We start from the raw sequence: 288358 nt of genomic DNA, 5'->3' as shown, positions 1-288358 counted from the left end.
AGTAAATGAGTTAATGTCAAGTACCTCAAAGTGTTGAAGACCTTCAGCGTTTTTACACACAGTGGCCAGTCTGTACACACAGTTGCCTTGGAAGTCAAACTTGAACCCATCAAAGGTGTAAAAGTGAGGGTCTCCACGTGCAGAGCAAGTCTCGAAGCTGATTGGATAACAGTCCTGGACCCCATCCACAACTTGGCACTTTTCTCCAGTTCGACACCCCTTTGGCTTACATTGTACCATTTGTGTCGCCGCATCACACACACATTGTTCTTGACACTGCGAGTCCGCCCAGAACACCTCACCCGGCAGGTAATAGTGGCCGTTATGGTTACAACCACAGCCCTTCTCCTTTTCAACACACCTGACAAACATCAAAAGGGAAATTATGGCTTTACAACTGTGTTAGCATGTTCCAATTGAAGTAGGAATTCTGTCTCTTAGCTACATAGCTAGAATTGCGACCACACTTAACGCCATTTTGCCTTTTTTGCCACTTGCTGTCGGCTGAAAATGGCATCACAGTGCCAGAGGTCTCACTGTCTCAGCTTGCGAATGTCACATGACCAAGACCAGAAAACAAGTGAGCGCTTAGGCACTGTGAAGTCATTTTCAGTCAACAGCGGGCAGCTACATAAAATGGCCGCCACCCTGAGATGGATAAAAACGGGTGGATTTTTCTGCTTACCGGTAATTCCTGTGGTACAAACACAATATTAATCAGAATACTGTGTTTAGACTCATGCATAGAACATATTAATGTAAAGAACATTCTTGACTTGACCTACCCCCTAAATGTATGGAGGACCAAAACTGCCAAAATTCGAAATAAATAAATGACTTAATAAATAAATGACTAAAAGTGGAGGGAAAAAAAACGGATATAAAAAATACATAATATATATATATACATAAATAAATACATTTGTATTTAATTTTTGAATTATATTTGTTTATATCCGTTTTTATTTTCACTTTTAGTCATCTATTTATTTATTTATTTAGTCATTTATTTATTTAGAATTTTGGCAGTTTTGGTCCATACTGTGCAAGACGAAATGTTATTACTGCCTTTCATTTTTCATGTAAGTAAATTACTAAATAAATAAATAAATAACTAAAAGTGAAAATTAAAACAGATATAAAAAACAACAACATAATTCATAAATTAAATCCCAAAAATAAATAGAAATGGAAATAAAAGAAAAAAATATATACATAAATAAATACATTTGTATTTAATTTTTGAATTATATTTGTTTATATCCGTTTTTATTTTTAGTCATTTTTTAAAATGTATTTAGTCATTTATTTATTTCGAATTTTGGCAGTTTTGGTCCATACTGTGCAAAACAAAATGTTATTCAAATGAGGGGGCGGTCCTAAGCATGTCTTGGGTTGGACTCCATCTTTGCAAACTGCCTTTCATTTTGTGAGCGGGTCGCCGACTAGAATGAAGACTAGCTCCAGCAATGATCCACTGTCACCTCAACTTGTTGTCGAGCAGCTCAAGTCGCAATATATATAGTGTTGTTTTTATTTCCATTTTTATATTTATTTTTTGGGGATAAAATTTTCAAATTATATTTTTTATATATCCGTTTTTATTTTCACTTTTAGTCATTTATTTATTTATTTAGTCATTGATTTATTTTAAAATTTTGGCAGTTTTGGTCCTTCATATAAATGAACCTGTTTACCATAGAGAGCCTGTAAAAACTGGATGCAGGATAATCGACTTCGGAAAGGGAAGCATGTTATTAATGACGACAGCCAATGATTTGGAACCCTACTTGAGTCCTCTGATCAAGCAACTGAACCTTAATTTAGATAGAGGTTCTGCTATAAAGTACAACTAATAAAATGAAAGCAGACATTTGAAATTAGGTCATAGTTATCACATAGCGATGGGAAAAAAAGGACAATATTTGCATTTACCCATTTCGGCTGAGAACATATCCCTGGTCACAGAAACAGCCCTCAACGCAGGCCCTGTGGCACACTTCCGGCTGAGCGCCACAGCTGGCTGGACAGGCTGGGCCACACACCTCATAATGACTGTTGTCTGGACATTCCATTGCTGTGGGCAGAGAGAGAAAGAAAAAGAAGCAAAATACTTTAGTTTGGTTGACTGTAATTATCAGTAATTTCTGTGATTCTGCTATGAGGACCTCGCACACCCACAGTTTGGAACTCGCGGTTACACATATTCACGGATTTAAAAAAATATATTTAAAAAAATATCTTGTAATTTTTTGAGGGGGCAACCCCCAGTTTTTGTGATAAATGCATATTGGTGCTCTATATCCCTGCTTATTCAAGAATTTTGGGGGTTTAAACAAACAAAGAAAATTATCAATGCAATCAAAAAATGGGCGGCATTTTATTTTTGCGGATTTTCGCTATTCACAGGCTAGCCAGACCCCGATACCCCACGATTAGCGGCGGTCAACTGTGCATGTTGAAAACTTACTGCAGTTGGCTTGTTGTCTCCATGGCAACACAGTAGCTTCAGCTTCCTGGCACTCAGCAAGGTAATTGCCCAAGGACTCACACAGTACTTCATGTCGCCCTGCATTGACACAGACATCGTACAAGCAGTCTGATGCTGCCTCCCCGACTGGCACGCTACCATGGCAACCAGAAAAAGGTCCCTTTTTATTGGCAAGGATCCCACAGAATTCAGGACCAGTGTATCTGAAGCAGGAATAAAGGGACATGAAATGCATATGTTTTAAAAAAAAAAGTCAACGTAGTACAGTTAAAACCAAAAACTAAACATTGATTGTGGATTTTATAAAAATTTAGAAATTAATACATCTACAAATATACAGCATTTATTTACTCTGAGGAAAAATACATTTTACAAACATAGTAATAGCAACTATTATACCATTAATTACATTTACAGGCATACATATTTCATTTTGTCAAATAAATAACTAAATATTAGGGGTGTGCCCAAAAAATCGATTCCCATAAAAACCGCGATTCTCATTTAGTATGATTTAGAATCGATTTTAAATGTCCCAAAATTTATTTCATTCTTATTATTTTATACTGTCTTCCCTTTGTTTGTGTGTGCCTTTATTGGGAGCGCTGTTCATGTTGTACCCGATTTGGCCACTTAAGGGCTGTGTGGTTCCACGCGTTCTGATACACTTAAGTTGTAGCCACATTAGAGAGTAGAAGGAAAAAGTCACGATCAAGTTATTCCAATAAAAGGGCGTCTCAACTTTCTAAAATGCTTCGGACAACTGAGACAGACACTGACTAGACACTCTAGACACTCTAGACACTCGCACCCGTCGACGGGAACGCGCAACCAAGGGGCGCAAAGGCAGAAGCGCAAGAACTGAGACGCGGCCCACACGTCGCAAACAGGAAGCAGAAACAAAGCTGATGTGTGAAAACCAGGAAGTCAGAAGTCCCGCCTATTCCGTGTCATATACCCCATTTGTTTCCAAGTGAAGCTAGAGTAAAGAAAGAAATTACAACTCGTGACTTCTGTCCATTTTGACATAAACTTACAACTAGTCCACACATTTTGTAGCTTTTTTTTTTTTTTTTTTTTAAATCAGCTATTTCAATGGGACAACACTGAAGAAATGACACTTTGCTGCAATTGAAAGTTGTCATTCTACACCTTGTTTAACAGTAGTAAATTTGTGGTCCCATCAAAATAACTCACAGCCATTCATGTCTAAACCACTGACAAGAGTACAATCATACGTGCAACTGTCAAAATTACGCCCGATTATATAGTTTTTATTTTTCCCTCCCCGCAGTCATTTGTTTTGTTTTTCACTTCTCAAGTGTGTTGAATTTGGTGTTGTGCGCTCATGCACTAATACTGACCACTAGGGCGATATTTACATGGAGAGTTTTATGACACACTGAGATCGAAGAATACTTTTATTTTGATACTGTTTCCGGTAATTTGGTTACCTCTCCCTGTCTAACAACCATTTTGATTGTTTCCTGGTTTGCAAACTAAATGATGATCTTGAAGACGCTAGAAGCAAAGTCGTGGGTAAAATTCATTGTTAAGTTCAATTACTGATATATTAAGTTATTTTTTGAGTTGAAAGGGACGATAATTGATAGGTTAAAAAGATCGTTTTATTTACATATATGTGCAAGGATATTTCATCAGACTTCCACAAGGAATCAGACATGCTACAAAACGGTCCTCATATCACTACTCTGACGTGATTTGCTGTACATTACCGTATGCGGTCCTCTTCAGAGCATTGAGGACACAGGCCATCGCAGTAATGGTAACAGAATGGGTCGCCGTCAGGGATGCTCCACGTTCCCGCCCAGTTTGTCACATTGACTGCGGTGCCGCCTCCAGGACTCGTCATCTCATCGTCCGCGTTGCCGTTGTAGTTGCCACAGAGGCCAACCACATTACCATAATAACTGCTGCTGAGGGAAACCATGACCAATGTAGCCCAGTCGAATGTGACAGTGACTCCAATATCACTCATGAGGATGCCTCTTACTCCTGACTCTGTTATAGAAATGCTGCCTCCGTCTAAGAAGACTGGGAGACCAGTCTTAATGCCATCCACCTAAAGAGAGAACATTGAGTAAGCTGAGAGGTATAAACTGTAGTGACTACTTAACATGATTTCCTGCAATGATTGATGACGATTGGTCCAAAAGAAGACCCTGACGAGGGATCCTGGAGGTTAAAGTAAGGAAGGCAACCCTTTACGTAGCTTAGCACGTTGGTGTACAAAACTGAAAATGAGGCTGGGTAAAGCACTTTGGTCACAACATAAGGTGTTTTTTTTTCAACAGGTCATTAAATCTGGGATAATTTTATAATTATCCAGCCACGCCTGCTCACCAACAGGCTTCACTTTTGCAAAACTGAGAACCCTGTGGAGCTGAAAAGAAACAATATACTTGACAGTGATTTTCTCTACGTTTGATCTCCAGGATATAAAGACCTACCAACACAAAGCCTCTTTCATCTCTTGGAATGAAGATAGTGTAGCCCAACAACTCCACGGTGGCCGAACGCACAAAGGAGCCTTCTGAGTTCCCACGGAGCTCATTTTTGGTTGTCACTGTTACCTCTGGCAGGGAGGGATCAACACCTGGTGGCGGTGGAAATAAGATCAATATTAACAATGTGAGCTCATTGAAGTTCATTGATATCTCCTTCCCAAATATGTTTGATGTTCAATTAGGGCTGTGGGTGGGCTATTAGTACCCCCCCCCCCCCCACACACACACACACAAACACACACACACCAAACTCATGTGCCCATGCCTTTACTAACATTTGCTTTGAAGGTCTGAATGTTGAGTGTAGAAATGTTGTCAACATACAGAAAATGAAACTTATTTTCGTGAAATGAAATTACAAACCTGTGGTATTGACAAGAACATATGTACAGGTTCCTTGGAAAGAGTAACTCCAGCCATCAAACGTTGTGTAGTGCGGGTCGCCAAAAGCCCAGCAGAGAACATTGCTGTCAGGCACACACTCTCCTTGACCTTCTGATACTTCACAGTGTTCTTTTGCCCTGCATGCAACTTCAGCGCACGGGTCTGGGAAGAAGCAAAAAACGGTGAAGGCCTACATAATTTGGACGAGTAATTATTCAATGATGCCATAGATGGAATATTTAAATTTCCGAGACAAGAAAACGTATATGGAGCTCTGATGTGTCTTGTCACTGTTCAGTCTGTAGCAGAGGCACTAGCAGACATTATATTTGTTTCAAGTAAATCAATCTGAGAACATTTTGAGGTCTAAATGAGCCAATATTTTGATAATGATTTTCCTTTTGCCATTGTGTACCTCGTTACCATGGACTGACAACGAACCACTAACCTGTGGAGAAGCATCCCATAATTCCATCCTTCGTGGCGCACTCCTCCCCCTCGTGGCAATTTGTGGGTTTACAGGTGAACTGTCCAGACTGGCAGACACAGTGCTCAGAACAGTCCTCCTTTAATACTGGGGTATCTGACTGTGAAGATTTTAAAAATAAATACATTAATTAATTAATAAACAAAACAACCTCTGGTCAATGGCCAGTGCTAAAAATAAACTTTAAACACAATAAGAATTCCATTCATTCATGAATAGGATGTTTTTAAATTAGCATGTTTTCACATTAGCATTAGCATTTTCACATTAGCATGCACGAGCATTTAATCATTTGCGGGTGTGTGGTCATAATATGAAAGAGCTTTTGATCTTTAATTGGAATGATTAACCAAAGTTAAATGTCACATATTTCTTTAAAACAATTTAAATCACTTAAAATGAATAAATAAAACTACTTTCCAGTAATCGAATTGAATCGAGAAAACTGAACTCATACTGGTTTGTAAAAGTCAAAGCCAAAGCTTTCTTCAGAGTAATATGTTCTATGCCCCACTTGTCTAAACTCAATATTCTGATTAATATTGTGGGTGTGGAATTTGAATTAAGCAGCAAAATCCATTTCAGCGGGCAGCCATTTTGTCATGAAAATGACATCACAGTTGCTTATGAACTGCAATGTCATTTTCAGTTGATAGCAAGTTACAAAATGGCCCCCTGAGATGGAAATAAGCAGGTTGAATTTTCTCTTTAATTCAAATTCCACATACTCAATATTAATCAGAAAGCTCCGTTTCGACTAGTGGGGCTGCATCCCTGGCGGATTTGACAAAGGCCCATTTAGTTCACGTAAAACTGTTTTTGAAGGTTCTGCCAACCTCCCTTTTATCCAGTAGTTAATTTGAATAAGTAAAAACGATAAGGTCAGATTCATTGCTGAAAATGACCTTATAATATTGCCCATCCACTACGCAGCCACATTTCTCCACGGGCACACAACGATCCCCATCTGACATGAGTCCATCGTCACACTGGCATCCCTCTTGGCACACCGGGCAGGGGTCCGACCTCTCCAGAGAGGAACAGGTGGACGAGCAGGAGGAGGAACACAACTCGTAGTGACTCCCTGCTTGACACTTCAGAGCTGCAAATATTGTGAAGAAATAGACTCAGACAAGCTAAAAGGGTAGTAAAAAAATAAATAAAAATCGAACAAAGCTTGAGGATGAACAGACATTGAATTAATACATAATACCATCACGCTTCTACAGTTTGCATCAGAACTCACGACAAAAGTTGTCTCTCCTCCATCTGCTAATCTTGGCGCCGGCTAGTTGGCAGGCGCGGACATAATTCTGAATATGACGGCACAGAACCTCCTGGTCTTTTTCTCCTGAGGACATCTCCCTTGAAATAAAACGTTGATTTTTGATATGGAAATATGGATATGGTAAAGGTAATGAATGATGTTTCATTTTTGACACCATTAGTAGTTAGCAAATTTCCAAACCTGACACAAGCGTCAAAGCTGGGCAATGGTGACACTGTAGCGTGGCATCCGGAAAACGGCCCTTTCTGATCTCTGATGATGTCACAAGCCTTTTCAGCTTCTGGGAGTTTTTGTTCATTTGGGTCAGGACAGGAAGAACCTCTACAACCTGTCTCACAGGTGACATCATCCTCTGCTACAACAAAAGCGGAGATGTTTGCTGGCTTTCCTCCATTCGTTGCCAGGTCATCTGATGACTCGTCATTGTAGTTGCCGCAGAGACCAGACGGTAAGCCTTGATAGGTGGACGGGATTTGTAACATGATGCCTGCTACGGTGTCATAGGTCAGCTTTAGTTTAAAGTCGGTTTCGATGATGATGTTGATGCCGTTCTGATACGCTTGCACGTTTCCATCTGCCAGTGACGCAGGTAGGGCGACTCTGATGCCATCAACCTGATTTACACAAACACAAAGTCAAATGTGTTAGGTAGCATCTTAGCAGCCACTTAACTCGTGTGCTCCCAAAAACGTATTTATATGTTTTTTTATGCTAGAGTATACAGACGGATGATGCAGCCTCTGAACTGAAGAGGTCACTTAAAGCAAGGGCAGTTTTTACAAAAAACGGTCAGCAGGTGGCGGCAGAGTATAAAAGATCAACCAGGGCCATTTTGCAATAAAACTCATTTACCCACAATTTTAAACAGATTTGTGAATAATGATGAAACTTTCATTGCTGCAAAACAGAAACAGATAAAAATATATTTTTTTCCTGATGAAAGAAGAAACTCTAATCTTTCTTTTGGTAGGTTCCATGTTTTTATAACAAAAGAACACAATCATTTGTGGGTCTTGCAAAATCTGTCAAAATCCAGTAAACCAGCTGGGAGCGAAGGAGGTTGCTTCAGTGAACATGGCTATGAGTGAGTGAGTTAAAGCGAAAGTCAACACCCCAATTTATTGACAATAATATCTTCTATGCAGCCCCACTAGCCTAAATGTGGTATTCTGGTTTATATTGGGTTAGTGGAATATGAGTTAAGAAGTTTTAATCAATATCAGAAGGCGGCCATTTTGCCACTTGCTGCTGACATCAGAGTTGCTCAGATCTCAAGTAACAACCAATCACAGCTCAGCTTCAAAGAACAGGTGAGTTGTGATTGGTCGTTACCTGAGCAACTTTGATGTCATCTTCAGCTGACAAAATGGCCGCCAGCTAAGATGTATCAAAACAGCTGGATTTTGCTTCATAACTCATATTCCAAAAATGTAATATTAATCAGAATGTCAGGTTTAGACTAGTGAGGTAACATATAACATATTGTCAAGAAATGTTTGAGGTTGACTTCCCCTTTAACTCATTCACTGCCATTGACGGCTATAGACGTAAAAAAATTTAACTATTTCTATTAGTTTAACATTTTTTCCACTTGCTAACACCTAGATTTTTTTATTGTACATTCAGAACATATATAAAATTTGTGATTAATCGTTAGTTAACTAGTGAAGTCATGTGATTAATTACAATTAAAAAACATGTATCACCTGACGCGATTAAAAGAAAAGAAAAGATCATTAAAAATTAGGGGCGTCAGGCGATTCAAATTTTTATTCGTAATTAATCGCATGACTTCAATAGTTGACTCACGATTAATCACAAATTTTATATCTGTTATAAATGTACAATAATTATTTTCTGTAATAAATAAAATAAAATGGGAAAAAAAGTTAAACTAATAGAAAAAGTTTACATACATTTTTGACGTCTATAGTCGTCAATGGCAGTGAAGGAGTTAATATGATAAAACTAGTTCAAATCAGACCTTAATCTCCCAAACAATCCCAGTCTCCATGGCGATCTCCATGTCGTACGCTTGGAGCTCCACGTTGCGGGAGACATAACCATCTTTGCCGGTTACTTGCTGAACCAACACTGAATAAGATGCCACGTGTTCTCCTTCCTCCACCTCTGACAACTTGAACACACAATTTCCCAACAGAGGATATGCCTAGAAAACAAAGATTAGACCATCATTTGAAGAAAAATGTGTCACTCCCGTTTCTGATTAAAAAACACTTTGTTACCTTCCCATCAAACGAGAGAACTGATCTAACTCCAAAAACAGAACAGGAAGCAAGACTTTTGGGAGAACAAGAGGCCACGCCATCTGTCACAACACACTTTTCGTTATGCGAGCAGTGGAATTCTCCATTACACTGCACTTGTCCATTGTCTCCACAGACACACTGAGTGTTACATGATTCTCCGAGATAGAACACCTAAGAGAGGAAGACAGTTGGCCAAACATCAGCAACAATATACTGATGCGGTTTCAAACTCAAAGTGCATTACCTGCCCATGTTGATAATACTGTCTTTCATACTGACAGCCACACTCTGTTAGAGGAACACACTTGTCATGGCTCAGCATGAATCCGTCGTCACACACACAACCTTCGGTGCAGGGGGCGCTCTCATCGCAGCCTTCAGGGGTTGTAAGACCGCTGCAAGTAAGCTGGCAAGTCGGGGCACACACTTCGTAGTGACTGTTGGTACCGCATAATGGAGCTGGCAGAAAGACATAACGACATTGATATGACTTAATAATTCTGACCAGCAGCGTTTTTCTATGAAGAATAAAGGTGTTGACTCAATCATTAAATCTCAGCCAATTAAATACTATATTTAAAAAAAAAAATATATTTTTTTTTTAACTCATTCACTGCCATTGACGGCTATAGACGTCAAAAATTAATTTGAACTATTTAGTTTAAAAAAAATCCACTTTTGCTAACAACAGTATGAAAACCTAGGAAAAAAATGTATTGTAAATTTAGAACAGATATAAAATGTGTGATTAATCGTTAGTTAACTAGGGAAGCCATGTGATTAATTACAATTTTTAAAAAAATAATCGCCTGACGGGCCTAATTTAGGAAAATAAAAATAAGGGGCGTTTAATCATAATTAATCGCATGATAATTTTATATTTGTTATTAATGTACAATAAAAAATATAGGTTTTCATAAAAAATGAAATGAAAAATTTAAAAAATAGAAATAGTTCACATGAATTTTTGATGTCTATAGTCGTCAATGGCAGTGAATGAGTTAAAAACTTCCTTTGTGGTCCCTTAAATGGATACTTGACTCATTTTGCCATTTTCAGCAGTAAGAAGATATTTGATCTATAATTCATTTGATAACTTCATTGTTTTTCATGTACAATCAATACCTTCAAATTTTGCCAAATGCCGTCAACTGAAAATGACATCATCAATGTGATCAGGGCTCAGGTCATGACCAATCATAGCTCAGGTTGTTAACGTCACATGACCAAATCTCGAAAACAGGTGAGCCATGATTGGTCGTTACCTGAGCTCTGAGCACCTGTGATGTCATTTAGAGTCGACAGCAAGTGGCAAAATGCGTTTGGGTATGGGTAACGGGTATATTAGAACATCATTGTCTTTGTCTTAGGGTGTAATTTCATAAATAAATAAATCAGCAAAGTTCAGCAAAAATGTTGTTAGTGATTTTAAGAGAGCTAGTATTGGCCAATTAATCGCCCTAGTTATGGTTAATGAGACAGGACTTAATCTTTGCATTCTGTTCAAGTCCATTTTTTTCTCATTTTGATCTTGGTGGGGGGGGAAAAAAACAACTAAAAATAGAGATGAAGTAAAAAAAAAAAAATCGACAACGCTATCTACTGGATGTGGTGGGTGACTGCCTGACCTGCCCCAGATGAAAATTGTCAATTGAATCTGACAGCATTATGAAACAAACCCGCTTGGGTTTTATTCCCTCAACCACAAATGACATGAGTGTTTGTTTTGCGTGAGTGCAGGTCTTACGACACAACTCCTCAGTTCTCCACGTCTCCAGTGGAGCTCCGGCCTCTTGGCAAGAGGTGCTGAAAGCTGACAGGCTGTTGCATAGGGCGGAGGCATGGCCTTGGTACATGCACAAATCAAACACGCAGTCTTTGAGGAAGCCAGAGTGGTCAAGTTTGTGGTGACACTCGCTGTATGCACAGAGACAGAAACAGGATGCGGATACAAAATTCATTAAGTAAAGTATGCTGCACTCACTTGGACATGGATTTTGTCTTTGCTTTCACAAATAAGATGCAGATGCAATGTTGTTAACACTGAAGGTGAATTATAATATAGATAGAAAAGGCAAGTGGAGCTAGTAACATTTTTGATGTTTGAAGAATTAGGCGGTTACCTGAAAGGCCCAGATTTGTCAGCAATTATGCCACAGTAGCGCCCCTGCTGGTAACGCAGTAGTAGTGCAGGCTCACACTCGGGACATTTATTACCAGGGCAGTCACTAGTGCAGCCGGGGTCTCCTCCTGCCTGAACACGAGTATAATAAAGTCACCGTAAGACAATTTTTTTTTTGTGTAAAATATACCATCACCTATTATGTTATTTATTTCTATCTTGTATTTGTCATCCATTTCCATGCATCATTTGCAGTATTGTACATTACTCAGCATAAATGAGAAGTCTCCTTTTGAAAATAATGATGACAGATTTCTACTGGCATTTTTTGAAAAATAATCTAGTTTATATGAAGTACTGTACTGGTTGCTTTGTCTTTTTAAATTATGATATATGGGTGAAAGAAAAAAAACTAATTTATTGTATGTGTTTTTCTTTTAATAATGACCATAAATCATTTGCACTTAAGTCTTTTTTTTTTTAAATAAAAATGTAAATTTATTGAAAAGTCAAGACAACAAATTAGGCTCTTAAACCCTACTCATACACACCTTCCAGCTGTGGCCAAATGCATGAACATGTTTAGCCTGCGTGCCATCAGGCTGCAGCAAGTCATCACTAGATTTCCCATTGTAATTTCCACATAATCCTGACAGAGAACAGACATTTAAATCACAAATCGGCAAGGTCATGAATGTTATTATGTGATTCTGAATAGTGTTAATTAAACCTTAACAGGTAGTTAACAGACATGTAATGCATTCAGTTGCCCGTGAATACTATGTCATGCAAACAAAATTGGTACATTAACAAAATAACACTTCATCTATCTTGATTAAGAATAAAAACAGACAACACAAAGCAAATCACATAAATTCAGATTAGATTCCAAGTGAGGCCTATTTCCACTTCTTACCAGTTGTAGTAGAAGAATATGAACTGGGAAGGGTCAAGGTCACATGGCTGTTCCAGTTGAACTTGAGAGTCAAACCAAAGTTTGTCTTCACAATGCCAAAGTAACCTTTACGGAAGATGGAAAGCTTGCCGTCTTCGGTGATGTAAGGCAAATTGATGGCGCGGCTGTTAACCTGCAGGAGGAAGACATCAAATGTCATTAAATGTCTACAATGTCCTTTAATCTACAATGCACTATAATCCATGCACTGTGTTCATAGATGATGAAAGATTTTTGCATAATGAAGATTTGCATTTTTTTCCCAAGCTAGTAGGCGTTAATGATTGCTATTTTTTGTGGTGTTGAGGTTGATGAAGTGTAAAAATATGAATGTGATAAATATTGACACACACATACATTACAAATACTGTTAACTCATTCACTGTCATTGACATCAAAAATTAATTTGAACTATTTCTATTAGTTGAACATTTTTTCCACTTTTGTTAACAAGAGTATGAAAACCTAGATTTTTTTTATTGCACATTTAGAACAGATACAAAATTTATGATTGATCGTGAGTTAACTACTGAAGTCATGCGATTAATTACAATTAAGAATTTTAATCGCCTGACGCAATTTAAAAAAAGAAAGAAAAGATTATTAAAAATAAGGAGCGTCAGGCGATTAAGATTTTTCATCGTAATTAATTGCATGACTTCACGAGTTAGATCACAATGAATCAGAAATTTTATATCTGTTCTAAATGTACAATAAAAAAAATTCTAGGTTTTTTATACTCTTGTTAACAAAAGTGGAAAAAAATGTTAAACTAATAGAAATAGTTATTAAAGATTAGGAGCGTCAGGCGATTAAGATTTTTCCTCGTAATTAATTGCATGACTTCACGAGTTAAATCACAATTAATCAGAAATTTTATATCTGTTCTAAATATAAAAATTTAAAAATAAATAAATACAAATAAATAAATAAAAATCTAGGTTGTTTATACTCTTGTTAACAAAAGTGGGAAAACAATTTAAACTAATAGAAATAGCTCAAATGAATATTTGACGTCTATATCAGTCAATGGCAGTGAATGAGTTAAAAGCTCAACCTATCCAATGAGCTTTCATTACAAACTCAACTGAAGTAAATACATTACATGAAAGAAGTTTCCATTTTTGGTACCACTTTATAATGAGGGTGCTCTTATTCAGGGTTCATACTTTTTTTTAAACATACAATTAATTACATAATTATTTAAGGCTTAATAAACAGCAAAAAATTATTAGAGAAGATCAGCAAGAGTCACCGCCTGCTTGCCAAATAGTGAGTCAATTTCTTTGCCTATTTGTTAGTCATAAATAATAACACAAGACTCACTATAATGACGGCAGAATTAGAGACAATGGGCTCTATTTTTGTAGACAGTGCACGTGCGCTTGGATGTAGAAACTGCCACATCTTGATTTGTGTGCTGGTGCAGGCCTACTCATTTCTTTTTTAAATGTACTTCCAGCGATTAAGTTGATGTTTTCGCGATTGGCCGGGAAGAAGCAAGTCCACGCCCACAACGGCGCAAACGCTACTTAGAAATGAGCGCATCTACGAAATGATCAAAAAAAAGAAAACTCCACCCATGTGTAAAGTTAGGCCACACTTTACACACACACACACACACACATATATATATATATATATATATATATATATATATATATATATATATATAAATGTCATTAATAACTTGTTTATAACAGTGATTTAACATTTTTGCACACCTGTTGGAATTATTTTACAGCTTATTAATGACTTACTAATAGCTCAGCTTCATAATGTCGATTTGTAGCATATGTATGTCAAATTGGTTAGGAAACATTTATAACCAATTTATAAATCAAGTGTTGTAAAATGGTGTCACATTTTTAGCCCACAGCCCATTTTAAGCATGCATGACTACATTTCACTGTCTGGATAAATGACAAATAGTAAAAAAAATAAAACTGCAAATGCTTACCAGTATTTTGCCTGGGTCGGCGCGACTCATGCCAACCGTGTAGCCAAGCACAGTAAGAGAGACGGACTTGGTGTACGACACTCGCTTATTGCGTCCTCTGTTCTCATTTTGGACAAGCACCTGGAATGGGAGCAGGCCCTGCTTTGAATCCTCAGTGTGTTGCGATAAAACATACGTGCAAGTGCCCTGGAAATCAAATCGCCGATTGTCAAAGCTTCTGTAGTGGGGGTCTCCAGCAGCCTGGCATGTGGCATAGGAGACTGGGTAGCAGTCTCTTACGCCCCCTTCCAAGGCACAGTGCTCGTTCTTCTTGCAGGTAACTGATGAGCACTTCAGAAGAGAAAATAAACAAAGGAAACATAAATGAACAAGATGAACAAGTCATGCAAATGGCATGTATGTCAGCACGTAATAATACCTCGACTTTGCCGCTGTGGCACTGGCACTTGGTCGTGCAAGTGCTGTCTGCCCAGAAAGTGGTGTCTGATGGGTAATATTTGCCCTGATGCTGGCAGCCACAGCTAGACTGAGGATCACATCTGACAGAAAAACAAAGAAGCGTTTGATCATTCCTGGACTTACGAGTTGAATTTGTTCAATCACCAAGCCATAATTGAATTTATATACACTTAACTCATTCACTGCCATTGACGGCTATAGACGTCAAAAATTATATTAGTTTAACTTCTTTTTTTTCACTTTTATTAACAAGAGTATGAAAACCTAGGGGGAAAAATATTGTACATTTAGAACAGATACACAACTTGTGATTATTCGTGAGTTAACTAGTGAAGTCATGCAATTAATTACAATAAAAAAATGTAATCGCCTGACGCCCCTAATTTTTTTATAATCTTTTATTTTATTTTTTTTTAATCGCGTCAGGTGATTACATTTTTTAATTGTAATTAATCGCATGACTTTGCATGATTAATTACAAATGTTATATTTGTTCAAAATGTACAATAATTTTGTTTCTAGGTTTTTATATTATTGTTAAGAAAAGTGGGAACATTTGTAAACTAATAGAAATAGTTCAAATGAATTTTTGACGTCTATAGCCGTCAATGGCAGTGAATGAGTTAATATTACCGCTTGATATGAATTGAAATTAATCTGTTACAGCATTACCCCATAAAAAAAAATCTAAATTTGGCGATTGTGAGCTGTTTGTCCTGTTCAACAGACAGCTGAAATAGCTTGAAAACTAAAAAGTAAAAAAAAAAGCACTCAAAGTCAAGACACCGCTGTTTTAATACAGTGAATGTGGCTGTGTGTGTCAAAGCTCCTGATGCCTGTGGAACCTGCACGGCATTCTCATGTTACCTGTCTCCATTAAGCACGAGTCCTGCATCGCACTGGCATCCTTCCTCACAGGGCGCAGAACACTGCTTTTCATTGTCTGAGGAGCCACAGGAAGCAGGGCACGCTGAGCCACATGCCTCGTAATGGCTGCCCGCTGGACAGGAAAGAGCTGGCAAGAGAAGAATGCAGGTCAACATTTTAGTCTAGTTTGAGTCAGGATGATGATTTTACCCCTGAATATTTTTTTTGTCAGCAGATAATGTTGAACATTTCAGATTGAAAACTATTTTACATAAAATCTTCTCTCATCATTTGGATGAAAAACAACTTGACACACACAATTACAGTATGTCAACAAGTGACTATTATGGCTCCATGCTACAAGCTAGTAAGTTAGCCAGCATTAGATAGTCGTCGGATTGACATTATTGTTGAAACGTTATAGCCGTTTAATGTTACGTTGCAACTATAATATATATTTTATAACCTTTCACTGTGAATCCATCTCCTGCCTGTCCCATTTGTTTGTGCATGTTGCACTCACTAGCTGCAGATTTGTGTGTCACATGAGTGTCACAGTGACAGATTAGCAAAAACAAGATTTTACAAAATCATAATTTTCATCTCGTTTTTGTTCATGAACTAAAATGTCCATAGATTTTAGTCCAGTTATTATTAAGCGAAATACATTTTCGTCTCGTCGTCATTAGTCAATGAAAATGCATACTGATTTAGTCCCAGTTATTGTTTATTAATGAGGGATTTAGTCCAGTCTAGTCTAGTTTTAGTGCGGTGAAAAATGTGTGTTTAGTTTTCGTTAACGAAATTAACACTAGATCATTTCTAAGGCTCAGCCTTTAATGTTGTTGTATCTTGAGTTAATGATACACTTAATCTATAGTAATTTCATAGTGATTATTAGCAGCTTTTTGAAGTTAAGAATATATTTTAAGATTTAGTTAAAAAGATTGTAAAAGCATTGATTTGTTTCTTGTGTTAAAATGGATGTGTATTAAATTATTTCTACCACTAGGTGGTGGTAGCGTTTGCTATTGGACATTCCTGTGCGTCTGACAGACAAGGAGAAAAAGATTCACTTGTTGCGCATATTTAGAACAGCAAAGGCTTTGAAATTTACTTGATGGGTTGTAGTAGTAGAAGTAAAAAATATATTTTTTACCGGATGTTTCCTCCTACGTCAATTTGAAAGATATTAGCAAATGGAGCAAAAATGACCCTCATATTTACGGGTTGTTCTAATCCAGCCAATTGCATGTCACGTGATCGCGTGTCGTAGATCCAATCACAGGCTGGGATGTACGGGACCGTTTGAAGTGCTTCATATGATTGGCGGAGCCAGGATACATTGACGCCTGAATTTTCTTCCAAGTCAAGTATTTTAATCGTTTACATGCATTTAAAAACAAAAGTAACGACCTTGTTTTGAAAACGTATCTAGTAAAAAGTACAGATATTCATGTTAAAATGTAACTGATAAAGGTAAAAAGTAGGCTAACAAATAAATACTCAGAAAAGTACTGATATAAACTACTCAAGTAAAGTATTTGTACTATGTTACTTCCCATCTCTGCAATTAGCCCCCACATTTGTTTAATAATTACACTGTGACTTACGGCAATTAGTGACCATTCTCCACTCAGGATTGACCTTCACTCCCTCTGACAGGCAGGCATCATTATAACTCTTCAGGTTATCACAGAGAAGCTGCCTCGCACCTGCAAGGCCACACAATCAAATCAAACATATTTTTGTGGAAAAGAGCACATAGTGATTCGACTACGCTTACCCTTATTGATGCAGACATCGTAGACACAGTTGTCTTGGTATAACGACGGGTTGACCACTTTGTGGCAGGATGCAAACGGTCCATCTGCCTGTGTTAGTATCCCACATCGTTTAGGGTGGCGGTAGTATTCCTGTTTGTCAGGTGAACATGTGGGGCAGCGGCCACCGCAATTGTCATGACAGAACATGTCAGGATCTTTTATTTTCCACTGCTGGATCATCTTCAGCACAGCCGAGAGATGAGACCCTGCAAAATTGTAAGGAGATTGATCATTTTTCAATTGTTTATTTATTTATTTTGACTTTCAAAGAGTTCTTAATTTTCTGTTGCAGTAGTATGAAAATGCGTTTCATTTTTGTTGTCTATATCCACAATAAAATAAGACACTAACCAGGCTAAAATGGATGGAATGGAAGATATTTTTAGGGATCATGGAAAAACAAATATTGCATGTTTAATTATGGTATGTGTAATTAATAGTGTGTTTGATCCTGAAATTGCTTTGTTGCCATTCTTGGTCAAGTCTCTCTTGGAAAAGAGATCTAAATAAAGGTTAAAGGATAAGTCAAAAAATGTTCTTTACAATATTATGCTCTATGAGCCCCCCCCCCCCCTTAGTCTAAACACGATATTCTAATTAATATTGCATTAATATAAGTTAAGCAGCAAAATCCACCCATTTTTATCCATCTCTGTCCAGCAAAAATGACATCACAGTTGTTCAGGGCTCGGATAAATGACCAATCACAACTCACCTGTTTTCTGAGTTTGGTCATGTGACGTTCATAAGAACTTGCAATTGGTCGTTAACTGAGCCCTGATGAGCAACTGTGATGTCATTGAAATGTAATTTCAGTCACAAGTGCAAAAATGGTGCAATATTACTTAATCAGAATGCTGTGTTTAGACTAGTGGCTCCGCAAACAACATATTATTGTAAAGAAAAAATTGGACTTGACTTCCACTTTATGTGATATAAAATCAATATTTGGCTTTAATGAAGCTCAATAATTGTTTGATTGTAATAACTTGCACAGGTCATGAATCCAATGAGGTGATCATGGAACTAAAATAATAACTAGTGCAACTATCCAACATGCCAGTTAAAAAATAAACCAATTGAATAATTTCATATTTATACCACTTAAACAATTTCACCAATTGTATTTGGACATTCCAACATGAATTAACTCATTCACTGCCATTGATGGCTATAGACGTCAAAAATTAAACTTTTTTTTAAATGAAAACCTAGAAAAAAATCGTTTGTACATTTAGAACAGATATCAAATTCGTGATTAAGTTAACTAGTGAAGTCATGTGATCAATTACAATTTTTAAAAAAAATCATTGCCTGAAAGAAAAGGAAAGATTATTAAAAATGATGGGCTTCAGACAATTAAATTTTTTAATTGTAATTAATCGTATGACTTCAATAGTTAACTCACTATTAATCACACATTTTATATCCGTTCTAAATGTACAATAAAAAAATGCTAGGTTGTCACACTCAAAAAAATGTGAAACTAATAGAAATAGTTCAAATGAATTTTTGACGTCTATTGCCGTCAACGGCAGTGAATGAGTTAATTCCACGACATTATCATAAGTCGTTTTCAAATGATGACAACAAATTTGAGGACTATATACTTCAATGAACACATCTTGACCTAAAGACTGTTGAAAGTTACGAGAATATTGCTCTTGTGTAAAGGAATTTTTATATGGGGGGAAAAACACAGCACACAGGCTACATATTAAGAAAAGTTAAAAATAATAATAATAATTTAAAAAATTGTCTTTTACTGTTAGGTGCACATTTGAATTCCTTTTTCATGGCACACGTTACCTCTGAACACCTATTTGAACCCCCCAGCACAAACGGGTGGGGCAGCGAGCCCCATCCTTAATGCAGAGTTGCCCCAGGTTACCTTTTGGCTCAGGCAGGTCATCTGTTTTATCTCCATTGTAATTTCCACAGAGGCCTCCCAGGTGTTTATAGTATGACGATGGAACGGTGATGTAAAGCCTCATGTTCCAATCGTATTTCACAGTCAGACCAAAGTCAGTTCTGAGGACAGCGTAGATCCCACTACGCTTCACAGAAATCCGCCCATCTAATAAGACGACCGGCAAGTACTGCAGTTCACCATTGACCTGAAAAGAATCATGAAAACACCCACACTCACTTGGCCAGTACCGACATTAGAAGCCATGACTAGTGACAATTTTACATTAGAAATTGTTTACATTTGGATTCACGTGTTACCTGGACGTGTTTTTTGTGCCTGCCAATGATAATTGTTTGCTCGTGAACAGTGACGGTGACAGTCCTCACGAAGGAAACCCGCCGGTTACCTCGGTGGTCATTCTTGGTGGTCACAGTGAAAGGCGGAAGGCGCGGCGCCTTCTCTACAACTGTTGCCATAATGTAAGTGCAGGAACCCTGCAGGAAAGATCCGCCACACTCAAATTAGACTGTAACGATTGCAAAATTACCACCACCAAGACGACATTGGGATTTCAAAAAGAGATGTTAAGAACTGAACAATGAAATATAAAGTGGAAGAGAAAGATGCATACAATATCATATGTAATCTACAGTCAATGGCTGGTAGCGTCCTAACTTTACCTGGAAGTCATAACGTCTGCCATCAAATGTCAAGTAGTGGGGGTCACCAAGGGCATGACAGGTTGCTGTGGACGAGTGCACACATCTTCCATTCACACAGTGTTCCTTTTCTCGGCATTTGATATCTTCGCAAGGATCCTTAGGTGGCGGAGGAAGAGGGGTTCCTACGACACACAAAGCCACAAGTACAGCACTCCATATCGAAATGTCTGAATTTTCTGTTAGATTTGGCCCGTATCTGTTTTTATGCACCTGCAGAGCAAACTCCAGCAGTTCCGTACGCATGCCGACTTTTGCCACCATAGACGTAGACAGCCATACGCGCGTCGCCTTCTACTGTCACATGACTCTTCTGCGTCCCCACAGCTACATTAGACCACACCCACTTTTGATCCGAAATTAAGTTATTCCACCGAGGCGACTGGCACCGTCCTTTCACACACACTTTCACACTTGACGAGCCCTCCCTCTCGGACAAAATGGCCACCGTGTTGGAGAGTCCATCCACTGTCTCCACGGCCCAGTCAGTGGACAGCTTGCAGGTGGGGGTCACTGATATCAGAAACGGGTCATGTGGTTTGTTGTTGCTAAGCAGGAGCACCATGACTTTCTTGTTGCTTTTGACAACTAGTGGATGGCTGTTGCTGAATTTCTGGAAGGTGACGAGTCCAGCTGTGTTCAGTGTCCTGTTGGTATAGAAGCCAGATACGATTTGAATAGAGCTGAAGAAGAAAACAACTGCAGATAAAGAAATGATGTTAAGAACAACTTCATCCGGTTAAATCGTGATCACTGGCTTCGTCCTAAAACGTTCAAGAAAAGTTTTTTTTTTTGTGTGGGGGAGGGGGGCGTTTTGAAAAGAATGAGCATTGTCAATGAAACAATGGCATTGACTTTTGTTTTTGAGTGAGGCGTAATTAAACAACCTGCAGATTATCATTATAACTAACATGTATTCAGATCAAATGATCACAAGACAGTCCAACATTTAGTGAACAAACTCCAACTTAAAATGCTCAATATTTAGCTAACTTGGACTTATTCGGGAATAAAAACTACATTTAAGACACATGCAAATGAAGAAAAGAAGATGGGCATTACAGAAGTATTTAGATGTACTGTACAATGTATGACCATATTCGCAAAGGTGGCAAATCCAGGTCCAGAGAGTATAAACCCTGCCACAGTTTGGTTTTAGCTTCAGGCGCTAGCTAGCGAGCTCCCAAGCTAGCTACCCGGGTGCTTGGATACCTGCTAGGAAGCTAGCTAGCTAGAACAAGGGGCTAAAGACAAACTGTGGCAGGGGTTTTACTTTCTGGACCTGGATTTGCCACTTCTTTTTTTTTTCTTTTTTTTTACCTTTCTCTCCATTTGTCACTGAAAATTATGATTTTGTGCCAACTTATAACCGTATTGCACCTGGGGGTTTCACTTTTATCCAATTTTGATCTTACTCTTACTCTCTTTGATCTTTGACCAGTATGTCCGTGGCCTAATACGCTAAGCTATATATAACAGGTCAAAATATTGCCTGTTTTAATTTTTTATTTGGGGGGGGGGGGTACATTATAAAAATGTAAGTACATTATGATCATCTTATTGCAGAGTAGTGTTAAATTTCTTAACAAAAACATTAAATCCTGACTAGCTGACAAATTTCTGAATGTCATTGTACAAAATTAGCATGAACAGTTCATTTTAGTGGAAAAACTGCAGTTTACATTCGATCCACATGGGCCGTTTGTTTGACACCCCTGGAGTAGAAGGTCTTCTTCATTTAGACAAAAGTAGTCAATTACCGACATCTTGTGGCCTCTATAGACAAATGTTGTGCAATAATTTACTGTAGTATATATACCACAGTTAGAAGTATGTAAAGAATTGTGCAATATTTAACTCAACTGTTTGTGCACTGAATGATGACCCCTGTGCAGTGTCAGCTCCGTATTGTCTTCAGCCGCGACGATCACCGCCCAGTTTGTGGCCTTACAACTTCCTGTCCTGGGCACCATGTAGTGTTTACCCAGACTGGCCACAGGGGGGAGCTGTTCATACACGTGCTCGCATCCCGAACCCATTGACAGACACTGGTGACCCGCTAGGACCGCCACTGGCAATTTAGATCGAACGAGGCCCATCCAAGTGTTGTGACTCCGCACGAGGTAGGACGCAAAAGGTGCAAGGGTAAAGGTCACCAGCTTCCCACTTTTCCAACGGACCCCACCTCGTAGCTGCACATCGGCACGAGGTGAGATGGTGATGGTATTCGGGCTGTCGCCGTTAACAATAGCCAGGAGCTTGTCCATGCATTTTGTGCCTCCCTGCGGTGTGGCCACGATGTACTCAGTACCGAGCGCTGCTGTTGGAGAAACTACCGTTCCGTCTCCTGTTTTGTCTCGCCGGTTGAAAGAAACCACTGAGATTTCAGCAGTGGATGAAATTCGAACCGCTGACTTGAGATTGATCAGTTGCTGCTGCAGTTCGGCTCCGAGTGGAAGACAAACCCAACGGCTTTCACCCGCGGACAGGGTCAGCTTCTTGAAGTAGTTCACAGAAGCCACCTGCAGGTTGACATATGTTCATTTGTGAAAGAAGGCTCAACACTACTTGAGTGTCAAATTACACCCACACATCCGGACGAAAGACAACATATTATAGTTGATGAAAAAACCTTTGTTTAGCACCACCTACAGAAATATACTTCACAGTATTTCTGACCTGAATGTGGACATCAGCGGCAGAGCCCATAGCTGTCAGAACCATTTGGAGTTTATGGTCATTTCCTGCAAAGATTCTCTGCCAGAAAGAATTCTGGAAGTTGGGAATAAATGTTGTGATGAACTCCTTTCCTGTCGAACACCCATGACAAACTGGAGAGGCACATGAGCGTTATTATGCAATTGCGACACATGTCGATGTTACTTGCTGCTTATATTAAAGCCCCAGTGTGTAGTCCTTAGTGCCATCTAGTGGTCAAACAATAGCATTTAAAAGCACGCACACTACGGTGGCTCAGAGCGACCAGATTTCGCAAAACTCCCACCAATTCTTATTTTGCGTCAGCAAGCGAGCATCCCGAGCAGACGGAATTAGCTGGAGCAGCTAACAAGAACGGCTAGCGGGAGTTAGTCCGAGCGATAGGCTGGAGTGGCTAACAAGAGCAGCTAGCAGGGGTGTGAATTGCCTAGCACATGGCGATTTGATTCGTATCACGATTCATAGGTCACGATTCGATTCAATACCGATTAATCCTGATACTAATCTATAAATTGATTATTGCGATTAAAAAAAAATCTAATTTGGAAAATACTAATCAGTAAACTTGTACATGTACACTGTATGAAAATTAATTTATTTATCTGAAAATTCAGGCTTATAACTGAGACACTGCATTTAGCAAACAGGTTGCAGTCTGTTTCATGTCTGAACAGCACTGAAATAAAATATTAAGGCTTAATGTTCTATTAATAGAACATTCTTCCATGCTTAATGTGTGAATCCTAACCCTAAGTAAGACGTTTTGTTGAATATTTTCATTAAAAAATGAATGTTTAAAAATCGATATTGAATCGATTCTAGAATTGCGCGCTGTAATATCGCGTTATATTGCCAAATCGATTTTTTTCTAACACCCCTAGCGGTTAGCATGAGTTAGCCGGAGCAATAGGCTGGGGCGGCTAACAAGAGCGGCTAGCGGGAGGAGCTAGTAAAAGCTTGTGAGAGCAAAGCAGGAGGTGACAAGCAACGGGAGCTTGAATCACGGGAGTCAGTGACGATCACCTGCAGGCCCCAGCTGTGGTAGGTAAGCGGCGGTCCACCCATTGGGTCCAACACTCAATGCAAGCACCACCAGGGCTAACTACATTTGTGAAGTTTCCTTTGGGCATTCGTAGCAAGAAGATGGCAGCAAAATATGGCAGCTCTTGTAAGGTGAGATTACAGCCATGTAATATAATTAGTGATTACTAGACCCACGATTATATATATATATATATATATTTTTTTATACATATATATATATATATATATATATATATATATATATATATATATATATATATATATATATATATATATATATGTATAAAAAAAAATGTTTATGCGACCCCCCCCACCCCCGTTTTAAAATGAATGCATTTTTTGTTCACCACTAGATGGCGCTAGGGATCACTGACTGTCCCTTTAATACCTGGAAATAGTGTCGCCGCAGCCAAACACATGAAAAGATTTATTTCCATGGCTGAGAAGTGAAAACATGGAAATGGTCAGACATGCAAACATCAAGTACGGTATAACAACTTTTAAAACAGGGCAAAAAAGTTAAGAGTGTTGGTTTACTAACGTTAACCAATGTTAACATTGTTATTCTTCCACTAGCTATCGATTGGCAGCAACGACAGCTGCTTGTCATGTGTTACTTCTTTCATACACTTGTTGTACTATCTATTACAATATCAAATGCTAACTAGCTAAAGTTCTAAATGATCACAAGTATAACTTGTATACCTGGCAAATAACCTTTCCCGTGTATAAAGAGATTTGCGTCAAATATGAAAAAATCTGCAATTTTTTTGTAACTGATCTGTCTGCTTTTGGAAAATTTTCCCATTTTCCAACAGCACTTACAATTAACGCAACATAAGACATTTGTGGACGTTTTTTGAGAGAGTAATGATTTAGCACACAGTTATGCTCTATTTGGAGACTATCAAAAATATTATAATTGAATGAACTCAGGAAATAAGCAATTATAAAAATGGCTCAATTTTGTGCAAGCATTTAGTATTGCAAGAAGTATTTGTAAATTTTAAATTTGGCACAATCATGTAATACACAATACATACACATTATTGATAATTTTATTACGGTTCATCATCACCACATATAGGAAAAGATGCATCATTACTATACCTGTAGCTGGCCATGTGCTGGGTATCAGGAGAAGTGGAGGAGGGACACTTATATCAGGGACATCGCGAGGGAAAGACAGAGATGTGTACAGAAAAAAATCAACATGCCATTCAGGCTGAGTGAAAAGTATATTGAATAATGGTGTGTTATTGCTGCGCTATGGTTAGGAATAAAAGCAAAGGTGGCAAAACAGCAACACGCTTGGTTGACAGAGACATACAACTGCATGGTAATAATAACGTTTATTTAAGCATTATTTAACCAGTCAAGGTTGGCTGAGGTTGTATGCTGGCAGTAATACCTCTCCTTGTAATTGGGAGGTAGCGTTGACTAACCCTTGACTGATCGCCAGTCAATCATAGAGATAATCATTACTGCATATGAGCAATTTATATTCAGTTTATATTCATGGATGTTTTTGGAGTCAGGGGGAAGCTGGAGTACCAGGATATTACATAACACACAATATGTTGGCTCCAGTTTTTAAGGACTGTATTCTGTATAAAGTATAAAGTCAGTTTAGTATGTATGTGTGAAAGAGCACAAGGTGTTTCAAAATTTCACCTGTGGACAAGTTTAAAGTTCCTACAGTCATTTTGTCCATAGAGTAACCTTGATGGAGTCCAACCCCCACATGAAAATAATTTGACTTACTACCGGCAATGTAGATCGGTCGTATAGGGACTGGATGACCCGATCAGGTCTGGTACCTCATACTCCCAAAGAACTCTCCAAAGGACCTGGTCGAATGTCTTCTCCGAGCCCACAAAGCAAATTTAGACCTTTTGGATGAACTCTCATGCATCCAATCAGGACCCTGCTGACGGTGTAGAACTTATCAACAAAACATCTTACTTGAGGTTAGCTTTTAAACCAAGATTGCCATCTAGAGGAGTCCAAAAATATCACAGGTGCTTCATGAAGCTTCATTTGTCCATCTGTCCGTTTATCTGTCTGGTTAGCTGTTTAGCTAGCTAGCTAGCTAACACCTTTAAACCAAGAGTGCCATCTAGAGAAGTCCAAAAATATCACAGGTGCTTCATAAAGCTTCATTTGTCTGTCTGTCTGGTTAGCTGTTTAGCTAGCTAGCTAGCTGGCCCATTTAAACCAAGAGAGCCATCTAGAGGAGTCAAACAGTATCACAAGTGTATCATTTCACTACTCATTAGTATTTTCAAAATTTTGAAAAAAACCCATTTCCGCAATAATCGACTTATAGATTCATATCATGATTAATCGGTATCTAATCGAATCGTGATACGGATTGAATCGCCATGTACGAGGCAATTCCCCCCCTAGTTTCCACACTAACATCTATGGGGTTGATGCCACAGACTTCCGACTTCCGGGTTCCACACGTTAGCGTCGTTTCCGGCCACTGATGGCCGCGTTCCAACACTCGCACCCTCACCCCTGCGCTCCCTCTCTGAAATGCTTCGGACAACTGAGACAGACACGCTACACACTCGCACCCGTCGACAGGAACGCGCAAACGAGGGGCACAAAGGCGGAAGCGCAAGAACTGGGACGCGGCCCAAACGTCGCAAACAGGAAACGTAAACAAAGCTGATGTGTGAAAACCAGGAAGTCGGAAGTCCCGCCTCCTCCGTGGCATATATCCCATAGAGTGTCCTAACTAGTCTTGTGCGTTAACTGATTAAGCCTGTTGAGATGAGAGGTGAAACGTTTTCTAAGAGAGCCAAAGCAGTTTAGTTGCAATCAATGCCCTGAGAGTGAAATGACTTGGATGAATGAGAATATTCACATGCTTTCACACAGATCACGATACACCAAGACAATAGAAAAACACATCATGCACACATGACAACAAGGTACAACCTTGCTAGCGATTCAGAATCTTGCCAGTTTGACCTGATGTTGTCATGCCAGTTAGCTCAGCTTCTAATTACTTCATAATAATCATTTATTTCTAACTATATATAATAGCACCATCTAAAATGAATGGGAACGGTGTTTTGCAATAAACAGCGCTGACTGCACTCTGAAAACGGCAGCAGCAATGTAGGTTCTTAAAACAATATGTACTAAAGGTGGAGATGTGTGTACACAAGGATATCCATTCCACTTAATAGGCACTTTAGTGTCACATATAATTTCATATGGTCACAGCATGTCATCTCAATGATCTATTTGCTTTATTGCTAAGCACACAGAAGTTTTCACAGAAGGCGGACTGCATGAAACTGGCAACCAAGTAAGACGATGAAAATCAAACCCCCTTTGTCATATCGATTTAAACAAGACATACAGTACGGATGGAGATGAGAACGTGCAAACTCCGCACAGGAAGGCCGGAACCGAACTTCTTACACGATATTAGAAGAGAGCCGCAAAACAAAATGGACTCACTTGCACTTGTTGCACAGTAAAAGAGCTCAGGGAAAATAAAGCATACACATCACGTGTGTTGCATGACTAAGCTGTTGAAGAGAACAGAGACAAAAAACAACAACAACACAACCACCACAGACTACGTTGAAATATTTAATGTTCAGATGATACATAAAAATCAAATGATACATAACAATATACAACTGCATTAAAACTAATGCACTGATACATGTACAGCTTCCCTTTGAAGCTAGAAAATATTTATACAGCCAATGCTTAATTGAATGCATTAAAATTCTACCATGCGGACTATACACTATTAAGATCATCGTATAGAAAACAAATACAGACAGACATACTATATACATGCAGAAGCCGAGTAACCTAATAGGCTTATTTATTGATACCTAAATGTGTTGAACAGTGGAGAGAGCGCTACATTGCTACATCCCATTTGGGACTATGGAGCAAGGAGTATGATGAGAATGGATTTTTTTTTTCATAACTGGAACTGACATCAAGAACATAATATAACGCGTTACATCAGGTGATGGATTTCTTTCCATTTAGATATCAAAAGGAGTCGAGCTCAACACTGAATTCAAACGTGACAATTCAATACAGATATTGCTGGTATTTCTGCCATGTCTTATTCAGGTGCGATTTGAAGCCATAGCTGCGTTTGGCCAAAGGTGTTCCATTCATCTTCCCAATAACACTTTATGCAAATCAGTAGGAGACCTAATTTAATAACCGTGTTAGAATATTTGTTTGAAAATCAAAAGTGAAGACACAATAATTAAAATATTCCTGCCATTTGTAGTATACATACAGTATAAATTATGCCATGGTAATTTACCTTGGCCTTAACAGTTGAACTAAAAAGTCACTTACCAGTATTGTCTTAGAATTTAGAATGAGTCTTGAGCAAGCAACAAAACAAGTACTGCACTACTGTCACACCATGACATACAAAAAGAAAAAGAAAAAAAGTCCCTCATGCTCTTCCGCTCTCATTTTTTATTCGTAACGTGATTCAACAAACATCAAAACAGAGTCCAGTGCTAGTCTTCGTCTTCCTCCTCCTCACCGCCAAATGACAAAAGGCTGTTGTTTTTCACTTTTTTCCCAGAATTCACATCTTTCTTCTCTTCTTTCTTCTCTTCTTTCTTCTCTTCTTTCTCCACTGCATCCCGCTTCTTTTTGCTGGAGCTGGCAGTTATTCCTTGAAATTTCTCAGAGGAGGAGCGCTTAGCAGGTTTCTTGAAGAGGATTTTACCATCCGCGGGGGGCTCGTCACCTGTGAGCCATAATGGGAGTGTGGGTTCATAAGAACGAAGCTTTCAAAATCAACCAATTGTGAAATTTACAGTGGAACCTCAAAAGTCGAATGCTTCATAATCACAAAACTTTTCTCGAATTAAAAATCCCATTGCATTGAACATCCACTTTTTACTTCTTTAAAAAAAAAAAAATCAAGCCCAAACTTTGGGCATATTTTTTTTCCTTTCTCTGTATTCTTCACCGGCAGCCACGTCGCTGACAGTGCATTCGTCCGCAACAAATGTCCGTGCGTTATGTTGACCGATTTCTGTGACCAATTTTTCCCCCTAGCCTTCAGAAGCTAGCCTTCTATTTTTGCGCCAGCAAAGGGCAAGTAATTTCACTTTATTCTACAATTTATTTGTTTTCATTCATGTAAAATTTATGAATGTCAAAATTGTCAAAAGACAATTTTAACCCTGGATTAGTTGATTTCACTTAGCATTATAATTAATAATGTGGGGCTTTTTTTTATTATTAAAAAATAATTAAAAAACAGATTTGAATTATAGATTGCACTTGATTAGAATCCCCACTATCAAGAAATACAAGTTCAAATCTAAAACGTAGAGCAGCTGTATTTTTAAAAAATATCTTACTTTTCTCTGACTCCCCATTAGGTTGTATTTCTTCCTTGAGCTGTTTAGCTTCCTCTGGGGTCAGGTCTCCATCCTTAAGGACAACAACTTGAGGTAATTCATCCTCTCGATCACTCCCACTGTCATCATCCAGCTTTGGCATCTCCTGACGCTGCAGGGTGACATCAAGTGTAAGGCACAGTAGTGTAGTGTATTTAATTAAATATAGGTTAGACATGATTTGCAAATCATTGTACAGTATTCTGTTTTTAAATAACACAACGTCCTAACTTCATTGGAATTGGGGTTGTAAATGTGTTCATTGGCCGCCTCCTCGTGGTGGTCAAAAGTGAAGCAAGGGACTTCATTTATGTGTAATTATTTAATAAGCTGGTGATTACAAATACATAGTCCATGTGATGTTCAAAACGTTTTAATTGATATTGACGAACCGTATCCTGACTGTTGCTACCTTACCTTGCATGATTCCCGCATTAGCCAAACCACATACAATACATACCTTAGTGTCAACAGTCGGGCCTTCTTTGTATCCAACATCATTTTTGAACTTCTTCAAAAAGGAGGGCTCCGCTGGTTTCACCCAGGACACACCACTACCTTTGCTCTTATTCATCACGGTGTAATAAGACACAAATGATCCAAGAAAAACAGATAAATTGTTGCAACGTCGGGTTTCCTTTAGGAGCAAAATACAACGTCATCAAAACGCGCCGGCCATGTCACATGACCCTGGGGAGCTACTGCGATTGGTAGAAGTGAGTGTTAAGCATTTACCAGGACTCAACCCGGATGTCAAAATTTCCTTCAAAATTATTTTTCTGTCATGTCAATATTTGGTGTAATTTGCAAATAATTTGAACTCATTATCAAAAATATAAATAAACTTCATCATAAATTATTGAACTGTATTCATTTGAACTCCAAACAAAACATTTGACTGTCTATTCTAATGAATGTACATAAAATGATCTTTTGCTCTGCAAAGAAGCAACTACCGGTTAATACTAACTTGATTTAACTTTACATCTTCCCCATCGCTGTAAAAGAAGTAAAGTAACTTTGAAGCACTCCACCTGCTCCAGGCATGATTTCGGGTTCAATTTACGCGTTGTTGGCGGGTTGTTTGGGTGCTGCCGCCTCCTTATCGGCTAAGCTAACTCTAGGTGCTGACTACCTGGAGAAAATATGTGAAGCTGGACTGAGTGGCACGTCAAGAGAGCAACACGATGAAACTACTGTCTGTCTTTGGGTAAGAGATCACTTCCTTGAACATGTGTTGTGCATTGTGCAGTCATTTATTTGGTAAAACTGCACGCGTCAGAGTGATGAGACAACAATAGGAGCAAAACTGTCTTGATTACCACATTTTTGCAAATGCTTCAATTTCCTGTTCATATATAGTGGTTTCCCTTTCGTTGTCGCCATGGCAACGGCCTACATGTCAAATGTCATGTTTGCAGCTGCACATGCCACTGCGGGCTCTGTGCGTCGGCCTGATGTTCCTCTGCAATGCTGTCATGTGGACCTTCTTCTCCAAAGCTCTTCGCTACAGCTCGTCTTCAGCCAGGGCTACTGCCACCACTACTGCAGGCAACTTCATCTCGTCGGTAAGAAGACGTCTCGAACTTTATGGGTGCAAAAAAAAAAGGTGCATGGATGACAGTAAATTCTCATTTCACTCTTATTTGTGTGTGCATTTAGGCCATCATGGGGAAGATTATTTTTGGTGAGAGTCAAGCAGTTCTGTACTGGGTAGGCATCTCTCTGACGCTGTGTGGGCTGCTGTTGCTTCATGGGTCCACGCCTGAATCTCTACCACAGGAGGAAGCCAAAAGGGAATAGATTTTTTTTTTTTTTATTACTATACATTATATTTACATTTGTCACTCGTCATGAGTGGGTAAATAGGAGCTAGCTACCAAAGATTACGTGTGTATATGCGGCGGCTCTGTCATGTTTGAGAAAACAATTTTGACGTTCAAATGTTTACATTTATATTGACGTCATATTTAATTTTAGGTGATGGTTATCGAAAATCAAAAATGGCATCACATCAGTGACATCACACTTGGGGACCAGAAAAGAAAGCTATCGAATTATTTACTGCTAATTATATGAGACAACATGAAGGTGGGAGGCGTGTTGAGGGCCCCACTGGAAAGAAAACAAGCATTTGAGAAAATGAAATAATCTAGCTAGTATGTTATAAATTTACCAATTGCCATTTATGAGAATTATTACACTCTGCCTTATACAAATATACATTTAGCAAAATTTAGGGTTTATTCCACTGTAATTAGATATATTTTTTAAATGATTCCTATTTTTGTAAAAATAAATAAAAAAAGTTTAGTAATTTTATTTTGTGTTGCTTCATTTTAGAAAACCATGTAAAATGAATGACTTGGTGACTTGTAGCTGGGTGTAAACCCCCCCCCCCCCCCACCAATAGAAAACTTGTGAAACTTTGACATGTATGACAATGCACACTTAAAAAAATAACGGTTTCAAATGATCTCAAGACAAAATTAAGGTGTATTTAATAAACATTTTCAACAATCCAATAATTTTTAACAGAAAAATGAAATTCAACACAGTAATCACATCAACCTGATTTCCAGCACCCGTTTGAGTTAAAAGCCCTCATATTGACACACAACATACTTAAGGTTAAACATAAAACAAAACGTTTCACACACGGCAGGAAAGATAAGGCACAGTGGTAACGACAGAAGTGGATACAATGTGCTCAGACTAGTAGTGCTACTGTTGGCCATTTTTTAAAGCAAACTGGTAGTAGTGGACAGAAACCACAGTAACTCCCTTCACTTCTATTCACAAATTCTTGAAAATATCATTTACTTTGGAATAGGCAGTATAGTAGTCTCGTTTGCAAAGATAGTAGTTTAGAAATATCCACAATGGCAGACAAACTGTTGCGTGTTGGCAGTGACTTTTAACTTTTAAAGAACATTTTATTTATATTATATATATTGGAAAACCGCTGTTTATATCAAACTGTTTTCACTTTTACATGACAATCTTTTAGTAAAAAAGAAAGAAAAAAAAGGCAAACAAATTGAAAAACTGGTGATGGCATTATCTTCCCGTATAAACACTGAAAAATGTGTATTTTCTAAAAAAACCAAAAAAAACCCGTTAGGTCCCATTCAATCATAAATTTCAGAAACACAAGGCTGCAACTCAAGAAAACAAGCTTGACATGACTTCTCCAGTGACGGCGGAATCTTTGGTGTTTTAGCAGCCTCCATGTGAAGGAGAATCATTTTGATGGTATTTTTTGTCTGCGGAAAACATGTAAAGAAACAAAAACTGTAGTTTGTATGTGACAGTAGGCTAGAGGTTCCATTTAACTCATTCACTGCCATTGACGGTTATAGACGTCAAAAATTCTTTTGAACTATTTCTATTAGTTTAACATTTCCCCCCCACTTTTGTTAAGAGTATGAAAACCTATATTTTTTTATTGTACATTTAGAACAGATATAAAATTTGTGATTAATTGCGAGTTAACTCGTAAAGTCATGCAATTAATTATGATTTTAATCGCCCGATGCTCCTAATTTTTTATTGTAATTAATCACGACTTCAATAGTTAACTCATGATTAATCATAAATGTGATATCTGTTTTAAATGTAAAAAAAATCTCTCTCTAGGTTTTCATACTCTTAACAAAAGTGGATTTTTTTTTAAACTAATAGAAATAGTTCAAATGGATTTTTGACGTCAATAGCCGTCAATGGCAGTGAATGAGTTAAATGGAACCTCTAGCCTATTAAAAATTAAATTAACATGGAGACTGAAGCTGCAATAGAACATCTGAGTTGAAAGTTAATCCCCACATTTTCAGGCAAATTATCCGCCGTTAATTGCAACAAAGTATTGCTGTGCCAAGGAACCATTGTTGAAGTGGTTTGAGATTAATTCAAAGTATTGTGCTTTGTGGCTTCTAGTGGCAGCATTCAACTTTTTAGTGGGTATCAATTACACACAAGATTTTCGCTTTCCGCAGCAGGGGTTTGAGAACTCTGCACTTGATCCAAGGCAGCTTTGCCAATGACTGCATTCTCACGATTTCATGCCCGTGTACGTTTGGGATGATTTTAAATATGTCATTTTGGAATGTTAATTAAAGTGGTCCGTATTTTTGCTTTAAATTTGGAAATATCTGACATCGAGACATACAGGGGAGCCATGTTCGATATGAGCTAAAACACAAGCATATCATCGAATAGGATTTTCAGTATTGTACGAAATGAAATGCAGCCCAAGGCATACGGCTGTTCGCAGACGGTCCTAGTTGAGCGGGATCTCGATGACGTCCTCCTCGATGATGTCCCCCTGCGGGAGTCTGTTGAGCTCTGCGGGTCTCTTCTTGCAGCTCATCCCAGAGAAGGGACTGCACCAGGTGAGGGAGAAGGGCCCACCGAACGCCGCCTTCATGGCCTCCCAGCACGGCGCCTTCTCCCACTTGCCCATCTCCCCCTTCAAGCGTTCGATGCCCTGCAGAGGACAGAGGTAAGGGCCGAGGTGAAGTTTGGAGGGTTGCCATTCATTCTAGCAATGGGACTCGATTGTGATCGTGGTTTGCTCTTTTTGGGTTATGGAGACACAAAAAGCAGATTAGTTCTTAATACAATACTCATTTAAGTTTTGTGTTCATTCGATGGATCAATCGAACACATTTTACAACAGTGGTGAGTGTTGTATTAAGAATTTTGATGCCTTTCCTTTCATGGAAACATGCCCAAGATGACTGAAATGATCATGCACCCAGTCGAAGAAATACAAATAAGAAACAATAATGCCAGAAGCAAATTCATCTGTGACAAGCGTATTAAAACTGTACATTCCAATTGCACAATGTCTGTCTTTCAATGTTTAAGTGTGACGTGCATGCTAAGGATGTACCGCACGCACGGTGAGAGAGCGACAGTGAACTTTGTCGCAGCCTTACCTCCGTCACCATAAAGTGATGTCTGCTTCAGAGAGCTTCGGTTATCAAAGTAAATGCATGAGCGTGGAGAGAACATTGGAGGGAGGGAAGGCGGTGCATATTAACACACAATCATGGGAACAGAATGAAAGACAGGGACACAGAAAAAAAAAAACTGGAACTGGAACGTTAAAGCGGAGCAAAAATAATAACCAGGGGCACGATTGATTAGAAACAATTATTGAATGTTAAAAAGAAGAAGAAAAAAAAAAAGAGTCTGGAAATAACTTTTGCGTTGCAACTGAGAAGAGTTTATTCCCTGCACGTGCTGAAATTACTTGAGGATGTTTAACAATGAAATGTCCCCAAAACAAAATTGAGACTCAACGTTTTCAGCAATAATTCAACATCACATCAGCTGTGCTGGACAATCTATACTAACGTAGCCGTCGTCGATATCATGCCTTCACTCACTATCACATACACATGATTGAGGGTAAACAGAACAAAGGAAGAAAGCACTCTTCTGAAAAGATAATTACAGTCTTCAGTAAATTGAAATGTTTTCATGTGTTACTACCCAAGTCATGCATTAAGTGTGCAAAGGAGGTTCCGCCTTTGCCCGCTTGTTACACTCAACAACAAAAACACTTGTTTTTGCTCTCGTTTTTTTTTTTTTACGAGATGAACTCAAAGATCTGAAACTTTTCTCTCAAATATTGTTTACAAACCAGTCTAAATCTCATAGTGAGCACTTCTCCTTTGCCGAAATAATCCATCCCACATCGCAGGTGTGCCATATGAAGATGATGATTAGTGCACAGGTGTGCCTCAGGCCCCGTCCACACGAAAGTTTCAATGTATCCTCACAAGTTTCTTACCGTTTGTCCACACGACGGCGCGGTTTCGGAGTTTGAAACGGATCACTTTTGAAACCGGGCTCCAAAGTGGAAAGATTTAAAAATGCGCCCCGTACGCGTCCGTCTGGACACCTTATGCAGGATACTCCTCCAGTGATGACGTAATGGTCGCAGCTCGATGACGACGCGTTGTCGTAGTTTGATGACGTATGCGGAAATTCTGTCAACAACTATGGCGGAGAGCCGTGTCATAGTCGTTTTGCAGCAAAATATTTCGCTTCTTTATTCCCACGTTCAACAAGCGGCGGTGTACTTGAATCACCCGCCATTGTCACTTCCGTGTTCGTCTTTTTCATGTTGTTTCGATACATGCAAAGCCATGTTTGTTCTGTAGATTGCAATAAAGTAAGAGGGAAAAAAAAAAGTTTGACTTCTTCGCAGATTTTTCTACCTCTTCCGTTAACTCCCTGTGGCTGCGCTACAGCGCCACTCCAGACTTGGCATATACATTACAGACGTTCTTTTGGACACACGCAAGTCTTGAAATGTTTCTGTGTGTACGAGATTTGTTTGAGGAACGAAGCCGGCTTTGCTTCCGTGTGGACGGGGCCTTAGACTGCCCACAATAAAAAGCCACACTGAAAGGTGCAGTTTTGTTTTTGACAAAGGAGAAGTGCTCACTAACACAGCTTTCGACTGATTTGTGAACATTTGAGAGAAACTGTGTATGTGGAAGAAGTTTAAGATTTTTGAGTTCATCTCATAACAAAATGGGAGTAAAAACAAAATAATTGCATTTATATTTTTGTTGAGTAACAAAACTGCTCAACTGATTTCCAGGAAACCTTTGTTGAGGGTTGGGGCACGGGACAAGGGGCAAACCGTAACCTAATCCTAAACCTAATCCTAATTTAGATGATCTGGTGAAATTTGAATTGACAGATAAGATCACAAATATATTCAATTCATACTGTGATCAAATATTGTTATCTGCATTACAAAATTTCATGGAAAACCACCCGTCAGTTTGTTCCTATGTTCAAATGAATGAATGATTTGGATCAACAATTATCGGTATCCATTTTTAATAACGTCATCCTATGGTCATTCTGAAGCTCAAATATAACTTGACTGCCACATGACCAAGTTTAACTGGGCACAGGCAAACGCAGGCAAAACCGTAACCTCCTCTGCTTGTGGTGGTAAGAATCGTAATAAACATTTTCGAGCCCTTCCTGACATGTCAGCTGTATTTATACAATAGGGTGGATCCATGTCAAATCACCCAGTGTGTTTAACTAAGCAGATTTAGATTTTAATCAAACTTGGTGTAATTGTTGATAGTGATGGCAAAACAATAAATCTGAAATTTTAGGTCAATCGGATTAGCAGTTTGAGAGCTATAATCTGCCAAATTTGGACTTTTTTGGCAAAGGGTTAATTGTTTGAACTTTTGTTTTATGTTTGGTAAAACAAAAAATTCAGAGACTTTCAATGCAGATTTGGAATCTTTGACTCGACAGTTCCTGAGATATAAGGGTTCAAAGGAAGGCAGCCACGGCATTTTTTGCCAAATGCGTCCAAATTTGGCGAGCTGTATCGCCCAAACCGCGGCTCTGATTGACCTAAATTTAGAGATTTTGTGTTGTGCCATGACTACCAACAAGTACATTCAGTTTCATTAAAATCTAAATATGCTTGGTTAAAACGACCCAATAGGGGATGTTTGACTTGTGTAACAAAAAGCTGTCCAATCAGGTTGTACCTTTTACTGGGCAGCCTTCGGTCTGATGATCAAAACATAGAACGGATTAATAGGAATGATAAAAATGAACCAATTCAAGAACCATAAGTGCTTTGATCAAGGCCAGAGTACCCAATTACAAGCGTGAAACCAGTCAAAGTGTGTACAATTGAGGTGTTGAAAGCATTGGAATAGAAGAAAAGCACAACAAATAAGTCCACTTAACATCCTTCCACTGCACAATAAGCAGAGAAAAGTCACACGCAATTCAAAATGACAAGTCCTCTCACAATAGTGAAAACTTCTATAAGTAGCATGCACATACAGTACACGAGTGTGGTGGGGAACTTGAGCCTGACATAAGTGCATGTATTCGTTTAGAGATACGCTTTAATCTTCAAATTTCGACTAGCGGAAGCGAGCTCACTTCGCTTCTGAACATAGCAGAGCAATTTGGAATGGTCACAGTTAAACACGCTAGCAAATTTGGTTCCAGTCTACAGTTAATAAATAGAATCCCTTGTGTAACCGGCCAATGGCAGCTTTGTTGTGCAAATGTCACACAAAAATTGGAATGTTTCACGCTTATGCAACTGCACACGTTACAAAAATGCCACTTTTTTAGTATTCATTCCAGATTTTTATTTTTATTTTTATAAACAGCTACTTAGGGTGCAATACACCATTTGAAATATTTGTTCGGAATCAAATCTGTGAATTTACTTAGATCAAGCTGCGTGTTCAGAAATAAAATACAAATTAAATCTCCGACTCATCACAGTGTTAAATAAGGTTCACAAATGAACAGTGTTTGCAGGTAAAACGTAAACAAGTATTAAGGATGAAGTAAGCACATTAAGCAGATGTGAAGCTGTCCGCAGTCACTAACGACTGTCACAGCCGCTTGAAGACGCATTCTTCCCTTTCACACCACATATTGGTATGTCTCAGCCTTCCCATGGTCAGGGGTGGAGAACGGGCTAAACCAGAGTAAGGAGAAAGGGTGTCCAAACACCGCCCTCAAGTTCATCCACTTAGTTTTTTTAGCCCATCTTCTCTCTTCCTTTTTCAACTGCTCTATGCCCTAAAAACAAAAGATAACCAAACTTCAGTTGGTGTGTTCTCCCGTCAGCAATCACAAAGTGTTCATTTGAAATTGTGATAGCTTTCTTCACAATTGCAGCCAATGATCAAGTGATTGGTTTCAGTAAAACCTAAAAAAAAAACCACACACTCACAGACCAATGACTGATTGGTCAAAAATCACAATTAAAGAGTGTGTGGATGGAAAACATTACATCAGTATGGTGAGATTATCATTATTAGGAAGGCTCTTGCTATAAACAGAAATGATACCTGAGAGATTCGATGATGATGCTTGGGAAAATGCTGACACGATGCCGGGGAAAAATGTTGACAACTCTAATGAGATGACCTTTGCAAGGTATGAAAGAACTTTTTTTTTCTTTGAGGAGCAGTTTTGATACTCAAAGGCTAACATCACTGACACTTCAAACAAAACACCACTTAACTCATTCACTCCCAGCCATTTTCACCGAAGCAATCCCCTTCACTCCCGGCTGTTTTACTGGATTTTGACTGATTTTGCAAGGCCCACAGAATGTTGTGATCTATTTCCATAAAACATGGAACCTACCAAAAGAAAGATTAGAATCTCTTCTTTCATCAGGAAAGTATATTTCTATATATTTCCGTTTTGCAGCAATTAGCATTAGAATATATAAACTAAGTTTCATCATTATTCACAAACCTATTTAGAAATGTGAGTATTTTTTCCCAACATGACCCCTGGTTGATCTCTTTTGCTCTGCTGCCACCTATTGGCCGTTTGTGTAATAACTACAATTTCTTCAACCGTTCTTTGCAGTTGAGAGGCTGCATCAAGGCTTTCTATGTGCTCTAGCACAAAAAAACCCAACATAAAAACGTAAAAATAGGTCTTTGGGACACCTAAAACATTTGAAATGGTAACAAATCAACACAAAAACTGTATTTACAAAATATATATTGTATTTGTCCACGCTACTTTATGGTATTCAGAATAATACTGCATGTATGAAATTAGAATAAAGCAGATTAATCCATCAACTGCAGGGAGCTACCATTTTGGACAATATTGTCTGCTGCCAACTGAAATTTTTGTCAAAACAAAAATTTGACTACGAATGTTGCAACTTTGTGATATATTTAGGCCGACTTCATTTTGTCAGACATGTCCTATTTTGGTGATTTCTTGATTTAACATGTCTGGAGGTAATCAGGCTCTGGCTGTGGTCAGTGAAAATGAAATGAAAAATGTGATTAGCCACTGATTTAACAAGACGGGCAAGTACTTTTCCACACAGGGTAAGATAGCTTTGAATAGAGATCCGCACGTTGACGTCGTGCATCCCAAAATGGGCGTCAGCGCAGCCATTTTGGCAGTATAGAAAACACGTCAACGCCACACTTTAACAATGATTGACAGCTGTTTGCTGCCACAACGCGAAAAGGCAGAAGAAAAAGGATCGAACATTCTCCAGGCTACCAAAAGAGGAACCAATGCATAGCCAATGGATCACAGCAGCCATAAAAAGGGTCAACAACAAAAGGGAGGATTTGTTGTGTAGATGTAGCTCGATTGTAATAGTTATCAAATGAAGGCGAAAGACGTGATCGGGCACTTTGTACAAGGTGGCGGAATAAGCAGATGCTAAATTGTCTGAGGGTAGCCTCCTATTACACGCAAAATGTGGGGGAAATAATCTGTTTAGGGAATAGTTACGTGACATGCAGATCTCTATGTTTTTCTGATTGAAATATGAAAATTCACCAAAATGTAACTTCATGAGGTTTTCGCCTGACACCAATATGATATTTGAATAAAATATAACACGTAATCATGTATATTGTATGCCATTTTTTATAAGCATGGTTCCTCCCAGTTGTAACTTTGAGTCTTCCACCATTAAATACAGCTGTTGAAAATCACAAGTCACAACAGCCAGAAGGCACTTCTGTTTCTCGTGTCTTCAGTTGGTCCTCAGTCCGTGTATTTTTTCGAGGCTTCGTGTTTTTAAAGCGAGACGAGAGACGGTAGTGCGCACCTCCAGTTATTTTCATTGTTTAGCTGCAGGTTTTTTGCTCACTTAAGGTTAGGGATGGGAATCGAAAACCGGTTCTTGTTGAGAAGCGGCTCCCAGTGTTTCAATTCCTTGGCATCGTTTGCCGTTTTTTGCTAACGATTGCCTTTTGGTTCCGTGTGGGACGATGACGTCACCACGTGCGCGCCGAGCCACAAACATGGCGCCGCGCTCGAAAGTTTGTTGACATCTTCCAAGAAAAGCTAACAACTGGCCAACTTGGAATGTTTGCAAATTGGATATTTCGTGTAAGGGAGGAAACACTACCACTATGCAAGAGCATTTGAACACACAGCATGCGATGACTGTCTGTCGTGTTTGTGAGCCCTCCGGAGTCCCGGTGGGATCAACAAAGCAGCAACGCCGACTAGCAATGCAAGCGTTCTCTCCTATCAACGCTCCAGGTACGGGTAGTAATATATGAGCGCCAGTTTGCCTTTATGTGAAATGTGCCGTAATGTTAAAGCCCGTATCTCTCTAAATGGCGCCGGCTTGCGAGTGTTGTGTTTTTTTCCATCAGGGTTCATTCAAGGTTGCAAAACGTGCAAAGATGTACAGAACGAACCAAGACTTATAAGCAACACTCGCTACTTCCACACGACCACACTGACTCCGCTCACGGGAGTCACACACGCGTCTATTTTCACTGAGATGGGGAGGAGGAGTTTTTGAGTGCTCAGAGTTCATCTTAAGTGTTGAAATGTTAATGGAGTTGGACATTTTTGTCACAAAATAATCTAGGTTGTATTTTGTACATTTCTACAGAAGATTATTTAAAAAAATGTAGTTGTGTTTATTGTCAAATCTCTTTTCTTTTTCTTTTTTTGGGGACCCCATGGCACCCCATTGAGTCCTAGAATGTGGACCTTAAAACTTCACTGTTGGGCTTGTAAGGTCATCTTACTTTTAAACATGTCTCTTGTTTACAGATACAACTAAGAATCCCTACTTAAGGTACTATCTATCATGTTTATTTAAAATGTATTTTGACTTGTCACTTTTTTACATGTGATTGCCACCTCTGGCCTAAAGCATAACTGCAGCCTGTGTCAAAATCGTGCAATGTGTGCGTGCGAGTACGTACGCTCGAATAAATTGTTCATTTTTTCAGTTTTCTTAGTTTAGGCTGTGCTCTTGTTTTTTTTTGTTTACATCCCAATTGTCTCATCCACTAGCTAAAAAATTGCATGCCCGCGAGGATGAGCCCAACGTCACCCTACACCCCTCCTCAATCCCAAGAAACTGTCCACACTGAAGGGAAGATACAAGCTGATAGATGCAGTCACAGTTAAAAAGTCAGGGCTCTTTGTACTCATCTGGGCTTTGGTGGAGTATACATGATACATAAAACCCTTTAACAATATCATTTTAAACTCCACAATGCACATGGTACACTTTTACTAATGTAACACATATTCTATATGTTGTTTAAAAGTCAAATAAATTGTGCCCAATGGAGAAAAAAAGTTAATTACCGAAGGATGTGAAAATAACATATTTTTGAGCCGTGATATTTTTGCTGAAGGTTATCATACAGCCATGCCTACAAAACACATCTCAATTGGGAGGTAGAACGATGTGTCCAAAGAAGAAGAGCGCGAGATTCACAATTAACCAGTTTGTCATCATGTAAAAAGAAGAGACTGGATGATTGTTGTGAAGGGCATCACAAGGCACCATCCTATTATATAAAGATTACTATCAACTCCTTAGTTGCTATGGGTATAAATATGAAAGAAAATCTATATATAAGTGCACAAAAAATTGGGCTACTGACATTTTTCGGCCGCTCCACTTTTTTTTTTACACTTATTTGTGAAAAAGGGCAACCGTGATCTTTCATGCTCATTTGCTACTGAATTTGGTTGGATTTTGTTGCTATTAGCTAACCGGTGGCACAGGTCATTTTGTTTTTTGTACAAAGGAGATTTGCATTGAACTCTTGAGGTTAAGGTGGAGCTCAAAGGCATAAACAATTCCTTTATAGGCTTTTTATTTATACTTTTAGAGCAAATGAAATGATTGCCATTATATTAATAAATGATCAAATAAAAGGTAAATAAATGATTTAACAGTCTACTGTCCTGAACTTCTTGTAGTTGGTTCATATTTACTATGTTCTTTACAATAATGAGAGTCACAGTTGACGACTATTACCGGCGTTTTTTCCTCCTCGTGGAATAAAGTACAGACATACATCAACAAAATTGTTGATACTCCTCTGTTAATAAAATAAAACACCACAACGGTCACTGAAATCACTTGAAACTAACAAAAGTAACAATAAATAAAAATGAAAGAAAATTATTCAAAATCAGACATTACTTTTAAATTAATCAACAGAATTAATAAAACAACAACCAAAAACAAAACAAACAGGCTTGGACAAAAATGATGGTACCCATAACTTACCTTGTCCAGTCTCACTTTTTTTTTAATGATTTAATATCAGCAGTGGTGTCCTCTTTGGCCATCTCAAATGAAGTCCACTTGGGTTCAACCACTGGTGCGATCTGACACTGATGTACCTTGGCCTTGGAGCTCACCTTTCATTTCTTTGGAGGTTGTTCTGGGCCCTTTGGATCGCATCTGTACTATTGGTCTCTTCCATTTCTCATCAATATCCCTCTTGCGGCCACATCCAGGGAGGTTGGCTATAGTCCCGTGTATTTTCAACTTCTGAAACTTCTCAATATGTGCCACTAGTGTCACAGGAACATCGGGGCTGCTTGGAAATGGTCTTACAGCCTTCACCTTTAATATGCTTGTCTATAATGCTCTTCTGAGACAACTCTCTCATTCGCTTTCTGTCATCCATGTTCAGTGTGGTACACATCATACCAGCAAAAAAGCAAAGAGACTATATGTCACCCTTTAAATAGGCAGACTGACTGAGTATGAGTTTGAAGACACCTGTGATGCAAATTAAAGGACACAGCTGAGGTAGACATGTCCCTCTGGTCAAATTTATTTTATAGGAGGTACCATCAATTTTGTCCAAGCCTCGCTTTCTTTCTTTAACAATTATGTTGGTGTTAAACGACAATTCAGAAAGTAAATAATGATTTGGTTGAGACGTGCGGTTTGGTTGCGTGTGTTATAGGGGGGTTTTCTCGTGAGTTGTTGTTGAGGGTGACATCCCAACCAACATTTGCTGGCGGCGTTCTTGCAAGACGTTACAATACATTTTGCTTGCTTGCTCTTCAAATGCACCCTTTTGTTTGTTCTGAAGTTGGCTTGTTTCATGCACATATATACAGTATTTTTGTTCTTCCAAAAGAAAAACAACATTAGGTTAGCCCATCAATTTTGTGTTGAATAGCATGCTTTAAAACGGCTACAGTAGATTCTCAAAAATAAAGGTCTTGTAAAAAATGAATATACTGATTATTAATAGCCCTTTGAGTAACTCATAGATGCGGCAATTAAAGGGGGTTTCAATGTTTTATTTAGTTTAACCACTGTCCACTCACCATATAAAGATGTTGGGGTAGTTTTGTTTAAAATAAATAAATACATTTTATATATATATATATATATATATTTTTTTTTCCTTCTTAATAAAATGCCGAGCTATCGGATCGGGACTCGGAATCCGCCCATCTCAAAATGAGATGACTCTGACTCGGTCCAAAAACGCGTGATCAGGACATCCCTACTTCAGTTTAAAATGGAAAATTGTATATACCCATTCCTCTCCTGAAAAATGGAGCCATCGACTTGAGATGTGCTCAGTGTTTGTTCAAGTAGATGTGAATTATCATTGCTAAACGGGCAACTTTTGTCATACACAAAGTACAAAAAACAAGCGAGTGCTTTCATTACAGAACAGCCATTCTTGAATGTAGAATAGAAGTTCTCTTTCAGAAAATATATTCACATCAATGACAGTGTGATATGGGGTTTTAAAAAGAAAGGACTTCAGAAACCACCAAAAGAAAAAAGATTCTTACAATCAACTACTACAGATAAATAGTTGTTCTCTGTAACAATTTGGCTAAAAATATCTTTACAATAACCATTTTATTTGACCATTTATGACTGAAACTTCCAATTAGTAAATGAACACCTTAGCTGTCCACGATTGGTAGCCTCTGGCCAATAGTTTTCCGACTGGATTCGGGTTTGAATTTCCTGCCTTCTGTCTACGGATCTGACGTCATGTGCGCATTGTGTACGTGGAGAAGGGTGTGTGCAGTTTCAATTTTCGTCAACAGGTAGCAGTAGCGATTCCAAATTCAATTTTTTACATATTAAGGCTCTCGGTATGGGGTTGGGGATTGCCTTGGTGGTGAATTGGTCAACAGGTCAAGCAGCAGAGAGAAATGACAATCAGCTAGCAATTAGGGAGAGAGATGTAGCAAAGGGAGGGAGGAAGGGTAAAGGACTACTTGTAACTAAATGGGTTACTTACAGTCTCATCAGTACAGATGGAGTGGACTTGGGTACCGAACATCACAGAGGTGAAGATGAGGAAGAGGAGGCCCTCAAAGCACAGGAGTATGAGGAGGATGACTGTTGCTGGTGGAGAGAAGGAACTGCACTCTGGGAAATGACGATATGAAGGAAGAAAAGCACGAGGGACAAGAAGAGGCTCATATGAGGTTCTACTACACTCTACGATGATCTCTCAGTTAGGGGATCTTCGACAGACGTTTTAGTTTCACAACCAGCTATATTTGCTTCAGGATGACCAATTCAAACCAACAACAACAACAAAAGCAGGTTCATACCACACATGGTAATTTGGTTAAAAAGTACATACAAAAGGGGAAAAACAATTACAGATGATTAAAAAATGCTATTTGTCCATGCTGTGAAATGTACTTTCAGATGCAGTACAAACAGCACATTGGTGTTATCTACCATCAAGATGGGCTAATTCTACGGGCAATGGACTTGGAAATGTGAAATCTTTCTGTTCCATTTTAAATATATGGATAAAAATAAAGAAAACTGGTAATTGAGAAGATGATGAAATTTAATCTTTGGGGATGAAGTAGGTTTTTGTGACAAATTTGACTTCCTTCACAAACAATATTATGATTTCCTGAATTCTTTATCAAATGTATTTTGGTTATGACTCAGGTGGTACATTTAAATCTCTCATAGGTCAGTGACTCTGACCAAAGAATATCTGTACAATGTGTCAAAAAACTAACAAACCTTGAAACAAGGCGTTAAAATTCGGGTGATGTTCTGTACCATGTCACGTTTGTTATGTGCTATAGTGGACATTAAAAGTCTACACACCCCTGTTTAAATGCCAGGTTTATGTGATGGGAAAAATGAGAGCAAGACAAATTAAAAATTCCACTTTTAATGTGAATTATAATCTATAGAATTTCATTGGAAAACAAACTCATTCATTGCAGGAAAAATAAAAACGCAAAAATATGCACAACCTAACACTAAAACTTTGCTGTATATTACGTTAAATTAATGGCAGATTTTTTGGGGAAATCATTTATTAATCTTTTCTCTTTAAATCACAAAAACCTGCCATTTGAACATGAGTGTGTAAACTTTTTATATATCCATTATAGATGGCAAGATGCAAGGGTTCTCTTAACATATCGAAAAACATCGAAGGTAAGCGAAATAATTTTATATATATATATATATATATTTTTTTTTTTGTTGTTGTTGAAAAAGCAATACTGTGCCTCAACCAAACAATTAACCCTTGTTAGAGCATGATGGGGGCAGCACATGATGGGGGCAGCACAATGCATGTTTTGGGCATTTTATCTTGATCTGGAACATCACCATTAGTCAAAGAAGAGCAAATTATGGATATAGAGCATTCCAAATCATTTTTCACACAAAACCTTGCGCTACTTGTTAAAAACCTGAGGAAGTTTCTTGTACAGCACAGCTGAGAAGAGTATACATTCAAATATAGAAATGACTATCAGTATAAAATTACGCCTAGAATGTCCCAGCCAAAACCAAGGCATGCATCCAATTGTTAATTTATAGAATGTCCAAATGGATCCAGATCAGTGGGCCACCCGATACTCAGAGTAAAATGCCAGTGTTTCCCAGATTTGAAATCTACTTGGGTGGGTGGACTCCGGTGGGGGGATGGGAGGGGGGTTGGACAGGACGTGGGTCTCAGTCTAGTTACTACGTCTCCTCTAGCCTCACGATCCACAAGTGAGTGACGGCGAAGTAACGTTACATCACGGTATATCCTGTCGCAACACGTTTTTTTTCTCTTTTTAAATATATTTTTAATAGATTTTCTGGAAAACTTCTTGGGTGATGGCCAATTTATTTGTGGGAAACACTGAATGCTTAAAGTTATTTTATTGAGGCACCATCATTGATTTTGTTTAGGTCAATTTTATGGCAAATACATTTCAAAAACACTATCCATGGAGGATAGGGAATGCGCCAGGCCGCTAATTTGGAAGATCCAGAAATAACTGATGCCCATTCAATTCAAAAGCCTTTTTTCTTTTCTTTTTTTTTTTAAACCTAAATATTCTTGGAGAAGCAGGGATAGATATCCTGCCAATCAACCAATGTTTTCCACCAAAAAACGGGGGTTGGCTCATTTTATATATCCAGTATACAGTGTTAGGTTGTAATGCAAAAACCAAAACACCTTCCTGTGAATATACACTAGACACAAAATATACTTACTTGTCCAATCATCTTCAAAGCAGTAGAGAAAATGGAAAACCACCATGAATAGAGCGTGGAGAGACACAAGAGCAATGTACATCTGAATAAAAAGAAAATGAGATTTAAGGAGTTAAATTGAATCTAAAACAACAAAATGTGCCATATATACTATAAAATATCACATAATTGCAGAGGGAAAGGATCGGGAATGTCAAATTAGAAAACACCACAAAAGTGACACATCATCAGAGTCAACTTACAGTGAACAGCACAAAGTACTTTTGATTGTTCTCCCCAACACAATTATTGACCCAGGGGCAGTGGTGGTCCATCTTCCGTATGCAGCGTTTGCAAACACTAGGAGAGTCCGTCAGAGATGTCCGTGAGAAAGGACCTCAATAAACACTTGCAATTATGTTTTTCCACAAAACGTTAACTTTGATACTGGTTTTGACTTCACAGTTAAGTGCTTAAACTTGATCTGCAATGTACTATATATAGCATCTTGATGTTGGTGTGCGTTGTCCTAAAACATCTACGATGAATATAGTAATCTTATAGGAAACACTGACTTGAAAATTATGCTGATTGCCATTTGCATAGAATATTTATAAAAATCAGAGAAAAACATAATTTGCATAATCATTTGGAATGTGGCATCGACTTGAGCTTGTAAATGTATTGCCCTTTACCTGCAGTGGTGTGCCCGGTCAGGCTTGATGCTACAGCACTTGGGACATTTGTAGACCACCTGTCCTGGTTTCAGCTGAAGGCTTTCGATGTATTCCTTTGTTGCATTTCCTTTGGGCACTGCCCCCTGTAAGAAACATGATACATTTTAGATTAGTCTAGATTTCAATGTGTGGGTCGTGCAGCAAAGTGTTACTACAAGTTGGGCTGTGCGATTAATCAAATGTATCTATTCATTTGAATCCATGTCAAGACTTTATTTATTTTTTAATAGCTTACCTAGTTCAAAACATGCTCCCACCTATGAGTACCACTTACACTAACAAAATGGCTCCAAACAATGTAGCTAGTTTACGTAAGTACAGCCTGTATTGCCAAATAAACATTTTGCAACTTTTTTCAACTGTTTTTTTTTAAAAAAGAGACTAGACTTTATTTCCTGTCTTTCTACATATCCATGTCTGTGACGTTCTTTTGTCCAAACACCCCAATTACCAAGAGAAACATTTTTACACTGTTTATTACCATGTTAAAGTCAGAATGTTTTAAAGGGGCGGTCTGACTCATGCAAATGAGCTACTGCTCATCCTGGAGTAAAGCATTTGTTACTCTGATGACACAGGTCGGCGCTATAATAGTGCTCATTATGTTACCAACTTATTGACAACAAGTCAGTATAGAAACCATTTTTCTGGTGCAACTTGACTCTGCCGTATACCATGATATATAGTGGAATCAATCATTGTAAAGGTACTTAGAGCCACCTGCAGTAGTAACACCTGGTGATTAACTAAGGCATGACATCTACAACTACCTATAACTTGGTCCATTATTCAAGAAAATAACAATTTTGACATAATACAATTCAAGCAGCCGAGTAAGTCACTTACAGGATCAGTGCACATGGCCCTGAGGTGCGAGGCGAGGGCAAGAAAGGCCAGAGCATTGAACAGAGACCCGTTGATAATGCTGTATGTCAGATTCTTTGAGGGTAGAAGCATAACAAACAGCACCACAAAGTCCGCATACAAAACCAGCAGCCACGTGATGAGAGCGCAAATGATGCCACAGGCGTCCTTAATGAACCACATGGCAGAAGCAGATGAGGAAGTGATGACGTCCTTGGAGATGGGGATGCGTTGCTCCATCTGTAAGAAAGTGGTTCCTGCCCAAGCTTGTCCACGACTGTGCTCCACGTCCCTGCATCTGTGCACTGGGCTCTTCATGCTTCATCTATGCCAGAAACCTGCCGCTGCTGGTCCCTCTGCACCTTTTGGCTCCAGTAATGGTCAACACATGCTGGGTAGGAGCAAGAGGGTCACAACGAAACTCATGTGTTAGAGTTTTTTTCTGGATGAATACAGGATAACATTTTTACAGTGTGTGACACCATCTTCACATTTTAACAGGTCTCAACCATTGCAGTGTGTGATCTCAGCAAATTGTGCATGATCCTCAGTGTGCTTTACGTAAACTGTTTTTTTGTTATGTTTTTTGCCTTTTGTGGCTTGTTCAAAACAAAGTAACAGCTTCAACTGATGTTAAGGGAACGTGTGAACTGAAAAAGAAAAAGGTGTCCCAATATAATGTACAGATAGCATACTAGTTTACAAAAGTAAACACACGCATCTCTGGGCCTCCCGACACTTGCAGTTCAAATGTATGAGGTCATGATAAGGCGAAACCCCAATTGCAGTTGACGTCACGTCAAGTACACTAAACATCTCATAAGGTTAGGGTTAACGTTTAAAAAAAAAAAATCTTAGAATTGATTGATTTATAGCTGTGTGATTTCCAGTCGCATTCAAAGAGTCAAGTTACACATGCCAACAACTGGATTCTCAGGGATGATAGTGGCAGAAGGACACCTTATACCAGAACATCAAAATAACGGAATTCGAATAATCACCTACGGGTTGACGTTTTTAACTTAGCTGCTAACGCTAACGATCGAGAGTACTTACATTTTAAGTTCTCAATTTTATGGCAGTTGTGTTCGAATAACAAGTGAAGGAGGACCGGGAACATCTGCCTGCTCTCATATTACGTTGACTGATATTGTTTTACATTTTTCCATCCAAAGAGTGAATATCATTTGCGCCATTCCTCGCTTACTGCTAACACCGGAAAACTGGCAATTTTCGATATCTTCTTCTTTGGCGTTAAATGCTTCTTCTTCGTTAACATTTTCTGCACCGTAGACGATACTTTACGTATTACTGCCCCCCTCAGATATTACGCGTCAATTACAATACAGCTCTGAATCTATTTAACTGGTGATTCTCATTATTCGGTCCTAAAAACAGATTTTAGGGAAAATAATTAATTACAGACAGCTTTTATATAAAATAAGATATTCCCTTTCTTATACACACTTGCATTTATTTTGTGTGGCACATTCTAGGAAAACATGCTTTAAAGTTACACTCACAGCCCATTAGAATGTTTTCGCACAAAAAGGAGTAAGTTACTGTTGCTACATAGTACATGCTACATAGTCAAGAGGTTCTGGGTTAATATTTCGGCTTTGACCTTCCTGTGTGAGTACTCTGGTTTATTAGATGAGATTAGATTAGATTAGATTAGATTAGATGCAATTTTATGATGGGGGGGACGTACGTGCGTGGGTTTTCTCCGTACTCCGGTTTCCTCCCACATTCCAAAGGCATGCATGGCTGGTTAATTGAACACTCCAAATTGTCCATAGGTGTGATTGTGAGTGCGGATGGTTGTCTTGTCTCTGTGTATTTATGTATTCATTCATTTTATTAGGGATAATGTACTGAGGGGCACACTTACACAATATAATGTTCTATCAGGACTGCTTGTTCTTCCAGTCACATGCAAAAGTGTATTTTTTAATGAGTTTTACGGGGTGACTTTTAGATAAACACGTAGAAAAGGAATAAAGATAAAAACAACAAAAAAACTACTGATCTTGTGTTGCAACCTTGGTGAGGCAAGGTTGCATACATCCATCACATAAAAGAACGCCCCCGCTCAAAACACTGGTGAAATTCGGCTCGGATATGTGACAAGTCATTTCCGAAAAGGTCTTCACAGAAGACTGTTGTGAATCAAGGTAGGTTTTTACAACACTAATCTGGATGGTAATGTTACAAATATATATGATGATTTAGGATAATGCAATTTAACAAAAATTGTAATCAAGTCTAATGGACTATAACTTGTGAATGTAATAAAAAAATATACATTGGAATTCAGAAATTACAATTATAGTGGATAATTAAGATTTTGATCATGTTTTGGTTACCTGAGTTATTAGTTGGCACGACAAACCATAAACAGAGATGTCCAACTTTGAGATGTTGTGTGAGTCAATGAATACATTTCGCAGAAGGTCTTCATCCTCTCAGTGGCTCTCAGGGTGTGTTTTAATTCTGTATTGTTATTAATAGGAAACTTACAGAAAACTGATCTTTCCAAATTACTCTGAGAAAAACTAAGGCACAACTTTTGGTATCTATAGGCTATAAGCAAAGCATTATCACCACCCATTGATTGGTCTGAATGATTGAGGGAATCCTGATACCAAATCTGTCTGTATTTCTATTTCAAAGAATAATCCATCATTAAGTATTTAAACTGCAGTAGTATACGGTACATATAAAGGAGAAAAAATACAGATATGTCAGAAATCTGGTTAAAACATCTCGGTGACTGGATGCATAAATATTAACACACCTTGGTGAAAACAGAGTTACAGGATGCTCTGTGTCAATGTTGCTGCAGTGAAGTGGGACACAAGGTTATTACGATGAAATAATGATTAGAGTACCTCACTTTTTAAAAGCACCTCGTAAATGAATGAAATGAAAGGCGTGTATTCCTTTGTGCATGCACGCTTCCTGTGGATTAGATGAAGTTTCACGAGAATATTGTGGAAGCACACTCTCATCATGCTCTCTCACTCAGTGTTATTATAATAGAGCTCAGCTAAATAGGAACGAAATAGAAATCCGTTCAAAGTCCTTTTATACGCTGCCATTGCGGGTCTCATTTTTAAGTTGGAAAAAAACAATACAAAAAAACATCAGCTATACTTATGCAGCTTATTTTTCAACATGTTACGTGGCACACATTTTCACACTTTATCTTTTACACTAAATGACATCTATCAGTTTGAGTGAGTCAGAAGTAGGCTTATAATAATTTAGGGGTTTTCATTAGATTGTAGTCAATTTTTATTTTATTTGAACTTTTCTTTAAAAAAAAATCAGTGGATTTTATTTTATTTTCAGAGCAGATTTGTTTTGATTTTTTTCTTCCAAATATGTATCTTTTTTTAGTTAGTTTTACGATTGCAAGATTAAAAAAAAAGTCACAATAAGTGTTATGTAATAAAATAAACCACAAATTTGAAATGACTGTTATTTGACTGTTATGACATTTTTAGTTATTTTGTTCATTTTTGTTAACTAAAATAACCTTGGTCAGATGTATTTTAGGCTCTGAAGTGGATTTGATCCGCCATAAATCGAATAGCTACATACGGAAAACAAGGAAGCCAGTTCACCTCTAGCAACAACAAGCTGTATAAAAAAATGGATGGATGGATGGATGGATGCATAGAGGGATGGATGGACACACAGATGGATAGACGGACAGACAGATGGATGGATGGTTGGATATATAGATGGATGGATGGACGGACGGACAGACAGAAGGATGATGGATGGATGGATGGATGGATGGACAGACAGACAGACAGACGGATAAATGGATGGATGGACGGATGGACAGACAGACAAATGGATGGATGGATGGTTGGATATATAGACGGACGGATGGATGGACAGACAGACAGGCGGATGTATTTATGGATGGACACACGCACGGATGGATAGATGGACAGACGGTTGGATGGATGGACAGACAGACGGATGGATGGATGGATGGATGGACGGACGAACGGACAGACAGACAGACAAACGGACGGATGGATGGATGGTTGGATATATAGACGGACGGATGGCTGGATGGATGGATGGACACACACACAGATGGATAGACGGACAGGCGGTTGGATGGATGGATAGACAGACAGATGGATGGATGGATGGATGGACACACACGGATGGAGAGATGGACAGGCGGTTGGATGGATGGACAGACAGACAGATGGACGGATGGTTGGATATATAGACGGATGGATGGATGGATATATAGACGGACGGATGAACGGATGGACGGGCAGACGGACAGACAGACAGACAGATGGATGGATGGTTGGCTGGATAATCATCAGAAGGAAAAGCATAGTTTGTTTTAACTTGCTTGTCTTGTCTACGCTTGCTTGTCTTTCTACATGTGACAGGAGAGGACACATTCCAAAACATCCAACGTGACATCGAAACATTCACAGGGTGGAAACCATCTGGCCAAACAACAGAATTCCCATCAAAATTGCAGGACTGCAGGAAGAAGATGAGGGGGAAAGACGATATGTGACAGGAACCAAATGGGCAGAGAAGAAGATCCTGACAGTATCCGTTAGGGTTCTCTGATGTTTCACACCGCTCTTATTCTACTGCCATTCCCCGAGGAGGGTATCGATCAACTATCCTGAACTGTTACATGAGATAATATAGAGCAAATGACAAAGCATAACAACAGAAGACGAGAGTAAAGAGCGCCTGTCTTGTCTGATGATGAACACCTCAATGAACAAGTCAGACTGCCCCGAGTTGAGTGTTCCTGTCGCTGTCTTCTTCACCATCGGCGTGTTCAGTCTGATGGAGAATCTCTTGGTCGTGGTGGCCGTCATATACAACCGAAACCTCCACTCGCCAATGTACTGCTTCATGTGCAGCCTAGCGGGCTTCAACACCGTCGCCAGCCTCACTAAAACCTGTGAGAACGTCCTGCTTGTGTTTGCAGATGTGGGGCAACTGGAGAAGGAAGGGTCTTCTGAAACCAAGCTTGACGATGTGATTGACTCACTGCTCGTTATGTCCTTTGTGGGTTCCATTTTCAGCTTCCTGGCCATTGCCGTGGACCGGTATGTATGTCGATCTCGGGGTAGGCACACAGCCACAATGCTTGAAAATGTATTTTGTATTTCAACTTGGCAGCATGGGCCAATCACAGGCTAATGTTGGCAAAGCTGTTGCTTCTTTGGAAGTCGGAAGTTGCAATTATCCCGGTTGGCTTTTCCCAGTTCCGACATTGAAAGCGTTCGTCGTGAAAGCAAACAACCAAAATGTATTAGCTGGTGGATCTTAAATTTTATGAGTAGTGTACATTTTTGGCCATAACGTTGATTGAATTCCACATTGTGTTACCTTTAGGGCTTGTGACTTTGGATAGTCTTACAGTCTAATAATCTAGCTAATTAATGGCAGTAATAATTTCTATATTTGCTCATTCTGAATATTATTTTTGAATTGGTCACAATTTCTTGCAAATCAATGCATTAATTCAGTAACCTAATCATTAATGCTTGTTATTGCAGATACGTCTCTATATTCCACGCACTCAGATACCACAACATCATGACGATGCGGCGCACAGGGACCATCTTAGGTATCATCTGGACAACATGTGGCGTGTCGGCCATGTTCATGGTGACGTTCTTCGACTTCAAGTTCATCATGATCTGCTTTGTTTGCCTATTTTTGATTTCCTTCGCCGTCATCTGCTTCCTCTACGTTTATATGTTCATGCTGGCGCGTATCCATGCCAGAAAGATTGCCGCTGTCAACTCAGGTGGAGGGGAAAAATGTCGTTTGAGGTGGTGGGGTAGCAGTATGAGAGGAGCTCTAACACTTACTATCCTGTTTGGGGCATTTGTTGTGTGTTGGGCACCTTTTTTCCTCCACCTCATTATTTTGACAGTGTGCCCGAAAGACCCATATTGCGAGTGTTTCAGATCACTCTTCCAGCTTCACGTATTGTTGCTTATGAGCCACGCACTTATTGATCCTGCTATCTACGCATTCCGCAGCGCAGAGCTTAGGCTTACCTTCAGGAAGATGCTATTTTGTTCATAAGAGATCTTCATGTCTGTTTATTTTCTTTACCTGGACAAAATGAACGTATGCTCAGTGCTAAATCAAAGCCAATCCGCTTCAGGACAGGACGACAAAAAAGTCCATTTGTTAAAGAGATTTGTCAAAAAGGTCTGATTTATCAGCTAAAGTCACAAATAAGATATTTGCTGATCTACAGTTTGATTCCATCCATTTTCTACAACCAAAAACTATGAAATTTGAATATTAAATCTGCACGGAGGCATGTTAGACTGGGTGTTGGTATTATTATTATTTTTATTCATCGCTAATCAAAGCAGCTATCAGCAGCAGATATGTCAGCGTGGAAAAGGACGCAGTGGTCCATGCAACAGACAGTGTAAGCGGGTACCATCATTAAAAACAAAATGAGCTGGTGATAACCGCCGGAAACTTAATCCACATCACATATCTAACCCTAAATTGATTCGAAAAATTCTCTCATGGGGGCCCGGCCCTTTGATAGAAGGCATTTTGCAAATACTGTACACCGACAGTGCAACAAAATGAGGTGAGCTTATGATTCAGGGCACATAAAAGAAAAGAAAAAGAGGATGAGGAAAATTAATTATGAGTGGTAATTGTGAATGTGCATCTGTCATTTGAGAAAATGAGTGATGCCAATTTTGCCAAACACCATCAAGCATCAGTTTACTGCACATTATAAGTTCAGAGAAAACAATATATAGTACTGTACATCTGTTTAAATTTGTTTACAGGTCATAAGACATGTTGTTGTTGGCTTGTGCTCCCATTGACAATTTCTCCAAATGAGCACAATAAGTTAGTTGATGCTAAAATTGATACTCACCTCAATTCTGCTGTTAGTTTGGTCTGTTGTTAATTTGTGTTTGGAACAGAAAGATATTCTGTGGTTCCATACATTTTCTGGTAAAGGCTAAAAGTTGTTACTGCAAATAGCTTATAGATTTTAGATTGCAAATGTTGAGTGTTTGTGGTACACGATTCTACTTCACTTTTGTTATTTTGTTTGCTTTCAGAGTTTGTTAAGGTATTTATTAGGTCTAGAAACTCCCCTGCGTCCTGAAAACAAACTAAATTGTGGAAACTTAATTTAACGAGAAGACACTGTGTTCTATTACAGGTCGGGATTATATGTCTCCAACCATTAAAAACCTTTTATTTCAACCTATTGTATTATCGGCCAGGGAATTGCTCTGCACCTTGTTGCTCTGCAATTTTCTTTCTCAAATGAAACTTTATTATGTTGTAATAGAATCAAATTACATCAAGGTAATTGCTATCAGCCAACCACTGTTCTTGTGATTAAAGTGTGCATAATCACCACTTCTTCCTTAGCTCGACTGATCGATGTCGCAATGTTAGGAAGAGTTGCGTAACCTTTGCCCGCTCTCTCCAGTGTAAGTACACTGCATATAAAAATGTACTCTGGTAAGATTTTCTGTTAATTAATTATGATTGGATCCACGGGTATATACTTGGAAAGAAAAGACAAAATGTTGATCTCTTGTTTCATTCATTTTGCCAAACAAAAATGTCCGTGAGCAAAAGAGAGTGGCTTCACTGTTCAAATGCTTTTGGAGGCGTCTCTGCTGTGTAGTAGAGCACTCGCGTTGTGTTCACTTGTCACGCTGTGATCATGTGAATGTGCACGTGAATGGTTAGCTATGTCTCTATGTGCCTTGAGGTTGACTGGCGACCAGTCCAAGATGTAGTCTACCTTTCACCCAGCTGAAAGGAATAGGATCGAAATCCACCCTGACCGTGAACAGGATTAAAAAAATGGAAAAACGGGTATTAGATTCATGGAAGCATCTAAATAGGAGTTGTCTACTTACATTTGATGTCTTACTGATAGCTTTGAATTGTTACATACATACATTATAATGTGTAGTTTTAGCAGCAGATAACACAGAAAAAAATCAACCTTCAAAAATTGATGTCATTTGTCAATACGAACAGATATTTATTTAATGTTTTTTTTAAATTATTATTTAAACTGAAAGACCACCCCCCAAATGCTCTCAACATAGCATTCTGATTAATATTGCATTTGTTGAATATGAGTAAAGCAGAAAAATCCACCCCATTTTGCCAATTGCCGTTGACCGAAAATGACATCACAGTTGCTCAGGGCTTAACGGCCAATCTTGGCTCATTTTACGACAGTCACATGACCAAACTCAGAAAACAGGTGAGCTATGATTTTACTTGAGCCCCGAGCAACTGCGATGTCATTTTCCCTCAAGAGAAATCATCTCCACATGAATCTATGTATAAATCTGCATATTTTAGAGTGGCCTCATATTGTGGACAACTAATTGTGACAAATAGGCTTTTTTTTTTTTTTTTTACATAGCAAAAGACGTATACCTTTGAGCTCAAATCATGTTTATATTTTTTTGTTCAGTATATACTGTCAATAATCCTCCCAATAATTGTACAAATATTACTGTAACATATATTACTGCTGTAATAATTCAATTTATCTCATGAGATAAATGAAATTACCTATGCATCTATCAATCTATCTAAAGTGAATATAAAAAAGCTTTTGTGACATAAAATATAAAACCACGAATACTCATTTCAAAAAGGTGCCTTCTCAAAATGGTGCATGGCAACATCGGAATCTGAATGTCAAGTGAAAATGCAGTGGAGGTGAACGTGCTCAATCTTGAACCACGAAGGAAGAGCTTCATTAAAAACTAGGAAGTGACAAACAGACACAAATGACCAAAAAAAGTGAGAAATGATTGAACATAAAGAGATGGACTGAGCCACAGCAGAGGAAAGATGCCACTAAAATAAACAAATAACATACAACACAAACGACGATCAAACCACTGGAACAGGCAGATGTTGCCAAGTAGGCAAGAAGTCCGGCATCTTTCCTATCTGCGCTTTAGGTGCGAGTGGGATCGAGACTCTGCTCATCCGCAGTAACCCAAGCGGATGACAAAACAAAAACACACCGTAGACCTTGCAGGAAATGTAGCCAAGGCAGTCTGTCCCACAATCATTCATTCATTCCACATTTGGCCACACTACATGCCAGTAATAATAGTCATACAGGAAGAGCTCACCATTTGGACATTTCAATTTCATGTAGTCAAATAAAAATGCAATCATTCATTTAGCATGATAAAGTTCATTTAATTATTTCTTGCATACAATTCCATATAGAGTGCATGAACAAGCCATAACAAATGTGTATTTTTTAGCAACATATTTGCTCAGGGAGGATGCCTGTTTATTTGAATATTGAACTGAAAAAATGACTTTTTGGGGTTCGATATAGCCAAAACATATTGTGTTTTGTTTTTTTTAGTTCAATTTTTGTTTTCATTGTTATGCAGAAAAAACACAGGCTCATAACAGATAAAATAAAGTTGTAAAAATTCAGCTTAGTATTTACAGTTTTTATATACAAACGTGGTATCAGCAGTATGAGATGATTACCGGTGTGAGAATAAAAATGAAGATTATTCGGCTGCAGTGAACAGAAAACACAATAACAAAAGTGGTTTCTTGTAAGTGTGCAATGCTAATGTTGGTGTGAAGATGTGGATGAAGTCCCAACTGAAGGCCCAGGTACCAAATATACAACCATTCCTATAATATCGTTCATTTCCACATTCTATTTCAAAATAAAATATGAAGTCGAATTGTTATTTATTCACAGAAAGAAAGTCACGACGAATCGGTTTTGCAAATGAAAAAGGGGTGTTCCAAAAGTGATTGATGGTTTTGAAAACGATTTAAATGCCTGAGCAAAAAACAAACAGAAGGCCCTATTTTCATGCCCAACAAAAGATGAGCAGAAATTGCGGTCAAACTGTGCGCATAGTTTGTTTTCTTTCTTTTGGTATTTTCGCAAAGGCTCAGTTAGAAATGTGCGTTTGCACCGTTGTGGGCGTGAACACAGCCCAATTTTTTTCCTGGCCAATGGGAGCGACTCAAGGCAGGGGAGGCGCGCAGTCTACATGCCGGAACGCTAACAGCATGTGGCGCGGTCTGCCGAATTCCCAAATACGCTAAAGAAGGCTAGCACCTGTTTTTCCACATGATTGTCTGTCTACAAAAACAGAGCCCAAAAACAGAGTTTTGGACCACCTTCATAACAGAGAGCCTCTAATCAGTAGGCTAGTCAAAAAGTATCTCTCAGTTCAAGAAAGGTTGGTGACCCCTGGCTTACAGTATACTCATCTCTTTAAAAAATAAATGTGAGCTTCAAATATAATTAGTGTGCTTTTACAACAACGTGTCCTGTGGTTCTTCTTGTGACAATGAAATGTATTGTTCATATGAATATTTTTCTAACCACTGTGAACATTGAGAAGTAATGCAGTTAACATTCCTGTATTTCTCTGGAAATTACACCAGCATCTGGACTTGGTGAATCTTGGTGGTTTCTACCATATAACCAACAATTAATCCATATTATGTAAAATGTAAATACTGTACATACATTTGGATTTATATGCTATTTTTAATAGTTTATACAGGCATTTATTTTTTTCCACCTAAAACACTGTTCTTACGTATACTGTTTTAGTTTGTCTATGATTTTCTATGATATATGTATGTAACGTTTGTCACGAATCAACTTCCAAAATGTGCTATTATGTCGGCTTTTTATAAAGTTCCGGTGTTGAATTCCATTTCATTGCTCACGTTCTGCTGTTCAGCACTTATCAGTCATAGCACAGATGCTGGTGTAGCAATTTCTTAGGTTAAAACAGCAGAATATCTCCTTAAAGGTTTTCCTCATTTCCTGACTCCTGAAGGCGTAGATCAACGGGTCAATGACAGAATTGCACATGATAAGAATTAGGTACATGTTAAAATGGGACATGAAGCACACGCAGTAGGTGTTCCGCGGGCAAGAAATCGTAAGGATGAGATGGAGGAAGAAGGGAGCCCAGCAGACGATGAAGATCCCCAGGAGAATGGTCAGCGTGATGGCGCCCTTCATGCTGGTGCGCTGATGGATGGGGTTGCAACCGGACAGAGCGGCGATGCGCTTGACGTGCGAACGCGCCAGCATGAACATGTGGCTGTAAAGGGATGCCATGATGAGCAGCATGCTGAAGAACATGGCCACAAGGCAGATGATGACAGAGGTGGTATCGGAGTAGATGATAAAGATAATCCCGCAGCCTGTGCAGAAGGTCCAGATTCCCCCAATGATGCAGCCAGCTCGCCTCACGGTCATAATGTTGTGGTATCTCAGTGCATAGAAGATAGTTATATACCTGCAGATAAAAACAAAACACAAATAAAACATGTCCATGTGATACGGAAACATATTGCATTCACTTGAAAAAACAAACAAACAACTCTTGTTTTTCTGACTAATTTTTGGGGGGAGCTTTGTTTTTTTGAGTATTTTTTTAATTGTCTGTTTTCTGAATATTTTCTTCTGTTTTACTGAATTTTTTTCCCAAATCCCAAAACAGGCAGATAAAAAAAATTTTTAAACAGAAGGAATAATTACTCTAAAAAAAATTAAAAAAAAATATTCCCAAAAAATAAAAATTACAATTATTCAGAAAAACAGAATTGGGTTTCTGTTTTTCGGAGTTATTATTTTTTTAAACTCCAAGTGACTTGCAGACTCGCTAATAGCGGAAGCGGACACTTTCCCGCATGGTCATGTTTACTTACTGGCTTTCAATAAAGGAATTCATTTGTATACTGTATTGTGGTTTGCTCTCTAATCTCTGAGGGAAACCCCTTTTAAAAAAACAGGGGAAATTTACTCAGAAAAACAGAAAAAAAATAAAAAATAAAAATATATAAAAATATATTTTTTTTAAACAATCAAACACAAAAAATCAAATAAACATAAAAAAATACTCAAAAAACAAAGCTCCCCCCAAAAATTTGTCAGAAAAACAGGACTTTTTTTCCCCAGGTGAATGCAATACGCTTCCGTAATGTGACCACTGATTTGGGAAGTAAAACTTTTTTGCATGAGAACTGTGGACCTCCTTCACCTATAATGAGACCAGGGCTTGATGTCACACTTTTTACACTTTTATATATATTTCTTGGCTTCAATAAACAAAAAGTGTATCAGATGAAAGCATAGATTCTTAGTTATATATTTTGTTTTCATATCATTTTTATATTTTGTGTCAGTGCAGCGTTATAAGCACACAGTTCATTTTGTAGAGTGCATTTTACTCTAAACAGAGTCTATTTGGTCTCACTCTAAACAAAGTAAAATTTACACTTGGAGGAGAGTAAAATATTCAGAGTAAAATAGTACATTTTACTCAAAGTATTTTTTGTGTTTATGATGCCTATCACATGAAAAACCTATTAAAGAGTTTTTCACTCTGAAATTCTAAGTACATGTTGCAAGGAGAGATTTTAAATTGGACTATTTTATTTTATTTATTTATTTTTAAAGTAAAGTTACTCAAGGTTTGAGTAACAAACCCCACAACTTCAGGGTGGGAGACAGCCAATCTACTCCCTGAGGCATGCCGCTCCTACTGTGTGCTAGTATAGCTCGTCAGCTGGAATCTTCGTACCCCCAAGAGTTTTGGTCTCCTTTTGCACATTAGCAAACATGTAGGAGTGGCATCGCTCAGGTGATAGAGTGGCTGTCTCCCAAGCTGAAGGTCGGGAGTTTGTTCCTCAACCCTTGTGTAAGTTAAAAAAAACAAAAAAAAAAACATAAATTAGTTAAATTTACTCAAAAACAATTCCTTCTTCATTTTGAAAAAACTTTACTAGATTTTGTCATAGGCCAATTATCTCATACACAGTAAAAATAGTTTGAGTAAAATTGATTCTCATTATTTTACTCTCTTCCAAGTGTGGAATTTGTAAAAAATGTAAAAAATTTAAAAATATTAAAATTGTAAAAATTTAAAACAGTAAAACTGTAACATTTTAAAATTTTAAAATAGTAAAATAGTAAAATTGTAAAATTGTAAAATTGTAAAATTGTAAAATTTAAAACAAAATTTACTGTGCAAGAGTGTGAACATTTGACATGTTGCTGCACCTTCGGTTAAGTTGTCTCACTATATGGGGTAAGATGTCACAGGATTTTGCAACTAAAATGTTGTCACACGGACGCACTATTGGGGGTGCGAGGCTGACTACATCTTCAATTCAATTCAATTCAATTCTCGTTGTTCCTCTAACAGTAAATGCACTTTGTTGCCATGGTTTTAGCTCTTGATGGCTGTATTTTTGAGCTATTGTGAGGGAACAATACATTTACACTCTTATATAAGCTGTAAGTCTCATTTCTTCATGGTTGTCTCGTGAAAATATATAATTAAATATCTGCAGAAAGGTGAGGGGTGTACTCACTTTTGTGAAATACTGTCTCCACTGTTTTTCTGAAGTTGAAGTTTCACAAGGTGACTGATTACCTGTCCACAGCGATGGCCACGAGGCTGCACATTGACGCCACCACGGAGATACAGATCATGGAATCAAAAACGTTGTCCATATGCCGGAGGAAGTGCTCCTCCACCACCAGCTGTCTGTTGTTGAGCATGTAAATGACGACAGTTTCCCAGGCGTTGGACACGCTTACTAACATGTCAGCTACAGCCAAACTGCAAAACCAAGAGAGTTTGTTATGTTTCATGACAAAAGGTATATTGTTTTCACACTTTTTTGTTTTTAATGGAAGTGGTCAGTTTGTCAATCACTAAGTAGACATTTAGGGAACAAATAACATTATTAGGAATTTACCATTGCAAGTTTAAAAAAATATGCAGTTTAGCATATGGATATTTGACATTATTTCTCTACCCAAAGACATATTACGGTCATGCTAGAAAATCCAAAACTACATTTTAACTTCTACATCACACGGCTTTCAAGTTGCCATTACAAGGGAGAGCATTATTTGTTCATCTTTCTGGGAATACAAACTTCCAAGATGTAACCAATTTTCTGTCAGAACACAAATTACATGCTTATTTTTGTACATTACAAGGGTTTCTTTTATGCCAAATTAGGTCCGTAGCTTCAAGGCACTTTCAAAATTTCCTTTGACTGACCATTTCAAATGACAGTGGAGATCAGGAGTCACCAACCTTTTCAAAGTGAGAGTTACTTCCTGTGGACGATGGGAATGACAACCAGTTCGATACACACTTCACTTCAGTTTTCTATTAAATGTTCATTATGATATTTTCAGTTTTCTCTGAAAATACTGATCATGTGAATGATTTCTGATGACTTAACATGGCAGAAAAAAATGTAAATATCAATAGACATTATTTTTTTCTGTATGTCTCTCGCTTGTAGAGTAAGTGAGGCTTAAATAACAATTTAAAAAAATAACACGATGTACAACACAATTTAGAATACAATGTATGCTAAGCATTAGTCAAACTAAACCCAACTTGTGGGAGACAAACTAAAAACTATTCTTCCTTTAAAATGATAATAATGAGCAAAATTTCATAAATAATCATGTCTCATGCCACACCTATTTTTTTTTTATCCATTATCCCCCCCTAAACTCATTCACTGCCATTGACGGCTATAAACATCAAAAATGTATTCGAACTTATTCTATTAGTGTAACATTTTCTTCCACTTTTATTAACAAGAGTATGAAAACCTAGAATTTTTTTATTGCACTTTTAGAACAGATATAAAATTTGTGATTAATCGTGAGTTAACTAGTGAAGTCATGCGATTAATTACAATTAAAAATTTTAATCATCACCTGACGAGATGATTATTAAACAATAGGGGCGCCAGGCGATTACAATTTTTAATCGTAATTAATCGCTTGACTTCACTAGTTAACTCACGAATAATCACAAATTTTATATCTGTTCTAAATGTACAATTAAAAAAAATCTAGGTTTTCATACTCTTGTTAACAAAAGTAGAAAAAAAATGTTAAACTAATAGAAATGGTTAAAATGATTTTTTGACGTTTATAATCGTCAATGGCAGTGAATGAGTTAATAACACTTGCGGTCCTTTTCCTGGGGTTCCAGGAAAATTTGGTTTAGAAATGCCTAGGGTGCACTTTTTCATATATTTTAGTTAGTCAAAATTGCCGGGCGTCTTGAAGAGCAGTTGTATTAATATTAACCTAAAGAAAATTTACCAAAATAAAATTAATAGCAGTAATGGTAGCAGAAGTTATCAAAAAGTTTTAAGTAAACAGAGCATTATTTGCATTGTTAGCAAATGATATGGCTGGTCTGTGTAAGTTTTGGTTTTGTGCTCAAGTTGAGTCCTTACCTGCAGACGAAGAAGTACATGGGGGAATGAAGGTTCTTGTTCTTCACTATGGCCGTAATAACCAGGATGTTCTCTAATAAGGAGATGATCCCCAGGGTCAGAAAGACCTAAGAGAAGAAATTGGAGCATGTCAGTTTAAAAAAAAAATATCACAAAGTGGATTTACGATTTATGACTAAAGACAAGTTATTGCCTCCTGCTATGTGACATCGATATATCTTTCTTTTTTTAATGGCCTTGTAAACATGTTATATGACTTGGAAAATTGATGTGCGCAATTCTGTTTCTGTGCCTACTAGCTAGCTGTAAATGAATATTGCATACATTGTCAGATGCTGCTGAAAGAGAGAGAGAGAGAGAGAGAGAGAAAAGAGAATTATATTTGTATTGCTAAGAATATCAATTATAGTAAGCGGTACCTAATAACTGGTTTTCTACCCAAATTTTCCTGCAAATGTGTCAAAATTAACTTGAACTGTAACGTTCCAACACATGGACTTACCTCCACTGCAATGTGGAGTTGCTCACATGCTGCGGGTTTGCTTGTCCCGCCCTTGTCTGGCAGGCTGACGTTGGAGAGGTACGGCAAAGTGGAGTTGCCCATGAACATCTCCTCTTTGTAGGAGGACCCGAGAGACACGTTCATCCCTGTAGGAGCTCTGGTCCAAATCACTGTCGTTCAAGTCAGGATGGCATTTTATTGCAGGCTGCAGGTCAAAATGTTATTTCAGGTACGATTTGAATTTGTGCATTTTCTCTGCTACAGACTAAATTGAAAGCTGACATATTTTAGCTATGTATGGTATATGCACAGAATTCATGTTGCTTTGCATTCTATCCACACTTAAGAATATTAGTGACTTGTGTGAGTTCCCCCCTTTTTAAAACAAATGATTTACTGCAAGCAAATTAGGACATTTTGAAGGTGAAATGGTCAATTCTTCATTTTTATCAGTGCTCAGATCTCAACCCAACAGATTACAAACTCCTGCAGGCGGGCAGGATCTATCTCTCCATATTTTATGCAGTACATCATTTTTCCTTGAATTCCACTCAAAGTTAGTTACCCATCATTAAAATCATAACAATCAAAAACTCAAAAGGCTATCTTACAACATTTTGACGTGCTTAACTAATTTGAAACATTTCAATAAGTGTGACGCAAAAAAAAAGAAAAAGAAAAACATAACAGCGGCGCGATATGAATGCAACTTCCAGCTGCATTTAAAGAGCCTTCCTCGAGCTCCCCCGATGCAGCCAAGGCAATAACAACAGCCATTACAATAACAATGTTTTATAGCATAATAATTCACACTGTTCAAACTGTTACTGTTGCCCTTGTCTGTATCCTTCATTTCAAAAAAGGAAAACAAAAAAATCAATGTTGCAATTTTGGTATAAGAAAATATTGAAGCAGTTGATTATTCATTTTAACGTCATTCATTTTGTTCCTGTTCACATAAAACATTAGCAGTTTGTTTGTTACCTTCCTGGACCAAATGACCATGAAACCATGTTACGTGCGCAACTGTGACTTTTAGTTATACCCCTTTAATATCTTTACTGAATTGGTAAAAATAGTTGTTCCCAAATGTTAAATGTCATGTTTTGGTGAAAGAAGTTCACTTGGTTGTTTTATGCGAGTTGAAGCTTACTGAGATGCTATATTAAGACAATATCATAAAAATAAAAAATAAAACTGTCATTGTTCAAATTTTTTTCTCTGGATGGTAGGAAAGATGAAAAAGCTTAAGATGGCCATGGGATACAGTGGCTGGTAAAACAAAGCTTCTGTGTTCGCATCTTGTTTCTCAGTAATGAGACACTTGGATCTTCCCTGTAGGCAAATTAACACCCTTCCTAGACTCATGACTGGTCAAGCAGATCCTGCAGCAAATTGTTTTGGTCTGTAATACTTTCCAAATAAGATAATCTTCAAATGATGCTTTCTTTTTATACAAAGAAAAAAAAAAAAGAACCTGGCATACTGCCATCATACTGTAAATAATGAAGGTGCTCATAACTTGCTGTTATTGACAGTTTATTCGTAGTGATCCAAAATTACATTCAAAAGGAAACATGTATCCTAAATATCCTTCAAAAGCACACACACACACACACACACACACATATATATATATTTACAGTAAATATAGTAAATTCTCCGTTCTGAGCTTGTACATTCAAATCACTGCTCAGCCCATCCAATTTGGAGTTTGCTCTGTCAGTGCTTGTGTAGGTTTGCATACAAAATCATCCATCTTAAATATGTGATTTTAAGACTGTGGGCCCTATTTTCATTCCAGTGCAAGTCTAGCACAAAGCGCAGCCTAACAGTGCACTTGGGTGGAGTTTTCTTGCCTTGAATCTGTCTGCTGTGCACCTTGATCAGATGCACCAAATTTGTGTTACACCACCTGTGCTACTAGTTAGGCCTGGTTTTACCGAGTCTAAAATATCCTCTACTTTTTGCCCTTTTATTTGACCTTGAATTAACAGTCAACCAGTCTGTGTGTGTAACAGCAATGCCAACGTCAAGCAAGAAATCACGAGGATGTCGATTTTCTTGTCTTTTAGCACATCATTAAAAGTATGTTAACAACCATCGGCGTATAACGAATTTGTTCCTTTTCCATTGTAATACAGCATACACAATCTTTGTTGGGAATCACACTGTGTGATGCATATGATTAGTTACAGTTAAAGCACATTGGCTGATTTCTTTATTGCAGATCCGTTTTCAGGGAACATTTATTGCCTATACACAATTGACATCATATATTCGCAGACTGGGATGAAAAGGCGCAATACGGGTTATTTGTTTTTCTGCAACAACAGCTAATCAGGCACATTTCATTCCCTTACTATTAGTTCATTAGTAAAAGAATAATCTTTGATAATGAAATACTCTTGCAAATAAGCATTCTAAATGAAATAACATTGCTAAACAATTACAGTAATATGCTGTTTGAAAACCTCAAGGTGTGCAACAATGTGACTTTTTCCAAAATCAATCTAATTAAGTCAGACGGTACATTGAGTTGTTAAATACAAAATTGTGTTGTTGGCTGGACTCTTTAGTTTGTAAAGCCAGACAAGGTATTTAACATTATTCTTGCGGCTCTTATTACTGACACCTCACATAAAGAAGTACAACTTTTATAATGGAATACTTTGCCAAAACACTTTCTCGACCCTGAAAGGCCATAATACTGTCACATAAGGAGGGGATGAAATTACTTGGGGAGTTGAGGACACGCAACCAGGTCAGGTATAACAAACTAACCTGCATTTTTGACATACACAATTTAGAGAGCATATATATATAAAATCATTTGTGATGCTGAGTTAATTAATTTCACTACTAACTTCCTAATCTACATTGTAAAATAAAACAACACTATACATTTGAAGTTTACTCTTGGTTCAGATACTCATGCAAAATCTAATACGACACGATTCAGGTCAGTTTTGACAAACGCTAGCTGTTTTGTTGAGTACGTATGTAGATGAGCAATGATGAAGGACTCACCTCTTGCTGCAGCAGTGACTCGAATCCCCTCTTTAGGTTGAATGGACTGATTGGATTGTTCCTGTGTGGAACATCAGGCTAAAGGATTCATGGACCAAGAGAGTGAGGATGCTAAGCAGTGATGGTTTCAGAGAGAAAGTGAGATAGCGAGTGTTGGCTTATTACGTGGGAAAAAGCTTGCGTGTTTAGTGCGTGTGGTGTCAGGAAGCTCATGACATCGTTTTTTTTTTATCAGCCATCTTCACAGTGATTTGTAACAGCCGGCGCTAGACAACTTATTTATTGTTTATTATGTAGTGTAGTCTGTAGTGTATGAGGAGCTCTTTAAAAAAAAAAAAGAGGCAGACTGATCTCATGTGAGATTAATCTTTGTTTACACTATTGTCACATTTCAGGTCACCGTGGACAAAATGGGATAGTCGTGAGAGGGACAGAAAAAAAACCCACTCAAAAAACAACAACTGTTTGTATTAATAAAAACACTAGACATGGTGCTCTAAGTTTAAAAAAAACACACACACAAGAAAGTTCGAAAAAGATCAAAAGTAACAACAAAACAAAAGGAAATAAAACTAACACTACTACATGAAAGGTGGCAGCAACAACGATGCGACAAAGACTGAAACAAATCAGGAAACTAATGCTGCATTCGAGGAAGGTGGGAAGTCAGACACATGCTTCTTGGGTTCTCCCAGTTCCGACCTCAAGCCGTTGAGAAAAAAAAAAGTAAACAACAAAGATGGCTTATGCAGATAAATTGTTTGTTGTTCTGGTTAACACAGTCAGTCGAAATAATGTTGAGTTGCGTAAAATTACTTTTTGGAATAAATTAATGTTATAATATATAAATATGTTTAGAATTGTGTAAATTATGTTTTGCCATTCACAGTCTTTGTCTTTCCGGGCTTCGCCATTGTCAAGTGATGACCTCAGATTTAAACCGGTCAGTGAATTGGGGCTCCTTCTTTTTTCCGACCTTGCAACTCAGGTAAGTTCAAAGGGGCGTTCCAGTTCATACTTCCAGGTATGAAGTCAGAAAAGTCCAACTTCCCACCTTTCCCGAATGCAGCATTCATACAAGCCAGCTGACGAGACAATGAGGAACACCTGGACAAGAGATGAGAAGCTGAGGGTGCTAATTGTTAGCATCGAGGCTGCCTGGCACTTGCATGGCGTTAACATCGTTACCGAGATGCGCTAAATCTATTATAGCTGTTTTATTGCTCAGATTATACTGAGCAATCAGATTATCTCCAATATTGTATGTAAATTTAATTTATGGTTCCCTGGAACCAATAAACACAGGGGTGTCCAAACTTTTTCTTCCGAAGGCCACATACAGAAAAATAGAAAGAGCCGTTTTTAATTACAAAAATGTTTTAACTTATTAATCAAACACAATAAAAACAATGAGGCAATTATACATTGTTGATATAATGGAACGGTCATAAGGCAAACAGGTCAGGAGGGTTTTTTTTTGTGCCACTATAGGTCCGCCTCTCCACTGAGCAACAGGTGAATTCCAACTCAACATTCTAAACAACAATCTGTAGTAAACTGACCACACTTAAGAACCATTAATGTGATGTTTTCACAAATCGGACCTTAACACTGAACAAAACAGCAAGTGGATGAAACCATTTTTGTTTCTGAAACGGAATTATCTTGATCTCCACCATGTTACAAACACAAATTCAGTTACTATTTTTGCTGTAAATTGATGTCCGTTTTTGCATAGCTAAAAACGTTTAATCCGCTTTCTTAAAATATATATATATATATATATATATATAAAATAAAGAAATAAAAGCATTGATTTTAAGTATATGACGCAGGCCGCCAAAAAATGTATGGTGGGCTATAGTTTGGGCACCACTGACTAAACGCAAAAAAAGCCAGAGAAAAAGAAAACTTGTTAATCTTCACTATAGCTGCCAATGTCAAGGTTTTGATTGCTTTTTGCTATTTAATTATTTGAGAAGAAATGCAGTGCTGAAATGAGTTTTGTCCGAGGTGATGCGACTCCTTTTCGTAACTTGCTCCAAGTCAGCCCTTAGACCTTCTGTTTGCATCCGTTTCAGTCATTGAAAGTGTGGATTGTTTGTTCCAGCTACATACAGTATTTACAGTAGGTTTGTGAGAACATTTTAGTCACCATTAAATGTTCGAGTTGCCCTGCAGAAATACATGAAAATGAGCTCTGTACTCTTCATGTATGCAGCTCTTGTCATCTATTTCCCCTAAAGCAAATGTCTGGAAAGCCAGCAAACGCAGCCATCGAGAGCAATTATCCACAGCATTTTCTACATCGCCCATTTTGCCCTCATGCCGCACTCATCTCAATATTATTTAGTGTATCTGTTGTGCTTGTGTGTGACTTCCCATACTGCATCATCTGGTGGGACTGCTTGACCATCTCTTGTTTGTCAGTTGCGGTTTGCAACATTTATGTCCAGTATTCCCATCATGATCCCGTTGCTGACATTCTCACCTCTAGTGGGGCCAAAGTCGCAATGTTGGATCGCTTGTGCGAAGTTCAGATTAAAGTCTCTGCTTTCTCTCCTTGTCGCTGTAAACGGTGGAGCAAAAGACAAAGAAAGTAATTTCTGTGTATATTGTTGGTAAAAGCAAATAATGTATATGTGACCGGTACTTCCTATACCTGATTTGAAGAAAAGACGTTACACATGTCTGGCTGCAAGCTTAACATTGACAAATTCGTTTTCATGACTTGTATGGTGATGAAAATATGCGAAACTGTGCATAGGAATGTTTGCATTACTGTGCTTCTATTATGCTTCTTGTATGCATGATTAGTTACAAAGCATTCAAGATTCTAAATGTTTTATTGTCATAATGGTGGATATCAACTTTTTCTTCTTTTTTTTTTTGTATTGTTGACCTGGCTTTCAAACTGTAGATTCTGCTAGTGTTGTGCGGGCCTTAATCACTGAATGGTTTTGGTCCTGGATATATTCAAGAAATGCTGATTGAATACAAACGCAGCAAGGCTCTGAGATCCACAGACTTGGGCCAACAAGTGAAACCCAAAGTTTGAATTAAATGTGGCACTATGGTAAAAGTGAATGCATATAAATAGTTGCCCCCCATAATTTTATTTTCATTTATGTTTAAAAGTCATTTTCTACTGAGAGAACTACTTTTTAGTGTCTATTTGATATCAAAGTGCAATATAAATTTTCACCAGCAGATGGTGCTTAACATATACCAGAGAGCAGTGTATGACTGACGGCGGTCGAGGAAGACGAATCAGTAGATGATGACGCAAGACATGGTCGCACACCGCAAACGCTGTTTAATTTGTTTGATATTGTGCCTTGACAGGCTACAGTGGACGAAATGAAGATTATGGTTTTTTCCCTTTTAATTATTATTATTTTTTTAACTTCCTTACGCTAAATGTTTTGATAGTTTGCTGTCTAATGTTTCAACATTGTCAATGTATGTCATTTTATAAATTTCGTAAGATGCGTTTGTTTTCTCTTCTTTGCTTCTGAATGTTGTCGACTGCTGTTTTTGTTGATGCTTATAGGTGTTGTCTTTCCTTGTCTAAAGCACATTGAGTTGCCTTGTATATGAAATGTGCTGTACAAATAAACTTGCCTTAATGATCTTATGTCATCACATCATTCGTTTTTCCATACATCCAGTTTATATACACATGTGCTCATTGGGAGCTCTACTATCTGACAAGTGACTATAAGCAGGAAGTCAATATTACTAGTACAGCGTGCCCCCAAAATCACATTTTGTTTAATTTGACGTCAATTCATGAATTGCTCAGTTGAGGCTTGATTGTAATATTCCCTAACCAAACTGAAAACCTAACCTTGCATGACAAAATCAAATGAATAGACATTTTCAGATTTGGATGTTGTACATGCTAAATGCTGTACCTGTAGTGGTGAGTGTTAGAGTAGACAATATTTATATTCTACTCTTTGCGTTTTCAATTAACTGAATGGTTAGATTCTGGTGAAGAAGTCCCTTTGCAAAGGTAATTAGTCAGAAGCTTCTGATCACACAATTGAAGTCACCCAAGTAGTGGTCTGTTCAAAAGTGTGCTCCTCCTTCAGCCCACAGTACATTTATTTGCAACTCAGTGAATACAAGAAAATCCCCCTCTCCTTAGTCTGCAAGTTCCCATAGGTATAAATCAGATTAGAGAAAAACAATAATAAATCAGCCTGTCTCTTCCGACCGACTGAGACCGGTACTAGACTACACTCCCTTCTAGATAACAGTAAAAATAACTTGTTGCCCTTTTCTTCTCAGGCGAAAGAGACAGATAAGAATACAATAGACAATTCTATTCATTGAGCTACACAGCTATAACTAAATCCAAAACGGCTAAAATATAAATTGAAACTGAAAAACAATGTTAATAATTCAACATGAGACATACTGTGTACGAATTGTGACGTTTTAAAAAATAGAAATGGATGAAGTGGACAGAGCTGAAGTCTGTTTCAAAGTAGAGGCATGGAAATTAATGAATACATAATACTTGGGTTGTGCCTGTGACACGTCACCTTCACATCTTGCCTTTTTCATTTGAATTTGTCATCGTTATTTTTTATATGTATGGCCAACTCATTTTGACACTTGCATGAGAGTTAAAATTCTATCTAAAACACTGTTTCTTGATCCAACTGCTCACTATGTGTCTTTTGAGTACTTGGAATTAAATAGAATAATTGTACTCAAAGAATATTGTATCACAGTGGAAAATTATTTGTTTACAACTGAGTTGCGAGATAAAATAATCCCATGATGTGTTAGTCATTTGCATGCACATGATTGGAATCATCATAAACGCGAGGTTTTTCATTTCATGTTTTGATTTCTTAAGGCATGCTTTCAATTATACATAAGTGTATACACTGTAAAACAACCTGTAATATAATATATTTTTTATTTTACAGTTGTTTAATGTATGTTAAAAATATCATTTAATTTACAAAAATAAACTCTGGTTTTACATGTCAAATGTAAAATAACATGAAATGACTGTAACTGTAAAACACAGAATATTTCTGTTCTTGTACCAAAAAAAAAACTCCATTAGAAATACATATATTCATTGTTAAAATATGTTCACAAATGTATCGTAATTTCACAAATATTTGTCTGTTATTTAATTAGACAACATTTTAAATTTAACTTTAAAACCCTAAAAAAAAACAATGAATTTTTTTTATATTTACTGAGAAATTAACAGTAAACATTTGTAATTTTACCATAATTCTTTTGAGAATAGACAATTTTTTAAAAGTGAAAATAACTGTAATTTCCGTAATGTCCTATAGATGGTAGCATTCATTGTAATAACATTTATTTTGAATAGATATCTAATTACATATACACTGTTAAAAAAAATAATAGCAGCAGGGGTGCCAGAAAAATACTGTGAAATAACAGAAAATGACTTTCTCGTAAAACAAAACAAAACAGATGAACGCCTTATTTGACAACCCGCCGCATAATTGAAACAAATAATTAAAAAAATTAAATACAAAAATAAAACCTCAATTGTGAATTCTATATTGGTTGGTGAGGTAATTTCCTGTTAACTAGCCCCTGGCAGGAATAAGAACGTTTTCCCTTTGGATTTTGCTTGGGGGAGATCAATTGATCCTGAACTACACAAGGAGCCAATTCTTTCATTCGTTTCAGTGGTGAAAGATGATTTCAGGTATGAGTGTTTTTTGTTACAAGCGTTGTCCCAGAATGAATTACATCCCTTTTAAGACAAGGACTGTGGCGGAGATTATAATAAACTCCAGAGCACAGTAGTAGTTTTTGTCAAAGTTATTTAAAAAAATAAATAAAAAAAAATAGTCACAAGGGGCTTTCTATGTGTTTGGTCTAGTTCTGTTTGTTTCACTGCTTGCAATATGACTAAGGGTAATACCTCAGGCTCAGACACCAATTTAATTGTCAAAAAGAGGAGTAATTTATTCATTCATTCATAAATGTGTGAACAGTGCACCAACGTAAATATATATATATATATATATATATATATATATATATATATATATATATATATATATATATATATATATATATATACTTAACGTGTTGTAGTGCATAAGGTCCATTAGCTCGATGGTTATTTCTGCTGAGTCATGTAGCTAACTTATTTCAGCTTCTAATAAAATACACAAAGACACTTTTGTTGCCACCCAACCTAGCCAGACACACTAAGATACAATAACTACTTTATTCCAGCACCACAACTAGACACTTTTGTTCTTAAATGATCTAGACAGGACTGACATAAATTCTACTTGTTTTTTTTCTGAATAGATGAAGTGTTTCTTTTTTAATTCAGGCATTGGGTGGGGGGGGGGGGAGGGGGGGCTCTTTTTTCGAGTACAGTATTTACCAGGGGCATACATGTTTTATGGATGTGAGCGAACAGCGTGCGAGCGCAACATTTCACAAACAGCAAACAAAGTCTCAGCAGTTGTTTTTCAACATTTGTGGACAGATTTGACAAAAATATGTACATGGAACTGATGCCAGCCAACCAGTATAAACTGCACTCCCTTATGTCTAATGGGGGTTAGACATGTTTTGCTTCTCTGCCTCTTTCTTCTTCATCCCCTCCAACTAACCCTCAGGCTTTCAAAAGTAAGATTTAAGTGGTTTTTTTTTGTTTGTTTTTTAACAGGTGTTGGCCTATGCTCCACAAGTCCTTCTAAGACCACTTTGATGTGTGGTGGAGCAGTTGTTTGGGTGCTGACACCCATACTGTATATACAAATTTGTTAGTATTTTGACTTGAAATATTGCATTACATTAATTCTACTACAGGAAAAAGTCTGCCTAAACCCAGAGTGGGCAGTCAAAATGCAATCGGCATTGTCTTAAATTGCATTCAGTGTTAGATTGTTTTGAGCTAATTCAAAACTGTTTCTGATGGAAAGTATGCCTGTACACCGGCGCTTTAACATTACCTCGTTGTGGGAGAGCAGAGAGGGGTGGAGGGAAATAATACAGACAATCAGCAGCAGGCTACAAGCCCAACTGCTTATTTAATTGGTTCGCTCCAAATTGCTCATGTTGGCCCCCTGCTCAGCAGCTCACTCCCTCCTCTCTGGTAGCAGCCCCTCTCCATACATCACCTCCTCCTTCTCACTACGGCAGCTTTAAAACTAGGGGCAACCAAAAAACAAAAACAAAAAAAACTAGAGCCTGTAACACCAGCCGGCCTAAATTAATTGGAGAGAAGTCAGGAAGATGGGTGTGGATGACTCCTTCACATGCTGGATCTTTGACTATCCGACAGGACAACCTTAGTGTGGCTTCAAACAAATGCAATTCTGAAATTTTGTCTCATACTGATATTTTTTTTTATGAAACCCAAATGTCTTAACAATCCAACAAAAACAAAGGAATTGACCTGGCCGTTCCAATACTTTTGGAGGGCACACTTTAGGTTATACTGCCACCTAAAGGTCGCATTTAACAGGACGTTAGGACAAGACAAGTAAATACAACACAATAGAGTATGTCGATGAAGAGTAATATAATTAATTGGATAAATATGTAGTTTAGCGTGATTTTGATTCTGTTTATTGGCATGAATTTGAAACGATAACGATAGCCGTCAGAGAGAACTACGTTACCCATGTTGCACAGCGGGTTGTGCTTACGTACTCGTGCGCCGTGCACTCTCTTCGGCTACAGAAATGTGGTCCTTGACCGCCACAGTGCCTGGGCACGTTGGCATGGCTTTCAGGCTCGGAGATTAGCGCTATCCGCACCCTTCAACGCGTATCTTAAATCGTAAGTGAGCTCTACTCTTTATAAAATTGCACTTTGGACAGGAACATACATATAGGTGGTGACAGCACCTCCGTTCCATCGCCAATTAGCGGCTAGCTAAGTGCTAACCAAGAGCCAAAACACAAAGTTGGCAGCACTTCCGAGATTTGGCCTTGAGAATAACTCCTTGCGAGAGTGTTTGTGCAATGAACAAACGACGCCTTCAGTTTTGTGCCGCGTCGTATTCACTTGAGAAGTTAAAGGAATCTCTCTAACTTGCCCTCCAAACACGAGCTGAGCAATGTCAACTCGTCGTGATATGTCAAGTTAGCAGACAGTAATGTGATTTCGGCTTGGAAGCTGCGCCTTAAAATGCTACGACCAATAACAACTGCTTATTTAAATGGTTGACCTCAAATAGGCTGCATGAATTTGGTTAGCTGAATGATAACTGAATGTAACGGATGCATGTTGCTTCATAAAGCTGAATAGAGCAGTTCTTATCAACATTTCTGAAGTTCACCTAATGACTTGTTCTGTTTCTGCTTGTGCGTGCATGATGATATCGTGCCTTCATAAATAGTCTTAGTTGTAAAACTAGTGGCACAACAAGTGAACTTTTGGCGTAGTTTATAAACTTGAGACTGATTTGTTTTGACAATTGTCAATCTTAAAATGTCTCGCAGAAAATATTACTATCCAGTATAAGACGTATCATTTTTAAAAATCCATTATCTTTTTATTTTTTACTTTAGATTGAGTGACATTGATAATGCAAACTATTAAAACTTCCTCAAATCATAATGGCACATTGTGAAGCTACATGAAACAGAAGAACACAAATATAAGCTATCAGCATCATGCTAATCAGTTCTACACCATCACAAACATCAATGAGTAATACACATAATGTAATTAAAATGATGCCACCTCAAACTTGATGACTTCCTTTCTGTACCTGCATAAAGCACTGTACCTCATTACTGGCTTACTGAAATTTAGATATTTAAGTTATGCTTGACCTTGACCTGTCTATAATAAATTGAGGTTCATTCCCTTTACTTCAATCGTCTTCCTTTACCTAATTTTCTCTCTTCATTTAAGCGATAAAGTAGAACAAGTTGAAACTGACCAAACTGATGTGGTTTGATTAAATATGGTCGGTGCTTGTCAGCTTTAGTTATTTGTCAAATCTCAAGTAACTATAATGTGGAAAATTCTTCATTTCCCCTCCCTTTGTCTTGATGGGATTCAGTAGAAGAACCGGAATGTTAACACTGTGCTCCCTCCGCCCAATTTCCCTGAAGGTGGCAACCATCGAAAAGTCAAAAGATGATGTTCATGCAGCATATCGTCACTCGAGGCACACTGCAAAGGGCGTCATCGGTGCGTCGCTTACTGCCAGTCGTCGCTGTCCACGACCTACCACAGCCATCATGCAGGTGCGCGCACCGCCCGCCCCCTCCCCGCCCCGCAGGCTGGCACTGGTTCTCCACATCATCATCCAGAATGGCGGCCCATCAGCCCAAACATCAGCCGCCAGGGGGAGGAACGCCCACGTCTTCGCCAGAGACAGATCAGCAAGACTGTGTTGAGGAGGTGGACCCTTTGCAGGACAAGTCCATTGGGCTTGCTCAGAGATTTAAGAAGACCTTCAAACAGTACGGGAAGGTGATGATCCCTGTGCATCTCGTCACATCCTCATTTTGGTTTGGAACCTTCTACTACGCTGCTATGAAGTAAGTACAAAGTGTACTTCTAGCTTTGTTTTGTTTTATATAAAACCCCATATAACAATAGTAGCATACATAATGATGATTTTCGGTGCTTGAATCTGTGATTTTGTCTCTTTGTTTTTGTTTTCACCAATATGATATGTGACAGTTTTGGTCACTGTCATTGCAATTCAACATTTTCATATTGTTTTGTCTCTACTTTTTCTGTGATAGTTCCGTATTTTCCATGTTCTACTAAGTAAGCTAAACAACCAACCAATGGAAACACATTTTATTAAGTTCTATTTGTATGAACCTCCATTGTCCACCAGAAATGCCTATTAAACAAACTTCCACTTGGGAAGACGGCATCACTCTTATTCACATTTTGCAATAAAGAGAGAAGCAACTCACTCTTCAATGTGAGACACTGAATGGATGAGCCAGGGAGACTTAAATAGCCATGTGCCAAAAGCCTTGGATGCTTAAAGTGGATATAAAAGGTCTACACACCCCTATTCAAAAGTCAGGGTTTTGTAGATAAAGAAAAAAAAATGAGACCAAGCTAGAACATTTCAAAACGTGTTCCAACCTTAATTTGATTTGTAACCTGTGCAAGTCAGTTGAAAATAATATATACAATTTTGAGGGTGGAAGTAAAAAAACAAAACAAACAAACAAACAGATAATGTGGTTGCACAAAGTGGGGTTGGGGTTGTGTTCAGATTCCACATCCAAACTCATGTTCAATAGAAGTCGACACCATTGAAAAGAAGCTTTGATTAACCCCAAACAACTCTACTCAACTGTATTTATAAAAGCCACGGTCCACAGAAAGCTTTCACAGAATCAGAGGGATCTCATTGTTGGAAAGCATCAGTCAGGAGATGGATACAAAAGAATTTCCGAGGCATTGACCGTTGAACAGAGTCAAGACAGACCTTTAGGCTTCTGCGCAAAAGCTGAAGATGTAAAGGAATTTGAAGGCACATGACTTTGGCCCAAAGTACACGTCCAAATCAGAAAAAGAGGGAAGAAAAAGCTTCATCAGAAGAAAATTCGGGTTTCTGGAAAGGCACAGCTGGAATCCAGTCTTGAATCGGATTGAACATCGGTCGGGTGATCTGATCGGGGCTGTGCACAGGTGATGCACTTGCAATCTGACAGATTTGGAACATTTTCACAAAGAAAAGCGGCTGCAGCATCCAGGTTACTCTATTCTATGCAGTATTTGTCCAATTCTTGGCTTTAAAAAATTATAATAATAATATGATCATAAACAACGCATATTACAAAATCACTTGGGGAGCTGAAATTTCACAGATTGTTCAAACATGTTACGTTGACACCACCAAAATGGCACCAACCGTCATTTCTAAATTATTATTGTCATTATTATATGTAGGAGGTTTTTTTTTTGTAGACGCTGGTAGTATTTGTCCAATGTGTGGCTCCATTGACTCCCATTATAAATCTTTTTTTTTTCTTCATATTTTTGATGCACTGTGGGGCCTCAACTAAACGTGAAAAAAAAAGAAAAAGTGAGTTGAGTCTCAAAAGCCATAATCTATCAGGTGGCACCAGAGAGCAACTTTTTAGTTTTGCTTGAGCTGACGTGCGTCTTTACCAAGTGACCATACTAGCACCACAACAAGCCAGCATGGTTGTGATTGAGAGAACAGGCCTGTGTGTGTGTGGACGCATTAATACTCACGTATGTGTGTGTGACAGGCGTGTGTGCGCGTGCGTGGTCAAAGGGACAATAATGACAAAAATGTTTTTATGTTCATCATAGTTAGTTTTGCTCATAATATTTATAAATGACTTAGTTATCACATTTCAAAGAGAGGAGCCAACTCTTGGCTAAAATACCGCGAGGGCGGTATCCCCCCCCCCCCCACACACACACAAGAGAGGTTGCATTAAAGGTGGAGAAAGTTTAGAAAAAAATTAAATATGACATAATAAACAGGGCTGCTGATTTACAAAGGAACGATTTTGTAAATTGATGCATATGTATATAATAACTGAAAACCACAGTGTCGAAACTTTTGAATTTGCGCCCAAAATTTTAAATAATTAATTTTAAATTTTTCTTTGCATTCCCCCCAGAGGTGTAAATGTAGTCCAATTCCTGGAGATAATCAACGTGCCAGAATCACTTGTTGGACTATTGCGAGACTCATCCAGTGGCTACGCTCTGACTGCTTATGCCTTGTACAAGGTAATTAATTCAGTTCATTCATTCATTTGCTGATCATATTGGACGTTTTGTCATTACAGAATGTACGGTGAGTTTTGAACACACAATTGCCAAGTCCTCGAGACATTTCACTCTGAAAGTGTGACGACAGTTGCTGCCAACACAAATGGGCGTGGCATTACATGCAGTTCGCTAACTAGCTATGCCATCAGATACAAAATAGTTACTTGGGCGACTAATTTATGACTTCCGGCATTGTTTCTCCATGAGAGCCGCCAGGAATAAGGCCGGATAGAAGCATTAGAAAGTGAACTTGCCCTAATTTGTCCAGCAGTTTTCCAACCTATTGGGATGCTGCACAAGTGGGCAGTGTTGTGGTTCTCTGCTGAGCAGTCCGTCTGTCCTCTTCCAGATCGCCACTCCTGCCAGATACGCGGTGACTCTGGGCGGCACTTCTCTGTCTGTTCAATACTTCCGGAAGCACGGCTACTTATCCACACCGCCGCCGGTCAAGGAGTACTTCCAGGACAAGATGGAGGAGACCAAGGAGAGGTTTTCTGAGAAAATGGAAGAAACAAAAGAACGCTTCTCAGAGAAAATGGAAGAGACTAAGGACAAGCTGTCTGAGAAGCTACAGGAAACCAAAGACCGAGTATCTGAGAGGAAAGCGTTTTTTAGGAAGAAAAATGAATAGAAATCAAATGAAGGTCTGAAGTGATCAAGGATTTGTGGCCACCTCTGAGATGTATTCGTCCTGTAAATGTCACCTCTCACAGCCTGCCCTTCCCGTGTTGTCTACATATTGGGAAAATTCACGTGCTAGCAGCTTGGCAAACTCCTGGCATGGCTTCCTTCTGGCTCCGCTTCCTTCTGGCTCCGCTTTAACTTTTTTGTAATGTATAGGAAGTTAATAAAGATATGGCAGCCTAGGAATGACACTTGAAAATCCTTCTGGTTGTTGTCAAGCTCACGCTTGAAGCTAACGGTTATTAGCAGCATGTACGAGACCCTCGGAGCCTTTCAAAAGGCAGTGAGCTATTTTTCTCCCCTAATCCTGGTATGTAATAGTGGTTTGGCCAAAACTTATTTATGACAATGACCACCTATTAAATACTGACCAACGAGTGAGACTAGTAATGAATAAAAAACAGGTGATTCAAATCATACACAATCACAAACATACATTGACTCAGTTGCAATGGGTGAAAACAATTATTTGAGCTACAATTAAAGTTGTGTGATCCACCAAAAAGTGTGTAAGGGGTATCTTTTGTGTTTAGTCATCACTACTGCAAATTGATGATTTATTTTATACAAGAGATTAAAAAGCCACACTATGTCCCGTTTCGTCCCTAAGTGTGTGTGTGTGTGTGCAAGAGGAAGAGTTACAATGACCTCTGCTGTCCAAACTCATGTTAATCTGTTTATACAGTCCAGTGCCCCCTCCCCCACAAGCACCTGTCGGCCCCCCACACTGGGGGAATGACAAAAAGGACAGAGCGGTGCTGCAATGCCACGAGGGAGCGCAGAGTAAAGACAATCTGCGTCCCTCGGGTGCGAGTCAGTGTCCGAAAATGACTCAAGTGTCAGGATGCCTCTCTGGTGGCTGGGGTGAAACGCAGGCCAGGAGGCGGTCAGACTAGAATGATTTCATTTATTTATTGTTTTGCATACATGAATCTATAAAAGTTTTGCTGAACATATGTTAAATCAAAACTGATATTATGAGCTTGTTCATCCATCCAGTAAAAAATGTCATTTTACATTCAATCGCCACTAGGGTGCAGTGTTTTTGCAGCTATTCCTTGTCAATGTGAAGTAGCACCGAGGGCTGTGCTGAGGGCACAAGAGCTAATTCGAGCTGCACCACAACAATAATATGACAGCAGCATCCAATACGTACACATTCATTTTCTTCTATCTTTCCTCTTCCCTTTTTGGATTTGTTTTTGTCATTTTTCATACTTTGTTTTTGGTACATTTTTGGCAATTGCAAAAAAAATTTCACCGTGTCTACAAATCGATATCGTCCTGTGTTTTTTCTTTTGAAGACAAAAAAAAGGTTGTGCTGTGTCGCCGAAACTAGACAACCTTTTTTTGTCTTTAAAAAAAGAGACGATTTTTGGCAATGTTTTGGACATCATATAGTAATTTCTCTGCCTCTCTTCTTTCCTTTTTGGACATTTTTCTACCTTTTTCAATATCAATTTTCTGACATTTTTGACAATTTATATGGATATTTTATTTATTTAATTATTTTTAACATTTTCTTTCCAGCCTTTTCTTGAATACATTTTCTGTCTTTTTAGTTAATTTTGTCATCATGTTATTGTAATTTTGTGAATTTCTTATTATATAGTTCTTAGACATGTTCTTTTCTGCCTTTTTTTTCTTCAATAATTAATTATTAATATAATTATTTTAATTATTTTTGGGGCAATTCCAAAGATATTTAATGGGAATTTGGGGGGTTTCTTTTTTTGTTTCTGGACATTTTGTGGTTACTTTTTGAACATGTTATTTTCTTTGTGTGTTTAAAAAATATTTTTAGGTAATTTTTAAAAACGTTTTCATCTACCTTTCATCCCTCTTTATCTGTAAATGTAAAAATGTAAACTCTGACATTTTTGAATATTAAATTATTATTATTATTTTAATCTAAGTCGTTAATTCATTTAAAGAATATTGCGAGCCAATGAGTGGGACTAAAGAGTCATATGTGGCTCTAGGAGGACAAGTAAACACAATTCAGTCTTGGCCTCAAGCCTGGATGGATAAATGTTGACGGTTGGAGACTGGAAGCGCATCACTTCATGAAAAATGGTCAAAATTTCATTCCCCCCACAAAACAGTATTTTCTGGAATTAGCTGTGAAGAATACTAAATCTTTGTCAGTTGGGGTACTCATCATTTATTTGTATAAGGGTAAAGAATGTTGAAATGTTACTAAAAGTGTCAATTAATGTTTATTTTTGATTATAAAAGTAATTATTTACATTTCCTTGGGAAATGATTGAAGTAAGAGTTTTTTTCTTTGATCTTGACCGGCAAAGGAGGAACTTCCCTGAAGCTCAGGTACGAGCCAGGATGCATCTCAACGGGTTTGTTTGTGTGTCCTAGTACGGCAAACTAAGGAGGAATGTGAACAGCATCAAAGTTGTTGTACTCCTCTCAGCAATTTTTTCCCCTTTCTTTTGCCGCAGAAGGTTACAGAGCGGACAGGAGGCGGGGCCCTGCCCACCTTCTCTGCAGACAAGTGAGTGGAAGTACTTTGAACATCAACTTTGTTTCACTCCTCTGAATGTTATGACAAGTTGCCAGATGGGCTCTGTCTATAAATAAGTCTGTGTTGCTCTTGAATAATACACCAAGACGTATGCTTTATGCATATCATTACTTTACAGGACAGAGGGAGTCATTTGCTTCTGGCTCAAGAGCATCTATGCTCCAGACTGTTTTAACTAAAACACGCATTGAGAAAGAGTTTGATTCTTAATGTAGCCTGGATGTGACCTTCACAGCACAAGGCTGTGTATCACACGGAACAAATCAGCATATTTGCTGTGTTTTGGGAAAAAGAAAAAAAAAGTTATTTAACTCAGCACATTGACCGATAATAGCATTATTAGAAACTTTGGATAGAGAGTTGAGGCGGAATTTTCTAATTAAACTTGGACATTAACTCATTCACTGCCTTTGATGGCTATAGACGTCAAAAATTCATTTGAACTATTTATTTGTTTCACTTTTTTTTTTTCAAATTTTGTTAACAAGAGTATGAAAACCTAGAATTTTTTTTACTGTAGATTTAGAACAGATATAAAATGTGTGATTAATTGTGAGTTAACTAGTGAAGTCATGTGATTAATTACAATAAACTAAATAAATCGCCTGATGCCCCTAATAAAAGAAAAGATTATTAAAAATTAGGGGTGTCAGACTTTTTTTATTTTTATTGTAATTAATCGCATGACTTCAAGAGTTAACTCACAATTAATCAATTTTTATACCTGTTCTAAATGTACAGTAACACAATTATAGGTTATCATACTCGTTAACAAAAGTGGGAAAAAAAGTGAAACTAATAGAAATAGTTCAAATGAATTCCTTCACAATAACTCCTACTCCATTTCTCTTTCTATCTACACCATGGTAGAATAACTTGAACCCTGCTCCTAAACTCCTAGCCTTGCTCACAGTTTGTCCACCTTCCTCCTCTGCATCATGTCAACCAGCTCTCTACCTTTTCCAGTCATAGTTCCAACATTCAAAGTCCCTACTCTCAGTCCTAGACTCTTGGTGTTCCTCTTTCTTCCTACGAACACACCTTCCTCTTCTCCTTTCACCAACAGTAGTCCAGTTTCCACCGGCACCCTGTAGGACAACAGCACCGATGGCGGCCGTTGTTAACCCGGGCCTCGACCGATCCGGTGTGGAAGTCATATATTTGGTTGGCATGTTTGATTTGGGCAAAGTTTTTACCTGACACAACCCTCTGTATTTATCCGGGCTTGGAGACACACAAGAAGACACTGGCTTATGCCCCCTTGCAACAACATTCACAACACTAACCCCTAAAGAAAAATACACGCACAAAATGAGCCACTTTAAAAGTTTTATTCATTTGACACTGTAGTTTGACTACAGCATGATTACAAACATAAAATTTTTGACTACAACAGCACTTGGAGCAACGTTTTTTTTTTCCAATTATTTTTTGTCTTTTTTTGTAAAAAAGTATTGCAATAACAGACCTTAGGCCTAAAACCTAGTACATCACAATTGCTTAAATAAAAAAACAAAACAATAAAACAATTTCACCCCTCTGTGTGTGTGTGTCTGTGTGTGCGTACTTTCACACACGCAGGGGGCAAAGTGTGGAAACAAGAAGGTATAGTTGTAAATAAAGCAAACCGATGACGCTAAACCCATGATGGAAGGCGTCCTATAGTCACCGTCATGGCTGACAATGACCAAAATGAGACGATTTTGATGTTATTCTCTATGAAACATCTTGAGACCAAACTTGTAATGAAAAAGGAAATAAGGAGCAGAGAATTCCAAAAGAAAAATCAGTCAAAATTGAAGTTAGTTCTTCAAGCTAGTGCAGGAAAAAAAACAAAAAACAAAGTGGAGCGCTAACAGCACTTTTCATTCAGAGTTGAACAAGCGAGACAACTGCCACTTATTTGGTGCTTTGAAGAGAAAACGGCGCATTGCTATGTACATTGTCTAGAAAGTAGAATGAACATGCTCTGCTGCTATTGTACAGTGGAGTATTTTTCAGTACGTCTGTAAAGAAAGGACTGCAGATTAGACAACACAAGATTTTGCTCAAATGTGCCATTTTCAACATCATGTATAAAAAGAAAGAACACAAAAGTACAATTCCGTGATTTATCTGCAAATTTCCTGTTACACACTGCTTCCGAGTACGCACACACAAGAGAATGAGCCTTTTCCTTACAGGATGTTCTTGTTATAGACAATCTAGTGTCGTATTGTTATGGACAGAAAATGCTAATCAGAGTTTGTATCTCGTCAGTTTCGACTTTGGCAGATAGACAAACCTTCAAGTAAAACTAAGGATGGGCATTTGACTACATTTCCTTGATCAATTGCGGGGAAGTTTTTTCTCTGAATGTTCTGAACTCCTGTTCCAATGCCAGTGTTGCATTGACCACAACGCTGCGCATGTCATTGCTGATTATGCCCATCGCTAACATATGAAAAGATCGGGTGGGTGCAAACATCTACTTTATTTCTTGGTCAGACTTGTAGACGTGTCCCATACAGATGGACGATGCAAGTTGACCTTAACGTGGCCTGGCTGAGGTCGCAGCGTGTCATAAATGCTTTTTTGGAAAGATGCGCCCGACTACACATTTGCTAGTCAAACTGCCAGCCAGTAACCAAAGAATGGCGACTAAAGTTTCAAATTCTTCATCCATCGCATTCTCACTCTTCTGTTCCAATTTATATTAAAGTTACCGTAGGTGAGCCATTTTTACGCTCTAATGGTATTCTAAGCATACTTTCATGTTTCAAAAAAGACAAAGCACATTTTTAACTTGTAGGCCTTTACAAATTTGATGCTGCCTTCTTAAGTTTTATACTTTCTATACACTATGTTACATTATTCACAACATTTTTGTGGTGTCTACCCATTGGGTAGGATATGTGCATAATATATCTTCAAGTTATATACAGCACCTTACAAACAAAAGACAGACTACTGAAAAAGCACCGTTGGAAGTGAGGCACAACGAAGGTGGGAGCTTTTTGAGTGCAAGTGGGTTCCTATGTCTGCTCCGCACACGCACGCACGCACGCACGCACGCACGCACGCACGCACGCACGCACGCACGCTCTTCAACTTACTGGTTGGGCAATGGTTCCAGTTGCTTTACTGAGGAGGGGCTCAATCTGCCATTTACATGCTCCGCTACGTTCATCACATCAGCCGCGTTACAGCTGTGGGACACGCGGGCATGTCAATATCTTGATCAAAACAAGTTACAAGTAAGTTCTTGGCACTGACTTATATATGACTGGACTGTCAATGACGCTGGGAGTGAAGTGAAGCCACCGGCGGCCATCTTACGTTGCCACTCACCAACTTGAATACATTGATTTCTCTGCGGTGTTTTCACGTTATTTTCTGCATGTACAGTTCATTGGGGGGAAAAAAAAAATACTTTCGGTTTTCTCTTATAAAGGTACATCTCCGAGTACGAGTCAAAGATTCGTCTGCATCATCTTGTCATAGCCATCAACAATCAAGTGAAGTAAAGCAAATCAGGGGGGAAAAAATGCTGTAAAAGGTAAACCTAACCTCTGTGAGTCAGAATTCACCATATTGATTTAATAAACTCTGGATGGTTAATGCAAACAGTGAAGTTTGCTCTTTGCGAGGCTCGTATTACTCCATACATGGATCCTAACATAAAACCTCCACTAAGTGTTTCTAGTAGGGGTGTCAGGAGATTAAATGTTTTAATCATAATTAATCGCATGACTTCAATAGAACTCAAAATTAAACACAAATTTTTAGATTTGTTCTAAAAGTTTTCATACTCCTAACATAAAAGTAGAAAAAATGTTAAACTAATAGAAATATGGCTGCATCTTTCAGTCATTGATACAGTAATTTCATAATAATTCATAAAATGTAGTTAAAATTAAAAAGATGTACTGTAAAAAAACGAGTGTGATTATTGATTTGTGTTAGTCATTTTTCTGCCACTAGATGGCATAATTGCATTTGTAAGACATTGGTGACAGCCCAGTGCATTTTTCTTATCTTTAACATGAATTAACTTGTGAAATTCTGCACATTTTTAAAATTGTAAAATACAACTTGACTGCAGTCTCCACAAATGTATGCATTATTATTAAATTTATTACTGCTAAATATTGACATGGACGTGTCTGCTGCGTTGCGGCTTGAATTCCCCTAGTACAGGCTTTCCAGGTAAGGAGCGGTCATTAAAGGCATTTCAAATTAACTCAAAATGAATGCATTAATTTTGACACTCCGAGTTTAGTTTAGTGAAAAAAATAATAGTTGTCAGTAAAATTGGCAACGTAAGATGGCTGCCCTCTGGCTTCAGCTACGAGGGTCCGATTGACAGTCCAGTCATATATAAGCCCGTAGCTCTTAGTAAGACGCCGCCATTTCAAAGTGCATAAACGATGACAACACAATTACGTCAAGACAGAGCATGCGCAGACTAAAGGATTCAGATTCCGTTTTTTCATTCCGGTTGATCATTGGGGTTCATTATAATGCAAAGCCTGCACATTAGGTTTGGGTGCAAATCAGCACGTGTCAATTGGCTCACATACACTCATAAAAGCAGCTGGAACGACTCCAAAGCAGTAATTGGACTGATGTGGTCTGCTCAACAATGAACATTAGGCACCTTTTTTTTTTTCCAACTCACATAATTGTAACATGCAAACCTCCTTGTAGAAAACATAAAGTTCATTTTTGTCTCCCCCATTTACAAGCTATGACGAGTAAGACAGAAGAAAGAAGGAAGGAAGGAAACGAGCAAAACAAATGGACTTTGAAGCAGTCACCCCCAGTCAAAGGCCCGCAAACATTTTGGGACAATCAAGAAAATGCTAATTGCTAATGATGCTAATTCCTTCCTCACACCAGAGTCCAATTTTGGTCCCAATACGGAGGTTCAGACCTTGTTATGTTTTGATGGATTGAGGGAGTAGATGGGCAGATGGGGGGGGGGGGGGGGGGGGGTAAGGGATGGGCGGCTCCACAAGCAGCAGTAGCAAAAAAATAAAAATGAGCAGTAAGTAGCAGCAATAGCAGCAGCAATGTAGCACATACACACGACACAAGGCCTTCATTCAAACGGATGACATTTAGCACTTAAGCATGACTTGAACTGGCATCTCAGTCCATTAAGGCCGCCATGCTGATACTTTGGAATATGTGTTTTATGAGGTGATATGAAAGGGAGAAAGAATCTTCTCCTCAATTTAGGATGGTCCGAAGCATCGCGTGGACGAATGGTGCATCATAAGATTACATGCTACAAAATGGAGGACCCCGGTGTAGTTTGACGTGATCGGCCGTTTGATCTGGATGTTGTAGTTGCATTCTTTGGACAGATGACGACTTGCCGCTTAGGGCAAAGGACGTATCGAGGACAGTGTTGATGTTCTCAAACGAGATTAGTAGGACTATGTTAAAGAAAAAGAAATCTTGACAATAATATGTTGTGTGTGACCTCACTGGTCTAAACATGGACATTCTGATTAATATTACATTTGTGGGACATGAGTTATGAAGTAAAATCCAGCCGTTTTTATCCATCTTAGGGGCGGCCATTTTGCCACTTGATGTCGAGTGAAAATGACATCATAGTTGCTCAGGTCTCAGGTAACAACCAATCACAGCTCAGCTTCAGAAAACAGCTGAGCTGTGATTGGTTGTTGCCAATGTGATGTCATCTTCAGTCGGCAGCAAGTGGCAAAATGGCCGCCCCCTAAAAAGGATAAAAAACGGCTGGATTTGACTTCATAACTCATATTCCACAAATGTAATAACAATCAGAATGTCATGTTTAGACTAGTGAAGTCATGTATAACATATTATTGTCAAGAAATGTTTAAAGTTGACTTCCCCTTTAAAAAAATAAAAATACAAGTGGGTCAATTGTTTTATGTTTTCTGAGGGGAGGCTCCATGTGGAAAAATCCTGCTTGACCACATTTCATGTGTCATGTGGACACTAAAAACAGAGAAATGTAAGAAATTATAGCTGCTTATACCTTTAAGCTGGATTGGACTGCGGCTTGCAGTTATTTATTTAGTGTGTGTGTGTGTGTGTGTGAGAGTGTGTGTGTTTTAATTGAACTATAATCGCTCCCATCATGCACCTCTGGCTTTGTAAAGTGACACTGAATTCTAATGAAGGCTTCATTAATTCTGCGCTAATGTGGACAAGTGCCAAATGTCCTTGAATGTCGAAAGTTAGACAAAGCAGCCAAAAGCACACAAGCATGTACACGCATACACACACTTTGCTTCAGCAGACACATTAAGTGCTTTTCTGTGTTGTTAAAAGGTCTCACTGATATAAACGCACACATACACAACACAGCCAGAAGGAAACGGACGACTGGACGAGCCCGGTGCTCAAGCAGATCCAGTCGCCACTTTAAAGGGGCTTGGCGGACTCAGCATTATTTTCTCACATGGATCGAAGGAGGTTAAAGATGAGTGTTTGCCAAAGGACACTGTAAAAAAAATAAAAATAATAATATATATATATATATATATATATATATATATATATATATATATATATATATATATATAGTGGAGGAGTGGGGGGCGGACACTGAATGCTTCCAATGAAAAGAAGCTCAAGAAAAGAGAAAGCACAAGAGTAGAGGAGAAGGCAACAATGAGCAGAGAAAAAGGCGACATTTTCAAAAAGTTTGTTCGCCCTTGGTGAAAAGGAGCCTACCCGTAGCCCTTGGACTTCCACCACAGGCTCTTTCGACGTCCACAAGAATCTTCGCTATGCCGTCTTGCTTTGATTGGCGATTGCAGATATGATGGCGAGTGGAGCTTTTCTTTTATCACCAATTACATTCAGACAGGAAACAGGAGGCGGGGCTCTTGCTATGAGACTGGCAGGCAGCTGGGTGGACATTTATTTAAACGAGGCCTCTCATGGTCACAAATGTGTTGAATAGTGAGCATGATGCAAAAGAAGTACGACTGTCATTTTGAGCCACATAAAGGTTTAAACGTTAATATAGATCCTTTTTCAGTGATTGATGTACTGTACTTGTCATGGTAATAAGATTTAAGCTTTTAAAGGGGAAGTCAACCCCCAAATTTTTGGGGACAATAGTATGTTCTATGCAGCTCCACTTGACTAAATATGGTACTCTGGTTGATATTGTGTTAGTGGAATATGAGTTGAGCAGCAAAATCCAGCAGTTTTTATCAATATCAGGAGGCGGCCATTTTGCCGCTTGCTGTCGAGTGAAAATGACAGTTGCTCGGGTAACAACCAATCACAACACAGCTTCAGAAAACCGGTGAGCTCTGATTGGTCGTTGCCTGAGCCCTGAGCAACTGTGATGTCTTCTTCAGTTGACAGCAAGTGTCAAAATGCCCCCCCCCCCCCTGAGATGGATAAAAATGGCGGGATTTTGCTGCATAACTCATATTCCAAAAATGGAATATTTATCAGAATGTCATTTTTAGACTAGTGAGGTCACTTGTAACATATTTTTGTCAAGAATTGTTTAAGGTTGACTTCCACTTTAAGGAATTGGGTATACGATTTGGATGACTCTTAATTCGAAATTAGCGATGGCCGAGTACCGATATCCTGCCTTATTTCAAAGTATTGGTATTCGCAATGGCGGCCGATCTCTTGTGGCTGTTTTACAATCAGGAACTAAAAATTAGAATAGAAAATTAATTTCATGCAAAATGTTAATTTCATGCAATTATAAGGAAAAAAATGGGATATTTCTTAAAAAAATTCTGTCATTGTTTTTGGGGGGGGAAATTTTATAGATCAAAAGTAGTAGTGGTATCGGTACTCTGTATCGGTATCAGCGACAACTCGAGTTCAGTACTCTTATTGGTACCGGTATGAAACAAAGTTGTATGGATCATCCCTACTTGAAAACCAAGAAGTGATGGTGTTGCTAGGCAGATGTTAATCTTGGCAGCGTTTGTCCACCCAGCCGCCGATCAACAAATGAAGCATGGCGGACTTGTTGGAATCCCATCTCATTGTGCCTGTGGTGAAAGCAGACCGAGATGTGGTAGGCCGGGTGCAAGTATTTCTTGACCCTTCAAAAAAGGAAGGACATAAGCTTATAATACTTGGTTTTTGCTCCCAAACACTTTTGGAGCTCAACTTCAGTCACTCGGTCCATTTGTGAGACACAAATCGAAATTCAACATAATTTCCCTCTTTAGCAACAAAAAGATAGTGCAACTTTTAGATAACTTCTGTTTTTCAAAGCCGGTCTTTTTTCCTCTCCCCGTGTTTTGTTTCCTCGTGAACCTTGGCACTAAGATTTGTGTGTGTGTGTGTGTGTGTCACTTGTTTTGTTTAGGTCCTTTGATTCTCAGTCCTGGCTTTGTGCACAGATCCCGGTCCAAAAAAGTGGAACAAAAAAAACAACATCCTCCTCCATCCCTGGAGATAAGGTTGCTACCAGCGGGGATGAGCAAGGATAAAAAATAAAAATAAAAAATTAATCTGTGTCCTATAACTTTTTCTGTAAAAAAAAAAAAAAAAAGACTCCATGCACAGCAAAATCCTGCCCCAGTTAGCAACATCCCAAAGAGGCCGGGAAAAAATAAAAACTTACTTCCTCTTTGCTTGATTTGTAGAAGCTGAAGTTGTTGTTTGTTGTGCACGGGAGTGAGGACGGAGGACCGAGACCGAGAGTGCGGGACCGAAGTCTTTGGGTGGTCCCGCCCACTCTTTACCTCACACCAGGTCCTCCGGTTGGCCGTCCTTCGTCTTGGAAGGTACGATTGTGCTTTCTGATTGGCTCTGCTGCTGGATCATCCTGCTTCCAGGCCCCCCGCACTCCCCCACCCTCAGGTTATTGCTTAGCTGGTGAAGAAAGAACGTGGAGCCCATCACTTCGCTGTACGCGGGCGGGGGGGCTTCCATGCGTCCGTGGATACTCGAGTTGGCCACGCTGATGCCCGAGTTACTGCTCGGGGGCCTCGGACCGTTGGGACCCCCGCCCGCCCCCCCGCCGCCGCCACCCATGTCGATCAAGTCACTGTCGTAGATGGTCCGGTTGGGCGGCGCCCTCACCGATTCCCGGTTGAGCTCCATCTGCTGTTCGGGGTCGCGAAGCTGCAGGGTGCAGGGTCCCTGGTAGGGCGGGGGCTCCTCGCCGTCTGACAGCGAGATGGTGGGCGGCAGGTCGATCTGGTGCTGCAGGTACGGATAGGTTGGCTGGAAGCGGCTGAAGCGGTCTCTGTGCATGAAGGCGGGAGCGGTGAAGCGATCCCTGGCCTGGGGGGCGTATAACACCTGAGACACACAAAATGGCTGCCTTAGTAAGTCAAAGAGAAAGTATGCAACATTTGGAGTAAATGATTGGCATTATGACATCCATTTGCACATGCAACCGTCATGTGCCAAAGTTTCATGAAACTCGGTTGAGTGGTTTACTCTCTTCTTTCATCAATAAAAATAAATAAATATTTGTATCTGTTTCCGTTTTATAGCAATTAGCATTATAGCTAAGTTTCATCATTATTCACATTCCTGAAGAAAACACTGACAAAAAGAGCTTTTTGCAACACGGCCCTGGCTGGTCTCTTATACTCTGCTGCCACCTATTGGCCGTTTTATGTAATAACTACCATTTCTTTAAGCCACCTCTTAATGTCAGAAGTTGCATCAAAGCCTTCTGTATGCTCTTGCATTAAAAAAACCCACATAAAATACATTTTTGAGAGTGAAGGAAAAAGTGTTAAAAAACGTCTTTACATGTTTTTGGGGTTTGAATGAGTTAATAATTATTAGGGGTGCACCGATTGATTAGCCGGGATCGGTATCAGTGCCTATTTCATTCATTTTGGAGGGGATCGTTGATTGACCAATACCTTAAATAAAACCAATCTCATCTCCCTTCGCAAAGATCTGAAAAAGTCAGCCACTGTCCTCTTCTGCTGTCAGATGATTAATAGGCTTCCCATTTTAATTTGAGACAACTGCTTCATGTGCAGTTAAAACAACCCGTCTGTATTGTTTCACAGGTATTATTCTATGTTTTCCAATAAAACAAGACTGAAATATTGAAGGTTTATGCTGTTGGTTATGAATAAAATCGGGATCAGACGGGGTCAGGTCGGGTATCAGTCAAAAAATTAATAATAATTATTTTAAAAAATATATATATTTTACATATAAACTTTACCTTGTAAATATGTATTTAACATAATTTTAATAATAATTCATTAATAATAATAATACATGAAAATTAAAAATTTTGTACAATGTCCTCCGCTTTCCTCGTGATCTTTTGTCATGAGTTGTACAAGTGAGGGAGGCAACCTCGACAAAGTCGATACCATGTTTGAAATAAAGTCTGTAGTTGGTGGCAATGGTGGCAGAGAGAAAAAAATAATCACTAATTTGGCAACACTGATTTTGCTTTTGTAACATAGCTCCACTCAGCAGCCATGTTGTTAAGGCAAGGAATGCGCTTTGAACTATGAAAGCACCTAAAAAAAATTTTTATGGGCCCGACAAACTCAAATGAATCAGTATAATAGGTTAATTGCACCACCCTTGGTGATATTTATGCCTCTTTCACCAAAAATGCACATCTAAGTAACATTTCATCCAGCTGATCATCATTTTACAAGTACGTTGTAGTACCAATTGCAACAGGCAAAATTACACTGCTGGGGAGATGTGAACAAATACAAAAGCAATAGTTTCACATCATTTGGGCTCCCTTTGTCATTTCTCACCAATTTATTTGGCGAGCTGTTTTCAGAGGGAACCCATTTCAATTAAGCATTTTGTCTCATACACACACACGCACACGCAGACAGGTCAGGTCGTCTGGATAGAGAGGACGGATGACTGGAAAATTATAAGGGAGGAGCAAAGTAAAGGATGGGACTATTTGAAATATGAGGAAGACAGTACAATGGAAGTCAAATAATAGAAAAACAAAGCCGTGAAAGCTAATGAGACACGCAGGCCGCAAAAGGAGAGCAAGCAGAAACAAAGGTGAGGGACAAAGGAGGAAATAAGAGATGGAATAGAGAAAAGTAGCAAGCAGAATAGAAGCAGACTAGACAGATTGATAGACGGGGGTGGTGGTGGGGTGGGGAATGGGGGGGGGGTGTAGAGCTGATGGAGGGAGCAGAGCGCAGCAGAGCAGGGCAGCTCTCAGACGGCTGTCTAGACAGTGTCAGGGGAGGTGCTGCTGATTAATGACGCACCAAACACACGCACACACGCACGCTCCATGGCCTTTAGCGCTTAACACCAACACTATTAAGATCCTCCCATTGTTTAATATTTGTTGACACGGAAGGCTTTTGGGTGCCAGTAATGCGTTGGAGACAAAAGCGAGCCAAAAATCCGCCGGTGGAACTTCCCTACAGCTTTACTTCTCTTTGCAACAAGTCAATAATCATTGTCGTGATCACGCGTTTGAATCCCTCCGCGGCTGCTTGTGATATTCCCAGTATGTCTCCTCCCGTTGCCGTTTGGAAGTGGCTCCATCTGGCATGGGCACCATCAAGCAAACAGATCAAAGGTCACAGTGACTAGATTGGCGTTTGTCTGCCTTTGAGAAACATGCCAGACTTGATGTGATTTGGAAAGCAGTGGCATGGTTGTATCTGGCGCTGCTTACAAAGCATTCCTTGTTGATTAAACATTGACAAGCAACCACATTGGGGATGCCAATACATTTGTGTCCTGACTAAAGTGAACAATTCTGCCATGGTAACCAATTTTCATGGTTATTCATTCAGACATATATTAAAAGAGTTGCTCGGTAATCTCACGTCTAGGGTATAAATACATTCTATTACAACTATTTTCATAACAATTTAACAAGAAACCTACTTAAAGAGGAAGTCAACCCAAAAGCAGCAAAATCCACTAATTTTTAGGGTGGGACGATATGAGCAAAAAATTCAATCTCACATTTTCCCCCCCAGTCATTCCGGATGATTGTGATTTTTAAATAAAATATTTGTATACTTTAAATATATTTTAAACAAGTTTTAACATACACTTAACATTCATAGCTTGTGCAAAAAAAGAAAAAAGCTAATCATATCTTATGCACAATTGACTCATTAACTCCCAGCCATTTTCACTGAAGCAATCCCCTTCGCTCCCAGCTATTTTACTGGATTTTGACTGATTTTGCAAGGCCCACAGAATATTGTGTTCTATTGCTATAAAAACATGGAACCTACCAAAAAGAAATAGTAGAGTCTCTTCTTTCATCAGGAAAAAAAAAAGTATATTTCTATCGGTTTCCATTTTGCAGAATTTAGCATTAGAATATAGCTAGGTTTCATCATTATTCACAAATCTGTTTAGAACTGTAGGTAAATGAGCTTTTTTCAACATGGCCCTGGTTGCTCTCTTATACTCTGCTGCCACCTGCTGGCCGTTTTTGTAATAACTACCATTTCTTCAACCATTCTCTGCTTTTCAGAAGCTGCATCAAAGCCTTCTCTAATGCTCTAGCATTAAAAATAACTTCTTTTTTTTAAGCGTATAAATACGTCTTTGGGACACTTAAAACATTTAAAATTTAACATATTTATACATTTTTGGGAGCATATGAGTGAAGCAGTTAGTAACTGCTCACAGTTCATGTCTTGTAAACCACCCATCCAGCAAAATTACAACTTACAATAACAATAGTTTGGGATACAACCGAGTTTAAGAACAACAGCTTTTAATAATCCATAAGAAGAAAAGAGTATTTACTTATATGCACCTCGAGTTCACATTTTAGCTCATTTTCAACTCTTCTATTTTTAAAAAGGCGATGAATCGAATTAATTAAATTAATTGCGCAGACCTATTAGGGGGTGCCCATTTTGTCGCTTGCTGTTACTGAAAATGACATTGCAGTTGCTCAGGGCTCAGGTAACGACCAATCACTGCTCAGCTTGCAAACGTCATATGACCAAACTCTAAAAAAAAAACAGGTCAGCCATTATTGGTTGTTACTTGAGCCCTAAAGCAACTGTGATGTCATTTTCAGTTGACAGCAAGTGTCAAAATGGCCGTCCCCGGGGATGGACAAAAACGGGTGGATTTTGCTACCTAATTCATATTCCACAAACACAATATTAATCAGAATGTTGTGTTTAGGCTAGTGGGCCACATAGAACATATTGTTGAAAAGAAAATTTGGGGGGTTAATTTCCGCTTTAAAACCACAAAAACAGAAATCCACGTTTTTATGTTTATTTTTCAGTGACACATATCTGATATTGTGTTTACATTTATTGAACCTCCACATGTACCATGTCACGTCTGGGTCAAAACTTTGGACACACCTTACTATGCCATTCATGAGAAAGTATTTCCAAACTTTCGATCGATATTATTGCTTGACAACAAGACTCGGGTTGTTGGGTGACATAAGCGACAAACAGCACAAAACAATGAACAGCCAAACTCTCTAGTCTGGCCTGAGATGACTTCTTTCTCCATAGATTCAAAATGCAGGTCACTTATACATTCGTTTAATGGAGAAAACTATTTGAATTGTACTTATTCTACCTATCCATAGTGTTGAGTCAGGCAGTCAGTAAACGTTACATCACAAGAATATGCTTTTGTGGGAAAATGCCAACTCGGTCAATTTGTTTTCTATTGAGGAAGTTGTTTGAGTCTTCATTCAAGGCTCTGTCTGCCTCCACACGCAGTGCGCATGGGAGTCTCGGTGCAGGAGAGTTCAATGTGTTACCTCTGAGGCTCCTTGTCGCGAGTTGCTGTCTGAAGGCCACAGGCACCCATCCTACGCAAACACAACCAAAGAAAGACAATGACAATGCATCTTTTGCCATGAAATCACACAACTGAACCTACACTTTTCTGTTCCTAATGTTGACAAGGTGTTTAAATAGTACATGTCACACACATTCAAAAACACAACATAAAACCTGAAATGTTTAACTTGTGAAATCATGAGATATTATGTTTTTGAAAAAAAAAGAAAAGAAAAGGGCAATGAAAGAAATGCTAACTAGAACAAACTGCAGTGCATGCAAAAGCCGAAAGACGAAAATGAATATTTGCCCGCAAGGAACATGCATTTTGAAAGGACTGAACAAAAGCAAAAACTTAAATCTGCTGGCTGAATATAAATAATTTAGTTTAGGAGTCTTTCAAATGAATTTTTTCTCTCAGTTTTCTTTTAATTGTCCAATAAACTCAGTGAAACAATTAGTTTAATTACCTTTGAAGTAGAGATATCAATAAAATTCAGCGTCATGGTGTGTTACACAATGTTTCAATGTATTTGTACTTATAGTAGTACTCGAAAGTATATTTGTATTCAAGTTAATTTTGCAAACAATTATCGGCACGTTCTAAATGATTGGTTTATCGGTTGAAAATAGCATTATCAAGCAGTCAAGTTTTCCGTATGCATCAAAAGTACAAGTGGTACTGATACTTGGTATCGGTCACACCTCAGGAGTTGAGTACTCTTACTGGTATCGGTTTAATAAAAAGTGAACCCATATGAAAACATACAACATTTCAAATATTCGAGATTGATGGGCCTAACAGAACTTTTTTTATATTCTGTTTGTCACTTTTGAATGTCATTTGTGTGTGCGCCTCTGTCCCACTGTGGTGACATTTCAGAACAGGGGGGTGGAGGCGCCGCAGTCTAGACGGCGCGATGGTGAATTAAACATCAAGGCTCTGAAGAAACCAATTCAGCAGTTTCACCTCACAGTTAGGAGCAAAGCAGTGCAAGATTTGTTTAGCTGGAGACCGCATTACACACAACAAACTTGCTTCGGAGAGGAACGCATTCGAACAGTTTGTCACAGTAACGGTGAACGAGCAGAAGGAAATGCTCAAGCATGACGAGCAGGACGAAACATTTGAGAGTGAGAGCAACTCGGTACGGTGATACTAACCTGCTGCAGGGAATGCTCATGCCTACGGGCCTGGCTCTGCCTGGTTATGAAGGTGGAGAGCTTGTAATGGTTGAGCAGGCAGATGATCACCACCACCATGACTGTCATCACCACGATGATGATGATGATCTGAACAAACTCCAGTTCAGCTGCACACACACAAGGAGAAAACAGATAACAGCATTACAAATGGTGTCTTGTGGATCCCAAAATTAGTCATCAACATATTTAGGTATCATTTGCACGATACTTTACAGTCCAACCAACAACAAATGGACAAAACAATACTCCTGTCTCCATGGACTCTCTCTATTTTAGACCGTATTGTTATTTTGCAAAAACACTGACTCAAGTTTGGTGGTAATTTATGTACCATCTAATTGATATGTTGATATAGTTTGTAATCAGCAGGCTAAGGGAAATGAGAAATGTTAAACATTTTGTGAAATTGTGGTTCAATACAATTCAGCCAGCCTGTTTTAACGCTTCCACGCCAGCAGGGGGAAGCACAAGTCCACCTCTACATTCTTGAGTTACAGCAGGGCTTGGCAACTTGTATACATACTGCATGTATTGGACCAGTAAGCATTCATACACCATTTGAATTGGATTCACAAATGCATAACGCTTCTACTTATGAATTAACTTGAGTGAACAGACTGAAAACACTTCCAAACTGTGCAATTGGCTGGTAACCAGCCCAGGGTGTATAAACCCCGCCCCTTGCCCGAAGGCAGCTGGGAAAGGAAACAGAATTATGTGTTTGTACTGCCTTGAAATCAAATCATGTCTGAACAGTCAAATTGACCAAACAAGCCATGAGGGACAAGACTGATCTACAGTCACTCCCATGTCTGTATTCCGCCAATCGCATTTGCCCCCCCCCCCCCCCCCCCCAGTCCTGTGAGCTTGCTCTTAAAAGAACTGTTTCAAATGCTTGATTTTACACAATTTTCTGAAGAATGTAACTTTGCCAACAAAGCTTTATCATCATGGAAAAATCTCTATTATGATGTAATTGTGTAAGTACAGGAAGTAACTAAGTAATTAGTGAAGTAATTGTGTATTCAAACACACATCAATAGCTCAGTTTCGTGTGTATGTGCTCCTATGACAAAAAACCGAGGCACTTGGCCCGTGACGTGACATCATCGACTTATGAAGTGCTACCAGCATGAGGGTGCGTCTTGCACAGAAAGTTCTTTCTGTAAGCCTGGTATAAATATAATTTCCTCTGTTCATCTGACGTGTCAAAACTAGAAGACTCAATTGGAAGAAAACAAGAAACAACTCGTGCAAATAAATAAATAAATACATTTAAAAAAAATACTGTAACACTAGTTGAAAGCCACATCCGAAAACATTTAGGGGGAAGCAAGCTAGAGGAGGAGTTAAGAAGAGAGGAAGGAAGGTTGAGAGCAAAACAAAGAGGGGAACACGCCTAAAACCCAGAACACAGTGTACAGCACTTCTTCTGACAGTGACCAAGAGAACGCCGTGTGCTGGCCGTCTGCATTACCAGCGCCAGTCAGATGTTATTACAACAGTAATCCACTTGTCAAAACAATATCAGTCTGGCGTCTGGAGTACCCTTATTCCTTCGGCAGTCTGAACATTTTTGCATTGCAAGGCAGCCTTCTTGATTTTTTCTTCTCTGATGTGACAAGAGCGGCTACCGAGTTGATTTCTGACATGTGAAGAAAGTAACCTTTAGCTGTTAACTCGGATTAAAAACAATACATCAATGCAAGAAGATCAATTGGTTGAAATGCAACAACAATACAGAAAGCAGATCCAGAGGCTAGAGATAGACCGTTATGCTTTTTTTCAGGGGCGATACCGATAACTGTTAGTCAAGGAGGCCGATAACCGATATCTGAAGCCGATATTCATTTGTAGAAAAAACAAGTTAGCCACTAATTAGCAAAATAATGGTTAGCTTGCGGACTAACAGTTAGCCGGCACATTACTCCCAAATAGCCGCCAATTAATGAGCTAGCGGTTAGCTCGCGGGCTAATCATTAGCCCACAAGCTAACTCCCAAATAGCCGCTAAATCGCATTGTCAACTAGCAGGGGCAGCTTTATTTCTATAGCTTATTTAAGCATGCGAGCGTCTAGAGTAGAGCCGAGCTTTTGCTGCTTATTAGCTGTTAGCACTGCACGAGAAACCAATCAGATGGTGCTGTGGGCGGGCCAATGCTGCAGGGAGTCAACAGTCACAGAATAGACGAAGGAGAAAAGCACCCGTCGGAGCTAAAACAACAGTTTTTAATTCATAGGCCATCCCCCCAAAAAAAGGGCAGATATTCATAAAATGCTGAATATCGGCGCCGATTATCGGCCGGGCCGATTATCGATCTATCACTACCAGAGACCTATGAAAACATTGCTGCAATTAACAATCCAGTACAGGCCACAATAAACTAAAGCCGTTACAACTTAATGTTGAGAAAAAGACAGATCAGCAAATGTAAACACACAAGTAATGGAGAGACAATGATGGCCTCACTCTACAAGCCAGCATGCTAACTTGGCTAGTGAGGGCCAACTCTGTTAACTTTCATCAGTTGTGATCAAGGGATGGAAGAATTTCTATGCCAACGTTCTGAAGAGAGATACAATCAATAACAGAATAATCAACCGCTTATCGATTACCAAATTAATCAATTATTATTTTGATTATCGATTAATTGTTTAGGGACCTTGTTTAATTTAAAATGACCCAAATCTTTTGACTTTCAGCAATAAATACATTCCGATTTCTGTTGTCCTCCATAAAAACAGACTTTGTGTTGAATCAAAATAAAACTCAACAACCAATAAATCCATTAATTGGTTATTACGCTCACTCTTAGTCAAAAACTTAGCCAATGCAACAACACTCCAAAGTTGGAGTTTAATCACATAATCCCAGACACAGAAGAAACCATCATCCATGAAAAAAATATATGCAGTAATTAAAAAGAGTAAGTGGCCTGCCTGGTGGCAACATTTGAGGGAGAGCGCAAGCGCGAGCGAGACAGAGAGTGTATTGAGGGCCAACGAAAGGTCACACAGGTTTAACAGCCCAGTCAGTGCAAAGAGGTGGTCAATAAAGAACAGCCACAGGTTGTAGACAGAACTGTGTGTTACCTCATTGTAGGAATGAGACAAAACAAAATTTGAGTGTCAAATAAAACGCATTTCTTTATTTCATTTTTCCTGTATACTAATATTTTGTGTTCCATATAAGTTTAGTAAAAGTGGTTCACTTGCATTACCGAACCTTTTTTTTTTTTTAAGTCACGTACTCAGTTTTAGTACTCGTAGGTGTTCTAATACATCAACTACTACACATCACTGAAATGAGACACAATTGTTATTGTTGGCAAAATATTGTGATATCATCTCGTAAGTTATGAATAATTTACAACCCTACCCCACGGGGAAGAAATATGGATTGTATATTTTCTACTTCAGAGATTGTTGTGTACACTAACAACGTAACTGCAAATGAATTCCTAATGAAATGTATGACAATGAAATATTTTGTGCTCACTCATTTTTTGTTACTAATAAAAAGCAAACTCACCCTGTTTGGGCCTGAATAGAAAATTAGGAGTACAGCTATCTAGAGAGCTATTCACAAAAAGCACATTCATTTGGGACCTCTTAACAGCAATTTAACAGCTGAGCTTGTACCTCGCGTCTGACCTTAGCAAAAGTTACTGTCAAAACCAGCCCGGCTGGTTTGGTTTTACGTCTTTTCCCAGAATCATAACACTGTTTTGTCTATGATTCAGTGGATGTATGCTGACAGTAGAGCTTGAGCGTTCAAAGAATGGACCATTAACCACCTGCTAATTTCAGATAATCAGACAGACTGAATCCCACCATTAGAGCCAAACAGAGCACAGGCCCACATAAGCCAATACAGCAGTTTAAGGAATCACTGTAACAGATGGCAAATCGGGAAAATGCAGCCCGTCGGTAAATCACAAAGCTTGACCATTTTGGAATAGAAAACAGGAAACTTTGTTGCGCTGACTGGTGATTGTCTCTCATTAACATGGCACATTAGAAGTCAATAAGTGTGTTTGTTCAATGTTGATCATCCATTTTGGAACCCTTTTTGTGGTGTATCTCAGCGTAAAAAAGAAAAGAAAAAAAGGATTTAGAACAAGCAACCAAAATGACACAATACTTTTTTTTTTTTTCTTTCTTTTCTAAGACACAAACAAAATGACACAATACTAATGCGGAGAAACGTGCTGCCCGTGCGGTTTTCCTACACTGGTCCGCAACTTTCAGGAGCGTGACCCAAATTCCCTCCTTCTCAACCAACCTGCTCTATAAAACATGCAGAAAGTTAACTGAGGCAGAGACAAAAAATAAAGGACGCTTTCTTTGCTTAAACTTGGTTCTCCGGAGAGATCCAGCTAAGCTAGAGGGCCTGCTGAGTTCACAGCCTGCTGCCCAACACACACACACACACACACACACGCACACGCACAGCCATGTCTGCTGCCACTGCCGTTACCATGGTAACACTCCAGCATGGTGCTGTGATCAACAAGGCCCGGAGCTGCTGGGGCACCATGGCAGCGACCTAGCAGGCATGCACGCTCACGCGGTGCCACTGACAGATAGAAGATGGGAAGACAGCGGACACCAAGAGCACCCACACTTCAAAAGACGGGGACAAGTTCAAGGAAAAAGGGAATGGTGGGAAAGTGATGAAAGGCAAGAGAGCCCAGGTACAATTGGGTGCGCACGCATTATACGCACACGCCTCTTCCTCCCTAGGGGGAAGTTCTCTGCACGGTCTAGACGTCTGGCATCAGTCTGGAAGAAACGGTTTCTCGGAGCCAGTGTGAGGATGAGTGTGACACAGCACACAGGGGAAATCTTTCAGCCCAGTCGGATCGCCTCCCATACTACAGTGAAGTCACTTCAACCTCTCAACCTAGTTAAGTGCAGTTCAACCGGAGTAGAAAGGGCTTGATTATGTGCTGTGCGCACAGTGTGTATAAACTGGGGAAGAAGAAGAAAGAAAAAAAAATCCCTCCACAATTATCAGTGGGACAGGGAAAATATAGACAGTGAGACAAGGAGACAAAAACACAAAGACTGTTAAAAGAGGAGGAAGAAACGCGAAAGCAGAAAGCGACAGTGTGAGACAGAAGGTGCTAGACATGAAAAAGCGACTCAGGGCACCAGAAAAAATAATTACAGTTCTTCCTCTCTCCGGTCTGCCTTCTTTTTTTCCTTCTTCCTGACTCAGCTCGACTCAATCAGACGCACTTTTAATGCTACACTGCATTCATTGGCATACAGTTGGCCCCTGAAAGGAATCAAATGTCAGTCACCAATGGACTAGCCTAGTTTAGGGCTGGTTATACTTTATTTGGCTGTTTTCATGGTCTGCTGCCTTCAGGTTACCAAAACTCCGCACAAGAGTCAAAGTATCTGATTCTGTACACAAAAATGTTAAGGACTGTATACTATACAAAATGTATATAAACTGTAGTAACCGGTGGCACAATAACCTCTTACTCCAAAGCCATTTAATGTGCCAATTGTAAACAAAGGATGTTTTGTAAGAGCCTTTAAGTGATTTCAGTGTTTTAAAATACATTAAAGGGGAAGTCAACACAAAGTTTTCTTTACAATAATATGTTGTACGGGCCTCCACTGGTCTAAACATGACATTCTGATTACTGTTGGCGGAATATGAGTTAAGCAGCCAAATCCACCCATTTTTATCTATCTCAGGGAGCGGCCATTTTGCCTTAGCCCTCAGCGACTGTGATGTAATTTTCAGTTGACAACAAGTGGCAAAATGGACGCCTCATGAGATGGATAAAAACGAGTGGATTTTGCTGCTTAACTCATATTTTCCAAACGCACTATGAATCAGAATACTGTGCCGTGCTAAGTTTTTAGACTTGTAGGGCTGCATAGAACATATTATTATAAAGTACATTTTTGGCTTGACTTCCCCTTGAAATAGGCTTGAAGACACACTAAGTGCTAAAAACATATGCAAACACTGACAATAATTTAGCATGGAATTGTTACGATATGACGTTAATCTTTTCTTCAAGATTTTCTTCATCAGGCACAAACAAGCACGAACGTCGGCTTTCTGGCATGAGTCAGCCCCCCCCTCCCCCCCCATTGCATACATGCTAAACCCCGGCACGAAAATAAAGATGTGCCCGTTTTTACGATAAACACACGAGTGCCTGTTTACGAAAAAGGGCCTTAATTTTTTATTTTATTGTGTTCTATTGTAACTAAGGTGGTAAAAAAAAAAAAACATTCTTCTGTTTGTAGAGCTAGTTAAGTTGTGTGAAGTACACTGCATTTAACTTTTTTTTGTCATAGTTTATCAGCATCACCACTAAATAAATGTTCCATATCGCTGACGTTTGGCGTACCTCCAATCAAAATCATCACTTTTCAGGAGACCTTAAAAACGGTGTGTTTGTTCAACCATTAACATTGCATCATCAAAGAGAGAAAGCCATTCTCATCACTTAAGATTGGTTAATAATTCGTAAAAATAACACCCAAATGTGTGGACTTATCAACAGTATAGATTTGGAGGGGAGAAGAAGACATTTACCAAATTGTGTTTCGGCCCGACGCCAGTGATATTTCGTCTGAGTACTCAGTAAGTTCACTTTTTGCTGAAGTAGGCAGATATGAAGAGGCCCAATGCTGAGCTGGCAATATACTTTTCCTTGGCGAATGACTTACAGATCTGCACCATATCTCCACTTGCATGAATACAACATGAGCAAATATTTAAATAAAAATATGCAGGGCTTAACATATCAGGAGTATTACAATATTATCTAATATGATCAATATTCAATGTTGAAATATTCATGAACTGCAGTAAAATAGAGGGGCACAAAATGTATTCATTTTGTCAATGACGTGACCGGCGCTTGGCTGGCTCAACATGCGCCTGCAGAGTCGCAGACAAGACCGTCTCCCAGGTGTGTGTGCCCGCGCGCGCGCGTGTGTGTGTGTGTTTGCCTGTGCGCATGCATGTGTACATTTATCGGAACGAGACAGACAGGATAGTGTCTAGACACCCCCCCCCCCCCACCTCCCACCTCCCACCTTCACTGAGTGACTGAACCAGACGAGAAGGGTCAAACTAATGTCAGGGTTAGAAAGCGTGTGTGTATACATGCTGACCAGGGTCAGCCTGGGTCAGCGTGTGAGTGGGTTTAGTAGAGTAGAGGTAAGCGCCAACTTGCTGTAGCATGTTGCTTGCAACTTATTTCAAAAAAGGCTCAAGCAGAAATGTCTGTTTGATTTGATTGCAGGGGGCAAATTAGGCTAACTGCATATTGACTGCACACGGATCATTTAAAAAGCACAATGTATATCTTTTGACGTGGGGGTCAAAAGGATGCATGTCCGCACACAGGATTAAAAAAAAGAAAAGAAAAGATTAGCGCTGAATAGAATAGAACACCTTGTGTAACAAGAAGCTAACTGAAAGAGAGAGTTATATATTTGCAGAGACTGGTTGTAAAGGCGGACAGATGTTGAAGGCAGACAAGCAACAAAGTGGGGCATCTTGTGTCTCATCTATGAACAACAAAACAGCGGAACACTGAGGAAAAAAAGAAGCAAAAAAGAAAAAGAGGAAGCAGAAACAAGTGGGCTTTTGTTTGTCTGTGAGCGTCGGTACAGCACCCTAGCACCCATCCTTATAGGGGAGGCATGAAAGTCTGGGGGTCTGCGCTTTCTACATCAATCGGGAGTGCAGACACCTCCCAGATGTTGGGTGTTTTGTTCAGCAAAAGAAAAAGAAGAAAAAAACAGCAGGGTGAGGTCTGGGATGCGAGTCATCCAATTTGAAATGATTTATTCTCTTGGCATTGCGCAGCCATATTGGGTAGGATGAGTTTTCTTCATGTTTTGGTTCTGATGGAAATTTGACAAACACTAACATCTGGAAAGTAACAATAAGTTTGAGAGTACAATTTTCAATTTGTACAGGATTCAAGGCAGATGCAGCACGACAGCAGACGAACTTGCCAACATACAATTGAGGGTAATGTTTAAAATGCATATAGTGTGTCAGCATGTCTTTATCCTACCATAGTATGCCTAAAGTTGGCCAAACCGCACGGTAATCGCTCAAGGCCGACTACGGCTACTGACTAGGCTTGATTACACTTAATGAAACCAGTTTTGTCTTTCCTTTACGTTCTTCCGGTATTTTGTTTGTTTTGTTTTATTATTTAGATGTTACAATACAGTGCTATTTCTTTTTATGAAAAACATAGCAACAAAATTGTGGCAGTTTACAATAATTAACTTCAATGGGCATATTTGATTTGATATGTGAGTAAAACAAGAACAAAACAAATTACACTCATAAGTCAAGGAAGCCAAGGTGTCTTGAAATACAAAAGACCTGACATGGGATCTTTTTGAGATACAAGCTAATTGTTTGGCTGATTTATGAGATATTAGAGCTTTATGGTTTCAGTGAAACGTAGAGCTGCAGCTGCTTCGTTAAAGATTTATAGTAGTGGTTACGACGGAACTATTTTTTCATCTTAATTGCTATAACCCTCTAGAATTTAGAATTTTCGTCACACCTGGTATGTGTGCAAAGTTTATGAATTTCCCCCTTTTTTTTACCCTTTAAAAACAGCTTGGCGAACAGCACATTGTCACTGCAACATCATGAACATCATGAAGACCTTAACACTCTTCCCAGCAAAAATGAGCTAGAACTTACTCAACTAGCAGAAGAACATCAAAGTATAATACATGACATTTCCTGGTGTTAGTAGGTGGCGCTATGACTACGGCAAAACTTATTCTCCATAAATACCTTTAGGTCTGGCTCTTATATCAAGTTGAATCGTCTGAATTTGTGGCACTGCCGTGGCCACGCCCTCTGTCAAAAAGTCGAGCAGTAATGTCTCCCCAGCGCTAGCCGCTAGTGGGAGCTGTCAGATTACTTTTCATAGGCAGTTTAATAGACTTAAAGAGTAACTTAACATTAATCAACTCTTTTTTTGCTTTTCTTTTTTTTTGCTGATAAACTATATAAACTAGTGTCTACAAATGCTATCTACAAATCCTGGTCATTATTTTGTGCATGTTTGTTGAAAGCTTGAATTTGGGTCAAAGACCGTGAGCTTGGCGCCATCTTAAGGTTGCACACTAGGATAAACACAATTTGGCTGTTTGTTCTCTCGTTACACGAGAAGCTACATACTATGTCACTTGTGGCGCATGACGTAGTCGCCCCCGCCACCCACCGGCTCATTCTCGTACACGTCTCAAAGTAGCACTAAGGAACTTTTTAACCTTGATAAAATATTTTCATAACTCTTCTGATGAAACATCGACTTAAAACTAGTTGAATGGTACCTTTGCCATGGCCTGAGGAGGTCTGTTTCATTTTTACTGGCACTAAGCAACTTTGAGGAGGATGGTAGGAACACTGCCACACACAAAAATACAAATGTACTGACTGCTTTATGGCATACGCAAAAAGCTACCCCAGATGAAAGGACAGTCAAGAATCAAAATTGGTCCGGATTTCACTTTCTGGAGTGAGCTAAAAAAACTACGCAATGTGCTTGTCCTCATAGGAAATGTGGTCTTCCTTCAGACATAACAATACCGTTTTTGTCCATATGGCGTCGTCATAATCAACGTAAACTGAAAGTTCTTTAGTGTTGCTTTAAACGGCTTCTTAGTGAGTTGTTTTGGTCAATCACAGCCAGACCACGCCCAACCCTCTCCCCATTCGCAACCCAACGGTCCTCCAGGCAACACCCCCTTTGAGCGACAAATTCAAATCTTAGTGAGGGGTGGAGCAAGAGTCTGACTTCCTGTTGAGTTCTCCTTTAAATGACTGTGCACATTTTGATGCTGACAGCTTGACACAGTTGCCATTTCTACTGATCACTTATTAACAAACCAGGCTTAATCAGATGTGCTGTTTTAGCCGGCAAAATCACTTCTGTGGTTCTGACGTCACTTTGTGTCATAGACCAAAATCTACGGGGAGAGATTTGTCTAAAATCTCACTGATGCTTCTTGAGATGAAAATTAAAAAAAAGTATTATCTAAAAATTAAAACTAGTTGGTTGTTCATTAATAAGTGGAAATGTTTTTTATTGTTTTTCCGATAACGTTTTTTGGCTCCCGATACCCAATTTTGCAGTATCGGCCGATGCCGATACTCAAGTTTTTTTTTCTCAACATGAAAAAGCTGTCCTGCTATTGGTTCAGAGCATTCAAAGGCCAATAGGATATCTTTGCTCGGCATGCAGTGAACATGTCACACATCAGTGAAAATTGTGCACGAGCAAGACACAAGAGGCTGCATCCAAAGTCCTATATTAGCGTCGGAATGAATGGTATCGGCATGTTACTTGTTAGTACTCACCGATACCACAGTTTTAATGCAGTATTGGGGTCTCTGCCGATACCAGTATCGGTATCGGAACAACACTAATGTTTCTCCCCCCTGTCTTCAGTATTCATAATTGCTCTTTAACCTAGACTTGTTTCCCATTTTTATCCATATACCCTATTATTTGATTTCAATGTTCAGTAGGATATCAGAATAACAAAATATTCAATAACTGCAGCCCAAAGCATACTATGTAACGAAAGGCTGCAAACGAATCTTTGACATGCAGTCTAATTGTGCTGAGCCAACAGAGCAAAAGTCAACATGCTTAAGTTGCCCAATAGACCTCACCAGACGACTAGCCCCTCTTCCGCTCTGTATTCCACCCATCGAGTGGAGATGCTTAAAAACCATGAAGCAATGCCTCACAGGCAGGATTAAGCAGAAGCAAGAGACCCAGTCGGAAAATAGAGGAAGAGAGCAAAAACAAAGATAAAGAGAAGGAAAAAGAAACACGGTTAAAACAGTGTGACTGCAAAACAGCGAGGCAACATCAACAACATCAATATGGCAAAACAAGAAAGTAAATACAGGGAAGACACGCTTGAGATAAACAAATGTATACGCCCCCTCCCAAAACACTAGGTCGTGACCGCAGGCTGAACTTGGTGTGGTGCTGAGCAATGGCTGCTGGCAAAGAAAATTATATTTAAAAAAATAAATCTGCGGTCAAATAAGAAGTAACACACAGGTGTATACCAAAAGACTAAACTATCAAATGTATTGATCTTATTAAAAATTATCTTTTGATCTAAATAATTGACATTTCCTTTCTTTAAAAGTCGTGTAATTTATCCACAAACCAAATTAACAACAAAAAAGGCCCAAGTACAAGACACGCTTGTCGAAAATAGTTTGCTTCACCCTAATCGGTGACATCTGTCAACTTGAGGAAACCGAGACTGCATGATGCCGTCATCAAAATCTTCAAGAGAGTTTACACTACTTTGCTGAAATGCTATGACGAATGGCTGCTAGCCCAGGCGTAAGGTCTATACATCGTCCGCTTTAGCCCATTTGAGTGTCCAGTGAGTAAACAGTATGTCCTCCTCAAGTGGGTCCTCTGGTAAATGCCCACATGGTTAAAAGCTCCGTAAAATATCCTAGCTGTTTCCGGATAATGTATTTTCTGGACAGACACATTTGGAATTTAGGTGAGACGGTAATAATTGAAATCACCACAACACTGACTTCCTTCTCTTCCCCTTTTTTTCCTCCTGTCAATTTCCTATTGTTATATTGTTTGTGCTTTCTCACTAGTCTCCACACACCTCCTTTCCACCTACAACACCATCTTTCTTCATTTTCTACTCTGTCTGCCTATGTGGAAGCATCACTGAGGGAGTTCAACTGAAGGTGAAGATTGTAGCATAGAAAAAAAGCTAGTAGCTACTGACTTTAATGTGGTTGTGCAGTGGCGAACTCTTGGCCGATACAGGCTCAAACCAGTGAAGTACTGTATAGGATCGAAGCAAAAGCATTAACACAGACACAGATTGGGCGTTATGGCCTTAAAATAAAATCGGCGACTTCATTCTTTCTTTTTAAAAATCAAATTCATCTATTAATCGACAAAATTCGACAGATGATTTGATTACTAAAATAATCAATATTTGCAAATAGCTAAACAATTACACCTGAATGCAATTTTGCAGGGGAGGGGGCAAATGAAAATGATAATATAAATTTAATGAGCGAATTAGCAGTGCTGTCAGGTCCTCTATGCATCATAACCGGACATGGATGGCATTAACAGTTCCATAACTGGGGTAATGTTTTGAGATTTAGGATTTTAAAAGGAAAACAAGAACATTTACAGACTACAGAAAACTTCAACGGTTTGCAACAGAACATGTCTTCGCGAAGCCTTGCTTTAGGTGATCTGCTGGGTTAATCTGTTTGGCAGATGGGGCGGGTTGCGGGTTAGCAGGGGCTGTGTACTCTGATGGTAATGGGACAGCACAGGGTTGGGCCAGGCCGGATGCTGTGACCATGACCTATATTAATAATTCACACAGGATCATCATGCTGCTCAGAGCAGGAGCCCTAATCATAATTAGTAACACTAGCAAGCAGCCACATCAGCGTCTAGGGGAATTCCAAGTGGGAAATGGCCGCTATGGGATGACAGAATCGAAGTGTTTAGACAATGTGTTGAATTGTTGTGTGTGTGTTTTTCTTGAACAAAATAATTTTTCTCTAGAGCAAATAGGGATGTTTGATACCACTTTTTTCCCCCAGACCAATACCACTCAACTCTTCAGTTTAAACTGATACCGATTCCAAATGCCCATAATACTAGTACTTTTAGCGCCATTGTTGGAGTCCGTGCAGGAGATCAACGCACGCAATGTACATTTATAAGGAACAGCAAGAGGATGTCCACTGTGGAGGATGTCAAGTTGGTCGCTGTGAAGTGGGAACTTGGAGACCGCCTTGGTCTCTTGGAGACAACTCCTCCCAATAGCGGGGCCGCGGCCAAGGAGTGCTTTTAAGAATATTTTAAAGATGATGACGATAAGAAGAAGAAACATTGAATGCTTTCAATGAACTGATTTCTTCAATGTCTCAAAGAATTCAATTAACGCCGTTGTGACATTTTTGAATGAAATACGATGACACCGTCCGACATCGTCCGTGAAGCTCAAATCCATCTCGCAACTCAATCAAATCCACCAAAGTCGCATTGCTCTGCTTGCGCCACAACTGAGACCTGCTCTTAGCTGGCCTAAAGGTAAGTACACTTTCAGTCACCAAATTATCAGGTGTGCCATGGACAGCGCAGTTTGCCAAACTTCCTAAAAACACGCCAAAGGAGTCAAGATGAGCGCACGTCAGCTCTCTGCGAAAACAGAGCCCAGCAGAATGTTTGTCTGCACCCTACATGTAGGTACGGCAGGAGACGAACAGTGTTGGGGGTTGAGAGTCAAGAGGCAGGGCCAGACCAGACAACCTCTATCCCCAACCCCCCCTTGCCGTCTGCTTGTGTGTGAGTGTCTGTCTGCGTTTTTGTCGGTGTGTGAGTGAGTGCTCCCCTCTCCCGAGCCAGACAATAGAGCAGTTCTGTGCCTGATTAGGGTCAGCTGGTGACTGCCAACAGCAGGAGGAAGAGCAGAAGGGGTGCTGATAAAGTATTGGGATTGCAGACTTGATGATTATGGAATAAAATAATAATCACGATTATTGTTAATTGATATTGAAATCACACTTAATGAACATGATTATTCAGTACTTTCATCGTATTTATTCAACTTTGAATATAAAGTAACTTAAAAGGACAACCAAAATTTTAATTAAGTAACAAATCAAATAATTATGTGATAAAAACTCCCCCCTTGTCCTGCTTTTGTGACGACGACACTTACAGAAGTGTAGTTTATTCGCTGCCATGCAGGCCGTGATTAGTGACTTATCTTGTACCGACACCAAAAAGGAAGCAAACTTTCATCTCCGTGGGTCCAAGTCATATTTAGACATGTTAGCAAGACAGCCAACTTGGGCTGGGCAATAAATTGAATTAATTCGATACATTGTCATTTTAAAAATCGAATCGTTGAAAATTTGCTAAATCGTGAAATTGAATTTTGTCTTCTGGATTATTAAAAACTGTTGTTCTTATGTTCTGTTACATTCAAATGTTTTTGTGAGTTGTCATTTTGCACATGTGGCAGAATGCTGGATGGGTGGTTTACAAAACAATTACAATAGCTACCAACTACTTAATTGTGACATTTAAGAACAAACAATGAATGTTAAATTTATGTTAAAACTAATTCAGAATTAGTATACATTATTGTTGTCTGAATTTTTTTCCACAGGAATTATTTTTTAATGAATGAAACCTTTTAAATAAATGTTTGTTGGGTTTATTAGATTAAAATCGATTAGAATTGTAATCGTCCTGAATGACTGCAAAATCGAGATATCACCCAGCCCTACAGCCAACAATGAATTTTACTTTCGACACATTGATGTTTTTTCTTTTATCACGTTTTTATGATTGTGAGAAGCCAAAATCGAAAACACGATGAAATTTAGATGAAGTTCACACAACTAACAACTCAATGCATCTTAACCAATCAGGGAAGAGCATGATGCTTCAGGTTAATGCATTTTAATATTTTGGGGAACGATGCAAATTCAGGCATCTGACAGCACATCTGACAGCACAACGGATTACAAAACTGTGACATGATGTGATACGTAAAGTGCTTCGGTTTCCCCTGCCAAAATAACTCCACATGCCGGTCATTCATTCCAAAATGGGCATACTAGATAGTCAGCAGCAAGGACTGCTTTCCGAACCTATTAGAAGTTCAAATATGAAATAAAATCACAATGGTTTATCCGTAAAACAATCCATGTTGCCTTCTGTCTTCCATCATGAATTGCAGTCAAAGTAATGTGTTCCTCCAGAGGGAGACATCTCCGTGATGCGAAGCAGCATGCAATCTTTAGTCAATCACTGCACATACAGCATTTATATTCAGGCAATTACAAAACGGCAACAATGGGCCATTTATTGTCACAGGGGGAGCTTGTTGACTCATTCAAACATGATCGGTGTCTTCTTGCAGGAGTAAACAGCAACCTTTGGGAGAACATAAATTTGGACTGTTAAGTGGCTCCAGCTATGCTGCTTCTCAACTGCAGTGAACAATATTATTTGTCAATATCAATTAAACATTTATTCTGTTATATGTTTATTTAGCACAAGCCATAAAAAGCTATATAACCCTGAAATGATCATTTGGAGGCAATTTGAGGGTCAAGTTTAGCTATAGAAATATTAGGATATCTTTTGCTTTTATTGTCATTCAAAAACAAGCCACATTGCGGACTACTGTAGCCATAACATGACAAAATAAAATATTGTCAGCAAGTGTGCAATGGCCAATAGTTGGAGTACCAATATTTGATGGTGACAAATCGATAACTATATTCTAGTGGTGCAACGGATAATTATTGGGATGGGGGGGACAACAACAAAAAAAGTGCACATTTACCTTCTGACATGTCAAGGGAGCTAAAACATACTCAACGTAACACGCTAACCCTAACTTCAAAATAAAGTTAACAAAATACAATAATACATTAACGGCAATGCAAATAGCAGGAGCACACTTTTACTTTGAAGTTCGCCTTGGTCGTGGCGTGATGGCTAGCTTGACATCCCTTTTAGACGCTACTTTATCGTAATTGATTGACATTGTAGTTGCGACATCAACACAATGCTATCCCGAAATCATGTTCAATCGCTAATTTAGGACGCTAAGAAACCGCTAATTAATTACATTGTATGATACGGCAGAAGTCTCCGACGTAAGTAGCTAGCGGCTACCTGGCCGACTGGTAAGTAAGTTTGACTTAGGCTTACTTTAATTCTTTTTCAATATTCTGGACCAAGGCTACTTTGTAATTCACTCTCCATGTTTAAAGGAAGGGAATGTGCCTTAAATTGCACGTCAGGGCTTTTCATTATTACAAAAGAAAAAGACATCGAACTTTGCCTTCATTTATTTTATAAAACACTTTTGCCCATTAAAAAAGAAAAAAACATTCAACTCAAAATGTCAAACTTAGCTGTTTAGATGATAGAAACACAACTTTAAGCCATTAATACCTTATTTTACACTAGGGGTGTGAATTACGTAGTACCTGGCGATTCGTACCACAATTCATAGGTCACGATTCGATACCGATTAATCCCGATACGAATCTATAAATTGATTGTTGCGATTTTTTGTTTTGTTTTTTACTCAAATTTAGAAAATATTAATCAGTAAACGTGTACATGTACACTGTAAGCTTTGTATGAAAATGTATTTATTGATCTGAAACTTCAGGCTTATAACTGAGCCACTGCATTTAACAAACAGGTTGCAGTCTGTTTCATGTTTAAACAGCACTGAAATAGAATATTAAGGCCATTAATTAAATTAATATAACATTCTTCCGTGCTTAACGTGTGTCAACCCTAACCCTAAGTAAGACGCTTTGTTGAATATTTCCATCAAAAATTTATGTTTAAACATCAATTCAGCCGCATATTGAATCGATTCGAATAAACACCCTTATGTTACACCCATGTACAAATAAGTAAAAAATAAGAATGTTTCTGCCTCATATTGCACTTAAAAGTTGTGTTCCTAAATCCTAAACGGCTATATTTGACATTTTGAATGGATTTTTTTTATTTATTTAATGGGAAAAGCGTTTTACAAAATAAATGAAGACAAAGTACTAGTTATCTTCTTCATTTTTTTTTTTTGCTGATCAGAAAAACAATCTGATCCGAGACTCAAATCCGTGATTTTATCTGAACTGTGACTTTTGTGATCCGTTGCACCACTACTATCTTCAGTGTTAGCGCATCCCAAAGCAGGCACGTCAGCGCCTTTAAGAGCAGTGGGGTTAATGTAATGTTGGAAAGTGATCCAACAGATTTAATTGATATGCTGCTTGAACTGACTTATTAAATTGCTGCAGTGATCCTTATCAACAGTCTCTCCCCTTGACAAATTAGGCTTCTTCAAAATCCACAGTAAATCCTACAAACAAAAATACTGTTAACACTTGTCTCTGAACATGTAAGAAAATATATTACCTCATGTAAAAGACAAAACCAGTGGGCAGGTAGGTTAGTGTATCTACTTAAAAAAAAAATCTTGCAGATTTTTTGTCTGTTTCACTGTGAGCACATAGCGTAATACGTATGCTTGCTATTAACTTTAGCTGAATCCTGGGGTGTTTACCGTCTGCCAATGTGTCTGGAGTGCAGCACTTTGACGTTATGTCCACAGACATCTAGTCATGAGACACACAGCAGACTGATTCATTCGCCTGAATTCTTTCGCATCCCAGATAGTCCAACTTTGTGTAAATAGATGTGAGGAAACTTCCCCGCTCACATCCCACTGGCAGCCCACCATGACACACACTTGACGGATGGCCTGTCTCAAAAACACTACCACTACAAAATCTGTCCTGCTCCAGTCCCAAGAGCATTTTGTCAACCAAGGGAGGAGATTTGGTGTGTGTGTGTGTGTGCGTGCGTGTGTTTGGATGGGGGTGCAGAATCGAGACACAAAGGGAATCCCAGCAGCCACAGTGGCTGGGTGCTATTGATGCTGTAAAGTGTTACGCAGTGTCGGTGAACCCAGGACAGGAAGGACACAAAAATTTCACATTTTATTACTTTGGACTGACTGTCACAGCCAAACTGACCTACTCTGCTAGACTTAACAACTGCACAGAGACAATCGGCACAGTTTCTCTGACAATAATAGACAACTTTGATTCAAAAGCCAACAAACATTCCTTTTAATACAGTCACAGAAAAAAAAATTATGTTTGTGTGCGCACACACACTACTGTATTAGCTTTCCCAATTTCATGTATCAAAAACTTCATGGGCACTGCGGAGAGGCTAGCCACCATAAATAGATCCTAAACAGTAACACAGCTTGTTAAAGATATCATATATTAAGCCACGGAAATGAGCAGTACGTCAACTCGTCATTCTGAATAAAATGTACAGCAAGCCGTTTGGAACTGTTGTGTAAAATGATAGCAGTATTGGAAGGACAGTCTTGCACTTCACAGTAGGCTATGTCAAAGTTATTGTGCCATGAAAAAGTTACTACACATCACAAGCAACACCGTTTTCCGGTTTGGTTTTGTTTAAATCACACAAATGTAACACACATAGTGTTGTTGTATTCTTTCAGTCAGGCTATAAAATGTACATTCCGTTTGAGGAAGTAGTTCATTTGCATGAAATAGTTTTCCTTATGCCCTTTAAATGGTTGGCAACGAGTCCTGGATGTAAGAAAAGCTAAATAGAAAATTAATGTATTTTTTTCCCATTAACTTATTTTCATTGTTTACTGGCTATGAAATAAAGTTTTATACTAAGTACTACAAACCAATTGCATCTTAGATGGTTATGCGTCAATCCAGTTGTTTCATAGAACTTTCAGTACAGTAATTAAAAGATCCGAGTGATTAGTTTTGCCTTTGTGATGACTTGGGAGAACTTGAAAGACAACTGGAAATTTGGCCATGTATGAATGAAATCCAATTGAAAACCCCAACAAGTTTTTTTAATTTATTTATATATATTTAGGTCAAGAAACTAACACTTCGACCATCAACTACCCATACCTTGCTAAAGCACTGCCCCCGTTCCCAAATACTCCATCTTACAAAAAATTAAGGTAATAAACCCGGCACCCGTGGATTCAACTTTTCGCTGATATTTCTTCAAGATTTTTTGGGTTGGTTAGAAAAAATATATTCGATGCAGTCTATAATGGGCATCAACAAAACAGATTTTCACTATTTGGGCCAGCCCGTTCCCTATCCTCCACGAATAGCGAGCATACATGAAATGTAGGTAGTAAGAACAGATCCTTTTGTACGAAGTCCAGGTCAAGTGAGAACTTGCTTCACAACTTAAGCGCGATAACGTGAGCATGACTTCACTCAATCTATTTAATGTAACATGAAAACAATGATGTATGATTATTCTAAAAACAAGTCCTGAATAACCCACCAAAAAAAAAATCAAGCCCGACTTGGCTTTAAGCAGCATTGGTCTGCGCGTATATTTTTTCTCCTAACAGTGTTTTACTGTACATTCTAGTAATCAGGGTTGTTCTGCGAGCAATGTTGCTGTGTGAGCGCGACTAGATGTGTCTTTGTTCATTATCTTGCGCTCAGTCACCATTGATCAGTTTGTGTTAGTTGGCAGCACATCTATGATCTGAATGTCTGTACAGGGCCAATGTAAACAGCACCTTCCACTGACAAGAAAATCCATCATCGTGCAGACTGGCAACCCCTTGATAATTCTTGCACACAGAGAAACTTGCGTTTCCTCAGCCAGCATGGTAATACTGCAGGTCAACTTCCCAGTGTAAAACGGGGTCTTTGAAGACCCCCTGCTCCTAAGTTCCAACAAGGAGGTCTTTCTCAGCACTTTGCAAGTTGAGCACTGCTATTCACCGTTATAAACCTTCCGCTCAGCATACTGTAGCTGTCAGACTAAATGAGGTTCCATTCTGAAATTGTCTGTGAAATGAATTATGAATGTGATTTATATTGTATTAATTCTTGAAATGTTGTTGTAGCAGTTAGTTTACATCCCACCCATTAGCCAATGTTGGACTTTCCTCAAACTTAAAAGTTATGATGTAAGGAACATGACATCTAAAAACAATAGCCCAGTCAAAATCAACAGCAGATCAACAATGAATGAATGAGAAAACCCCCCCAAAGAGATTATTGTGAACTTGGATTGGCTGTCTGGCTGTAGACGGAAGGGTAAATATTGACTCTCACTACAGTCCCTGTTTCTATGTGCAAGTGTGTAAAAGTGAACATCTGTCCAAGTGTAAATGTGAGCGCATTTGACTTTGTGTGTTTCTTTGTACCTGTTGGAGTAAGCGTCAACAAGTCGCTGTGTGCGTGTGGCGGCTTGAGGCACTTGAACGATGACCCTGCAGCCACCTACACACTAACGCAACTCATGCACAGGATTACCCATCAGACCATTTACACATCCACCTGGCTGGCCCCGACTGCAGGCTGTTACATACACAGAGACACATTCAGCCACTCCACACACTGACCCCTTCCTTACCCAAGAGAGCGTGTATATAGCGTTGTCTATAAAGATGTTAACTCAAACAGCGCATAATATATATATTATACCTTGTAAATACATTCCAAAGGTTTCTTCTTTTTTTCCCCAACACGTCAACACAACCGCAAATAAATTATATTAGTGGTTATATTTTGTGTTATATTGTTTGTTGTTGTATTTTTTATGGACAAAAGTGTTTTATAAACTATATATATAAATAAATAAATAAATAAATAAATAGACAAAGTTCTATTTATCTTTTTTTCCGCTGATCCGAAAAATGATCTGATCCGTGATCCGATCCGAACCGTGAGACACACACACACACACACACACACACACACACACACGCTTAAGTTGAACATCATCATTTACAAAGGAAATGGGTAAATCGCTGCCAGTTATAGTGCACTTTGTCAATTATTTCCGTCACAAAAGCTCATACAAGATTAGCCCATAGTGTCATGTTGTAGCAACTAATGCAGCAGACTAAATCCTGAATTGAACTAAAATGTAACTTGCTATAATAACAAGGATGCATTTGACTTGCAATTTAATGGGGTCTTGGCACAGGCCATGACATCATGTCCTCTGGGGCTTTTGAGGCTTACCCTTTTCCGGTTTAGGGACCGCCCACAGCTGTCTTTGCAAAGTCTCGAGTAAAATATGGGCCTTTGAAACTTTGATACTTTTTTTTTCATTCCAAAAACAATACCATGAACATTGTTGATTACATGTATAGTTCTATAAGAGAACTTGCTCTCCTGGACACCACAGTGCATTACAACTAGAGCTGTCAAACGATTACATTTTTTAAATCAGATTAATCACATCTTAGAATTTTGATTAATCATGATTAATCACTTAATTAAAAAGGCTTTTTAGTCAACATTTTTGCCCGCCAAATTTAAAGAGCACTTGTTATGTTAATTATTTTGACATTTAATGTTATGAGGACGTCTTCAACATTTTTTGATCCACTGCACACGCTCATAATAAATTTTACATATTTTCTGCTTAATTGGAAATATTCATAGTAGCATTACTATAATAGCACATGCATATTCTATCCCTTACCCCAGTAATTGCAAGCAATCTTTGCGGCTAACCAATGTTGTTTTAATCTAAAAATCTTGTCGTTGCTGAGTCAACATGCCAGTGTAGTCTCGCAGTCAACAGATACGATTTCAAGTAAATGAATCCAAGGCTTTGTAAAGCTCTTTGGACAACGTATGGTGTAGATAACGCGTTATATAAGTACACTGCATTTACCATTTTGATCAAATTGGATTTTTCATTTGTTGGACTATAATTATATTTTTATTTTTGGGGGAAAGCGCAAAGATGTGAATCGTTTTCGAACATCATTCGCTGATGTCAAAATAAATAGCGCATGAAGATTTTGGGTGCAAGTCCAAGATCCAGTGAGCACCAACATTAGAAAGAATATTGACTTTATGCTTCCATATCCGTGGATGTTCCTACAGCCCTTCTCGAAATTGTTGCCGATGCTATGGAAGAGGTGTTACGAAGATGACTGTCTGTGAAAGGTAGTTTAAGCAAGCAATTTATATTCTGTGATGTGGTATGCGCACAGTAGCCCAATATATCTGGCTGGTAAAAATAAAAAAAACAAAAAAAACTTTTGCAACCACGTCGAACAGTCATCCATCCTCCATGCTTCCTCGGCCGCTCAGGAACTAACAGGGGAATGCTAGGGAGTAAATATACTAGGGCTGGATGTCGATTCCAATTTCCTGAATCAATTAGATTCCAATTCACAAGAGTTCAGTTCGATTTTGATTTTTTTTGTTCACAATTCGATTTGATTCACTTCATTTCAATCCGATATTAAAGAAGGATGAGATGAAAATATTTTCATAATTCTAATTCAAATAGGTTATGAATTGTCTGTGCAATAATTCAGGTCTTTCATAAATGTAAGAAAATACTTTTAAGTTGTATTGTCTGAGAGTAGTACGTTTCAAGAAAACAGTAAGATAAAAAAGATGGGCCTTTAAAATTCTATTTTCTTAAAAATGTATGGGAAAAAGAGATATTAAAAGGAAAATTGATTCAATATCAATTACGGTATTCTGTAGTTTTTTTTTTAACCCAGCCCTAATATATACGGTTACCAAGAAAGCGATTCAGTTTATTCTGTGATATGAATTTTAGGCCATATGGCCCTGCCCTACATGGAATCTTTACTGTACCAACACAAATCAAACCAAGCTGAGACAGATACAGCGTTTACAAAACATCAACTGATTCAGACCAGAGAAAGCAATTTAAGTGTGAAAGCGCCTACATTTCATGCATTCAAAATTATTTTTGGTGGTTGTTTACAATTTCTAATGTGCAAAAAGTGAATGCGTCTACAATAGAACAAATTTAGCATTTCTTTTAGCAGTACTGTCATATACATTACTAACAACCAGTCATTTTGGTAACTAGTAGCGATATGGAACTTTCATATTGTGATCTCTCCAGACCGCTCTGCTTAGAAAGAAAGGGAAAAAAGGACTGCAGCTTCTCTCAGCCAAAGAATTCATGAGAGTATGAGCTATATTATTCAGCCTCGCACACTCTGTTAGACAAGACAGCAGACGAACAGAAGCTCTTTTCAACACTAATAAATGCTTGGATGTCCCTCTAAATAGTGACATGTAAATATGATGAGAAAATGTCATGAAAAGTTCTAGGAAGCATTTCTCAAATACACAGACAGATTTATAGGGGGTAAAAAAGACCCCCCCCCCCAAAAAAAAACATGTGCCACACTGTTGTCATAAATCAACACATTTCAGTTAATCAAGACACAGTCAAAAGTTTGAGGAAGTTAAATTAACTGATCTAATTGGACTCCTTACCTGCATCCATCCCTGCCTTTTTTTCCCCAGGGCTAGCAATAAACTAGATGACGCCACACGACCAGTGCAAGGTGAGCCATGAGTCAGTGTGCCAGACAAACATACACTTCTTGGTTACAGTGTGGCGTCACTGCAGCTACACTCTGCTGCCAAATCTAAATCTAATATCCTACATTCACCACACGTTGGCCGAGCCTGGCCTCTCTCCCGATGGAAATTACACATAACTGGAACGCTGCCCTTCTGTCTGGAGCTTTTCTGTACATCCGCATGTCTTTGGGGAGTGCATTCACACATATATATATTTTTTAATGGTTCTCGTCTAGCTGCCTGGTTGGGAATTTACCTCTGTCTATGTGTGTTATTTGTCGTTGACTCCATTTATATTTGTCCTTTCCTATATATCTGTCTGCTCTGTCTCAGTCGTAAAGAGGAGCATCTGCAGTGGATCCAACAGGCAGCATTAAAGCAGAGCTGATAATGACAGTTTCTCTGTGGGCTACTCAGACAGCAGACAGACATATCATACCATTCCAGCGTTTCCTGTTAGTGCTGACTGCCAACTATTTAACCCTCTGTAGGGATCCCTTATACTATGTGCACAGATGTCAATGGTCAACTAAAAAGGCTGTAATTCACAGAAACAACCCGCCATAAGACCAAACAGCTGTCAAGTTTCTTGCCTTAAAACAAACCTAATAAGCAACGTGTGCAAAACGTCATGCAAGTCATTTTAATAGGCTATTGTGACTGGAGATTGCGCTGCTCCTTGTCGATGTAATTTAAGTGGCTGCTATACTGTATGAGCTAAAAATACCGTCACACTTTTACTGACTTCACACTTGAAACTTGAAAGTCATATAGCCACATCAAATGACATTATAAATACCACTAGTCACAATGGAGCCTCTGTAAAGTTTCTACTGTACTGCGCAGTCGCACGAACACTAGAAAGGCCAAATACATATTAATGAGAAGATTATATGTTTGCCGGTGTTAACAAACCAACCGGTTTCTCGGAGGAACACGCGTTGACGATCTAAAGTACACTACACTGAAACGGATTAGACACTCCATTCGTTTCTGGGTCGGATTTAAGATCACGGAAAACACAATTAGTATTTTACTCACATATCTCCATTCCCTGTGGCTGGGAAGCGGTACAGTTGCAGGAGCAGGTGACATTGGAGTTGCCGGAGGCGCCAGAGGCCGTTAGGTTTTGCATGGGGCTCGTTAGGCTCGGTGGACCGGGACACCGCTCCGGGGAGAGAGTCACCACCGCCGCCACCGTCGGGGATCCCCGACGGGAAAACAACGAAAAACTTCCAGGCAGCGACAGCAGAGTCCGCCGCTACGGCTGACTGCCGTCAGTTTCGCACGTATTTTCCACGGTGTTTCTCACGCCATATTTCACTTGGAGTGGACTCGGAAAGTGAATTAGTTGCCGGTTCGAGGTGAAGCCATTTCTGGCGGCTCTCGCATTGTGCAGTTCTTGCTTTTCCTCCGCCGCCGCGAGCAGCTGTCTTCGAACTGGACCAGGGCAGACAGGGTGGGCTCAACCCCGCCCACGCTCTAACTGACAGCTGTGCTTAACCAATCAGACTCAAGAGGAGGAGCGGCACTGTTGCCTCCCTCCACATATTTCAAGTACACTAAAGTAAAGTACACAACTACACGCACACACAAATCACAACGCTTGCGCAGTTTTTCAGTGATTAATTTACAAAATTCTGTAAAAATATTCAGAGTATTTTAATCATCTATTGTCTGTACCATATACTGTATTCTCAAATTCATATGTAAATATGAACACATAAAAAAATCCATACAATAATGCTTACAATAAACTATAAGCTACATAAACTGCATGTAGCTTGTGTGCGAGTCTACAATCTGATGTTTTAAAGTCCTTGTATCTCCGTTAACATGTAGTGCATGCACTACAAGAAATAAAGTTGGAAGGAGGAACATGTAAATGATGATCAAGAAGGGCCAGGACAGTGAGTAATATACATGTGCATGCATGTGTGTGTGTCTGACTAGCGGGAGAAAGGTTTAGGGTGGTGGCTGAAAGCGTTGACTTGAGTCAGAAGAGTAGCAGACGTCCGGGTTGCGGTTGACAATGGCTCTGGGTGAGCAGACCAGAGGGGAGGAGGAAGAAGAGGGCTGGCCTGGTGTGTTTTTTGGGGGGAGGGAAGAGTGCTTCAAGTTTCACTCCCTTGTTATGGCTGGCCTCAACCAATGAAAAAGGCCTTTGAAGAAGCTAACCTTGAGTTGACCCCCGCACCAGTCTTGTGGTTCAGGGCAACATGTGCTGCAGAGAGGCGTGACCCCCCCGAAATACCCTTTTACCCCACCATATCCCCTCTGAATCAGGCAAACTGCAAAAGGCTGCATACTGTACAAATACTGATCACTCTAGTACAGTACCATCTGCAATCTAAAAATAAACTGGGTTATTCAAATCTTAGAGACTCTGAATAGTACTTTCGACCAGTAGGTTATCAAAACAATAAATAGTCCTTCCAAGTGGTACTTAAAGAAATCATTGGCACAGAAGCGGGTAAAAAAACTAAAAAAAACTAACTAGACGGACAGAGATATTTTATTCATCTTGTGAGGGTAAATAAATGATCAGTATCATTATCGCAGTAGTATACAAATGCTAAACATTTTAGAAAAATGTATTCACGCTGTTGGTTTGCCATTTTTACACAGCAATTAAATGAAATTGACCACCAGCAAGCAAAATAAATAAACTTTAAATAAGTGTTGCAACATTACCCATGCTCATTAAATATGTATTAACACAATGTGCATACACACACACAAACACACGCACACAAATTGACACTGATTAATAAAGTTACAATTGGTGCGAGGCTGGTAACATTTTAAAATGCCTACGTGTCATCGTTATCACAAAAGCATACTTCACCTTATCAAGGTATATGTATATATTATAGATCAGATCCACAACTAAAGTCTCTAATCTTTCACCATTTAGGCAATAAATCCCAAATCAGCTCAAATGTGTTGCTAATTGTACCGAAAAACATGTCAGTCCAAATTTTTTTTACTTATTGCGCTTTATCAACGCCGTATGTTGTTCAAAATGCTTTACCAAGCCTCATGTCCACTTTTTTTAAATAAACATATCAGAGTGTAACTGCTGACAACTCAAAAGCAGCCACGTCAACCTACAGAAAAGTTTTTAGTTAAAAATAACTTACTTACCTCCAGGATCCCTCGTCTTACACTGACCACTGGCATAACCCAGGGTGATTTATCCACTTTTGGTAATGTTTTCAATCAATGTTCCGTGTTCTGTAGTATCTGCTAGCACAACGGTAACTCTTGGAAGGTTAATGTCTTAGGTCCAATTCCCAAGATTGCAAACTCTCTTCATGCTAGGACGGCGTCAGAGGCCAACAGCGAAGTAATGACAAAGGCATTGATACACTGCCTAGATGTGCTTGCCTTTATTGACGGATTGATTAGCAGTTTAATAAGACGCTCACTAGCCGGCTAAACATTCCCATACACACAGGTATCACTCTCTAAAAGCGCACTGTGCACTGTGACAATAGTACAGAAAATTGTGATATATATATATGCAGTATATATATATATATATATATATATATATTGATATATATATATATATATATATATATATCAATATATATATATATATATATATATATATACATATATATATATTGATATATAATATATATATATATGGTGCCGTTTGCTGCTCACCTCTACCCACAAACACCACAACACCACCAAACAATATACGCACACTCAGACACGCAGTCTGTCTGGAGCGTCAATTTAGTCCCCCAGGGAGCAGGCAGTGTGACACCACTAACAGGCCAGAACCAGACTAGACAGCCAGCAGACAGATAAATACCAGGCCCTCCTGAATACCAAATGCATCCTCGTCTACTGGTTCCCCTACCCTCTGCAGTCTTCGGACACACACACACGCGCGCGCGCACGCACGAACGCACGCACACACACGTGGAGGCCATAAAATAAACAGTGGCGTGAAAACACTGCATAAAGGTCTCATTGAACAATAAGAGAATTGGGGGTCCCCATTTGAGCCTCTGTGATGCGGTGGGTGACGCCAATTTACAGCGCCATCTTGTGTTTCAGATGGGAAAGGTGAATTGGTTCTCCCAGAATTGTCAACATAAAAAGTTTCTATGTTCTGTTTATATTCTCGCTTATATGGCTTTCCATTAGCTAAATCTGTCATAATACACAAGTTAACAGAAAAATGTACAGTAGAAAATTACAAACCTTTGCCGATATTTTTATTGTACTTTACATTGAATGGATGTTTAAACATGCTGACTTTTAATGTCAGCATGACTATGCTTTAATACAAAAAAATAAAATAAGATAATATAAATACTTCCATCAAGGGATTTTTTGGGGGGTGAAATTACAAATACAGTAATGGAAGTGTGCAAAGATGATAAGATGTGAGTGCTTGAAGTACTACAAGGCAATAATGCAAAGGCAATAACTGTACAGGAGGAAAATTTGCATCAGTCAAACAATGCTGTGGGTGAGGTTTCTACCATGGCATTTGACAGACAGTGCGTTCAACACAGGCAAACAAATAAATGAGTAGTTGAAAATTGCCTTTCGATCCCTTTCCAGAACTGTATTTGGCCATTATGCAGTGTTTGAGGGAGTCTGTATTTCTCTTCCAACGAAATCATAAAAAGTAGACAGAATAAATATAATTTATGATTTAATACCAGGCGGAAATAGTTTTAAGCTATCAGTAAAACCAGCATCATGTAAATGTATTCATTATATCATATAGTTGTTTCATTCATTTGCATACCTTGTCACAAAGTAGCGTTCATAGCGTTCAATCATAACTGCCCAGCATAGGCCAACAAAAAAATGGCATATTGTATAACCAGTGCGCTCATTAAGCTGTTTGAATGGCAAACAGGCAGAAACTGGAAGTCAAACAACCGCTAAAGGAAATTAGTAAAAAAACTAACAAACTAGAGAATCAAAATTATGACAAATCATTACAATACTGTATATATTTGAAGATGACATTCATTTTGATGGGATGGTCAAAAGATTAAGATAGTCAAATCAGTCATTGATCAATGTCAGAAGTATGTACAGTTGAACTGGACAAGTTTGATTATTATAATTATTATTATTGTTAGTTTTTTAAAAGTGAAGTAAAAGTTTACCTCAATGTGCTGCCAACACAGCATTGAACACACAATTAAAAAACAAACGTGTTTGTTATGTTGTTTTTGTAGCATTTGGCTACTCTTTTAATACACAAGCAAGGACAATTACCATAACGTTAATTATGATTCATCTTCAAAGCTAACAATAGAAAACAATGAAGTGCGATGAAGTCTGCTTAAATATTAAAACACTGATTGCAAAGCAGGTTTATGAGTGCCTACACCAACAACAAAAATTTATATAATTTTTAAATATTATAAACACAGAGAAATGAGTGAAATTATCATCGAAATTCAGAAAAATATTTTGTTCACTGTGAAATGGATATAATAAAAGCAGGTTTTGAGTACCGTACGTCTACATATTTTGATGCATTGTAGATCTACATACCCATCAGTCATTGCATAATCACTTTATCACGATGCTAATGTTGGCTATATATCACAATCATATCATATGGCAAGTTCATTTGCAATCCCCAGGCTTAATCACTGCTTTGCATTCAATCTAAAAGAGGAGAAACAAAACACACCGCCGTGTGATGGGGCCATTCCCCATTCCCCTAAATGCACAATCAGCTCTCCTTACGATATTCATGAATTAACCTCCGTCCATCTCATTGCTGACAAAGCTGAACAGCTCGAGACCAGAATGAGCTCAGTGTTTCAAGTGTTTAAGCTCAGACGGTTAGCTCCATGTCTTCAGCAGAGGACTGAGGAAAATACACACCTCTCCAGACAGTGAGGTTGCACACCAGAGAGTCACGTTCAATAAAAACATCTGGCATGCCACATCATATTTGCGGTGTCCTGCCCTTGTCTGGCTACAGTGCTGTCATATCCTGTCTCTACAGGTGTGTGTTTGAAACACGCGCACTAGCCTAGCCCAGACTAATGACTTTGTATTTTATTCCCAAATGGGATGTACATTCCCACAATTTGCATTACACAGATTTAGGTCTCAAAAATAAATGCTTTTTATTTGAAAAAAAAAGGAAAACCCTCATTCACTTATTGCCGCAGGCAACACTGCAATGACACCTCAGCACCTACTGAAGTCAAACAATGTGGGAGAATGAAAGGAGAAAAACAAGAAAAAGGGGATTGGCAGGCACGGCCGCATGGATCTGTTTGAGTTGAAAGGACGTGGAAAACCGATCAAGAACGAGACAAAGTGTCAGAGGTAGAGAAATAGGAAGAGAAGACGAGACGACAAATGGGAAGGAAGGAAGAGAGGAAGAGAGGATCATCAGCATGTATGGAGCTCTTTCCACCCCTGTGGTAGGGCCCTGCTGAGCATTGTAATGGGCTGTCTGCCCAGCTGGGCCGATGAGCTCATGTCTGGCTTCAATGCCAATCTCCTGAATTGGCACATGGCTTGGCAGGGCGAGCTCTGACGCACCACCTTACCCTAACCGCCTCAGACGAAGCTCACAACATGGCCAAGCCTGGAAAAGTCAACAAATAATGAGGAAAAGAGAAAAAAAAAATAGACAACGGGTGCCAGAGACCGCAAACGTGTATATCATGAAGTGTCAGTGTGTGTATCTGTCAGCCATTTCTGTCACAATACTGATAAGAGCCCCAGACCAGACGGCAATAATTACACAGCTTCTGAGACAGACAGCAGCTATAAATGTGTGAGCGTATTTGAAAGTGAGGGTAAAAGAGATAGAAAGAGAGGGAACAAGGATGTGTGCCGTGTGTGTATGTGCGTGTGAGCGCGCCAGAGAGTTTTATGCAGCCATAAACAGTGGTGATCACAGAGTGTGGACAGCGCAGGTTATAGCCTCCTGCTGTTAAGACTCCGTCCCAAGAGTTACAAGTGCACATGCACACATGATTTTTTTATTTTTTTTAAGAACTAAACCACATACTGTATGTGAAAAATAATGCGATAGTGTTGTACGGAACCTATCCGTTTGGGCTTCATAGCTTGTTCCTTTTGTTTCAGAAGACACACACGTAATATTTAAAAACTGAAAAACAACACCAGTACCGTTAACCTTTATATTGTATTTGGGCATTTTCCTAGTAAACAAATCACATTAAATGATTGGTTGAGCAAGGTCGAATTTGGTCAATGAACAATTAATAATGACCCTGCTATACACTTCAAATAAAGTACTACGGTGCCTCAGAAAGACCACACTTCGCAAGTCTACACCAATTACTACAAATTATTATTTGGAGTGAGCGAGCGAGCGAGCGAGCGAGCAAGCGAACAAGCTACCCAGCGAGCGGGAGCTACCATGAGCGGCGAGCACTGATCTGAATATATGACTGGATAGCCGATAGTGCAAGACGTTGAAGCGACAGGGCGGCCATCTTGCTCCTCCTATCTCGCGAGCAGACTACTGTATAAACTTAATGTTAGAAATATATAGCTCATAGGCAGTTAGTATAGGGCCGGGGGTGGGGGGTTGTGGCGGGGTAGTCACTAGTTTTTAACAAGTAAAAAAAATAAATAACAAGTGGACGTTATGTGCTGCTTTGAAGACCCCTCTTTTTCATTAATCACTCAGTTCCTTAGACCCCAATATTAGATTTGGCGGAGGCATCTTTTGTTGAATTACAGTTATAATTCTTTAATACAAAATATACAAGTTTCCTCCTGTAAACATCATTAAGCATATCATTTATGTGTGAAGTCCTCTTGTTTATGTTTAACAAATTAAAACGTCATAAATCATGCTGTTTCTACTAAGTAAGCCTACTGTCTCAAATGTTCTCCAATTTCGATACTGTAAATCTATAGTATCGTATGCTGAGAAACATTTCTCCGGAGGAGCAATATGGCGGCTATTCAGTCATATATTCAGATCAGTGGCGGCGAGCAAGAGTGGCTAGCAAGAACTTACTGGGCGGCCAACAGGAGTGGCTAGCAAGAACTAGCTAGAGCGGCTCATGAGCGACTAGCGGGAGAAGTTAGCAAACGCTAGCAAGAGCAAAGCTGCGGGAGCCCGAATTACGGGACTCAGTGATGACCACCTGCAGGCCTCAGCTGTGAAAGGTAAGCAGTGGTCAACCAATTGGGTCCAACACAAGCTGTAACTACCACCAGAGACTAACTACGTTTGCAAAGTTCTTCTCCTATGGGTATCTGTAGCAGAAAGATGGCTGCGAAACATGTCAGCCTCATGTAAGGTGTGGTGCTACTTACGTATTTTTAGCAACCTATGATTATATGAAAAAAAAGTACGTTGATGTGATAGAACTCTTTTTTTGAATGATTAAATCACCACTAGATGGCGCTAAATAATACACACTGTTACTTTTAGATAACTCAAATGCATGTTTTTACATTGCAGTGCAAGCGATTCACTTATCACTAATAGTACATGAGCTCCAAATAAGGAAAAGCAGCTACTTGGTAAAGCAACAATGTCAAAGCAACAAGTCATTGTCAGCTAGCAGATAACAGAGACACAATGTACAAAACACCAACTCTTCACACCCCGAATCGCAGTAAAAGACAACATAGCAGCATGGTGACACATTGTTACTGTGTTGGATAGCAACTTTAAAAAGAACCATGTGCATTATGGTTAAGCTATGTAACATCACAACGTTAATGTCAAGTACAATTTCAAGTAAAACAAAATAAAATGTCTTCTTACATATTGATGATGTTCTTTCAAATATAAAAAATAAACAACCTAAAATCTATAAAGTGATTTTAATATCACATTCATAATGTTGAGCATAGGGCTGTGCAATTAATCTAAATTCAATTACTATTTCGATTATTACCCTCCACGATTACAAAATAGGCATAATCGTACAAAAACGATTATTAATACAAGGACTGCAACGAGTCCTGATCATTTCTGCCTCGGATACCCGCTAAGATAGTCGTAGTCAAGCTAACGGCAGTATGCATGACAGTACACGGGGCTAAAGATGTGAGAAACCCAATTTCAAAATAAATGCATTGTATTGCTTCTATTTTAAAGTTGTGTCTGGAAGCGTGTCGTCGCGGTATAAGGGTTAACGACGTGCTCGTCTATTCAGAGTTTGTGAACAACGGCTATATAAGTGCCCCAAACTGTTGCGACAGACGTCAGTAAGACAAAGTCCTAAAGTCACGTTCAAGTTCCAGTTAAGAGCGCTAAGACATAATTATGCTGACATTGTATTGTACTGCGCCTGTTGCCAGCGTTTAGCGGCGAGCTACCAGCAGCAAGCTAGCCGCGCTAGCTAGCAGCGGTAAATTGCTCCAGCCGTCTGATTACTTTTCAAAGGCGTAAATACTAAAGCCCGTAGACAGCTGCGCCCGCGACCCTCGTGAGGATTAGCGGTTCAGAAAATGGATTCATGGGCTGTGCACACTTTGATGCTGACAGCCGAACTAATTTGCCGTTCCTACTGATCACTTATTAACAAACCAGGCTTACTCAAATGTGCTATTTATTTAGCCGACAAAATCGCTATTGTGGGTCTGACGTTACTAGTTCCATTAACCAAAATCTATGGGGAGAGATTTGTCTAAATAGTTTGCTGACAAGCCCAGTTTAAGTAAAAAAGAAAAGAAAAAAAGTTGATTATCTAAAAATGAAAACCAGTTGGTTGTTAATTATTTCATGCAAATGTGTTTTTTTGTCTTCTTTATTTATAATTCTTCTTTAACCATGAAAGTATAAAAGCCTATAGGTATATTTTTATCTCTATTCAAATCCCGATTATTCGCTAGAATTTCCAGTAGGATATCCGAATACCAAAATATTCGATAGCTGCAGCCCTAATGATGTTATTTTTTGAGTTGTTTTGAGGCCCGCCCACACGAGTTCTTTGACCACAGTCCCCTGTCAAAACTAGCTTGCACCCCACAAGCCATACTGCACACGTTGCACCCCAACTTCAAATTTTTGTTAACATAAATAATATATATTATTATAAATTCTGTTTGGTCCAAAAGGAACTTACATAATTTAAGTGTTTCAAATAATTTTAATTGTCTTAATATTTTCAAATGTTTAAAACAAATCTTGTTTTAAACAAAATGAATAAATAATTATTTTGAATAATCGTGATTTCAATTATTACCAAAATAATCGTGATTATTATTTTTTCCATAATCGAGCAAGCCCTAGTTGAGAACTTGTTCTATTAAGCATATGAAGCCAAGTTATCTAAACATTTTGTTGGTTCCGAACACTGTTGACTTAAAGGCTGTACAGCAGAATAACAGAAATTACATAAAACACCAACAAATAAGCCCTTACAAAAATAAAGCAAAACAATGAAAATACAGGACAAATAATCAACATGCCACGTAAGGTTGAATTTCAGAGAGTAAAGGTGTGTTTTAAAACAAAATTGCTGTAAACATTGTAAGATGTTTTCTTGAAAGGAGAAGGGTTGGGAAACGATTTACCATATAACACAGTTTATTGTGAACATTGTCAGCAACAAATGGAGGGTGCAATTACCACAAACCAAGTTCCAATCAAAACTGCCACGAGACCAACAACAATAAAAGAACAAAAGGGATTCAACAAGGACTATTTTTCTACTTTATGTGAAAATGCCTTTCACTTCCAAAATATTTGAAAATGACAAAGGAAAATATGCAAAGTCTCAAAGAAGCATGAGGGGAAATGTGAGTTGATGACGCGAATGTTTGTTTTTAATCCTAAAAAATGCGTAGGGCGTTTGGAGCATGTTGCTGCGTAGTGAGCACAGCCACCAGAAGAAACTTTAGTCTTAACTGCTCCAGTATTTGCAAGGCCAGTTTGCATTGGTAGCTGCCTGAATAAGCAGAAGAAACATTAAAAAAAAGACCATCAAATTGTTAAGCCTATAATTGACCTGTATTTAACAATTTTACATACTACAAAAGGCACTTTACAAACCCCAATTTCAATGAAGCTGGGAATGGATGCTATGTAAAACATAAAAACAGAATACAATGATTTGCAAATCTTTTTTCAACCTATATTCACTTAAATACACGACAAAGACAAGATATTTAACATGTTCTTTCCGAGTCCCAGATTTTTCGAAATGTGTTGCATTTGGCGAAAACCAAAAGGAATGATAATCATTAAATAAATCATGAAAAAATGTACTGGCTGAACAACCTGCCCTCCTCACTTGCTGAAATTATACGACACCCATACATGTGAGCGAGCAAAATACAATTTACCTATCATTAATTTAATTACACTTGTATTTTTCCATGCTGAGACCAGTCAAAACATTCACCGTGGAAAATGTCTGTGGAAGTGCAACCCTCCCACAATCTCTTTTGTTCATAACTAACACTACATTCATATGTTAAGAGTTGTTTTGTGGAGGTCATTTACTGAGCACCATGGGAAGGAATACTAAAGACAGAGTAAAAATAATAATAATAAAATAAAATTAAAATAATAATAACAATAATAATAATAATAATAATAATAATAACTCATTCAATCCCAGCCATTTTCACAGAAGCAATCCCCTTCACTCCCGGCTGTTTTACTGGATTTTGACTGAGTTTGCAAGGCCCACAGAATATTGTGTTCTATTGCTATAAAAACATGGAACCTACCAAAAGAAAGATTAGTCTCTTCTTTCATCAGCATTGCAGCAATTAGCATTAGAATATAGCTACCATTTCAGCACTATTCACAAATCTATTTAGAATTGTGTGCTTTTTTTTCCAACAGGGCCCTGGTTTATCTCCTTTGCTCTGCTGCCACCTGCTGGCCGTTTGTGTAATAACTACCATTTCTTCAACCGTTCTTTGCAGTTGACAGGCTGCGTCAAAGCCTTCTGTATGCGCTAGCATAACACACCTATAAATACGTCTCTGGGACTTTTAAAACATTTAAAATATTACGTATTTATACGTTTTTGGGAGCAAATGAGTTAATATAATAATAATAATAATAATGATAATAATAATAAACTTACAAAAAGACAAGAAAATATGTGACATTACGAGAAAAAACATCAGATTCAAAATAATTTAAATCACTATATCTAACCAGTGAACACACAAAAGTCTGAAATGATCAGCTGTTGCTTCCCTCCTGACACCTGCTCCAATATGTATCAATCAGGTAGGCAGTGGCGTTTAATGAAAGGGCAAATAAAAATTTAAAAATCATGTAGTTTGAGCTATGCATAAGATGGGGCAAGATGCACAGTGCACGCAGTGGAAATGGGGATGGGTTTCACACAGGTTGGTTGTCACACTCATTATATCTTGCCACCAGCGGGTCTTTCAAATTGTGCTACAGACATTTACGGAGACATGGTCAAAGATCATCTAAACAGTATTCAATAAAGAAAGACAGGTGAAGTTGAGTTGAGGGGATTTTCTTGTTTTTCAAGTAAAAACATTTTTTTCTTCTAGGCTTTTACAGAATGGATTCATAACAAAACAAATTTTTAGATTTTGACAGTTTAAAAATCTCGATGGCAATCACATAAGCCCATCCCACCGTGGCCGCTGGGAACGTACTGTAAATGTATCCTGAAGCACAATTTGCATCTGTTTACAATCACCAATCAATGGATTTGTATCCCAATAAAGATGTATCTGTAGTTCTGTGTGTATATGTTAACATGATCTCCCTTAAATCCATCTACAAATGTCATAACATAAGCTCCAGCCAGTGAGGGCAGCAGGTTCGGAACAGATGGATGCTCATTATAAACAAGTTGTACAGATCCAAACACTCCAAGCGCTCCTCCTCTCTGCCGGTCTGGCCATGCCACAAAAAAATGCTATAGCTCCCATATTGAGGCATAAAATAAAAACATTACATTATGTGAGAGATGCTGGGCTGCGCGCTCGGAATGACAGATGGATGTTAGCGGGAACATGTTGCAGCACAACAGACCTGCTAGCACCCTGGCACAACTTTGAAAAATTCAGGTTAGCACGGATGAGCAAGCTACACTAACACAGCCGCTTCCTATGGACCCGTCAGAGAAATGCGTGGATCTCAAACACATGCTATACCACATAGATTTGTTAGCCTCCAGGGTGGCTCGCTCAGCATACAGTTTATAAACAGCATTGCCCCTGACAGCTAGCACTGAGCTCAGCCTTTTTTGCATCCTACGGCTCTGCAGCACAAACGGCGAGCTGACAGCTTGTACCAGGCCAGCGAGGGTTCCTGCTGCATGTGGAGCCTCCCTCCAGCTTCTCTTTACAGTAGCACAAAGAACAATACTGCAGTGGAGTCGTCGAATCACTCCATAATGGCATGGAACTTCATTGCTCACGGCAGGCAGAGGTGCTAAAACCGTGGCTGCTGCTTCCATTTGGCTGCTAGATTTCCCTTTCAGGGAATAAAATGTCTGAAGGAGCAAGGAGAGTACAAATGTTAAGAATGATCTCACTAGCTGAGAAAAATGTTGACATTTTAGGCCATAATCTTGAGCTACTGTAACATCCAAAACAATGCAGAAATATGTTCAGCCACAAATGTTCTTCAAAACTTGATTGAAGGGGAAGTCAACCTAAAATAAATTCTCCACAATAATATGCTCTATGCAGTTTCACGAGTTAGTGGGGATGCTGAAAGCACTTATGTTGTTTCTATCCTTTATTACTTTTATTATTATTATTATTATAGCATTTTATTCTCCTCACTTTTTCACAGAGAAACAACTCCCACATAATACACCGTTCAAATTTCAACTTGCGTCAAAAATTCACGCCTCCCTGGGTATATATCTTCTGATTCCACATTACTTACAGTACTCGCATAATTTAACTGACATGAAACTTTTTCAAAGTCCCACTTTCCACGCCCAATACTGCTCAGTGGCGCACATGGTTAAGTCCTTTGACTAGTAACCAAGAGTTCACGGGTTCGAATCCCACCTGTGACTGTACATAGCAAATGTATCCATGGCTATTATGCTAAGTGATTACATGCTAATCAACTGACTATCATATCAATAAATAAATTATAATTTCACTGAACTGATTAAAATGCAGTGTTGCTTTCAACAAGTTAGGCTAGTGGTTTGAGTCTTTGTCTGCCACACTGGAGCATGTGGGTTCGATCCCTGCTAGAAACAACTCTTTTGTAGAAATGCAATATTGAATACTAATCATTGTCAAATGACTTCACATCCATTACTTTTGATGTCATTATGAAGTTTTGTTTCTATATCATCTGTTCTATATTCAAAATTCAAATTCAATGCAAGCTTTCAGTATATACATATTCACTGCAAAACATACAATGTCACAGATTATTTTATGGCTAAGGTGGCTGATTAATTAAGAGAAAGGGCTGATGGTCAGTGTTCCCGCGTTCGAATCCAGCTTCAACCAATCTTTAACACATATGCAATATTGAATACAAACGATTTCACTATTAATACTTTGTAATTTTCACTTAATTTATCTTCCAATTTCTTTTATAAGAATTAGGCTTAGCATTCAGCTTTCAGCATTCCTACGCAATTTTTGCAGAAATTGCACTTAGTCTAGTCTAAATATGGCATTCTGGTTAATATTGTGTTAGTGGAATATGAGTTAAGCCGCAAAATCAAGCAGTTTTTATCTAGATCAAAAGGCGGCCATTTTGCCACTTGCTCTCGAGTGAAAATGACATCACAGCTTCAGAAAACAGGTGAGCTGTGATTGGTCATTGCTTGATCACTGAGCAACTGTGATGTCATCTTCAGTCGAAAACAAGTGGCAAAATGGCCGCCAACCGAGATGGATAAAAACGGCTGGATTTTGCTGCATAACTTATATCTCACAAATGTAATATTAATCAGAATGTCATGTTTAGACTAGTGAGGTCACATATAACATATTATTGTCAAGAAATGTTTAAGGTTGACTTCCCCTTTTAAGTTTGCCCGTGGCCTTGGCGTTAGCCACATTTATCAGGGTTGTAATGGTCAATAACAAATATTGCTAAGCTTTTACTAAAAAGAAGTGCAAAACAATTTGGGCAGTTGAAGCAGGGAGGTTGTTTCTTCCAGCCACATATATCCATAGTCAAAATTATATGCAGACAAAATGCATGCAGACAGAATACATTTTTAAATTAGTTTTTACAATCTTTCTCAGGAAATGGTCCAAAATGTATCAATATATATAAAGTATATATATATATGTGTGTGTGTGTGTGTGTGTTAAACTAATATCACACAAACAATATGTTTCCACATTTTTACCTGCAAACAGAACAGTGCCGAGTGTAAAAAGTACGTGAACCTTTGACTTTACCAACTGTTTGAGCTTTCTTTGGCAGCAATTACCTCAACTTAAACCACTTAAGAAAACTGTTCAGTTCATCAATATTCTTTGGATTTGAATGATGCGCATCATGTCTCAATTGGGTTGAGGTCAGGACTCTAACTGGCCCACTCCAAAAGTCCTCCCCCCGCCCGCAAGATATTCTGTTACATCATCAAGCTTCAATTGACAGACAGATGGTCCGTAAGTTCTCCTTCAAAACTTGGGAATCCATTTCCCCATAGATGATAGCAATGAATGCAGGCCCTTTGGCAGAAAAGACGTCATAAGCTTGATGCCCCCGTCCACCATACTTCACAGTTGGGATGAGATTTTGATGGTGGTTTGCTAGGTCCCAAGATTTCATTGTGTTCCTTCCTAACAACTCAACTTCAGCTAAGGCCGACTAAATTGAATACATTGATTTCTCCGCTGCGTTTTTCATATTATTTTCTGCCTCAATGGCGAAAATACCACCGTGTATGGCATATACGGTTGTACTAATAAGACCGGGAGAAGCGCTACATGCACATTTAATTTCAATGCGATTACACGATCCGAGGCACAGAGCGCAGATGCACAGAAGGTCGGTCATATTTGTTTGTCATCTACAACACTATGATTAAAATATGCCAACAAGTTGCTTTTATGATGTCATGCCCGCTATTCGCTGATTGGTTCTTTCCACTGTCTGTTTGGTCAGGAAATGTGGCCCTGATTGAGGACTGGCAGGCATGATGAGAACCCGAAAGAGTCAATTGAAAGATGACGTCTTGGTGCTCTAAGAATCTGCCACCTATGGTGATTAGACCGAGCGATGCCACAATTCGTAAATGGATTGTGCATGCTAGGGCTAACGTGTGCTTGCACTGCTTGTTCGAGGTCAAAAATGTATTTATTTATTTTATGATATGAAAATGCCCGAATTTGCACATTATCTTATGGTTTTGTCTGTCTGATGACATTATTAAAAAAAAAAAATCTGATAAATCCTCTACTTTTTACTTTTACTTGAGTAATATTATTGTAATATTGGTGCATTGACCTTCGGAGGGCCAGGTGCTCAAAGTAATAAAAAAAAAAAGGGGCACATGATAATGTGCCTGTACTGTCCACTCACTGTGTGTTTGTATGTGTGTAGGCTATATATGTGTGTGCGTGCATGTGGGGAAAAAATCCATTGTAAAATTCTTAATTGACATAATTGCTTAACAGTAAATCATACATGATAAAACTGTTATTTTTCTGCAATGCCAATGCAAATCACCCACAAAAAAAATATTGTTTTAAGATTTGTGTATGAAGAATCAATTAAGTACAACAAATTTACATAAATAAAAAAGATTCTGTAAAATGTACATTCAATTTGTATTTTAAATAACACAAGCAGTGCTATTATGATTTTCCTAGCATAAAAAATGTCTTACTTTACATTTAGCTTGAATCAGGTAAGAGCAAATTATTATTTGTCTGTACGTGTAGATTGTCAATATTTAGTTATTACAACTGTACTCAACGAATAACTGCCACATCTCAGCAAGCTAGATTGTATGTTTTTGAGAAAACGCTGTGATCATTGAATAAAATGATGTTTTCTTGGACTAAAATAAAGACTAAAATGCTAGATTTAAAGTTGACTAAAAATGGACTCAATAAAAACGGGAAGAGGTTGACTATGATAAAAACTAACAAGAGTGATTGAAACTGGACTAAAACTGAAACTAAATTTAAAAATGGCTGATAAAATGAACACTATTCTAGACTGAACTGTGATGTGATATTGAATTTATTGCCTGTAATTAATCCACCTGTAATTACACCTGTAGCAACACACCTTTTACTTCCTTGCAAACAGGAACTTAAATGCTCCTCAAAAATCTCTCACCATTTCATCAAACAACAAAAAACAACTTGTTTTTGATGGTCATATCTGGCGGAAAGAGAAAAACATGTTTATTAACACTCATGAAAGGACTCCTTTGGAAGCATCTCAGCACCCCTTTAGTCATCATCATCTTGATCGCTCATTAATCTCTCCCCCCATTTTCTCACCCAGTAGGGGGGCTCACCCCAGTCACAGCTCCTTGTCCCCTAACAGTGTAGAAAAATCTACCACCCAGGATTGAGCGCATGCACGCACGTACCACGTACACACACACACACACCACTCATTAAGCAACACATTCATGCTGGTATTGTGAAGCGCGCACAGCTTACACACACACTCTCTCGTCCACAGAGGCTCCTAACATGGGCACGAAGTAGGCACATTAATTACATGAACAGTCGGGGTTTCCAACCCTGCCATGTCCACGGTGGGCTTTGAGATATTTAATGAACCTGCCATTGCGATGACTGGCCCCCCTTAACCTAGTGCTAATGAGACTCACAGAAACACACGCAAATGTACTGTAGTAGAAGTCAAGTCGCAGGGATTTGCCACAAGCAGGAAAAAAAGAAGCTGTTTTGATATTCACCATTCTCATTTTATCCATACGATGGTAATGTATCCAGAGTCTGGCGAAATCATTACGGCTCTGCAATGACTAATGGGAGCATTTTTGAAAACACGATTATACACACAAGGAAGGCAAAATGTGTTTGAGTGTCATTCTCGTTTAAACTGGTGCGAATGATATTTTGCCCATTAGTGTCTGTAAAAGGTTACATTATACTACTAAGTTAATAGAGTTTGTTTAATATGTTGACCAACAAGCTTAAATCTAATATTCAGTGCAGCATCCTAAATGAATTCATGTTAAGTAACAATACACCGTTGCAAAATTGTGTTACGGTGGGATGGTTTAGAATGATCTAGCGTTAATTAACAAGCTACTGCAGCCACAAAGTCCTGAAATGTAATTGCTCTCAAGGCAAAAAAATAAATACAAATATTATTGCTAAATCTGAGAGGCCATAGGCAAGTGCGCACATAAGTAATATTTGGCATACGTGTACCTGATTACTTTAATCTGATTAAGTGGTCAATACATTTTTGTCTCACATATATTATGGTGCAAATTGTTAAGTTCCTATGACTATGACTGCGACGCAAACGAAATATGTGTACGGTAAATCAGACAAGTCAAAATATGGTGGAGCCTATACTGATGCTAATACTACAAATACACACACTTCAAACACGAGACAGCTCACAAGGACTGGGTTAGATTTGTATGAAGTTAGTTAATAATAAAATGACCGGTATATATCACAATTTCAATTATCATTATCAAAATTATATATATATAAAAAAAAAATACTTTTGACTGAGTGGAAGAGTTTCACAAAAAACAACATTTGACTGATTTCACTTTTTAATGATGATAATGAAACTGCAATTACTGTCAATGACATCTGGGCCTTTAAAACGTAATTAATTTAATCAACTGCGTCTGTCTTCAGCATTTGTAATTTACAGTAGACCCTCTGAAATGGAACACAGTTCAGTACACTGTAAAAAAATATGGAGTAATATATACTTGAAAAAAACTAGTAATGTTTTCAAAGTAAATTTTACAAGGAGAGTTTTGAGTACATTTGACTAGTTTATATAAGAAATATAAAAAAATAAGCTATGTAAGCGTTGAGGAACAAACTCAGGACCTACAGCTTGGGAGACAGACATGCTACCACCTGAGCCATGCCACTCTTCCTTTTTGCCACTACACTGCATTGCTGGTGTGTCCAAAATGAGACCAAAACTGGTCTCTTGGAGGTACGAGGATTCCACCTGACTGCAGCAAATATACTGATATACAAACTAGTGGCATGGCTCAGGTGGTAGAGTGGCTGTCACCCAAGCTGAAGGTCATGGGCTTGTTCCTCAACGCTTGCACAGCTTTTAAAAGTTACTTAGAATTTCTGAGTGAAAATAACTTTACTAGGTTTTTTTCAAGTAAATATTACTCTTTTATTTTAATTTTTTATATATTTTTTACAGTGCAGTCAGCTAGATTTTTCATATCAGAATTTCCCTGTACTCCTTTCCAGTGGTTGAATGTTCACCATCAGAAAACTTAAAATAGTGAAACCTCAATTTAACGGATAGAAAATGGTGTGCAGTCCACTTAAAAGGCCACTTTTGTATAGTAGTCTGTTAGTTCCAGAAATGTCCGCTATTGTTTACTAGCGCTGTAGCGCAATCAAGACAGAAAACCGTTAGCATACTTCTTGGTTGTGTGGCTGACGTCTCACATATACAATTAGACTAGAGCAAGCTAGCTGGCGGGCCTACGTGACGGCCATGTTGGCAGGGGCGACAGTCCCAGGAAAGCATGGGCATTAGCTTAGCACCGCCGTAGGCACGCCTACAATTTTTGGTACAATATACATTTGTTCCCCCCCAAGGCCTATATGGCACCCAATCGTAACAGAGCTGAAAGGAAGTGTACTAACATCGTGTTTCATAAATAAACCTTTGAGATTAGAGGCTAAGAGTAATTATTTCTGTAATGGGTTTGTCTTTAAGTTCCATCACGATCATCTTCATCATCATTTTCCTCTTTGCCTTCACCGATACCATCTAAAAACGTAGATAATAGTATTTTTAATACAAAGTAAATCAGCCTGCTGGTAATGTACCTTCATATCCCTTTAAAGCTCTTCAAGGTATTTGAGTATCCGTCCATTTCTCACTCCTGTGTCATACATGCTCCAACAAACCCAGACAGTGCTCTTCACGTACAAGCTTTGACATGCACACACGGGCTCTCCATTTTCTGAAGGAGCGCCCGCATCTTTAGACTTCATACACTTGCACAAACGCAGCTGCAGCATGACACATTTTAATCCCATGAATTCTGTTTCGCTGCAATCAAACTAAATCCCGTATCCCCCTACCACCTCATGTTTCAGAATGCTACGCGCATTTACACTCGCAAGCAGATCAATGAGACACACACACACGCACGCACGCACATATACACACACAAAAAACACTCCAATTGCTGGTCATGAGGCCCACCCAGAGGTGGTAGGCACCATACCACACAGTCAGCCTGTCTTCTAAAATTGTTTTGTCTTCAATCAACCTAGCGGGGCCAGTTTGTCATGCAAATGCAGCTCCAAGCTTGCCTTCTTTTGTTGGCTTGACAGATTAGCGAGTGTTAGTGTGCATGTGTATGGCATCTGTGGTGCACAGGTTTTTTTTTTTCTCTCTGTTTTCCATTTTCCCGCCTCTCCAGGACATTAAGGTGTGTGTGGTGATGTATCTTTCCACTCGTACCTTTCGTATCTGCTTCACTGTTGTCAAGATGTCACACATACCGTATTTCCGAACTATTGTCATGCATGTACATACTAGTTCACTCACGATGCACTCCTTATGTGTACGCCCACACACTAACGCTCGTTACAGACTACCGTGTGATATAAAATTAAATCCTACCAAGTATATCATTTGTGTCTCCATGTCTTGCCATAGTTTGGCTTTTACTGCTCGATCGACACACCTTTTAACGGTAATGTCATACTCTCTTGCACCATAGTGATAAATTCATTTTCTCGATTGTCTGTCCAAACAGACATTATAATTATATCCAAATGTGAAGGGTGATGAAGTGCAAAATGAGTGAAAATGTAAGGGCTTTGCGTAGCTTTTTCGCCGAACGTCACTTCCTGTTCTTGCTCCGTGCACTGATGCACTAGCTAACAGCCAAGCGGAGTGATCAAATGTCACGACCAACGTAGATGTTGAATCCGCTGAAAATGCTCCCCAACGACTACGCCGTTACAACGGTGATTTTGACATTATTCAGATGGCGCATACCGAAAACCTTTATACATCACTAAATCCAGGATCAATAATGGCATATACTAACTACACCGTTTACAAATCTGAATAGATTTAGTTAGAATAGATAGTTAAAGTTGTAACATTGAAACATCATTTCTCTGTCATTTCTCACTTTTAATCTGTTTATATTATTTACCGTCTTCCTTTTGACATATTTTTCACCGTCTTCCTTTTGACATATTTTTCACCCTCCTTTAATCGTTGGTATCTGGCCAATGGCCCCTCAGCCATCCATCTGCTTATGTGTGTCGGAGCATCACAGGGCCGTCAGAGTCAATAGTGTCCCAGTAGGCAGCACGGGTCAGGTAATAAATCTCTCTCCCCTCTGCAGCGCCGTGCCATGGAGTTTTTTTCTTCTTCTTTTTTTCTCCCAGCTCAGCGGGACAGGGCAGAATGGACTAGTGCAGGTCCGGGTTAGTGGGGAGAGACCACCATAAAGACACTTAAGCAGCAGGCATGCAGTAGACTTGCAGCATAAAGGTAACCATTACCATAGGGGAGATAAGCAAATTTCCATTTACTGTACTATGTTTGTCAGTCTGTGATTCGCTGGTGACCAGTCCATCAAAAGTTTTTGATCAGGGTCAGATTTTTTGTATAAAATGTTAAAATAACCTTATTAAATATTTAGTCATACCCCAATCTACAATGCTGACATTGAAAATAATGGACTTGAACAAAAATAATGATAATATTGTCATTCATTATTGAGCAAAAGTTGTTGATTTAAGAAAAACTCATGGATGCAAAAGTATGTGAAGCACCTCTTTTTGCAATGAGAACTTCATCCAAACACTTTCTTTAGTGACTTATCAGTCTTTCACATCTACTTTGACGAATTTTTGCCACTCTTAATTGAAAAATGGGCGTCGAGCATAAACTGCCCGCTTCAGGTCCCGCCACAGTATTTTGAAAGAATTTAATTTTGACTGGGCACATCCAGAACATGAATCTTGTTGTTCTTCAGCCATTCCTTAGTTGTATTGCTGGAATGCTTTGGATTATTGTCATGTTGCATGATCCATCTTCTACCAGGCTGTAACTTCACAAAGAACGGCTTCTGGTCCTGAAGATGAAAAGCCAGCCTAGAACTTTAACATTCTCAGCACCCTGCTTCACTGTAGGGAGAAGGTTCTTTTGCTGGTATGCAGTGTTGACTTTTCACCAAAGATGACTGTTTTAGTTGTGACCAAACATTTCAATTTTGGACTCATCTGTCCACAGAAGGCACTTCCAAAAAGCTTCAGGTTTGTCCAGGTAAAGTTGAGATGGGCAGCTTCGATCTTTTTTGTGAGCAGAGGCTTCTACATGGCAAGCCTTCCATGAAAGCCTTGAAGATTGACTTTTCTTCAGATTGTTGACGCATTCACATGTGTCCCAGATGCAGCAAAAGAGGTCTGCAAATCCCTTGATGTGATGTTCCAGTTGGCTTTTTACCTGAATTATAATTTTTCTTGTGGTTCTTGCTGATATTTCAGAAGGTCGTCCAGGATTGTAATCATTTTCAGTGTTCTCTAGTTGCAGATGATCGGCTTCACAGTGGAATGATGAAGCTCAATTTCTTTAGATGACTTTATAGCTTTCCCCAGACAGCTGTGCTGTCACTACCCACCTCCTGATGTCCCCTGAGATTTCTCTTCCTCTCAGCATGACCTGTATGGGTTCACCTTGGTAAGACTAAAGTGATGTTTTTTTGTCTCTATTGCAGTCAGTGATGCACAATTTCTTTGCTAAACCTCTCTCATTTCATTGGTCCGTTTCAGTGGTTAGTTTAGCTACCAATTTGTACTACCTGATCCTACTTGACTGCTTGTTTTAAGCAATGCAGCTCAGGGTTCACTTACTTTTGCACCTACATGAATTAACCCAAAACGCTTTTTAATTTAGTCTTGACTACACAATAGATTTTTTTAAAAGAACAATGCATTGAAATGCTAAACCTACACCTGTTATTTCATACACAATGTAATGGTTCAGATTGAACAACAAAATCAGGTTGAAACAATTGGAAAATCCCAATTGCTCAAGAGGTTCACAAACTTTTGAGCAGCTCTGTGTGTATATATATATTACTTTAAATAAATATAAAAATAACCGTCAAAGTAATTACAAAATAAATAAAAATAAATAAATAAACAAATAAATAAAAGCGTTCTGCTGTTTATTTCATGCAGGCAGCATGAAATGCATAATAAATGTTATTCAAATGAGGGGGCGGTCCTAGTGTGTCTTGGGTCGGACTATTTGCCGTTGCAAACTGCCTTTCAAGGGTGGAGTGTTCTTTCACTCACACCATGCGGGTCGTAAACAAGGAAAAAACTTGAGACTTGAATGTCTAATGTCTCAACAACATCACACAAGTTCATGTAAACAACAAGGTCCTTTTGTTTCGGGCGCATGCATTCTCAGCCGTTACTGTGGCACGGGCATGAGTCTGACAGATTGACATGTCGATCAACCAACAGGCGAATAGTTCTTCCCAAGACACATTTAGGACCACCCCCTCATTTGAATAACATTTCACGACACATGCAGCATGAAATAAATAAATATGAGAGCAGAACGTTTTTATTTATTGATATTTAATTCTATTTATATATATATTTTGGTATTTATTTTTGTTTAATCTCATTTTTGTTTTGTAATCATTTTTAATTATATATATATATATATATATATATTTGTTGTTTTTATTTCCATTTATATTATTGTTTTGTATTTAATTTTTAAATTAAATTGTTAACATCTGTTAGGCTCTCCAAGCACTTGATCAATGTGTGCAAAGGTTAATAGGACTGCCCCAATGTAAATGAAATAATTAGAAGTGGAACTGACTACGTGACTAAGTCGGAATCAAGTGAGTCCATCAAATCATGTGCTAAGGCTGCTGAGTTGAATGCTGCAGCTTTCGGTGCCCAAATAACATTTCTTTGGCACTATTGCCTTCTATCAGAAGGTTAACCTCAATAAACAGGCATCTTTAGATTTGCTTCAGTGCAAGTGCAAGCTAGGAACAGCATGACATAACCTCGCTACTCTGATGTAGAAATACTTTATAAGAGACGTACTTTATAAGAGTGCAAAGTGGAGTTTTCTGGGAACTCAACAGACTGCACCCTCATGGCCCTGAGATCGCTGATTCACACCATCTTTTCTTCCAGTTTTACATTCTTGATTGCTCCTCATTGGCCCAACTCCCCGATTTCCTCAGTTCTTTTGTTTGCCTCTTTTCCTGCCATCAACTCTGACGTTTCTCACATCCTCTCTTCCTCTTGCTGCCTTCCGCTCTCGACTCTGGCCATTCACTCACTGCACAGCTCTCTTCTTGCACTGCTCCTCTTCTGGCACTGTTAGTGATGATTCATTAAAAGCTGATTTGTCCTTGTGTGGCTATTAGCAGACAAGAACCCTAATCTTGCCCCAATATGTGAGTGTGTTGTGCAAGAATGGACATTTGTCTGTGTTTGAATGTACGGTGTTAACAGTGCTTTATTTTCACTACTCACCTTTTAGTTTTTCATTTGCCCCAACAGACGGGACGAGAGACCTTGAAAAAAAAAAATCCATGTGCTGGATCAGACAGAATGAGTGGGAGGAACAATGACCTAGTTTCCAAAAACACTCAGCTACTCCACTAGCACCACGAGCACTCTGGAGAACAAATCACGCAATGCTCTTCCACTATCAAATTTGAGTGCGCGTCTGTTTATCAGCACTACTTTGTTTTACTCCCTCTTTTATCCTAACGTTGTTCGTCCTGTTTTGCCTCTCCCTACTTTTTGCATCTTTTGCACGCATTCTCATTTGTCCTACTTCTAGCTGGAAAGGCAATATAGGGATGCGTGTGTGTTTGTTAGCTGGGTTAGTTGCTGTGTCATGCTGCACTGCTGCGAGGACACAGAGTCCCTGACTGCTGTCTGGATTTGGGCAGGACAAGTCACAGCATGCAAGCGTCACTCCTTTTCGCTCTCTCACACATATGTATGAGCAACACATTTTATTGTAACATATATGTTGTACAAATGACTGCAAATCCACCTTCTGCACAGTCGTTGTCTGACTTTTTACACTTGGCAATTAACACAGTAGACTAGTAATGTTTTTTTTTTTTTGCTTGTATTTATTCATTGATAATAACTATACAGTCTGAACTGCCAATATGTAAAAAAAATATATATATATATATATTATATAATCTTTCTGCAGCCCCCATTCTCCTCTTTCCCATGTCCTTGCAGACCTCAATTCTCACTCCGGATACTTTGAAAATAAAATAGGGTTAGGGTTGCGCTACCACACAAAACAAAGCCAACAAATTCTGTACACTTACAAAAACAACACTTGTCCGTGGTCAAACGGTTATGTGGTGTTGAGACAACCCCTATAGTCAACAAAACGGAGCTGTGAAAAATAGCTTCAGCTGCTTTTGCTTTTGATGCTCAAGTTATATTCTGCTCTTATGGACTTATAGAAAACTGTAAATAAGTTAAGCAAAAGGTGTTTTGATAAAGGTTTACATAAATAAGTATAAGATTAACAATGTTACATTACTATAGTTTTTAAAACTTGTTTAAACTCAGGAGCCTATTGTGAGAACAGGAAAATAATATTACTAATATTGTCCCCAAAAAATGTATATTAATATATTTTTCACCTAATAGGCCACTCCTCCTGGCTGACATACATTTGTGTACTGTAATTCATCTCCAGTTCTGGTTCTGTTTAGCAAGTAGATTTTCTCTAGAGTCCAAACACATATTAATTTGCCTGCTAAGTTGGTTGTTGTCGACTTTAAATCTTTGAGAAGTGGACTCGACCACCCTAAGCACTTAATTCCAGTGTTAAATGTGCTAGCTGTGTCAAACTTGGGTTAGCTTAGCAATTAGCATGGCTTCTCAGTCTTTTCTCATCAACTCTTGTGCGAACGATACTTGTCAGAATAGAAGTGTATCTTATTCACCGCCACGCGGTAATGATGACTGATTTAGGAATGACTCTGCAACACGTTTAGTCACAGCAGTAGCCAGCCGACGTTTGTTGCTACTTGTTGCTAGCTGGTGGGCTAGTAATACCGAGCTACTCGAGCTTTGACTTCCGACTGGTGCTAGCAAAGTTTTTGGGACCTTCTAGGTGGTTGATTTTCTTCAACATATCTCATGAGACTTCAGCTGATGGACTATCAAAAATTGAAGTAAGTGGTATTTTAATTTTAATTTTTTTATTCTGTTTTTGTCTTGTGCAATATAGTGGCCTTTCTTGCCTCTGTACTGGCTGTTTAGCTAACAATGTAATGAACCGTTCATGGAAAGTGACTTGCGTGAATGTCAACATTGCTAATAATTGATTGGATCGCAATGAATGAAATGTTATTTACGCTGAAAAAATGCATAAAAACAATGTGACTTGTGTCCTCCCTGTGTCTTGACGCTCATTAGAGTGTTGGTTACACGTCATCAAACAGTGGAGAACAGAACATATTTCATTTGTAACAGCGGGTAACTCATATTTGTGCAGTTAAGATGTAATTAAAACACTTCCTGTACATTGATGGCAATGGTTTGTCTCAGGAATGAAGTGAAATCCATGAAAGATAAAAGGATCCCTGTGGGAATTTCTTTTTCTTTTTTTTAAAGAAACCGTAAGTCATCATGACATCACATTTGTTGTTTTTGACTGCAAACACGTCCAATGACCTTTACTCACCTTTTTGTTATTGGGTAGTCAAACAAATCTCTATCAGCGATGTGGAGCCATACTGTCTGAAGACAATATAATACATATAATAGCCATGACAATTTGTCAAAATCTAGTGACACTTCATCAAAAAGCAAGGGCCTCAGAGCATCATTCAACACACAATGAAATGGGACTTTGAGCTGGGTTGTCATGGAAAATAACAAGAATGTGTTGTTGAACAACACAAGATGGAAAAACTGTTGTTTGAACTACGACCCCCTTGTGTCAACAAGGAAGAGAGGAAAAATAGATCATCTTTTGAATCAGAAACAGTTGATGGGGTTTCAAGTTATGTGGCATGCCTCCCTTCAAGAACACCACAACACATCGGAGGTGGTGAAGCAATTTAGATTGAGAACAATAATGAAGAAAAAATGATCCAGGAAAACTTATGGTAAAGGCAAAATGGATGGAGTTGTGTTCCCACACTGAGCGTTAATTCCAAATAACAAGCTCCAGAATATATAATGAGTGGGTGTGGTGTGTAGGGGTGTGCCAAAAAAATCAATTCTCATAAGAATCAGGATTCTCATTTAGTACGATTCAGAATCGATTTTAAATTTCCCAAAATCAATTTTATTTAAATTATTTTATACTGTCTTCCCTTTGTTTGTGTGTGCATTCATTGGGAGCGCTGTTCATGTTGTACCCGATTTGGCCACTTAGGTGCAGTGTGGTTCCACGTGGTCTGATACACTGTTAAGTTGTAGCCACATTAGAGAGTAGAAGGAAAAAGTCACGATCAAGTTATTCCAATAAAAGTAGTTTTTTTGCCGCGTGGAGCTGTTCTTTTGAGTGATAAAAGTGCCGCAAGTAGAGCACTAATAAGCATTAGCGACTCAGACTGGAGTAGATCATTACGATTCCTTGAACATCTATAAATTGAAGCAAAAATCATTGTCAATCAAATCATTTTGAATCAAAAATCTTTCCTGATCGAAAATCGATTCCGAATCGAATCGCACACCCAAAAATCTGAATTAAATCGAATCGTGAGACATTCAAAATTCCCATCCCTAGTGGTGTGTATTCAATACAATATTACTTGCATTAGCTTATTGCATGTGTGATAAAAGCACTATCACATCCATAGTGTGCAGCTCTTGAAAAACAGAATATAACCAGGGACAAACGATCCTGATTGGTCTGCAGCCAGACTCGCAAGGACAACGGTACAGTTGTTTGAAGAAAAAAAAGAACCCACAACTTGAGGTTGGGAGATAGCCAATCTACTCCTTGAGTCATGCAGCTCCTACTGTGTGCTAGTATATCGCTCGTCACTTGAAATCGTAACTCCAATCTCCTGTTGTATATAAACAAACAATATGAATGGCATAGCTCAAGTGGTAGAGTGGCCGTCTCCCAAGCTAAAGGTCGTGAGTTGGTTCCTCAACCCTTGTGTAACTTTTTTGCTTGTTTGTTTTAAAATAAACTAGTAAAATATAGTCAAAATCTCTCCTTGCAAAGTTTACTTTCTAATTAATTTCTGAGTGAAAAATCTTTAAAAGTTTTTTTCATGCATGGAATAGGCAAATTATGTCATACACACTAAAAATACTTTGAGTCAAATTTACCAAATAGACTCTGTTTCGAGTAAAATTTACTTTAAGTTGACCCCAATGCAGCTTAACTCATTCACTGCCATTGACGGCTATTGACGTTAAAAATTCATTTGAACTATTTCTATTAGTTTAAATTTTTTTCCACTTTTGTTAACAAGAGTATGAAAACCTAGAACTTTTTTTATTGTACATTTAGAACAAATATAAAATTTATGAATAATCTTGAGTTAACTATTGAAGTCAATAATTAATTACATTAAAAAATTGTAATCACCTGAAGCAATTTAAAAAAAGAAAAGAAAAGATGATTAAAAATTAGGAGCGTCAGGCGATTACATTTTTTAATAGTAATTAATTGCATGACTTCACGAGTTAACTCACGATTAATCACAAATTTTATGTGTTCTAAATGTACAATAAAAAAAATCTAGGTTTTCATACTCTTGTTAACGAAAGTGGAAAAAATGTTACAATGAACATTTGACGTCTATAACCGTCAATGGCAGTGAATGAGTCAAGTGCTGCAGTTTTACAAATTAGTCCGAGTCGAATGACCCTTTAAGTGTCGCGTGGTTGATGTTGCACTAAAAGTGGAAGCATCTGCTATCTGTCCTTAAAAGGTCACAGCAATCATCCCCTATTTCTGGAATGCCAGTTTTATTTTCTTCTCGCTAATTTTCTCTTCTACTGTCAATGCCTTTCTAGCTTGAATGGCATTAAAAGAAGAAAAACTGCTGACTGCTGAGGAAAATGTCAAAATGTTATTAGTATGTTTTCAGATGATTTCTCTACGTGCTTTCTCTTGCGAGAAAAGGAAAGTCAGAGTGACCTGGCCCCCCATAGCGACCAGTGCTAGTGCTGTAGTTAAGCCCATTGGCACTTCCTCCAGGTCTGCACGCTGAAAAAAAAACTTATTTTGCCCCTCTGTCTTCCCTCTTCCCATTGCTCAGTCTATTTGCTCTCCTTCCCACCTTCATCGTTCTTGGAAATGTCAAAACTTGCCTCTAATCTCCTTCTCCCGCTGTCTGAGTTTGTCTTTATCTCGACAGCCCCACTTCCTCCCCGTAATACTTATCAGAGCATCTCTCTCTCTGTTCTGATTCCGCATCCCTCCTGACTACTTTCTCTGCCTCCGTGCTTCCTCCTCATTCTGCTCTCTTCCTCTCTAAGCCTCTCAAAGCTTTATCTGTCGCTTCTGCCTTGCCCTCCTTTGCTTCCCTGCTTTTCAAACGCAGCCTCTTCCTGTGTTTTTGTGTTCCACTTCAATTTAATTCACAATAAATAAGGCCTGCATTCAGAGAACGAGGAGCGCAATAGCTTTTACCCTCTTTTTGAATTATTTCTAACAATGAGTAAAGTCCATTTTCTTTCATTTTTCTCTCAGCACCAGCACCTGAAAGGAGAAAGAAAAAAAAACCTTTCTGCACGGCAATCTGTTTCATGTGCATTCGGAAGATGATAGGGCATTTTAATAGAAGATAAGTAATCAGCTGGTCAAAGCCCTTTCAAAGCAGCAAAAATAGCTTGCATGCTGTTTACCATACATTAGATAGGATTGTTATTCACCGCTGCCCAGCGTGAGGGAAGACATGAATGATGTGATGTCATCAGTTAGTCTCCAGTTTCAACTTTAAAAAGTCTTGGTCTTGTAACATTCAACACAGGTCTGAGTCTCGAGACAACATTTTGATGGTCTCAATCAGGTAGTCCCCATCCAGGTGTGATGTGACTTTTGAAAGGCAATGCTATACAATCATGAAGCTATTGAGCTGTAATAACAACAAACAAATTCTGAAAAATACTGAAAGTGTTATTTTCATGAAATAAGAGTTGCGGTCACCGTTCCATGTCTGATGTGATGATGGAGAAGTTATTGAACAATAATATCCATCCATTATCTGAACCGCTTATCCTAACTAGACTGAGTGCAATTTCTGGAGAAATTGCGTGGGAATGCTGAAAGCTAAATGCTAATAGCTGAATGCTAAGCCTAATTCTTATGAAGGAAATTGGAAGATAAATGAAGTAAACATGTATTAATAGTGAAATCATTTGTATTCAATATTGCAAATGTGATAAAGATTGGTCAAATCTGGATTTGAACGCAGGTACACTTTCTCTTAACCACTCATCCACTTTAGTCATTAAAGAATCAGTGACATTGTAAGTAATTGGAGTGAATATGTCCGTATATACAGTGCTTGCATTGAATTTGAATTTTGAATATAGAACAGATGATATAGAAACAAAACTTCATAATGACGAATGACATCAGAAGTAATGGATGTGAAGTCATGATTAGTATTCAATAATGCATTTGCAACTTGTCTTGTTCAAAAATCATGGTTTATGGTGTATTTATACTGAAATGTGACATCTGATGCTGAAAGCAACACCGAATGGGGACACTTGCTTTTAATCATTTCAGTGAAATTATAATGCATTTCCTGATATGATAGTCAGTTGGTCAGCATGTTCACTTAGCATAATTGCCATTAATGCATTTGCTATGTACAGACGGACGTGGGATTTGAACCTGCAACCTCTTGGTTATTGGACAAAGGACTTAAGCAAGCGTGCCACTGAGCAGGGTCAGAGAGCTGGTGATGATGGGCAGTTAGTTGTATGTATGGAAGTGGGCGTGGCAAGTGAGACTTTGAAAAAGTTCCATGTCAGTCCCATTGAAAATGAACGGGGAAAAGTTGAGATTTAACGTTAAATTATGCGAGTACTGTAAGTAATGTGGAATCAGATGATACATACCCAGGAAGGCGTATTTTTTAAGCAGGTTGAAATTCGAACGATGTAAATCGGATGTATTATGTGGGAGATGTTTCTCTGTGAAAAAGTGAGGAGAATAAAATGCTATAATAATAATAAAAGTAATAAAGGAAAGAAACAACATAAGTGGGAATGCTTCAGCATTCCCACAACAACAATTTTTTTTTGAAAAATACAGAAAATTGTATTTTCATAAAATAAGATTTGTAGTTTAATTTGGTAGTCCCCATCTATGTGTGATGTGACTTTTGAGACCTAAAGATTTACAATCACAAAGTTATTGAGTATTGAAACAAACGCTCCTCTAAAATCCAAGAGGTTTTTTTTTCTTCCAAAATGAGGGTTGCACTGTAATCAACTGGAGATCCTCTATGTGTGTAATTATTGAGGCAACACGACAGTGAATAATGAAGTTATTGATTATCAATAGTTGTTTTTTTTCTTGTCAGTGTTGCTATTTGTTGACGGTCCCTGGGCACTGCCCAGACAGGGTTATTATAGTTTTGCAATTTTCATTTTAGTTAGTTTTTATTTTGTTTTGAGTTTTTTTTTTTTTTTTTTGTTAGTTTTAATTAGTTTTCAAGGTGGTTCTGTTAGTTTTTATTACCGGTAGTTTTAGTTATTTAAAAAAAAAATGCTTAATTTTGAGACCTAATGATGTACAATAATGAAGCTATTGAGTATTGAAACAAAACACTCCCATGAGTTAGTTTCAGTATTAGTTTTTGTTTAGTTTTGCTTATTTGTTTCTTTTTTAAATGTGTATTACTTGTGCGCAATATTTAATAAACACCATGGTAAAATGAAAAAAGTCATGCGTTTCTTACCTAGCGTTGCATTTCGGCTGAGTTAAATGAAAAAGCAGGCGAGCCGAGACATTGGAGGCAAAAGTCAAGCACAAATTGTCGCCAAGTAGCGACGTCTTCTGAAGGAGCTTTTCTATTGGCTACTGCTAGATGACGTCACTTCTGTATGACACACTTTCGAATGTCCTTATTCCGGTTAATATCGAAAAAATATATTTAAAAGCACATTTAAAATCATCCTCAAAGGTTAGTGTATTTACCAAAGACTAAAACGAAGGACATTTTTGCTATAATAATAGTTAGTTTTAGTTAGTTTTGTAAACATAAAATGTAGTTTCAGTTAGTTTTAATTTTTTCAAAAGCATTTTCGTATTTATTTTATTTCATTAAGGAAATAGTTTTTTAAATGTGAGTTTTTTCGTTAGTTTTCATGAATTAAAATAAGCTTGTGCCCAGACCACAAATTGTGTTGCTGAAATTTGTAATTCTTTAGAGTTTGGAAAAAAACCATCATTTGAGTTGCAATGACGCTTCATTTAGGATTTATTGGACCGACAACTCCAAACGCGCCAATCTCTTGCTAACTTTACTAGACTGGTTTGTAGCTATACATAAAATGTGTCGAACGCTCCGTGGTGGAAAAAAGGTTGGGGACCACTGGTCTACGGAATCTATATTCATGCTGGGAAAATTGCATGCCATTTTAATAATAGACGAGATGTAAAAGTACCTTTTTACCTTACTTACCCTACCATGTACTGACAGTTCCATTACTATGTTGTCTCATTTGGTTATTCACACATTGATGATAGCTTTTAAAGCAATGGATGGGAAGTTACATTTGCCACTGATGACTTGCTAAAACGGCAAATAATTTTCATAGTATCTTCATCTAGAGCACCAAGAACTGCAAAATTGCCTGCCTGAAATGTCTTGGTGTAAGGGGCAGACATATTGTTCTCATTTAAGTCAGCCTCACAAACATCTGGACCATAAAGAGAGGTTGCTGTCCCACAGCCTATAATCAGTCTATCGCCATAGAAACGGCGGTGTCTCTGCCCACGCCACTGTGACCAAGATGGGAGATAAAATTTAGATAATGTAGTGAGGTTGAGGTTACTTCGTAATGGTGTATGATTGTTTTGGTAACTGTGGTATTTATTTAGCTTTTCCTTCAACTGAAAAGCAAAGACAGGAACAGAACATGGAATATCCAACATCCATTTTTGACCGATTATCCTATTCAAGGTCACAGATGTGTCGTGATAATGGTATTCCATCCCACTACATAAATCAACTACATATATTCTATATTAATCGGCTTTTATTGAACATGATAAAACATATTGTGTTTCTTTTTTGTATTCTTTCTTTTTTTTCTCAAAAATGACTGAAAATCCTGTGTTCTTAAGCACACCTGATGTAACTTTGCCAGTCAGGTCACTGAGCCCCTCTTTGACATCCCACCCCACAGCTTCAATGGTACTTTTTTGGCAGCATGTGACGGTGCGTTGTCTTGCATAAGAATTATTTGACTGCAGAGGGCATGGTCCTTCTTTTTATACCATGGAAGGAAATGGTCATTTAGAAAACCACATATTTTGCAGAGGTCATTTTGATACCCTCAAGCACCCTATAATGGCCTTGATAATGTTAAAGTCTTGCTGGGACATCCAGAATTCCATCCTTTGGGACCATCACAAGTAGTTAGGTATCCTTTCAGTGAAAAACAAAACAAAACATTTACCCCCCAATTATTTATAATTTTCAAGTTTTCCATCAAAAAAACACATACAAAAAAACGGAATAAAAAGTATTTAAAAAAGTAAAATTTCAAAAAAAATTAAAATGAATAAATCCCTCTCTCCACAAAGGAATTTAACAATTAAAATAATACATAATAACAAAACCCAGAAAATAACAATCTGAAATCATATCAAGCTGGGTCACCATAATCAAGGAGTCCACGTCGATTCAAAGTCTACTAGTTTTCCTTGAGTTGAACATCATTTTTTTCTGGTGTACAGTATAACAGAAATAAAAAACAAGACAAAAAACAGTTGAATGCATTTCTGTGCCCATTGCAAATTTTTCTCTTTGTGAGCATTGGTTAGAGGGACCTGAAAGTAGAGCTTTATTCACACCTGCAGGGCTTTAGAGCAGTGATTTTGAACTGCTTCGTCGGGACCGAAAAGCAGGTCAGTACAGAGCCGTTTTGGCTGGGTCGCAGACAAGTACAGTAGTAAAAAATTACAAGGGGTTCTCAGTTTACGAAGGCTGTTTCATACCTATAGCATGCATCTTGGTCCTGTCTAATTGTTTGCGCTTGTCACTCGTTGGGAGATAATACTGCATAAATATCTACAGTATTCCCACAGTAATAATCATTCATTTTCTAAATGGGTTTAGTTCTGATTTGTTATTGGAGATGAAATCTATCCCAGCTAACATCGAATGAAAGGCTGAGTACACCCTTGGCCGGTTGACAGTCAATCCCACGGCAAATGTGAATGAGGAACTGATTGGGGTTTGATTTGTTCTAATCTTCGCTGATGATGTAACACACGATGGCAGCAGCAAAATTATCACTAGGAAGCGGAGCTACTAGATGATGAATAAAAACTAAAAACTGCCGAAATAATAAAGGTCCCTGCAGGTTTTGGATGTTTCCGTTCTCCAACACAGCTGATATATGATCAGCTCATTAGCGAGCTCTTCATAAGCCTGATAACGACCCTGCTGATTGGAATCAGCTTGTGTTGGAAGAGGGAAACCTCCAAAACCTGCAGGACTGCAATGACATAGAGGACGGCGGCGTGGGAGAACGTTGCTGCTCGGGTGTCGGGTCCTTTGCAATCACAATAATATTACAGGTGTAACCTGTTGAATGGTAACTCATTAGTTCATTTTTATTTAGGTGCAATCCTGCGGGGGAGAAGCGCACTTGACTTAAGATGAAATATCAAAACATTATTAAAATGGTTGTAAGAAAAAAACACACAATATATGCTGAGATGTGAGCGCATGAATACGGCGCCGGTAATGTTGCAAATGTAAGGACGGATTAGCCGCGTTTCCACCGCAGGACGTTCGGGTATGGGGAGGGGGGTAGGGACTTTCAGAGAAACCGTCCTCTTAGCCGGCCCGCTTGTGGCTGTGTCTCCACTGCGGAGTACGACCCATTTCGCGACGTCACGAGTTTCGATCGACATGTAAACGCCGTGCGACGGTTTCTCCCGTGACGTCACCCAAGCACCGCGCGACGAAAATCACGAGGAAAGATTAAAACTTTAGGTTGGTTGCTGTTTTTCTCTGCTTTTTATTTTATGTGCTTGGCGTGGATGCATGGTTTGAGTGAGAGGAGACGTCGTTTAGATGAAAAATTAAAAAAGACTGATTCGCAAGTCACAAGTTTCCTTGCGACGGTTTTTGTGACGTCACCCAAGCACAGCGCCACAAAAATCAGAACGAGGAAAGAGAAAAACTTGTGGTGGTTGCTGTTTTTTTCCTGCTTTTTTTTTTTTATGTACTTGCCGTGGATGGATGGTTTGAGTGAGAGGCGACGGTGTCTAGATGAAGAATTTGAAAAGGCTAACAGTAGAGTGGAACGAAAATAGGCATTAACTCAAGGATTATTAAGAGAATTGTTTTGGTGGAAGAGACTTAAGCCAAGAATGCATCATCGTCACGCATGAAGGCAAGATAAGTTTTTATACTAAATAATTTTTAGTCCAGCATGAAAGCCTGATCGGGAGTTTTTCGGGCCGGCGGAGTACCTACCCTCGAGTAGGACCTCCGCTCGTCCCTGTAAGTTCCTGTAAATGTGGCCCGGTTGGGAAGGCTCCTGCAGTGGAGACGCGCACATACGGGGCTGGCCCCGTAAATTTACCCCGAAGTTCCTGCGATGAAACATGGCTATTAACTCTTTGACTGCCAGACGTTTTCAGAAAAGGGATGCCGTCAGTGCCAGCCGATTTAAGCATTTTGACTGATCTTTCAAGGTCCACAGAAAATGTTCTGTTTGGACTATGGAAACACACATACTACCAAATGAAATATTGGACTTTCATCTTTCAGAAAAAAAAAGTTTGTTTCTACCTTATTCCGTTCTTTAGTAATCAACAATAGAAAATGGTTAGTTTCACCCGATTTCGCTTGTTTTGGACTCAAATACGGAGAAATCAAGCTTTTAGTGAAACAATATTATTTCATGCATTCTAGCGAATTTTACACTTCTTTTTGTCCATGAATGATGCCACAAACACCTAAATAGTGCTTTACTTCTATAAAACACTACCACCAAGAATGAAAAAGTGTTTTTTGATAGCAAAATACGTTTATTTACATTCAACAGTGTAACAATTTGACAACAATTTGGCAAACTATTTACAAATGTGTGCAACTGTGGTGCTATTTACAAATATGTGGATGTTTCAACGACAGTTTTTCTTTTTGTTTTTTCTTCCCTGCGTGCAAGGAGACGCAACAGCATTTGCACAACAGATTGCTTCTTCGCGTGCAAAAGCTCCACTTTCTTGCAGGCCGTTTTTTTCCGGGGAATAGCAAGTATATACTGCAGTGTGTGTTGCCATCAAGCCTAATATCAGGATCATGCTACGGTTACGTTACGGTGGTGTTACGTCTGGCTTCCTCATGTCCTTCAGTTGCTACACCGGGTTGTAAGAGATGTTCTGATCCATTTTATCCACTCCATTCATGGTGGCATCGTAGTCCAGAAACAGTGTCTTCTCCGTGATCAGACTGTACCTGCTCCTCCGATGAATATGCATTGGACTCGGGGTACTCTTCATTGTCCGACAAAATGTCCGCATGTGGAGCTCCGGCGTTAGCAGAGCTAGCCGGTGATGCTTTATGACGTGAGAATAAAGGCCGCGTCCAACTGTGGCATCAACCTCGGGATTCACCATCATCATCATCGTCATCATCATCAATGCATTGGTCGATGCTTTTCGACAACTCTCGAATGTCCGATTGTGTAGAAGTACCCGGTCGGTTATTGTGCGCGTTTTCCGGCGTTAGCAGCGCTAGCCGCGCTTAGCCGGTGAGGCTTACTACGTGATCATAACGGTCGCGTCAGGGCTTCCAACTTTGGCGTCAAGCTCGGAGTCATCATCATCGTCGACATCAATGCGCTTTTTAGTATTGATCGATGCTTTCCGTCTTTGAAAAAAATGCTCAAGCGTGAGCTGCTTGCAACCGTTTGCTTCATCAGCCATTGTGGCTTCATCAGCCATTGTCTCCTCAACACTCTAGCTCCGCCTCACGTCTTCTACTGACGCCCACGGTGGGCGGCCCATCCAACCTTGTGCAAAGAGAGTCATCGCTGCCATCTAGGGGCCAAAACGAGTCCTTATACTAACCAGATCTGCCTGATACTTTCAGCACAGCTGCCCAAGGCTTTCCTCCACCCGTTTCCCAAAAAAAACCCAAAAAACATAGTGAACGTCTTTTAACGTCCTCGGCGCCCTTCCGTAGGTTTATGCTAAACGTTTTATAACGTTTATGGCGGTCAAAGAGTTAAATTATGTAGGTGCTCAAAAACATAACTGTCTGGAAATGCCAGCATATCTATGCGCGGTCTGATAGGAATCTCACGACAAATATTTAATTCCCTGCGCAATAATGCGGCACCTTCATCAATAGGGTCATTGTCAAAAGGACATGCCATGTTTGTGACAAAAGTGCGGGGACAGAGAAAATCTCAAGATTCATTGTGAAAAACCTGCAGCCGACCAGATTTGGTTCATGGAACATGTTACTACGGTAACTGACAGAGAGCTTAAATTACCTCTTTTTATGAAACAGGCTAGAGTTACCGCTTTTTCTCTGGTTTCAGTTACTTCCCTTTCTGAAACGGAAAACGCAGAGTTTCCCACAATTCAGGGTTTCTTGACCCAGAGTTCTCACTAAACCTGCTTTGTGAAATAGACCCCTGGTGTGAGGGATGTATATGTATGCATCAAAAATGAGTCAATTAAGTAAGTTATGTAATACATACAGCCAGCAAACTGAACTGACAAATGAATGCAGACTGTGTAGACCGAGTGCTGTACACATCCCAAGTCCTGTCTACATTAAGCATGGACCAATTCAATTTCAAAAGAAAACAAATTTCAAAATCAACTTGGTAATAACCTCCACCAAATCACTCCATAATCAACTGCAAATAAGAAAGTGGTGGTGGCAAAATACAGAGACAGAGAGAAGGACCTGCAGGCAGGTAAATCATAGTATTTTGTCTGGGGTGTAAAGCATTGTCTTATTGCAAGATCTACGCTTGAGAGTTGGCAATTTCTCCTTGAAACAAGAGCCAGTGTTAAGCGGAATACTAATGGGGGCCAAGGCTTTCAGAATAACTTTGAAAGGGCAGTAAAACTAGGAAAGAGAAGGAGAGAACCAAACACTATGTTTCGCATGCAGAATTAAGGGCATCTTCTACAATAATAAACTTTAATCAGGACACAATGGGTCCATAGAAGGCATATATATATAAAATACCAGTACATGAAATACATATGGTGAAAGGTTAGTTTTTTTTACAAAAAACAGAGGCTTCTGTGCCAATGTCTCCAAAAATACTGGTAAGATATTGCAAATGTGCTTTTTGTTTACAATTGTCTTAAGACCGTTTGAAAGCATGGGAGCAGCCATCTTGCTGGCATGCAATGCATTGTGAAATGATAACATCAGAGGCAACGCTGTGCTATTTCAGTGAAAACTGGAAACATTGCCAACTCATCACAAATGCTCCCACCTCAAATGAAACTGGAGATTTAACTAAAACAAGGAAAAGGCAGAGATGTAGCAGACGAGGGTAAATAATTGTTTTCTTTTAAAAGCCGACAAACATATGCCTTTAGAGTCGTATCATCTTGGACACGCTTGACAACCTAAACCCTGGTTCGTTAATCTAAAGAATATAGTCTATATGCTGAAATGCCGTCCACTATACTAGCTCCTGCACGTTTTGAAGAAGTATCTCCCTTTGTTGCTACCAGATGTTATTAAAGTCTCTGTAAAGTGAAAATAAATATGTCTAGTAAGTTTGATACCAGAGAGAAGAGTATTGTTAATAACCCTGCCAAATTTGAACGACTGCAAAAAATGGCCACGTTTTAAATGAAGGCTTTAGAATGTCATTTGGAATAGATTTTGGCGAATGACATCTCTGTGATAGAGGATGATCACAACTGAAGGGATTGAACTACCTGAAGGCAGCATAAGAGATGTGCAGGACAGTTACAAATACCTTGGAATTTTGCAGGTAAATTGCAACCATGAGGAGGCAGCCTGAAGGGTGGCCACGGCCAATACCTTGGTGAGGTAGATCCAAAGTGGTCAGCTGAACAGCAAAAATAAGATCCAGACCATTTTGACCTATGCGCTGCCAGTAATCAGATACCCTGCTGGCATAATACCTTGGCCATTGGAAGAGATGCAAGCCATTAATATTAAGACAAAAGTACAATGCATGGTGGGTTCCACCCCAAGTCAAGCATCCTTAGGCAGTACACAAAGCGGAAAGAGGGGGATGACGGACTAGTGAGCGTCATGGGCACTATCCAGGAGGAAACAACAGGCCTCCAACAATACATGAATGGCCCACAGGGATGACCTACTTAGTGAATGCCACAGGCAACAGAAGCCCGATCGGGAGAAGGAGCCAGATGGACTGTCATGGAAAGACAAGCCACTGCATGGTATGTACCACCGAAAAATCGAAGAAGTTGCTGACGACAAAACATACCAGTGGCTGGAAAATGTGAGGCAGTAATCACGGCAACACAAGAGTAGGCCCTAAACACAATATCAAAAGAGGATAGGGTCTACCACATTCGACAGGACCTGAGGTGCAGGCTATGTAAAGAAGCCACAGAGACAGTGTAGTGTATAAGATGCTGGCAGGCCTAAAGGATAGATTTTTGCATAATTAGAAAAACAATCATTAGTACTCAAAATGATATAGAGTCAGGAATGTTGTTGTAAGGCAGTGTTGTATTACGACAACGGGGGTCATACTCATGCGCTGCTCTTATCACCCCCCCCCCCCCCAAAACAAACTTTGTCTGACTTTGTATTTTATTAGACAGCCACAGTTTGTACGAAATTTTGTCAGTATTTTTAGTATTACGAAACCTAGAACAGTTGATGATGATCGAGATAATAGAAACTGTTTCCGGCCTAAGCTTTCTTTTCCCCCCAAGGTTATGATCTCAGCAGCTCTGTCAAGTCTCTGAATGAGAACGCTTTATTGATCCTTTGGGGGAATTTGCTTTTGAAGCAATCAGGGTCAACCAGGGATTTATTGGTGCAAGTAGCTTTGTGGGGAACAGTGACCGTAACTGCGCATGACTCAACGAAGGCACTGAAATATATTTATTTTAAAAGCACATCATTCGTTTTTCCCCTCTTCTTTTTCAATTGTGCTGCTTTTATTATTGGAGGCGTACTCCTGTTCCAGATCATATAGAAGGATTTGCAATGTTTGATTGTTTGTAGCCCCTTTCACACTGCACTCTTGAAATAGTGGAAGATTTGGCACATCCGAAGTTTCGGGGTAGAGCCGTCAAGTTACTTGCGTGTCCAAAAGAGCATTTTGACAAAACTGTTGAGGCTTCATCCGTCCAGATTTGTAGATGTGTGGCAACATTAGTGCCAATTGCGTTCAATACAATGGTGGGTGAGCTGTTAAACTGCCCACGCTGTAACTCTGGTTACGACTCTGATACAAGGTCAGAAACTGGTGCAAAAAAATACTTTGTCATGCGTTTGTGTGTGGAGCAGAACATTTCTAACTCCGTTTATGAGTTTTTCCCCTTTCCTGACAAGTTTACATCGACAGTTACTGTTGTTGTTGGTGTTGCTCTACTGCTAAACGGATATTGACGATATTGACCACAGCAACACACATTAAAGGAAACAACATAACGGTAATTTATTAGGCGGACAGTAGATTTTCTCCAAGCTGTTTACCTGTATGTGCCATTTGATACTATGACTGGAAATGGATACTGTCAGCGAGGTCATTCTGCTGTGCCTAACAGAGTCTCTTTTGAGTTATATTCTAGTCAGTGGAGAGATTTGTTGCTGCTGGTATTCAATAAATATGCGGTGGTTGTGTGTTTCTCTTGTTATCAAACCAAAGGACCAGTTGAAAGCAGGAATCCACCTCAGCTTGGGAAAATGATCCCTTTTGTACTTGTTGTGTTTTAGTAGTGATAGCTTGTATTTCTCTGTTTGGATGAAAATGCAAAGAGTTTGCCAACACAGCTGTTAAAATTGTTCTTGTTATCTAAAAAATAATAATGTTTTTTTAAGGAATGAAATCCTTCTTTAGTTTCCAAGTGCCAAATATGCTTTCATCCGAAGTGTCATGATCTACTTGGAGATTTGTTTTGTTTCCTGTCACATGGCGCTTTCCTGTGTTTTTCTTTGTTCCCTCTAGGCGGCGCAAGTAGCGGTGGGGAGTGGAGCTACCAGGTGCACCTGAGAGTTCTTGGCAATCAGCCCTGTCTGTCTTAAGCGCCGTGCCCACTCCAGAAAGGCGCCAGATGGGTCCTTCGTCATTGTCGTTTGCTCTGCAACAATACTGTCTCACACCTGCTTTTGATCGGCTCTGTTTGAAACCTTTTGTTGTATTTTTATTCTGCTAAATCCATTTACTTTTTTTGGGGCATCTTCTTGGCAGTACTCCTTGCTCCACTTCCCAATTGCCATGAGCCACATTTTTCCTTTGTTGTTTTTTCCCCTTTTTTGTCACAGTGCTTTCTTGTTGTGAACACCATAGTTTTCTGTTTTTCCCTTTCTGTTAGCTTGTCAGTATTTTAGCCTTTTTTTCCCCCTAGTCGCCAGCAGCGCTTTTTGTTCGGATTATATTTTGCTTTGTTTGTTCTGCCTACAAGTTTTTTAATTTGTAAATGCAATTTGTAAATGGACTGTTGTTGCAATCCACAATAGTCTGTGCTTGCGTTGTAGTCTGACAAGTTCACAAACACTGGTTTGTTTGTTTCCAAGGTTGCTGTCATTCTTGCTAACTTTTATTGAAAATGCACACATTTACAACAATGCAAACAATATATGTCCTAATAAATTCTATCTTTTATATTTGACCAAAAATTTTTAACTCCAATGTTAATCTGCGGTGGTACTGCATTCGGGGAAAAGCTCGGGAAAACAGCAGGTAGAATTATATTCTTTATTTTATACTTAATGCCGATAAAAGATTTCATGCATTCCAGTGCATGATGAAAATTGTCTTACAATCTTTACAGGTTATCTCCTTATTTGATCATTTCCATAGACTGATTTTGGAATTCACATACATCATAGTCATAGTCAGCCCCACCATGTTTTTTTTTTCGCGTTTTTCCCCCAGGAATGCAGGGTCAGCAGATACAATCGAGACAGTAGTTCAAGAGAAATACCGTAAGCTAACATGCGGGAAGTCCAAATAAGTCAAATTTTGGCAGATAAGTTTACTTTTAGTTTATGAAGGTGCTTGTAACATTTTGTTCCCTTGCTTTCTTCCGGAAGAAAATCTTAATCTGGATAAAACGTTGCCTCTACAGCAGGGGTGTCAAACTCATATTAGCTCAGGGGCCACATAGAGAAAAATATATTACCAAGTGGGCCGGATCTGTAAAATCATGTACAAGTTGCGTTGTTCATCTGAGGATTGCTTGTGAAATTACGAATTGATATGCTTTGATTGTGGCTGGCTGATTAATTGGACATGACTCTTTTTTTTTTTTTTTACAAAATCATGTCGCGGGCCGGATTAAACCCCTTTGCGGGCCTGATCCGGCCCACGGGCTGTATGTTTGACACCCCTGCTCTACAGCTACACTTGTGGCCATTCACTCATTGATTTCACAAGATAAATGCAAAAACTTTGTGATTTACTTTTTCTCAGTATTTTACTGCATATGAAATCAAATATTTTCAAAGTTGCCTTGAAAGAAGCTCTTTGAGATGTGGAGATTAACCAGAAGTACCAAGTTCAGGTCAGCATCGTACATTGTCATCATTTAAATGGTATCATAATCATTGAATATAACTTTAAAACCACATGATTGTGTGGGTTTAGTCTGGCTACTCCGGCATTCGTGTAAACGAATCGAGCACTACAAATAGCCCGTAGGTATGAATGGCTGCTTGTGTGATATGTACCGTGTGTGTGCGTGTGTTGCCAATCATCAACTGGGATGGGCTCCAACTCATCTGTGACAAATATGAGGACAAACCGTAACGAAAAATGGATGGATGGATAATAATTTTGCCTCTGTTCCGTATTGCGTCTATACGTGTGTTTGTGTATGGACATGCTTAATCCTGTGGTGCTGATCTGCCATTTGCATGCAGATAGCGAGTCTCCCATTGATAATTACAGCACAGTCTTGAGCTGTATACCAAACACTGTAAATAGAAGTACTCAGGAGGCTAATTTAGACTTTACACAAACCATCATGTACAAATGAAGAGTGACTCCTGACTGTGAATTACTCCAGCGCATTTAAACACTTAAGCAATAGTGTTTATAATCTATTGTCTGGGTTTTCAAGTTGTTAATCTGATATATCTGTAAATATCTATGTATTAAACTAAAAGGGTAATGCTGTTTTATTATAGTTACATATTAAATGTCCTTCTTGTTTTGCTAACTTTAGCAGTGCGAGTAATACTAATTAAAGGGATACTTGACTCATTGAGCCATTTGTAACAGTAAAAAGTTAGTATATTGTCCAGAACTACATTATTTTTTTGTATACAATTAATACCTTTAAAAACTAATTTTTCCACTTGCTGTCGACTGAAGATGACATCACCTGTGCCGAGGAAGTAAGTAACGACTAATCATGGCTCTCGGCTCACCTGTTTTCTGGGTTTGGTCAGCAAACTGAGCCATGATTGGTCGTTACCTACTTCCTCAGCACAGGTGATGCCATCTTCAGTCGACAACAAGTGGAAAAATGTAATTTTAAAGGTATTAATTTTACAAGAAAAATAATGAAGTTATCAAATTGATTCTGGACGAAATATTAACTTTTTACTGCTGAAAATGGCTCAATGACTCAAGTATCCCTTTAAAAAGTGTTATTTTGGAAAAGTATAAAAAATAAATGATCATAATACATAGATAACATACATTAGTTGAAAATTGTTATCACCATTCTTGCAACGAATCACAACTCAGCTTTAGAAAACAAGTGAGCTGTGATTGGTCGTTACTTGAGCCCTGAGCAACTGTGATGTCATTTCCAGTGGATAGAAATGGGTGTATTTTGCAGCTTAACTCATATTCCACAAACACAATATTGATCAGAATACCATATTTCGATTAGTGGGGCTGCGTAGAACATATTGTAAATATTTTTTTTGTGTTGATGTGCCCTTTAAAGCTTTCATTGGCCGACAGTTGGTGTTTCAAAACATCTTGATAAACTTACTTCTCCATCGTTTAATGCGGGCTTCCCAAATCCTGGTCCGCGAGGGCCGGAGTCCTGCAGGTGTTAGATGTTTCCTTCCTCCAACACACCTGATTTAAAAAATCAGGGTCGTTAACAGGCTTCTGCAGAGCTTGCTGATTATATAAATCAGGTGTGTTGGAGGACGGGGACATCTAAAACTTTCAGGACTGCGGCCATCGAAGACCAGGATTGGGGAAGCCTAGTTTAGAGAAATGCATCCAGATCCTGAGGCACACAAAGAGTTGTCAGATTTTCGTTTTTTCATTCATCGGTCCACACAAGTTGGTGCTGTGGATCAGCAATTGCTTCGTTTGCGTCGCCCCCAAAGACATCCGCACTTGTTTAATACAGTACTTTATGTAATGTCAATATTCGTCAACAGAGATGTTAGCATGTCCCAGAGACTTCCGTAAGACTTCAACTGACCCGCTAGGATTTTTTCTTCACCTCATTCTGCAATCTGTGCTGGGCTCCAATATTCATCTTTACAGGGCAGACATTCCAAGCTTTATAGACAATCTGTTTTATCGTGGACTGATGAACATCGTGACACTTCTCAGTTTCATGCAAGTTAATTCCGAATTCTATTGAGAGAGCTCTTTTATCATGCAATACTTCTTGATATTACACAAATCAAAACTGTCGTGTCTTTTATAGGGCCGGGCAGCTTTAACCAACACCTCCAATCATGTCACATTGATTGGACTCTTGGTTGGATGAGCCCTGATTCTGATTTGCTTTTGGAGTAGCCAATATTAAGCCCCCCCCCCCCACACCCCAACCTGTGGTGTTAGTTAAGGCAGACTGTGCTTATTTATTGTTGTAGCTTGGATGAAGATAGATCCCATTTGATGACCAATTCATGCAGAAATCCAAAACATCCAACTACAGATGTGCTTGTTTACATCTCCTAGGATATGTAAACTTATGAGTGCACTGTATGGTTAAAAAAAGGCTTAATGTCCATAAAATCCAAAATACTGTGGCAATTGTTTTGATATTTTCAGAGGTTGAAGTTGACATGAGTAGAAATGTGCATGTGAATTTTGGTGACGATTTAGATTTTGTACATTTACATTTGTGCTCATATATGCAGAATTTTGATTATATTTCGATTTTAGTTTTAATGAATTTTCAGGGCGGCTTTTTAGTTTCTATGAGGGATGGGTGAGTTCCTATACCAGGTTTGCATATCGGGCCAATACCAGGGCTTATTTCAAGGTATCAGTACCCGCAACAATGTCCGTTATATGATCAGGAACTAGAAACTTGAAATTAACAGATGAGAAAATTGCCGTTAATTCCATGCAATTTTATGGAAAGATCATATATTGCAACACAGTGCTCCCTCGCTATAACACGGGTCACCTTTTGCGATTTCACCTCAGCGCATAATGCCGCTTATCACGCTAGGATGCCTTGTTTGCCAAGTTGACAACTTCTAAAGTGGACAGGTTTGAAACTTTTCATACCCAGGAATATATAATATACATTCGCTGGCAACTTTAGCAGGTACACCTGTACATAATAATTTATCCGAGTCCTATCATTTATACTCATATAAATAACTGCAGAATTTATCCTACTGGGTTGAGTGCAGGTGTACTTAAGTGGCCAGTGAGTTTAAATCTGAAGTAGTATATACATATTTATACGAGCATTTTAAGCCTTTTAAGAATACATGTGGTGCACTCGCTCTCCTGACAGGAGTTACAGGTAACTGCCGCATGTTATCCACCCCCCCCCCCCCCACGAATGAGATACAGGTGTACATTCCTAAGTGGCCAGTGTGTATATGCATATTTACTCATATACCAAAATAATCATTTCAGTGAGAGTGTTTCAGTAATGCATAAGAGCAAACATTTTAGTATTGAGTGTGAGCATTTAAGTGGGGTGTGTGAGAGGTCACGCTATCTGAATTATGTCCCTGACTTCCCCTCGTAAACTGGGATGCCCATGCAGACACACGCACACATTCACACCCATAGCCGCCCAGCAATCCCTTACAGTAGATACACGTGTGCATGAATGGTAGGTGTTCCAAATGAAAACGGAGGACCACCCAGGACTAGTGCTATCACCCTGCTGACCTCCATGGCTGATGGATGAAGGCTATTCACATCAAGCCTTTAACACCTTCAGTTCCCTTCTCTCCGCCCCCATACACAGGCACGCACGCACACACACTCAATAGTCAATACAAGCACTGCACAATCCCTTAAGACAAATGGACAGACTTCAAACATGCACATACACAACCTCCCAAAAAACAGAGTGGGAGGCCGGCGAAGAGAGAAGAAAAAGACAGGCGGTGGTTTACTCGAAAGACAGACCTAACTTCATCTCAAGCCTTTTCTCCCCTTTCTTCCACGCTTCTTTCTAAACAAATGCACAATCCTCATCAGGAAAGAAATACTCCGTATTATGGCGAGGACTTCATTTACCCCCGAGGGGATCATTCAGGCCCTCTGTGTGTCTGTGAGTGCATGTGCATCAGAATTTGTGTGTGAGTTGGGATGGGGGGGGGGGGGGGAGCAGCGGGTTGCAAAGCTGTCAAATAGCCCCCCGCTTTTAATGGCCCAGCTGCATCATTACCTAGCGCGCACACACACTGGGACCAAATAGACTGAGGGGAGAGGAGGAGCATATAGACAAGTCTATCAAACTAAGTATGAAGAGAGGAAGGGGGCACTTGTCATTAACCAGCATGCACTCTGGAGTCGGAAGACAAAAGTAGCAGGGAAGGGAGAGGGCCGCCGCACACAAGCGTGGAATCTACATTGCGAGGCAGGTTAGAGATCGGCGTGACACAAAAACACAGGAGGAAGAATTGCAACAGCCCCCTTGTCATTAACATTGCGCTCTAACAAAGCCAGGTGTCTGAGTGTATGTTACATCATTCTAATAGTAGCTAGGTGTCAAGATGACATGCTGGGGTGCGCTTCAGTAGTGTGTATATATATATATATATATATATATATATGTGGGCCCACACAAGCACAGACGCACATAATCCAGACCCAAGACAGTCTTAATTTGTCTGGCATTGAATACAGTTTTAGGGAACTCTAACTCCAAAATGGAAGTCCTAATCATAATAATACATTTGATTAAATTAGCCCTTTAAAAAGTTTTTTTTCTCTCGACGTTAAGCGCCGCTCCTCCGCTTTCAGAATACGTTGCGAGCGCAAATGATTCCGGAGTTACGGTGATTTAAAAAACATGCGTCACTCTCCTCTATGACACACCGCTTCCCCCTCCTCCACACATGACAATCTGCTACCTATGTGGTATCGATGCTAAGCTCCGCTTCTCCGCTCCCAGAAGCCGTTGGAATTACGTTGCTAGCAGAAACGATTTCAAAGTTACGGTGATTTGAAAAACATGCGTATGCATCGGGGACAACAGTTTGTTTGTTGTTTTTTAAAGGCTCTTTTCTTGGCATTCAAGGACATCGGACAATATACATTTAATAAAACAACAATAAAAAAGTACAAAGAAAGAAATGAATTTGTAAAAACATGAGCAGGCAGAGCGCAGATCTAGTCTCCTGCATATGGGGGCCAACGCACCTGTTATTAGAAATGTAACGATAATGCCAATCTCGCGATATTAAAATTGCCACAATATCGTTGTCGTCATGTTACGATATTAAAAGCAGCACATCTGTTAAGAAGGACTCGTTGATTTCCATTTGTGCAGTTGCAGCACCCTCTGGTGGTTAGCTTATTAGTGCAGTTAAATTTTGATCAGGCATGTTTTGGCAACCTACGTTTAAGACCCATGCTAATTGCCAGATGAAGAGGAACGTAACACGTTTGAGTTCCTCCACAAATCGACTCTATTCTATGCATTACTTTTCAACCACATGACAGCAAAACGACTGGCCACGCAAGCCTATTTCTTAATCACTGTTTTTATGTACAAAAACACAATAGTGTCCTTTTTATTTATTTTTTTACAATATTGGTTGAAATTGGTTAATACCTGCTCAGTGGACTAGTGGTAGAGTCTCCGCCCTAAGACTGGGAGGTTGTTGGTTCGCTCGGGTTTCATACCAAAGATTATAAAAATGGGACCCATTTGCCTCACTTTTTGACACTCAGCATTAAGGGTTGGAATCGGGGGGTTAGATCACCAAATGCTGCGATTGGCTGGCAACCAGTTCAGGGTGTACCCCGCCTACTGCACGAAGCCAGCTGGGATAGGCTCCAGCGCCCCCTGCGACCCTTGTGAGGACAAGCGGTTAAGAAAATGGATGGATGGATCACCAAATGACTCCCGAGCGCGGCCCCTGCTGCTGCTCACCGCTCCCTCAGGAAATGGGTCAAATGCGGAGAACGAAATTTCCCAACACTTAGGTGGGTGTGACAAATATAAGTGCTTCAACTTATATTGTGAGTTTTTATACAGTCTTGTGCACTTTTTTTTTTTTATAATGCCAACCTCTCCGCAATATTGTAATAATTATGGTATTGTAAGGTTCATAATATTATAAAAGATAATATTGTATCATGACGTTTGGATATTGTTACATTCCTACCTGATATTTTGCTAACAGAAAGTACCGTTGGTGTAAAAACGGGCGCATCATAATTTTCGTGCCGGGCAAGTTTTGTTTAGCGTCTTTGTGAATTTGGTAGACCTTGCTGCACATCGCTAGGCCGAGGGCATTTTCTATTACACACATACCTCCGGCGCATCTGTAAATTTAGTTACAAAAAGTAGAGTGAATTTTAGACTCAGTAAAGCCATGTCTAACTCATGGCGCAGGTGGTTTCTGAACTGTGGTATTTCAATCATAAATATGACAACCGTGTGGGACAAACTCTCTGAGTCATTGTAGAAATCAATTCATTGAATGAATTATAATCATTAACATCTTAAAAACATTTTAATAGCACCCCTCTGACCGTGCGCCACAACTGTGGGGAGCGGGGCGGAGGCAAATCACACGTAGATACACGATCGGTGGTGTACCGCAATCTGGATGTGGAACTGAACCAGGAGCCAGTAGAGCTGTTGGATGGAGGGAGTTCTGGTTATAATGCGGGTGGATTAATTCTAGACCAGTTGAAGTTTATGGAGGGATTTGTGACGGTGGCCAGAAAGGATACAGTTGCAATAATCCAGATTGGATGTGACGAGACTTTGGACAAGGACGGCAGCAGAGTGGCGGGTCAGGGAGTGGGTTAATGGTACGGAGAAGAAAGTAGGCGAGCCGGGTACTGTTATTGATGTGTGATTGGAAGGAGAGTGTGCTGTTAAAGATGACGCTCAGACTCTTAACCTGGGGAGCAGGTGAAAGTTTTGTTACTGTTTACTTGCAGGAAGTTTTGGGTGAACCAGGTTTTTATTACGATGATACAAATCAGTAAATTAGGTGGATAAGGGTTTCGTGGTAGATGTAAAGCTGGGTGAGCAGTGGACGTGAAAGTTGCAGAGGCGGAGGAGGTAGATGATCAAAAGGAGGGAACCCAGGACCGATCCCTGGGGCACACCTTAAGTGGCAGAGGAGGGAATGGATTTGAAGGACTTGAGAGGCATGAAGTGAAGGCTGCACTTAGAGGATGAGGATGGTGAGGAGTTCAGAAACAGCTACTTTTTCAGTGCTATGGCGTGGGCGGAACTTTCATGAGACAGAGGTCGGAGGTGAACCAAGGGATGGGGAGTGGAAGAAGGGAGTTCAAAAAGCTAGGAAGTCCAGTTTTCGTATGACAGACCAGCTCATCAGGTTGGAAAAACTGTCTCCTTGATGTGAGATTGGCAGGGTTAATACTCTTTATATTCCCAAATGAAATGATTCTTGTTTTGGTGATGGCGAGAGTGAGTTTCGCTGTGAGAGTAGAATGTGGTCGGTTATAGTGAGTTCATCAGTTGTAAGGTCAGAGGGATGATACCAGAGCAGCAGATTGTGTTTTGACTAGGATACCACAATTTCAATAAAGTTTAGGTTGTTGTTGTTTTCCTACCTATGCCTCGACATTAATTTTGATACCAATGAGATGAGTACAGTAGTTCCTAAAATAAAGGCCTAGACGTTGTTTCCACAATCAGAGAGACTACCCATTTCCTTCTCGCTCTCTCACATTGCTCTCTCCATCCCTCACTCACTCTGTTTTTCTTCTCACCATCTCCAGCCGTCTCTTGACAGAGCCTCTTAGTCGAGCTCAGACTGCAGCATACGAGGCTCATACTTGGGTAGTGGGAGTTTGGAAATGAGGCTTGTTTGCATTTAGGCACTGCTCTCTGGGCACTTGGTAAACTTGATGAGAGGAGGGAGATGGTGGTGGAGAAGGGGTGTGGGCAGAGAGAGAGAGAGAGAGAGAGTGTAGTGCAGGACTCCAAGAGAAAGATGAGATACAGCGAGAGCAAGACTGCCGAGAACACTGGATAATATAAATTCATTATGTAAATCCACAGCTCAAACAAATTGACAGGCGGGTATTACACCCGAGAGGAGCCGAATCAAGAGCATGAAAGCATTAGTTCCACTCACCCTTGACCTCCACCCTGGACCTGCTCACCGAAGTGTGCCTGTTATGCATACTAAGGACTCAGGAGGGGCCGTCCTAACAGCAACATTGCAACAGATGTTGTTTTCCTACACTGGTAGCTGGAGACTCTTTCATCCTTGATCTAACCAGAACGTAAACTATGTTGAAAGGAAAACACTTGAGGTATTCCTTGGTGGTGGTACCAAGTTCAGCTGGAGCCACCGGAGGTGAGTCTTTCTTCCAAAATATGATCATTATTATTTACTTGGAGGCAGAAACTAATATTACATTAGAGCACATTATCTACACGAGATTGTGAGCGAAGGTCACTGCGATTATGAGAATCATATTTGGTTGCGCTGTTCACCCATTTCAACAAACACTGAAGAAAATCAAGGAGAGTAGATAACATGATAAAAATTCAAATTATATCAGATATGAAATCTCCCACGAACTGGAACTAACCGGAATCAATGTACTGTGTTTCTACAGGGACAGGATAGTTAGAAGAACACAGTATATTGTGTTTTGCAAATGACGTAAGATAGTATAGCATAGTATAGCTTGCTGCAAAGCACATTTAAATTGCAGTGATAGCGTTTGAGCGTAACGTGATGTGTTTATTGTGGAAAATGTGTAAGAAAAATAAGTAAGCAACAGGCGAGCGTGGCAATCACTCCTGGATCATTTTTTCAAACAAGTCCTCACGTTCAATGTCAGCGGACAGCCATTAACTCATTTGCTCCCAAAACGTTTTATTTTAAATGTTTTAAGTGTCCCAAAGACATATTTATACGTTTAAAAATATTAAAAAATTAAAATATATATTTTTAATGCTAGCGCGCACAGAAGACTTTGATGCACCCTCTAAACTGCAAAAAACGGTTGAAGAAACGGTAGTTATTACACAAACGGCCAGCAGGTGGCAGCAGAGCAAACTAGATCAAGCAGGGGCCATGTTAAAAAAAAAAGCTCATTACTCACATTTCTAAATAGATTTGTGAATAATGATGAAACTTAGCTGTATTCTAATGTTAACTGTTGTAAAACGCAAACAAATATAAATATACTTCTTTTCCTGATGAAAAAAAGAGACTCTAATCTCTTTTATAGCAATAGAACACAATATTCTGTGGGCCTTACAATATCAGTCAAAATCCAGTAAAACAGCCGGGAGTGAAGGGGATTGCTTCGGTAAAAATGGCTGGGAGTGAATGAGTTAATGGCCACAAGAGGCACTTGTGTTTGTGAACGACACATGGCCTTGGCTTATATGAAAAGCAATATTACCTCCTGTTGTGTTAGTTATTTAACAATGTTCATGGGTCAATGTGACCCGCTCTAATCACATGACACAATGCAATGCATTTAAAAAACAAAAATGAATTTTCCAAATGGGTCAAAGTGACTTGAAACATAACAGGAGAATTTGAATGTTCTTAAGTTTGACGTTAGTCTAGTGCTCAAACATTAAGTTTGCCTAATGTAAAAAAAAAAAAAAGAGGCCCATAGTAATCGAGGATAATCGAGAGGATAATTGAGTCCAAAAAGGTTTGTTTACTTTGTGGTATAGTAAATGAATGGATGGAGGGTTCGACTTTATCAAATCTTTCTTTCTGAGTCAACAGAAGACACAGTTGTCTTAATTGAGCAATCACGAGATAAGTGTGATAGTAGTTGTGACCGTAAGCATCTGCAGCTTTAATTGGATCGGCAGAATTACAGCCAGGCGCCACTTATTACTGACCTAAACACTTCAAAACCAGCCGCTGGTTTGAGCAAAATGGAAACACAAGCGCAAGAGACAAACAAAAACACGCAGGGGGAGATGATAGCAAGCACAGGCAGTAATAATGAGAAAGAGGACTTGAACAGATGAGTGTTTATCCGCAGCTTTAGCCCAATATTTCCTTGTTGTGTCTGCTCAGAGTAAATCCTTTAACCACATGGGCAACAGGCTGCTCCAACGAGATCCCGAGGACAACAACTTGACAACGACATTAATCGGAGTCTTGCTGAGCTTTAAATCACTCTCATTCACAGACAACTGTTTTGTGTTAGGTTGTATATGTGGCACCCTGTGACAGCCAGACCTTAGTCATCGTCTATATATGTTCATATAATCACAGTCTTCACTGCAGCCTCTACACTATGTCTGTTATATTATTGAGAAACCTATCAATCCACCATACCGCTTTTTTACGATTTTACTTTTTAAGTGACTTGACTGAGTATGAAAAAACGATAGACCAGTTACACTAGGTCACTGTAGAAGACTGGCCAAGCAATGTGCCAGTGTGGCAGCCATATTGGATGTGGCAAGTTCCCATCCAAGGCAGGGGCCACAAGGTTTGGCCGAAAACGACGTCATTTGGACGTGGATCCATGTTTGGCGGATGCGACTGTTTAACGGTAGCTTTGATGGACGTTATTTTCTAACGGTTGGTAAAATTGAACACCCTACCATGCTTAATACATTTGTATTGCATAAGGACCAACTTGGCATGTTAAGCTTTTGACAAGAGTATGCAGCCGTTGTCTGGTGCACCGTAAATCACAAGTTACGCCATGATATGAGATGCTAGAGATTAGGAATGCCGATGCCAGGTATTGTTATTATTTCAAGGTTGGTACACACGATAGCAACCAATACCAGTATCGATCAGGAGCTAAATATTACAAGAATAGAACATTTAAGGAAAAATGCTATATTAGGATATACTGGTCTTTCTTTAACAGTATCTGTCATTTTTTTGGGTGAGGAAATTTTATGTATCAAAAGTACTAGTGGTATTCGGTACTTGATTTCAATTCTATAAACCAGTATTATACAGCAGCTGTAAATGCATAACTTGTGATATTGCCCGAGGAAGAGAAGTTACTGGGGAGTGTAATGCTGCAAGTTGTGAGATGTCATTTTACACCACTTAATAAAACATTTTAATGCAGCCTCCTTTATCTCCATTATGTTAAATCACTTTTCCACTTCAACATTAAAGTGCCACACTATCTGCACTTCTTTCCCAATTATGTTAGAATGAAATTATTCAGAATGCAGTTCAGTGTCTAACACTAAATACATCCATCCCATTATTTAACTTTGCACTACAAAAGTGGCAAAGGTCAGAAGGCTATGATGGCATATTCTTTTTTCCCTACGTAACCTCTACATTGAGTAAAACATGAGCATTGCGTAAAACAAGGTAAAGATGGGCCTATCATCCATCCAAGCTTAGGAATTGAGTGGACTGGTTTGGATTTCCTTGCTTCTTGTTCTATGGCAAGGGAAGAAAAAACATTCTTCTTTCTGTTTTAATTTAAGAGTTTTGGAAGTTCATTATAAGTTGAATAACTTGAATAGTCATTACTCTGCTATAATAAGTTCATTATTATGCATGTATGTTCATTGTACTTCATTATATACTAAATTAGTATCACATTATGAACATTTACATCTCAGTAATATCAGCTAAATGGCTCTGTTAAAGCTCGATAAAGTCGTTTGCTAAAATTGGCTTCACAGAGTAATGATCATACCAAACAAATGGATTTGATTTGATTTGATTTTGAAAAATGACATTTATTTGCCGCACTTATTTACATTCTTTTCATAACACACAGCTTGGCAAGCGTAATTAAATAAATAGATAAAAAAATAAAAATAAAATGCTTTTACATCAGAACATCACTAAAACATAGCGCCTCCTCATTCACGTCGCACAGTGCCCCGTTAGACGTACAACTAATATGATATTTGAATTTGGCTTTGGAAAGTGTGCAAATAACTTCAGATTTTTTTATCTGTAGTCCATTGTACCAGTGATTCTCCTCTAAGAAAGAAAGAAAGAAAGAAAGAAAAAAGGAAGGAAGGAAAGAAGGAAAGAAAGAAAGAAAGAAAGAAAGAAAGAAAGAAAGAAGGAAAAGAAAGAAAAAAGAAAGAAAGGAAGGAAGGAAGAAAGAAAGAGAGAATGAAAGCGAGAAGGAAGGAAGGAAGGAAGGAGGGAAGAGGGAAGGAAGGAAGAAAGAAAGAAAGAAAGAAAGAAAGAAGGAAAGAAGAAAGAAAGAAAGGGAGGAAGTAAGGAAGGAAGAAAGAAAGAGAGAATGAAAGAGAGAAGGAAGGAAGGAAGGAAGGAAGAAAGAAAGACAGAAAGGAAGGAAGGACGGAAAGAAATAAAGGAATAAAGAATGAACGAAAAAAGAAAGAAGGAAGGACAGAAGGAAGAAAAGAAAGAAAGAAAAAAGAAAGAAAGAAAGGAAGAAAGGAAGAATGAAAGAGAGAAGGAAGGAAGAAAGAAAGAAAGAAAGAAAGAAAGGAAGGAAAAAAGGAAGAATTAAAGAGAGAAGGAAGGAAGAAAGAAAGAAAGAAGGAGGGAAGAAAGAAAGGAAGAAAGGAAGAATGAAAGAGAGAAGGAAGGAAGAAAGGAAGGAAGGAAGGAAGGAAGAAAGATAGAGAAAGTAATATATGCTATAGTTCAACAAGATGGCTGACCGAAGTGAAAGAGCAACATGTAGAATTCGCTCCTTGGTCTCCAATTGAACTTCCCTGCTCGGTGAGAAACAGACATTATGGTAGTGAACAGGTTGCAGCAGTAAAGCAACAACAATATTTTCCCTGATGAGTCATCTTGGCAAGTGAAAGAAGAAGAAATAACTGTGTTAAGTTCCTGAAAGGAAAAATTAAACTGCACTTGCAGTCCTTGTGCTTGCTACACACACAAAGGTCAGAATTATACCCGTATAAAAATGTGTTTTTAAGGACTATTTAGAAAAGTCATAATAGTGAAAGGGCTGCACACAAATTGTTACAAGGAGCAGTTGACGAGCTTGGTGCTAAGTGCTCTCAAATTCTGTCTTATACTATACTTTTATCTGCAGACAACTTGTACCAGCCCAGACTACGTTCACACTGCAGGCAAATGCGACCCAGATCATATTTTTTTTGCCCAAATGCGACCTGTATCTAACTTTTTTAGGTCAGTCTGAACAGCTCAATTCCGAAAGACAGGGAAGCAGGTACGCAAAAAAGGCAGCAACATTGAATCCACATTGGCCACGCTCATTCAAATTGGACTTTAAGTGGGACTTTATTTAACCCCTATCCTCCAGTTCAGATGTCTCAGATAGCAACGTTCATTTTTTGGATTCACCGCTGCTGACAACAATGTGAACGAGCGTGAAACCAGCCCACCAATCAGGAGTGCACGTTCACACAGCGAAAATTGCATATACCACTTAGCTTGTCTTCCGGTGTTACGGCCCACGACGTTTCGCGGCCGTTTTTTTTTTTTTGGGGTGTGTCCTGGGTGTCAGGCTGTGGGAGCTCACCTCCGTGATTGGTGGCCTACGTCGCCGGTTTGACGGACCAATCGGCGCGCAGGAGAGCCCATGATTGCCACATTGGTTTCAGATGTGCCATTGCCACGACAGTTAAAACAACCCAGTGGCTTTCATTCGGGGTCTGGCGGTTTGTGTTTGCATTCTGTTTGTTTGTTTGTTTGTTTGTTTGTTTGTTTGTTTGTTTGTTTGTTTGTTTGTTTGTCTGTTTGTTTGTTTAGTTAGCCAGCCCCAGTACCTCTTGTGTGTGTTTGTTTGTTCTGCTGTCTTTCCGTTATGTGCCTCGTACCTTCGCCATACATTCGACTGGCCATTTCCAGCTCACGACTCATTCGACGAGAGTGGCTCCCGTGTGATTCCTGAAGTCGAGCCCTGCCCCGTCTCATGTCCAAGTTATATTTTTATTTAAAATAAAATTGTCCGAAAAGATTATTCTGCTTATTTTAAGATACTTATGACTTAATTATCTTATTTGATCAAGCAGTCTTGGCATTGAGTGTTAACAGAAAGTACTGTGAGGCTTAGAACAAACATTTTCCACATTTTAAGATGACTAACCAACATCAAAGGGGTTTCATAAATTGAATTTTCTCATTTTAAGATTTTGCATAATCTAGTAATAAGATCAATGGAAAAAATACAAGTCTGAAAACAATCAGACAAAAGTGCAATTTTTTTCCCCCTTGTAAAAATTAGTTTGCGGTTTCGCTTACTAAGCTCATTTTTCCTCTTTCCAGTAATCACACGACCAGCTCAGTGGTCTAGTGGTAGAGTGTTTATCCCTCAGACTGGGAGGTTGTGGGTTCAATCCCTGGCTGGGTCATACCGAAGACAATTAAGATCTTCCTGGCTATTTCTGCGGCAGGCAGTGGCAGACAGATTATGCTTGATACTCAGGTGGCCAAATGTAAATGAATATATATGTACTTTAAGAAAATTGTTTTTTTGGGTGGTCATTTTACAGCTTGATAAAAGTCAATATTACTTGATTTCAGTCTATGTTCAAGACCACTGTGGTTGATATGGGCCTCGTACTATTTTCTTATTTTTCAAAATCTTACAGGTAAATTTAAGTAACATTTTCTTGTTCTGTTGGCAGATAGTTTTGCTTATTTGAAGTAATAATTTTCTACTGTCCTTTTTGCAGTATGCCGCAGTGCATTGTGGGATGCATTTGTTGAGTAACAGTATTAAAGTTAAAAAAAAAAATTTGACAGACACATACACTCACGACTAATCAAGTAAATGGGATAAAAAAAATTGAACATACATATTAGGTATTGGAATAATCCAAAAGCAATTACAAGTTACTGGTCTAGTACTTGTATTACATGATTAGCTACATTTACCACAGGTAACTGTATCAGAATATATTATAAAAGTCCAACCCTGGACCTTAGTGTATATCTTAAGGGGGAGAGGATGTGAAAAGAGGATTCGTGGAGACATGCAGATTGAAGAAAATAAAGGACAAGTGGTTCGACGAGTTGTCTGAAGATGAGAAAAGGGAGGAAAGGGGGGCAAGGGGTGGAAAAAGAGAGCGTCTAGACGGCATTCATGATCCATCTGTCTGCCACTGCCACAGAAACAGCCAAGGGCTACAACAAGATGGCTAACTCCTCCATCATGACAGAAGCATTTTGCTACCTCTCTCATCCTTTTCCTTTCTTTTACATCCTCACATTCTTTTCTTTTCCTCTTTCTCAGTCTACTGATTTCTCACTTTTCTAATCCCTTGCCACTCTTTACAGCGCTCCCATCTTTTTTTCTTTTAATCTCTCCTTCTCTCCCTCCAGCACAATCTCTCTCTCTCTCTCTCACCCGCCCCCACCCCCACCCCCACCCCCTGGCAACACCAGAAAATTACAATGATTGTACAGCTTTCCCATAATGTTTGCTGCAGGCACATTTACATTCACTCTAGACAGCTAAATATTTTAAGTACCCAGCTCAGGGTTTTATTTAGCTGAAATGGAATGGACATTCAACCTGCAATGGACAGAAAAGTAAAAGGATATATAAGTAGCTTGCGGAGAGACAAACGTTGGCGAGAAAGACCCCAAAAAATAAACGTAGAAATAAGAAGGTTGAAGGGTTTTAGGGGAAACTCAAACGTGGCAGCCGATGGGCAAGGAAGCAACGGGGGCAAGGTGAAGGACTTGCCGGACATTCACACACAGATCCAGTGCCAAGGATGAAAGTGCTGCTGTTAAAAGTTTTCCCACTCCTCCTAAAAGTTGTTGAAAGAGAACGGTGCGGCACATCAAAGTAAGCTGGCAGACAGCCATTGCGCTCCAATGGCGTCCTTCACCCTCTCTCCCTCCAATCTCACTCTCCGCGGCTCCTTCTCTCTGTTTCCATTGATTGTGGCGAGTCGAGGGACCACTCTCATCTCCCTCCCCTCGGTAAGAAGCAGAAAAGAGGTGGAAGCCGGGGGGGCTCATGAAAGCGGCAAAGAGGTTCAAACAAAGACAGGACAGAAATTGAAAGGTAGGAAATCTTTGATGGAACATGTGTCAGACTAATATCAAAGAGACTTTAATTCAAAGTGCAGTTATTTTTGCCCTCCGGCACCCGGCGCTGAGTTTACCTGCTGCTGTTGTGGGAGTGCCCGTTGTTAGTGCCTTACAAATCAATCCATGAAATGCCATTGAATGCTTGTTTTCATGGGAATGTTGAATGCAAAGTTATGCACTGTGCTTAAAGCTAGTTTAGGGTCACGGGAACATTAGCTTTTGAGCAAATTAAACATTGTAATTAAATAGTCGATATCACTTTTTCAAATCAAGGACTTGAATAGTCACTAATACCGATACCAAGTACCGATAACGCTAGTACTTTTGATCCATACAATCCCCCCCCCTCCCAAAAAAAAAAAAAAATCCTCAAAATTGCATGAAACTAATGGCAAGTTTGCATTCTTTTAATTATATTTCCTAATCGTAAAACGGCCAGAAGAGGGCGGCCAATTGAGGTGTCCCGAACTGAAATTGATATCTGATATTGCTCCGATATCAGCCAAAATAACAATATGGGATTATATCGGCCAACATCCAAAATCTCTGACATTAGAGTACAGGGAGTCCTCAAATTACGTCATAAGCGTTTCGACTTTAAGGCGCCCATGCCTCGTCCGTAGCACTTTCTTTTTCGTTAATTTCCCACAGTAATCACGCCATTTTAAAGTTATTTTAAGTTGTGTTTTTTTTTTATCTCCAGCAACGGATGTCCATCGAGCAGGTCGGCTCGCCATCATGGGCGGCACATTTCCGTGTTTAAGTTTCCATTAGCTCCGGCGTCCTTCAGCAATGAATGTCCGTGCGGAAATACGAAATATTGGTTTAAATATGTTTTTTAAAATTACTGTTTTTGAAAATTACTGTACCGAGTATTTTGATGTAAATATCGACTTTGACATTACATCGCCAGCGTAGGAACGGAACTCCACTGTAACTCGAGGACTTCCTGTATAATTTGCTTTTATTTACTTTATAAGAGATATTTCTCAGTATCCTTCCATTTATTTTGTATTTATTTTATTCAACTGCAGTACAGTAGCTGCACGTTGAATGTATGTAACCTAAATGTTTGGAATAAATGGGTCATATTTTCTTATACCTACTGTTGCTGACTAAACTAATTGGGAGCACAATGGAGAAGAGCAGAGACATGCACGCACACTCAAGCAACGTTACATTGAGTCATGGGAGTGCCACTATATATACATATATATATATATATACAGTGCATACATAAATTAACATGTATACATCCTAATATTTTGAATTACCGTATTTTCCGCACAATAAGGCGCACCTAAAATCCATAAATTTTCTCAAAAACCGACAGTGCCCCTTATAATCCGATGCGCTTTATATGTGGATCAATATTGGTTAAGTAAGCTCCATCTGGTGGCTGCTTAACGCAACCCCAGCCACTACAGTAGCTTCTATTCTATGCGCCTTATAATGTGGTGCGCCTTATAGATGGAAAATGTTTTTAAACATGCCATTCATTGAAGGTGCGCCTTATAATCCGATGCACTTTATAGTGTGAAAAATACGGTAATAAAAAATTTAAATAATTTGAAGTTCTTTTGTCAGTTTAAATTTTGCTGCTTTTGCTGATGTTTCAGTACCGGTATTGAGGTATTTTATGCAGGTATAGCATCGAAGTCAAAATGTTGGTATCGTGACAACATAATATCCTCATAACATCACATGCCTTCCTCACTATTAACTCCTAAAAAACACACCAATTCAAACCTATATGCCTTATTTTTCTTTATGTAACAAAAAGCCACACCTTTTCATAAGAATGCACAATGATCCACATTATAAACCTCATTAAACATCCACCAGAGAGTTGTAGATGTGCGAGGTGTTGATGTGAAGGAGCAGAAAAGAAGTGAAGGCAGCACTCACAGTTGAAGATGCCCGGCGGAGGGTGCTGGGTGACCATGGGGCAGTTCTCCTCATCGCTGTTGTCGCCGCAATTATTGAGCTGGTTGCAGATCAGTGAGCCCAGACGCAAACAATTCCCATTGGTGCAGTGGAACTTGCACTCTGTTCAGCAAGAGGGAAGTGACATGAAAAAAAAGAGTGAGCGTTACTTATAATCACTTCAAATTGTGCTTCAAGTGGAACGGCAACGAGTCCGAAAATTGAGACAGAAAATAAAGTGTACTGTCTTTGCATTCCAGTTCAAATTTGATGGAAAACAAATGAATCACTGTCAGTGGCCACAGAACCAACTTTTAATAGGCATCATTTCATGAATATGTGCACTATACACACTTCTGAATGTTCAAGGTCAGAACATTTAATTTTAGCAGTAAGCTCCAAAAAGACCTCAATTATGGTGCTGAGTTCATAGACACACTTCGAATGGAAGAAATGAAAGAAAATGAACCAGACTGTCGTTTCATGAAACATTTTTCTCACTAAATATTCAAATTTAAAAGAATATTTAATGAACTTTGTTATCCACATTTATAAAGCATAATTTGAGAGTGTGCAGTGAACTTGGCCTTTGACCTAAGTGACTTCATTTGTACACATGATGAATTGTTTCGTCAAATTCCCTCCAGCCACTGTAATCATTTTCATCAGAGCGCGGCGAGTGGACAGATAGACATCCCATAATGCCATGGTCGTATCTGTCACTAGCATACATAAAGTGTTTAAATCATTGCCCAGGAAGGACTGAAAAATACGTACAAACACACTAAACCCTTTAATAGCATTATGTATCATCACCATAAAAACAAGTATATGCATTCTAAGTGGATACAAAATAATTATATTACAATGAGTGTGTGTTTATGTTCTATATTGTGGGACGCGAGACACATACAAACTAAATGAAGTCAGAAACTTCTTTTACAAATCGTTGTTGAGCATGTTTGATGACACGAAAAGTGTGTAAGGTGACGACAACACTAGAAATTGTCGAACAAACGTAATGTGTGTTACACAAAGAGGCCAAAAGAGTAGTAGAAGAAGAAATAGAAGAAACTATCCAAATGCGTAGTTTATCTGGTAAATACATTGCGGCTGCAAACGCTTTGTCATTTTTTGTTTGGTGAATGAACAAAAAGTTAGCACAAATAGTTGACGCTCCACTTGTGTCCGTCAACAGCGCGCGTGTCACGTCGCTTCCTGATTGGCTACTTCCGATTCCCGTCAGAAACTCGGTGTTGTTCACACCAGGGTTATGCTAGTTTGGGATTTTTTTATTCCTGTCAATTGTAGTGTTGGGCAAGCTACTTTGAAACTGTCATTTATTTTAGATGACATGTATTTGAAAGTAATACATTTCTTTCAGGCTTGGGGAGTAACGGAATATATGTACCGCCGTTACGTAATCAGATTGCACCTTTTGTTCCACGGTTTTGTTAGTATAGTATAACAACTTTGGTCCAGCGCTAAATCAAGCTAGCCTGACAATTAATAAGATAGCTACCATTTTACACACATACAGAAAACGCAATAACAACTGACCCGGGACCAAATTTGGTTTCACTCATTAAGGTTATATCAAACAATCAGCTTTAATTTGTGCTGTTGAGCTCTTAGTTGTTGTTTTTTTCTTTTAAGTTAAAAGTTAAAGTACCACTGATTGATGTTTTTAATTTGCCTTCGCACTGGATGTGAGGTTAACCAGAAAAAACAACAACAACATTCTTTTGAAATTCAGTTCCCTCTTGGGGTGGTGTCCAACGTTGTATTTTATTGCAGGTAATCAACACTTAAGAGACAAGCAGCTCAGACTAGTTGCAACTTGCAAGTACAAGATGGCCTCTAACAAGCATTTTGACGGCAGGCCACCTCCTCGAGGCAGTCGCTGTGATTTGCGCAACTTAATGACACTGCATTTTCTCCTCTTCCTCTCCCAACAAGAACAGCTTGTTCTGGTCCAGTCTAGACGGTGGCAGGAAATGGTCGGTGGGTGGGTGGTTGGGGGGCAATTGAAGGAGCAGAGATCTGATTGAAAACGCAAACCAGCGTGAGCATTCTTTGGAAAGAGACTTTTCCCCGTCTTTCTAAGTGGCAATTAGCAAAGCCTCAGTGATTTTCCCTGTCTTGCTTTTCCTCACGCTGTCTTATCTATTAGTCGATTGTCTACCTTGCCATCTCTCCGCCTCCTCTTTCATTCCCATCTGTTCTGCCTGTCCTCTTCTCTTCCACTCCATCATGCTATATAACTCTCCAGTTTTGTCCGAGCCACTTGTCTCCTCCCTCTTCATCCTCCCCGCCATCTCTCCCCTCACTTCATGTCGATACTTTTAGTCAAGGCCACGAAAAAGAAGCAACACTTTAAAATGCCAGACAACATAAAACCCCTGCACTCCAAATTATGCAGACCCCTCTTCTTTGCAAACATACAAGATACATACAGGTTAATTACAGGGATATGAAAATCCCAAAAGGACAAATGAGTGGCTGGCAAGATGTCATCAACAGCTTCCGAGACACTCAAAATCTATTCTATGAGATACGAACACCCCAAGGCCGTAAGATGCAGAGAATGTTAATGTACAATATAAAACACGTTAAAGGTCATTGTGGCAACTTATTCAGCATTGGGAAGACACATTTCAAAAGTACCTACAGAATTATTGTGACAAGAAGATTATTTTATTTTTTTGCCTATACAATTAATTAAAAAAAAAAATCATTTTGGTGGGGGGCGAAGAAATTGAAGTGCAGTAAAAGACTTTCTTATAACGGGAGTGTTCATAAATGAATTAGACTAATTCAAACAAAGCATACAGCTGAAGACACAGAAGTAGAGATACATTGATATGTTTTTTGAGGGCCCATACTGATACCGAATATTAGTATTCAAGGAGGCCGATCATTTGGAGCCGAAATTCCCTTTCACTAAAAGGGAAAATATCAGCGTAACAAAAAAAATACAAACTGCACCTCTTAACTGTGTTGATTTTATTTTTACATATTATTATTAAACAATTTTAAGATTTGCAAAATTTGAGATTTTATTTTTATTTTTTAATCTTAGTCAATAGTCATAACTGTTTTAATTAACCCCTTTGGACCTGAGTGTGTCTAAACCAATAAAAACGCATAATTTGGATGATGTCAACACTTCTGGTTCATGATTGGATCCTAGCTAACCAATCACAATCGCAAGTTGATTTGCATGATGTTCGTGTTAAAAATGTTACATATAACTTTGCTAAGTTTACAACACGTCCACTATAACAAATAAAAACATGAGATACCCCCCCCCCCAAAAAAAAATCCATGTTGTTCTTATGTGCAAAAAGAGTGAAAATCTGTAAAAAAAAAGAAAAAAATTGGCCAGCATAAAAATAAAAATACAAATGGAGGGGTTAAAATTCTAAGAAAAATTTCAGGGTCATTAGCCTGTTTGAAAAAGTTCAATAAAAGCTCCTATTGTTTTCTACAGTAACTAATGTTTTCCAAAATGTGAAAATATCTCAATTGTTACATTTGTACTTATCTTAGCTTTAATTTCAAACAAAAGCAGAAGGTGCAGAGGCTCAGCAGCAGCATCTCAAAAATTAAAATTTAAATCAATAATTCCCTGAAGATAACACAATTTTAAATTGATCTGTATGATTCTTCAAAATGGCCGATATTCATCAAAATGCTAAATATCATCGCCGATAATCGATCTATCCCGACACTGAAGTGACTTCAATTCTTACAAGTTAAAGAGAATTATGAACAGTTCCAAATGTCAGTCAGTTTTGATGTAAACCTTCAGATGTCTGCTCTGAAGACATTTATAACCAACTGCACATGCTGATGATATTCTGCCACTATATTACCTACTCTTTATGCTCACCATATAATAGTCATTATGAACATAACTTAGTTGCATTTTGCTGTAAATATTACTATATGTCCATTCTATTGGCTGTATACCAGTACCAAGCTGCAGTGTAATGGCATTAAAGCGGACTCTTTAATCTGTATGAAAGAAAATGATGTGAGTGCTGAGCAGAAGAAAAACGTGACGATATGAAAGATGGCAGGATGAAGACTATTAAAGCGTGGGACATGAGAGGAAGACACACGAAAGAATTACTGTCACATTCAAGTCAAACTTCTCTGACCTCTCTATTAAAACATCACTCGAAGATTACAGGACCACTCATTCGCCGTTGAAATAACACTTCCCATTAAAGGTCACATAAATTATGCTGAGAGATAACGACTCTTTTTTTTTTTGTAGCCATTTCCGTTTTCCTCTGAATTCCTGCAGTGTTCTGGAACGAGAAGAGACGAGATCCCACAGAGGATAAAGACTTGCAGACTCAGACAAAAAAAATAAGTGTGACATGAATGGCACATTGACAAGTTTGTGCGTGGCTGCAGAGTGTTGCCTGCGCAACTTGACAGACTGGAGGCGGATGCTCATTTTAGCAACGTGCGTGTATGTGGCCATTATGGTGTCCTTGGGCATTTGTTTGGAACGCATCTGTTTTCATGTCTGAGGATGGTGAGTAAATGAGGACCACAGGGCCGCTGCAGAACTCACTCGCACTCATTTACTGTGGATCATTTTACAGCATTGAAAATGAGATGCTTATGACAGTAACATACATTTCCATGTCCAAGTTGATCCTGGTTGGAAAAAGACAATGATGATATACAGTTACATCGAGGAACACTCTCACCAGTTAAGTCAGTGGGGGAAAAAACTAAAATCTAACCATAATGTCTTAAATAATGAGTTCTCACACTAGACAAATCAACTGGAATGAATTGCAGTGACAAGATAAGATTGAATATGTGGTTAGGATGTCTGCCTCGATATGTGATATGTGACCCGCGAAACAACCTGTTGCTCAAAGTCAGCTGGGATGAGCTCCAGCATCTCTGTGGCCCTGAACAGGATAAGTGGTAAAAAATAAAAAATAAAAGGAATGAAGGTTCCATTGAAGACCGAAATGTGACAGGAGAACAACAGCCAACCTTCTATTTCCAACAACCAATCTGTTAGCACTTACAAGAAGTGACCATTTGTTTTGATCATCAACTGTAGAGAGGAAATTTATTGGAACATGGCTGACTTCCATTTATTATTCAAACAAGCAATGAATGTCTACTCACAGTTTCAGCTTTGGGCTTGAATGAGCAGACTTAAGGCCGTATCCCCGTCAGGGTTCGTTCACGGTCACAGCGTTTACGAAACGTTCTCTAAAGAATCTTAATTTTTTTCTAAAGATTCTTAATGGTCTTTCTTGTTGCAAGGACATTTCTAACATTTTCAAAATTTCCTTGCGACAAGAAAGATTAAAACTGTTTAGAGAACCTTAGAGAATTATCAAGACTGTTTGGAGAACATTTAGGAAACACGGCAACCTTGAACGAACCCTGATGTGAAATCAACATTTGTTTTCGCAAACTTAGTGGGATACGGGCTTAATGTCGCCTGCTACTCCAGGAGTTGACAAACGGTCTCAAATGTTCCTAAACAGTGGCAAATAGTTGCTAATCTTCACAATATCGTCCCAAATAGTTGCTAATTGTCGCCATCTGTCTTTCACAAACACTTTCCTAAATATTCGCACCTTGTCTTTAAGCATAGCTAAAAGTCACTAAATGTTGCTAATGACAGAGCGACCCCCGGATTTGTCACCTTTAAAATCTGTTAAGTAACGTGTGAACTAGCAGTAGTCCTCCCACGACTGCAGGGTTATGCTCGTTAAGGGCCCTAAAACTTTTTGAAGATTATACAATTATCTTATAGTGACCTCAATATCGTTTAAAATGATCAAAACAAAGGTGTCAAAAAAAAATGATACTGTATTTCTGATTATTTTTTATACAGCTAAAACAAATCAAAGTAGAATTGGCCGTACGGAACAAGTGTGCAACATGTACAGGATAGGCTAAATTAGGAAAAGTCATGAAAGGGATACTTGACTCATTGAGCTATTTTCAGCAGTAAAAAAATTATATTTTGTCTATAATTAATGTGATAACTTCATTATTTTTCATTTACAATTAATACATTTAAAAACTATTTTTTTCCACTTGCTGTCGACTGAAGATGACATCATCCGTGCTGAGGAAGTAGGTATCGACCAATCATGGCTCAGTTTATTGACCAAACCCAGAAAACAGGTGAGCCATGATTGGTCACAGTAAAAGAAAAGCCAGCACTAATCATTTTAATTGTTGCTATGCTAGCTTTCTGTTCGCAGATATTGATAGATAGAATCACCCACCATTGTCACTTCTCCTGTGTTCGTCTTTTTCACGTTGTTTCGATACATGCAAAGCCATGTTTGTTCTGTAGATTGCAATAAGTTAGGAAAAAAAAGTGTCCGTCTTCTTCGCTGATTCTTCTTCTACGCCTTCCGTTAACTCCCTGTGTCTGCGCTACAGCGCCACTCCAGACTTGGCATATACATTACAGCCGTTAAACGTCCTCAGCGTCTTCTTCTGGACACGCGCAAGTCTTGAAATGCTTCTGTGTGTAAGAGATTTGTTTGAGGAACGAAGATGGCTTTGCTTCCGTCAGGACGGGGCCTTGATAGGCTAGGAAAAAAAGACGACTGCAATTTTGGAATCAGCATAGCAATTTGTGTTGTTTTGCAACATTTGTAACCATGGCAGATTCCTTGAAGATGTCTGCATGGGATGTTTTACCGAACTTTCTATTTCTTCATTTCAGGACCTGTGAATTAAAGAGCCTTCTAGTCTCTTATTAATACGGAATGTATGTATTTATAGATTTCTCCTAGCGGCATGGAAATCGAGTGGTTAGCACATTCCCAAAACTTGCATTCATTGAAGACAATAACTTGTCCTTAGTGTGTGAATGGTTGTTTGTTTCTATTGTACGTGTGGCCTAGGCTGTGACCCAAATAAGAAAGCGGCATAGAAAATGGATGGATAGATGATTTTGCCTGCTCTGCTCTCTTTCCATCCACCAACCAGAGTATTTGATATAAGACAAGCATCAACCTTTGCAGGCCACTAAGGTATTAACTCTTTGACTGCCAAGCATTTTCAGAAAAGAGGATATGTGGGTGCCAGCTGATTGAAGCATTTTGACTGATCTTTCAAGGTCCACAGAAAATTGCAAAAAATGGAAACACAAATACTACCAAATGAAAGATTGAACTCTCATCTTTCATCAGAAAAAAAAAGTTTGTTTCTACCTTATTCCGTTCTTCAGTAATCAACAATAGAATATAGGTTAGTTTCACCCAAATGCTCTGTTTCAGACCAAAATACGGAGAAATCAAGCTTTTTGTGAAACGATATTATTTCATGCACTCTAGTGAATTTGACACCTTTTTTTTCCATGAATGATGCCACAAACATCTAAACAGTGCTTTACTTCTGTAAAACACTACCACCAACAATGAAAAAGTGTTTTTTGATAGCAAAATACATTTATTTACATTCAACAGTGTAACAATTTGACAAAACAATTTGACAAAACAATTTGACAAAACAATTTGACAAAACAATTTGACAAAACAATTTGACAAAACAATTTGACAAAACAATTTGACAAAACAATTTGACAAAACAATTTGACAAAACAATTTGACAAAACAATTTGACAAAACAATTTGACAAAACAATTTGACAAAACAATTTGGCAAACTATTTACAAATGTGTGCAACTGTGGTACTATTTACAATTGTGTGGATGTTTCAACTACACAGTTTTTCTTTTTGTAAGGTATATTGTGTAAAACTCCCCTGCGTGCAAGGGGACGCAGCAGGATTTGCACCACAGATTAGTTTCACTGCGATTGCCCCTTCGCGTGCACTTTCTTGCCGGCCTTTTTTTCCGGGGAATAGCAGGTATATACTGCAGTGTGTGTTTGGCCATGTTGTCATCAAGTCTACTCTCAGGATCATGATACGGTGACCTGGTGTTACGTCTGGCTTCCTCATGTCCTTCGGTTCCTATACCGGGTGGTAAGAGATGTTCTGATCCATCTTATCCACTCCATTCATGGTGGCATCGTAGTCCAGAACCAGTGTCTTCTCCGTGATCAGACTGTACCCACTCCTCCGATGAATATGCATTGGACTCGGGGTACTGTTCATCGTCCGATTGAACGTCCGCCTGTGCAGAAGTGCTCATTTTCCGCCGTTAGCATCGCTAGCCGGTGAGGCTTTACGACGCGATCGAAGCCGCCGCGTCAACGCTTCCAACTTCGGCGTCAACCTCGGAGTCACCATCATCATCATCATCATCATCAATATGCTCTTTAGCATTGGTCGATGCTTTTCGTCTTTGAAAAAAATGCGCAAGCGTGAGTTGCTTGCAACCGGTCGCCATTTTCGCTTCCTCAGCCATTCTCCCCTCAACACTCTAGCTCCGCCTCACGTCTTCTACTGACTCCTACCCGATCTTGTCCAAAGAGAGTCATCGCTGCCATCTAGTGCCCAAAAATAGTCATTATACTAACTCGATCTGCTTGATACTTTCAGCACATCTTGCCAAGGCTTTCCTCCACCCGTTTCCAAAAAACAAACAAAAAAACATAGTGAACGTCTTTGGCGGCACTCATTTGGATTTTACTAAACGTTATTAAACGTTTTTGGCGGTCAAAGAGTGTGTTGCAGTTGCATCAATGAGTCATAGGGCATCCCTCCAACCGACTGCTCTCCAGATTCACCCCTTTGCTTTTTAGCCTGTTTCTCCTCAGTCTCACACCTTCCCTGCTTCACATCCTCCATTTCATACGATTTTGGCCTCTGTTGCCATCTTTTTCTCTATTACCCACCTACTGCTTTCCCCTTGTATTGCTTGTGCTACCAAGATAATTAAACATGACAGCGTTGTGCTGACTCAGGACAAATGACACCTATAGTAGAGGAGTGCAAGCTTGTGTCTCCTCCCTGCAATCCAGACAGCGTGTTGTAAAAAAAAAAAAAAAAAAAGTCTTCACAAAGACAATAATGTACATTAATTTAACATGTTAATGATTGTGGTTGTATCATATTGTTTTGGCAAACTTTCTTTTGGCCCCAGTGGCCTGTATGTCACTAAGTATGATATAAGCGTAAACATTCCTGGAAGATGGGTGACCTTAAGTGGCTTTTTATTAACGCAAATGTTCTGTTAACGTTGAGGTGGGAGGCAGTGGTGGTTATGGACCCAAGCGCAGGGAGGCAGGGTGAGGAGGCAGAGGCGATGTCCAAACACATTTTTAATGATACCAAAATAAGGACGCAATCAAAGTACTGGACGGGAAACAAAACAAATTCGCAAAAAAGGCAATATTCGGGTTTTTGAAAGGCCATGTAAACAGGCGCAATAACGCAAATATGCTCTTATTTAGATTTCTAAAAACCCGAATAAGCGCCTTGGGTTACCCCTTTCATAACCGGAATACTGGTTCACATAAACGCAATCGGAATACCTCAAATCAACGGGGCATTGCTTTTCGTTGTGCGCATGCTCACAACCTCTTCTTCTTCTTCGCTTATTTGCACTCGCAAGGAATCTTGGTCTTTGTAGTAACGACTTGTAAGCGCAGCGCCGTCCTACACGGGCCTCGCTTAAATACATTGATTTCTCCGCGGCGTTTTCACGTTATATTGTGCCTCTATGGCGGAAATGCCACAGTTTGTGACACGTTCACTATTCATGTGAGACAGACGCGACATCACTCGTATTGCTTAAATTAATGTTTATCTCCAGCTTTCAGTGTTCAACAATACACGTCCGTGTAGGAACATTAGATGACACACACATAGTTCTGCTTTATCCAAACAAAGTAAGTACGTGCTTCTGGCGTGTACCGACAAGAACCGCACTTCGGGAGCGAGTTGGAATCCGACGACTTTATTTAGCGTGGTGAGTGACATGAATATAATGTATTTTATTGACCGTTTAAAGTTAGAAGCGGAAATGACGTCTATTTCTGCCATGATGGTGTTCGTCCTTCACCCCCTTACATCGGGTTATTCCAAACGCCATGTATACGGGGGTTACTCTGACAACTTGCGCATGTAAACGTGTTATTCCGATTCTTCCAGAAATCCGAATTCTGACCATAACCCGAATATTGCCTGCATGTAAACGTAGTCAGTAATGATTGACATGGCATGTATTAGTAGAGCTGCAACTAACGATTATTTCAGTAATCGAATAATCTCTTGATTCTTTTGTTTTTATTAATTGATTAATCAGATAAAAAAAAAAAACTTTCAAATCAACAGTGCACAAACAAATGTATTATGATGCACTTACTGGTTTGATCTAAAACGTGAGATAAATGGACAAAAATGTTGAGCTTTGCTTTCAAAGTAAACACAATTGTTTTATTTTGGATCAAAACAAAGATAATCAGTCCGGTTACATGGAGGACTACAAAAATCGAAGAATATTTACTGTCAAGCAGCTAAAAGACAAAACAATTAACATATCAAAACAATTAATTGATTATTACAAATAATTATCAATGAATTTCATCAATTAATTGTGGCATCTAGTATATTACACAATAGAAAATCACATTAGTGGGGGCTACATTGCCACCCCGCAAGCCACAATGCTTTGTGTGGTTGCTTGGCCCTCTCATGAAGCTACATATGCTAATCACACAAAAAGCACCTAAATCAGAAGGGAACTTGACTGGTCCTAAATCTATATGTGGAACTACGATAAAATACCTGATATTTATTTGAAATATTATGTTTTGCAGTTCTCGCAATCCAGGTTGTACACAGGATTTATTCTTTAATCTGCACTTCTTCTTTTTTTTTTGTGCATGTTATACAAAGATTAAACCAAACTTTTGAATGTATGCTCCTATTTGTATGATGCAAGTACATTTGGGCAATCGGTCAGAGCCTGGATAAGGTATGTTAAACCCCACAGTGGTGTTGCCTTAATGAAGACCTTCCACACTTTATAAGTCCTTGGGCTAATACATAAAATTCCCGACTGTACATAAATCCACAGCCATTTACATGCAGGAAGAATGACCTTTATCTTGATGAAATCATAAAATATCATCAAACCAAACTCTCTTCCATGCACTTTCCTCCATAACATTAGAACCTATTGACTCTTATGCTTATGGTGTTTAAAAATCAAGAGGTTAATTTTCACCAGTGAGTGCCAACCTCATAAATATGTCTTTGGCTTGCCCGTTGTCTGCTTCAAAGCCGCAGTCGTGTATACGCCCACACAGGCATGAATATTATTACATTACACACATGAAACATGTACCAAAACAACACATATTCGCACACCCACACACTACTGGGCCAGCACTAGCGGTGCATCTCAGCACGAAGGCAACGCCGACAGGCAGATCCAAAATAACATCTTAAACTCAGTAACCTCTATCAGCAACTGAATCAGTGCAGATAGGCAGTCTGGCTGCCTGTTCAGCTAAACAAATCCACACTGGTTATGCAAGCTCGTGGAGAAAATCTGTGCCTTTACCACGGAGAAAGGAATAAGCAGCAGCAGAAAACACTTTGAAATGGTTGCCATTTGCAGAAGCCGTTTTTTTGTTCATCACCAAATACTTTGCTGATGTCATGCCGCCTCATATATGCTAATTTATTATAAACGTGCATGATGCAGGGCAAGAGTTTGTGTGTAAACGTGTTATTCTTACAAGCGAGACAATAGCAGAGGGTCAAAGACAAATCAAATATGGCGTCATGGATGTCATGGTGTAAGGAACTTGTCATGCTTTGGTTCCGTGGGGGTTGAGTTTTTGTTTACGTTTTGGATGTTCTTGTTGTTTTTGTCTGTGGTTAGTGTCTTTTGTCTTGTGTTTCTGGTTTCTTCCCTTGTCTCGTTATGTCCATAACCACGTCCACCTGTGTGTGTCTTCCTTTGCCAGTGTGTGTGTGTGTAGTAACCAATCAGCGCCCTCAGCCGCTTGTGTTTCCCCAGGTGTCTCATTAGGTCATTAGTGTTGGTGTATTTAGGGCCCATCCAGACGGAGGCGAAGCCGGCTTCGTTCCTCAAACAAATCTTGTACACACAGAAGCTTGCGTGTGTCCAAAAGAAGACGCTTGAGGACGTTCAACGGCTGTAATGTATATGCCAAGTCTGAAGTGGCGCTGTAGCGCAGCCACAGGGAGTTAACGGAAAGCGTAGAAGAATAATCAGCGAAGAAGACGGACGCTTTTTTTTTTTCTAACTGCAATCTACAGATCAAACATGATCTCCTGGTGGGGGGGAAGCAAACCCACGCCTGCTGTACGAAAGGGAAGTGACGATACCACTTCACCACCCAGAGGAGGCCAACCAACATTGAACTTAAAGGGACCTGTCAAAGGATCGCATAAATTCCAGCTCGTGATTTCACAGGCTACCAGCCACCAAAGCGTTTCGGGCCGTCAATACGGGCTGTGACGTATAAAGCTTCGAACGTCATCGGTCACGTGATACTTGCAGAATGATACAAACTCGAGGTACCGGTTTCATTTGAACATCACGAGTGTTTCGTCTAGTAAGTTTTGCCATGCCTAGTTTGCCACGTCTTGTTAGCTTAGCCACGTCTTCAAGCCACATCCACAGCTCGTCAAGTCAAGTCAAGCCAAGTCACTCCCCTTTAAGGCAAGTCCGGTCCAGTTACGTCCAGTCCTGTCATGTCACACTCTGTTTAATCCAGTCCAGTCTAGTCAAAATCTTGGGGGTTTTGCCCACTTATAATAATAATAATAATAATAAATCACCCTACGTTTACTCATTACTTCTGTCTGATAACTGAGTCTCCTCGCAGTTGTGTCCACATCGCTCACTCCACCTCAAAACCGTTACAGAACTGTTCTTAATCATTCGTCTCCATGTGCTCTGTGTCTCCCTTACTCGTCGTCATCATGTTGCCAAATTCAATAAACCGTGGCAATAAAATACAAAATGCAATCTCCTTGTTGTTTTAACGCTCGTCTACACACATTGGCATACATCCCCGTAATGTAATTTTGGTTGAATACTCACAACTCCGTCAAATTTACAGTAGCTTTTAAAAATCAATCTTCAGAATCAATACTACATGCCAAGCTTGTTAGAGATGAAAAATGGAGAAGTACACCAATGTGTTGACAGGAAGAGCGCTACAGCACTTATGTGTTTGAAGCCTCGGGCCCAAGAGCAGGCAGGCAGAGGCAGCTCCTCCTCTAATAACCCTGACCTGTCAGTCACTTAATGGATGGGCAAGGACTCCACATGGAGACCGCTCAATATGGATTGACTTTGGTGGAAGACCACACCACAAGAGGCGGGCTACAAGAGGGAGGGAGGAGATGATAGACAGTTTAAGATAAATTGAGATGGGCAGAGAAAGGTGACCAGTGATGGAGAGGAAGATTGTATCCAAGCGAGAAAACTGCGACTCGAATTGAGGATGACTCTGCAGGAAAAGCTCTGTGATTGACTATCCCTTGGTAGGATATTTGAAAATATGAGAGCAAAAATGATGAAGTGGGGGAGAGCCTTACTCGAAAATGGACTTCCAGTCAGAGCCCCAACAGAGCTGCAGCTTGACATGAGTGTCATTTTTCTTCTTTTCTACAAGCAGATGGATAGTTGAATAAGTGACTTCTCACTAGACTTTCAGTCACTGAATATTGAGGTTTGACAGAAAACAGCCACCTCTTAATTATTTATTTATTCATTATTGACACTTATCTCATTGTTTTGAAAGCAATGGTAGCTAGCTGAAGTTCAAATGTGCATTTGAGTGTTTACTCTTCTTCACAACTGCCATAAAAAATTAAGTGATGTAATTTGTTATCACTTATGAGAAAAACAGTGATTGAAGAAAACGCATTGTATTACAATAGAGATCCTGACATTGACGTCACACGTCACAAAATGGCCGTTAGCGCAACCATTTTGGCAGCATAGAAAACGCGTCTTTAACAATGATTGACAGCTGTTGTGGACCAGCTGCCACAACGAAAAGAGGCACACAAAAAAAAAGGATCGAGCATGCTCCAGGCTACCAAAAGAGGAACTTATGCGTAGCCAATGTTGCACTTTGTACATGGCGGCTAAATCAGCAGATGCTAACTGTTACTACACGCAAAATGTGGGGGAAATAATCTGTTTCGTTCATTTGTGCTGCTACGGTTCAATAGATATCACACAGTTGAATTTAATAACTGACCAACACCATAAAGAAGACTTTTTACAGAATAAATGACGGCGGCCTAAGCAGCTGCTAAATTACTATCAAACCTAAATAACACTGCCAAGACTTGCGTGAAACTGCTAACTTTGATGGCATTTTGATCAAACACGAAGGGGAAATAAATCCGGATTATACAAACTTGTAAAGCCTTCGTATGATCAGATTTGAAAGCACTCACCGGCAAAAGATGATGTAATTCCACATAGCAGCGTCGCCAAGTTGAGAAAAAAAAAGCACTCCTGACACTTCGGCAATCCAACATGGCCACCTCGCGCATGTGTATCGTCCTTTTCATCAACGTGACTAGTGTCAATGCTCTTTCTGAATTCTAGTAGCCCATTAACACTGCGCCTATACTTGCTAATACCTGCCGCAGGGGTGTGTGTTCAGAGAAATAGTCACGTGACGTCAGGATCGCTATGGGAAGTATCAGCTATAGCTTCTTTCTGCTTTCAATCTTGCTCCGATTACAAATTCTGGCACAGTTACCGTAGCTAGCTTAAGTAATTGTTACCATTAATACCATTCAAGTAATGTGTCATTTTAATTCATTTGAATGTATTTTTATCCGCTACTAGTACTACTAGCTTAAGTGACACTTGGGTGTCTGCCGCATATACCGAGGCAGATGAGCACAGGCAAGCCAGTCGAGATCACCCGTGTGCCGCTCTTTTTCCAGCAAGCGGCAGAAAGATTAAGATGTGGAGTTATACCGTAAACAAATGCCTTGTAATGGTCAGATTGACTGATTTAATCCCGCTTTGCCACATAATCAATGATAAACGCTAATTTTATCACTGCTTTCCATTTTTAAATCATTGGCTACTATCCTGCCAGAATGGCGGCCTAAACAAATAACCCTGGCCCAACAATTTGAAACAAGCCTTATCTGACAGATAATTTTATGAAGAAACTCTGGTTGTTCATGAAACATGTGTTCCTGCATCTTCTAACAGAATTGCAATCAAGGGTCAATTCATGTAAAAGAGGGTCTCATCTCATTTTCTTCACCCAGTAATGTCCTTGCTAGGACGTCTAGATTGCAGTGCATTAATAACTGAACCCGTTGATCCTTTGTATGATAAATTGCCAGTAGTGTTGGTTAATTTAACAAGTGTATACCTACTTTTGGCCCAGCCCGTAAATAATTGAATCATAAATAAGATAACAGGCATGCATTTACAAGGAACATGAATCCAAATGCCCTTTGTGAGGAATTGGGTGCCTGCTGGAAGATCAATAAAATAGCTCACAGTCTTTCATTCTGAGTCGATGATCAAATAAAAGCTGATTCAGGATCCATTTATGGGACTGAGCCCAAGTTTGAGAAAAAGACCGAAACATTGAAGGCCATATGATATTTTGTGTTGTAAATATACTGTATCTTAAATTATTATATGGTTTAATTTTGTCTGGAAATTCTGTCTTCTCTCACACACTAGTGTGTATAATAACTGCTACTCACAAAAAGTTCGGGATATTTGGCTTTTGGGTGAAATTTCAGGACGAGCCTAAAATGCATTCAAACCTTTACAGGTGAACTTAATGTGACCATCTCTAAGCTTTAAAATGCACATGTCCAATTTTTAAATGTTTCAGTACTTTTTGCACAAGTTGCTGTTCTCTAACGAGGAGCTTAACGGCAAAATTCACAACAGGTGTTAGATCCTTGAATCGACCAATACATTTCCTGGTTCAATTAGGCAGTCGCCCTCATCATGCCGTTCACATTTTGACATCATGCGACCAAGACGACACCTAACAATGATTTATTTCAACTCATGAAGCATCCATTTATTTAGACTATGTAGTGAGTTTAATATTAGATTTATAACTAAGACGGAGTCTTCTATCCACATAGGTAAACGGCACATATGGAAAATGGTACATTAAAAAGGGTTCCAGTTGATAAATATGTTTTTATTCTACAATTTTAGTAATTCAGTCTTTCTCTATTTCTATCTGAGTAAATAATTAAAAATCTTTTTTTCTTTACTACCAAGCAAACTTGTCCCACAATGGGAATCCGTGTGCAACAAATATTTTGAAGCAGACATAGACAGAGACGTAGATGGACTGATTAATAGTCTAGACATAGTGTGTCAATTTATTTTCCCTGACATGAACTAAGAACAGTAAACAAATCGCAGTTTTAACCTTGTTGCTATTGACCACTGCTGTCTGCTTACACCTGAATGTCAGTGCTTGTGTTTACTGGCGATGACGACTTCTCCCCGACCCCTCAGGACCTCTGTGGAAACTGACCACAACACACCAACACACACACAGGCACAGGCAAGTGTGCAAGGCGAATGCATTATGCAACAAATGTCCTGAAAAACTAAAGAGAAGACTCTGGCGATACTTCTCTGTATTCATAGTAGTTGACTACACTTATAGTAACAGCAAGGTAACATTTACAGGTAAATTAGTGGGCTGTAACTCTACCTTGCCGCCAATGTGTCAAGACTTCAGATTATCACATACATGTTGACAAGTCATCTGGGAACTGTTTAAAATTGTGAAAAAAAATCATGATTCCTTTAAGGTTGCACTGGAGTCGTCACACAGCAAGATGCTCAATTTGTCATAGTGTCCAATTTATTGCGAACTGCAAAGTAAATTGGGGTAGGTCATAGCAACCTTAACTCATTGACTCCCAGCCATTTTCACAGAAGCAATTCCCTTCACTCCCAGCTGTTTTACTGGATTTTGACTGATTTTGCAAGGCCCACAGAATATTGTGTTCGATTGCTAAAAAAACATGGAACCTACCAAAAGAAAGATTAAAGTATCTTCTTTCATCAGAAAAAAAAGAAGTATATTTCTATCTGTTTCCGTTTTGCAGCAATTAGCATTAGAATAGAACTATGTTTCATTATTATTCACTATCTATTTAGAATTGTGAGTAATTTCGTTATTTTCAACATGGCCCTGGTTTATCTCCTTTGCTCTGCTGCCACCTGCTGGCCATTTGTGTAATAACTACAATTTCTTTAATCATTCTTTGCAGTTGAGGGGCTGCATCAAAGCCTTTTGTATGCTCTAGCATTTTAAAAAAACTTATAAGTAAGTATTTGGGACGCTTAAAACATTTAATATAGAACGTATTTATACATTTTTGGGAGCAAATGAGTAAATGGAAACTGATATAATCACAGCAGACTGAATGAGGTTGAGGATGCTCATCGCACACATCTCCAAATCTCTCTTGACATCTTATAACCTTCCCAACATAAAATGCGACTCAACATCTGCTTGTTTTGTGTACTTTTTTAAGAGTTGGATTTAATAATCCTGCAAGAAGCAAAACTATATCAGGTGCATTTCAGCTTTATGATAACAATCCCCTAATTACTTATGTAGCATATGGAATAGTAAATAATTGCATGTAATGTACTGTTTGGGAGTCATTTGAATTGGTGCATTAATAAGGCACATGGTATTCCAATCACAAACATGATTGTAGATGATCATTACATAAGAATGGGGAGAAAATTCCCTATTAAATGTTTACCAGATGATTATTTTTATCATCATGAGGGATGCCTATTGCTCACTCTTATATAGACGAGGTGTTAGTATTGTACGTAACAATGAAAATGTCAATTTAGTGTGTTTGTTTCCCCCAAGTGCTGTGTAAACATTTTATCATACCAATGACAATATGAGATTCTAACTGCAGTTCACCGAGCCAACATCCAACATGTCTCAAAAATGAATGAATACATCATTTACACAGTTTCCTGCTGTGGATAAAGAGTCAGGACAAGATTTATATGAAGCTCATTAAGACAAAGTCTTACAGCATTGCTTCCAGAAAGTAATATGTTTTTTTGCCAGTATTTCTGTCCGTCGTTAGTACATCACCACTAATTAACAATAGAACAGAAATGTAGAATCTTGTTAAAGAATCACAGCAACAGTCATTTCTCTGTGTGTGTGTGTGACATGGTGTGCGCGTAAATATTCCCCACGCTCGCCACATTGGCGCGTCCAATTTGTCCGTCAAAATTGCACTGGGGGGGGGGGGGGGATATTGCTATACAAGGTGTGTCTATACAAAAAAAAAAGCAAAAAAAAAACATGGCTGTATGCAAATTGCATACAGTAATCTCACGATCGTCGATGCGGCCAATGACGCACATGATTGGTTACATTATAATCAACAACATCGCTCCTAGGCCAATGACATCATTGTTTACATCTGCCGGAAGCAGCTAGCTGATGCTAGCGAGCATTAGCAATATTGGCAAGCAAGCAGTTCTGTCGCGACCCGAAGAAGGATGAAAACGAAGGATGACACGGCAGACGAACTATTTAACCAGTCCGTCCGAACTATTTAACCAGTCCAGGACGCAAACCCTTGTCAAAACTTCGTTGTTTAGCAACGTAGCCCGGCTTTGGCAGGAGAAATATGCAAACTTTTTTGGTAAAGTGTGTAAAAAGAAGGATAATTGGACGCTTTCACGAGCAGGGAAGTCGCCCGGTGGGCTGGCCTCTTTTGGGGGCGATGCAGTGCTTTTTCATGATTATTTTCTTACATTTTACCACAAGAGACTGGCCCACAATTTAGAAGGGCCAGTCCATTTATCCATTTAGAATATAGATAAGCTAGGAGTGTATTTCTGAACGCACACAAGATGCGGGGATCTGGATTTTTGGGACGGCGAGCTCTAATGTTCATGGTCTCGGTTTTTATAAACCAAATAAATTCCCCCCCCCAAAAAAAAATACTGGTGCGACTGAAGAAAAACAACAAGTAAACACGTAAAAATAGTGAGGTAAAGCTGCAATAGACCACGATATGGTCACAAATAAAATAACCGAATAGCGAAGTAGCGAGGGAAATTGTACAGTACTTCATTGTAGAACACAATAGTTTGTATTTAACCATTGCAGAAATGCCAGACTTTATAAACAACTTTGAGTCTAATACACACAAAAACACACACATACACAGACGCACCCAATATGGATAGAATCAGTTTACCTTTGAATGCATTTGTGTCTGCTGAGTCAGTTTCCTGCATAGTGCTCCCTCCAGCACTCTTGACAGCTGCCGCCAATGCTGCGATGGCCACCAGGCCAACCTTAGCCAGTCAGACCCAATGCCACTGGGGCAAGGGAGGGCGGACGAGAGGAAGGTGCCTCTCCAACAGACTCGCTGCCATCTTTCGTCATCGGCTGCCCACAAATCGCGCTGGCAATCTGTCGAGAAGTTACAACGTAACCGTTAAAGAGGGTGGCGTGCGGATGAGTGCGAAGAAGTCTTTTCTTGGGTTTGAGCCAATGATCTTGAGTTTGGAGTCTGAGCCAAGAGGGTGGATGAAGGTTAAGGATGTTTAAGAGTATGACGTGGCTGAACCGCAGTCCATCCTCCTAGCGGCAGGCTGGCAGTCATGGCCAGTGGCGTGAATTTTTGGCACACCTCTTAATCGGTCTGTCTGCAGACGAGCATCTCATCCATTTCCAGCAGATTCTTGTCCTGTGTGTCTGCCTCCGTCTTCTTAGCCTTAGTCACAGTCTAATCAACGTGTGGCCTTGTCCTTGTCCAATTTGTGCAATTTGGCGCCCTCGCTCAGACTGGTTCCACTACAGCTGGAGGGAGCAATAAGAGAACAGAGGGAAAATCTCAGTGAAACAACAGGTGAAATGAAAACATCCCCAAGACCAGCCGCCGCCACCAAAATAAGCATCATCCGTAACCACCCACTCGCACCCCATTGACATACAGCGCAGACGACGAGCCATAGTGTGTGTGTGTCTCCAATTGTATGGGAGGTGGGTGGCTGCCTGGCATGGCCCCCTTTAGTTCCCCTCACCCACAAGGTTCTTACATGAAAGGAAAAAGTTTCTCTGAAAGCCAAGCGCCGCCTGTGACCCGATTTCACAGAACAGGGGAGAGATAGAGCACCATGTGGCACTTTGAAGTCGGCCTGATAAACAGGGCTAGTGGAGGAGGTCGACGGCTGAGGAAAAAAAACAAAACTTTATTTACATTTCAAAAGTGCTAAGTACTGCTCTTTTGGAACCTGGAAAGACGTGAAATACCACAAAAGAGAATGAGTTTTTGGCGGGGGATCGGTGAATGACTGATTTCGACAGCATTTCGTTTGGTATTGCTGCTGAGAGCGAACAAGTGAAAAGAAATGGGAATAAAAAGAAAGTATGAAGGTGGTAAGGGTTGAGCGAGCAAAAACATTTACAAACAACAGCAAAAAGAAGAAACTTGACAAAGCAACCACATAATAAACAAAACCCACATTGATTGTGAAGGGGATAGATGTGATGTGGGTGGAAATCAGACACAGAATAAGCAGTGTGCGTTTGAAATTGAAAAGAAGAAGCAACAAGATGGCAGAATGCGGGCAGGAGAGACGATGCCGGTGCAAAAAGCAGACAGATGATAAACAAACACACGCCCTGTCTGTGGTTTACAAAAGCTCTACACATCTCTGCTTTTGCTTATATCAGGCCTTATCACAACACAGACAGCCTGCGCTCAGACAAATGGAACAGCAAAAGGAACACGCCGAACTCCAAGTCAAGCAGAGTCACAGTCATTTGGAAAGTTAGCTTATTAGAAAGAAAGAAGAGGGAAGATATCAGTTGTGTGTAATCGGGGCCTTCAAGGCTTGTTCTACTGGCCCAAACATTATCAGAAGCAGTGACCTACATTTACAGCTTAGACAAATTGGATTCATTTATTTTCAACAGTCTGTTATCTTCATTTCCTCGTGCATGTCTGGGCTTTGCAGCTTGCAGTTGTTTGCGGGTTATTTTTTTTGTCCAATCAGATTTCAGTTTCTGTGTGTTACCATGCAAATGTAAATTGCCCAAGCCCTTCCAAATGCATCTCAGCTAGCTGATAGCTGGCTTTCTTATTTATAAAAATAATTTATACGCCCCTCCCAGAGCAACAGCAACTAGCTAGCTCTGCCTAGCCAACACAGCTAGCAAAATATTTTGCTTGGAAAATAATAAGCATCTCTGAGTCATTTTGATATTTTCTATCTAACATATGTTGTTGTTCTACATTTTGATTGATATCGTAACAATATCAGACCCAGACAGACAAGTTCACCTCCTGTAGTCAGTTCATTTTGACGTGATTTCCTGTATGTCGCAGGGCATCCGAGGACAAAATACTACAGCTACAAGTCCAATTTACATAGCCGCTCTGTGTGTGCGTGTGTGTGTGCATACAGCTTTGCAGCGGGGGTTGTTGAGGGCAGCCAGCTGACATGACAAGCAATCCAAATCCAGCTTGTGATGACGGAATTTGACCTGAGGCTAGATGTTTTTGAGTGTGTGCCCTGGTCATCTGAGGACATTGAGGTCTCTTCGCAAAGTCTGGATGGATCATTTGAGTTTTAAGACTTTCCATACATCGTGCATACGAACGAGATTCAGGCAGAACTCAAACTCCTACAGCAAACAAGAAATGTAACTGTGGTATATTTAGCAGGAACAGGTACACTATTGTACCTTAACACTGGGTGGTTAACTCAAAAGTTCTATTATTGTTCTTCATTTATTTTGTAAAACCGTCTTAAAACAGGTAAGCCCCACATCATCCAGAACATTAAGGAACTCAAGAAATCTCATTCCACTCTTTGAGCTTTTTAACCTCAAGCCCAGAGATAGGATGCCGTAATGGCAAGTACTTGTTCCTGTGAGAGCAGGAGAGAGAAACGCATACTGGCATGGGGCTTATACAGCAGAAAAGGCAAATAATACTCTCAATGTGATTGTGCAACAAGGAAACAAGTGAGATGCTCCATAGGTGTCAGAGATCTGCTAGTAAACATCACTTTAATATGCAACTCCCATTTGTTTGTTGTTAGTCTGACTCATAGCGAACAGCAGTGGGTTGAGGAATATCAAATGTTTTTTCTGTCGAAAAGGTCAAAGAGGCTGGGTGAGTTTCCATTTCGGTGCTGATATAAACACTCAGGGTTCAATGCGCAAGACATTTATCAAATCGGGCTTTCAACATTTAAAACTGGAGAAATTCGCAATACTTTTTTCAATATCACTGTGGGAAAGTAAATGGATACAACAAATAATACTGCAGCTTAGAATTCCCTTTATGTCCATCATGAGCACAAAATATAATGTGTGAGAATGAATTCCCCACTTATATTCTTGTAATACTGCCATGGGAAACAAAGCAATACGGTTTTATAATCTGAATAGTTTCTACATTGATAAATACACCCTCATAAAGCAGCTTTTTGTTCTGTTTGTACAAGGTTGTTTTTAGAATTTTTTTTAGAATCAATTATTTTAGCGATAAATTGAATAACCGGATACAATTTTATTTTGTATGACATTGTATTGCAAAACCACTTATATTACTGTTGCTGCAATATGGAACACCCCCCCCCCCCAAATATCTTTACAGTCGTCTTTTTTATTTGACCATTTATGACTGAAATGTCTTCTAATTAATAGATTATCATCTTACCTGTTCACAATAGGTACTCCTGCAATCCTCTGGCCTATAGATTTTAGACTGGATTCGAGTTTGAATTTCCCGTGCTTTTTGCGGAAGTGACGTGTGCAGTTTAATTTTTCCTCAGCAGGTGGCAGTAGCAATTAGAAATTGAATATTCTACGTTCAGTAGTTTTAAGCAATTGTTGTTTATTTGGTACTTAACAATTTTTTTTTACAGTATTTGGGTTTCCATCCACCCATATTTATTAAAATTTTCAAGAAATGCGAAAATAAAACTGAATGGAAACACAAAAAATTCGAAAAAGGGCCCAAAATTCACAAAAACGTTTCTACGCTTAGAGGGGGTTGGATTTTGAAGCGTATCGGGAAAAAAAAAGGAAAATGCGAATTTTGGCTATGGAAACCGGTTTTGCAAATAACCGCTGGCAAGACCGGATGCACGTCGCACGTTTTGACCAGATATTACGTCACACGTACGTTTGTAGTCCCAACGCAATGCCGGACGATAAAGTAAGGTATGTTTGGGGGGACGACGAAACAGAAATCTTTTTGGAATTAATTAAAGAACCGAATATTAATGCTATTTTAAATGGAAAACAGCAAAAAAAATGCTACGGTTTATCAAGAATGACAAAAGCAAACACATACGACTTCCTGGTCTTCTTCTTCTTCTTTTAAATTACTGGTGGATCCCATCTCCATGGTGTATGCTGCCACCTACAGCGGCGGAGTCCCCCTCTCAATATTCGCAAAAGAAGAAACGATGACTGACTACTGATTCCGTTTCTGTTTCGGTCATTGTTTTCCAAAAGTAAAAGCAGATGTTTGCAAATGTCTTCTTTTTTTTTTTTTTTAACACAAAAGATGAGACTGCTTTATGAAGAACGTCAGAAATCAGAGAATAATTACTGTTGAGACGCTGAAATCAGAGGAGTTGGACCATTTTAAGTTACACAATGGCTCTAAACGATTACTCGATTATTAAAATAGTTGATTAATTTGATAATCGATTACTTGTTGATTAATTACACCACTTTTAGTCTATGGGACATAGTTGTCCACATTCACTCATTTCTAGTTCAGTTACTGATTTTACTTAGGTGAGGAGTTACCTGTAGATGTGTTACTTGAATAATAGTTTTCACAAAATAGCTCCAATTAATGAGTTCAAGTGCGCCACTAAGTCCTCAGAAGCTTTTGAAAATGTGCTCGTCGATCACTTAAGGACAGTCACTTTTCCACACACAGATGGACGAAGATAACACCACTGATGATTAATGAGAGATCCACTTTAGTCTGCTTCATTAGTCCCGTCTGTACTGTACTCCAGGTTGACGAGCTTGGCCGGGGGCCAGGATGCAGTTCACAGAGGATTTTTAAGGTTGGGCCCAGCAGCTACCGTCTCACACCTTAGTAAAGATTCAGCTGCTTTGTTTGACAGGAACACAAAGAAAGCAAGGACTTTATAAAGTTACTCTAGGCAGAAGCGCACAATGTCAAGGCTAAGATGAATACGCCGCTCAGCATCGCTAAAAGGCACCTCGACAATAGTCAGGAAACAGATTAGCATCTTTCCAACAACTAATTGAAATGCATTTTCTTGCTCCTTTGTATAAACTGTATTTATTTGTGATGCAGGAGGAGTGATTAGCAAGCCTGCCTCACGGGTTGCGTCTGAATCTTGTCTAAGGACTTGACTTTGGACTGGCGGACAGATGCTAGCTTGCTTTACTGTTTTTGGGTGGCACAAAAAGTCGGAACTATTTACTAGTACGATTATTCACGAAAAGATCCGTATGCCGTTAGATGAACCTCGTCACCGGAACAAGTTCTGTCGAGACGACACCCTCGACTCAAGTCATCGGATTGATTATATTGTAGCTGTTTCTCTGCGGTAAACAATCAACTGAACTGACTCGTGATGTAATTTATGCACATCATCATTTGCCTTTGGAAGAATTATCGAATGCATCAATCACCAGAGGAAGTGAAGATGGTTTGAAAATGTGAAATGAAGCAGAAAATCACACAGTCAAATCAAACAAAGATGGGCTGCAGGCGTCATTTATCGCCACCCTGTCTGTCTCACGCTGTCTGCCAGCTGACTTGACATATTTGAAGGAGATTCATCTGGCTATGCATCATTGCTATAGAGAGGCGCACAGTTTGAAGGTTTCAACAGCTGCGGCGACATTGACACATCACGTCGGACAAAGGAGGAATGTTAAGAGAGGAAAGTTAGAAAATTAGCCCACAGCTCTATGAAAAATAGCTGATCAAAGGCCTCTGTCTTGGAATTTTCTAAAGCGACCCTTAAAGGCATGCTGAAGATTTACATTTGTGCTACGAACTGGTTTCATATACAGCTATATTGCAATGGGCTGGCATAGAAACAATTACAAATAAATTATTCAAGCTGCAAAGTCACCACTATGTTGAATGCAGCTCTGTGTTTGATTCTCTTTAACAAGCAAGTCCAATCTTGAGCAATGGGAGAGAAATTGACGACCCAAAGTGTTCTACTGTAATTTTGTTTTAGTCGCCTTCATTGTAGAAAATCTTGCCTGACAAAAATAGGATGTTGGAAATGCCACATATTAAACAGAGCAAACTTAATTGTAACTTACAAATGTTCAGTAAGTTCTTTGGATATTATACTGCGTAGGGGTGTGAATTGCCTAGTACCTGGCGATTCGATTCGTATCCCGATTCATATGTCACGATTCGATTCGATTAATCCCGATACGAATCTATACATTTATTATTGCGATTATTTATTTATTTTTACTCAAATTTGGAAAATACTAATCAGTAAACTTGTACATGTACACTGTAAGATTTGTTTGAAAATGTATTTATCTGAAAAGTCAGGCTTATAACTGAGCCACTGCATTTAACAAACAGGTTGCAGTCTGTTTCATTTTTGAACAGCACTAAAATAAAATATTAAGGCTTAATGTTCCATTAATATAAGTAAGACGTTTTTTTTTTAAAATATTCCCCTAAAAAATTGATGTTTAAAAATCGATTCGGCCGCATATCGAATGGATTCGAGAATTGCGCGCTGTAATATCGCGATATATTGCCGAATCGAACACCCCTAATACTGTGACAATTTTTTTTATATACAGGCCTGCTTCTCTTGGCACACAACAAGAAGAATCCCTCTGAGAAGGGTAAAGGGAAAGAAAGTGGGTGATAAAATATTGCCTTAAAATTCAAAAGAAAATCAGACAAGCAACAGAGTCAAACGGAATGACCGACTCCCCCGAGAATAGTCTAACTGTCTGGAAGGAAATGAATTCCTCAGACTAAACACACAAAGAATGATGAAAGTGATGCACGCTCGTACACACATACATATGCGCACACAAATGCGCACACACGCACACTGAAATGATGGGCAATTTGTTGCAAATAGATGAAAAGAAGACAGAATGTTCCTGGTCGTAATATTATTAAACTTAGCTTTGTGATAGCAAAATGATCCCAAAAACGGCCTCTACCATTGAGCAGGCTCGAAGCGCTCATTTATATGTACAGTATTTGCTGAACTCTTTGGTGTATTAACTCGTTTAAATTATACTTAGATCTTTAAATAACTTGTGCTTATTATTATCCATACCCTCATCCATCCATTTTCATTAGCACTTATTGCCATTAGAGTCTCGGGTGAGAAATATATGTGCCATTGACGGTTATAGAATTCATTTGAGCTATTTCTATTAGTTAAATTTTTTTTCCCACTTTTGTTAACAAGAGTATGAAAACGTAGATTTTTTTTTTTATTGTACATTTAGAACAGATTTAAAAAATTGTGATTTATCGTGAGTTAACTAGTGAAGTAATGTGATTAATTACGATTGAAAATGTTTATTGCCTGACGGCCCTAATTTTGAAAATCTTTTTTTTTTATTGTGTCAGGCGATTATTATTATTTTTTAATTGTAATCAATTGCATGACTTCAATAGTTAACTCACGATTAATCCCAAATTTTATATCTGTTCTAAACGTACAATATATATTTTCTACTCTGTTAACCAAAGTAGAAAAAATGTTAAACTAACAGAAATTGTTAACATGAATTTTCGATGTCTATAGTCGTCAATGGCAGTGAATGAGTTAAATGTGTATAACATACATGTACTTTACTGCCCCCTGGTGGCAAAGGTGCACACACCAGAAGGAGCAACACATTGTCTATTGAATTAAAGCATAAAAACACCAACTGAAACAGTTAATTCTTTACATTCTATTTAATGTAGCTACTATGGTATGTTTTTATACAGTACTGTAGAGTGCTATTATTCTTGTGAAAAAAAACACATTATAAATATTTTTGGGGTATTTTTTTAGGGTTCTGATTTGAGTCAGAAGTGCGGTACACTACACAATCAATCAGAAAAAAAAGAAGAAGCACATTTGCATTTCACTTCCCTACAGTTTGTACCTTTCATTTTGACAATGACAACACCAGCAATACAATAACGGATCAACGCAACTTGTCGTATGTGAAATGTGCCGTGGGGATTTGCAACAGAGGACAAAACAAAGACGTCTCAGTGATGGAACACAGTTGGTCTTTTGGGATACCGTGCTCCAAAAATGAAATTGCCTATTGCAAATTATTTCGAAAAGCTGCTAGATGAAGGGGGGAAAGCGACTATTTCTTCATATTAGTGTACTTTGTCCTTCTTTCATCACTTCTCTCTGCAGGTGCAGGCTTTTGCTTGCTGAAGAGAAGAATATGGATCAGTGTTTCCTAATCTTTATCGAACCTCATCAGCAAACTATTCACCCACACGATGCCCTGCATTGCTGTCTGCCATCTGTCTTGTACAGTGAAAACCGGGATTTATCCACAAACAGAACACATGAGCCCATTAAAGCAAGTTACAACGGCAAACTGCAGTTAGGTCTAGATCCTGATGAGGGCGATGATGAGCACACAGATTAGCTTCACTGACAAAGTGTTTGACCGTTTGTGCAGAAATGATTTGCTTCGGTAAACCGTCTCAGGGATTAGTAGGTCATGAGCTGGTGTGGTTTCATGTGGTCTGTGTTTATAAGACCTGTTGGATGTAATGCCAAAAAACACACAAACACATTATGATGGAAAAGTGAAGATTTTTAGCAGCCTATAAACACGCGCTGAGCCACACCTGTGATTTGGATGGATGATGTCTCATAAAAGAAGCGCCCGCTAACAGATTTTGAGAGAACAATCATTTAAAGAAATAGAAAACTAATTTAGGGAAATAGGACTTTTGTGTACATAAAATTAGAAATAGTAATTTAGTCTTTTAATAAACTTTGAGCTCATTAAAAGTGGGAGCAAAAACAAGTCTTGTGTCTGTATGTCTAGCTAATTAGCTAGCTAGCTAGCCCTTTAAGCCCAAAACTATTTTTCAGGCTTTTGCTCGAAAATTACATACCCAAAATAAAAAGAGGATATCTCTGTAACCACAAGGTCTATTTGAATAATTCTTGTGTCATAATAAAGGGAGCACTTGTGAGATTTATTCAGATGGGTCGCTTGTGTCTTTTGCAGGAAGTAGCATAGCGGGAGTGCCGAGTTATTTCACTGTGGCGCAATACCGATTTCTATATTTGATTATTGAATTAGTTGGCATTCGAGCTGTGTTAAGCATGCAAAAATGACTTATATATTCTTGTAGACCCGGTTCTGCAGTTGAATTTGATGCGTGACATTATTATATTCTTTCATGATTAGTGCATTGTTTCACACAGTTTCTTTTTCACAGTCCAAGAGGCCCCCAACTGGGGGGGGGGGGGGGTGCTCGGGCTTAAAGGGCTAGATACTTGTCTGTTTATCTAAACTACTGACTGTAGGGTGACAAAAACCGGACCATTTTCTTACGTCCTGTTCGAACGTCCGGGGGTTTTATAAATTCATGAAAATGTCCGGTTGGCATTGCGTGACTAATGGGGTAGATGCCATGGACTTCCGACTTCCGGGTTTCACACATCAGCAACCAACACTCGCACCCCCACCCCTGAGCCCCCCAATTAGGACGTCTCAAATCTCTGAAATGCTTGGGACAACTGAGACAGACACACTCGCACCCGTCGACGGGAACGCGCAACCGAGGGGCACAAGGGCGGAAGCGCAAGTAACGGGGCGCGGCCCACACGTTGCAAACCGGAACCAGAAACAAAACTGATGTGTGAAACCCCAAAGTTGGAAGTCCCGCCTCCTCCATGGCATATACCACATTGGAGGTGAAGTACACCGTGTAACTGCGACTGGTACCACAATTTCAAGGCAATGGTTTCCCCTTTTTGGGGGGGAAATGGGAATATGGTCACCCTAGCATAGGGCATCAACTGCCTGGGGAGGGGCACAAAAAAATCAAGCTCGAAAAAAATCACCCATCCATCCATTTTTTTAACCGCTTGTCCTCACAAGGGTCGCGGGGGTCGCCGTAGCCTATCCCAGCTGGCTTCAGGCAGTAGGCGGGGTAAACCCTGAACTGGTTGCCAATCGCAGGTAAAAAAAATAATCATAATAATAGTAATTATAATAATATCAGTATGCAATATTTAAAATGGACAAGTTATTTTGTAAAAACTGACAAATACTCAGATATTGTTCTTTTCTGTCAGGGGTGGGGCACCACAAAGCCTTCATGCTGAAGGGAACCAAAATGGCTCGTGCTGGCCCTGCTACTATAATAAGCATCTACAGTGGTACCTCGGAGTTTGAACATAATTCGTTTCTGCAAAGTGTTCAAAGTCCGAATTGTTCAATCTCCGAAACATTTTTTCCCATAGGAAATGATGTAAATACAATTAATACAATCCCAAGCTCCAAAAACAGAACATTCCTTTTTTACTTTCTATTTATGTTTTTTACATTTACACCCTGTACAGCATTTAAACAATAAAAAATACCTTACCTTTTTTGTTGTGGTGTGATGGCATCAGTGGATGATAAATGCTATGTTAATGCTCGCTTTTAGTTCAGTGCTGAGTTTGTGTGTTTTAATAACAAAGAACAGGTCAAATGTTTTTATTTTTCCCCCCTGAGAAAAAAAGTATTTGATCTAGATGTCACAATGTATTTGCTGACAGTGCACACACAAACACACAAGAAACATAGGTTATTCTCAATAGTATGAACTTTACGACTCCTCTTACAAACATTAATAGGGCTTCTTTATCTCAAGCAAACATACTTTTATAACACCCACATGCACACAGCGCATATACAATAAAGCTGTAGAGTGCCATAAAACCCTAACCAACCACGGCCAGTATAGAGCCATAAAAAAGGTTCCGACATATGTTACACATGGTTATGTGTATTTGCGCGACAAATTCACATTATTCAAGGCAATACGATCACTATGAGGAGTTGTAATGTTTTCCCTGGCCGTTGATACAAATCAGAGCGCTGACCAAACCGGAACAAAGAAAAGTCTTGAGGATGTTATGATTTAGAGCAGATTACAGTTAGGGTGCAAATTACATCATATTTTAAAGAGACACGGATAAGCCTAAATATGATTTAATATTCTGTCAGGATAGAACAACAACCATACCTTTGTAAGTCACGCCCCATTAACTTCATGAGTATATTTTTTTACGAAAATAAAAAGACCTTTGAAAAACAAACAACGTACAAACAAATGAACAATTACTCCATATCTAGTGTACATATCAACATGCAGTAGCTATTAAGTCTATATCTACATTGAACACAAATCTTACTTATTTAACATTCATTATGGATTTGAATGCTGCAACTCTAAAATTGTTCATAGTTTCGATGGACTTGTGAAGGCAAATTCACTTCACTTGTAAATAGCAATGACGTAGCAACAACATTGAAAAAAGAAAAAAAAAACGGATTTGTCCATCTATCCCAGAATTATCCAATCACTTAATTGGTAGGAAAATGATTATTGATTAATCAAAAATACTGCATATCTTTGCTCATATACCTATTCTAGTGACATATAGTAACGGGCAGAGTATTAAATGTTCTTTTATTAAAGCTTTTTTTTTTTTTTACTTTACTTTTCTATGCCACCTTACCCTCCCGCCTTAAAAGTACAGCAGCAGCGTAAATGCTCATCAAAAAAAAAGAAAAGTTTTATTTCCTAACAGTGTATTCAGTATTATAATAAGCCATTGCAACATCATGCACAGTTGGATTCTTGGCTCAATAGATGGTTGGAAAACACTGCAGTAGACAATGCGACACACACACACACGCTATATTTATACAAATGAGCCACTGTTGTTTAGAAAGGCTGAACAGCAAAGGTATTAAAGATGCTGTGAAATTGAAAGAGAGAAAGACTAACAACAGAACAGAGAGCGGTAGCTGAATTTCTCATTAACTGTAAATTGAAAAACAGACCAAAAATGTCTGTTACCGGAATAGCTGCAACGATTTCGTCATTTTTATTTTTTTTACCTTTACAAGTTTCATGAGATTCATTGACTTCTTGTGTCGTTTTGTGAACGGATAATCAACATGGTCTCAAGTTATTGACGTAAAAAATATAAAGGGAGTTATTAATATCATTGCACACATTGTTTATGCTGCCTTGTTAACCACAAATCTTTTTGTCCTGTTGCCTTTGGATATAGTCAAAGTGAAAGAGTGAATGTTACTTTTTTACTCAAAAATAATGGTAAATGACATCAAATCAGTTGAGACAAAGGCAGCTGATGCCACACAACTGCACTGAATATTACCATCTGTGGGGTTAATTCAGACACATGCAGTATGCATATGGCAGATTGAGCTGCTTAATTACCACAATGTCATTTGTAAAAGCAACTATAAATACACCTAAAAGATGCAGTTGTGTCAAACATGCATGGGGCTTGAGGAGTACTATATTTTGCGAACTATTAGACGTTTTAGACACGTTTTTTTCATAGATTCGGTGGAAAAGATCGGTTTAATTCTTAAGGACTTAGACAATCACCGATTACCCAAAATGGAGAAAATCGGGGCCGATTAATCGGCCGACCTATAGATTGGTAAACCCCTAATACATCCATCCTCAGAAATTTTTTCGCTGTTTTCCATCCCGCATCAAAGTTAATCGTATGTTTTATTGTTTTGAAGTTTTAATATTCACGCTGATTAAACTGTAACAGAATGTTAAAGATCGTGACGCATAGAGGTGTGAATTGCCTCGTACCTGGCGATTCAATAGGTCACGATTCGATTCGATTAATCCCGATACAAATCTATAAATTCATTATTGCGATTTATTTTTATTTTTTGCTAAAATTTTGAAAATACTTATCAGTAAACTTGTACATGTAGACTGTAAGATTTGTATGAAAATGTATTTATTTATCTGAAAATTCAGCCTTATAACTGAGCCACTGCATTTAACAAACAGGTTGCAGTCTGTTTCATGTTTGAACAGCACTGAAATAAAATATTAAGGCTTAATGTTCCATTAATATAACATTCTTCCTTAATGTGTGAATCCTAACCCTAAGTAAAACGTTTTGTTGAATATTTAAAAATCGATTCGGCCGCATATCGAATCGATTCGAGAATTGCGCGCTGTAATATCGGCATATATTGCCGAATCGATTTTTTCTAACACCCCTAGTGACCCATGATGTAGCTATGTACGAATTCCCCCAACTTGCATGACAATGTAGGAAAGATTCATTCAATTTCAATGATTTATTTATTTTATAGATCTAAACCATTTGGAGGCCGACCAGTGTCCTGGAACAGATCGTGTTCAATTTCCAATTTCTTCTGTACTTCTTTTTTCTCGACTGACTTTTGCCTGTTGAGTCCTGGTGTAACTCCTTCACGCATGCATGCTCCCACACTTTGCTCACTACAACCATTTGCCACAGTAGGCTCTCGCTCTCATTTTTGTTCTTCCAGGCTTTGAACCTAAGATATGTTGTTGTTTTTTCTTCTTTCATCCACCGTGTGTTTGTGGCTCTGCTCTTTCTGTCCCTTCCTCTAGCATACTAACTGTGCTAAATGTATCTGGTCTAAAAGCTATATGATGCTAAGCAACTTTTGCTCCGCAGATGATTTCTGCCCACAAAGAGACAATTTAGGGAAGCAAGGATTTCGATTCCAATCTGAGGCTAATCACATCAAGTCTTACGAGTCAACACATTTCCACAAATAATGTGCAACCTCGTAACTTTTCCAGAACCAATCCAATTCAAAACAGTATGGTGACCTCACTTAAATTGTCTTCAAATGAATTTGTTCAGTATATTCCTTCCTTTTGCAAAACATTGCTCTATTCCATATTTGTCATCACGGAGCGATTATTCCCCCCCCCCCTTTCACTGCCCCCCCCCTTCCCCGTTACACTCTGCATAAAAACTGTGACTTGCTTGATAATGTGGAATAAACCAATCATGGGGTTGTTTGCTTTACAAAGTATGCATGCAATGAGGTGAATTTGTCACATTTAAAAAAGGTTGAATAATAAATAAATAAACAGAACTGCATTGGCTATGTTTCAGACCAAGTAAACGAAAACTAATGAAATAACTCAAACTAAAATTTAAATAAAAAACATTTTCATTAACGAAATAAAATAAAAACGAAAATGCTTTTTGAAAAACAGAAACTAACTGAAATAAAAATTTACGTTTACAAAACTAACTATAATTATAGCAAAAATGTCCTTTGTTTTAGTCTTTGGTCATTTATTTAATACATGAGCCTTTGGGGTTGATTTTAAATATATTTATTTCCATATTAACCGGAATAAAGACGTTTGAAAGTGTGTCACACAAAAGTGACGTCATCTCACAGCAGCTAATAGAAAAGCACCTTCAGATGATGTCACTCCGAGGTGGCAATTTTGCATGCTTGACTTTTAACTCGCCTGCCTTTCTACCTTTTCATTTAACTCAGACGAAATGCTAGGTAAGAAATGTGTTCCTTTTTTTATTTTACAATGGTGTTTATTAAATATTGCACACAAGTAATACACTTTTTTTATAATCGAAAACAAACACTGAAACTAACTAAAACTAAGCATTTTTTCAATAACTAAAATGAATAAAAAGTAACAGAACCGCCCTGAAAACTAATTAAAATTAACTACATTTAAAAAACAAAACTCAAAACAAAACAAATACTACCTAAAATGAAAATTCCAAAACTATAATAAACCTGATCTTAACCACCTATTATGGATTACAATTCAGTCTGACTAGTAGTGGTAGGCTATTCTAAATGAGTTAGCAATTTTTACTTTATCGTAGACATGTAGTTGTGCAACTTCAGCCAGTTTTACACGTTGCAGTTTAGCTTCTTCTATTATATTAAATGTTAAACATTAAATGATCCCAAACTTGAGACAGTCTGTCTATTATGCAATCTTTCCTTCTGGGCTGAGTTTATTGCTACATGAGTCTGCAGTAACAGTCCACGTAGAATTAGGGCTGGGCGATATGGCCCAAAAATAACATCTCAATTTTTGCAGTCATTCAGGACGATTACGATTTTAATCAATTTTAATATAATAAATTCAGAAAACATTTAATGGTTTAATTTATTCAAATTCCTAATTCCTGTGCAAAATCTTCAGACAATAAGAATGTATACTGATTCTAAATCAGTTTGAACAAACTTAGCATTCATAGTTTGTGCTTAAATGCCCCAATTAAGGAGTTGGTAGCTATTTTAAACATGTCTTGTAAGCCACCCATCCAGCATTCTGCCACTTGTGCAAAATAACTCACAAAAATATTTTGATGTAAGAGAACATAAGAACAACAACTTTTAATAATTCAAAAGACAAAATTCGATTTCACGATGTAGCAAATTTTAAACGATTCGATTTTTAAAATGACGCTGTATCGAATTAATTCGAAAAGCCCAGCCCTATGTAGAATAATAATCACTGAGAAATCCTACAATGTAGCGCATAATTTACAATATGATTACTCATTGTTGAATTCAACCCAAAGTTGATATATTCAAAGGAGGCCATGATTTAATGTTGAATGAATGGCAACAGGTGTATACACGAATTTATTATAACTTCTGCCTCTAATGGAAGAACATTTTATTTGTTCTGCCTGTCACTACATCGCTGGCATAGATAGATGAATGAAGATCTGTTTGTAATGAATAAATAACAACTTCCACACAGATTAAGTGAAACTGGATAATTTCCCACTGCACCCATTACAGCGCATAAGTGTGTCACGACACCCTTGTTGGCAATCTGTCACGGTTGGCTGTGGTTTTGAAACCAAGTGTGGGGAGGCAGAGCGAGGAGGCCGAGTTAAAGTCCAAAACAAAAGGGTTTTATTAATTAAACAAAAACAAGGTGGTGCACAACGTGCCAACAGGAAACAACAAAGTCCTAATTCGAAGCAAACTCAAGTGGCATGACGAAGAACTGGCAAGACAAGGGAGAAACGACAAAACGTGGAAACAACAATGGACCAACACAGACTAGACAAACACAACAGACTAAAGCCCCGTCCAGACGGAAGCAAAGCCGGCTTTGTTCCTCAAACAAATCTCGTACACACAGCAGCATTTCAAGACTTGCGTGTGTCCAGAAGAAGACGCTGAGGACGTTTAACGGCTGTAATGTATATGCCAAGTCTGGAGTGGACACAGGGAGTTAACGGAAAGCGTAGAAGAAGAATCAGCGAAGAAGACGGATACTTTTTTTTTTCTAACTTATTGCAATCTACAGAACAAACATGGCTTTGCATGTATCGAAACAACATGAAAAAGACGAACACAGGAGAAGTGACAACGGCGGGTGATTCAAGTACAACGCCGCTTGTTGAACGTGGGGATAAAGAAGCAAAATATTTTGCTGCAAAAGCATTAACGAGCTAAGGAGGCTGCGCAAAACGACTACGGCACGGCTATCCGCCATTGTTGTTGACAGACAGGCGGTTCGCGCGCAGTCACGCGAGAATTGGCGCATACGTCATCAATCTGCGACAACGCGTCGTCATCGAGCTGCGACCATTACATCATCACTGGAGGCGTATCCTGCATATGGTGTCCAGACGGGCGCGTTTTGAAATCTTTACACTCTGGAGCCCGGTTTCAAAAGTGATCCGTTTCAAGCTCCGAAACCGCGTTATCGTGTGGACGAATGAACGGTAAGAAACTTGCGAGGATACATTGAAACTGGCTTTCGTGTGGACGGGGTCTAAATACACCAACACTAATGAGACACACCTGGGGAACACAATAGGCTGGCAGCACCAATTGGTCAGACACACTGGTGGACGTGATCAGACATAACGAGACAAGGGGAGAAATCAGGAACATATGACAAACACCAACCACAGACAAAAACAACAAACACACGCATAATAAACAAAATCCAACCCCTACAAAACCAAAACATAACACAATCACTGATCCAACTACAGTGGAACCTCGGAGTTTGAACGTCTCGGAACTCGTACAAATCGGACTTCGACCAAAAAAATCGGAGTAAAAAATGTAAAAAACAAAACATAAATAGAAATTAAAATGGGAATTTTCTGGTTTGGAAGTTTGGGAACAGATTAATTGCATTTACATTATTTCCTATGGGGAAATTTTTTTCGGATGTTGAACAATTCGGACTTTGAACACTTCGCAGGAACAAATTATGTTCAAACTCCGAGGTACCACTCTAACCTATAAAAAAATAAAAAATAAATTCCATCAAGATTTTCCCTCCATGCTGCTCACGTAGCAAAGGCTCGTCGTCTGCTGTCACCGTAAACACAACATATTTGAAAATTGTGTCACACAAAAATATCTGCCGTTTCCAACATGTTAACGCAGGCAAAGCTGTCAATTTGCTTAGGAAGAGGATGCTACGGTAAGGGAGGTAACAGACAGGGAAGAAGAGAAAAAAGGGAGAACTGACTAACAGGATGAGGGGAGACGTCGGATGGGTGGAAGGGAAGGGGAATGAATAGAACAACGTGGGCGACCAAAGGAAGGACGGAAAAGGCAAAGATGAGGGGTAAAGGAAATAAAAAGTGGGAAAAAAGGAGCCTGTCTGGCACAGTAGACATGATGCGAAAAACCTCTGGCAGGGAAAGGAGTGATGCGAGAGTGGAAGTGGGGGTCTAATGCAAAGGGGGAGGAAGGGATTGATGGAGCGATGCAGGCGAGGAAGGAGACGATGCTGACAGAAGCAACCAGGAGGGAATCATTAGACTTGATGGACTCACTGAGGCTGCACTTCATAAACACTGTCTGGCTCGCGAGTATGCGCGTGTGTGTACGCGTGTGTGTACGCGTTGTGGAAGTGAATATGAAACCTTCTATTGCATACAGATATATTTTGTCAGAGGCTCCCCATTTGTCTGTGTTTTCTTTAGCGAGTCAACATTTATGAGGCAGAGAAGAATGGACGGAGTTGCCTAAGCGACATTTCCTGTCTGCCCGCTTGTTTCCATCAACGTTTTCGTTCTACAGCCCGCTGTTGCGATTTTCGCTTTCTTCTTCCAACAAAAGATCATTGTAATCTCAAAGCATCGTACGAAAGTGCAATAAGGTTGCGATCATATAGCTGTCTGCCACATTTTCCTGTTACCACTGCCCACAATGTTGTTGCTTTTTGTCCTTTCCGTCTTATATAAAAAAAAATTAATAAGGTCTGAAGAGCAAAAATCACATGAAGTCGAAGATTAGGAATCTATCACCATTTGACTTGATTTGATTGGTAAGGCATGACTCCTTCTTGTGACTGGCTCCACATCAGCTCTTAAAGAGATACTTTGACTCATTGAGCCATTTTCAGCAGTAAAAAGTTATTGTTTTGTCCAGAATGAATTTGATAACTTCATTATTTTTCATGTAGAATTCATTCCTTCCAAAACTAATTTTTCCACTTGTCGACTGAAGATGACATCACCTGTGCTGAGGAAGTAGGTAACGACCAATCATGGCTCAGTTTGCTGACCAAACCTAGAAAACAGGTGAGCCATGATTGGTCGTTACCTACTTACCTAAAATTCGTTTTTAAAGGTCAAAATAATGTAGTTCTCAAATTCATTCCGGACAAAATACTAACTTCTCATTGCTGAAAATGGCTCAATGAGTCAAGTATCCCTTTAAGATCATTCAGAAGCGGCAAAATGGAATCCGTACCTTACCAGTTCAAATGTGAAATAATTCAGTTGGACCGTTGACTAAAGTTAAGAGCCTCACACATTACATGACATCTTTCTTCCACACACAAAAATGTGCTGTAACATTTTGTAGAAGAGCTTTTCCCTGTCAGTCTGATGCTACTGAGCTGGTCAACCCCCAGGAGTCACAGCACAGCTACATGGCTCAGATGTAAAAGCCAGAGGCAGCATTTTGTTTCTGCCTCACTGACTCTTTCTATAACCTTACCAGGTTTTATCAGCCCTGCACAGACAAAACTGGCTGCGTATGGCACCTGCTGGCACTGATGGGGGGGATGGAAAACAGTGAAAAAGAAAAATAGAACGTGAAGGAAAAAATGGTGAGGCTCACCAATAAATACACACACACACACACGCACACACTGATGTGACAGTGAATGTGATGCAGTAAAAGTAATTATGCAGAACAGTCAAGTGTATCAACAGTACTTAAAAAAAAAAAAGGATCATTTGCTGATATTGGGCATTTTGACGAATATCGGTATCTGCCTTTTTTCTAAATTTGACGGCTGATAAAAGGTAAAGCTAAAACCATTTTAATCTCAGGGAACTATTTATTAAAATATTCAGTTCACTTGATGCTTGATGAGATGCTGCTGACCCTGGGAACCTTCTGAACCTTTTGTTTTTGTTCGACATTAAAACAAAAAATAGGAAAGTTTAAGATTTCAGGATTTTTTAAATCTGGGAAAAAACAGAGCTATGGTATTTACTTCTTTAAGTTTCCATTTAACTTTTTAAGATGTACTGATAATCTTGGGAGCTCCCTGAACATTTTTTTATTTTTATTTAAAATAAAGTATATTGTCTAAGATTTAAAAAAATCTTTGAAAAGTCTGAAAATTAGTTCAATAAGCATTAATGCTTTAAAATATTACAACAAAGTCAAAATGGACATTTGTATTTTTTTTTAATTTTGATGCCAAAGCAAATAAAGGATGTCCACAAAGACTAAAAATATATTATTATGAATGTTGCTACAATTTAAATTAATTTCACTGTTCTTCAGCAATCCAAGTACACTGTAGAAAAATTAAGCTACTCATTGTTCCCACAATGGGGAAATCCCAGTTTTAGCAAATGCATGCTGTTTCATGGTTCAGTATAATGTGTGTGACCCCAGACACTCTGGCCAATATCGTCTGATCTCAGCTATCGTCATCATTCCTCCTGGTCACCAGCCAATCGCAAGGCACACATAGAGACCAGACCTGGGCAGAGTATGGAGCCCGGTCTCCACCAAAGACAACCGGCAGCCAAGGAGTGAAGTGAAGTTTCTATCTTCCTCCTAATATTCACTATCACATCCTATTGGCAAGAGCAGAAAACATTCCAGTAGTTGGCATGAAGACCCAGATGCCAATGTTGTCATCACAAGGTCACAATGATGACATAGCAGCAGCATTTTCAGTTTGAGCAATTAAAATAAACTTTTTTCAGACGTGTGCATCAAACTGTCAAATGAATCAGTACCCAAGAAGTCGCTCTCAGTTTGGAAAAGGTCAGTGACCCCTGCTTTAACTGTACATACCAATGAAGCAAACAGAAAATTCAAGAGAGACTAGCCAGACTTAATTTTAGCAATGTTTATTTTATTACTTCTCGTCATAATTTTATGACAGTAAATACTTTTAAATACTCTTTAGTGGCCATATAGTAATAAAAGATTATGATAGCTAAAGCGTAAACTAACCCCCATGAGTCTCCAGTATCAGATAAATAGGTGGGTTGCGTCAGGAAAAACTCAAGACTTTTTTTTCTTTTCTTTTTTTTAACGGTTAGCAACCCTTTTTTCACTTTGCTCCGTCTTCATCCAGGTACTGCATACCAAAGAGTTTAGGCTTCATATCTGCAGCCAAGACCATACTCTGGTGCGGTGAAGTGCAGCTTTGCCAAGGCAGCAACATTCCGAATGAATGAATAAATCACCTTTCTAAGGATAACGATTAGATCGGCCGAATTGTTCACAGCGGTCTGCTATCTCCACAGAGAGGCAGCTCTACATAGGAATGTATACTCGTGTTGAAAAATAACCTTCCAGCGCTGAAGGATAAGCACCTCTGTCACACATCTGGTTTGCTTCGGTGGGAGTTGAACGCTCTGATGCCGGGCAGATTTAAGCGAAGATGTGATAGGGCCAGGCAGGAAGTACAGAGAGATACGTTTGCCAGTCAATGTCGTCTATGTTTAGCAGCACCGCATTATCAAGTGCAGTAAGATCTTCGGCTGCACAGGAGACTGCACGTTGGGTTCCGAATGGACATACTGTGATCTCTGTTGAGTGTGAGCAGGGTAACAGAAATGTGCGCTTTGACGAGAGAAAACGAGTTGAGAGGTTTTAGAATCGGGACTGATTTCTGTCATTCTCCATCCATCCATCCATTTTCTGTACCGCTTGTCCTCACAAGGGTCGCGGGGGTTGCTGGAGCCTATCCCAGCTGGCTTCGGGCAGTAGGCGGGGTACACCCTGTACTGGTTGCCAGCCAATCGCAGGGCCAATTTCTGTCATTCTTCATTATAAAATATTTTAACTACATTTAGCGCTGTCAAATGATTCAAATGTTTTAACTAATTAATCACACATTTTTTCCGTAATTAGTCACGATTAATAATTTTTTTCTACTAAACTATTACAATAGTTTAACTTAATTAATCACATTTTTCTACTAAACAATTACAATAGTTTAACTTATTGATCACAAATGTTTTCGTAATTAACTCATTTGCTCCCAGAAACGTATAAATATGTTCTATTTTAAATGTTTAGAGTGTCCCAAAGACATATTTATACGTTTTTATGGGGGGGGGGGGTATGCTCGAGCATATAGAAGGCTTTGATGCAGCCTCTCAACTGCAGAGAACGGTTGAAGCAATGGTGGCAGCAGAGCAAAAGAGATCAACCAGGGGCCATGTTGAAAAAAAGCTAATTTACTCACCGTACTAAACAGATTTGTGAATAATGATGAAACTTAGCTATATTCTAATGCTATTTGCTGCAAAACGGAAACTGATAGAAATATACTTTTTTCCTTAGGTTTTGGTAGGTTTCATGTCTTTATAGCAAAAAAACACAATATTCTGTGTGCCTTGCAAAATCAATCAGAATCCAGTAAAATAGACAGGAGTGAAGGGGGTTGCTTCAGTGAATCGCAATTAACCACATTTTTCTACTGTTTTCTTCCAAGCTTATACATTCAAATCATCAAATAGAAAGTATATTTAGCATCAAAGACTGTTCTAATAGTTTTCTTTGACCTTTGAATAGAATGCAGTTGTAAAATAGAACTTCTCATAGCAACAACTCTCAGAAATTCTCGCTTCCAGGTTTAATTCTGCTCAGGAGCACCACGCACACTCCAGCAGCGTTGGTTTGCGAGGTCGCGTGGAGGTTAACTTGAGTAGGGAATTTTGCCCTGAGATGATACACTAAAGGGCGGACAAATAATATGCTATTTAAATTTGGCTTTGCAAAGTGCGCAATTATTTTAGAGTTCTCCAACAAGCATGAAGCAAGTAAATCAGAAAGTAAAACTAACTATAGTCCATGTTTATTCATCTTCCCGCCAGTGAAGATGAATAAAGTTTGGCTGCACACTGAGTTAAATGAGGTTTTTTTTTTATAACGCTTTAATGAATTTAAATTAATCTCCAGAGTTAACGCTATAATTTTGACAGTCCTAATTATACTCTAAATTTCACGAAACCCAATGACTATAAAAAATAAGTGGACTTAGGTAAATTTTAAATTATACAGTTGACCTGAAGTCTGAAGTGGTTTGGGTTTGAATCTCAAAGACTTTATTTGTGGAGTTGGCATTAATTTCTCTCATGCTAATGTGCCAGCTTGCTTCCACATTCCAAAAACGTACATGCTAGTACACCAAGCTGAACTGTCTGGCTGTGTGGGGGTCGAATCGCTGTTGCAACATTGCGGATGTAACAACCAACCCCCCCCCCCCCCCAATTTTTTTTCTCACATAATAACATTTCCAGGTACTAAGGCCGCTGGGTCTCAATGACCCAGTGACCTGCAGCCAGTGGCCGCACCTGCATCCCGCTAGGGCCGAAATACCGCATGATATTGATAAATGTACCTGTACCTCGGCGAAATGCACAGGTACGGTCGTGGATGGAACGATCCATCATTGCCAACAGCCACTCAAAACATCCACACACTCATTTATTCTTGCCTGTTTCCTCCCTTTGTGGCAATCCCGTTCTACCTTGACAATGTGCCATCATTTTGTGGTTCGATAAAAAAATAATAAAAAATACAGCACAGTATACTGTATTGTGAAGCCTCAAAGCATAATACCGCCTTTTGCTTCTTGCAATGCACAGGCTTTTGGAAAGGCAGATGCTCAAATAATATGAGCATACTGTATATAAATGATTGCAGATGAAATGACATGACAGTGTGAATAGTATGTTCCTTTTCTGTCTACTGGAGACAAAAAAAACCAAAAGATATAAGGTGTGCATAAAATGCTTTTGTGGATACAAAATGCTCATTTGTGACCACGGAGTACTTGTAGCTGTGGCGCCTCACGGTACAGTCGGGTAAGCCTTTTCATTTTGTTTCATATTGAGTTTTTTCAGAAGGGGAAAGGTTGTCTGCAGCAATAACACCAACAATGTGTTGGACGCCAAAGAAGACTCACCTCCCTCTTTTCCTCTGAGTTTTTCCATCACTCTCTGTCTGTTTTACTGTCCTTGCCCTCACTTGGGCAATCAGCGCTGACTGTCTGCTCTCTGGCTCTTTCAGCCGTCCACTCATCTTTTATTTACCCCCATTTTCTCCTGTATATATATATATAGAGAGAGAGCTTAAAGGTTTGTGGTTGGGCTTAAAAGTCCCGCAGACCAAGGCGTATACAGTACTGCACTTCTTATTCTCAAATGTAGTCATATTTCAAAATACATGTAGATAAATAAAATAATAATAATTTCCATTCTACAGTACTCTATTTACACTTGTTTTTTAGTTTTTTATTTTACAACAGATGAGGAACATGATGACAAAGAAGAAAAAGATGTCTTGTGAGCTGTTTGTTGAAGTTATTTTCTGCCATTATTAAACTCCTTGCAGGCACTTTATTTGAATGTCAGTGTTTCAATAATTAATCATTCATGTTTAGCAGCAGCTGTGGCCAAGTGGTTAAGATTGTTGTCAACCAGCAACCGGCAGAAGAATGCGGGCTCAAGGCTTAGCTAGTGAACGTCACATGCCCAAACGTAGAAAACAGGTGAGCGGTGATTGGTTGTTGCCTGAGTCCTTAGGCACAGTGATGTTGTTTTCGGGTCGACAGTATGTGGCAAAATGGCTGCCTGTTGAATTGAATAAAAACTGTGGGTTTGCTGTTTAATTAAAGCAATTTTTGGACTTCACTTCCCCTTTAACGGCAGCCATGGGATCATTTGTAATTATTGTTATGTATCCTATGTTTAGACTCTCTTACCAATTTGTATTTGGTTAAGTTTTCTTAAAAGGGAAGTCAACCTTAAACATTTCTTGACAATAATATGTTATATGTAACCTCACTAGTCTAAAGCTGACATTCTGATTAATATTACATTTGTGGAATATGAGTTTTGAAGCAAAATCCAGCCGTTTTTATCTATCTCAGGGGACGGCCATTTTGCCACTTGCTGCCACACAGTTGCTCAGGGCTTAGGCATTGACCAATCACAGCTCACCTGTTTTCTGAAGCTGAGCTGTGATTGGTTGTTACCTGAGACCCGAGCAACTGTGATGCCATTTCCACCTGACAGCAAGCGGCAAAATGGCCGCTTTCTGATATTGATAAAAAAAAAAAACTGCTGGATTTGAAGATACTTGACTTACTGAGCCATTTCTAGCAGTAAAAAAATATTTTGTTCAGAATTAATTTGATAACTTTATTATTTTTCATGCACAATTAATTCCTTTAAAACACATTTTTCCACTTGCTCTCAACTTAAGATGACATCACCTGTGCTGAGGAAGTAAGTAACGACCAATCATGGCTCACCTGTTTTCTGAGTTTGGTCAGCAAACTTAGCCATGATTGGTTGTTACCTACTTCCTCAGCACAGGTGATGTCATCTTCAGTTGACTGCAAATTGAACAATTATTTTTTAAAGGTATTAATTGTTCATGAAAAATAATAGGATATCACATTAACTATAGACAAAATATGATCTTCTTACTGTTTGAAATGGCTCCTGAGTCAAGTGTCCCTTTAACTCATATTCCACTAATGCATAATTATGTATGTAGACTAGTGGGGCTGCATAAAATATTGTCAATAATTTTTGGGGAGTTGACTTCCCCTTTAACCTCCTCATATATTTGTTTTGCATTTGTGACAGGGCTCATGCTTTGTTGTATTCAGCTTTCAATTTATGTCAAAATGGAAACGGTATTTTAAATGAGTTCGTATTTTTGTTGTTGAATGAAAAATACATTTTGTTTTCAAAATTACTAACTAACTAACTTACTAACCTCAATAAATGGACTCGTTGGAAAAAAAAGTTTGGTCCTGTAAGATTTTAATACGCCTGTAAATAAATAATTAGTTTGTAGTAGTTGAAGCCGCTCTAGTAGTACAAAAGACAAGCCACATAACAAAATGTTCATTAAGGACATTAGAACAAAAGTAAAGAGAGCAATAAAAAAAGTGTCAAATCGTGCGGTAGTGCTTATACAACAACAAATGTGCAAATTAGGCAGTCATGAAGCAATATGATGTGAGCGGTGGTAATACTGATCAACAAAAGTTATGCAAATGATGCAGAATTACGGATCTCCAACGACCAACGCAGGAGTAATGGCACTACACAAAAGTGCAAAATTGGCAAAGTGTCACTATAAAATTATGAGTGAACAGTTTAAGAGGTTAAGGACAAGGGGAATGATGCTATTAGAATGTCTGCTGCTTTTAGTGTGCATTGTTCAGTACGTTACAGATGGAAGGAGCTGGGAAAGGTGGTGTCAGGGTAAGTCCAAGAAAATTGTGCCTGCACTTATCTTAGTACTTGCAGCTTGCAAGTCCTTACTAGGGGGTAGGGGGGTACCGATGAAAAATATATGTCACGTCTGGTGCACGGGGCCAGGGTCAAGTTATCTTTTCAGTACAAACTCAGTAACTCACACTACTTTTTGTTTTCAAGCATATATTGAAAGTTGACCCGGAAGACGTTAGCATATATAAAGACGATCAATCTTACCTTTGAATTCTTTCACAAAGCCCCCCCCCCACACACACACACTGGCAAGCAATGGAGAAATCAGCCTACCCATTCTCGACTAAATGTTCCACCTAAAAGGTGAAAATCCTTAACTTCTTAAGAAGTGTATATGATCGTGTGGTGACATTTCACGTTGTACAGTTCAGAAAAAAACATTCCAGATTACCACCACAATAAGTGAAATATGCGATATTGAAATATTACACGCTGTCCAACTCCCGACGTCGGATTGGTGTATCTGGGCCTTAAGAGCTGCTCTCACTGCTCGGGACAGAGTCTTTACTTCTGGAAATAATGTGTGTGTGTGTGTGTGTGGGGGGTACTACAATCTCCACAAGGCAATTAAATCAGCCAAGCAAGAATACAAGGAGAAGATTGAGAACCAACTTAGTGGGAATAACATACACAGCGTATGGCAGGGAATTCACATCAGATCTGACTATAAGGTCAGACCTAGTTGTGGAGCCAGTATGTCAGCCTCCCTGCCAGACAAGCTCAATCTTTTTCTTTTTTTTAGAGGGGGGGCAGTTTGAGGCCACCAACTCAAATCCCCCAGAACAAACACAAATCTCCACCCTTATCACAGAGTATGAAATGAGTAGGTTGTTCAGCCGGGTTAACACCCAGCAACTAGCTGGTCCTGATGGGGTTCCTGGTGAGTGATCCAAACATGTGCGACACACACAGCTAAAGGGTGTGTTCACTCAAATATTCAATTTCTCACTTTCTGTCCAGGTACTTCCATCTTGTTTTAAGCCTGCCATGATCATGCTTGTGCCAAAGAAAAGCAAAGTGACTGAAATGAGTGGCACCTCCACCCCCATAATAAGTACATGCTTTGAACGGCATGTTAAAAATAAAATGTGAAACATGAACTCCCCACAATGGACCATCATCAGTCTGGCCATCGGGGTAACAGATCCACAGAGGATTCCACTCCTACACTACTTCTTAACACCCTTACTCATCTAAAAAATAACTCATATGCCAGACTTCCTTATGTGGACTATAATTCAGCATGTAATGCAATAATCCCTTCCAAACTCACTGTTAAAAAAAGGGGGGGGGGGGGGACAAAAGTAATATTTACTTGAAAAAAAACTAGTAAAGTTTTTTTTACTTAGAAATTCTAAGTAAATTTTACAAGGAGAGTTTTGAGTACATTTTACCAGTTTGTTATTTATAAAGTTACTCAACCATTGAGGAACACACTCATGACCTTCATCTTGGGAGCCACGCCACTCTTGTTATTTGCCACACTATTGTATTTCTGGTGTGTCCAAAATGTGACCAAAAACTGGTCTCTTGGAGGTACAAGGATTCTCTGCCTGACACCATAAATATACTAACCCACACCAGCAGTGGCATGGCTCAGGTGGTCTCACAACCTGAAGGCTGTGGGTTCGTTCCTCAACACTTGAGTAGCTTCTTTTTTTTTATGAACTGGTAAAATGTACTAAAAATTCTGAATGTAAAAAACTTTACTACCCGGTATTTTTTTCTAGTAAGTATTACTCTTTATTATTATTTTTTTATTTACAGCTAAACTAAACTCACTAAACTCAACAACCTAGGGATCACCCCAGAGCTGTGTTACCTTATCCTGAATTTACTCACTGACCGTTGGCAGGGTTCCATCATCTCTGTTCATCTGATACTGAACATTGTAGCACCTCAAGGGTGCGTCCGGGTCCCCCTACTGTATTCCATATACAGCCACGATTGTGTCTATACCAGGAGTCTGCAGCCTGTGGCTCTACAGTCACATGTGGCTCTTTAGTCCCTTTCCCGTGGCTCCCTGTAGGCCTTTAAAACAATTAGTAGAAATTAATATTTTTTTACATTTTTATTTTTCTTAGATAAAATATTATTTTAATTAATTAATTAATTAGATTAAAAAATGAAGAAATATAAAACATGTCACAGTCCGAAATTTTAGTTGACCGAAAAAGAGAGACGAAAGGTGGATGAAAAAGTTTTTAAAATGACCTAAACATGTCCAAAAAGTAACCATAAAATGTCTAAAAACAAAAAAAGAAAGTCAGAAAACAAAAAAAGAAAGTCAGAAAATAAAAAAGTCAGAAAATTTATTAAATTAAATGCAGAAAAGAAAATGTAAAAAAAAAAAAAAGTAACTCTAAAATGTCCAAACAACAAAAGAAGAAATCCTGAAAATTAACATATAATGTACATAAAATTGCCCAAAAAGTTTGTTTTTTTTTAAGGTAGAAAGGATTTTTTAACTATGAAATGTCAAAACACAAAAGAAGAAATCACCAAAATTACCATAAAATTGCAACAAGTAAAGAGTTAGAAAAGTGATTTAAGAAAAGGCAGGAAAGAAAATGTTAAAAAAACAAAACATAAAATGTCCCAAAATAAAAGACGAAATCCTCCAAATTACCATAAAATGTTTACAAACTTGCCAAAAATGTCAAATTTGATAGAAAGGTAGAAAAGTCTAAAAATGTATAATCATAAAAAACTATGTATGAAAAAGTACAAAAACAAATCCAAAAACAGAAGAAAAAAGGTAGAAGAAAATGAATTCTAATGTTTTGTGGCTCCAGACAGATTTTTGGTTGTTTATTTTGGCCTAAAATGGCTCTTTTGACAGGAAATGTTGCCGACCCCTGGTCTATACCATTCGAAACCTAGTGGTCAAGTTTGTTTCAAAACTGATGGGGACAAGTTGGCATTACCGGAGGGAGGTGGACAACCTGGCAACTCAATTTTTTATATCAGTGAGTGCAGCAAAGCAACAGTATTTTATTAATTAGACTTGATACGTGGTGAAATTAGAATAACAATGTGTTTTTTATTGTGCTATGCAATTGGTTTCACGAGTTATAAAATATGAATTACTTTGTGACACCCTGCAAATTAGTTAAATGTATTTTTTTTTTTAGTCCTCAAGTAGAAGCAAAAACAAAGCCTTCTTTTGAAATTGGGAGAGCATCTGCCAGAATAAATACATTTTTGGTAAGACACCTGAACCACTGACTGGTCATTAGATTTGACTGACACACACATTTACAGCCACGGCCTGCTAATGAGCTAAACGGAGAGAATAGGAAAAGTAGAAGACACTCTGGACTGACAGTTTGCCCCCATACCTCACCACTGACCAGACACACGCACACACTAGCAAGTATTAACGCTGTCTTGCTTGTTGTCGAATTCCAACAGCTGATTGATCTGAAAAGAGCATCATCACCACCAAATGTTACTGGGAGAGGCATGAAGATCAAATTGCATGTCGTCTGGTAGTTAAAAGGATGAAACAAAATCATGTTTGTGAACATTGGATATGTCTACATGGTAAAAACAAATGACATAGAATCAAAAACTAAGCGTTGGTAAGTCCAAAATACTATTAAGTTTTATTATCTCATTCAAGACGTGTTGGTAATTCATCAGTTTAAAAAGTGTCGTGGGGAAAATAACACAATGAAACATTTTATTAAAAAGAGAAAACCCACTATTAGCTTTCCATGGAAAAATTTAACAGCAGGCAATTAATTGGGTCTTGTGCAATATTAATGAAGTACTCTGCAACCATGGAATAAATAATTTTTATGATTATTGCAGAGGGTGTAGTAGCGTCTCTGTATAAAGTGAAATTTTTACTTTAAGTTACCCTAAACCTCAAACTTTCCCAGCTAGTATGAATGAGAGGCTACTCTGGACCCGCACCAGTCAATCCTGGGTCTGACAAATAACCATTCAGTTACATTCGCACCTATGGGCAATGTCTCCAATTAACTTGACATACACATTTTTGGACTGTAAGAGGAAGCTCAACATGTGAACTCTAATATTTATTTTTCAGCCCTCTTAGCTCCTAGGCTTCACCCAAATCATTTGATAAACCCAAAATTAATTTGACCATTCAAGCGGGTTACTATAAGACTGGAATGAACCTTAGGCTTGTTACAGTGGACTCAAGCAACAAAAGCAATTAGTTTCTTCAATATGAATCCCTCCCACGTTTTATGGTCATTGAACAGAAGGCCCGCAGGCTCACACTTGACAAAAAAACATGCCTAGTCCATCCATGTATCAAATTATTGGACAAAGCCAAGAAGTGGCATGACAATTTTTGAACTTTTTGAGCAATTAAACATCCATGAGCCAAAATCATCCATCTTTCACAAGTGCATTCTGGGAAAGATCCAATACAAACTGTTTGGAAAAACACCAGCACTTTCTGTCTGTCGCCTCCATTAAGGGTGTATATTAGGGGTGTGCCCAAAAATCGATTCTCATAAGAATCGCGATTCTCATTTAGTACGATTCAGAATCGATTTTAAATGTCCCAAAATTGATTTTATTTCAATTATTTTATACTGTCTTGCTCTTGTTTGTGTGTGCCTTTATTGGGAGCACTGTTCATGTTGTACACGATTTGGCCACTTAGGGGCAGTGTGGTTCCGCTCGTTCTGATACACTGTTAAGTTGTAGCCACATAAAAGCAAAAAGTCATGATCAAGTTATTCCAATAAAAGTTGTTTTTTGCAGTCTAGGGTGTTAAAATGCTTCTCTGTATACATTCCTGAAGCGTTTTGTATCAATAGTCGTTCTTTTGAGTGATAAAAGTGCCACGAGTAGCGCGCTAATTAGCATTAGCGAGTCAGACTGGAGTAGATCATGACAATTGTTTGCATATCTATAAATTGAACCAGAAATCATTGTCAATCAAATAATTTTTAATCTAAATTCGTCCTGAATCGATAATCGATTCTAAATCGAATCGCAGACCCAAAAATCGGAATCGAATCGATCATGAGATTCCAAGCCCTAGTGTATATACACATATCTTTACACATCACATACCAATTTGGATTCGGGGAATTTGAAAAATAAATATATTTTTAATGGGTTATTTTATATCATGACTATTTACAGTTGGGCACGGGAAAATGTGTAAAAAAAATTCCATTTATTCAAAATCCAAATATGATGTAATTGCATCTTCTCATTCTTGCTGGGTAATCAGAAAGGGAAAAAAAACAATCCTTATCAGCTGCAAGCTTTGCTTCAGTTTAATCTTGCACATCACCAACTGACAGATCCTAATTTATTTCTCCCACTGCAATATAAACAGCCCAGATGATCATTTAGCTGTAATAGATTTTTTGGCACCCCTCATCTAGTGAATCATTACAAATAGCAGGTCTGCCTGTCAGCTTCAGACAAACTCAATATAAACCCATTCTGGAACTGAAAGAGGGGAAGTGGCTTGAACCTACACCTTAATCCCGCAATAAAACAGAAACAAACTCATACAGAGTAGCAGGTGGCCAATGCCACAGAGATGACACACAGCAACAGCAAAAGTTTTCTCTTCAGTCTAGACATGTGGGCGACTAATGCCAGAGGATTGTGGCAGTGACAGACAGAGGGGCTGAGACTGAGCATGAGATGATGAGGCTGAAGTGGCCAACGGTAGAGGGGGGGGGGGGGGGGGGGGGGAGTGAGGCAGGTGAGTTTCAGGGCCTGTATGACCAGGCTGTGGCTATTAGAAGTGAACAAAATGGGTGTGTTGTGTTTTGCCACGTGAACCAACTTTGCAAGTGGACTTTAAAATGCAGCCATAGATATCATGACTTATCTCATATTTATTACTGTGAAAAGGGAAGTAGGTAGTCTGAGCATTTCCAAAAATAAAAAAAGAATAAATAGATTAATTAATTAATAAATTTAAAAAAGTGATCCGATATGAGACAGGATCTTTTCCTTTTACTCTAAAAAGAGAATTGTTGAACCAATTTAAGATTACCAATTGAATTGTCGACCAATTTAATAAAATTGTTTCAATTAGTAACACACCATTGAATTAAGTTAATCCAAAGTGAATATATTAAGTTTAATTAATTATGAGTTCATTAAACTTAATATATTTATTCACTTGGGATTAATTTAATTCAAGTGAACTTGCACTTTTGATTAACTTCATTCAAGTGAATATATTTAACTCATAATTAATTACATTTAATAATCACTTTGGATTACCTTAATTTAATCGTGTGTTACCAATTGAAGCAATTGCATTAAGTTGGTCAACAATTCAAGTTGGTTCTCTTTTTAGAGCGTAGGTCATCAAACCTCCATTCCATTTTAGAATTTCACCACTGTGGTGCTTCTTCTCACTTTACATAGTGATTTCAGCCTTTAGCCAAGAGGTAGTCAAGGGTGCACAAAACCAGTGCGCAAGAACTAAAACAGTATGTTACAAGACTTGTTTTCTTATATATGAAACCAAAAAATCTTGTGATATAATAGTAGCAAACAACTTTAACATGTTATCTACAAGGCATGTAACGATATCCAAACATAACATTAGAGACAAAGAAATAGGCTTGGCCAGTCATTTTATTTTAAATGCTAATTAGTTGAGGTCATAATTATACATACAGTTCAAATAGTACAGGTAACATTAACCTCAATGCACACATCAACGACCTACAATCACTAATAACACTTAATATTGAGGCACTTTGTGGAGGAACGTAAACGTATTAAGTTTCCCTTCATCTGGTGATTAGCATGGATCTTAGACATGATAATCATGCCTAATTCAAATTAAACTGCACAAATGGGAAACAACCTGGCTTTTTTTAACAGATGTTCTGCTTTTGATGTCGTCATGACGACGGCGACATTGTGGCAGTTTTAATATCGCGATATCACGATATTGCCGTTATCGTGACATCCCTATTATCTACTTTATTTAACTGAGATGCTCATCTTATAATGTGTGACTCTTTTCACTCAAAAATGACACAAATAGAGTTTGAAACCACTAACAGCTTAAAATTGTTAAAAATGCAGCTTCTAGATAAAAAAACCCTGTTTGATTTGCTGCACCTAAAGTGCTATTAGCTTTTCACACCACCAGACATAATGGTTGTGTATTTAGTTGTGTACTTACACAGGTTTTTTACATGCTAACTCCGACTTACATGGATGACATTTTTTCAAGTAGGTTGTGCATATACCGGATTGGTTGTCACTTTTTTTTCCATGGCCATGTCGTCCTTATGTAAGTGATGAAATATAAATAAAGTGCAAAATTAGCTAAACCTGTGTGTTTCTTCTTCCTTGCTGTTTGCTTTGCTTTTGTCGCTTCTGTCTCTTGAGCACTAATTAACTAGCTAACAGCCAATCAGAGTAATCAAGTGTCACCGATTTTTTTTCTTCACACACCTGTCCGATGGCGCTCACAGGCGCTCAACTGACTCGACATTGGCTTTGTGTGTTCACACCTTTAGGTGTAGGGGAGCAAGGCTTCGAACAAGATAGCTGTAGCATTGTGTTGTTGTTAATTAAATCAGTCCAAACATGTTGAAAAGAAATTCCTCAGTCTTTGTTAGCCGTTTGTGCTTGTGAACTATGTTTGCTCAAATCCTGTGAGATCGTCCCTGGTCTCGACATTTGTGGCAGTGCAGGAAATGCTGCGCCATGTGTTACATAAAAATGTAAACAGCTAAGTTGCTGCGAGTTGTCAACTTGAATGTTTCAATGACAAGGCTGGTGATCGACCACCGCCCATGAAATCATCGAGCAGTCGACGTTGACTTTTATCACATTACGTCAACTTAAAACAATCCGAAGTCCTGTAACCCTTATTACATGCTTGTAAAAACATTTCGATTTTCACATCGCAAAAGGCATGAGAAGGGGACTCGCACATTTCAGCTTCGGCATATTTCATGCAAGCTTATCTCTGCAGTTTTCTGGACACAGACACAACATTCCTGTTTGTAAGAAACACCGTAATAGAACTGGTTGCAGTTAATGCGTTTATCATTTCTACAACCGAATCCCCCGAAGCAGGAAAAGTAAAGCGGTAATGGGTAATAGGAGGGAGATAAAGGTGAGAGACAGAGCGAGAAAGACAAAAGAGGGAGAGAGGGAGCAGAGAGAACAAAACTATGCTGCATTGCAGCACGGCCAACAAATATGACTTCTTTGTAAGGCTGAACACTGTTTACGAGGACGGTGCCGTCTCAGACTTACACACAGGTCTTTTCCTCAGAGGATTATCATATATGACCTTGATGAAGGAGAAGGACACTTGGACAGATCCATTATGACCTCTTTATCAGCTTGTAGTCCTGCTGTGTGTATTAATGTATTTTACCTTAACCTATGAATATACTGTACGTATCGGTCCAAGAGCAAAGAAGGATGGGGAGAGGTATTTGTCCTTCATGGGTTATTTGTGGCTTTAAGCACGAGACTGCAGTGATAAAATGTGTTTCACCTCATCAGCGAACATTCTTGGCAGTGGACACAACAATGCCATTCATTCAGTACACTTCAGTAAAGTTACATAGCACTGAGGGAAATGGAATACACTTGCAGTTTGGTGAGTAATAAACAAAGGATTTTACATGACAACAACAGAATCACTAATGGATTTCCACGGGAAAGTCTGTAGCCTGAACTATCTTAATGCTTCATTTCTGAGAGAGGGAGACATCTACCAAGACAGACACATAGCTCGTGGGACTGGGGGGGGACACAATTCTGTTCCAAACCACTCATACAGCCAGCCAGCAGACAGGAATATAGTCAGTCAGTCATCAGGTTATTGCTGTCAGTCAAAGTTGCTGCAGCAGTGTTGCGCAGTGCTTCTCTCACTCCCTCGTTCTCACTCTTCGACAACCTTCCACCTCCGTGTACATCACCTTGATTTAAGTTTCCTGCATTTGACCTCCCTCTTGCACGCCCACGTGACCTCTATCTCCACCCACTTTGTTTTGTCTGCCCGTTTATGCAAAAATGTGGATATATTTCCATGCATATGGAATATTTAACAGACTTAACAAACATTAGGTAGACCAGGGTTGGGTCATGGCAATTTAATGTAAGAGCTGGATTAAAATTCTAAATCACAGCTTCCTTCCATATTCAAAAAACATGCAGATTATTATGACTGTATTTGGATTGGGTCATGAGGTCATTCTGTTGTCATGATGTTGTCAGTTGCTATGTCACTTAATGACGATGATGTATTTGTCACTATGCCGTTGCCGTCTCCCTTATGATGATGATGTTGCCAGTTACTATGCATTTTCTAGGGTCCTTTATTTATGGAGGACCAAAACTGCCAAAATTCAAAATCATAAATGACTAAAAAATAAATACAAGTGAAAATAAAAACGGATATAAATAATACAATTAAAAAATTCAATAAATAAAAAATAAATACAAATGGAAATAAAAACAACAATATATAGAGCCACGTCAACCTTGTGAAGATGTTTTCTATGGGTTTAACTTGTATTTTGGGCAGCTACAAAGGCGGGCCACAGAAGGTGGGACTGCCTATATTGCCGTAACTGGTGAGCCCAAATAAGCGAAGTGCGCATTACGTTTGTGGATGCGTGAAAAAAAAAAAGCGAGGCTACCAACTAACCGTTATTTTAATGGCGGAGATTAGAGTGATGACAGTCTTTGCGTAACTGTACAACTTAAAGCTTGCCCGTCAACCCCCGAAGTCAGTAAGCCGCATGCTACGCATGTTTAAAATACATTGAATAAAAAAACTGCAACTTTCCAGCGGTTGAAATGTTAGAAATCAGAGCTCATTCCATTGGATCCAATTCATTTTCAATGACCGTATGGTAGTTTAGCCTACCTACCCACAATGCACCACACCACTACCCATAATGCACCGTGCAGTTGAGATGCGCACTTTGCTTATTGAAAAATGTTTAATTCAGCACAACACGCTGATTACATCATCACATCCAATAGGAGATAGTGGCAGAGTAATTTCAGAGTGACATGAGCAAAAGATTTTAGAAGATTATGGATTTTTGAAGAGTTGTACTGCGGGAGCCTATTGATTTTAGATATTGGTACATAAATATTAAGCTAATGCTACTGATGATTAATTAATTGCTTTATTATTTATTAGTTTTTTTTTGGGGGGGGGGGGTTATTGATCAAGCCCATCCTCGTCAGACAACCCTGATTAGACGCATAGGACTTTTGGCAGGGTCAGTCTTTTGTGTTGAAGGGGTGAGGAGTGAAACAGTTTATCAAGCACTAAAATAACGCTAAATTAAAAAAAAAAAATTCATCTGCTTGTTTGAAGTCCACCACCGATAAATTTGTCAAGTAGATAAAATCATAACCTTTTTGTTGAACCTGAAAAGATATCCATGAGTGCTAATTATTTAATGAGTCACGAACCTCCTACTCTGAAAGCTATTATGGCTTCTTTTTTTTAGTAGAGTAGAGAAAACATAAATGCAGCATCCCAGATCCCAAGCTCTGGAACACAAAACAAAAGCTGTACCATGATGTGGTTAAGAAGGCACAGCGATGGAAGTAGATGTCCACTACTTTGGATGTACCATGTATGTATGTTATCTTAAAATAAAATACAGCATAGCCACACATGCTTCACCTGTAGCATTTCTCCTCCTCCTGAAAGACGAATTCACATTACTGAGCTGCAGCTTACTTTATGTCCAAACCAGCGGAAAACGTCAACAGGCTACTTCCAGTTTGGTCGCTTAGCAACCAGTGCCATATATGAGCAGCCCTGTGCCATCCTGCACCATACCACAAAGCCAAGTGCAGTTTGTACGAATCTTAACTCATTTGGGGTATAGTCTGTTTCGCACCATTGCCTATAGCCACCTTAAATGTAGTGTTAAATGAAATAGATTATGCTAAGAATTTGGATGAAAAACCCTAATAAGGTACTTTATCACTCCCTGTCAAGCAACACATTATGATGGATCCCCTTCTATATGTTGGAGAAAAATGTGGAGCTCAACGTGCAAATCATTTTCATATACTATGGGACAGCCCACTCATTAGACAGTACTGGAAGGAATGTTTAAATGTTTCTTTACATTTGGAATGACAACTGTTTATTTTGGATGTCTACCTCATGATTGGATTAGAAAAGATAAATATTTACTAGGTACTTTACTGATTGCAAGGCACCGGATATCCCTTTGTCAACATGTTGGGATTTAATAATGGACATTTACAAAATGGAAGGCCTAACAGCATTTGTAGATCAGAATGACGGTTGGTTTGAGACTTGTTGGGAAAATTGGTTAAGGTACTGGTACATAAAAATTTAAAAAAGCCCAATTTATTTTTGAATTAGGAAAACAATGGTACGGTCACTCCCTGATCAAAATGCTTATATCGTTTATATTGTTTTAATTATTTTTTTTTTGCCTTTTTTTTGTCTTTTCTTTTTTTAGATGGGAATTGTTTTATGGAGGGATTAATGATAAAAAAAAAAATAGATTATGCTTTGTTGTGAATGCACACGCATCTACTGTCATCATGTTAAAACTTTACTTCTGAGATGCTGCTGGATTTTTTTAAATATGTTTCGAAAAAGAGATTTCTAAACGTGGATGGATTTTATTCAGCTCGTGAAGGTACCATAAGGCAATAAAGTGATTTGACATTCAAGAAATGGGCCTTATTCACATATTGCCCTCATCATTAGGGCAATTTTGCCAAAAACGCCTAGAAAAAGTTAGACCCAAAATAAATTTGAAGCTGTTCTTGAACCATTTGGAGTATCAGCATAGTTTTTCCCCTTTTATTAAGATAACATAATAATAATAATAATAATAATAATAATAATAATTATAATAAAATAATAATAATTGTTATTATAATTTTTGCCACCGGTGGGATGTCCGCACAATAAGGGGTTAATAGTCTTCTGAAAAAAATCCAACGGCATTGTTCATTAAAAAAAATAATCAGGAAAATGTTCATTGACAAAATATTCTCTCGTAAAATAAAATGTACTTCTGCAGAAAAAGACATGCTTTACTGAACCCCCAATTTTCCACCTTATGCCACCATCTCCTCACCCTACTCTTCAAAACCACATACGGCATTACTTTCATCTTCCCTCTGCTGCTCACTCTCATTCTTCACCCTCATTTATTCTGAAAAACTCCTCATTGACAATTTTCCCCGACCGTGCCATTCTATCCTCTTGCAAACATCCTCAGCATGTTTTTTTTCTTCTTCTTCTACTCCTCACCAGCCCTTCAGAGGGCTACATTAAAAAACTCTTGTCTCTCCTCTCTCAGGGCAGGGATCAACCTCAGCCCATTTCACACATGACAGAGTGTGTTGTATGCCGGTGATGTATGTATGCTACTAGTAGTGGCAGCACTGATGGGTGGCAGCAGTGATATGGAAATGACCAGGGTGTGTATGCACTGTGCATGTGAAGGGCAGCAGAGTTGACTGGAGTCTGACTGAATTTCAATTCACTGTGCTAGAGTAAACGTCTCGCGGTTTCGTTCGCAGCTCTTCAGCATTCTGAACAACTTTGCTTTCTGGTTGAACTGAAACAAGGCACAGAAGGGATGTGCAATTCCACCAGTAAGGCTGATGCAATACGTATGGAACGTGCAGATGCTAAACGCTCAAGGAAGTTTAAATTCACACCAGTCACTTACAATTTTGGTTGTCCAACAACGCCAATATATATTTAAAAAAAAAAACAATTTATATGGGAGCAACAACAACAAAAATATAAAAACACAGAAATTACTGGGAAGACAGGGAACAAATGTGAAGCATTAACTTACATCTGTGACAGTTTAAAACAGTTAACGTTTAAATTGTGCTTTAAAGTTCCACTCAAATTTGATATATGATGGGGCTCTGCTAACATGTTCGTATGTTTAGCGCCATATGTTGTTCGGCCATGTACATGCTCAAACTGTCAATGCTGACAGAGAAAGCGAGAAAAATAGCTAAGGGACATGCAGGGTAAAACAAATAATGTGGTAGTGATTTCAAAAGAATGCTAAATTAAATGAAAGATGCTTGTAACCATATGTTTACAGCATTGCTCATGTCTGTATATATATCTGGTTTATTTAGTAATGTATTCTGATAGTTGCTAGTTACCTGTTAGTAACATAATCTAAGTACCATACTAATAAAGCAATATAGTTTGATTACTTCTAATTACTTTTAATCCAGATGTATGTTTTTTTTATTCAATATGTCAAAATCAGTTGGTATAGCATTTTTGTTCCCAGTGTGTCTCTGTTTTGCACAAAACTTTGGTACCGTTACGTCCTTACCGTAGTTATTCATTATTCATTCATGCAATTTCTTCAGCTGTGCAAAGCGCACACGCCAAATGTTTTATATCTTTTAATATTCCGCCTTTAGGCACACTTATTTTAGTAGTTCAACCATCAAACTAATTTGAACTAGAATATGACTATAAATATGAGGCATAATAATAGCTTTAACTCGAGGAAACTTGTAGAGACATATATTGATACGGTCCTGCTGAATACGGATGAATGCAAATCAGCGCATGACATTGCCTTGTCCTATAGAACAGAGACTGAATATTTTAATCAAGTGGAGGATATGCAAATTAGCATTCCGCAATGAAAATCTTTCCTGTATTACAAACCCCAATTCCAATAAAGTTGAGGTGATTCAGCAGCATGTTGGGCTATATTCATCGACGTTGCTTATGCAGAGGCCAGCAGTGTGGCCCGGGAATCTGCTTGTTAATGTTGTTGTAGGTCTAGATTAGTGGGAGAGCAAGTATGGAGTGGATGAAATATCAGAACCGTCCTGAAATTCAGGTGGTGATAATGAGGAAAGGAGGTGTGAGGGAGTTTTTTTCACTGAGGAAAGAAGTCATTTCTATGTCTCTATTCAAACTCTACCCAGACAGTGGGGAGGTAAATGAATTCAGCTTGTGAATGATCGGCTACTCAGCGTTGGGAGTACAGGTAGAAAAAAGAAAGGTTAGCTGAGTCACCTCGGATTTTAAAAAGAGAACTTACACAGTGTCTGAGTAAGATGAACAAAGTCAAGTGTGTGCGTGCATGGGTGTGTTTGAGTGTGTGGTCGTGAGCGTGCATGTGCGCTTATGTGGATGTTTTGGGCAGTAGTGGTATTACGAGTAGCAGTGTTATTATGATTTGAATAACATTTCTCATAGGCATGGTCATAAAGTTTCTGTTTTCAACATCGTATAGCTTTTTAGTTGGGAACCTACTTACCGGTATGTGATAACATACAGTACACGGTAACATCCATATATGCGACATCATCGACACTACATTAATATTGACATTTAGGAATTAGGCATTGATATTTTATTTGATAAAATAATGATATGCTTGGGAGAATAAATATGGTCCCTTAACTAATTATCTTCTTCTGAGACAATCGCTGAAAACAATTTCTGTAACTCTGAATAAGACTATCAACATGTATTTTAGCTCAAGATGTACAATAGGAGGCTCATTTGATGGCAATTGATCTTTTTCTGACTTATGTAGCAGCAGGCAGCAATGTGTATTTCCTTTGTTTTTGGGCAAAATTGCATGATGAGGGAGTGAAGATACCCTGCACACAAAAAAATTCAAGCCCTTTTGCTTGATTCGAAGAGAAATATCCTGAAAATACCTGACCAAGAAATCACAAGAAACATCTGACAACTTTGCCATTACTGTGGATGCACTTTCGCTCATCTTGACCGGTATTTGTCCGTGGGTGCTGCTCGTCGTATTTAGTGGGCGGGGAGGGGAGTGCAATAAATAAAAATGTAAATATAACTTGGTTCTGTGGACGATGAGACAGATTAATTCTATTTCCATTCATTTAAATGGGAAAATTGCTTTGGTTCGCGAAAATATCCGTTTACGAACACACAGCAAATGATCACAGTGGTACCACCTCTACCTCCTTTTGGGCCAGAAAAAAAATCTACGTTATCGACAGTTTAAGACATTGGTTCCCAATAAAAATATAAGTTAGCCATCAAGTATCTGCTTGTTTAAATTAATCTGCGTATATAGAAGATAATAATAATATAGTACTGAGTCACTAAAGGGTTTGTGGTTCATTGGCCTGACTTCTATGCCAAAGGTCTACTCAAATAGGCTTCAGCCCCCACCCCCCAAACAGGATAAGAGGTGTAAAAAATGACTTGCTGGAAGGTGTTACTTTCATACCCAAACTGCTTGGGTCAGTGGCAGGTCAACCACATGCATCTTGTGTGACCAATTTGCCTGCAGCAACAGTTTGCACCTTGCTAAGGCAGACTGAATTAAACCATTTCCAGCTCATGAGCCAGTTTTAATCATCTGAGTCTCGCCCTGGGACCCGGTCTCATTAAAATGCAGCGCCGTCATTGGAATTGGGCCACCTCTCTGCTACAGTTTGAAGAAACTGCCGTGTAAGGCCAGAGTCAGACAGGCCCCTCTTTGCTATGTCTGGTTAGATTCCCTGCAAGTTCAGCAGGAGTTCACAATACCTTCTTATTTTTCAGTCACAGACTCCATCAATAATGCACATTGCAAAGCCAGAAAACACCCCTTGCCTTAAGCAACACACACACACACACACACCCCCCCCCACACACACACACACACACACACACACACTAGTGAGAGACCCATAAAGGGTGCCTATGTGTCAGTAGTGTGCATTAAATCTCGTTGTTTATGTTGGCAGTCTCCATTGTTTCATTGAATTATCACAGATGAGTTGAGAAGTAATAAGTACAGCAACACACAATAAATCAGCAAGTCTTACAAAGAAAAAATACAAGATTTTATTTGTATTAATTTTTTTACTAGCGCTTCAGAAAACAGGTGCTACAACCGTCATGCCATGATGACAATTTAGAGTTCAATTATCCTAAGAAATGTGGAATATTGGGGAAAGCCATGTCGCGAGTTTGGGGGAAACACGCTAACTCCACACTGGCTTTTTTTCCCCATAGTAACAGCATCTGGGGAAAATCTCTCATCAAAATGGAGTCATTGTCAAGGGCATCTTTTATGTCAAATGATGAAACAGAACTGGAAATGAAACACCTGGGCCCCTGGGATTTATTTGGTAGCATTGCAAAACTGCCCATCCGTTAATTTTCAATAACACTTAGCCTGTTTGGGTTCACATGAAGCCGATGTCTACTCCATCTGATTTAGGAGATACTGAAAGTCTACCTGGGCTGATCATTAGTCAATCACAGGGTACATTACAACTCTTCAAATCCTAATAAAGGGTTTAAAGTGTTGAATTGCTCATGTCCGAAGAAGCAACGACACTTTTTTTAAACAGCCTATTAAAAATGGTCTAATGTGTGCCTTTATTTGGCCAGTCATCCAATCACTTGCCTGTTATAACCATGTACAATTACATAATTCATATTTTAAAAAATTTATTTTTGTGATTTTCACCTCAAAAAAATAAGCACTAACAATTGCTAAAAGCGTATGAAAACACACAAGACAGAGTGTATCTGTACACAAGCCAGACAAAGGCACACACTCTGGCGCAGGCTGGCACTCGTCTTTGCCTGTCTCGCGCCTTCTCTCCAGCAACACAATACAGTCCCATTTGTGTGTCACATGGGCTCTGAGACAGACAAGACGGCATTGTCCACAACTAGCTGCAAATCAGGTTCTATATGTGTCTGAGTGGGAGAACAGTGCTCTTGAGTGGTGTGTTGGAGGGTGTGTGAGCGAGTTCGGGTTCAGGCCGACAAGCCCTGTCGAGTCTCACACACTCGCCTCGGGAGGTGAGAAGCTGCTAATTGGTAATGGGTGAACGCACACACATTTATGTACACAAATAAGAGCTAAGATATGAACCCAAAAAAAAGATATGTGAGAGCTTTTGCACAGTGAGCCATGTGAACTCTCTTTAACTTCACCACATAATGATATTTTTTATTATTATTAAATCTTGTTAGATTGTTAATCTATTAGCTATATTATCAGTAGCACTAGTTTTCATCAAATTCAAACTCAATTCTCTAAGAAATTGAAAAGACACAGTGTCTAATTCAGGAAAGTTGAGCTATTATTTGTAGGGCTGGGTATCGATTGTAATTTGCTCAATTGATTCAATTTCGATTCACTAGAGTTCAGTTCAATTCGATTTTTCCCGATTCCATTCGATTAAATTTTCCTCAAATCTGATATTAATTACGGAACATCAATTCTTCTAGAATATCAAGGACAAAACTCCACAAACATTAAATTCCAAATAAAAAAAATTGCGGCGGCAGTAACCAAACATTGTCTGTCATGACAAGTTTGCTCTATATTATTTATTTGGTTGTTACTAACATAACTATGACATTAATTTTTCAAAAATCATTTCCAGTTTATTTGGACGTACGCCACCATCGTTATTTACGTCATTCCGTGCGTAGTGACGTAGAATGGCCTCGTTAAGCCTCGTAGCGTTCCTAAAGAAACAACATGCGATCGGGAGAGTCACCCTCCCCCACACCGTCACTCGTCATTCACCAGACACATTCAGGAGTTTTGATCGTCCCTTTAGGAACGCTACGGAGGCTTACCTTGCTTTCTTTATCGGCGTTTCACATTGCTCGGAAAAGAGCGAGCCGCCATTCTACGTCACTACGCACTGAATGTGTAGCGACATAAATAACAATGGTGGCGTACGTCCAAATAAAGTTTATACAAAATGTATTAAACTGGAAATGATTTTTAACAACTGAATCTCAAAGTTATGTTAGTAACAACCAGAAAAATAACATAGAGCAAACTTGTCATGACAGTCAAGGTTCCTTTTAACCAAACATTGACATCAGCAAGGATGAGATTAACTATTTTTTTCAAAATTTTTATTCAATAAAAAGATAAATTAAAAAGATTCTGAATTGTCTTACATGCAATGTCAGGTTTTTCATAAATTAAAAAAATACTTTTTAATTCATGTGAACAATACATTTCAAGAAAATAGTAAGTAAGTAGTAAAAAAAGAAGTAAAAAATTGGCCTTTAAAATCCTATTTTCTTATGAATTTATAGGGAAAAGAGATATTAAAATAATCGATATCAGGCTTAAAAAGGAAAATTGATTCGATATTGATTATTACATTTTTTAAACCCAACCCAAACATTTATTAGTTACGAAAAATCAAACTGATCTAAGGTAAGATCTTATAAAGGCGATTGGGACAGTCATAATATTGTACAGTACTTACTAAAAAGCCAATTGGCATTTAGATGCTGATGAATAGATTCATAGATAACAGAGAATGGATTGCTTTACAAATCTATCGACAATGAAAATAACAGGCGAGCTCAATTGAGATGACGGTACTGATATCTCAAAGACCCGGAGCACTTTATTATGTTAACTTTGTCTACCTCTTGCCTACAACACCTAATTCGTTTTTTTTCTCTGCATGGCATCTTTTGTGAATGTCCCTTGGATCCTCATGCTTTCTCAAATTTTGGATTCTGAATCATAGAGTACAGTACAGTCATTTGAAATCACTTTACTTTCCTTCTTTTTGGCCGTTAAGTACACTAACCTGACCAAAATGAAATGAAATATAATCCTTGTCATTATCACATTATTGACGTCGTCATCCTGCAGTTTTGTCAGCCCACAAGCACCTTTTCAAAATGAGTCAGTTACCGACTCATACTAGCCAGTCCCCCTGAATTCCTTGGAGACACACCCCCACATCCCATTTCTACCGCTACCTCAACTCTCAAAAAGCTTATACAGTATGTGATAGGGTACACGAAAGGTCAGTAAAGTGCAGAAACTGCCTAGCAATAAGGAAAAGCGTCATCTTGTTGTCTTGCTGCAGTGAAATCTAGTGACATTGTGATCGTGTTATGTTAGACTTTATTCTCAGGGTCAGTGTGATCAAATTTCATAGCGATATTCGAATTCTGAATTTAGTCAAAAAGCATAAATATGGCCACAGTCAGCGATACATTTTCAGCCGTTAAATGAATGGGACAAACAGTCATAATAATAACACACGTACATGCATGCAGACTATCTGCCAACTCGACTCCAGCTCCGGATGTCATTCACTAGGCCACACCCCTTAAAGGCACACATACAACCAGTGTGTGGTTGTTGTGACTTTTGACTTATTGTAACGTGCAGTAATTTCACATCATAAAACCAGTTTATGTTTTTCCATTCTATTTTATTATGTTGTATTGTGTTAGTGCTGTTTTAGGGATGCTGAAATTTATTTAAAGCATTTCTTTTTTCTTTTTCTTTTTTCTCCCTCTTTTTTTCTCTTTAAGGCATTTCAATTTAGTTTGTAACCCTAATATGTTGTTATTCTTCTTTCGGAGGCTGCTGCGGGAAGGCGGGTTCCAATTAGATGTTTTTTGGCGTCTTCCTTGCTAGATGAGCCAACATGACAGGACAGGATTCTATGGAGAGAAATTTGTGTTTTTATTTTCAATTTAACAAAAAAAAAAGGGATTTGCAATAAATAAATAAATGCAATCAAACAAAAAGGGGATTTCAAATAAAACAAATTGCAACTCCTGAATTTTGGTTGCGGATCTGTTTTTTGGTTGCAAATCTGTTTTTCGGTTGCAAATCTTTTTTCTGTCTTGTGTGGGCGGGGCCCTCCGCTCAACCGATGATAGAAGCCTTTTTATTGGTCAGCTCGGAAGCCGCTGCGACAACGTTCATTGGTCAGCTAGGAACGGGGTTGTGACAATGCCCATCTGACTCTTCCTAGCTCATTCAAGTTGCCGCCAGCATCGAGGTAAATATTGCTTCTTCTTTCTTTTTTTTTACTTTTCTGTTTTAGTTATCTTATATTTATCTAAAAGCAACGCTTGATCTATCGTTTTTTCGGTGCTTTGGTGTAACCATTACAATTAGCGTAATCACCCACTCAGCATTGCTTAGCAATGCTAGCGAGCACTGATAGTCTGATACCTGACTCATTCATGAAGCTATGTTGTTGGCCGTCAAACACACAAATATACGGCTCACTGGGATAGCTGTTAGTATGAAGTTTTGTTTTCGCTTCACATACAAGCAGGACTGGGAGTGGAATTTATTTACAGTAGCTGCTTCCCCTACATCTTGGATGTTTGAAGTAGAGATTGCATTTGTGATAATTCTGTGATTATTATTTATTGCTCCTGTTTGTTTACTGTACAAGTAAAGTTGAAAAAGAGGGGGAAGCTGAGTAATGGCGACGATCACTACCGCTACTAATAAACTTTTCTAGATATACAAAGACACAAATAAATGTATCATACTAGACAATTTGTCTTTATACCACTATGGAGAATCAAGGTAATTCAGTTTCCTCCACTTTCTGTTTAGTGTCAAGGTCTGATTTATGGACATACACTGAAGATTATTAATTCAGTTCATCTGATTACAGATTGTTCTTGATTTGGTTCTGAATGTGGAGATGGGATTCAGCTGCTACTTAGTAGAGGGGCAGATCTATTCCAGAGGGGATACAGGGCCAGGGTAGCAAGTTTTCAAAAATAACAACATTATATAAACAATGTGTAACTACTTGCATGCTTGATTGGTTGGTTTTACCATGTTTAATAATTTAAAATAGAAAGAAAAAAATAATAGTGTTCCTTGCATCTTTCTATTTTTCTGTATGTGGCCCCAAGAGGAAGAAGTTTGGACACCAACAAACGGTGCGACCAACTTACCGACCGTAGGTGTAGTGGCGAGCAACCTGGCAAAATTGGCCAAATGGGTCTCGTAGTATGACAAAATCCAAGGATAATGTAATAAAATTAAATTATGTTGCTGAATTTTAGTTTTGAAAGGCAACAAAACTACTTTCACAAACTTTTGATAGATGGATAGATAGATGGATGGGCATCAGTGCCAAAAGGGCATGTGCCCCGGCACCCATAGCCCCCTCCTCTGCACGTGCCTGCTACAGTGATATCAATACATGAATGTAGGACATTTGTAGGACAACTGGTGGTTTCCTCATCTCAAACAATCGATTGAAACAAAAGTTAACAACAATGGTGGGTACCCCACAACCAGAAATTTCAACGTCTCAATAAATCATCATGTGCCCTTGAGCATCAATTACAGCTTGACAACGACGTCTCATGCTGTTCACAAGTCGACTCATTGTCTGCTGAGGCCACTCTTCTTGAAGGGCATCGAAGTTCTGGGGTGCAGTTTCCAGCCTCTACACGGCGACTCTGCTGATCCCACAGGTTTTCAACAGGATTCAGTTCTGGAGAAAGTGCAGGCCATTCCATTTGAGGTACACCAATCTCCAACAGCCGTTCCCTGATGATGCCACCTCCATGAGCCGGAGCATCGTCGTTTGTGAATTTTGCCGTTAAGCTCCTTGTTAGAGAACAGCAACTTGTGTAAAAAGTACTGAAACATTTGAACATGTGCATTCAAAAGCTTGGAGAAGGTCACATTTAGTTCACCTGTGAAGGTTTGAATGCATTTTAGGCTCGTCCTGAAATTTTACCCAAAAGCCAAATATCCCAAACTTTTTGTGAGTAGTATATATAATTTAGTGTGAAACATCGTCCAAGAGTTTTCTTTTTAACACAATGTGATAACTTCCCACCTTTTGACAGATGCTAATTTGGGGAGAAGAAAGTATAAAATTGGGACATATTTAAATCTTTATATCAGTCCATTTCCTTTTTCTTGGAGTTACTGTAGCTTTCATGAATTAATTTGACATTCTAGATCCATCAATCTGAAGAGCCCCTCCCTTTGGACCATGGCCGTGAACAGTGCACGGGATCTTCGTATGTGCCATCCAATGCTCTTTGTCACAGGAAAAAAAAAATCAAACCTCTTATTCCTTCAAATCTGGTCAGGACATCTTCTTGCACACTCTCAATGTTGCGGTCTAGTGGGCAATCAAGGAAGTTGCAGATTGGTCCAAAGAGACATTACATTTGTTTATGTCACAGATAAAAATAAATTCTTGTGCCAAGCAGTTTGTTTTTTTATTTAAAAAATAATAATTATAATAACTGCATATGAATTTTCCACATTTTTCCCATTAACAATAAAGTATTTTGCAGTTCAGGTAAAAACAGTATATGTGGAACAGACTCTGAGACAGATGCTTGTGGGCCTGCACCACCTCAGGAACGGGGGAGGCTCCTCCATTTTCATCTTCTGGTTTCACATCTTCAATAGTAAAGAAAATAGAAGTAGCTTATAAGTGACAAACATACAAAGCAGTTTTTTGTTTTTAATCAGGTAAGATGTGTTTGACACATGATTTGTAGAGTTAACAAACGAGCAATAAACAATATAACAATCACAGATTAAAGTTATTATAAAATATTTTAATCACTATCACCAATTTAATATCTACTTCAAACATCCAAGATGTAGGGGAAGCAGCTACTGTAAATAAATTTGACTCCCAGTCCTGCTTGTATGTGAAGCGAATGTAAAGGCTTCTTTTATGTGTAAAAAATAAAATAATAATAAAAAAATAATAAAAAAATAAAATAAAAACTTCATACTAACAGCCATCCGAATGAGCCGTGTATTTGTAGCGTCTCGACTTGCCAACATAAATGAGTCAGGTATCAGACTATCATAGCTAGCTAGCTAGCATGGCTAAGCAATGCTGAGTGGGTGATTACGCTAATTGTAATGGTTACACCAAAGCACCGGATAAACGATAGATCAAGGGTTGCTTTTAGATAAATATAAGATAACTAAAACAGAAAAGTAAAAAAAAAAAAAGAAGAAGCAATATTTACCTCGATGCTGGCGGCAACTTGAATGAGCTAGGAAGAGTCAGACGGGCATTGTCACAACCCCGTTCCTAGCTGACCAATGAACGTTGTCGCAGCGGCTTCCGAGCTGACCAATGAAAAGGCTTCTATCATCGGTTGAGCAGAGGGCCCCGCCCACACAAGACAAAAAAAGATTTGCAACCAAAAAACAGATCCGCAACCAAAAGTCAGGAGTTGCAATTTTTTGGGGGGGATCCCTTTTTTGTTTGATTGAATTTTATTTTAGGTTGCAAATCCCCTTTTTGTTTGATTTAATTTTTTTTTATTGCAAATAATTTTTTTGTTTAATTAATTGAAAATAAAAACACAAATTTCTCTCCATTGAATCCTGTCCTGTGTTGGCTCATCTAGCAAGGAAGATGCCAAAAAACGTCTAATTGGAACCCGCCTTCCCGCAGCAGCCTCCGAAAGAATAACAACATATTAGGGTTACAAACTAAATTGAAATGCCTTAAAGAGAAAAAAAGAGGGAGAAAAAAAGAAAAAAGAAATGCCTTAAATAAATTTCAGCATCCCTAAAACAGCACTAACACAATACAACATAATAAAATAGAATGGAAAAACATAAACTGGTTTTATGATGTGAAATTACTGCACGTTACAATAAGTCAAAAGTCACAACAACCACACACTGGTTGTATGTGTGCCTTTAAGGGGTGTGGCCTAGTGAATGACATCCGGAGCTGGAGACGAGTTGGCAGATAGATAGATAGGCATGCAGACTCTCTCTCTCTCTCTCTCTCTCTCTCTCTCTCTCTCTCTCTCTCTCTCACTGATACCGGCAGAGGCCCCAATACTGCATTAAAACAGTGGTATCGGGGACTACTAACAAAATAACATACCGATACCATTAATTCTGACGCTAATATAGGACTTTGGATGCAGCATCTTGTGTCTTGTTCATGCACGGCATTCACTGATGTGTGACATGTTCACTGCATGCCTATTGGGCCTTGAATGCTCTGAATCAATGGTAGGACAGTTTTTCATGTTGAGAAAAAAAAAACCTTAGGTATCGGTATGGTATCGGGGGGCAAAAAACGGTATCGGAATAACACTAGTAAAAACTAATAAATACAATACCCAATCTAATAATACAAATAGTATAAAAATAACTATTACTCAATTGCAAGATGTGTTACAACTTCAACGAGGGACATTTATTTAACGTGAATAAATTGAGTCATAAGCTTTTTAAATTAAACATGTGAGTCAAGGTATTACCAAAAAAAAACAAACGTGTTTTAGTGTCATTTATTTGGCCTTTGTAGTTTTTAATTGTGCAATCTTTTAAATGAAAACGTTGCAAGATTGTATTTGTCTTGGCTGGAAATTGTTGTATACTTGCAATTGATTAAAATTCCTACAACAATGGTAGGAATTAGGGTGGAACTATTTAAAAAAAATCTCATTGTGATAATACTGCGATTGCAAGAATCCTCTTCCACTGTATTTTTAAACAAATACAAGCAATAAATTAATCTGTATCACAATTAACTATCAGATTTTTTTTATACATAAACGTTTTGGTCTAGGATAGGCTTGTGCTAAAGTAAAGGCAAATGAACCATGAATTAATATGAATGACAGTTTATTCGCTCTGTTATAGCATGTGATCAATCTAAATATCTGTCAGGGAGACTTAATTGCTGTAGGGTAGTTGTTTATACTTTACAGTAGCCTACACGTGTGTGTCGCATGTGCAAACAAACAAACAAACAAACAAATAAATAAATAAATAAATAAAAAGTTGGTCAGCCCATGGCCTAAAACGTCAGATCTAGCTTCTCAGTTAGTCAGCTATACCATGAATTCATGTCAGCAGCACAGCCAAGCGCACCTGTGTTGCTCTCCCCTGAGGCCATCCAACGCTTGTCTCGTCACGGAGGTCACAGACAGCGGGACAGCCCGCTTCCCCTGGGGGGTGGGGGGGGGGGGGGGGGACGAGGAGGACGCCTATTGGTGCGATGGCCCCGCTGCGTGGATGCAAGCCAGCGCTAGCCTGCTTGCAGCTAACTTTAGCCCTGCTAGCTCATCCCCAACGTCTGGCGATGCTCGCTTGGTCAAACTCTGCACAAGCAACTTCCACCGGCCCAAAGTCATACCAGACACCGGGCAGCTGACTAGCAATTAGCCGCATCAGTTAGCAGCACGACCACAGCACTGCTCCGACGTTTTTACACAGTAATGCACTCAAATAAACCACAGTGGAAAGTTTCCATACCTGTCATTGAAGTCGTCACGCTGAGAGGTGACCGTGCCTCCTTGTGATGCTGGATGCCAAGTTCAGCGACACTACAGTGGCTTCTAGTCAGGGAAGCGAAATACTACCTCAAGCTGCCTCAGTGTACATCGCACTCTACTGGCAGCCGCCTTGTTCAATGGACATTGGACGACATCTGCAGGCGTTTAATGGTATTGCACCGTGTGAGTTCTTGTCAGTACTTTTTTGGGGGTTACTTTTGATCAGATTGAATTCGTTTACGCTGTTGTCAATGGTAGCGAGTAACGCAGATGGTTAGGGGGAAGTATACTTAAAAAAAAAAAAAAACGTATAAACGTCTCTCACCACAGATCCACAACCATTGAAGCATAATTTGGATCCAGAAGCAGACGGGAGACTGAAGTGGCAAAGAAAAAGTCAAGTAACAAGTAACAACAGAAAGCAGGGCTGGATGCAGCAGGTCATGGAAAACTAGACATTCTGACAATGTGCCACTGAGCTTACACACCAAAAGACATCAGGCTGCGCCCAACCTTGTGTGACAAAATAAAGGAGTCAAACCCAGTCCCAATAACCTTAGAGAAATTACTGTTCTTGATTGAAACATATATTCTGGCCTATACTTCAGATATGGTAATCTGATGACATGGCTAGATAAATGAAAAGATATATGATATTGCTTTTTAAACCATATACTGTATGTTGGTTGGAAAGCAATATGATATTGTTATAAGTTACATAACATGAAAATTGTCATAAATAAAAAATTATATACAATATTCTATAACATATATGTTATATACGGAATGTTATTAATCCATTAACTGTATAGAGCTATTGTATAGTTATGTCTAATTCTGTATTTATATATAGTTATATTATTTATATCTATATATTTTGTATTGTATAGTTGTACAGTATTAAGTAAAGTTTCCTGTTTTGTTTTGTTCTTGCTTTATTATGTATACTGATATGTTAATAATAAAATATGTCGGATCTTATGTAAGAGGTAGGACTAGATAAGTCCGTACTTCCTCCTACCCTGTTCTGAACTTCTGTTTGTTTATTTTCTTTTTTATTATTTGTTATGTTTACAAGTTAACAAATATATATATATATATATATATATATATATATATATATATATATATATATATATATATATATATATATATATATATATATATATATATATATATATATATATATATATATATATATATATATATATATATATATATATATATATATAATTGTTTAAAGGAGCCTTAGTTTTAGTCATTGCTCCCAAATTTTGGAATTCCCATCTTTTTTGGATTTAGTGCACATTATGAAAAAAAAATTTAAAACACATTCAGGCAGACATTATAGTAAGACTTTTTTTTTTTTTATTAAAAAATGTAATTTGCCTTAAAATTTTTATATTAATTTTAATATTAATTAATTTTATTAATTTTATTTTAAATTATGCAGTTTCACCGCTTTGATGTTTAAGATCACCAAACATATGTAAATAACTGACCAAGATAACCCAAAACATAGACATTGAATTAAATGTGTCAATAAGTACAACAAATATCTTTAATATAGTTGAGCAAATGCACAAATATCTTTATAATGAACTCAAATATTTGAGCCCCCCCCCCCCCCCCCCCAACAAAACAAAACAAAACAAAGAGGACAAGGAAAAATTGCGTCAGGGAACGTACACCACCATACAGTGAACAAAAAGAGTAGTAAAACTGTTCTAGGTTTAGGACGCACATAGGGAATGAATGAGATTCGGTTCAGAGAGCTTCAACTGCATATTCTGTATTAGTTAGAATAGTAAACGTGTAGCCATAAAAACGCATAGTTAATATAAAAAGACAATTCGTTTGACAATAAAGCGTAACATCCTCGTTAGTATAGTGGACAGTATCTCCGCCTGTCACGCGGAAGACCGGGGTTCGATTCCCCGACGGGGAGTTTAACGTTTTTATTATTTCCAGTTTAAAAAGAAAAAAATGGATAACTGTGGACTATGGCCCGTCAGGAGATACATCTTGTTGGGTGTGCAGCAAAAAATAATAAAAATACCACTGAATATGAATGAGTCGGTTTAGGGTTGTTTAGCTGAACTAGTCACATAGCGAGAGATTGTGGTTCCATTCACCGATAGGGAAAGTTTTCATTTTAAATTTTTCTGGAAAACTGGACAGCGAGAATTAGTCACATAGCGAGAGAAAGCATGAGTTCAAGCATGAAAAACGTCCTCGTTAGTATAGTGCACAGTATCTCCGCCTGTCACGCGGAAGACCGGGGTTCGATTCCCCGACGGGGAGTTCAAAGTTTTTATTTTTTCCAGTTTAAAAAGGAAAAAAATGGATAACTGTGGACTATGGCTTGTCAGTAAATAAATCTTGAGTGTGCAGCAAAAAAAAAAAAAAAAACTGAATACGAATGAGTCGGTTTAGGGTTGTTTAGCTGAACTAGTCACATAGCGAGAGATTGTGGTTCCATTCACCGATAGGGAAAGTTCTCATTTTAAATTTTTCTGGAAAACTGGACAGTGAGTTCAAGCATGAAAAACATCCTTGTTAGTATAGTGGACAGTATCTCGGCCTGTCACGCGGAAGACCGGGGTTCGATTCCCCGACGGGGAGTTCAAAGTTTTTATTTTTTTTGGTTTAGGGTTGTTTAGCTGAACTAGTCACATAGCGAGAGATTGTGGTTCCATTCACCGATAGGGAAAGTTCTCATTTTAAATTTTTATGGAAAACTGGACAGTAAGTTCAAGCATGAAAAACATCCTCGTTAGTATAGTGGACAGTATCTCCGCCTGTCACGCGGAAGACTGGGGTTCGATTCCCCGACGGGGAGTTCAAAGTTTTTATTTTTTCCAGTTTAAAAAGAAAAAAATGGATAACTGTAGACTATGGCTTGTCAGTAAATAAATCTTGAGTGTGCAGCAAAAGAAAAAAAAAAACTGAATACGAATGAGTCGGTTTAGGGTTGTTTAGCTGAACTAGTCACATAGCGAGAGATTGTGGTTCCATTCACTGATAGGGAAAGTTCTCATTTTGAATTTGTCTGGAAAACTGGACAGTAAGTTCAAGCATGAAAAACATCCTCGTTAGTATAGTGGACAGTATCTCCGCCTGTCACGCGGAAGACCGGAGTTCGATTCCCCGACGGGGAGTTTAACATTTTTATTTTTTCCAGTTTAAAAAGGAAAAAAATGGATAACTGTGGACTATGGCTTGTCAGTAAATAAATCTTGAGTGTGCAGCAAAAAAAAAAAAAAAATTAATACGAATGAGTCGGTTTAGGGTTGTTTAGCTGAACTAGTCACATAGCGAGAGATTGTTGTTCCATTCACCGATAGGGAAAGTTTTCATTTTGAATTTGTCTGGAAAACTGGACAGTAAGTTCAAGCATGAAAAACATCCTCGTTAGTATAGTGGACAGTATCTCCGCCTGTCACGCGGAAGACCGGGGTTCGATTCCCCGACGGGGAGTTTAACTTTTTTATTTTTTCCAGTTTAAAAAGCAAAAAAATGGATAACTGTGGACTATGGCTTGTCAGTAAATAAATCTTGAGTGTGCAGCAAAAAAAAAAAAAAAATGAATACGAATGAGTCGGTTTAGGGTTGTTTAGCTTAACTAGTGACATAGCGAGAGATTGTTGTTCCATTCACCGATAGGGAAAGTTTTCATTTTAAATTTTTCTGGAAAACTGGACAGTAAGTTCAAGCATGAAAAACATCCTCGTTAGTATAGTGGACAGTATCTCCGCCTGTCACGCGGAAGACCGGGTTCGATTCCCCGACGGGGAGTTTAACATTTTTATTTTTTCCAGTTTAAAAAGCAAAAAATGGATAACTGTGGACTATGGCTTGTCAGTAAATAAATCTTGAGTGTGCAGCAAAAAAAAAAAAAAAATGAATACGAATGAGTCGGTTTAGGGTTGTTTAGCTGAACTAGTCACATAGCGAGAGATTGTGGTTCCATTCACCGATAGGGAAAGTTCTCATTTTAAATTTTTCTGGAAAACTGGACAGTAAGTTCAAGCATGAAAAACATCATTGTTAGTATAGTGGACAGTATCTCCGCCTGTCACGCGGAAGACCGGGTTCGATTCCCCGACGGGGAGTTTAACATTTTTATTTTTTCCAGTTTAAAAAGAAAAAAATGGATAACTGTGGACTATGGCTTGTCAGTAAATAAATCTTGAGTGTGCAGCAAAAAAAATAAAAAAAACTGAATACGAATGAGTTGGTTTAGGGTTGTTTAGCTGAACTAGTCACATAGCGAGAGATTGTTGTTCCATTCACCGATAGGGAAAGTTTTCATTTTAAATTTTTCTGGAAAACTGGACAGTAAGTTCAAGCATGAAAAACATCCTCGTTAGTATAGTGGACAGTATCTCCGCCTGTCACGCGGAAGACCGGGTTCGATTCCCCGACGGGGAGTTTAACATTTTTATTTTTTCCAGTTTAAAAAGCAAAAAATGGATAACTGTGGACTATGGCCCGTCAGTAGATACATCTTGTTGGGTGTGCAGCAAAAATAAATAAAAATACCACTGAATATGAATGAGTCGGTTTAGGGTTGTTTAGCTGAAACTAGTCACATAGCGAGAGATTGCTGTTCCATTCACCGATAGGGAGTTTTCATTTTAAATTTTTCTGGAAAACTGGACAGTAAGTTCAAGCACGAAAAACATCCTCGTTAGTATAGTGGACAGTATCTCCGCCTGTCACGCGGAAGACCGGGTTCGATTCCCCGATGGGGAGTTTAACATTTTAATTTTTTCCAGTTTAAAAAGAAAAAAATGGATAACTGTGGACTACGGCCCGTCTGTAGATACATCTTGTTGGGTGTGCAGCAAAAAATAATAAAAATACCACTGAATACGAATGAGTCGGTTTAGGGTTGTTTAGCTGAACTAGTCACATAGCGAGAGATTGTTGTTCCATTCACCGATAGGGAAAGTTTTCATTTTAAATTTTTCTGGAAAACTGGACAGTGAGTTCAAGCATGAAAAACATCCTCGTTAGTATAGTGGACAGTATCTCCGCCTGTCACGCGGAAGACCGGGTTCGATTCCCCGACGGGGAGTTTAACATTTTTATTTTTTCCAGTTTAAAAAGAAAAAAATGGATAACTGTGGACTATGGCCCGTCAGTAGATACATCTTGTTGGGTGTGCAGCAAAAATAAATAAAAATACCACTGAATATGAATGAGTCGGTTTAGGGTTGTTTAGCTGAAACTAGTCACATAGCGAGAGATTGCTGTTCCTTTCACCGATAGGGAAAGTTTTCATTTTAAAATTTTCTGGAAAACTGGACAGTAAGTTCAAGCATGAAAAACATCCTCGTTAGTATAGTGGACAGTATCTCCGCCTGTCACGCGGAAGACCGGGTTCGATTCCCCTACGGGGAGTTAAACATTTTTATTTTTTCCAGTTTAAAAAGGAAAAAATGGATAACTGTGGACTATGGCTTGTCAGTAAATAAATCTTGAGTGTGCAGCAAAAAAAAAAAAAAAAATGAATACGAATGAGTCGGTTTAGGGTTGTTTAGCTGAACTAGGCACATAGCGAGAGATTGTTGTTCCATTCACCGATAGGGAGTTTTCATTTTAAATTTTTCTGGAAAACTGGGCAGTAAGTTCAAGCATGAAAAACATCCTCGTTAGTATAGTGGACAGTATCTCCGCCTGTCACGCGGAAGACCGGGGTTCGATTCCCCGACGGGGAGTTCAAAGTTTTTATTTTTTTTGGTTTAGCATTTTTATTTTTTCCAGTTTAAAAAGAAAAAAATGGATAACTGTGGACTATGGCTTGTCAGTAAATAAATCTTGAGTGTGCAGCAAAAAAAAAAAAAACTGAATACGAATGAGTCGGTTTAGGGTTGTTTAGCTGAACTAGTCACATAGCGAGAGATTGTGGTTCCATTTACCGATAGGGAAAGTTCTCATTTTAAATTTTTCTGGACAACTGGACAGTAAGTTCAAGCATGAAAAACATCCTCGTTAGTATAGTGGACAGTATCTCCGCCTGTCACGCGGAAGACCGGGGTTCGATTCCCCGACGGGGAGTTCAAAGTTTTTATTTTTTTTGGTTTAGGGTTGTTTAGCTGAACTAGTCACATAGCGAGAGATTGTGGTTCCATTCACCGATAGGGAAAGTTCTCATTTTAAATTTTTATGGAAAACTGGACAGTAAGTTCAAGCATGAAAAACATCCTCGTTAGTATAGTGGACAGTATCTCCGCCTGTCACGCGGAAGACTGGGGTTCGATTCCCCGACGGGGAGTTAAAAGTTTTTATTTTTTCCAGTTTAAAAAGAAAAAAATGGATAACTGTAGACTATGGCTTGTCAGTAAATAAATCTTGAGTGTGCAGCAAAAGAAAAAAAAAAACTGAATACGAATGAGTCGGTTTAGGGTTGTTTAGCTGAACTAGTCACATAGCGAGAGATTGTGGTTCCATTCACCGATAGGGAAAGTTCTCATTTTGAATTTGTCTGGAAAACTGGACAGTAAGTTCAAGCATGAAAAACATCCTCGTTAGTATAGTGGACAGTATCTCCGCCTGTCACGCGGAAGACTGGGGTTCGATTCCCCGACGGGGAGTTAAAAGTTTTTATTTTTTCCAGTTTAAAAAGAAAAAAATGGATAACTGTAGACTATGGCTTGTCAGTAAATAAATCTTGAGTGTGCAGCAAAAGAAAAAAAAAAACTGAATACGAATGAGTCGGTTTAGGGTTGTTTAGCTGAACTAGTCACATAGCGAGAGATTGTGGTTCCATTCACCGATAGGGAAAGTTCTCATTTTGAATTTGTCTGGAAAACTGGACAGTAAGTTCAAGCATGAAAAACATCCTCGTTAGTATAGTGGACAGTATCTCCGCCTGTCACGCGGAAGACCGGAGTTCGATTCCCCGACGGGGAGTTTAACATTTTTATTTTTTCCAGTTTAAAAAGGAAAAAAATGGATAACTGTGGACTATGGCTTGTCAGTAAATAAATCTTGAGTGTGCAGCAAAAAAAAAAAAAAAATTAATACGAATGAGTCGGTTTAGGGTTGTTTAGCTGAACTAGGCACATAGCGAGAGATTGTTGTTCCATTCACCGATAGGGAAAGTTTTCATTTTAAATTTTTCTGGAAAACTGGACAGTAAGTTCAAGCATGAAAAACATCCTCGTTAGTATAGTGGACAGTATCTCCGCCTGTCACGCGGAAGACCGGGTTCGATTCCCCGACGGGGAGTTCAAAGTTTTTATTTTTTTTGGTTTAGCATTTTTATTTTTTCCAGTTTAAAAAGAAAAAAATGGATAACTGTGGACTACGGCCCGTCTGTAGATACATCTTGTTGGGTGTGCAGCAAAAAATAATAAAAATACCACTGAATACGAATGAGTCGGTTTAGGGTTGTTTAGCTGAACTAGTGACATAGCGAGAGATTGTTGTTCCATTCACCGATAGGGAAAGTTTTCATTTTAAATTTTTCTGGAAAACTGGACAGTAAGTTCAAGCATGAAAAACATCCTCGTTAGTATAGTGGACAGTATCTCCGCCTGTCACGCGGAAGACCGGGTTCGATTCCCCGACGGGGAGTTTAACATTTTTATTTTTTCCAGTTTAAAAAGGAAAAAAATGGATAACTGTGGACTATGGCTTGTCAGTAAATAAATCTTGAGTGTGCAGCAAAAAAAAAAAAAAAATGAATACGAATGAGTCGGTTTAGGGTTGTTTAGCTGAACTAGGCACATAGCGAGAGATTGTTGTTCCATTCACCGATAGGGAGTTTTTATTTTTTTTGGTTTAGGGTTGTTTAGCTGAACTAGTCACATAGCGAGAGATTGTTGTTCCATTCACCGATAGGGAAAGTTTTCATTTTAAATTTTTCTGGAAAACTGGACAGTGAGTTCAAGCATGGAAAACATCCTCGTTAGTATAGTGGACAGTATCTCCGCCTGTCACGCGGAAGACCGGGGTTCGATTCCCCGACGGGGAGTTTAACATTTTTATTTTTTCCAGTTTAAAAAGGAAAAAAATGGATAACTGTGGACTATGGCTTGTCAGTAAATAAATCTTGAGTGTGCAGCAAAAAAAAAAAAAAAATGAATACGAATGAGTCGGTTTAGGGTTGTTTAGCTGAACTAGTCACATAGCGAGAGATTGTGGTTCCATTCACCGATAGGGAAAGTTCTCATTTTAAATTTTTCTGGAAAACTGGACAGTAAGTTCAAGCATGAAAAACATCCTCGTTAGTATAGTGGACAGTATCTCCGCCTGTCACGCGGAAGATCGGGTTCGATTCCCCGACGGGGAGTTTAACATTTTTATTTTTTCCAGTTTAAAAAGGAAAAAAATGGATAACTGTGGACTATGGCTTGTCAGTAAATAAATCTTGAGTGTGCAGCAAAAAAAAAAAAAAAATGAATACGAATGAGTCGGTTTAGGGTTGTTTAGCTGAACTAGGCACATAGCGAGAGATTGTTGTTCCATTCACCGATAGGGAAAGTTTTCATTTTAAATTTTTCTGGAAAACTGGACAGTAAGTTCAAGCATGAAAAACATCCTCGTTAGTATAGTGGACAGTATCTCCACCTGTCACGCGGAAGACCGGGGTTCGATTCCCCGACGGGGAGTTCAAAGTTTTTATTTTTTTTGGTTTAGCATTTTTATTTTTTCCAGTTTAAAAAGAAAAAAATGGATAACTGTGGACTACGGCCCGTCTGTAGATACATCTTGTTGGGTGTGCAGCAAAAAATAATAAAAATACCACTGAATACGAATGAGTCGGTTTAGGGTTGTTTAGCTGAACTAGTCACATAGCGAGAGATTGTTGTTCCATTCACCGATAGGGAAAGTTTTCATTTTAAATTTTTCTGGAAAACTGGACAGTGAGTTCAAGCATGGAAAACATCCTCGTTAGTATAGTGGACAGTATCTCCGCCTGTCACGCGGAAGACCGGGGTTCGATTCCCCGACGGGGAGTTTAACATTTTTATTTTTTCCAGTTTAAAAAGGAAAAAAATGGATAACTGTGGACTATGGCTTGTCAGTAAATAAATCTTGAGTGTGCAGCAAAAAAAAAAAAAAAATGAATACGAATGAGTCGGTTTAGGGTTGTTTAGCTGAACTAGTCACATAGCGAGAGATTGTGGTTCCATTCACCGATAGGGAAAGTTCTCATTTTAAATTTTTCTGGAAAACTGGACAGTAAGTTCAAGCATGAAAAACATCCTCGTTAGTATAGTGGACAGTATCTCCGCCTGTCACGCGGGAGATCGGGTTCGATTCCCCGACGGGGAGTTTAACATTTTTATTTTTTCCAGTTTAAAAAGGAAAAAAATGGATAACTGTGGACTATGGCTTGTCAGTAAATAAATCTTGAGTGTGCAGCAAAAAAAAAAAAAACTGAATACGAATGAGTCGGTTTAGGGTTGTTTAGCTGAACTAGTCACATAGCGAGAGATTGTGGTTCCATTTACCGATAGGGAAAGTTCTCATTTTAAATTTTTCTGGAAAACTGGACAGTAAGTTCAAGCATGAAAAACATCCTCGTTAGTATAGTGGACAGTATCTCCGCCTGTCACGCGGAAGACCGGGTTCGATTCCCCTACGGGGAGTTTAACATTTTTATTTTTTCCAGTTTAAAAAGGAAAAAATGGATAACTGTGGACTATGGCTTGTCAGTAAATAAATCTTGAGTGTGCAGCAAAAAAAAAAAAAAAACTGAATACGAATGAGTCGGTTTAGGGTTGTTTAGCTGAACTAGTCACATAGCGAGAGATTGTGGTTCCATTTACCGATAGGGAAAGTTCTCATTTAAAATTTTTCTGGAAAACTGGACAGTAAGTTCAAGCATGAAAAACATCCTCGTTAGTATAGTGGACAGTATCTCCGCCTGTCACGCGGAAGACCGGGTTCGATTCCCCTACGGGGAGTTTAACATTTTTATTTTTTCCAGTTTAAAAAGGAAAAAAAATGGATAACTGTGGACTATGGCTTGTCAGTAAATAAATCTTGAGTGTGCAGCAAAAAAAAAAAAAAAAAGAATACGAATGAGTCGGTTTAGGGTTGTTTAGCTGAACTAGTGACATAGCGAGAGATTGTTGTTCCATTCACCGATAGGGAAAGTTTTCATTTTAAATTTTTCTGGAAAACTGGACAGTAAGTTCAAGCATGAAAAACATCCTCGTTAGTATAGTGGACAGTATCTCCGCCTGTCATGCGGAAGACCGGGTTTGATTCCCCGACGGGGAGTTTAACATTTTTATTTTTCCAGTTTAAAAAGCAAAAAATGGATAACTGTGGGTTATGGCCCGTCAGTAGATACATCTTGTTGGGTGTGCAGCAAAAATAAATAAAAATACCACTGAATATGAATGAGTCGGTTTAGGGTTGTTTAGCTGAAACTAGTCACATAGCGAGAGATTGCTGTTCCATTCACCGATAGGGAAAGTTTTCATTTTAAATTTTTCTGGAAAACTGGACAGTAAGTTCAAGCACGAAAAACATCCTCGTTAGTATAGTGGACAGTATCTCCGCCTGTCACGCGGAAGACCGGGTTCGATTCCCCGACGGGGAGTTTAACATTTTAATTTTTTCCAGTTTAAAAAGAAAAAAATGGATAACTGTGGACTATGGCTTGTCAGTAAATAAATCTTGAGTGTGCAGCAAAAAAAAAAAAAAAAAGAATACGAATGAGTCGGTTTAGGGTTGTTTAGCTGAACTAGTCACATAGCGAGAGATTGTGGTTCCATTCACCGATAGGGAAAGTTCTCATTTTAAATTTTTCTGGAAAACTGGACAGTGAGTTCAAGCATGAAAAACATCCTCGTTAGTATAGTGGACAGTATCTCCGCCTGTCACGCGGAAGATCGGGTTCGATTCCCCGATGGGGAGTTTAACATTTTTATTTTTTCCAGTTTAAAAAGAAAAAAATGGATAACTGTGGACTATGGCTTGTCAGTAAATAAATCTTGAGTGTGCAGCAAAAAAAAAAAAAAAATGAATACGAATGAGTCGGTTTAGGGTTGTTTAGCTGAACTAGGCACATAGCGAGAGATTGTTGTTCCATTCACCGATAGGGAGTTTTTATTTTTTTTGGTTTAGGGTTGTTTAGCTGAACTAGTCACATAGCGAGAGATTGTGGTTCCATTCACCGATAGGGAAAGTTCTCATTTTAAATTTTTCTGGAAAACTGGACAGTAAGTTCAAGCATGAAAAACATCCTCGTTAGTATAGTGGACAGTATCTCCGCCTGTCACGCGGAAGATCGGGTTCGATTCCCCGACGGGGAGTTTAACATTTTTATTTTTTCCAGTTTAAAAAGGAAAAAAATGGATAACTGTGGACTATGGCTTGTCAGTAAATAAATCTTGAGTGTGCAGCAAAAAAAAAAAAAACTGAATACGAATGAGTCGGTTTAGGGTTGTTTAGCTGAACTAGTCACATAGCGAGAGATTGTGGTTCCATTTACCGATAGGGAAAGTTCTCATTTTAAATTTTTCTGGAAAACTGGACAGTAAGTTCAAGCATGAAAAACATCCTCGTTAGTATAGTGGACAGTATCTCCGCCTGTCACGCGGAAGACCGGGGTTCGATTCTCCGACGGGGAGTTCAAAGTTTTTATTTTTTTTGGTTTAGCATTTTTATTTTTTCCAGTTTAAAAAGAAAAAAATGGATAACTGTGGACTACGGCCCGTCAGTAAATAAATCTTGAGTGTGCAGCAAAAAAAAAAAAAAAATGAATACGAATGAGTCGGTTTAGGGTTGTTTAGCTGAACTAGGCACATAGCGAGAGATTGTTGTTCCATTCACCGATAGGGAAAGTTTTCATTTTAAATTTTTCTGGAAAACTGGACAGTAAGTTCAAGCATGAAAAACATCCTCGTTAGTATAGTGGACAGTATCTCCACCTGTCACGCGGAAGACCGGGGTTCGATTCCCCGACGGGGAGTTCAAAGTTTTTATTTTTTTTGGTTTAGCATTTTTATTTTTTCCAGTTTAAAAAGAAAAAAATGGATAACTGTGGACTACGGCCCGTCTGTAGATACATCTTGTTGGGTGTGCAGCAAAAAATAATAAAAATACCACTGAATACGAATGAGTCGGTTTAGGGTTGTTTAGCTGAACTAGTCACATAGCGAGAGATTGTTGTTCCATTCACCGATAGGGAAGGTTTTCATTTTAAATTTTTCTGGAAAACTGGACAGTGAGTTCAAGCATGGAAAAAACATCCTCGTTAGTATAGTGGACAGTATCTCCGCCTGTCACGCGGAAGACCGGGGTTCGATTCCCCGACGGGGAGTTTAACATTTTTATTTTTTCCAGTTTAAAAAGGAAAAAAATGGATAACTGTGGACTATGGCTTGTCAGTAAATAAATCTTGAGTGTGCAGCAAAAAAAAAAAAAAATGAATACGAATGAGTCGGTTTAGGGTTGTTTAGCTGAACTAGTCACATAGCGAGAGATTGTGGTTCCATTTACCGATAGGGAAAGTTCTCATTTTAAATTTTTCTGGAAAACTGGACAGTAAGTTCAAGCATGAAAAACATCCTCGTTAGTATAGTGGACAGTATCTCCGCCTGTCACGCGGAAGACCGGGTTCGATTCCCCTACGGGGAGTTTAACATTTTTATTTTTTCCAGTTTAAAAAGGAAAAAATGGATAACTGTGGACTATGGCTTGTCAGTAAATAAATCTTGAGTGTGCAGCAAAAAAAAATAAAAAACTGAATACGAATGAGTCGGTTTAGGGTTGTTTAGCTGAACTAGTCACATAGCGAGAGATTGTGGTTCCATTTACCGATAGGGAAAGTTCTCATTTAAAATTTTTCTGGAAAACTGGACAGTAAGTTCAAGCATGAAAAACATCCTCGTTAGTATAGTGGACAGTATCTCCGCCTGTCACGCGGAAGACCGGGTTCGATTCCCCTACGGGGAGTTTAACATTTTTATTTTTTCCAGTTTAAAAAGGAAAAAAAATGGATAACTGTGGACTATGGCTTGTCAGTAAATAAATCTTGAGTGTGCAGCAAAAAAAAAAAAAAAAAGAATACGAATGAGTCGGTTTAGGGTTGTTTAACTGAACTAGTCACATAGCGAGAGATTGTTGTTCTATTCACCGATAGGGAAAGTTTTCATTTAAAATTTTTCTGGAAAACTGGACAGTGAGTTCAAGCATGAAAAACATCCTCGTTAGTATAGTGGACAGTATCTCCGCCTGTCACGCGGAAGACCGGGTTCGATTCCCCGACGGGGAGTTCAAAGTTTTTATTTTTTCCAGTTTAAAAATAAAAAAATGGATAACTGTGGACTATGGCTTGTCAGTAAATAAATCTTGAGTGTGCAGCAAAAAAAAAAAAAAAAAACTGAATACGAATGAGTCGGTTTAGGGTTGTTTTGCTGAACTAGTCACATAGCGAGAGATTGTGGGTCCATTCACTGATAGGGAAAGTTCTCATTTTAAATTTAAGCATGAAAAACATCCTCGTTAGTATAGTGGACAGTATCTCCGCCTGTCACGCGGAAGACCGGGGTTCGATTCTCCGACGGGGAGTTCAAAGTTTTTATTTTTTTTGGTTTAGCATTTTTATTTTTTCCAGTTTAAAAAGAAAAAAATGGATAACTGTGGACTACGGCCCGTCAGTAAATAAATCTTGAGTGTGCAGCAAAAAAAAAAAAAAAATGAATACGAATGAGTCGGTTTAGGGTTGTTTAGCTGAACTAGGCACATAGCGAGAGATTGTTGTTCCATTCACCGATAGGGAAAGTTTTCATTTTAAATTTTTCTGGAAAACTGGACAGTAAGTTCAAGCATGAAAAACATCCTCGTTAGTATAGTGGACAGTATCTCCACCTGTCACGCGGAAGACCGGGGTTCGATTCCCCGACGGGGAGTTCAAAGTTTTTATTTTTTTTGGTTTAGCATTTTTATTTTTTCCAGTTTAAAAAGAAAAAAATGGATAACTGTGGACTACGGCCCGTCTGTAGATACATCTTGTTGGGTGTGCAGCAAAAAATAATAAAAATACCACTGAATACGAATGAGTCGGTTTAGGGTTGTTTAGCTGAACTAGTCACATAGCGAGAGATTGTTGTTCCATTCACCGATAGGGAAAGTTTTCATTTTAAATTTTTCTGGAAAACTGGACAGTGAGTTCAAGCATGGAAAACATCCTCGTTAGTATAGTGGACAGTATCTCCGCCTGTCACGCGGAAGACCGGGGTTCGATTCCCCGACGGGGAGTTTAACATTTTTATTTTTTCCAGTTTAAAAAGGAAAAAAATGGATAACTGTGGACTATGGCTTGTCAGTAAATAAATCTTGAGTGTGCAGCAAAAAAAAAAAAAAAATGAATACGAATGAGTCGGTTTAGGGTTGTTTAGCTGAACTAGTCACATAGCGAGAGATTGTGGTTCCATTCACCGATAGGGAAAGTTCTCATTTTAAATTTTTCTGGAAAACTGGACAGTAAGTTCAAGCATGAAAAACATCCTCGTTAGTATAGTGGACAGTATCTCCGCCTGTCACGCGGGAGATCGGGTTCGATTCCCCGACGGGGAGTTTAACATTTTTATTTTTTCCAGTTTAAAAAGGAAAAAAATGGATAACTGTGGACTATGGCTTGTCAGTAAATAAATCTTGAGTGTGCAGCAAAAAAAAAAAAAACTGAATACGAATGAGTCGGTTTAGGGTTGTTTAGCTGAACTAGTCACATAGCGAGAGATTGTGGTTCCATTTACCGATAGGGAAAGTTCTCATTTTAAATTTTTCTGGAAAACTGGACAGTAAGTTCAAGCATGAAAAACATCCTCGTTAGTATAGTGGACAGTATCTCCGCCTGTCACGCGGAAGACCGGGTTCGATTCCCCTACGGGGAGTTTAACATTTTTATTTTTTCCAGTTTAAAAAGGAAAAAATGGATAACTGTGGACTATGGCTTGTCAGTAAATAAATCTTGAGTGTGCAGCAAAAAAAAAAAAAAAACTGAATACGAATGAGTCGGTTTAGGGTTGTTTAGCTGAACTAGTCACATAGCGAGAGATTGTGGTTCCATTTACCGATAGGGAAAGTTCTCATTTAAAATTTTTCTGGAAAACTGGACAGTAAGTTCAAGCATGAAAAACATCCTCGTTAGTATAGTGGACAGTATCTCCGCCTGTCACGCGGAAGACCGGGTTCGATTCCCCTACGGGGAGTTTAACATTTTTATTTTTTCCAGTTTAAAAAGGAAAAAAAATGGATAACTGTGGACTATGGCTTGTCAGTAAATAAATCTTGAGTGTGCAGCAAAAAAAAAAAAAAAAAGAATACGAATGAGTCGGTTTAGGGTTGTTTAGCTGAACTAGTGACATAGCGAGAGATTGTTGTTCCATTCACCGATAGGGAAAGTTTTCATTTTAAATTTTTCTGGAAAACTGGACAGTAAGTTCAAGCATGAAAAACATCCTCGTTAGTATAGTGGACAGTATCTCCGCCTGTCACGCGGAAGACCGGGTTTGATTCCCCGACGGGGAGTTTAACATTTTTATTTTTTCCAGTTTAAAAAGCAAAAAATGGATAACTGTGGGTTATGGCCCGTCAGTAGATACATCTTGTTGGGTGTGCAGCAAAAATAAATAAAAATACCACTGAATATGAATGAGTCGGTTTAGGGTTGTTTAGCTGAAACTAGTCACATAGCGAGAGATTGCTGTTCCATTCACCGATAGGGAAAGTTTTCATTTTAAATTTTTCTGGAAAACTGGACAGTAAGTTCAAGCACGAAAAACATCCTCGTTAGTATAGTGGACAGTATCTCCGCCTGTCACGCGGAAGACCGGGTTCGATTCCCCGACGGGGAGTTTAACATTTTAATTTTTTCCAGTTTAAAAAGAAAAAAATGGATAACTGTGGACTATGGCTTGTCAGTAAATAAATCTTGAGTGTGCAGCAAAAAAAAAAAAAAAAAGAATACGAATGAGTCGGTTTAGGGTTGTTTAGCTGAACTAGTCACATAGCGAGAGATTGTGGTTCCATTCACCGATAGGGAAAGTTCTCATTTTAAATTTTTCTGGAAAACTGGACAGTGAGTTCAAGCATGAAAAACATCCTCGTTAGTATAGTGGACAGTATCTCCGCCTGTCACGCGGAAGATCGGGTTCGATTCCCCGATGGGGAGTTTAACATTTTTATTTTTTCCAGTTTAAAAAGAAAAAAATGGATAACTGTGGACTATGGCTTGTCAGTAAATAAATCTTGAGTGTGCAGCAAAAAAAAAAAAAAAACTGAATACGAATGAGTCGGTTTAGGGTTGTTTAACTGAACTAGTCACATAGCGAGAGATTGTTGTTCTATTCACCGATAGGGAAAGTTTTCATTTAAAATTTTTCTGGAAAACTGGACAGTGAGTTCAAGCATGAAAAACATCCTCGTTAGTATAGTGGACAGTATCTCCGCCTGTCACGCGGAAGACCGGGTTCGATTCCCCTACGGGGAGTTTAACATTTTTATTTTTTCCAGTTTAAAAAGGAAAAAATGGATAACTGTGGACTATGGCTTGTCAGTAAATAAATCTTGAGTGTGCAGCAAAAAAAAAAAAAAAACTGAATACGAATGAGTCGGTTTAGGGTTGTTTAGCTGAACTAGTCACATAGCGAGAGATTGTGGTTCCATTTACCGATAGGGAAAGTTCTCATTTAAAATTTTTCTGGAAAACTGGACAGTAAGTTCAAGCATGAAAAACATCCTCGTTAGTATAGTGGACAGTATCTCCGCCTGTCACGCGGAAGACCGGGTTCGATTCCCCTACGGGGAGTTTAACATTTTTATTTTTTCCAGTTTAAAAAGGAAAAAAAATGGATAACTGTGGACTATGGCTTGTCAGTAAATAAATCTTGAGTGTGCAGCAAAAAAAAAAAAAAAAAGAATACGAATGAGTCGGTTTAGGGTTGTTTAGCTGAACTAGTGACATAGCGAGAGATTGTTGTTCCATTCACCGATAGGGAAAGTTTTCATTTTAAATTTTTCTGGAAAACTGGACAGTAAGTTCAAGCATGAAAAACATCCTCGTTAGTATAGTGGACAGTATCTCCGCCTGTCACGCGGAAGACCGGGTTTGATTCCCCGACGGGGAGTTTAACATTTTTATTTTTTATTTGTCAGTAAATAAATCTTGAGTGTGCAGCAAAAAAAAAAAAAAAACTGAATACGAATGAGTCGGTTTAGGGTTGTTTAACTGAACTAGTCACATAGCGAGAGATTGTTGTTCTATTCACCGATAGGGAAAGTTTTCATTTAAAATTTTTCTGGAAAACTGGACAGTGAGTTCAAGCATGAAAAACATCCTCGTTAGTATAGTGGACAGTATCTCCGCCTGTCACGCGGAAGACCGGGTTCGATTCCCCTACGGGGAGTTTAACATTTTTATTTTTTCCAGTTTAAAAAGGAAAAAATGGATAACTGTGGACTATGGCTTGTCAGTAAATAAATCTTGAGTGTGCAGCAAAAAAAAAAAAAAAACTGAATACGAATGAGTCGGTTTAGGGTTGTTTAGCTGAACTAGTCACATAGCGAGAGATTGTGGTTCCATTTACCGATAGGGAAAGTTCTCATTTAAAATTTTTCTGGAAAACTGGACAGTAAGTTCAAGCATGAAAAACATCCTCGTTAGTATAGTGGACAGTATCTCCGCCTGTCACGCGGAAGACCGGGTTCGATTCCCCTACGGGGAGTTTAACATTTTTATTTTTTCCAGTTTAAAAAGGAAAAAAAATGGATAACTGTGGACTATGGCTTGTCAGTAAATAAATCTTGAGTGTGCAGCAAAAAAAAAAAAAAAAAGAATACGAATGAGTCGGTTTAGGGTTGTTTAGCTGAACTAGTGACATAGCGAGAGATTGTTGTTCCATTCACCGATAGGGAAAGTTTTCATTTTAAATTTTTCTGGAAAACTGGACAGTAAGTTCAAGCATGAAAAACATCCTCGTTAGTATAGTGGACAGTATCTCCGCCTGTCACGCGGAAGACCGGGTTTGATTCCCCGACGGGGAGTTTAACATTTTTATTTTTTCCAGTTTAAAAAGCAAAAAATGGATAACTGTGGGTTATGGCCCGTCAGTAGATACATCTTGTTGGGTGTGCAGCAAAAATAAATAAAAATACCACTGAATATGAATGAGTCGGTTTAGGGTTGTTTAGCTGAAACTAGTCACATAGCGAGAGATTGCTGTTCCATTCACCGATAGGGAAAGTTTTCATTTTAAATTTTTCTGGAAAACTGGACAGTAAGTTCAAGCACGAAAAACATCCTCGTTAGTATAGTGGACAGTATCTCCGCCTGTCACGCGGAAGACCGGGTTCGATTCCCCGACGGGGAGTTTAACATTTTAATTTTTTCCAGTTTAAAAAGAAAAAAATGGATAACTGTGGACTATGGCTTGTCAGTAAATAAATCTTGAGTGTGCAGCAAAAAAAAAAAAAAAAAGAATACGAATGAGTCGGTTTAGGGTTGTTTAGCTGAACTAGTCACATAGCGAGAGATTGTGGTTCCATTCACCGATAGGGAAAGTTCTCATTTTAAATTTTTCTGGAAAACTGGACAGTGAGTTCAAGCATGAAAAACATCCTCGTTAGTATAGTGGACAGTATCTCCGCCTGTCACGCGGAAGATCGGGTTCGATTCCCCGATGGGGAGTTTAACATTTTTATTTTTTCCAGTTTAAAAAGAAAAAAATGGATAACTGTGGACTATGGCTTGTCAGTAAATAAATCTTGAGTGTGCAGCAAAAAAAAAAAAAAAACTGAATACGAATGAGTCGGTTTAGGGTTGTTTAACTGAACTAGTCACATAGCGAGAGATTGTTGTTCTATTCACCGATAGGGAAAGTTTTCATTTAAAATTTTTCTGGAAAACTGGACAGTGAGTTCAAGCATGAAAAACATCCTCGTTAGTATAGTGGACAGTATCTCCGCCTGTCACGCGGAAGACCGGGTTCGATTCCCCTACGGGGAGTTTAACATTTTTATTTTTTCCAGTTTAAAAAGGAAAAAAAATGGATAACTGTGGACTATGGCTTGTCAGTAAATAAATCTTGAGTGTGCAGCAAAAAAAAAAAAAAAAAGAATACGAATGAGTCGGTTTAGGGTTGTTTAGCTGAACTAGTGACATAGCGAGAGATTGTTGTTCCATTCACCGATAGGGAAAGTTTTCATTTTAAATTTTTCTGGAAAACTGGACAGTAAGTTCAAGCATGAAAAACATCCTCGTTAGTATAGTGGACAGTATCTCCGCCTGTCACGCGGAAGACCGGGTTTGATTCCCCGACGGGGAGTTTAACATTTTTATTTTTTCCAGTTTAAAAAGCAAAAAATGGATAACTGTGGGTTATGGCCCGTCAGTAGATACATCTTGTTGGGTGTGCAGCAAAAATAAATAAAAATACCACTGAATATGAATGAGTCGGTTTAGGGTTGTTTAGCTGAAACTAGTCACATAGCGAGAGATTGCTGTTCCATTCACCGATAGGGAAAGTTTTCATTTTAAATTTTTCTGGAAAACTGGACAGTAAGTTCAAGCACGAAAAACATCCTCGTTAGTATAGTGGACAGTATCTCCGCCTGTCACGCGGAAGACCGGGTTCGATTCCCCGACGGGGAGTTTAACATTTTAATTTTTTCCAGTTTAAAAAGAAAAAAATGGATAACTGTGGACTATGGCTTGTCAGTAAATAAATCTTGAGTGTGCAGCAAAAAAAAAAAAAAAAAGAATACGAATGAGTCGGTTTAGGGTTGTTTAGCTGAACTAGTCACATAGCGAGAGATTGTGGTTCCATTCACCGATAGGGAAAGTTCTCATTTTAAATTTTTCTGGAAAACTGGACAGTGAGTTCAAGCATGAAAAACATCCTCGTTAGTATAGTGGACAGTATCTCCGCCTGTCACGCGGAAGATCGGGTTCGATTCCCCGATGGGGAGTTTAACATTTTTATTTTTTCCAGTTTAAAAAGAAAAAAATGGATAACTGTGGACTATGGCTTGTCAGTAAATAAATCTTGAGTGTGCAGCAAAAAAAAAAAAAAAACTGAATACGAATGAGTCGGTTTAGGGTTGTTTAACTGAACTAGTCACATAGCGAGAGATTGTTGTTCTATTCACCGATAGGGAAAGTTTTCATTTAAAATTTTTCTGGAAAACTGGACAGTGAGTTCAAGCATGAAAAACATCCTCGTTAGTATAGTGGACAGTATCTCCGCCTGTCACGCGGAAGACCGGGTTCGATTCCCTGACGGGGAGTTCAAAGTTTTTATTTTTTCCAGTTTAAAAATAAAAAAATGGATAACTGTGGACTATGGCTTGTCAGTAAATAAATCTTGAGTGTGCAGCAAAAAAAAAAAAAAAATGAATACGAATGAGTCGGTTTAGGGTTGTTTAGCTGAACTAGTCACATAGCGAGAGATTGTGGTTCCATTCACCGATAGGGAAAGTTCTCATTTTAAATTTTTCTGGAAAACTGGACAGTAAGTTCAAGCATGAAAAACATCCTCGTTAGTATAGTGGACAGTATCTCCGCCTGTCACGCGGGAGATCGGGTTCGATTCCCCGACGGGGAGTTTAACATTTTTATTTTTTCCAGTTTAAAAAGGAAAAAAATGGATAACTGTGGACTATGGCTTGTCAGTAAATAAATCTTGAGTGTGCAGCAAAAAAAAAAAAAACTGAATACGAATGAGTCGGTTTAGGGTTGTTTAGCTGAACTAGTCACATAGCGAGAGATTGTGGTTCCATTTACCGATAGGGAAAGTTCTCATTTTAAATTTTTCTGGAAAACTGGACAGTAAGTTCAAGCATGAAAAACATCCTCGTTAGTATAGTGGACAGTATCTCCGCCTGTCACGCGGAAGACCGGGTTCGATTCCCCTACGGGGAGTTTAACATTTTTATTTTTTCCAGTTTAAAAAGGAAAAAATGGATAACTGTGGACTATGGCTTGTCAGTAAATAAATCTTGAGTGTGCAGCAAAAAAAAAAAAAAAACTGAATACGAATGAGTCGGTTTAGGGTTGTTTAGCTGAACTAGTCACATAGCGAGAGATTGTGGTTCCATTTACCGATAGGGAAAGTTCTCATTTAAAATTTTTCTGGAAAACTGGACAGTAAGTTCAAGCATGAAAAACATCCTCGTTAGTATAGTGGACAGTATCTCCGCCTGTCACGCGGAAGACCGGGTTCGATTCCCCTACGGGGAGTTTAACATTTTTATTTTTTCCAGTTTAAAAAGGAAAAAAAATGGATAACTGTGGACTATGGCTTGTCAGTAAATAAATCTTGAGTGTGCAGCAAAAAAAAAAAAAAAAAGAATACGAATGAGTCGGTTTAGGGTTGTTTAGCTGAACTAGTGACATAGCGAGAGATTGTTGTTCCATTCACCGATAGGGAAAGTTTTCATTTTAAATTTTTCTGGAAAACTGGACAGTAAGTTCAAGCATGAAAAACATCCTCGTTAGTATAGTGGACAGTATCTCCGCCTGTCACGCGGAAGACCGGGTTTGATTCCCCGACGGGGAGTTTAACATTTTTATTTTTTCCAGTTTAAAAAGCAAAAAATGGATAACTGTGGGTTATGGCCCGTCAGTAGATACATCTTGTTGGGTGTGCAGCAAAAATAAATAAAAATACCACTGAATATGAATGAGTCGGTTTAGGGTTGTTTAGCTGAAACTAGTCACATAGCGAGAGATTGCTGTTCCATTCACCGATAGGGAAAGTTTTCATTTTAAATTTTTCTGGAAAACTGGACAGTAAGTTCAAGCACGAAAAACATCCTCGTTAGTATAGTGGACAGTATCTCCGCCTGTCACGCGGAAGACCGGGTTCGATTCCCCGACGGGGAGTTTAACATTTTAATTTTTTCCAGTTTAAAAAGAAAAAAATGGATAACTGTGGACTATGGCTTGTCAGTAAATAAATCTTGAGTGTGCAGCAAAAAAAAAAAAAAAAAGAATACGAATGAGTCGGTTTAGGGTTGTTTAGCTGAACTAGTCACATAGCGAGAGATTGTGGTTCCATTCACCGATAGGGAAAGTTCTCATTTTAAATTTTTCTGGAAAACTGGACAGTGAGTTCAAGCATGAAAAACATCCTCGTTAGTATAGTGGACAGTATCTCCGCCTGTCACGCGGAAGATCGGGTTCGATTCCCCGATGGGGAGTTTAACATTTTTATTTTTTCCAGTTTAAAAAGAAAAAAATGGATAACTGTGGACTATGGCTTGTCAGTAAATAAATCTTGAGTGTGCAGCAAAAAAAAAAAAAAAACTGAATACGAATGAGTCGGTTTAGGGTTGTTTAACTGAACTAGTCACATAGCGAGAGATTGTTGTTCTATTCACCGATAGGGAAAGTTTTCATTTAAAATTTTTCTGGAAAACTGGACAGTGAGTTCAAGCATGAAAAACATCCTCGTTAGTATAGTGGACAGTATCTCCGCCTGTCACGCGGAAGACCGGGTTCGATTCCCCGACGGGGAGTTCAAAGTTTTTATTTTTTCCAGTTTAAAAAGGAAAAAATGGATAACTGTGGACTATGGCTTGTCAGTAAATAAATCTTGAGTGTGCAGCAAAAAACAAAAAAAAAACTGAATACGAATGAGTCGGTTTAGGGTTGTTTAGCTGAACTAGTCACATAGCGAGAGATTGTGGTTCCATTTACCGATAGGGAAAGTTCTCATTTAAAATTTTTCTGGAAAACTGGACAGTAAGTTCAAGCATGAAAAACATCCTCGTTAGTATAGTGGACAGTATCTCCGCCTGTCACGCGGAAGACCGGGTTCGATTCCCCTACGGGGAGTTTAACATTTTTATTTTTTCCAGTTTAAAAAGGAAAAAAAATGGATAACTGTGGACTATGGCTTGTCAGTAAATAAATCTTGAGTGTGCAGCAAAAAAAAAAAAAAAAAGAATACGAATGAGTCGGTTTAGGGTTGTTTAGCTGAACTAGTGACATAGCGAGAGATTGTTGTTCCATTCACCGATAGGGAAAGTTTTCATTTTAAATTTTTCTGGAAAACTGGACAGTAAGTTCAAGCATGAAAAACATCCTCGTTAGTATAGTGGACAGTATCTCCGCCTGTCACGCGGAAGATCGGGTTCGATTCCCCGACGGGGAGTTTAACATTTTTATTTTTTCCAGTTTAAAAAGGAAAAAAATGGATAACTGTGGACTATGGCTTGTCAGTAAATAAATCTTGAGTGTGCAGCAAAAAAAAAAAAAACTGAATACGAATGAGTCGGTTTAGGGTTGTTTAGCTGAACTAGTCACATAGCGAGAGATTGTGGTTCCATTTACCGATAGGGAAAGTTCTCATTTTAAATTTTTCTGGAAAACTGGACAGTAAGTTCAAGCATGAAAAACATCCTCGTTAGTATAGTGGACAGTATCTCCGCCTGTCACGCGGAAGACCGGGGTTCGATTCTCCGACGGGGAGTTCAAAGTTTTTATTTTTTTTGGTTTAGCATTTTTATTTTTTCCAGTTTAAAAAGAAAAAAATGGATAACTGTGGACTACGGCCCGTCAGTAAATAAATCTTGAGTGTGCAGCAAAAAAAAAAAAAAAATGAATACGAATGAGTCGGTTTAGGGTTGTTTAGCTGAACTAGGCACATAGCGAGAGATTGTTGTTCCATTCACCGATAGGGAAAGTTTTCATTTTAAATTTTTCTGGAAAACTGGACAGTAAGTTCAAGCATGAAAAACATCCTCGTTAGTATAGTGGACAGTATCTCCACCTGTCACGCGGAAGATCGGGTTCGATTCCCCGATGGGGAGTTTAACATTTTTATTTTTTCCAGTTTAAAAATAAAAAAATGGATAACTGTGGACTATGGCTTGTCAGTAAATAAATCTTGAGTGTGCAGCAAAAAAAAAAAAAAAACTGAATACGAATGAGTCGGTTTAGGGTTGTTTAACTGAACTAGTCACATAGCGAGAGATTGTTGTTCTATTCACCGATAGGGAAAGTTTTCATTTAAAATTTTTCTGGAAAACTGGACAGTGAGTTCAAGCATGAAAAACATCCTCGTTAGTATAGTGGACAGTATCTCCGCCTGTCACGCGGAAGACCGGGTTCGATTCCCCGACGGGGAGTTCAAAGTTTTTATTTTTTCCAGTTTAAAAATAAAAAAATGGATAACTGTGGACTATGGCTTGTCAGTAAATAAATCTTGAGTGTGCAGCAAAAAAAAAAAAAAAAAAACTGAATACGAATGAGTCGGTTTAGGGTTGTTTTGCTGAACTAGTCACATAGCGAGAGATTGTGGGTCCATTCACTGATAGGGAAAGTTCTCATTTTAAATTTTTCTGGAAAACTGGACAGTAAGTTCAAGCATGACAAACATCCTCGTTAGTATAGTGGACAGTATCTCCGCCTGTCACGCGGAAGACCGGGTTCGATTCCCCGACGGGGAGTTTAACATTTTTATTTTTTCCAGTTTAAAAAGCAAAAAATGGATAACTGTGGGTTATGGCCCGTCAGTAGATACATCTTGTTGGGTGTGCAGCAAAAATAAATAAAAATACCACTGAATATGAATGAGTCGGTTTAGGGTTGTTTAGCTGAAACTAGTCACATAGCGAGAGATTGCTGTTCCATTCACCGATAGGGAAAGTTTTCATTTTAAATTTTTCTGGAAAACTGGACAGTAAGTTCAAGCACGAAAAACATCCTCGTTAGTATAGTGGACAGTATCTCCGCCTGTCACGCGGAAGACCGGGTTCGATTCCCCGACGGGGAGTTTAACATTTTAATTTTTTCCAGTTTAAAAAGAAAAAAATGGATAACTGTGGACTATGGCTTGTCAGTAAATAAATCTTGAGTGTGCAGCAAAAAAAAAAAAAAAAAGAATACGAATGAGTCGGTTTAGGGTTGTTTAGCTGAACTAGTCACATAGCGAGAGATTGTGGTTCCATTCACCGATAGGGAAAGTTCTCATTTTAAATTTTTCTGGAAAACTGGACAGTGAGTTCAAGCATGAAAAACATCCTCGTTAGTATAGTGGACAGTATCTCCGCCTGTCACGCGGAAGATCGGGTTCGATTCCCCGATGGGGAGTTTAACATTTTTATTTTTTCCAGTTTAAAAAGAAAAAAATGGATAACTGTGGACTATGGCTTGTCAGTAAATAAATCTTGAGTGTGCAGCAAAAAAAAAAAAAAAACTGAATACGAATGAGTCGGTTTAGGGTTGTTTAACTGAACTAGTCACATAGCGAGAGATTGTTGTTCTATTCACCGATAGGGAAAGTTTTCATTTAAAATTTTTCTGGAAAACTGGACAGTGAGTTCAAGCATGAAAAACATCCTCGTTAGTATAGTGGACAGTATCTCCGCCTGTCACGCGGAAGACCGGGTTCGATTCCCCGACGGGGAGTTCAAAGTTTTTATTTTTTCCAGTTTAAAAATAAAAAAATGGATAACTGTGGACTATGGCTTGTCAGTAAATAAATCTTGAGTGTGCAGCAAAAAAAAAAAAAAAAAAACTGAATACGAATGAGTCGGTTTAGGGTTGTTTTGCTGAACTAGTCACATAGCGAGAGATTGTGGGTCCATTCACTGATAGGGAAAGTTCTCATTTTAAATTTTTCTGGAAAACTGGACAGTAAGTTCAAGCATGACAAACATCCTCGTTAGTATAGTGGACAGTATCTCCGCCTGTCACGCGGAAGACCGGGTTCGATTCCCGGACGGGGAGTTTAACATTTTTATTTTTTCCAGTTTAAAAAGGAAAAAAATGGATAACTGTGGACTATGGCTTGTCAGTAAATAAATCTTGAGTGTGCAGCAAAAAAAAAAAAAAAATGAATACGAATGAGTCGGTTTAGGGTTGTTTAGCTGAACTAGTCACATAGCGAGAGATTGTGGTTCCATTCACCGATAGGGAAAGTTCTCATTTTAAATTTTTCTGGAAAACTGGACAGTAAGTTCAAGCATGAAAAACATCCTCGTTAGTATAGTGGACAGTATCTCCGCCTGTCACGCGGAAGATCGGGTTCGATTCCCCGACGGGGAGTTTAACATTTTTATTTTTTCCAGTTTAAAAAGGAAAAAAATGGATAACTGTGGACTATGGCTTGTCAGTAAATAAATCTTGAGTGTGCAGCAAAAAAAAAAAAAACTGAATACGAATGAGTCGGTTTAGGGTTGTTTAGCTGAACTAGTCACATAGCGAGAGATTGTGGTTCCATTTACCGATAGGGAAAGTTCTCATTTTAAATTTTTCTGGAAAACTGGACAGTAAGTTCAAGCATGAAAAACATCCTCGTTAGTATAGTGGACAGTATCTCCGCCTGTCACGCGGAAGACCGGGGTTCGATTCTCCGACGGGGAGTTCAAAGTTTTTATTTTTTTTGGTTTAGCATTTTTATTTTTTCCAGTTTAAAAAGAAAAAAATGGATAACTGTGGACTACGGCCCGTCAGTAAATAAATCTTGAGTGTGCAGCAAAAAAAAAAAAAAAATGAATACGAATGAGTCGGTTTAGGGTTGTTTAGCTGAACTAGGCACATAGCGAGAGATTGTTGTTCCATTCACCGATAGGGAAAGTTTTCATTTTAAATTTTTCTGGAAAACTGGACAGTAAGTTCAAGCATGAAAAACATCCTCGTTAGTATAGTGGACAGTATCTCCACCTGTCACGCGGAAGACCGGGGTTCGATTCCCCGACGGGGAGTTCAAAGTTTTTATTTTTTTTGGTTTAGCATTTTTATTTTTTCCAGTTTAAAAAGAAAAAAATGGATAACTGTGGACTACGGCCCGTCTGTAGATACATCTTGTTGGGTGTGCAGCAAAAAATAATAAAAATACCACTGAATACGAATGAGTCGGTTTAGGGTTGTTTAGCTGAACTAGTCACATAGCGAGAGATTGTTGTTCCATTCACCGATAGGGAAAGTTTTCATTTTAAATTTTTCTGGAAAACTGGACAGTGAGTTTAAGCATGGAAAACATCCTCGTTAGTATAGTGGACAGTATCTCCGCCTGTCACGCGGAAGACCGGGGTTCGATTCCCCGACGGGGAGTTTAACATTTTTATTTTTTCCAGTTTAAAAAGGAAAAAAATGGATAACTGTGGACTATGGCTTGTCAGTAAATAAATCTTGAGTGTGCAGCAAAAAAAAAAAAAAAATGAATACGAATGAGTCGGTTTAGGGTTGTTTAGCTGAACTAGTCACATAGCGAGAGATTGTGGTTCCATTCACCGATAGGGAAAGTTCTCATTTTAAATTTTTCTGGAAAACTGGACAGTAAGTTCAAGCATGAAAAACATCCTCGTTAGTATAGTGGACAGTATCTCCGCCTGTCACGCGGGAGATCGGGTTCGATTCCCCGACGGGGAGTTTAACATTTTTATTTTTTCCAGTTTAAAAAGGAAAAAAATGGATAACTGTGGACTATGGCTTGTCAGTAAATAAATCTTGAGTGTGCAGCAAAAAAAAAAAAAACTGAATACGAATGAGTCGGTTTAGGGTTGTTTAGCTGAACTAGTCACATAGCGAGAGATTGTGGTTCCATTTACCGATAGGGAAAGTTCTCATTTTAAATTTTTCTGGAAAACTGGACAGTAAGTTCAAGCATGAAAAACATCCTCGTTAGTATAGTGGACAGTATCTCCGCCTGTCACGCGGAAGACCGGGGTTCGATTCTCCGACGGGGAGTTCAAAGTTTTTATTTTTTTTGGTTTAGCATTTTTATTTTTTCCAGTTTAAAAAGAAAAAAATGGATAACTGTGGACTACGGCCCGTCAGTAAATAAATCTTGAGTGTGCAGCAAAAAAAAAAAAAAAATGAATACGAATGAGTCGGTTTAGGGTTGTTTAGCTGAACTAGGCACATAGCGAGAGATTGTTGTTCCATTCACCGATAGGGAAAGTTTTCATTTTAAATTTTTCTGGAAAACTGGACAGTAAGTTCAAGCATGAAAAACATCCTCGTTAGTATAGTGGACAGTATCTCCACCTGTCACGCGGAAGACCGGGGTTCGATTCCCCGACGGGGAGTTCAAAGTTTTTATTTTTTTTGGTTTAGCATTTTTATTTTTTCCAGTTTAAAAAGAAAAAAATGGATAACTGTGGACTACGGCCCGTCTGTAGATACATCTTGTTGGGTGTGCAGCAAAAAATAATAAAAATACCACTGAATACGAATGAGTCGGTTTAGGGTTGTTTAGCTGAACTAGTCACATAGCGAGAGATTGTTGTTCCATTCACCGATAGGGAAAGTTTTCATTTTAAATTTTTCTGGAAAACTGGACAGTGAGTTCAAGCATGGAAAACATCCTCGTTAGTATAGTGGACAGTATCTCCGCCTGTCACGCGGAAGACCGGGGTTCGATTCCCCGATGGGGAGTTTAACATTTTTATTTTTTCCAGTTTAAAAAGGAAAAAATGGATAACTGTGGACTATGGCTTGTCAGTAAATAAATCTTGAGTGTGCAGCAAAAAAAAAAAAAAAACTGAATACGAATGAGTCGGTTTAGGGTTGTTTAGCTGAACTAGTCACATAGCGAGAGATTGTGGTTCCATTTACCGATAGGGAAAGTTCTCATTTAAAATTTTTCTGGAAAACTGGACAGTAAGTTCAAGCATGAAAAACATCCTCGTTAGTATAGTGGACAGTATCTCCGCCTGTCACGCGGAAGACCGGGTTCGATTCCCCTACGGGGAGTTTAACATTTTTATTTTTTCCAGTTTAAAAAGGAAAAAAAATGGATAACTGTGGACTATGGCTTGTCAGTAAATAAATCTTGAGTGTGCAGCAAAAAAAAAAAAAAAAAGAATACGAATGAGTCGGTTTAGGGTTGTTTAGCTGAACTAGTGACATAGCGAGAGATTGTTGTTCCATTCACCGATAGGGAAAGTTTTCATTTTAAATTTTTCTGGAAAACTGGACAGTAAGTTCAAGCATGAAAAACATCCTCGTTAGTATAGTGGACAGTATCTCCGCCTGTCACGCGGAAGACCGGGTTTGATTCCCCGACGGGGAGTTTAATATTTTTATTTTTTCCAGTTTAAAAAGCAAAAAATGGATAACTGTGGGTTATGGCCCGTCAGTAGATACATCTTGTTGGGTGTGCAGCAAAAATAAATAAAAATACCACTGAATATGAATGAGTCGGTTTAGGGTTGTTTAGCTGAAACTAGTCACATAGCGAGAGATTGCTGTTCCATTCACCGATAGGGAAAGTTTTCATTTTAAATTTTTCTGGAAAACTGGACAGTAAGTTCAAGCACGAAAAACATCCTCGTTAGTATAGTGGACAGTATCTCCGCCTGTCACGCGGAAGACCGGGTTCGATTCCCCGACGGGGAGTTTAACATTTTAATTTTTTCCAGTTTAAAAAGAAAAAAATGGATAACTGTGGACTATGGCTTGTCAGTAAATAAATCTTGAGTGTGCAGCAAAAAAAAAAAAAAAAAGAATACGAATGAGTCGGTTTAGGGTTGTTTAGCTGAACTAGTCACATAGCGAGAGATTGTGGTTCCATTCACCGATAGGGAAAGTTCTCATTTTAAATTTTTCTGGAAAACTGGACAGTGAGTTCAAGCATGAAAAACATCCTCGTTAGTATAGTGGACAGTATCTCCGCCTGTCACGCGGAAGATCGGGTTCGATTCCCCGATGGGGAGTTTAACATTTTTATTTTTTCCAGTTTAAAAAGAAAAAAATGGATAACTGTGGACTATGGCTTGTCAGTAAATAAATCTTGAGTGTGCAGCAAAAAAAAAAAAAAAACTGAATACGAATGAGTCGGTTTAGGGTTGTTTAACTGAACTAGTCACATAGCGAGAGATTGTTGTTCTATTCACCGATAGGGAAAGTTTTCATTTAAAATTTTTCTGGAAAACTGGACAGTGAGTTCAAGCATGAAAAACATCCTCGTTAGTATAGTGGACAGTATCTCCGCCTGTCACGCGGAAGACCGGGTTCGATTCCCCGACGGGGAGTTCAAAGTTTTTATTTTTTCCAGTTTAAAAATAAAAAAATGGATAACTGTGGACTATGGCTTGTCAGTAAATAAATCTTGAGTGTGCAGCAAAAAAAAAAAAAAAAAAACTGAATACGAATGAGTCGGTTTAGGGTTGTTTTGCTGAACTAGTCACATAGCGAGAGATTGTGGGTCCATTCACTGATAGGGAAAGTTCTCATTTTAAATTTTTCTGGAAAACTGGACAGTAAGTTCAAGCATGACAAACATCCTCGTTAGTATAGTGGACAGTATCTCCGCCTGTCACGCGGAAGACCGGGTTCGATTCCCGGACGGGGAGTTTAACATTTTTATTTTTTCCAGTTTAAAAAGGAAAAAAATGGATAACTGTGGACTATGGCTTGTCAGTAAATAAATCTTGAGTGTGCAGCAAAAAAAAAAAAAAAATGAATACGAATGAGTCGGTTTAGGGTTGTTTAGCTGAACTAGTCACATAGCGAGAGATTGTGGTTCCATTCACCGATAGGGAAAGTTCTCATTTTAAATTTTTCTGGAAAACTGGACAGTAAGTTCAAGCATGAAAAACATCCTCGTTAGTATAGTGGACAGTATCTCCGCCTGTCACGCGGAAGATCGGGTTCGATTCCCCGACGGGGAGTTTAACATTTTTATTTTTTCCAGTTTAAAAAGGAAAAAAATGGATAACTGTGGACTATGGCTTGTCAGTAAATAAATCTTGAGTGTGCAGCAAAAAAAAAAAAAACTGAATACGAATGAGTCGGTTTAGGGTTGTTTAGCTGAACTAGTCACATAGCGAGAGATTGTGGTTCCATTCACCGATAGGGAAAGTTTTCATTTTAAATTTTTCTGGAAAACTGGACAGTAAGTTCAAGCATGAAAAACATCCTCGTTAGTATAGTGGACAGTATCTCCGCCTGTCACGCGGAAGACCGGGGTTCGATTCTCCGACGGGGAGTTCAAAGTTTTTATTTTTTTTGGTTTAGCATTTTTATTTTTTCCAGTTTAAAAAGAAAAAAATGGATAACTGTGGACTACGGCCCGTCTGTAGATACATCTTGTTGGGTGTGCAGCAAAAAATAATAAAAATACCACTGAATACGAATGAGTCGGTTTAGGGTTGTTTAGCTGAACTAGTCACATAGCGAGAGATTGTTGTTCCATTCACCGATAGGGAAAGTTTTCATTTTAAATTTTTCTGGAAAACTGGACAGTGAGTTCAAGCATGGAAAACATCCTCGTTAGTATAGTGGACAGTATCTCCGCCTGTCACGCGGAAGACCGGGTTCGATTCCCCGACGGGGAGTTCAAAGTTTTTATTTTTTCCAGTTTAAAAATAAAAAAATGGATAACTGTGGACTATGGCTTGTCAGTAAATAAATCTTGAGTGTGCAGCAAAAAAAAAAAAAAAAAAACTGAATACGAATGAGTCGGTTTAGGGTTGTTTTGCTGAACTAGTCACATAGCGAGAGATTGTGGGTCCATTCACTGATAGGGAAAGTTCTCATTTTAAATTTTTCTGGAAAACTGGACAGTAAGTTCAAGCATGACAAACATCCTCGTTAGTATAGTGGACAGTATCTCCGCCTGTCACGCGGAAGACCGGGTTCGATTCCCGGACGGGGAGTTTAACATTTTTATTTTTTCCAGTTTAAAAAGGAAAAAAATGGATAACTGTGGACTATGGCTTGTCAGTAAATAAATCTTGAGTGTGCAGCAAAAAAAAAAAAAAAATGAATACGAATGAGTCGGTTTAGGGTTGTTTAGCTGAACTAGTCACATAGCGAGAGATTGTGGTTCCATTCACCGATAGGGAAAGTTCTCATTTTAAATTTTTCTGGAAAACTGGACAGTAAGTTCAAGCATGAAAAACATCCTCGTTAGTATAGTGGACAGTATCTCCGCCTGTCACGCGGAAGATCGGGTTCGATTCCCCGACGGGGAGTTTAACATTTTTATTTTTTCCAGTTTAAAAAGGAAAAAAATGGATAACTGTGGACTATGGCTTGTCAGTAAATAAATCTTGAGTGTGCAGCAAAAAAAAAAAAAACTGAATACGAATGAGTCGGTTTAGGGTTGTTTAGCTGAACTAGTCACATAGCGAGAGATTGTGGTTCCATTTACCGATAGGGAAAGTTCTCATTTTAAATTTTTCTGGAAAACTGGACAGTAAGTTCAAGCATGAAAAACATCCTCGTTAGTATAGTGGACAGTATCTCCGCCTGTCACGCGGAAGACCGGGGTTCGATTCTCCGACGGGGAGTTCAAAGTTTTTATTTTTTTTGGTTTAGCATTTTTATTTTTTCCAGTTTAAAAAGAAAAAAATGGATAACTGTGGACTACGGCCCGTCAGTAAATAAATCTTGAGTGTGCAGCAAAAAAAAAAAAAAAATGAATACGAATGAGTCGGTTTAGGGTTGTTTAGCTGAACTAGGCACATAGCGAGAGATTGTTGTTCCATTCACCGATAGGGAAAGTTTTCATTTTAAATTTTTATGGAAAACTGGACAGTAAGTTCAAGCATGAAAAACATCCTCGTTAGTATAGTGGACAGTATCTCCACCTGTCACGCGGAAGACCGGGGTTCGATTCCCCGACGGGGAGTTCAAAGTTTTTATTTTTTTTGGTTTAGCATTTTTATTTTTTCCAGTTTAAAAAGAAAAAAATGGATAACTGTGGACTACGGCCCGTCTGTAGATACATCTTGTTGGGTGTGCAGCAAAAAATAATAAAAATACCACTGAATACGAATGAGTCGGTTTAGGGTTGTTTAGCTGAACTAGTCACATAGCGAGAGATTGTTGTTCCATTCACCGATAGGGAAAGTTTTCATTTTAAATTTTTCTGGAAAACTGGACAGTGAGTTCAAGCATGGAAAACATCCTCGTTAGTATAGTGGACAGTATCTCCGCCTGTCACGCGGAAGACCGGGGTTCGATTCCCCGACGGGGAGTTCAAAGTTTTTATTTTTTTTGGTTTAGCATTTTTATTTTTTCCAGTTTAAAAAGAAAAAAATGGATAACTGTGGACTACGGCCCGTCTGTAGATACATCTTGTTGGGTGTGCAGCAAAAAATAATAAAAATACCACTGAATACGAATGAGTCGGTTTAGGGTTGTTTAGCTGAACTAGTCACATAGCGAGAGATTGTTGTTCCATTCACCGATAGGGAAAGTTTTCATTTTAAATTTTTCTGGAAAACTGGACAGTGAGTTCAAGCATGGAAAACATCCTCGTTAGTATAGTGGACAGTATCTCCGCCTGTCACGCGGAAGACCGGGGTTCGATTCCCCGACGGGGAGTTTAACATTTTTATTTTTTCCAGTTTAAAAAGGAAAAAAATGGATAACTGTGGACTATGGCTTGTCAGTAAATAAATCTTGAGTGTGCAGCAAAAAAAAAAAAAAAATGAATACGAATGAGTCGGTTTAGGGTTGTTTAGCTGAACTAGTCACATAGCGAGAGATTGTGGTTCCATTCACCGATAGGGAAAGTTCTCATTTTAAATTTTTCTGGAAAACTGGACAGTAAGTTCAAGCATGAAAAACATCCTCGTTAGTATAGTGGACAGTATCTCCGCCTGTCACGCGGGAGATCGGGTTCGATTCCCCGACGGGGAGTTTAACATTTTTATTTTTTCCAGTTTAAAAAGGAAAAAAATGGATAACTGTGGACTATGGCTTGTCAGTAAATAAATCTTGAGTGTGCAGCAAAAAAAAAAAAAACTGAATACGAATGAGTCGGTTTAGGGTTGTTTAGCTGAACTAGTCACATAGCGAGAGATTGTGGTTCCATTTACCGATAGGGAAAGTTCTCATTTTAAATTTTTCTGGAAAACTGGACAGTAAGTTCAAGCATGAAAAACATCCTCGTTAGTATAGTGGACAGTATCTCCGCCTGTCACGCGGAAGACCGGGTTCGATTCCCCTACGGGGAGTTTAACATTTTTATTTTTTCCAGTTTAAAAAGGAAAAAATGGATAACTGTGGACTATGGCTTGTCAGTAAATAAATCTTGAGTGTGCAGCAAAAAAAAAAAAAAAACTGAATACGAATGAGTCGGTTTAGGGTTGTTTAGCTGAACTAGTCACATAGCGAGAGATTGTGGTTCCATTTACCGATAGGGAAAGTTCTCATTTAAAATTTTTCTGGAAAACTGGACAGTAAGTTCAAGCATGAAAAACATCCTCGTTAGTATAGTGGACAGTATCTCCGCCTGTCACGCGGAAGACCGGGTTCGATTCCCCTACGGGGAGTTTAACATTTTTATTTTTTCCAGTTTAAAAAGGAAAAAAAATGGATAACTGTGGACTATGGCTTGTCAGTAAATAAATCTTGAGTGTGCAGCAAAAAAAAAAAAAAAAAGAATACGAATGAGTCGGTTTAGGGTTGTTTAGCTGAACTAGTGACATAGCGAGAGATTGTTGTTCCATTCACCGATAGGGAAAGTTTTCATTTTAAATTTTTCTGGAAAACTGGACAGTAAGTTCAAGCATGAAAAACATCCTCGTTAGTATAGTGGACAGTATCTCCGCCTGTCACGCGGAAGACCGGGTTTGATTCCCCGACGGGGAGTTTAACATTTTTATTTTTTCCAGTTTAAAAAGCAAAAAATGGATAACTGTGGGTTATGGCCCGTCAGTAGATACATCTTGTTGGGTGTGCAGCAAAAATAAATAAAAATACCACTGAATATGAATGAGTCGGTTTAGGGTTGTTTAGCTGAAACTAGTCACATAGCGAGAGATTGCTGTTCCATTCACCGATAGGGAAAGTTTTCATTTTAAATTTTTCTGGAAAACTGGACAGTAAGTTCAAGCACGAAAAACATCCTCGTTAGTATAGTGGACAGTATCTCCGCCTGTCACGCGGAAGACCGGGTTCGATTCCCCGACGGGGAGTTTAACATTTTAATTTTTTCCAGTTTAAAAAGAAAAAAATGGATAACTGTGGACTATGGCTTGTCAGTAAATAAATCTTGAGTGTGCAGCAAAAAAAAAAAAAAAAAGAATACGAATGAGTCGGTTTAGGGTTGTTTAGCTGAACTAGTCACATAGCGAGAGATTGTGGTTCCATTCACCGATAGGGAAAGTTCTCATTTTAAATTTTTCTGGAAAACTGGACAGTGAGTTCAAGCATGAAAAACATCCTCGTTAGTATAGTGGACAGTATCTCCGCCTGTCACGCGGAAGATCGGGTTCGATTCCCCGATGGGGAGTTTAACATTTTTATTTTTTCCAGTTTAAAAAGAAAAAAATGGATAACTGTGGACTATGGCTTGTCAGTAAATAAATCTTGAGTGTGCAGCAAAAAAAAAAAAAAAACTGAATACGAATGAGTCGGTTTAGGGTTGTTTAACTGAACTAGTCACATAGCGAGAGATTGTTGTTCTATTCACCGATAGGGAAAGTTTTCATTTAAAATTTTTCTGGAAAACTGGACAGTGAGTTCAAGCATGAAAAACATCCTCGTTAGTATAGTGGACAGTATCTCCGCCTGTCACGCGGAAGACCGGGTTCGATTCCCCGACGGGGAGTTCAAAGTTTTTATTTTTTCCAGTTTAAAAATAAAAAAATGGATAACTGTGGACTATGGCTTGTCAGTAAATAAATCTTGAGTGTGCAGCAAAAAAAAAAAAAAAAAAACTGAATACGAATGAGTCGGTTTAGGGTTGTTTTGCTGAACTAGTCACATAGCGAGAGATTGTGGGTCCATTCACTGATAGGGAAAGTTCTCATTTTAAATTTTTCTGGAAAACTGGACAGTAAGTTCAAGCATGACAAACATCCTCGTTAGTATAGTGGACAGTATCTCCGCCTGTCACGCGGAAGACCGGGTTCGATTCCCGGACGGGGAGTTTAACATTTTTATTTTTTCCAGTTTAAAAAGAAAAAAATGGATAACTGTGGACTATGGCTTGTCAGTAAATAAATCTTGAGTGTGCAGCAAAAAAAAAAAAAAAAACTGAATACGAATGAGTCGGTTTAGGGTTGTTTAGCTGAACTAGTGACATAGCGAGAGATTGTTGTTCCATTCACCGATAGGGAAAGTTTTCATTTTAAATTTTTCTGGAAAACTAGACAGTGAGTTCAAACATGAAAAACATCCTCGTTAGTATAGTGGACAGTATCTCCGCCTGTCACGCGGAAGACCGGGTTCGATTCCCCGACGGGGAGTTTAACATTTTTATTTTTTCCAGTTTAAAAAGCAAAAAATGGATAACTGTGGACTATGGCCCGTCAGTAGATACATCTTGTTGGGTGTGCAGCAAAAATAAATAAAAATACCACTGAATACGAATGAGTCGGTTTAGGGTTGTTTAGCTGAACTAGTCACATAGCGAGAGATTGTGGTTCCATTCACCGATAGGGAAAGTTCTCATTTTAAATTTTTCTGGAAAACTGGACAGTAAGTTCAAGCATGAAAAACATCCTCGTTAGTATAGTGGACAGTATCTCCGCCTGTCACGCGGAAGACCGGGTTCGATTCCCGGACGGGGAGTTTAACATTTTTATTTTTTCCAGTTTAAAAAGAAAAAAATGGATAACTGTGGACTATGGCTTGTCAGTAAATAAATCTTGAGTGTGCAGCAAAAAAAAAAAAAAAACTGAATACGAATGAGTCGGTTTAGGGTTGTTTAGCTGAACTAGTCACATAGCGAGAGATTGTTGTTCCATTCACCGATAGGGAAAGTTTTCATTTTAAATTTTTCTGGAAAACTGGACAGTGAATTTAAGCATGAAAAACGTCCTTGTTAGTATAGTGGACAGTATCTCGGCCTGTCACGCGGAAGACCGGGGTTCGATTCCCCGACGGGGAGTTCAAAGTTTTTATTTTTTTTGGTTTAGGGTTGTTTATCTGAACTAGTCACATAGCGAGAGATTGTTGTTCCATTCACCGATAGGGAAAGTTTTCATTTTAAATTTTTCTGGAAAACTGGACAGTGAATTTAAGCATGAAAAACGTCCTTGTTAGTATAGTGGACAGTATCTCGGCCTGTCACGCGGAAGACCGGGGTTCGATTCCCCGACGGGGAGTTCAAAGTTTTTATTTTTTTTGGTTTAGGGTTGTTTAGCTGAACTCGTCACATAGCGAGAGATTGTTGTTCCATTCACCGATAGGGAAAGTTTTCATTTTAAATTTTTCTGGAAAACTGGACAGTGAGTTCAAGCATGAAAAACATCCTCGTTAGTATAGTGGACAGTATCTCCGCCTGTCACGCGGAAGACCGGGTTCGATTCCCCGACGGGGAGTTCAAAGTTTTTATTTTTTCCAGTTTAAAAAGAAAAAAATGGATAACTGTGGACTATGGCTTGTCAGTAAATAAATCTTGAGTGTGCAGCAAAAAAAAAAAAAAAAAACTGAATACGAATGAGTCGGTTTAGGGTTGTTTTGCTGAACTAGTCACATAGCGAGAGATTGTGGGTCCATTCACTGATAGGGAAAGTTCTCATTTTAAATTTTTCTGGACAACTGGACAGTAAGTTCAAGCATTT

At 38.8% G+C, this 288358-nt stretch overlaps 8 protein-coding genes and 12 non-coding genes across 26 annotated transcripts in view; 15 read left to right on the top strand and 5 right to left on the bottom strand.

Annotated features, from left to right (window-relative positions):
- LOC147171979 (IgGFc-binding protein-like) overlaps nt 1-25210 on the bottom strand; it is a 28536-nt gene extending 3326 nt beyond the window's left edge. The window contains exons 1-30 of the mRNA XM_086078014.1: nt 25141-25210; nt 24419-24469; nt 22948-23099; nt 22132-22790; nt 20482-20915; nt 20230-20393; nt 19867-20043; nt 19529-19754; nt 17598-17843; nt 17425-17526; nt 15812-15959; nt 14904-15024; nt 14486-14815; nt 12487-12658; nt 12122-12219; nt 11572-11702; nt 11196-11365; nt 9693-9907; nt 9425-9619; nt 9163-9348; nt 7359-7792; nt 7137-7255; nt 6796-6992; nt 5852-5990; nt 5383-5565; nt 4963-5108; nt 4228-4574; nt 2471-2694; nt 1936-2077; nt 25-361 (exon numbers count right to left, since the gene is read on the bottom strand). Coding sequence (XP_085934140.1) covers nt 25-361; nt 1936-2077; nt 2471-2694; nt 4228-4574; nt 4963-5108; nt 5383-5565; nt 5852-5990; nt 6796-6992; nt 7137-7255; nt 7359-7792; nt 9163-9348; nt 9425-9619; nt 9693-9907; nt 11196-11365; nt 11572-11702; nt 12122-12219; nt 12487-12658; nt 14486-14815; nt 14904-15024; nt 15812-15959; nt 17425-17526; nt 17598-17843; nt 19529-19754; nt 19867-20043; nt 20230-20393; nt 20482-20915; nt 22132-22790; nt 22948-23099; nt 24419-24467 — 6243 coding nt within the window. The 5' untranslated portion in view covers nt 24468-24469; nt 25141-25210. The remainder of the gene's footprint in view (nt 1-24; nt 362-1935; nt 2078-2470; nt 2695-4227; nt 4575-4962; nt 5109-5382; nt 5566-5851; nt 5991-6795; nt 6993-7136; nt 7256-7358; nt 7793-9162; nt 9349-9424; nt 9620-9692; nt 9908-11195; nt 11366-11571; nt 11703-12121; nt 12220-12486; nt 12659-14485; nt 14816-14903; nt 15025-15811; nt 15960-17424; nt 17527-17597; nt 17844-19528; nt 19755-19866; nt 20044-20229; nt 20394-20481; nt 20916-22131; nt 22791-22947; nt 23100-24418; nt 24470-25140) is intronic.
- Nucleotides 25211-27632: 2422 nt separating this feature from the next.
- Nucleotides 27633-30140, bottom strand: kiaa1143 (KIAA1143 ortholog). Its single transcript, XM_086079481.1, has 3 exons — nt 29914-30140; nt 29415-29565; nt 27633-28792 (listed from the first exon to the last, which is right to left on the bottom strand). Exons 1-3 carry the CDS (start codon nt 30025-30027, stop codon nt 28557-28559), a joined length of 501 nt encoding a protein of 166 aa, XP_085935607.1. The 5' UTR covers nt 30028-30140; the 3' UTR covers nt 27633-28556.
- A 296-nt stretch (nt 30141-30436) lies between these two features.
- Nucleotides 30437-31775, top strand: LOC147171977 (transmembrane protein 42-like). Its single transcript, XM_086079482.1, has 3 exons — nt 30437-30663; nt 30875-31021; nt 31116-31775. The coding sequence occupies exons 1-3, from the start codon at nt 30499-30501 to the stop codon at nt 31254-31256; spliced, it is 453 nt and encodes a 150-aa protein (XP_085935608.1). The 5' UTR covers nt 30437-30498; the 3' UTR covers nt 31257-31775.
- Nucleotides 31776-31926: 151 nt separating this feature from the next.
- Nucleotides 31927-49590, bottom strand: zdhhc3a (zDHHC palmitoyltransferase 3a). 4 transcript variants are annotated; one of them, XM_086078327.1, is made up of 8 exons: nt 49407-49590; nt 48333-48741; nt 47445-47569; nt 47013-47109; nt 46771-46852; nt 44534-44664; nt 33715-33939; nt 31927-32719 (listed from the first exon to the last, which is right to left on the bottom strand). In XM_086078327.1, exons 2-7 carry the CDS (start codon nt 48666-48668, stop codon nt 33733-33735), a joined length of 978 nt encoding a protein of 325 aa, XP_085934453.1. In that variant the 5' UTR covers nt 48669-48741; nt 49407-49590; the 3' UTR covers nt 31927-32719; nt 33715-33732. The 4 variants fall into 4 exon arrangements, with proteins under 4 accessions (XP_085934453.1, XP_085934452.1, XP_085934455.1 ...); XM_086078326.1 differs by having other exon boundaries at nt 31927-33939; XM_086078329.1 differs by lacking the exon at nt 44534-44664.
- A 3521-nt stretch (nt 49591-53111) lies between these two features.
- mc2r (melanocortin 2 receptor) lies at nt 53112-54504 on the top strand. The gene is made up of 2 exons (XM_086078511.1): nt 53112-53464; nt 53918-54504. The coding sequence occupies exons 1-2, from the start codon at nt 53112-53114 to the stop codon at nt 54453-54455; spliced, it is 891 nt and encodes a 296-aa protein (XP_085934637.1). The 3' UTR covers nt 54456-54504.
- Nucleotides 54505-57590: 3086 nt separating this feature from the next.
- On the bottom strand, nt 57591-67371 carry mc5ra (melanocortin 5a receptor). Of its 2 annotated transcripts, none has more exons than XM_086078508.1 (5): nt 67234-67371; nt 64204-64408; nt 63702-63808; nt 61856-62044; nt 57591-59713 (listed from the first exon to the last, which is right to left on the bottom strand). In XM_086078508.1, exons 2-5 carry the CDS (start codon nt 64345-64347, stop codon nt 59143-59145), a joined length of 1011 nt encoding a protein of 336 aa, XP_085934634.1. In that variant the 5' UTR covers nt 64348-64408; nt 67234-67371; the 3' UTR covers nt 57591-59142. The 2 variants fall into 2 exon arrangements, with proteins under 2 accessions (XP_085934634.1, XP_085934635.1); XM_086078509.1 differs by having other exon boundaries at nt 64204-64373; nt 67234-67368.
- Nucleotides 67372-74912: 7541 nt separating this feature from the next.
- On the top strand, nt 74913-80200 carry LOC147171973 (mitochondrial inner membrane scaffold 1-like). Its single transcript, XM_086079635.1, has 4 exons — nt 74913-75051; nt 76338-76769; nt 78858-78969; nt 79361-80200. The coding sequence occupies exons 2-4, from the start codon at nt 76363-76365 to the stop codon at nt 79640-79642; spliced, it is 801 nt and encodes a 266-aa protein (XP_085935761.1). The 5' UTR covers nt 74913-75051; nt 76338-76362; the 3' UTR covers nt 79643-80200.
- Nucleotides 80201-83550: 3350 nt separating this feature from the next.
- Nucleotides 83551-251011, bottom strand: LOC147171972 (low-density lipoprotein receptor class A domain-containing protein 4-like). Of its 3 annotated transcripts, XM_086078527.1 has the most exons (7): nt 250884-251011; nt 200640-200809; nt 200202-200419; nt 180990-181130; nt 97135-97283; nt 95949-95999; nt 83551-91510 (listed from the first exon to the last, which is right to left on the bottom strand). In XM_086078527.1, the coding sequence occupies exons 3-7, from the start codon at nt 200239-200241 to the stop codon at nt 90950-90952; spliced, it is 942 nt and encodes a 313-aa protein (XP_085934653.1). In that variant the 5' UTR covers nt 200242-200419; nt 200640-200809; nt 250884-251011; the 3' UTR covers nt 83551-90949. The 3 variants fall into 3 exon arrangements, with proteins under 3 accessions (XP_085934653.1, XP_085934655.1, XP_085934656.1); XM_086078529.1 differs by having other exon boundaries at nt 200202-200809; XM_086078530.1 differs by lacking the exons at nt 180990-181130; nt 200202-200419; nt 200640-200809; nt 250884-251011 and adding an exon at nt 121243-121660.
- A 1768-nt stretch (nt 251012-252779) lies between these two features.
- trnad-guc (transfer RNA aspartic acid (anticodon GUC)) lies at nt 252780-252851 on the top strand. Its single transcript has one exon. It is a non-coding gene; the product is annotated as a tRNA-Asp (tRNA).
- A 1460-nt stretch (nt 252852-254311) lies between these two features.
- On the top strand, nt 254312-254383 carry trnad-guc (transfer RNA aspartic acid (anticodon GUC)). Its single transcript has one exon. It is a non-coding gene; the product is annotated as a tRNA-Asp (tRNA).
- Nucleotides 254384-256557: 2174 nt separating this feature from the next.
- On the top strand, nt 256558-256629 carry trnad-guc (transfer RNA aspartic acid (anticodon GUC)). The gene has a single exon. It is a non-coding gene; the product is annotated as a tRNA-Asp (tRNA).
- Nucleotides 256630-256897: 268 nt separating this feature from the next.
- On the top strand, nt 256898-256969 carry trnad-guc (transfer RNA aspartic acid (anticodon GUC)). The gene has a single exon. It is a non-coding gene; the product is annotated as a tRNA-Asp (tRNA).
- Nucleotides 256970-258818: 1849 nt separating this feature from the next.
- trnad-guc (transfer RNA aspartic acid (anticodon GUC)) lies at nt 258819-258890 on the top strand. The gene has a single exon. It is a non-coding gene; the product is annotated as a tRNA-Asp (tRNA).
- Nucleotides 258891-259804: 914 nt separating this feature from the next.
- trnad-guc (transfer RNA aspartic acid (anticodon GUC)) lies at nt 259805-259876 on the top strand. The gene has a single exon. It is a non-coding gene; the product is annotated as a tRNA-Asp (tRNA).
- Nucleotides 259877-263126: 3250 nt separating this feature from the next.
- Nucleotides 263127-263198, top strand: trnad-guc (transfer RNA aspartic acid (anticodon GUC)). Its single transcript has one exon. It is a non-coding gene; the product is annotated as a tRNA-Asp (tRNA).
- A 1868-nt stretch (nt 263199-265066) lies between these two features.
- Nucleotides 265067-265138, top strand: trnad-guc (transfer RNA aspartic acid (anticodon GUC)). The gene has a single exon. It is a non-coding gene; the product is annotated as a tRNA-Asp (tRNA).
- Nucleotides 265139-277868: 12730 nt separating this feature from the next.
- On the top strand, nt 277869-277940 carry trnad-guc (transfer RNA aspartic acid (anticodon GUC)). Its single transcript has one exon. It is a non-coding gene; the product is annotated as a tRNA-Asp (tRNA).
- Nucleotides 277941-279194: 1254 nt separating this feature from the next.
- On the top strand, nt 279195-279266 carry trnad-guc (transfer RNA aspartic acid (anticodon GUC)). Its single transcript has one exon. It is a non-coding gene; the product is annotated as a tRNA-Asp (tRNA).
- A 4478-nt stretch (nt 279267-283744) lies between these two features.
- On the top strand, nt 283745-283816 carry trnad-guc (transfer RNA aspartic acid (anticodon GUC)). The gene has a single exon. It is a non-coding gene; the product is annotated as a tRNA-Asp (tRNA).
- A 277-nt stretch (nt 283817-284093) lies between these two features.
- On the top strand, nt 284094-284165 carry trnad-guc (transfer RNA aspartic acid (anticodon GUC)). Its single transcript has one exon. It is a non-coding gene; the product is annotated as a tRNA-Asp (tRNA).
- The last annotated feature ends 4193 nt before the right edge of the window (nt 284166-288358 follow it).

This window comes from Leptonotus elevatus, chromosome 6, assembly GCF_054856555.1.
Source record: "Leptonotus elevatus isolate MCC_2025b chromosome 6, RoL_Lele_1.0, whole genome shotgun sequence".
Taxonomy (NCBI): domain Eukaryota; kingdom Metazoa; phylum Chordata; class Actinopteri; order Syngnathiformes; family Syngnathidae; genus Leptonotus; species Leptonotus elevatus.
The sequence above is the reverse complement of the archived record's forward strand: the minus strand, read 5'-3'. Positions and strand labels throughout refer to the sequence as shown.

Excerpts from the sequence above, each read along its gene's own strand:
- kiaa1143 (XM_086079481.1), bottom strand. The coding sequence starts at position 30,027 with ATGAATAAGAGCAAAGGTAGTGGTGTGTCCTGGGTGAAACCAGCGGAG. Across the intron at positions 29,566-29,913 it reads GCCCGACTGTTGACACTAAG|CGTCAGGAGATGCCAAAGCT; the intron begins GTATGTATTGTA and ends GTCACCCTGCAG. Across the intron at positions 28,793-29,414 it reads TAATGGGGAGTCAGAGAAAA|GTGACGAGCCCCCCGCGGAT; the intron begins GTAAGATATTTT and ends TATGGCTCACAG.
- LOC147171977 (XM_086079482.1), top strand. The coding sequence starts at position 30,499 with ATGATTTCGGGTTCAATTTACGCGTTGTTGGCGGGTTGTTTGGGTGCT. Across the intron at positions 30,664-30,874 it reads AAACTACTGTCTGTCTTTGG|CTGCACATGCCACTGCGGGC; the intron begins GTAAGAGATCAC and ends TCATGTTTGCAG. Across the intron at positions 31,022-31,115 it reads CAGGCAACTTCATCTCGTCG|GCCATCATGGGGAAGATTAT; the intron begins GTAAGAAGACGT and ends GTGTGCATTTAG.
- zdhhc3a (XM_086078326.1), bottom strand. The coding sequence starts at position 48,668 with ATGAAGAGCCCAGTGCACAGATGCAGGGACGTGGAGCACAGTCGTGGA. Across the intron at positions 47,570-48,332 it reads GGGCCATGTGCACTGATCCT|GGGGCAGTGCCCAAAGGAAA; the intron begins GTAAGTGACTTA and ends TGTTTCTTACAG. Across the intron at positions 33,940-44,533 it reads CCATCTGTACTGATGAGACT|GGCATCGAACGCTTGAAGGG; the intron begins GTAAGTAACCCA and ends TGTCCTCTGCAG.
- mc2r (XM_086078511.1), top strand. The coding sequence starts at position 53,112 with ATGATGAACACCTCAATGAACAAGTCAGACTGCCCCGAGTTGAGTGTT. Across the intron at positions 53,465-53,917 it reads CTGGCCATTGCCGTGGACCG|ATACGTCTCTATATTCCACG; the intron begins GTATGTATGTCG and ends TTGTTATTGCAG.
- mc5ra (XM_086078508.1), bottom strand. The coding sequence starts at position 64,347 with ATGAACGTGTCTCTCGGGTCCTCCTACAAAGAGGAGATGTTCATGGGC. Across the intron at positions 63,809-64,203 it reads AACTCCACATTGCAGTGGAG|GTCTTTCTGACCCTGGGGAT; the intron begins GTAAGTCCATGT and ends TTCTTCTCTTAG. Across the intron at positions 59,714-61,855 it reads GTGGCCATCGCTGTGGACAG|GTATATAACTATCTTCTATG; the intron begins GTAATCAGTCAC and ends TTTTATCTGCAG.
- LOC147171973 (XM_086079635.1), top strand. The coding sequence starts at position 76,363 with ATGATGTTCATGCAGCATATCGTCACTCGAGGCACACTGCAAAGGGCG. Across the intron at positions 76,770-78,857 it reads TTCTACTACGCTGCTATGAA|AGGTGTAAATGTAGTCCAAT; the intron begins GTAAGTACAAAG and ends CATTCCCCCCAG. Across the intron at positions 78,970-79,360 it reads CTGCTTATGCCTTGTACAAG|ATCGCCACTCCTGCCAGATA; the intron begins GTAATTAATTCA and ends GTCCTCTTCCAG.
- LOC147171972 (XM_086078529.1), bottom strand. The coding sequence starts at position 200,241 with ATGCAGGAAACTGACTCAGCAGACACAAATGCATTCAAAG. Across the intron at positions 97,284-180,989 it reads TCCGCCGGGCATCTTCAACT|CTGAACTGGAGTTTGTTCAG; the intron begins GTGAGTGCTGCC and ends GTGTGTGTGCAG. Across the intron at positions 91,511-95,948 it reads CGCGACAAGGAGCCTCAGAG|GTGTTATACGCCCCCCAGGC; the intron begins GTAACACATTGA and ends TGTGTGTCTCAG.